Raw genomic sequence first — 237,500 nt, forward strand, 5'->3', positions numbered from 1 at the left:
TCAACACAGAAAACAAGGAAGTCTGTCTAAAAAATGTTGACGTCCACTAAACTTCTGGGGTGAATAAATATGAAACAATTGTGGCGGGATCACAAGCGGGAAAACAGCTGGCAAAATCCCCCCCCCCTTCATTAACCTAATCACTCTAGCTGCCAAATCCACCCCAGTCACACTCACACTTTCCTCTACACACTACAGCATACACGCAGGACAATTGACCTACAGCTACACAAAACATAAAACAAAAAAACTCTCAAAACACATGTACTTACCAACCAATCCAGTTACTCCGGGCTATCCTGTGCTGTCTGCTGGCTAAGGTCACTGGGACACCAACAACAACAACACCACCAACAACAACCAAGAACCACCACAACCACCAACAACCCAACACACAATACCAGGACAAACCAACAACAACTCATCAACACAACAACCAGGACAACAACAATAATCAAGGAACACAACCACAACACAGCAACCAAACAAGGAACATAACCACAACCTAACAACACAACAACCAACCAAGGAACACAACCTCACATACAGCATCAAAAGACCACTGCACAAACAACACAAAAAATCACAACAGCACAGGCACAACAACTCCAAGCAAAAACACTAACTTAACAACACCAAATAAAACACAAAACTCAATTAACTTCCAATGCCTTCAATAGACTCCTCCAACACTACTACCTATCACAGGCTCTCACCAAAGACTGACTGAAAAAACACTAAAAACACAGAACTCAGACAATCAACAGCACCAGCAGACAGCCCAGAACCCACCAACAACCAATTCAGTCATTAACTATCCATACAGCAATTACACCCTCTCTATCTCTCTCTCTCTCTCTCACACACACACAGACGTTGTCAAATGGAACTCCATAACTCCTCCATATTTCCTCCCCTGTTACATTTGACAAAGTCTCCTTTCACTCACAACACCCACACTAAATAGCCTTCCGCAACACCCACGGATGCTCAGATGCAGGCCCCCTGGATCTTGTTTGAGGGCCCTCATACACTCTCTCAGTTACACCGCCATCAACTTCTCCCAGATCACTTCCAGTCAGACTGCCATTACTATCTCCCTCACTACCATCCCCCCAAATCCCATTCACTATCTCATCTACCTCTTCTAACTCTTGTCCGAACATCACTCGTAACTCTGCCACCAAATCACTTACCTCATTTACACTCTGCCAAACTCCCGAAGAGACTCATTCATACTGCCAACTATATCCTTACTACCCGATTCCCTTCGCGGTGAAACTTTACTAAACTCTGTCAATTCAAACCCACACACACTATATGTATCATTCCTTCCATCAAAGTCATCTGTATTACATGCCTTATCCACCATTTTTACCCTAACACTAACCCCTCTATCATGCAGCTCACGTTTCTCCCATTCATTACCTTCTTCCGCTTTCTTCCACACTCAACCAACACTAACTACTTATCTTCCAGACCCATTTGCTCACTGACACTCAGCTCACATCTATTCACCCTCAACCACGCGCTCATCGCATTCTCTTGAACATACTGTTGCATACTAGAGGACCCACCCAACTGAATCCCCTTAACACCTAGTTTTCCGAATTCCCAGCCTGACTCATCCTCTTTCGCCTACACACACTCGCCACGTGACCTTCCATTCCACATTCAACACACTTTGCACGCTGTTCATTACACATCCTAGCATAATAGCCATTCGTCCCACAGTTGCCGCAAACTATGTTCATATGGGTACCCCGACATCCACTAGCGATGTGCCCTGCCTGTCCACACCTATAACATTTAATATCCCTATCTTTCTTACACTCACTTACCAAATGCCCTCTTTGCCCACACCCGCAGCACGCTCCTAACGTCCATCAACATTCATTCTTCCTGTGTCCTGGCTTACCACATCTATAACACTGATGCTGCTCTCGCTCACAACTAACTGACCCTACTCTTCCAACACTCGCACTCCTATCTCTTTTTGGGCTAACTACACTCACATTACTTGCCCTAATGCTCCTATCTACCACTCGCTCTGCCATTCGCCTCGGCCCTTCCAAAACTGCCTCCCTATAGCTTCTACACTCTGGTACAACCTCAGCTACTTCAGTCCTAACACTAACACTTCTACTCTCTTTCATACACCTGTCTAACTGGTAATCCTCTACTATTTCTAAAATGTTGTTCCATGTTAACCTTTCATTCGTCCATCTCATTTTCTCCTTACGTTTCAGATTTATAAACTCATATATACTCTCTGGTAGTCACCAACAACTTTCGCGCTAACTCCTTACACTCATTTATCCCTTCGTCCCCAAACTTTTTCCTGGGTAATTTTTCTAACCTACAGACATACATCGACAACGACTCGCCAACATTCATTCTTGCCTCTTCAAAATCTTGCTTTCTCCTATATCTAACACTACTCTTTATCTCTTTGCCTGTTCTACAATCCTAGCTTTTACACTCTCATATGGCACATTTCCTACTCATCATTACCCCATACATACTCAACAAGAATCCCGTCAAAAGCTACCCAACTCTCTTGCCAGACTCTCTTGTTATCCCCATACTTTACCTCACAATACCTCTCATATTCCTTAAAAAAGTCCCCTATGTCCCCCCTATCATATTCTTCGTATTGTGCACATCGGGATACCTCACTCATATACACAGCCTTTCGTACTTCCCGCTCACTCTCACTTTCGCTACTTCTATTCTGGCCCCTCTTCCCTCTTCCGAATACAGCGAATCCACTTCCATACTCACGTCCATACCCCTGACTACGCTCTTCTTACCTTTCTTCTTTCTACCTACCTGTTTCCACTCACTGCTATCCATATCACTCTCAGCCCTTTCCCCAATGCGTCTTTCCCTTACCTATCACAACCGAATCACCTTCGTCACTTGTACTCTCATCCACTCGCTCTTTCACTTTCTTTACCACTCCTGGCCCGTCACAAGACCCAGTAGGCCTACCTCCTACAGCTACCTCTCCCACGAATCCCTTCATCATTTCCTGCATCATCTCTTTCACTGCATTCATCATTACCCCCAATTTTTCATCCATTTTCTCAACCACTCTCTCTTCCGCTCCTTTCACCTTTTCTTTCATTTCCACTTTCGCACTCCTTAGCATTCCTCTCATTTCCTCTTCTGCTCCTCACACCCTACCCTCAACCTCTCATTCTCCACTTCCAACCTTCCCTTAGCTTCCCTCGCCAACCTCAGCTCCTCCTTCAGCCTCTCTATCTCCTTCAACCCTTCCATCCTCACTTTCTCCACCAATCAAACAACCCACTACCCCAATTGCCCTGCAGCTGCTGCACCAACAGTCCCTGTTCGGGCGCCAAAAAATAATGTGGCGGGATCACAAGCTGAAAAACAAGCTGGCAAAATCCACCCCCCAAACATTACCCTAATCACTCTAGCTGCCAAATCCACCCCAGTCACACTTTCCTCTACACACTACAGCATACACGCAGGACAATTGACCTACAACTACACAAAACATAAAACAAAAAAACTCTCAAAACACATGTACTTACCAATCAATCCAGTTACTCCGGGCTATCCTGTGCTGTCCGCTGGTTAAGGTCACTGGGACACCAACAACAACAACAACAGGAACCACGACACCACAACATCACCAAGGACTACAACTCAACAACCAAGGACAACAACACAACAACAATCAAGGAACACAACCACAACTCAACAACACAGCAACCAAACAAGGAACATAACCACAACCTAACAACACAACCACCAACCAAGGAGCACAATCTAACATACAACAACAAAAGACCACTGCACAAACAACACAAAAAATCACAACAGCACAGGCACAACAACTCTAAGCAAAAACACTAACTTAACAACACCAAATAAAACACAAAACTCAATCAACTTCCAATGCCTTCAATAGACTCCTCCAACACTACTACCTATCACAGGCTCTCACCAAAGACTGACTGAAAAAACACTAAAAACACAGAACTCTAACAATCAACAGCACCAGCAGACAGCCCAGAACCCACCAACAACCAATTCAGTCATTAACTATCCATACAGCAATTACACCCTCTCTCTCTCTCTCTCACAGGTTGTCAAATGGAACTCCATAACTCCTCCATACAATGTATAAGCTTTAAACAAAAAATTGGCTTGGGGGAAGGAGAGCAAAGCGATATAGTACTCTCCAAGGCATTTGCAGAAAGACTGGTGTGTCATGAGGTTCCAAGCCTGGTCAGTGACCAACATCCACCTTGTATCAAAGACAATACACGAAAGATGGGAAGCTCAAGCCACAGCCGCATTGGCCGCATACATTTTAGTACCTGGCATGAAATGAAGATGGCGGTAGCATTGCACCTGCCTACATCGTCTGTTTGTTTACTTTTTCACAAAGCGGGGCATTCAATTTCAATCATGAGTGGGCGTAGCCATCATAACCAGTGTGTGGTTTGCAATAGGACGAAAAATGATTTTCCCCATCTGATTTTTCATGCTTTTCCTCAGAATAAAGAAAGGTAATAAAATCATTACATCTGTTACAAAGTACATGATGACTTTTAGAGAAAATGAAGAAATAAAATAGACCAAAGCAATATTGAATATCGGTGCTGTGTTATTCCGAAATAAATATTGGAAAATATTTACATTACGGTGGACGCCTCTAGGCGGAAAGAAAATATATGTATATGTGATTTTCGACTAGAAAAAAAAAATTTGCCATTTGAAACCCTAACAACCAACCTAACCTTCCTAGCAGTGTACATCAGTAGCCTAATCATGTCAACAGTAAACCTAACCATATCAGCAGTATCGTAACCATGCCAACAGTTACCTAACCATGTCAACAGTAATTTGCAATGGAAATGAAGCTATCTTGCAAAGCATATCAAAATCAACTAGAAAAACTATATTTTCTTGTCATTTACAGGCGTCAATTGTATTTCAAATAAATACCTTAAGTTATATTTGCATATCTTGAAAATCTCTAAATATGAAATAAACATACCAATTCTTATCACTGTCATACAATTCGTGAATATTGGGTCTCCATGCCTTTTCCAGATAGGCTACTCACAGCAACTTTGATATACTGTATATATACTGTACTTATGTTATATTCTCAGCAGCTTACCCTTGGGTTGTAGTTATAAATGTTTCCCTTAATTTTTCATTAATAAGCAACTATTTAGCAAACCAAAGTTGTTTCATCAGGAAGGATGGATCTTGTGGGAGCATTCATATAGGAGAGCATAAGTAGGTTAGTTAAGTTAGTGTGTTTTACTTTAATTTCAAGTTCACTAACCTTTTAATCTATGATTGAATTTTCTATATGTATGGATAAAAGCATTCAAAATAAATAAAAAATTACATGCAAACCAGCATATCTGCTCCCACATTATATGCTCATAATTGTTCAATCTTTAAAATGAAATCTTGTAATTGGTACCAACACCCCACATAGTATTCCAAAGTAAATTTACCATTTGGCAGCAAATGTACGCAGTAATACAGTAGTAATAAATTGGCAAAACAAGTTGTGAAAACCTATGATATTTGCTTGTACTGTACATGATGCAAAAAGAAACATGGTTCAAGTCAATTAGAATAATAGTTTCAAATTTATTTAGGAATGTGCATGCTTCTTGCAGAAATGGCATTTTACTAGAAAATACCAGGCAGAAGTGTTGGTTACATTACCTTCATGAAAGGGTGCCAATTGAATATGCATTTTTGAGAACTCCCACAATTGGGCTATGAGATTTTAATAAATTGTTATAAATAGGTTTGTTTCCTATTTGATTTGCGATTTCAATTTTTATTTGCTTTTTATGAGAATTAAGTTAAACCTAGATTTTTGCTTATACAGTATTCTGTAAAATACAGCACTGCATTTGTTATAAAAGGGTACCTTACTTTTACTACTTTGTTTTTGTACTTTTCTTAGTTTTATTAACAAATATTGCTCAGCATGCAAGCTAAGTCTGCTATTTCATTTTGATTTCATATTATTGGTTTTGATTATCCCATACTTTGTTTGCTATTTAAATTCTGATATATGCATGTTTTGTTTGCATGACTTGTATGACTATTGCATGCAAATGAAGCATGTGCCATTTCTTTTACTTTCTATATGTTCTTTCCAAGAACATTTGTGTACAGTTGCTTAGGTATGTACAGTATACAATCATAAGCACAAGCCCAAAAAAAGGAAAATAATTACTGTATACTATATTGGTGAAATAATAAGATATAATGTATGCTTTTATGAGAATTAATTTGTTTCATTCTACTTAACTGCCCTCTCAATTTTAGATAAAGATACTTAGCAATTAATGTTACATTAACCGAAGGATTTTCTTTAATGATTCAGAAATGCCTAATATATAAGTCATAAGCTATGATAGAGCCCTATAATCATGTTAACAAGCAATATTAATCGATTTAGCATTCAATAATTTATAAAGAGAGGTTTATTGCAGCATAAGAATAAATTTTAACATTTAAAAAAGCCGCGCTACGCCACAGGTGAGTTTTAGTTGAGGGCATGATCAATAGATGGCGCGCATTCTGACGGGTTGGATGATGTTTTTTTTAATGGTATTAATAGTCAGTTTCCCATCTTTCGTGTATTGTCTTTGACCTTGTATACATGAGTTGCCAGATGCCACAGATTCCTTACTTTACAATTTTTTGTTGTTTTTAACCGGTTTCCAGCTGGCACTAGAAGGTTTGTTGTGTATGAACAATGATACATCTGAAGTGGTTACTATTCCAATTAGTGGTAAGTTTATCTGATGTGCAGACTGCACATAGTGTTGCTTTATTACAGCATTTTTTGTGTCCATACCTTGAGCACTGTGTGTGGTGAGGTGGGGTAGTATTGTACATGGGGAAGCAATGTACATGTGCTCCCTGACAAAAAACTATTTGGTGTAACTCCACCATTTGCTTTCACCAATCCCACTGCATTTCTGTTTAAGAAAATCAAATTTTTGCATGTTCATTGTAGTATAGTGTGGCACGACCACGAATATGGCATAATTCATTTGATAGTATATTTAATGGTAAAAATAGCCATATTTATACTTGAGTGAAATAAAACCAGCTTTTAATCATTTTTGCCATGAAGTGGCGTGAAGAAAATCAAGCATGGCGTGGGCAAAAACTGTATGGAGAAAGACCATACAGCCAAATTTTTGAAGTGCCAGTGAAACTTAATTACTTGGAATAACAAGTTGAAAAGTGATTGTACGTAAAATAAGGTAAAGATATGAGCTACACGTGAAACAGTGAATGATAAACAAATAAAAGTGTGTGTTTTGGAATGGTAAAGTTATGGGTTATTGTCATCAGTGTTTTTATGTGCTACCAGTGTTAATATGACATCTAAATGTGCAACAACCAACATAAGACACTTGTATGGTGTGTGAAATTGATAATATGAGATAGCCTAATTTTACATTTTACAAAATGAAAAAAAAAATTAGTGGTTTGGGGAACACCAGACAGATGAGAGGTAACACGTACAGTGTTACCCCATGTTCAATTTCTAATTTTTTCCTAACTTTTCAATTATTTGGTAAAACCTAATGGCATTTCCTCTTTTCCAGAATCCACCAACACTCGTCCATCATGCCAAGGAAATATGTGTGCATTAGTAAGAAACAGCTAGACTGAAGTAATTTAGTGGCAGCCTTTAAACATGCGTTGCCACTGGGTGTAGTTTAAAGGAACCCTGTGATCAATTCCATGTTAAGAAGATGACCCTGTTCATTATGTTTGTAAGATGAACATTAAGGGAAATGGGAGGTGTCCTTCCTTTGCATGAAGTCTTTGTTTCCCAAGGACACTTTCTCGTTCCCTGCAGTTGAAGATGTTGAAAATGTGAAGGATGTGCAGTGTAAGGGTGTCCTGACCACTGTGAAGGGCTATACCCAGAGGCAGGCAATCCTAATAAAAGTCTCCCCTCCACTGAATTCCTTCAATTAGTGGTAGGTTAGGATGCAAATAATCTGTACAAAGGAAGTATATTTTTTATCATCTAATTTTGTACAATAAATGTAAATTTGTATTAGATTTCTTTCATTTCACCCATTAATAAGCTAAACACACCCATTTAAAGTAATTTTAGCCATTTCAAACCCCTTCACACCATTAGCATACCATTACAGGTAGGTCAACAATCTTAGTATGGTATTCCCCTATACCCTGTTGGTTACCCAACCATGGGAAAACTCCGTACGAAGTAAAACTTTTCAAAAATCTAAAAATAGTATTTGCCATTATTTTTAACAATTCAAGTGGACACCATAAATGGCCCATTTCTTGAAGTTTATTTTGGACATTCACTTTACTTAATATGGCTGAAACCTGATTTTTGCCAAATATTTTTCCATTAGTGGTACGTTATCACCCACCTCACCCTACATGGTGGTGGTTTAGGAATAAATGGGCGAACACCTCTATTTTGTCAGAAAATTTTTACTTTAAATGGGAGGTATTGGCCTGTAAACTATTTTGGCAATGCTAATATCTTTATTCTTGTCTTTCCTACTTGGAATTGAGTATATTTCTAGATTGTGAATAGTATTGTTATAGTATCTCAATTTTAAGGAGTCTAGTAGTAGTTTTGAAGGAAGTTCTTCTTGTTCGTTGTTGGGTAGAATGATTGAACCTTGTACATATTTCAGTGTTTTGTGGCTTGCACATAATTGTTATTTTTATATTATTTATATTTGGTATATTTAAAAAGGCAGTGGACTGCATTTTGTTGGTTACTTGGATTAACCATTCTTTATCTTTGGTGTCTACATCCATGTCCTGTGTTTGATACATGTTGAGTAATTTGTTTTCTAGTATACCTGTTGGAATTTTTTCAGTTTTGAAGACTAGAAATCTTGAACAGTTATCTGGTCCAAAGAGGTCATAAAAATGTGGGATTCAGTGGACAGGATAAGATAGGATAGGATAAAAGATTAGTTTAACCAGACCTCTTAGCATAAAAAAGGTTCTTCTCAGGCTAGTTCCCAGGAATTAACCTGAGGAAAAAAAAGAATAGTTTATTCAAAAAACCAACTTTGCTTAGGAACATGATAATCCCTGCCTTCAGTGAGAATTCCTGACATTGTTGGATCTCTAAAATAAATGCGTCTCTGCTGAATCCAATTTGGGCATTCAACAAGTAAGTGCTAGACAGCCATGGGAACTTGGCATCCATTTCATTTCATCGGTAATATTGGTGGGATGATTACTTGTCTCTAATTCAGAACTATTGTCTTTTATGTATGGTTCCATAGTTATGATTATGATACTATTGGAGTTTACCAATTGGCTTTTGTTTTTGTTTGTTTCTTTTTCAATTTGGGGACAGGGTGTTCCTTGTAACATTTTCATTGCTTGAAGCTGTACCAAGGAGATTCAGGAGAGTAATGTGCCAATGATCAACTGTGGCAGAATTTTTCCATCATTGGGCCCAGGGGTACTCAAATCTTCAAACTCACTAATCATAAAAATATTGAAGGAGAAAAAAATAATATCTTGAAAAGATATCATTGGCTTTTCGTGAAGTTAAATCTTTTGCCACTGGCACGAGTGAGAATACCGAGAGTTCTATTTCTAAAACCAGGTCCCCTGGAATCTGTGGTCCAGCTCCACAGAATAGTTCCGCATGAAAAAATAGGTCCAAACATTATTGGGTAGATGATGGATCTACCAGTTCTCACTACTTAGCTTCAGGTTTAACTTCATGTCAAGCCATATGTTTTATCATTTCTTAGATTTGGAAAAATTTTGACAAGTGGAAAAATCCACAAATATTAATCCAAAAATATATAATCCTATATGGGATTCACAGGTTCAAACCTAGCAGAAAAAAAAATTCCACAGGTTATAGAGCTCCCTCATCACATCAAGGTGGTCCAAAATAGTGTCATCCAAAGACCCAGGGTAACAAATGCTGTTGATCAACCTGCTGCAGAGGTTGAAGGATGGAAAGGTGTGAACATCCAGATGAACTCCAACTTGTTGGTCTCTGCAGCGCTGAAAGAGAAGCCTCCTGACAGTTTCTCTTGAGGGGGAGGTCATTAATTATCCAGCAGACTAATGCATCCAGCCACAGAGGAGTAGCCTCTGCATCCTCCAGTGTGGAACCTCAGCGGGCATGAATGCATCAAATGAAGGAGTTTATTCAATCTGCTGGAAGTAACAAACTCCCCAATCCACAGATCAGAGCATTCACTCCCCACCCTAGACAATCCAAGCTAACCGAGACTATGGCAACCTGACCATTAGTTTTGCCTCTAGAGTGATGCCCAAGGCTAGCTCCACAGACAAAATTATGGGCACATGAGAAGACTTGGTTGCCTTAAACTCTGGTGTGGTCAAGGCTGGATGGGGAGTAGTCATGGCCTTAGTGGCCCAACTACAGGCAACACCACCGTCAGTGAAGGATTACCTGTAGCAGTGGCAGACACACAGGTGGTTGGCTCATTAATCTTCCTTCTTGCCAGTGAGTCATAGAAGGCAGCAAGTGACAGACTACCTGGAAGAGTAAGAGTAGGCCAGATCTTACAAAGGTATTCAAAGGAAGATATCTCCCTACTAGATTCCTTGATCTCACATGAGGGAACAGGTTTGTAGGTCAAAGGAGAGCTATCCCTCCTAGGAATGGAAAATCTAGGTGTAGGTGGAAGGGGAATGGCAGCTGGTGGCAAGAAGGAACCAAAAGGGTTTGGTGTTGTTACTGGAGGACTATTCCCCCCAACCAAGGAACCCCCTGCAAAATCTTCCGGACCTTCCTCCTCTTACCATAATTCTCCCACAGAGGTGAGCTCCAAGGAGCATTTTTATCACACACAAGGGGATAAGTACATTCCCTGCCCTTACACCAAGAGCAATTAAATGTTGGTCTACCAATATGGGAGACATGAAACGACTGCAGTGTCAAGCAATCTTTACTGAGAAAAAAATGGAAGACAAGTAAAAAAAAAACCAAGTACACAAAGGAGGTGAAAGAACAATATGTAATAGCATGCTACTGATTCAAATTCAAGAATCTAACAAGCCTACACAGAAGAGGGAGCAGGAGCTCCCTCTCACAATGGTGGCCAAAGAAAGAGTAGTGGCAATAGGGAGGCAAGTGGGGAGTACCTCCTCTCATTTTATCTCCACCAGTAACTACCTTGTTACCAGATGCAACAGCCATTCTAACTTGGATTGAAGGACACTTCATATACGAAAAGCAATGTTGTAACCCTGTAGAAACAAATATTTGCAACAACTGTAGGCACTAACTGCATAAAATAAAATAAAAATTGGGCTCTACACTCAGCCAGTTTTAATCAACATATCTTTAAATACCTTAACTTTCAAACAAATTCCAAACCTTCAAAAGTTATGTAGTATAAAAACTGAGGGCGAAGGCTAATGCATCACAATACTATTCTTTTGCTCATTTTTAAATCTGCTCAACATGGTGGGTGTGTTCCACAAAGGCAGTGGCACAAAATGTATTGGCAGGTCTTCCAAATGTATTGTGGGAAAGTAGAAAAATATAAATAGTTCTGTCATGATTAATAGAGAAGCATGTCATGTACATACAAAAAATTAAATAAATGAGGAAAGACAGAAATCAACAGGTTTTAAGGATTCAAAAAATTTACAGGACACTACATAGTACAATATATACAAATCAATCTGTATCTAAGGCAGTTTGTGTTGTATCCCATTTTGCACACGCTGACAAAATTACCAAAAAGGAAATAGTGTCTTAGGTTACAATTCAAGAAACAGTCTTCAAAAAGGTTATTGGGGGAATACAGATTCAACCTCTGGCTTTTTTACTCTTCAAAATTTTACAAAATGCTGCACCACTGTATGGTACATTGTCGTCAAACAATTACTGGTCTTGGTAGCAAAAGGTGTCTACATAACACTTAACATTTGGACTATTTACATGGTTTAAAAACAGCAGAAAACAAGTTTAAACAAACAGAAAATAACAATTGGTGTAGCCTTAATGTGTGGTAAATATTTATAAATGCCTCACACACAACATAAGTCAGATATTAATTCCACTTGCACATAAGCCCCTAAGAGTTTCGTGTTATGTGTACTATAGGTATATGGTTGTCTAGAATGTGTTGAAAGTAGCAAACATAAGGAAATGACTGTATTTTCTCTTCCTCTATACAGAACACCGGCAGTCATTCCTTTGTCAAGATACTGTTGCCAAAGTTTCACAAACAGCTTATTATAAGTACGATATGATGTAACAGTATCCACAGTGTTTATTGCAATGTTATGAAGACATGCATAAATTGGATTTTTTCTCTCATTTTTCAACAAAGTTCATAATATTATCTGTGAGATCTTAACACAAACAGTACTTTACAACAGTTTCTTACTACTTGTTTTCAAATTTTTAAAAATACATGTTCATAAATTACCACCACTCAACTATGTCAGTACAGTAAAGTACTCCAGTTTTCAAAGGTCACCACCACTCAACTATGTAAGTACAGTAAAGTACTCCAGTTTTCAAAGGTAAGTACAGTCTATGGATAAATGCCTTGAAAAGACAAAGGGCCAATCTGACCTTCAAACTGGACATTACCCACTGTATTTTGATCCAACACAATACAAATTCAAAATAAGCTTGTAGTTCTTATTTCCTAACAGGTCCTGTTACTACACAGCATCCAAAAATAGTTGTATGACAAAACACAGCCAAATTTACGGATATACATAACAACAGTTTCAGTTACTGAGCATCTACATTTTACAAAGATATTTTCTTGCAGATTATTCTTTATTATTATTAGTTGCTGTTGAAACCAAAGTCTAGCAGGCTTGCACAGGTATTGCCTGAAGGTTTTTCTTTTAAATAAGGTCTAAAAATGGAAGGGGGTATAATTACAGACATTGGACAGCTGTGGAAGAGACCAAAGAAAACGAATGAAAAGTAAAAGAAAAAATACAGCTAAGAATGAAGGGATGCTGCAAAGAACCTACAGTGGGCTGCACCAGGTACACTGTAAGTGCTACTTCCCACAGTCTTTTTGTGGAAAGCCGTTTTCCACACTTGGTTACAAATATGCACTCTAACCCCTCACTTTCTATTAAGCCTTAAATCAAAAAGAATCCAAGTAAAAAAACTGTCAATAAGAGTTGTAGAAGCTCTATTTATTTATTCATAATCTGTTTATCTGTTAAAACTTTTATATTATATATATACTATATATATATATATATATATATATATATATATATATATATAAAATATCTATATATATATAATATATATATATATATATATATAGTATATATATATATATACTATATATATATATTATATAAAATATTAAAATATATATGATATATATATATATATATATATGTATATAACTATATATATATACTAGACATATATATATATATATATATATATATATATATATAGTATATATATATCCCTATATGCCCCTATATTCATGAGAGAGATGTTCCTCCATCTACAGCAAATGTCAGAAACATGAATAGTGGCAAACATCTGCAGACCCCAGAAATAATGAGTTTTCTGCACTTTACACAAATTATGCTTAATGAAAAATTATCAACATTAAAATTTACATTAATAATAATAAAGTACAGTGCACATTATATACACCTAAGAGGATAAAGGACTGAAAATTTTGCTCTTTATACACTTGAAGGGATGAAGGACATACATGTGCCCTTTTACTAAATTATAATGAAAAATAGTCCATCAAATATGAAAACCTCTTCACCCATTTAGGTACTCACAAACTTTTCCATCCTTCTTTGTTGCTGCCATGATCCTGGATGATGGTGGCATGATAATGCTGTGCAATCCACATGATCATGAGATGGATTAGATCTTCACTTATAGTCACGATAAGCTGCCAATGAATGTATATGACATATTTTACTGTTGTGTGGGTATGCCTTTAAATGTAGTATGTACCTCATGATAATTATTACCTATGGCATACCAGTTCATTAATTATGTCCAAATGAACTTTTCTTTCAAACTAGGTATAATGTTGCGCTTTGGGCCATTAATAATTTTTCCTTATCCACAAAAACTTTTGATTGTATGAAACATGTCATACTCTCTTTACCACTCTAACATCTGGAACAATGGCTTCATTTTCACGAGTCCACTCGGTTGGTTCGTTTTCAGTTCCTTCTCCTTCCTCACCTTATAATCTAGTTGACTTGAGAAGGTCGTCCAACTCTTCATTTGTCAAAACTGAACAGTTTTTGAACATGATCTACCACTTTCTACCATATCAAAATTTTTTTTTACCTCCGTCATTCTGGGAAGTTTTTGAAATCCCATAGCATGTATCCACAAGTTATGGCTTAATTCATCGTTACTCCTTTATACCACAGCAGTGGTTATTGATTTCCAGTAATCTGTGATTTTATATAAAGTTCAACATCAATCACTATTCAAATTATCTCCAATATGTACCTGTTGAGTGAATGATGCCTTGGCTCATCTAATATACCCCTGTCCAATGGTTAATTAGTGAGGTTGTGTTCTGTGGCAATACCACCACCTACACACTTTCGATGTTGATCAACTGAGGGCTGGCCATGTTCATTACTTATGATTTATAAAACCTTGTAGGGCAACCCTTCCTTCTCCATGTGATTTTACATCAGGTAAGATACCCCTCAGTGAATAACACTGCTGTGACCAATCCTTGTGGTTGTATTGCTTGAAAACAGGCAGGTAATTTTTGTTTTTGACAGTGACAATTCTTTGCTCTGTGAATGTCAAACCTTTTATCATGGTAAACATCAGGCTTTTATCATTTACCTATCTGTATTACTACATATTTGATACCAATATTAATCTGTTCTATACTTTTGGGTCTGACACCTGACTTGCACTTTTATAGATATAGGTTCTGTTGGGATCCTTTTATAGAACAGGCCTGTTTTGTTATAATTAAAATTTTGCTTCAAGAATTTATCCTTATTATCAGTCATTTTCTTTAACTGTTCTCATGCCATGGTTACCCTTCCAATGCTCTTCCCTTAACTCATGTGAGCTAAAAACTTTTTGTTGTAGCACATTGCAGACATCAGCACATACCAGTCATTGGGCATCAGTTTTCTATTCATATCTCCCATTCATGATTTTTACACCTTGTCATGCCCTGCAAAGCAAACATACCACATTCTATAGTTTGTATTTTTCTTCATATATGGAGTACTCACATACTGAGCAAGAGTACTCCATATATGTAGTGTAGGTTTGTATTAGTGTTGGAGCAATTTGCTATTTGAAGTACAATACAGCAGAAAAAGTTGATCTTCATCACTTCACAAAAGTCTGGGAACCTAAGTTGTTGACTGGTCAGCACACAATAGCAAAATTCATGGACAACAGTAGCTACCCAAATGCAACCAGAGAGAATGCTACAGAGCCTGGATGACAGCTTTGCAGGAAATTGCAGGTGTGGGAACAAACAAAGAATCATATACTTTTGGTGCAGCAGTACACATCGGATAATCAGACTCATTGTCAAACATTATACAGACTTCTGAATTCATCTTTAAAGCAAATGCTCAATACTTTCGCTTAGTTCTTGAACACGTTTTTCATCTTTTTGCAAGTTTTGTTTTTTTTATTATTGCTTTCCGAACTGTACCACTTGCAGTGTGCCTTGCATGGCACACTTGAGACAAATATTAAGGTTCTTAACAGCAACCCTTTAAACCCAAATACATTCCTTTCTGCTTGTTACTTTGATCTATTTCTCTCAAGCTGTTCAAGTTATTTATTTTTCTTCTAATCTTAGTTTTTTGTAATGAAAAAACCCTTCAGACAAGCCCTCAAATTGTTACCTGGTTAAAATATTTAATAAAAAAAATACTTGCCAACATTTTTTGGCAGTTTCAATATTATAATGTTGATGGTTACTAGATGGAATGACTTATTTTTATTTCAGAGGCAAATCTGTCAACATATTGGTAGATGATGACACACAAGACTAGCAATTACAAAAGGGCCAGATCTATCGTAAGTGATGACCTTGACACTATGGACATTCTGGCAAAATGTGGACTACACAAAAAACATCTAACCCTGTCAATGGAAAGTCTGGCAATACTTAAAATAATGATGATATCAAGATTTACATCACTACAGATTTATGACAGCTGATAACCCAATCCATTTGTTTCAACCAGTATTGTACTTTAATGTGTTTTTCACAATGGCCTGAACTTGAAATCAAAACAAAAGACTAAAAAATTTCTTTTTAATATCTCAACATCTATGGGTTTTCTGACAAACTGTTCCTCATACCTTCTCATCATAGGTTCAAACCATCTCATATCTATTTTCCAGCCTCTCAATGATGCTTTCCTCTGCTACTTCCCCATTTATAATACAACCTTTCTATCTATTTTGGCCATGAATCAACAATCTTTAACCACTTTTTTTTAATTATCTAGATCATCTTCATCAGTTCCTGGTCCACTGCATTGAGTAGTACAGGCCTTAGATAGGAAACAAGTCACTGATCTCTCTATCTTTTCTATTTCATCAACACATCAGAAACATGTTCTATTACTTCTACGACCTGCCAGACTACCTTAACTTGGTTCTTTGGTTCTATCTCTTCCCCCACCAGCCCTTCTAATACACTCTACATATATTTCATTATCCTGTCTATCTCTTGTGATGCTATCTGTTACATTCAAAACAACAGTGAGTTCACAACCTCACCTTTCCAATAGCAGTCACATGGTCATATTCCTACCTGTACTTTTTCCTTTGCTTCCTTTTCAGTTACCAAAGCTTTTTATTCACAGTCATTACAGCCCTCTTCTCCAATCTTTCACCTATTTGAAAATTTTCACAGCCTCTACCTCAAATTCTGACATGACAAGTGCATATCAGCCCCCGGGACCTTATTTTTGCACTAATACACAGAATACTAAATTCTCAAGTCAAAATTGTATTACTTGACTATGCCTATCACTCACATTAGCTTCCCAGTAACATTTCCATTAATAGCCTACTCAAACATCAAAATATTTCTTGACTTTAATCTTACATTTTAATACTTAAAGGAATGAGACAAAAACTTAAATTTTCATCTCCGTAGGTACATTCTCACATCTTGAATATCTTAAGGTGGAATATTTTAAAATCAAAGTACTATATGAACTATAAAAATTCAAGCTATACTAAATACACATGGAAATTACCTAGCTGAGTGCATCCACACTACACTAAAACATCAAACACATGGCAGCAACTTATCTTACAAATCACAAATAGGTTGAAAGTAAATCAACGACCTTTATTGGATAATGAACCATTGGCCAATGCTGGATAACCTCATATGAAGCAATGTTATTAAACTTATATTTGACCTGTTTTTGATGTCTTTGCCATGTGTTTATAACATCTTTTACTGAAGTAAGGATGCACTCTACTTTAAGTAGTATAAACTTTAAAGAAAATCATTAGGCAGTCCCCGGGTTACATCAGGTTCGGGTTACATCATTCCAGACTTAGAGCACTTGCCTCACGGTGCCGTTAACCCTGATTTTTCAGCACTGTAAGTGGAATTTACTCTGCCATTACCTGGACTTATGGCACTTACAGTGCCACTAATGGCCACTGTAAGTGCTATTTATTCCCATCATAATTATAATGCTTTGGGTTACAGCAATTTTCAGCTGACAGCTTGCCACTGGGGACGGAACCCCATCGTAAACCGGGGACTGCCTACAATGACCTACAAAATTTTTACTATACAAATATTCCTTTAGCCTGTGACATGAGTGCATCCCCCATATATTTCTTAAGTAAAGTATACAAAACAAGGCTAAAAGCTTTAACATGTGGCATCATGAATGGTAGTGCTTTTTAAAGGGATTTTTTCCAAGTTTAAAATGTGCAATAACACACATTATTAAAGATTGATCAAGTTCTCCTGTAACAATTACAGGTGAATCTCCACCCTTCCGGTGCTCTGTAAGGGTGCTAAAAAATTTACCTTTATAGGGCTTACTTAAGCTCGACAAAAATTTGCTTTTCATTATTATCACTACTACACGATTCTCAATAACTGACAATACTTACATTACCTTTAACCCAATCTATTTTATCATCAATGCCAGGAATATAGTTTTAATTAGACTTCTCATATTTACGGAGTTGATAATACCACAAGCTTCAGATCTTTTTTTCTACAACTGTTTAATAATTTCAAGTGCCTATAATAATCTATGTTGTTAGGTACTTTGATAGTTCCTTACATCATTAATTTGTACACCTTTTCTTCTATGCCACTTCTGTCACAAATGAACAGTTACCTAGACACTAGTAGTTAATGTTGCTCTTTATTTACATATGCCATAATTAGTAGTGTCATATACAGTTTAATGTTCTGCCAATCTTATTTGTGGTTACAACCAAATAGTATCCTCATAAAGCTCATGGGGTTGTATGATTTATTATTCAGAAAATCATACAAAAGTCATGATGAAATTAGTAAATGAACAAAGTGCTTTAAACAATTTTCAATTTTTTAACATAGTTTACAGTGAAAAATGGAGTTTTACATGTTATCCCTGATAAAACAAGGCATGTTTTTTTTAAGGTTGTGGATGTGTTGAGAGCAATTTTAATATTAATTGCTTCTCTAACAGAGAAAGGCAAGTTCACAAGGTTGAAGGCTAACTTAACCTGACAGAATCAGCAGAGCAGGGCACCTGTTCTATCTGGCTTGGGTGGCTCTCCCAATCCCTAATTTTATTTCAGGCAAAGGTAGAAGTACCTACTGTTCTTTCTGGTTATAAACAGTCCCATATAATAGTTTCAGTTTTTCTGACAATATCATTGAAAATACATTAAATTTTAATAAGACTAATGCTACAACTCAAGTACCAAGCACTGTTGCCTCAATTATCTGACTTGTATTGCTGTTCATGTACATGTTTGCTCAGTCCATTTTTATTTCATTTTCATATTTTTCACAGATGAGCAGATTATTCTGTAAATTATCCTTTAGGCTTGGACTTTATGAAAAATAATATATAGTATCAAAATTTACTATTGACAAATTATCATAAATACTATTTAAGAGGTGCAGTATCTGGGAGACCAATCACAATTTGAATTAAAACAAATACTGCAACAATGAACAAGTCAAAGTGTGATACAACAACTTATGTGCAATATGTACTGTGTATGCAAACTATCACAAAATACTTGTTAATTTATCTACGGATAACGACCTTCCAAAATAATGGATATGAATTATTATACAACTAACAGTTGAGTAATGATAGACTGAACGTTATGCCAACTGTATGCTCATACACTAATTTCTGTTCCACAAATCTCAAAGCAGCACTGATGAAGATGGAGTACTACTAGGTCTATTGTTTTTCTGATTGGAAACTGTCTTCAATATTTTAATATTCTAAATAGCCAAAAACGTGGTAAAATCATGCTTAATAACTTTATGTAAAAAAGCAGCTCTACAAGTTTGGAATGCTACAAGATGCCTCGGTGTCTGCTAATCATGGACAAGAGATCTGAGAAGGATGCAAGGTGATACCTCTCAACCACCTGAGCACATCCAAGGGAATATTGTATATGCTTGCAAAATGATTTTGGGCCAAAAGCATGCAAATACAAGTATACCTGAGAGATTTTAGTAAAGCAAAAAAATTTTATTCAGGAGAGATAGGGTTAAATGATTTTCACATTACACAAGCCAGTAGAACTTTCTTTTCAAACTTGGGAGTGATGTACGTACTTGGTGCTAATATTCATCATTTCATGAGGTGTTTAGCATTCTGATATTCTTTCCTAGATTGGCAATATGATCCTATCTCAGTGGTACATGGTATAGTTAACAACTGCTATTCAAATAACTAAGAAATCCAACGTGAAAAACTAATGAACAAAAATAGCAGGGCTCTATTATTCACAGACATCTTAATCCTGATCTCATTTAACCAAAATGAAGCATTGATTGAGGCAATAAACATGTTGACATGGACAAGATCAAAATTAAATAAAAGATATTTTCTGAATGTATTATAAAGGAAATACGTTGATTTATTAAAAATAACATGTATACAGTAAGGGCATGAAATAAAGACCCTTTAAACTTCTACTTGAGCCATTTCAGCCACATGGCAGTCTGTGAAGCTGAAGTTGCCTACATAGGCAATAAAAGTAAATACAGTACAAAAGAGAAAATAATTATTTTAAATTATTTAACGCCAAAATACACTCAAAAGGTTGTACTGAGTAAAGACATGTAAGGCTTTTAGACATGTAAGGCTTTGAATATTACTGTACTACTTATTTTCTCACTTTAAACATGACATTTATCAAGAGAGATAAAAAGTGACAAAGAAAAACCACTCATCTCCTCATTTGACCTTTTAAGTGTTTTTATATCCCAAACTTCAAAATTAAAAAATGAAGAAATGTGAGCATGTACCTATGAATATCCCAAGTAATATCTTTCATACTTCTAAATTCCAGATGATAAATCTCTATGTAGGCATAAGTCCTATTACAGTAAAAATTAATAGCATTATTTGTAGCTGGGAAAAATTTACAAAATCAAGCTTAGTTATAGCTTGTTTTTTTCATACAATGGTATGAACAGTCATCCTACCAAAGGTTAATTGCTTTTTTCAGTGTTACCTAAGACACTGAGACTTGACTAAATATCACCACACACCTGCATTTTTAAAATCATCAGTAAGAAACTGTACATGAAGAAAAAGCAAAAAAAATTAAACACACACACACTTGAGGCTCTTCAGAAGTTTATGATGTGCAAGTAAAATTAATCATTAAGTGACTGGCTTTCATTCCACAAGAAACTCTAGTTTGAATATATTATAAACACCACCTTTCTCCTGTATCCTCTTTGGTACTGACTAAAGATAAGAAAAATATTGGCTTATGACTTTAAACAGGGATACATTGAATAGTATTTCATTCAGTAAGCATCTGAGACATACCAGCTTGAACATGTCAAAGAGAATTTGTTCACTAATAGCCTGAAATGACATGACAATGCTTGCATGCCGAGACCATGTAACAAAGTCATTATGGATGGATTCAGTAAAATTAGATTTATCACTGGTGATAAGCGAACTACTGTTATGAATAATCTCAATGAAAATGTGCTTACTGAACTTTTATTCTAAATTAGAAATAATAAACATCAGCCATAGATCATCATCTTTCTGCAATGATCTAAACATCAGTCATAGATCATCATCTTTCTGCAATGACCTAACCTCACTGAAAAAAAATATTCATATACAGTACATTTCATCAATGAACATATTTTCCTTTTCCTAACTTAACATACTGTACAATTAGTTGAAAGGAAAAAGGAACAAGATTTCACCATTATTATATACTCACAGAAATGACACGCAATAAATCTGTTACAGATTCCCTAAATACCCAAGATATTAGTCTAACTCTTCGGAAGTGAGGGGTTGCCGTGATGTCAAACCATCCATGCCAACCTCATCCTCAGAATCATCATCTCCAAGTCCACCTCCAAGCAACCCTTGCAGTAAATTTCCTGTTAAGAAAATGTCATTAAAAGGAAGAAACTGTCCAAAAACTAACTTTTATCAAATGCAGAAATACAATGGTAAGAGGGCAGTTCTGCTTCTCAGATGCTTGGAAAATATACAGTGGAACATTCAATTTAATTCCATAACTTCTTGCCTGATCAAGACTAGACTTTTTACTTTACTCATTCAATTTATTACAAAATTTAACCAAAAGTTATTAATACTAACTCAGTTGTCATAAAATAGCCTTTAACTATGCATAACATATCCAGGTGCATGAAACAAAGTGCTATTTCAAACAAAAAGGTTCCAGCGTCATAAATAAGAAAATAAAAAAGGTAGAACTTGCTAACATGATAGCGGAAGAAAGCTAGGATTTAATACAGTTGGAAGCACACCAGCACTGAAGATGAAGAAGATGATGATGAGGAAAAAATGGAAAAAGTAAAGAGGTTAGTTGGTATGCTCTCAAAAGTGAATAGTACAGCCATATTTGAGCTAGAGGTTTTGGGCTCATGTTAACTAGTTCACAAAAATGAAACCACAAATCACAAACTTGCAAGATGCTATCATGAAATTTATGAAGAAACATGAAATTTTTAAAGTAATTTGCATTTTTCATAGGTGTAAAAACCTCAACCTTTCATACTGGAGTGCGTACCCTGTTGCACATGCACTAGACTGGCTATGTACTGACTAAACAAGGTGGTATTCAGGTAGAGATGGGAAAAAGGGATGCCTATTCTTACCCAACCAATGCTACCCATTGTCCTTCTAACCTGCATTGAAAATTAAAAACCGATGGAAAAAAATGAAGCTGGGGAATGAGGTAGGTTGCCCCCAATATGATCGCTTCTATACATAGAAAAAATTCACTAGTGCCTGCTGGAGTCTGATTAAAAAGAGGTAAAAGATTTTTGGTGGCAATGGGTGTTAGCCAAGATGGCAGAAAGGACGAGGGTGCAGCTTTAACCCTTCCCGGCTACATCGCATCAGTTTTCTTTAGCCCAGGTGACTAAATGAGGGGTGGCTTGAGATGGGCCATATATGTTAAGACTGAAGGTTTGTTAATTATGGAAAATACAAACTGATTTAAAATTTGTTATTTATTCATACACAAAACAAACCTTTGGTCGCAATGTAAGGGAGATTTACTCTTGGAGGGAGGATAGAGAAAACCTCAAAACCAATCAGAGGTTCAGTGCACCAGGGTTCACTTCCTGGCCAACATAGGACATAGGAAGGAGTCACATAACTCTGATCTGTTAAGTAATAGGTTACTCAGTAGCCAGACATCTGGGTCAAAAGACAATGTGAACTCCTGTTACATTGTGTCTTCTAGGAATACTATAAGGAAATTGTAATGGTTGGAGACAACAAAACTTACGTTTGCCACCAACCTTGATTGTTGCCACGGCCTCTATCCCCTTGAAAGAGGGGGGAAGGGACTTGATTCTACATACGTATATAGTTTGTAATGTGCAAGAAAAAGTTAAAAAAACAACAGAATGGAGCACTCTCATCTCTTATCTGACCAGTTCCAGTGCATGATGGATTATGCAATTCTTTCTAATGCCTGCCGGTAGAGGAGAAAAAGAAAGAGGGAGGAATAAGACCAGTCATCCCATTCACTCTCTTTCAAAACCAGCATCTTAGGAAAGATACAAACTGTCCCACTAGGGGCACTGGATACAAACTGTCCCACTAGGGGCACTGGATAAGTTACACAACTTACTGAGAAGCCACCGGCAGAACCAGGGAAAAAGTGTCCATGTGAAAGTGGTTTTGCGAAGCCATGTACCTGCCTTTAAAAGCCTTTCAACCAACAAGTCATCTTTAAAGTGATAGATAGCCCAGAACCCTAACATCACATATTCTTGCATGGGCTGTATTTTCATCTTTATGTGAAGAAATATAGGTTTGCTTGATTACTACACATAGCCAAATAGAGATACATAGTGTTCTTGGACACTTCCTTCTTTTTCCAGCCTGTACTACCAAAGTCTTTGACAACAAGGTCTGAGATGTCAAGGCTTTTTTAGATGGTTATGCAATGCCATGACAGGACATACAAGCAATTTGTCGGGACATTACCAACATCTCCATAGGAAGAGACAGAAAAAGACTAATCTGTCACCGTGAACAGTGTGATTTCAAGTCTTAGCTATGAATTCCAGGACAAATTCAAAGGCTGCAGATGCCCAACCCCTTGCGTGTTTAACATCAAAAGAGTGGTGAAGTTCACTAACTTTCTTTGGTGAGGCCAAGCCTAAAAGGAAAACCATCTTGAGGGTTAAATTTCTATCTGATGAAGCCTATAAATGTTTGTATGGACTACATGTGAGAACGCAAAGCACCAGTCTTAGGTCCCAATTCAGAGGTCTCGGATCTCTCGGGGAACAGGACTGTTCAAACTCATGAGAAGCATAAAGAATTATTTGACTGGGCGTGAGGTTTGCAGAATGTATTAGATTAGCTTTACTTGAGAACTTGCCAAGACTAGCCAGTCATCGAGCACCTACAGATTCGCGGGCCCACTCAACCGCCGACCAAAATCGGCGGAAGAACACCAAAACCAATATGGCGGCAATAACAAAACAACAACAAACAAAGTAGTTCCGAAAGTTTAAGCGAAACGGTAAAGTAGGACCCCTTTGGGAATCCGGGGTTTTTGGGTTGAGGAGTCAGATACGAGTGGCAATGACCACCGAAAACTTTATATAAACAGTAATGGGGGAGCCTGTTGGGAACCAGGGTTTTTGGGTGGGGGGAAGCAGATACGGTGCGCGTGGGAGCAAAATAACACACAATTTAACAGTAGGTTGACCTCTTACTCTGCAATCGCGATGCGGGCAACGCTAGCCTACTACTTACCCAAAGTTAAGACTTATTACCTATTTTAAATATGTTGACCCCTTACTCTACAATCGCGATGCGGGCTATGCTAGCCTACTGCTTACCCAAATTTAGGACTTTTTACCTATTTTACTCTACAAACGGGAAACAGACCAAGGTAGCCTACTGTACCTACATCTGGTACTACTTACATTTAACATGTTAGCCTACAAACGAACGCACCAAACCCAATAAAACCTACCTAACCTGACTTAGGGAGCGCGGCCTTCCCTAACCGGGGGAGAATATGGTAAAGGTTGTGACCTAACCAATAGAACCAACATAACCTGACTTAGGGAGAGTGTCCTTACCAATAGAACCAACCTAACCTGACTTACAGAGAGTGGCCTTGCCTAGCCGGGGCTGGACCCCCCGGTGTGGTAACGAATTTTGTGATCAAACTAATGCGACCAACCTAACCGTGTGGCTGGCCGGTCTAACCACGGACAATCCACCATATGTCCCAGTTGTAACGAAGGTTGTGACCTAACCAAAGAAACCAACCTAACCGCACTTAGGATGTAAACTACCCTAAATACATTATTGCACTTACCTTAGACTTTAAAATCTTCCATGTCAGAGTCGGAAAATTCTGGTACGGCGATTCTGGGCCTTTTGACTGGGGGTGGGATGTCTAGCATAGACATTTCGGTTTGAACACCGTGGTCACAGGTTTGTTGAGGTTGTTGAGTACTGCGGGACAAAGGATGGATTTTCCTTGGCGTTGACTCTACTTTCTTTAATGGGTATGTGCGTTTAATGAGGTCGAGGAATGTTTTGAACGGGCTACCGCTGTTATTAAAGTAACATTTTTTTATGCAATACATAGAAAAATACGAAGGGTACAGAGATTTCACCATACCACTCCATGGAAAAAAGTTTCATTTTAAAACCCGCCATGTAGATTCGATAGTGTTGGTGTGTATTTTTTTGTCGGTTGGATCGACGAAGTGTAAAGAGTGATTGATATTTAAGTGTTCTTTAAAATGCTTACTTAGTGTTGTGTATGATTTCCAACAGTCTGAAATAATGATGGAATCTGGGTAAATGTTTACAATGAGGATTGGAAGCAGAGTTTCGGCCGATCGGTCTTGAACAATTTGGAAAAACGTGTCCTTTGTTTCGCGGTCTATTCCACCTAAAACCCAACAACCATCAACACGCCGACCTTTGTTGAATTTACGTTTGCCAAACTTTGACTCGTCAATTTCAACAATGTGGCCAGGTCCACCGATTTTGCGATTGTCCTCAACCAAAATGTCGATACAGACGTCCCGGCAGAAATTATACCAGTCCACCATGGTGTTAGGTGAACCGATCTGAAGAGTCATTTGCATGAAGGCCTGTGGTAGCTCGTGGATCCAGCCATAAATTAATTGGAGGATTGTGCCGAAATCAAGGTGTGAGCGGGAGAAGAAAGAGCTATTCCGTATCGCGATTCTTTTACGGCACGTGAGTAAGGAGCACAGCCACACGAAACTGTCTTCTTCTTTAACGAGGCTGACTGTTCCCACTCTACACTGCTCACAAGTTCCACTAAAATCGCCCAAAAGTCCCCTCTTGAATAGATATGTACGTAGTACATCAACGTCTTCACATAATTTAAAAAGAACACCAAACGTAACCGGACTTGCAGCCGAAAAAGCAGCGAGGGACGGGTGTGATGTGCCCGGAGACGCCATGTTGACTGCTTTGAAAACACGCGGGGTTAAGGTCGAGCTAGGTGGAAGGGCACCCTGGGTCGAAGGGACTACTTACTGTGGCGGATGGATTTGGGTGTTGTGCGGCCCAGGAAATTGGAAATTGGCCCCCAAAACTGTAGGTAAATAAGAACAGCATACGTCTACATCGTCACGCATGTTAATAAAGTGCGATATCGTAACGGGAATTGCAGAAGCAAAAGCAATGGGGGCTGGGTGAGGTGTTATAGGAGACATGTTGCCTTTTTTTAATGTTCGTGCCATGTTTCGAATGTTCGCTGGGTGTAGGTTGTGATAGGTGAACAGCCACCCGAGGTCGTAGGGACTACTTACCGTGGCAGATGGATTTGGGTGTCGCACGGCCCGGGAATCTGTAAACTACCCGAATGCTAAGTACCAGTCTTAGGTCCCAATTCAGAGGTCTCAGATCTCTAAGGGAACAGGACTGTTCAAACTCATGAGAAGCATAAAGAATTATTTGACTGGGCGTGAGGTTTGCAGAATGTCTTGGATTAGCTTTACTTGAGAACTTGCCAAGACTAGCCAGTCATCAAGGTATCTTAAGACCCGTATTCCCTGAGAATGAGCCCATGTCAAAACTAGGGTGAAAACACTGGTGAAGACTTGTGGGGCAGTTGAAAGACAGAAGCAAAGAACCTGATAGATTGGAAATCTGGAAATATGCAGCCTTGAGACCTATTGGGAGCATGAAGTCATTCTCCATGATGGCTTGAGGAACTGTGCGAGATATTTCCATTTTGAACAGGGTCTTCCTGATGAAAAGATTGAGTCGATAGGTCTATTACCGGTCAACAATCGCCCGCTGCTTTGGAAACCAGTAAGACATGGCTGTAGAATCCTGGAGATGGGTCCTTCACAATCTCCAAGGCTCCTTTTTCCATCATTTTCCTAACTTCCTCTTGGAGAGCTAGATCCTTCACTGAAACTTAAAACCAAGTCTACTGGTAAAGTGACTCTCGGGGAATGGGGGAGGAAACTCAAACGGAAGTAGATATCCTACCTGTGCAACATCTACTACCCAGGTTGCTGACCCAAACTGCTGCCAAGTTGCCCAATGGTTCACCAGGCAGACCCCCACTGATGGCAGCTAGTCTACCTCCCTTAACCCTGCCTCTTCCTCCTCTCCCAGGTCTGGAAGAACAGGGCTGAAAGGACCGTTGCTGAGGAATTTTCTTGGTTGTAGGAAAGGGGTTGATGAACTCTGTGTGGCCCTGTCATGACCTCAGATTTCTTAAGGGAAACAAAAGCTGTTTGAGGTCTGGAGCATCCTCACTATCGTTTACCTCCTCTAGCCCTGCCTCTGCCTCCTCGCCCAGGTCTGGAAGAACGGGGCTGAAAGGGCCATTGCAGAGGAGTTTTTTTTTTGGCTTCGGGAGAGGGTTGATGAACTCTTTGTGGCCCTGTTGTGACTTGAGATTTCTTAGGGGAAATGAAAGATGTTTGAGGTCTGGGTTTAGAAACATTAGCTTAAGGAAAGATGATTTTGAGACAGCTTGATGTACAAGTTGGTCATTATTATCAAGCTCTACATCTGTCAACTGGGGAGTCAAGCTCATCCTTAGGAAAGAGAGAGAAACTTAAAATATCTCCATTCCTCAGAGCTAAGAACGAATCTATACTGACAAATCTTGAGAACTTGGAGAGGGCAGCATCACTTCTTTTAAGCAACCAATTGGCCTACATGTTAGCTGTTAAGTGGGTCAAGTAAGAGACTACAACTACCTAATGAAAGGACATTTTCTTCAGCAACCAATAGCAGTGAAGAGATCTTCGCAACTGCCATTGACCTCAGGTCAAGCCATGAAACAGCCTGGAAAGCTGATAAAGCACTTTGACTCCTCAATAGGAATACACAAGCCCCAACAAAAAGGTTTCGAGGGATATGTGATTGATCTCTCTCAAGAAGAATATGGTGACGGTGGTCTGATGGTGCCAGAATGCCACCCTCCTGTTGGACCAGGAAGGTCGTCTGGAAGACAAGAGAGGGCCTAAGTCTCTCAAGTCCTAAGCTCATGGGTAGATCAGAGGGTCTTTCACACTATGAGGGGTGGGAGGTTTGGAGACACCATCCTGTAACCAAGAGATGTTATTTTTGGATACATACTTCTTGCAAAGTCCTTCACTCAAGAAAAGGCGCCTAAACTCTTGTCTAAGGTTGTTCATCCTTCTCAAGTAACAATCACAGCCAGAATTGGGCACAACATCTGGTCTTGCTCTCCACCAACAAATTCTCAAAAGGAGTGATTTGAGACACTTTAACCTTGGGTTCAGAACCGAGAATTTTGTCTTAGCCATGAATTCTGGAATGAGGGAGAATGAAAAAGATGAAGCCATAGGCAAGGCTTCAAGACTGCTTTCTATAGCACTAACTGGTACTAATGAATGAAAAATACACTCAAAACTCCATGAGTGGATAACTTCAAAAATGAACTGAAAAGTGCAGGCTGGACGTGCACTTTCTCATTCAGATTTCCACCTTAGATTCAAAGGGAAGAACTGAGAACACTAGCACCCAGGCACTAACAGTCGAGTTGAACTAGAATAACATCCTGCTGTGCAGAGAGCATGATGCAGACAACCCAATGGCATCAAACCTTCAACTCAAGCACCTGCACTGTTCAAGGATGTAAAGCACGACACCGCTCTACTTTACTTGAAACAAGTCCTGACAATTATGAACCATTCATCTACCACTGAGATACTCAACTATTGCATAAAATCTGCAAGATTCAATATGCTGTAAACTCAACAAGAATGGTGCAGTGCAGATGAGATGTCCCTGAGATAGGAACTCATCCTAGGTATGTGCACTGTCCCCTTCAGATGCTTCTAAACCTAAAGTGATACTGCAAGCAAACAGTAAAGAAACCCTTACAAAGGTTTCTGTTGCCAAAGAAAATCAAAGGTACCTTAAAAACCTGGTTTAACATGGCAAAGCGGCAAGAAGTCTCAACTGGAATTTCCATACCGTATCAGACAGGAAAATGAAAAAAAAAGGCTTGTGCAAGCAATACAAGATACCTGGCAACAGTAGAGTAGCCTAAGATCACTTGCCAAGGCTGAGAAAGGTATTCTTTCTGGGACAGGAACTGTCGGATCCCTGTTCACTAACATTCCTGTAGATGAAATGATCCAAATTATCTTGGATAGTGCACAGGGACCCCTCTATGCCCGTTCTGAACATCCCCAAACATGCCCTCCGTGCAACGCTGGAGATTTGCACCAAGGTATCTCCCTTCTCCAACTGCCATGGACATATGTTTACCCAGATCGAGGGATTGGAAGACGGACTCCCCACTCGGAGTCCTGTTTGCCATTTTCTACATGGGAACCAACAAGCAGAGTCTTTGAAAGCAACAACCAGCCAAAAAATATACTTGAGTTATATCGACATCTTCATTGTGGCTGATTCCTGGAAAGAAATTGATGAGCTGAGGCATGCCTTCCACCAGCATGGTAGCCTCCATTTCCCGACTGAATATAACAGACCGCAGCCTTTCCCTCCTTGATATTTCGGTTGAAGAAGGGAAGCCCAGTTTACCACTAAAGTCTTCACAAAACATAGGTATGTCTTAATGGAGGAGGTGAGTGCCCCAAGAGGTACAAGAGTTCTACAATCAGCACTGATCCTCCTGGAAAGACTCTCATGACAAACTAGAGCAAGCTGCCAGGGTCCTTATTGATAATGGCCACTCCAATTGTGAAGTATAAGTGTATCCAAAGGAACAATGAAAGCTGGTACCAACAGGAACCACGCCTTGACACCCCTGAACAAGTCTGACTTTTCTACAAAGGGCACTTCCACAGGAAGTAAATAAGGAAGACGAGGAAACCCTTAAGAAGATCATTAAAGAAAACGTCTGCCCTTCCAATCCTGGTAAGACTATTCAACTAATTATTTACTATAAAAGTAGAAAAAGCAGCAGCTTGGTTATGAAGAATAATCCAACGTGGTGTACTAATACTCAAGAATTTCCTGCCATGACCAGGTGGGAGTAATAGTCAATGATACCAGGGCTGCCTTTAGCCTGAGAATCTCCTGATGATTGTGCAAAATTTTGAAGTCATCAATTAAGCCCCTGACCACTGCCACCTGCATCTCCTGCTAGCTGAAAGCCCTGCATATTGGTAAATAACAGCCCTTACTTAATACTATTCAGGAGACCTTCCACTTTGCCACAACTGCCAGGCAACAAGTAGTAAGTCCCCTACAGGAGACGAAGACCAATCAGACTTCAGCAGAGGAGCAGAATCAACATGATTCATCCCAGCTGTACTCTCTGGCTTGCTCCAATGAGCAACCTCTGCAGGCGACATCAACCAGAAGGCTTCTCCTGAGAAGAAATCCCCCCCAGGTAGCCAACCATAAATCAACCCCAGATCAGACCCCGCTAACCCCTACTATAAAACTGACCCATCCACAACGCTCACTCAGAACGTCCCTTGCAACGTCCCAAAGATGGCTATGGAAATGGCCAAAACATGTCAACACTAGAGGAATATCAGACCCCGATAATTACAGGAGTCAAGATATTCTAGCGGAGACCAATGTCTGTGCCCCTGTTATAGTCCCAAGATGAATTTCACATACAATTAAAATATATATTCAAAATATACCAGATTAACGCCATGAATATAGGACAATTACTTAGCAGTCTTGCTGATAATGAAAAATGAATTATCAGAAAGATGGAGAAAATTCTTTATAAGATAAACTCGGTTAATTCTGCCATTCTTTTCAATAATAATATAGGCAGTCCCCCTTTACCAGCGGGGGTTCCGTTACAATGGCTTGATAAGTGAAAATCACCAATACTGAAAATTGTTGTGCTTATTGGCACCTATAACTGGATTTTGGGGCCAATAACGGGTAATGATGCCTCTGCTAGGTATGTATCAGTGATAATAAGCAGAAAACAGCACATATCGGTGCCAAAAACCACCTATTTTTGTCAATTTTTCTGGGGACTGCCTGTAGTAATAATAATAATAATAATAATACAGGCAGTCCCTGGTATGGACGGACTCTGTTATCGGCGATCCAGTTTTACGGTGCTTGTCTAGCATTGAAAATCTGTGATTTTCGGTGCCATAATGCACCAATTTCCGGTTATTGTTGCAAATAATAAAGTTATGGCACCAATAAATACCATACTGAGGGGACATTAACTGGTTTTGCAGCACCACAAGTGGAATAAATCAGCGATTTTTGCTTTCATACAGCAGTCAGAACAGAATGCCTGCCGATAACTGGGGACCGTCTGCAATAATAATACAGGCAGTCCCCGGGTTATGACAGGCTTGGCTTATGACATTCCAAGCTTACGATGGTCTTCAAATATATTCGTAAAAAATTATTTCTTGTTTACAGTGGTCCCCCCGTATTCGTGGGGGATGCGTACCAGATCCCCCCCGTGAATAGTTAGGACCTGCAAATAGTTGGAACCCCTATAAAAATGCAGAAAACAGCCTATTTTGTTGGTTAAAACTCAAGAAAACTGACTAAAAATTTTTATACATACTTGGTTTTTTAATAGTTTTATCACAAAAAGTGCATTTTATGATGAAATTGATTAAAACAGGAATTTGTTGGTATTTCTCATAGAAAAATACAGTGAATATGCAAATTTTCCACGAATAATGCGGTGAAACATTCCAGAGAGAAATCTGCGAATGTGTGAGTCCGTGAATCCACAGAACAAGAATATGGAGGGGGGGGGTTGTCCACTGTACATGTTCCAGGGTTACGACATTGATGACACCAATTAGATGGAAGAAATATGGCTCCAAAACAGCAGAATGGTAAAAATTTGGAGACTTCTGAAGAAAAACTAGATAAAAATGCAGGTTATGTCCCTTTTAAGGCACCAAAAGGATTAAAAGTAAGGTTTTCTTACAATTTTTGACAATTTTTCAGCTTACGATGCACCCAAGCTGCCTAGGAATGGAACCACTGTTGTAAATCAGGGACTGCCTATAATAATACTAAAAATAATCCATATGGCATTCATGAAGCCAAAAAGGTCACACAGCCATTAAACAAGAGTGACAAAGAACACTAAGGAATGTTAAATGCTACATTGGAGAACATGCCATAAGTGATCAGCAAATTGCCATTGCTACACTCAAGATGAAATTAAAGGTGTCCAACAAAAATGGTAGCAGAGTATCTAAGTTTGCTACCATAAAGCTTCTTTTAGATGAACACTGGTTTCTGTACATAATTGGGGAGTGGCAGAAAATGAATGAGGACTGGTTTGACATCAAGTTGTATAATAATCTCCTGGAGGAGAACCGAGATAACGGGTAACAAAGAAGAAACCTAAGGTATCATAAAAGCTAGAGAGAAGCAAATGGTACATGTAGACAAATAGGGATGAGATGAAGACTGCAACACAGAACAAGCTAAATACTTAACCCTTTCACTTACTGATTACATATGAACATCATCCAAATTTAAGTCCTTCGTAATTTCTACTATTTCACTTAATAATGTTTACTTTGGATGAATTTTTTTTATGTCATTGTAAAGAATAAGTAATCAGCAATAAAATGAAATAAAAATGAGTGGTCCACCTTAAAAACAGTCAAAGATATGCATCGTTTGAAAATAACGGGATAAACAGTGGGAATGACTTGTGCGGTAAGCACAAGTCACTCTCACTGCCCACAGAAGTAATTGTCACAAGTCATAAGCAAAAGTGTTAAGTTAAGATAGGAAGTTAAACAGAGCTCAAGAAGAGATGAGAGAGAATACTTGGACAAAAAGATTGATGATTTTGACAAAGCCATGTATTCAAGGAGTGGCACTGTTGTTAGGGAAACCGGGAGAATTATTAATGAAATATCCATGGGTGAAAATATGAGGAAAATACCTCTCAAGAGAGGGGTGGGTTGATAACATCATTAGCAGAAGAAATGCGTCACTGAATGGAACATATCTGTGAGTCAAGAATAAGTGATGTATATAAAGTGAATCATTTAACTGATACATCAGATGCTGAAGAAAGCCTAAATGAACTTATGAAAGAATACACAGTTTTGGATAGAAATGAATAATACATAACACTAGGGCAATTCACAAAGCACCAGGTTATGATGGGATTACATAAGTTAATACCATATTAGCCAGCATATTAGACACACACTTTTTATTGTTAAATGTGTACAAAAACTGCCCTGCATCTAATGTGGCTGCAGGCTTGGCTAGGCCTTTCCTACAGCAAGAATACTGGGTGGGCACAAAAATTGTTGCTAATAATAAAACATTAAAAAACCAGCCTAATTATCCCAGTAAATTATGTTATTAATAATAAAATATTGAAAACATGCCAAATTATCCGTCTATTATCACACTTACGAAAAATTCCTTACGATACTTCGGCAATTAGCCTGTCAGCCATTTGCAATGAGTGGATGTAAACAAAATCATAGTGTCGCCTGTTGTTTATTTATGGTAAATTTCATACAATCCATACTTTATTCGCGTATACTCTCACAATATTGTACTTCATCTACAGAATCATACATTTTTCTCTACAAAACCACTTTAAAATAGCATTCAATAAATGTATGATGAAACACACTAAAAAGATATTTTTATAATAAAATGTTTTACCCATACTTACCAAGCAATTATTCAGCTGTAGGATTCCTACGCATGGCAGACCAAACTTCAAAAATTTCTCGGTGGCGCCACCATCATTAGTGTAGAGAACTAGTTACTAACCAGTTCTGGTAAACAGGTATGATGTCGCCACACCTCTCAATTGGATTTTGGCCGCAAACTCCACCTGTGGGGAGGAGGGAGGGCTCGAATCAAATAATTGCTTAGTAAGTATGAATAAAACATTATTTTATTACAAAATTATCATTTTCATTCAGTGCTTACCAAGCAATTATTCAGTTGATTCCAAATTGAAAGGTAGAGGGTAGTGGAGATAACACCTTCTGAGATAAATAAATTATCAAAAGGGTTACAGTGTGAAAGTATAGACCATGATGCTTGTCATAATTTACCTTGTGAGCGAGCTGCTGCAGGAGAGTACTGCCTCTGGTGCGCTCCACTTACTTAGTAGAGAGAGTGGTAGCTAGACCGTGCGTCTCCTCTACAAAGTGGAAAGTTCCTTGAAGTCGTAGGCTAAACTGCTGACTTAGCAAGGGAACAACAAGATAAGAACGACCTTGCGTTCCTGATACTGATGTGTGTGAGGACCACGCCCCTCCCCCCCAACGAAAGTACCAGAGCAGATGAAACAAACACCGGACGTGAAGCACATTATCAGAATAATACCCGGGGTGACGTCACTCAGGTAGAAGCCAATCAAGAGGCTCCCAGTGAGAAGATCTGCAAGACTTGTAAACGCTCGCCGTATGAGTCACCTTCCCAGGAACCAATGAAAACTTGACCTGCCAGAGAGGTTCTCTACACTGTACTTGAGAGCCCGCAACAGCACGATTTAAGGAGAAGGACTCGCCACTCTAATAAACCAAATGACTCAACCAAATTTTACCATGCCCTTTGGTGTGTTGCTCGCCAGTAAAGCAACAACAAGAAAGCCATCATCAGAAAAATAGAGAAGACTCTCTACAAGATTAATAGTGCTGAAGCAGCAATCATTTTTAACAAAACATGTCTATGAGAGGGTCTCCTTCCGAAATATATTATTATTATTATTATTATTATTATTATTATTATTTGAAAGTATTAATAAACATATAGAACATGTACTATAAAAATTCTTTCATCTCAGTAAAAGAGAGAGAGAGAGAGAGAGAAGATGAAAGAAGAAAAGAAGAGAGAGGAAAGAGGAAGACTGAAGGTGAATGACTGCGTCGGAGGACGGAAGGAGAAGGAGGGCGGAAGAGGTTATTGACAATGATTTATAGGTCTGGAGAGAGAGCATCTCAGAAAGAGAGAGAGAGAGAGAGAGAGAGAGAGAGAGAGAGAGAGAGAGAGAGAGAGAGAGAGAAATTACATGAACACTTAGTGGCAAAAACACAACAGCTCCTCCCTCCCCCCCCTATCATATTACTTGATATATTTGACAGCTTTAGTACCTGAAATTAGAAAGAGAAGACTAGGATTTCCTTCATTCTTACATAATTTTTTAAATTTATAAACTAAAATCTTACTAATTCACTAAGCATTTTCTTTAATGAATTGATATTATTGCTGTTCACATATATAGTGATATTTGAAAGTAGTAAGTCATTTATTTATCATACAAAAACCATACATCTCTGTGAGAGAGAGAGAGAGAGAGAGAGAGAGAGAGAGAGAGAGAGAGAGAGAGAGAGAGAGAGAGAGGTTTTTATTGATAGCATTTAATCTTATTAAACTTACTAATACAGTATTAATCAATATTGATATTTGAAAATTAGTAAATAATTTTTGTATTATAAAAAAGTATTTATGTCATGAAAATAACATCAAAATACACTAATTAGTGATTATTTTTGTTGGAAAACCCCGCAAATAGGTGAATTTCCCACAAATAATGGGTAGATGTGGTCCAGAGAGAAATCTGCGAATCCGTGAGTCCGCAAATCTGGGGAACACAAATACGGGGGGCCAACTGTACATTCATTTTCCCCTGGAGAAAACAAGGAACCAGACATATATGATGATCTTCTGTCCAAAGCAGAAGGTCCTGTGCCTTTGAGAACAAAGTGAACAAGTGAGTCCCCCCTGGCTTTTGAATGTATGACAGGGCTGTGGAGTTGTCTGCATGAATGGCCACCACCCGACCTTCCACTAGATGAGCAAACTCCTGTAGGCCCAGGAACACAGCCAGGAGCTCCTTGACGTTGATGTGCAGGGATTTTTGGGGCTCTGTCCAAATACCCGAAACTTTGCGATCCAGAAGAAGGGCTCCCCAACCTATGTCCTATATGTCTGAATAAAACAGTAGGTAGGGGGTTCACTGAAAGAAAGCTCCTCACTGGACGAGTGGTTTTCGCGCTCAGCTGCCAATCCGGTGGTCCGAAGTTTGAATCTCGGCTCGGCCATGCGGAATCAGAGGAATTTATTTCTGGTGATTGAAATTCATTTCTCGATACAGTGTGGTTCGGATCCCACAATAAGGTGTAGGTCCCGTGTCTAGGTGACCAAATGGTTCCTAGCCACGTGAAAATATCTAATCCTTCGGGCCAGCCCTAGGAGAGCTGTTAATCAGCTCAGTGGTCTGGTAAAACTAAGATATACTTAACTTGACTGGAAGAAGAGACATGCCTTCCTGAAGCCTTTCTCTCGAATTCCACCACAAGAGATTGCTCTTCATTTCCCTCGTGATCGGAAAAACTGTAGAATCTGGTCGAGACTTCCTGCACCTGTTTGCCTTGAGGAAGAACTGTAGAGTCCTCGAGTGCAATCTTCCTAGAGTCATGAACTTTTCTACCGAGGAGAGGGTACCCAGCAGATTCATCCACTGTACTGCTGAGCTCAACGGACTGGTCAGGAACTGTTGAACTGTCTGAAGACACAACTCAACCCTTTTCGGGGACAGAAAACCCCGAAAAGTCTGAGTGCCCAGAGTCATTCCCAAATAGAGAATTCTCTGAGCAGGAACAACTTGGGATTTTGACATATTTATTACTATGCCCAGCTTCTGCATCAGGCAGAGAGTCCTCTCTTAAGTACTTCACAAACTGCTTCTCTGAGGGAGCTTGGAGCAGCCAGTCCTCCAAATACAGAGATACATTTACCCCCATTATATGTAACCACTATCCAAGGGGGCTTAGAATCCTGGTGAACACCTGAGGCGCTGTCGAAAGGCCGAAGCATAGAGCCCGAAACTGAAATACCGTTCTGAAAAATAAAATGGATACTTCCTGGAGGCCTGATGGATTGGAACATGGAAGTAGGCATCCTGCATGTCGAGGGATACCATCCAGTCCCCCTGACAATGCGAGGCAAGAACGGAACTCTGTCTCCAGCGGAGACTACAAAAAGCCTGTTGTAAAATCCCATTGATGTGTTGTTGACCTTTTCAATTGCACTCTTGAGAATCAAGGATTTTACTTCTTCCTCCAGTGCCAAAAACTTCTCCTAGCCAACCGAGAAGGATGTTAATACAATGGGGACTTTGGACAGGGGAGGGCTTTCCTTGAAAGGAATGGCGTAACCCAGACGTAGTATTTCAATGAGCAGGGCATCTGCACCTCTGATCTTCCATTCCTCCCAAAACTGGTACAGCTGGGCGCTTATGGGCGTGCGAAGGACATCAGTTATTCTCAGCCTTAACTGTGGATCTAGATGAGGACTGGAGGGTGGGTGAAGGTTGGAGCGAGGTCTGGCAAAAGGGCACAACTTTCCCCCATGAAAAGGCTGCTTCTGAAGCGACGAAAAAGGCTTGGTTGGAGCCACAACTGCTGCTGAGGGCTTAGGGCACTTGATGGATTGTGCTAGCAAATCTGTAGTGGATTTCTTTTCGCAAGCCAAAAGAATATCCTGAATGTCTTGCGAAAACAGGTGCGACTTGACCAGAGGGGGAAAACAAAAGTGCAGACTTCTGTACCGTTGTTACCCCTTTAGTGGTAAAGGAGCACCACAGCTCAAGCTTCAACATCCCCATGGCAAACAAGGAAGCTACTTCGTCAGCACCATCTCTAATCGCCTTGTTAGAACAAGACAGCACCCCCAGCCAGTCGTCCCGCAGATCCTCAAAAAGCGAAGGGCAATCCACAACTTCCTCACCAGAGCTCTGATCAACCAGTCCACATAAAGTTAAAGATCTCTATATCCTTCAAAATGTTATGAACAAGGTGTTTGATCTCTGAAGAAGAAGAAAAAGTTTTCACAGCCAAAAACGCAGCTCTTCTATTTGCGTCTACAAGGGCCGAGAAGTCCCCCTGGGAGGAGGCAGATACTTCAAAAGAAGGAGCTTCCCTTGTGATGTAAAACCTATAATGCTTGTTGATGAGCAACAAAGGAGGGAAGGCGAAAGATGCTTTGCCATGTTCTCTCTTGGTCGCCAGCCACTTCTCCACAACAAGAGCCTTCCTAGCTACAGAGGAGAGGACTAACTTGGGAAGGAGATCTTCCAGATGCTTCTTTTTCTTCATCATGAAGATCGAAGGCGATGGAGTGGCAGGAGAAAAACGGTCCAGAAAGTATTCTAAAAGGAACCTCATTAAAGAAGCTGTCAGAGGTTGAGTCGAGACCTGTCCTAACTCTTTCTCTTGTTCTTGTAATTGCTCTTGCTCTCGCTCTAGCTTAACTCTTGCCTTTGCTCTAGTCTTATTCTTGTTCCCCTAAAGAAGCAGGAGACATGGATGCTTCTTCCTTCCTCGACTGTGGTGTCTTACCCTTAAAGAAGGGAAACAATTCTTCAAAGTGCTGTCAAAAGGAGCCAAAGCCGGGTCCTCCTGGGATTGATCTGATAGAACAGAAGACAAAGACTTTCGTTTTGACTCGGAAGAAGGTTTCAGACTCGAAGTCAAAGTCTGTCGAGTAGACTGATGCGGTGCTGCTCGTCTCAAAGGCACCCACCGCACCTCAGTTTAATCCGCTGAGTTGCAAGTTGAAGCCGCATGACTACAAGAGAGGCATGGACTAGAAACTGTATCCCTACATTTCTTGGCAGGGAACGGGGAGACATCCGCAGTCGAAGATCTCTCAAGAGGGCGAGAAGCCCAAGAACTACGCCAGCGACACGAACCCGGAGAAGACGAACCACTGGAGTCCAATAAATTAAAACTGAAAGAGATGCCTTTCCAACGGCGCTCAGTCGATGCCTGATTCGACACTTCAGGTTCGACAGAGGGAGTAACTGCCAGTGGGCAAACCCCGCCAGTCTCCCTTGGACCTCCGGTATGTCTTCTCCCTGAGGCGGGGGAGCAGAACAGTGACTTTGTCTGGGAGAACTGGAGGGACGGACAGCCACCCCCTCAGAAAGCACTTCACTTGCACACTTTTCTCCATGAACAATTTCATGGAGACACCTAACTCCATCATCGTATTGGCCAAATACTCAAACTTCCTCTCGAACCTTGATTCGAGGCTGGCAATGTTATCAGAAAATGCAACATGGGAAGCTGGTAAAGGAGTCAGAAGTGAAGGGGTTGGAGGACTGAGAATGGGAGAAAGATTTCCAGGAATAGGAGAAGAAGCAGGAGTAGATATCGCTGCCAACACAGGGGAAGACGGAGGAGCTACACTAGCCTTACTATCCGCCCTAAGGGCTGCTTTTCTCTTCCTATCTTGTAAAACCTTCCTATGATGTGAACTGTGAAGTTTCCATTTTTCATCATCCCAATCCTGACATACAGAACATCTGAGTTCCTTAGAACACTCCTGACCCCTACATTTCGTACACCTAGTGTGTGGATCGTAAATATTCTTAACTAGCCTAGTTTGGCAACCATCTACGCAAAAACCTAACTCCAGATGAGCTTGAATCGGACATATTCAAGCATGAAAGGGCAGCAAAATAAACAGAATGAGCAAAATAAGCTAAGCTAAGCTAATCCAAAAGCACATAAAAAAACTTGTGCGTCACCATATCCAGGAAACTCGAAAACCATCCAAAAGATGACAAAGAAAGTCCGCAGAACTCCGATGTTACTCGGGAGCCAGCAGGAAACAAATTGAGAGGTGTGACGATGTCATACCTGTTAACCAGAAGTGGGCGGTAACTGGTTACCTACACTAACAATGACAGCGCCACTGAGTAATTTGAAGTTTAGTCTGTCATGCATAGGAATCCTACAGCTGAATAATTGCTTGGTAAGACTGAATAAAGTTGTTTTTCCCACAAAATACAATCAACCCTCTGTTTTCCCACGCTTGCATTTTTGTATGCTTCGGTTTTCATAAGACTTTTTTCTATGAATTTCTGTCTCGGTTATCATACATTTCCTCAGTTTTCATATACAGTGGTCCCCCTGTATTCGCAGGGGATGCGTACCAGATCCCCCCATGAATAGTTAGAACCAGCAAATAGTTGGAACCCTTATAAAAATGCTTGAAACCTCTTATTTTGTTAGTTAAAACTCAAAAAAATTTTATACCTGGTTTTTTTAATAGTTTTATCACAAAAAGTGCATTTTATGTTGAAATAGATTTTTAAAAAACCAGGAATTTGTGGATACTTATCATAGAAAAATACAGCGAATAGGCGAATTTTCCGCAAATAATGCAGGGAAAAGTTCCCGAAGAAACCCGCAAATGTTTAAGTCCATGAATCTGGAGAACACGAATATGGGGGTCCACTGTACTCGGAAATGCTCCAACCAGGGTCCAGTGTGTGACTGGGCCCCATATCAAGCACCCAAACAAATCATCCCACCTTCTTTTGTGACCCATTCCACTTTTATGTTCGTTGTTTTTGTGTACAGTAAAAAGGCGAGAAACACTATAGAATTTAAGAAAGAACTCATAGCAAAGTGTAGGAGGAAGTAACATGCCGATCTCAGTGAGAAAATGCCTAGAAGTGCTGATGTTGGTGAATTTAAGGCCAGCAGAGGTTGGGTTGAAAAATTAAAAAAACGATAGGCATACATAATGTGCCTAACTTCAGGGATTATGGACACGTTTGCAAAGTGAAATGATTTAAAAAAATTTGTGGAGGATTATCATCCTAACGTAGAAGTTGTAATCCATGTCTCCAAATGTTCAATGACACTGCCGTGTTTAACTTTAGGTAAATTTTAAATAAACACCAGAAACAAATGTCTCTGTACAGTTTTGTTATGCAACAAGGGTTCAGTAACTCTTAATCTGGTCCTAGTGCCAGTAAAAAACAAAGAGGGGGAAGTAACCACAGATAGTGCCAGTAAAAAACGAAGAGAAGTAATCCCAGATAGGTCCTTTATACCTGAAGTCCTTCTGGAGGGAGATTCCCCTTCCAAACAATAACCTCTCCTCCTCCCTCTCCATCTTCCATACGCTAAAAGGCGTTTTCCATAAAATTAAGAGTGATGTTAAATGTTTACCCATTTCATTAGTAATTTATATTTATTTCCCATTGTTTTCTGTACGTAAAACTGTGTTTATTCCCTATATAATGTATTTAAAAAAATTTTTTACGGGAATCTGGAACACATTAATTGTATTTACATTATTCCTTTTCGGAATTATTGTTTCGGTTTTCATACGTTTTTGATTTTGTGGGAGGTTCTGGAATGGATTGTGCACAAAAACTGAGGTTCCAAGGGTGTGTCTTATGCACTAGCAAATATGGTATGTGTTATATATATCTAGCCAATATCAAATGTCAACCTGAATGATAAAACTCCCCAAAAGAATCCTTGCTTAAATCTAAAAAATTTAAGATATTTACTTACTTAAAAAAAGAAGCCCTTTAGCAAGCACTATAAGTTCACAATATTTTACTTGGTGATCTTATCAACTATCTACTACTATGATGAGCCCAAGATATTACTTTGTGTTTTGAATTTACTTCTACAGTATGCTTAAACTCTTCCCTCCATATTCCTTGTGAACTTTTTAATGATTCATTTTTCACTTTTACTGTAACTACCAGGTTTCATGCCACAATACTCTTCAGATACATACCAAATATACCCCCGGGCCCATGTTGAGGTCGTGGGGCAGGAAGGTTAAAGAAAAGTTGACCAATGCGATCCAAATATTCTCGGTATAACGGATCTCTTTTAAGACTTGGCTGGTACTGTTCACACAACACAGTAAACTGCATCACCTTTCCCCTAAATAAAGAAATATAACATTCTATATAAAATCAAGTTCTGTGTAACCAATCAGTATTGCAAAAATATATTACGTATCCTAATTCTTTATTTTTCAAATTGGACATAAAATCAAAAGTAAGTGAAAACATTAAAGAATCTAATTTCTATGGGAATATGGAGGGCTATGTGTCTAATATCATAAAAAAAAAGTTATCAGTGTCTCAGGGGTGGGCAACATATTATTTTGGCCTCCTTTATCACCACACAATGACCAAAATAGAAGCATTTTTTACATAAAAATGGTAAAACAAAAAACTTGGAAACTGCTAATCATACGAAAGAATAATGGTAAAACAAAAAAACTTGGAAACTGCTAATCATATGAAAATAAGGCATGGAAGAACAAAATTTGGAATCATAAATATATATCCAATGCTTCAGTCACCTTCTCAAAATATCTAACAGTTTGGCTGCTATGTCCATTCAGAATTTTAATGATGTCAGATTTAATAAAAATTCTTTCTCTCTGTATCTGGAAAAGTCAATCATAGGTAAGAACAAAAAAAGGAAAAATTGCATTTTTATAATAAAATAACTTTTTGTATATACATACTACCCAATAATTAAATACCTATAGTTTCTAACTAAATGACAGCTAAGATTTAAAATTCGTGGTAGCGATTCTTTTTTGTTTTGGTGTAGGAATAACCCCGCCCACTATCGGGGAAGAGAGGAACAACTCGGCAAAGACCCGACAATTTGCTTATGCCCTATATCCTGCGAGGGGAGGCAGGTGGGCCTCTAATCTTTAATTACTGAGTAAGTACGTATATACAAAACGTTATTATAAAAAGGTCATAATTGTAAATGTTACTTACCCAGTAATTAAATAGCCGATTCCCACATTGACAGGAGGTGGGATGCAAAAACATATTCTATTCCCAAAATAGTAAGTAAAAATGCTTGTTGTTCCTTACCTGTAAGAGAGCTGCTGCAGGATGATACTGCCTCTGGTTGGTGCTCATCTATTTTGTAGAGGTGTGGCAGTATAGCCAAGGGTCGCCTACTATGAGAGTGGGAGCTTTTAGCAAAGGAAGTACAGTGGTACCTCATGATACGAAATTAATCCGTTCCGAGACGGCCTTCGTATCATGATTTTTTCGTATCTTGGAACACATTTTACATGTAAAATGGCTAATCTGTTCCAAGCCCTCCAAAAACACCCCAGTAAATTACATTTCCAGGCCTAAAACACACGTTCTAGGGTTACGACGGAAGAAATATGACTCCAAAAAGGCAAAATACTGTACATACTTGAGTAATATTCAACTGCATGCAATGTTCAACCCAATTTTTACTGCATATATTAGGACTTTAGCATATGTCCCTTAGCAATAAGCCTAGCCTATGATAGCGGTTGCTACTGTAGCCTAGTTTATGATTCTGACATCTAAACCTAAGAGCTAAAAGCTTAGAATATGCCAATAAAATGTATAAATAATCAGTATGTACTCATTTCAAATAATTATTAATTAATCATTAACTATAATACACAAACAAAAAACAAACCTTCCAATCGATTGTTTACATTCAGCTCTTACCCGTCTTACGAGAATCGAACGAGCGCCAAGCAATCATTTTTCCTAGCACACAGTAAGCCATAAATTGTCATTAGTATCTCTCTTCAACTAATGAAACCACCAAACAGTATAATAACCATTCATTTCTATTCTTTACCTAATAGAGATACCGAGTTACTGACAGCTATAATGAAACATACGTATACGTAATGTAATAATAAAAAAGAAGAAGAATTCTAAAAATTACGTATTTGTTGACAGTCTGATTTATTTTATATTTTATGATATCTAATTCGCAATTTTTTTTATTAAATGTATTGCATGTACTCATTTCAAATAATTATTAAGTAACCATTAACTATAATAAACAAACAAAAAAAAAAGCTTCCAAACGTCTGTTTACATCCAGCACTTACGAGTATCGAACAATCGCCAAGCAATAAATTTTCATTATCTCTCTTAACTACTGAACTACCAAACAGTATAATAACCATTCATTTCTATTCTTTATTCTATCTTTACCTAATGTTTTTTTTTTTTATTAAATGTATTGCATGAATAAGTTTTTCAATTTACAGCAACCTTTTACCAATAGAATACTTAAAGCAGAAGGGGTAGAGGCTGACCAATAGGAGAGCAGGACCTTATGGGGTGACTAGCATCAGGAACCAATGGGAGAGCGGGAGGATGGTGGCGAGTTTACTCAGCAACAACCTTTCGTATCTTGAAAACTTTTCGTATGTAGAGCAGTAAAATTTTTCGCATTGGCTTTCGTATCTCGAGTTTTTCGTAAGTAGAGCCTTTCGTATCTCTAGGTACTACTGTACTCAGGACGTTAATTAAGCATAACATTTTGCCCCTGTCCAGGCCACAGTACCACCATAATATAACAGAAAAGAAAACAATACCTACATGTCATGTAAGTGTTAATAATTTAGTTTGTATTTTCAAATCAGCCTTGTCGAGTGTAATATTTTCTTTATTTTTATTGTTAAGTATTAACATACATGGTTCTTTGTGTATTACGTTAAATGTTATGATAGTGATGCTGTTGCTTCTTCCTCTAGTAGCTAATCATCGAACAATCCTATTACTTTCATTCGAGTGTGAGTGACGGTGCAAGTGTTGCGCTGGAAAAGCACATCACCTTCCCAGGACAGTTCGGGCCGGATCGTCATTCCAGAAAGACTTTGTGCAGCAGCCACCTCGGAATATTTTATTTTTGACAACTGATCACAGCTTTCACCCTTTTGCCTCACAAGGACAAGTGTCACTTGCAACCTGGCCCCCCTTGCTTTTACCCCCTTCGCAGGAGTCCACAGGTAGACGGGGCTGGCGCTGGATCCCAGCTCTGTAGGAGAGGCTTCTGCCATGTCCCAGCGTATTGAGGGTCTTGGTGCTGCTTTGCACGTCTGGGCTGTCAAGGCTCGTGAGGAGTCGCGTAGGGAGGCTAACACCAGGTAAGGTGTCGACCTTTATATTTTCCTTCGGAAGACGACGTCTTCTGTTTATTGGTCTGACCCAGTGTATAGTAACTCCCTTGATGTTGAGGACTGTTGGTCTCCAGCGACTCCATGGACACCTATTTGTATCCTCCAAAGGAATTTTGTAAACATGAGCATTTAGGATCTAGATATATGCATACTGATATATTGTCATAGTTTTTGGTGGTTTACCCTGTTGTTGACATATACAGTGGTACCTTGATATACAAAAGTCCCAACTTACGAAAAATTCAAGTTACGAAAGCAAATACGAAGATTTTTTTGCCTCTGCATACGAAAATAATTCAGGTTACGAAAAGGTGTTACTGTAAAGTCCCGAGATTCACCCGGACCACCAAGAACAATTCTAAAACTTGCGCTCCACCAACTGAGTAGACTTACCTACATCCCCCCGCTCTCCCATTGGTTCCTGATGCTAGTCATCGTCGTAAGATCCTGCTCTCCTATTGGTCAGCATCTACCCCATCATACTCTACGTAAGGGTGTCATTCGGCCACTCTGTAGCAGCATCGTTATCATACGCACGCGGAATTCGTTCGTTCACATATACAATTTAGTTTGTTAACGTAAATTCATGTTAGTGATTTTGCTTTTTACCTTATCGTGTTGTGTGAGAACTTAATTAGTACATAACTTAATTACGTATAGTCATGGGTCCAAAGAAAGTTGCTGAAGTTCACAGAAAGAAGAGGATGCTTTCTATGGAGACAAAGATGGAGATCATTTAAAAGTATGAAGCTAGCATGCAGTTGAGTGTGATCGCTAAGGAATACAGCCAAAATCTGTCGACGATAGGCACCATTCTTAAGCAGAAGGAAGCCATCAAAGCAGCTACACCTTCCAAGGGCGTGACTATTTTGTCCAACAAGAGGAGCCACGTGCATGATGAGATGGAGAGGCTGCTGCTTCTATGGATTGAGGACAAAGAAATTCCTGGCGATACAATAACCAAGACGGCAATCTGCCAGAAGGCCAGCGCTATTTTTGCTGACCTGATTGCCCAGGCCAAAGACGATGGAGGAGAAGGGACATCAACGACAATCCCAGACTTCAAGGCTTCTCGGGGGTGGTTTGATAAATACCGTAAACGGACTGGCATCCATTCGTTGGTGAAGAAATTGAAACTTTTTTGTAAAAAAAAAAATAAATAAATAAATAAAAAAAAAAAAAGTGTTTTTTGTAAAGTAAGTGTTAATGTTTTCTGCCATTTGTTAATGTGTTTCGTAAAGTTTAGAGTTAATGTTTTCTGCCAATTTTAATGTTTCGTAAAGTTAAGTGTTCATGTTATCTGCCATTTGTCCTCCTCCTCTGTCGCCACTTTCGGAGATCGCCTCACTCGAAAGATAAGGTTCCACATTTTACTACATATGTACGTACAGTATTTCTTGTACCCTGTTTACTAATAAACTTTATTTACAGGTAATCACAGTTAGGTTAGGTATTGAATGGTCCAAATTGTTATATTTCATTGTTTATTGGTCAATTTAGTTTTATTATAAAATTTACTGGGGTTATTTTTGTACGGCTTGGAACGAATTCGGCAATTTACATGTAAAATGTGGTTCAAGATACGAAAAAATCAAGTTACAAAGGCTGCTTCGAAACGGATTAATTTCGTATCCTGAGGTACTACTGTATACAGATTTCTACGTTGTTCGTGAATTTAGATTTGATAATTAGGTAGGTAATATTAAGGTTTTCTCTCTTTTATTGAACTCCTTACTTCCTTCTAGCTTTTTAGCTTAAGGCTAGTGCATTGATTTTCCGCCCGCTGTATTAGAGCTATTTACAGTAGTACCTCGAGATACGAAATTATAATCCGTTCCGAGGCGCCCTTCGTATCATGAGGTTTTCGTATCTTGGACCACATTTTACATGTAAAATGGCTAATCCGTTCCAAGCCCTCCAAAAATACCCCAGTAAATTTCATAATAAAGCTAAATTGAACACATAAACAATGAAATACTACAACAATTTGGACCATTCAATACCTAAATTAATAACAAAATGCAAAAAATAACCTGTAAATAAAGTGTATATTAGTGTACATGGTAACAAGAAATATACTGTACGTAAAATGTGGAAGCTTACCTTTCGAGTGAGGCTATCTCCGAAAGTGGCGGCAGAGGAGGAGGACAAACGGCAGATAACGTATGTACGTACGTACACTTAACTTTACGAAAACACATAAAAAATTTAAGGAAAACAAAACTAAAATTTACGAAACACATTAACAAAACTGTAACACTTAACTTTACAAAAACTAAAAATTAAATTTTTTTTTTCTGTTTTTGATTTTTAACTTTTTTTTTTTTTTTTTTTTTTTTTTTTACTTTTATGTAGGCTATTTATTTTTTTTTTATTTTTTTTTTTATTTTTTTTTACAGAATTTCAACTTCATCACCACTTTCAACGTTCTGTTTATCACTTGGTTCTTCCTTTTTGCTTTCTACTTTCTTTTTTTCATCACTTGGTTCTTCCTTTCTGCTTTCAACTTTGTTTTTTATCACTTGGTTCTTCCTTTTTGCTTACTCCTGCTAATGCTGAAGGCCTCTTTAAAAAATAACGATCCAAGGAAGATTGCTTCTGCCTACTTTTCACAATGTTCCTGAAACGACTCAGGCAAACGTCATCGAACTGCGCAAGCATACGACCTGTGAGCCTTTTCGGGGTGTCTTTTTTCGATAAACGATTGCACTATGAAAAGCGGCTAGAAAATCCTTAATTTCTGCCGTTGTCATAGGGTCCTCCTCCTCTTCCTCGCCGCTGCTAGAGAACTCCTCTTGAACGACGTTAAGTAGCATGGCCTCCAACTCCTTCAGGTCATCTGTCGTAAGCTTCTCTTGGTGCTCCTCGAGAAGGTCGTTGATGTCGTCCTCGTTGACGACCAGCCCCATGGACTTGCTGAGTGCAACGATCTCGTCAAGATCTGGTTGGGAAACAGTTTCGGGATCGCCAACTGTTTCGGACTCTGCAGCACCAGCTTCGCCCACGTCGAATCCCTCGAAGTCTCGGGCGGATACGGCATCAGGCCAGAGTTTCCTCCAAGAGGAATTCAAGGTTCGCCTCGAAACCTCCGGCCAAGCTTGGTTGACGAGTCGGATATAAATGACGATGTCGAAATGCTCCTTCCAAAATTGACGCAAGGTGAGGTTTGTGGTATCGGTGATGTCGAAACATCTCTTGAAAAGATGTTTCGTGTACAGCTTCTTAACGTTCGCTATCACTTGCTGGTCCATGGGCTGGAGGAGAGGGGTGGTGTTGGGCGGAAGAAAAAGAATCTTAACGAAGGAATACTCCGCTAGGATATCTTCCTCGAGGCCAGGAGGGTGGGGAGGGGCATTGTCCAACACCAGCAGACATTTCAGGGGGAGGCGCTTCTTTTCCAAAAATTTCTTCACTGTCGGGCCGAAACACAGATTTACCCACTCCGTGAACAAAAGCCTCGTTACCCAGGCTTTTGCATTAGCCCTCCACATCACTGGAAGCTTCTCCTTCAGCACTTTGTGGGCCTTGAAGGCTCGAGGAGTCTCGGAATGATACACCAGTAGGGGCTTCACCTTGCAATCCCCACTGGCGTTGGAACAAAGTGCAAGCGTAAGCCTGTCTTTCATAGGCTTATGCCCGGGTAGCTTCTTCTCTTCCTCCGTGATGTAGACGAGGCATTTTTTTCCAAAAAAGGCCAGTCTCATCACAGTTGAAAACCTGCTGAGAACTGTAGCCTTCCTTGGTCATCATCTCGTCGAATGTTTTCTTAAATGCTTCGGCCGCTTTCGTGTCCGAGCTGGCAGCCTCCCCATGCCGCACCACCGAATGGATGCCAGTCCGTTTACAGAATTTCTCGAACCAGCCATGCGAAGCCTTGAACTCTGGGGTTGGCGTTGAAGTCCCTTCCCTTCCGTCGTCTTCTGCCTGCGCAATCAAATCGCCGAAAATAGCGCTGGCCTTGTGGGCGATTGCTGTCTCCGTTACTGTATTGCCAGCGATTTTTTGTCTTTTATCCAGACGAGGAGCAGCCGTTCCATCTTGTCGTGCACGTGGCTCCTCTTGCTGGACAAAATAGTGATGCCCTTCGACGGTGTAGCTGCTTTGATGGCATACTTCTGTATAAGGATGGTGCCTAATGTCGACGGATTACGGCCGTATCCCTTTGCGATCACACTCAATCGCATCCCAGCTTCGTACTTCTTGATGATCTCCATCTTTGTCTCCAAAGAGAGCATGCGCTTCTTTCCGTGAATTTCAACTTTCTTGGGACCCATGACTACGTTATCTTGTACGTAATTTACGTGTAAGTTACAGAATAAAGTTTTTGCACAACACGATAATACGTACTGCAACGAAATCACTAACGAATCTACATTACTAAACTAAATCGTTGGACCGAACGAATGCCGCGTGCGTACGATAAAGATGCTGGCATGAAGTGGGCGAGGTAGGCACACCACCACGTACGTCTAAGATGCATGATGGGAGGGATGCTGTCCAATAGGAGAGAAGGATCTCATGGCAGTGACTAGCATCAAGAACCAATGGGAGAGCAGGAGGATGGTGGCGAGTCTACTAGTACTAAGATGGCGGCGTGCGGCGCGAGTTTCAAAATTGTTATCCGGGCGAATCTCGGACTTTCAGAAACCTTTCGTATCTTGAAAACTTTCCATATGTAGAGCCGTTAAATTTTTTGCATTGGTTTTCGTATCTCGAGTTTTTCATAAGTTGAGCCTTTCATATCTCGAGGTACCACTGTATTTGCTATATACGTACCGTGTTTTCTATTTCTATTACTGGTCTAGGGTTTAGCTTTTGTTTTGAAGACATGCTAACCTGTCTTCTGAGGATATAATTGCCATATAGCCTTATTTTATTTGTACTTGCACAAGGTTGATTTAGTTTAAAGTTTTTATTTTATAATAAATATTGTTAGTTTTCTTGGTGTTTGTTTACCATATTCCCATTCACTGTGTTGCATTATTACTTCCTACGATCCCTCAATAACCTCTCGAAAAGAAACTGCAGAATGGCCTCCTAGGGATCGAAACACTACACCAAACTGATTTTAAAAAAACACCAATACCGATCCATTAAAAACTATGAGGGGCACCCAGGTACACAGTACCCCCAGACTCCCTTATAACTCAAAACCTCTAATAAGGTGAGGAGAAAAGAAGGAAGATACACTTCCAATGCATCCACCCCCTATACCATGCTTGCAACTGCCAAAGAGCCTAAGGTACTGCAGTCACTGAATGTAGTCTACTTCTTTTAGATAAAACGGCACAAACACTGACTTGCACCTCCAATAGGTGGCTTACACGATGAAGATACAAGAGATTGTGCTTGAAGGCTAAGGGCTTAGCTACAGCTCTATCATGTGCTCTGACTTTAAAAATAAGCGGAAGCTCTTCTTTGATTTGTGAGTGAGCCTATCTTATTACATCTCTTTAGAAAAAATAAAGAGCATTCTTAGTCAAAGGTTGAGACAGGTCTTTCACCTTACACCACAGATTACTGGAGGATCCTGTTTACCACATTCCCATTTACTGTGTTGCATTATTACTTCCTACGATCCCTCAATAACCTCTCGAAAAGAAACTGCAGAATGGCCTCCTAGGGGTCGAAACACTACACCAAATTTATTTTAAAAAAACACCAATACCGATCCATTAAAAACTATGACTGAGGGGCACCCAGGTACACAGTACCCTCAGACTCCCTTATAACTCAAAACCGCTAATAAGGTGAGGAGAAAAGAAGGAAGATACCTGCCAAAGAGCCTAAGGTACTGCAGTCACTGAATGTAGTCTCTACTTCTTTTAGATAAAACGACACAAACACTGATTTGCACCTCCAATAGGTGGCTTACACGATGGAAGATACAAGAGATTGTGCTTGTAGGCTAAGGACTTAGCTACAGCTCTAATATCATGTGCTCTGACTTTAAAAATTGGCAGAAGCTCTTCTTTGATTTGCGAGTGAGCCTCTCTTATTACATCTCTTTAGAAAAAAGAAAGAGCATTCTTAGTTAAAGGTTGAGACAGGTCTTTCACTTTACACCACAGATTACTGGAGGATCCTCAGACTTCTCGGTTCTGTGCAAGTAGAACTTAAGAGCTCTTACTGGACAGAGTGCTCTTTCTTCATTCTCTGACCCTAAGGTATCACTTAGATTTTTAATACTGAGAATAAGGCCAGGGTTTCACTGGTTATTCGTGCTGAGTGTAGGAGGAAACCGCGTCATCTTGCGAGAAGCCTACTCTTCTACCAATTGCTTGAATCTTAAAAGATTCTCTTGGCAGTTGCTAAAGTAATCAAGAGTAATGTCTTCCTAGTCAAGTTTCAGAGAGACGTCGAACTAAGTAGACTTCTTAGATTTGCAAGTGTCAAATGACTTTATGAGATCAGTAATATCTTGATTATTCCTAAGATCCAGGCCTCTATGTCGGAACACTTGAGCTGATCATTGATCTGTAGCTTTTAATTGTAGACATTAATAAACCTTTAGAAGTTCTCAGAAAAAGCAAAAAATCTGCTATTTTTGTTACAGACATCTCGGTAGTTGACACTTTATTGCTTCTGCACCAAGTGCAGAAAATTGACCACTTGTGGTGGTAGATACGTATCTGCAGAAGATTGACAGCATTTTGCCATAGTCTGCAACTGTCCTTGAAAATCCTTTAGCTCTGAGCAACTTCTTGACAGTGTGAAGGTGGTCATAGCTAGATTTGATGATACTGCTTAAGGTGTGTCTGTCTGAGAAGACTGGCTCTTTGAGGGAGCAGCCTCGGAAAGTTACTGAGGAGTTCTAGAAGTTCTGGAAACCACTCTATTAGTGGCCATAAGGGAGCTATCAGTATCATCAATGCATTCTGGTGGGATGTTTGTTTAACCAATCCTGTAGCATGGCATCCGCTGCGCATGCTAAGAGATCTGGAACTGTGGAGCAGAACAGAGGAAGACGGTGATTTTTGGAAGTCGCGAAAAGATCTATTATGGGAGTCCCCCAAAAATTCCAAAGTCCTTGGCATACTGATTCAGCATCCACTCTGTCGGCTTCACTTGGTCTCTTCTGCTCAATTAATCTGCTAGGACGTTCATTCGTCCCTGAACGGACCTTGTTACAATGGAAGTTTGATTCTGCTTTGCCCAAACCAGAAGGTCCCTTGCTGTTGTGCACAGAAAGAAGGAATGAATTACCCCTTGTTTGGCGATGTACGAAAGAGCTGTTGCGTTGTCAGAGTACACTGCAACAGTTTTTCCCACTATGTACTTCTGGGGCAAAAGCCTGAAGCCCTAGATGGACTGCTCTCAGCTCTGATATTTATGTGGTCTCTTAACTGTTCTCCCAACCACCTTCCTGATACTTCCTTGTTCTCCAAAAGAGCTCCCCATCCTATGTCCGACACATCTGAGTAGAAGCTGAAGTCTGGGCTCCACACTAACAATGACTTCCCTTCCAACAACCTGCCTTCTGACTTCCAGCAAAGCAGGTGTTGTTTGATCTCTGGAAAAATAAGCATGATGAAAGAATCTGGATATTTCTTCCTGTCCCACCTAGCCTTGAGGTAGAATTGCAGAACTCTAATGTGAAGTCTTCCAAGCGATACAGACTGCTCTATGGAAGCTAGCATTCCGAGCAAACTCGTCCATTTGTTTGTTGTGCATGAGCGAAGAGACAGAAATTTGTCTATTACCTTGAGGCAGGATTCCACTCTCTTTGGGGATCAAAAAGCCCAAAACACTCAGGAGTTCAGCATCATCCCCAAATATACTATTGTCCGAGATGGGACCAGCTGGGACTTTTACAAGTTTATTAAAAGACCCAATTCCTGGGCTCAATGAAGAGTCTTGTGAAGGTCCTCTGTGCACTGGTCCTTCGTTGTTGATTGAAGAAGCCAATCGTCCAAATATCACAAATTCTTGCTTATTTGTATTTTTCCTAGCTATACTTACCTCAAACTACTTTCATAGGAGAATCCTGGATGTCAATCTGGTACCGACCACAAAATTCCAATTATTCCTCCACACCGAGGCCAGGTATATGCCATGAAGGTCGAAGACCATGCGACCTCTTGACCTGAGCCCCAGTCCTTTCCTCGCATATAAGGTTCCTGCCCTAAGATACACGGGGATGGTAGGGAGGGACTGAAACCTCAGTAGTTTGACCTAAGTATAGCTAGGAAATATACAAATTACGAAGAATTTGTGATTTGTCCAATGCTGTATACTTACCTCAAACTACTTTTGTAGGAAATTTACTCCTTAGGAGGAGGGAGTAGCTTAGGGGAGGTGAGGCCCGGGAGGAGGTCCGGAGGGCGCACCCGTGGGAACCCAGCTCTGCTCGAAGATAGATGTGGGCTGGGCCAGGAGCCCCTACACGACCCTGGCACTATGGGAGGAGAAATAAGCTTCTGGAAGCATCATGTAATGCAATGGCTTGTACTACTAAGTTTATGTGAAACCCTTCGGTTTACCTGAAGATTCGCTGGGTCCTGAGACATGCGCCGAAGGCCCAGGGAGGAGATAGGATGGGGAAGGGGGGGAAAGGTTGATAAAGGACTACATTTACACCACCACTCACCCTAACGATCCTATTCTTGGTGGGGGCTAGATCCTCTGCTGTCCAGCCACCACTGGACCGATCTCGAAGGAATCGAGGGATTTACGGGTACAGTCCTTAACCCTTAAACGCCGAAGCGGTAAATAAAAAAATGACTCCCGTATGCCGGAGGGGTTTGAGAGTGAGCGCGGAAGTGGAAAAAATATTTTTTTCAAAAAATCACAGCGCGCTTAGTTTTCAAGATTAAGAATTCATTTTTGGCTCCTTTTTTTGTCATTGCTTGAAGTTTAGTATGCAACCATCAGAAATGAAAAAAATTATCATTATCATATATAAATAATGCGATATATGATAGCGCAAAAACAAAATTTCATATATAATTGTATTCAAATCGCGCTGTGCGCCAAACGGTTAGAGGTAACAAGTTACTTTTTTTTTCGTTGTAATGTGCACTAAATTGCGATCATTTTGATATATAACACATTGTAAAACGATAAAAGCAACACAGAGAAAATATTATCACAAAATGATGCATGAATTCGTAGCGCGCAGATGTAAAAAAATAATTTTTTTAAAAATTTACCATAAATCGAAATATTGTTATAGAGACTTGCAATTTGTTTCAAAATGTAGGAAAATGATTGAATATTACGATACTGTAAGAGTTTTAGCTTACAAATGCAGTTTTCGACCATTTCGAACGAGTTAAAGTTGACCGAATGTCGAATTTTTGTTTTAAAATTTTTTTTTTTATATGCAAATATAAAAAAAATGAGAAATGCTACAACCTTCCAATATTTTTTTTTATATTGTGCATGTTTTTGCGCACATTTTCATATATAAAACTCTAAAAAAAGAGTAATATGAAAAGGCTCAAATATTAGGAGAATGTGACCTACGCGTTTCAGAGATTTTCGGCCGAGAATCAGCGCGCGGACGGAATAAAAATATTTTGTTCAAATATTCACCATAAATCGAGATATTGTTCTAGAGACTTGCAATATGTTTTAAATTGAAGATAAATGATTGAATATTACTAGAATGTAAGATTTTTATGTTACAAATGCGTTTTTTGACCATTTCGGTTGAGTCAAAGTTGACCGATCGTAGTTTTTTTCGTACTTATTGTACTTTATATGCAAATATTTCAAAAATGATAAATGCTACAACCTTCCAATATTTTTTGTTATATTGTGCACGTTTTTGAGCACATTTCCATATATAAACCTCTAAAAAAAGCGTAATAGGAAAAGGCACAAATGTGAGAATGTGACCTACGCGTTTCAGAGATTTTCGGCCGAGAATCGGCGCGCGGACGGAATAAAAATATTTTTTTCAAATATTCACCATAAATCGAGATATTGTTCTAGAGACTTGCAATATGTTTTAAATTGAAGATAAATGATTGAATATTACTAGACTGTAAGATTTTTATGTTATAAATGCGTTTTTTTACCTTTTCGGTTGAGTCAACAAAGTTGACCGATCGTAGTTTATTCGTACTTATCGTACTTTTTTTTATATGCAAATATTTCAAAAAAAATGAGAAATGCTACAACCTTCCAAGATTTTTTGTTATATGTGCATGTTTTGCGCAATTTGCCAATATAAAACTAAAAACTAAACAAAAAAGCGTAATATGAAAAGGCTTCCAAATATTAGGAGAATGTGACCTACGCGTTTCAGAGATTTTCGGCGAGAAATGGGCCGGGCGGAGGGGAAAAAAATATTTTTTTTCAAAAATTCACCATAAATCGAGATATTGTTCTAGAGACTTGCAATTTGTTTTAAAATGAAGATAAATGATTGAATATTACTAGACTGTAAGATTTTTATGTTATAAATGCGTTTTTTGACCTTTTCGGTTGAGTCAAAGTTGACCGATCGTAGTTTTTTTCGTACTTATCGTACTTTATATGCAAATATTTCAAAAATGATAAATGCTACAACCTTCCAATATTTTTTGTTATATTGTGCATGTTTTTGCGCACATTTCCATATACAAACCTTTAAGAAAAGCGTAATATGAAATGGCTCAAATATTAGGAGAATGTGACCTACACGTTTCTGAGATTTTCGGCCGAGAATCGTCGCGCGGAGGGATAAAAAAATATTTTTTCAAAAATTCACCATAACTCGAGATATTGTTCTAGAGACTTGCAATATGTTTTAAAATGAAGATAAATTATTGAATATTACTAGACTGTAAGAATTTTATGTTATAAATGCGTTTTTTGACCTTTTCGGTCGAGTCAAAGTGACCGATCGTAGTTTTTTTTCGTACTTATCGTACTTTATATGCAAATATTTCAAAAATGAGAAATGCTACAACCTTCCAATATTTTTAGTTATATTGTGCATGTTTTTGCGCACATTTCCATATATAAACCTTTAAAAAAAGCGTAATATGAAAAGGCTCAAATATTAGGAGAATGTGACCTACGCGTTTCAGAGATTTTCGGCCGAGAATTGGTGCGCGGAGGGGAAAAAAATAGTTTTTTCAAAAATTCACCATAAATCGAGATATTGTTCTAGAGACTTGCAATTTGTTTTAAAATGGAGATAAATGATTGAATATTACTAGACTGTAAGATTTTTATATTATAAATGCGTTTTTTGACCTTTTCGGTTGAGTCAAAGTTGACCAATCGTAGTTTTTTTTCGTACTTATCATACTTTATATGCAAATATTTCAAAAATGAGAAATGCTACAACCTTCCAATATTTTTGTTATATTGTGCATGTTTTTGCGCACATTTCCATATATAAAACTATAAAATAAGCGTAATATGAAAAGGCACAAATATTAGGAGAATGTGACCTACGCGTTTCGGAGATTTTCGGCCGAGAATCGGCGCGCGGAGGGAATAAAAATATTTTTTTCAAATATTCACCATAAATCGAGATATTGTTCTAGAGACTTGCAATTTGTTTTAAAGTGAAGGTAAATGATTGAATATTACTAGACTGTAAGTAATTTGCTTACCCCAAATTTTCATATATAATATATATATATATATATATATATATATCTATATATATATATATATATATATATGTATATAGATATATATATATATAGAATTTTTTTTAATTTTTTTTATAAAATATATATATTACATTCTTCGATTCTGGTACCAAAACATAAATAAAAGGAATGGAGGTGACACTTCTCTTTTCGCATACAATGAAATGTCTTATTATTATTTTATCATGCACACATTCAGATATATAAAAAATTGTAATAAATATAAAACTAAATATAAAATAAATGCAGAATACTCACTCGTAATCCTGACTCTTCGTTCTATTCTTGTTTTCTCCCTCCTCCATTGAAGAGTCTTGCATTTTTTTCCACTCGACATGACGAGCTACAGGTGGAGGAGGGAGACGCGCGCCCTTACTGATGATGGACCCGGCGGCCCCGTGCGCCCTCCGCTGTCGGTTTAGGGGGCGTGCTCCAATACATGACCTTAGTGTGGTACTTTCGGTCACACTCCCCTATCCTGCAAAGAGCAACTTTGCAGAGACGACAGAAGAACCGGGTGTCTCTCCTTCTGCCATTCATATGGCACACCCGGCACCGTTTCTGCCTTCGCCCTTCTAAGGCCTCCAGTATGTGTTCCCCTGGCTGCAGCCGACACGCAGGGTCCACTACCCGACGAGAAGCGGTGATGGGCGTGGCTGGCAGCAAGAGGGGCGCTTCCGTCAGCAGGGGCGGTCGTGGCAGCAGGGGCGTTCGTCCCAGCAGGGGCGGTCGGCGCAGGCATGGCGGCGCAGCAGGGGCGGCGGGCGGCGGCAGGTCGAGCGAAGTTGGCCCTCCTATCTGCCCTTTCCTCTAGGGGCAGATCTGCAGCTCGGGGCAGGGGGTCAGTTATGGAAGGCCACTCATCGGGATCGAAGTTGATGAGGGCATTCCCGGCTACCTCTAGGAACTGTATGTGGGTCAACCTCGGAAGATTGTCACCGCGGTACCCACAGTACAGTATGTAGGCATTTTGGAGGGCCAACTGAAGGATGTATTTGAGGAGCTTCTGTGTCCACCTTCTGGTTCTCCTGGCGAAGGGATAGTACTGGATGAGCTGATCAAAGAGATCAACTCCTCCCATGCGCCTGTTGTAGTGCCCAATGACAGTAGGCCGCTCGGTACGAAACTCCTCAAACACAACTCGGCCCTGTCGACGTGTCTTCTTCCGCTGTACGATCTCTTCTTGGATGGGTTCATGACTCGTCGTAATCATGGGGACGAGTCGGACACCCTTCCAACAGATGACGAAGACAGCGCCCTTCCGCCGCCACTCTGTCTCCCTCTTGCCAGTGTTGCGGATGACTAGCGAACCTCTTGAGGACATTCGGGGCCCCACGCACCAACCGAAGGGTACCACTGACGTGAACACCTGCTTCATACAGTTCCTGGGCCAGGGATACCGAGTTATAATAATTATCCATAAACAGGTGATATCCCTGGTTACGGAAACGTCCCACAAGGTTGAATACAGTGTCACGCAGCGTGGAGAAGACCCCGGTATACACTGAAAAGTCCACAACGTATCCAGTGTTGGCCTCGGTAATGAGAAAGAATTTCACACCATATTTCTTTGGCTTCTTGGGGTTATACACTTTTATACTAAGACGTCCTTTGTAAGGCATCATCCCCTCATCCAAAGACAGGTTCTTTCCAGGAATCACGAGATTACTACACCGCTCACGGATATAATCCAACACTGTACGCACTAAAATGAGGCGATCACTGTTATTCCGGGGTATGGCCCTTCGGTTGAAGGCGTTGAAGTACCTGTCCAACGCAAGGAAATTATCACGGGACATAACGCCAGGCACATTCGGCATACATAAAAAATAATTTCTCCTCCAATATTGCCTGACGTCGACAGCAGGTGTCATACCAAAATAAATGTGGAGCCCCAAAAAATGCGCCATGTCAATGAGGTTGCAACCCCGCCAGTAATACGACAAGGTCGTCCTCAGCTCATACCGGCAGTACCGAGCGTAGTCCACCGTCTCGTGTACCAGGTATTCCAGCAATTCCCGCGTCAGGAAAAGCTGGATGAACCCCAAAACAGTCAGGGGTACTGGTACGGTCATCCCAGGGGTTGCCGTGAAGGGGTGCATGTTAGGAGGGGTGGGGTCCTCCGTCCACCCCTCGTCACTCTCCGACGACCGAACTTCACCTTGGCTGGCGCGACGAGCCGACCTTCTACGTGCCCGCGTGCACGATGCACACTACCCCCCCCCGTTGGCCCATCACCCTCACTTAGGCCCTCACTTTCTGTATCGTCCTCTGTGATAAAACTTGAGCCCGTATCCCCACCCTCCCCCTCCTCCTCAGATTCCCCCTCGTAAGCACTGAACCCACTGAATTCGAGCTCACTTTCGGGATGTGAGCCTCGAACGGACATTGGGGGCATATATTCATCCTCACTTTCATCGGGACTGATGTCCTCATCACTCGATGACCATCCGCCATCAAAATGAGGACTTGCGACATGTTCCCGATCAAGCTCAGAAAGATACTCGTCTATGTCCCTTGGTTGGAGGCCTCCCAAATGCCTACGAATGCCCCTAAGGACGCCCACATGCTTCCTAGGGGTAACCAAAGGCATACGATGTGTTCCTGAAACCCTTTCAGCCACACGTGGCCGCACAGAACGGCCTTGAGGCGCGGGGTCATGCTGGGTGCTTGGCCCCTCACCAGCATCCAGGTCCAAAACTCGCCTTACACGATCCCTTCCGATGGGTAAAACGCGCCTTTCACGGTTCACACGTCGTTGAGACATATCTATGAATGTCCTGTAGCAATACAAATGCTCAAAGTCTCGCACAAGTCCAGAAAAACACGCTTTTCACGAAAGATCGCTCTCGGATGGTGCGCTACTGATGCTGGCTGGAGCGAGAAGAAGGGATATCGCGCATGCGCACCTGGGTCACGCTTCAAAACAAAACAAGGCCTTGATCCGTGAACTCCCAGCATCCCCCAAGGCGCATGATTCAAAAGTTTTAGGCTGGTAGGCCTATAAGTATTTTTCCGCGAATTTAAAAAAAACTTTCGTATGTCGACGTAAAATACGTCCAGTCGGCACCCGACAGACAATTTATCTCGACGTAAAATACGTCCAGTCAGCGTTTAAGGGTTAAGGTAGTGGGCTGTAAAGGTGGACTGCCTGTGCCACACCCTGGCCCTTAGGACTTGACTGACTGCAAGGTTCTTAGAGAATGACAGAAAGGCCCCAATACCTCCAATGTTGTGGGGCTTGGCACCCTGTGGGGGAGGAAGTCCTGTCCTTTCAGAGGCCCTCCTGATGGTCTCCCTCAACCAGAAGGAGATGATGATGATGTTCTTAAAGATCGTCTTCTTCTCTCGGCCTAAGGTAACTAACAGGTTCCTAATCCCTGGCCTAAACAGGGCTGTCCTACTGAGGTACTTCCTCACCGCCCGGACCGGGCACAAGAGGTGGTCCCTAGGATCTTCCAACCTCAGTAAGGCTGGGATTGAGAATTCCGAGAACCTATTGTTCAAAACCGAGGGGTTCTGGGTCTTAGCCACAAAGGATAGCACATACTGAAAGGTGAGGTCCTTCCACCCTTTCAAGTGGGAGACTGTACGAAAATCCATGCAGTTCCCCTACCCTCTCTTGGTGGAGGCTAAGGCCAGCTGGAATGCCGTCTTGAGTGTCAGCTCTCTATCTAAGATGTCCTTGAGAGGCTCAAACAGCAACTTCCTAAGAGTGTCTAGTACCCTTGCTACATCCCACTGCGGGGCCCTCACGGAGCTGGGGAGGTATTCTTGCTCGAAACTCCTAATGAGCATCGACAGTGTCTGGAGTTCCCCAGATCTATTCCATTCCCTTCAGGAGGAAGACTTGACCCAGGGGGCCCTGACTCCCTTCACGGCAGCTATGGAGAGGCCTTTGTCAAGCCTCAGGTGTACCAGGAAATCCGCTATGTGGGGAACCTTGGCCTGCAGGGGCTTGACGCCCTGCTCGCTACACCAGGCCACAAAAACTTTCCACTTGGTCTGGTAGAAGGCTGCGAAAGACTTCCTCACATACTCCGACATCTAAGAGGCAACCCTTCGGGAGAAGCCCTCCTTGCTCAACAGTCACTTGATAGTCTCCACCCATAAAGGGACAGGGCTGGCAGGCCTTCGTGGTACCTCTCGAAGTGGGGTTGCCTTAGAAGGTCCAGCCTGAGGGGAAATTCCCAAGGGCCTAGAACGGTTAGGGCCAGGAGGTCCAGGAACCACTCCCTGTCTGGCCACATGGGGGCTACTAAGGTCATGAGCATTTCCTTTGAGCTCTTCAGCCGGATGAGGACCTGCCTGAGCAACCCGAAGGGAGGGCATGCATACAAGTCCAGGCCGTCCCACGGGTGTTGGAACGCGTCCTCCCAGGCTGCTGCTGGGTTGGGGACCAGGGGGCAGAAAACCAGAAGCTTGGCATTCAGGCTTGTTGCAAACAGGTTCAGGGGAGGTGAGCCCCACATCCCAATCAGTTCTGCCACTACTTCGGGCCTCAATTTCAATCTGCCTTGGGGCACCAGTTTCTCCAAAGAGATGAGATGGCCCAGAAGCCTCTGCCATCCCTTACTGGGTGGGGTGAGAGGTCTAGGAAGGGGCGTGCTATGTTCTGAAGATTGGACAGCCTGTCCTCTGACGGGAAGGCTCTGGCCCTCGCCATGTCCAGGTCCATCCCCAGGTACACCATCCTGGTGGTTGGAACCAGATGGGACTTTTCCCAATACAGGACAATGGCCAGGCTAGCGCAGAAGGCTAGGAGCTCATCCCTCGGCTCCTCCAAGACTTCCCTTGAGGAGGAAAGGAGCAACCAATTGAGCAGGAGCAGAGGATCACTACTGGCAGGAGCAGAGGATCACTACTGGCGGGAGCGGAGGATCACTACTGGTGGGAGCCCGCCTGGTCCATGTAGACGCCAAATGGGCCACTGGAACTGGGTCGGGATCCACTGTGACAGCAGAGGGAACAACTTGTGGCCGAGTGAAGCACCCCGCTTGTGGAACCGTCATGGGAGCAACGAACTTGGGTGCAGCCCTCGGGGACCTAGCGTACGGGGAGGAGGAGGAAGAACGCACTCGACTCCTCCCGCAACGGCTGCAACCAGGGCATCCATCAGTAGGACGTCCTGCAGGCTACAACAGGACCAACACTCCTTCAGGATGATGTTGTCCCCATGAGGTACAACCTGTTAAGGGTAAAAAGACGTAAAAAGACTCCTCAGACCACACACTGGGCAGGGGCCCGGCAACGGATTCATCTAGGTCTCCTCGCTGGGAGGGGATGGGAATACTCTGGCAGAGGAGTTGGCGACTTCGGCAGGGGCGCAGGAGAAGGAGTAGGACCACTGGACCCTTGGCTGCCACTCCTGCTACGAGGAACCTCCACAGGGCACTTCTTAGTGGGCGATCTATTCTTCTTTTTCCTCTTGGTGGAAGCTAGATCCCACTGGTGGTCCGTCCAAGATAGGCAATCTTCGCATGTTAAATCCCAGGAACAAGGACGGCCACAGCACTTGTTGCACAACGTGTGAGAGTCAATCTTTACAGGAGAAAGAAAGGCCCCACACGCCCTGCCCTCAGGTCCAGGGTAACGATGTTGCTGTATTTCCAAGTTAGAAACACATTCACACAATGGAGGAAAAAACTAACACACAAAGGACACAAGAAAACAAAGGAAAATGGGCCGATAAATAGATGACAAGCTGGCATGTGAACGAGATGGTGACCAGGAAAGAAATGGGGCTCAGGTCAAGAGGTCACATGGTCTTCGACCCTCGGGGAATATACCTGGCCTAGGTGTAGAGGAATAACCGAAATTTTCTGGTCAGTACTGGATTAACATCCAGGATTCTCCTACGAAAGTAGTTCAAGGTAAGTATACGGCGTTGGAACAAACCGGGTGATTTTGATCCCCAGCAAATGAAGCCAATCTGCTAGGGGAGCGAGAATGTGCGTGAAGACTTGCGGGGCAGTTGATAATCCGAAGCACAAAGCTCGAAACTGGAAGACTCAGTCCTGGAGCACAAACATTAGATATTTCCTTGATGAAGGGTGAATGGGGACATGGAAATATGCATCCTACATAGCTATTGATACCATCCAGTCCTCCTGGTGAATGGATGCCCGAATGGAATGGTTGGTTAACATTCTGAATTTTGAGTTAAAAGATCCTGTGTGGATTTTCTATGCAAGGACAAGCCAATGTTGTTCACAGTGTCTTGTGGGAACAGAGAATCCTTGACTAAAGATAAGTTTACACAGGGCGTTTTTAATCAAGGTGGCCACCACTCGTCTAATGCTGTAATCGTTTACACAAAGCGTTTTTGACCGCAGCAGCCACCGTGCGGTAATGGACGTGGAAGAAATAGCTTGCTTTGACTGTTGAATCGCAGACTGAATCAGTGCAAACAGCGCCAAAGACGGCATTGGGTAGTACCAAGGCCACGATAGTACACCCAGTTTTACATGAAGACAGACCTTTGGTTTATTTGTAACATTGTACCCATCTTTAAGAGAGTATAGAAATTTTTTTTTTTATTTTAGAATGTCTATGTTACACCTAATTAAGGTAGACATACTGAAAATCAACACCTTGATGAGGGATTCCATCTGCCCAGAACAAAAATTTGTCATAACATTAAGGCGAGTCCTTTATCATAATCAGTTTCATTGAAGGAAATGTGTTCTATATATAAATCAAATGACTATTTCCCTGGAAAATAATGCCATGCATTTATTAATTCTATTTATGAATAAATCGGTATCAAAATGATTCGTCTCCATAGTTAACATTTGACACTGACAGTGATGAAATAGCGTGTGTGAATGTGAGTCACACACACTATGGTAAAGCACAATCTCTTTTCTTCCTGGCTGACACACAGCCAATGATGGCGCCTGCTGTCCTCAAAAACCTCTGTTCACCACTGTGTGAATGATGTAATTCACTTGTATGTATCTTGACACGTCTGGCAACGCTGCATTGCCGAGGGGAATCTTGCTACCGCGGCATATTGGAAACCACCGCAGTACACCACTGTTACGTGTGAACGATTCCACAAACTAACATTGAACCATCAACTGCCCATATCCCACTGTGTGGTTAAAAACGCCGTGTGAACGAACTTAAGGGAGAGAACAAAAGAGTGAACTTCTGAGTAGAAGTGACTCCCTTCGCAATGAATTAGATCCATAGTTCTCTATTTTTAAGAATTCCCAAAGTCAAAAGGGAGGTTAACTCATGAGCACTATCTCTGAATCCCTTGAATCAGCAGGAGAGAATGCTAAGCATATCTGCCACTAACTTAGGAGGAAAATGAGGGCAGTCTTGAGTCTTTGTGGCCAAAATGCCTACTCCCCAGTCCATAAAACTGCTCACTTCAAAAACCTTTAACAGGTTACGCAATAACTGGTATATTTCTGCTCACGAAAACACCACTTTAGCCGAGGAAAAGGCCGATCTTCTAGAAGGATTTATGAGAACCAAGAAGTTCCCTTGGGCAGAGGCAGCCACACCCAAAGAGGGAGCTTCTCTAGTGGCATAACAAAAATATCTCCTTTGAGATACTCTTGCTGGCGGAAAGGTAAAGCTGGCCTTCCCTTCCTCTCTCTTTATCGAAAGCCAATCATTTGCTTCTCTGATAGCCTTCTTAAAAGACGTAGAATATATCTGAAGGAGGTACAGTGGTCCCCCTCCCCCCTATTCGCAGGAGATACATACCAGACCCCACCGCAAATAGTTAGAACCCGCGAATAGTTGGAATCTCTATAAAAATGCTTAAAACCTCCCATTTTGTTAGTTAAAACTCAAGAAAAACCCAGTTAAAATTTTAATACCTGGTTTTTTAATAGTTTTATCACAAAAAAATACATTTTATGATGAAATTGATAAACAAAAGAACATGAATTTGTGGATATTTCTCATAGAAAAATACCGCAAATAGATGAATTTTCTGCGAATAATAAGGGGAAATGATCCAAAGAGAAATCGGCGAATGCGCGAGTCCGCGAATCCGGAGAACGCGAATGAAGAAGAAGCAACCCATGTGCTGAGGAAGGAGAGTCCTCTTCTGCTTCTTGAGGAGCTTCTTCCTCTGCTGAAGAAATTGGAGACAAAAGTAAGTTTGAAGTCATGTGAAGTACAGCGACTGAAGTCGTGCAAGGTGGAGTGTCTGAAGTTGGGAGAGGTGAAGCGTTCAAACTCGGGCGAGATGCAGCCGTAGGTTTCTTAAAAAGTTGAAAATGTTGTTCAACTTCTTCTTAATCGGATCCAGGGAAGGATCTATTGTCACTGACACAGCCTGAGGGCACTGATCCGCTCGAGAAGAATCAAGCACAACAGGTAACTCAATCAACTCTAGTGGAGTGGGCCCAATGGGCGCTCAAGACGCTACAGAAAGCCCCTGATACGAGGAATTAATGGGCACTTCTGGGCGCTTCACAGCCGTGGCGTATTCAGGCGCTACTGGGTGCTGAACAGGGATAAAATGTCCATGTGCAACTGGAAGTTCGCAAGGTTTAACAAATGTAGGCGCTTAATGAAAGGAGCTCTCTTAATTTATTTGAAAGGTCTATTCTCCTCATAAACAGAAGAAAAACGTTCTGGAAAATACCAGAAACAGCAAGAAGGTCAATCTTGCACCACAGGAATGCCTTTAAACTTCTTAGAAGGCACCTGATGGGAAGCAGGCGCTTCCAGCAATGGCCTTTTCAGCAGCCTAGACTTTTCCTTAAAAGCACCACTGGTGCCTAATCTCTGGACTGGAAGCTTCAGAGCTTGATGAAAGTTTCGACACTTCTTTAAAGACGCCTTTCCAATGGCTGTCTGTGATGCCCTAGGATGCAAAAGGTGTGTCTGAGGGGCCAACTACCCATGGTCAGACCCCACTGACCTCCCTTGGGCTTCCGGTATGGCTTCTCCCAGGTTCAGGGGAGTGTGCCAGAGACCTTTACCTATGAGAGTCAGCAGGACGGATTGGCAGCTCTTCCACTAACACTTCACTTGTACTATCACCACCTTGAATACTTACCTTCTCCATTAGGGCTCTAAATGAAGAACCTAATTGGGCCATAGACTCTTAATATAATACATACTAAACTTGTTGTAGAATTTCAACTCCAACTTTGACTCTAATTCAGCAATGGCATCGGGGACGTTAAAGAGGGAGTCGGGTAAAGGTTGTGGTGTTAACACTGGGGAAGGAATAGGAGACATCACTGGCAAAGAGATAAGTAGGTCAAAATTGTTATCTTGACTAGTATTTGTCTGTCATGTCCAAGCTTAGCCTTTCTCTTTCTATCCCTTTCTAGTTTATTTAAATAAGACAGAAACTTTCCATTGTTTAATATCTCCATATGTATATGCATTCCTTACACGATAATGATGGTGAACAAATTTGACCCCTGCATGAAGTGCAAATTGTATGTGATTCATACTTTAAAGAAGTCAACACAATTTGTGATTCATGCAATAACGAGTTGACGACATTATCAAAGTCGGAAAATTTCTCAAGTCAAAAAACAAAAACTTTCCAGTCAAAACATGAGGAAAAAGTCTTTAAACAAAATTCTAGGCAAAAGGATACCAACAGGAAACTGTACTTCAAAAATTAGTGAGCCACAGGTATCCGACAGGAATTTCAAACCACCGGCTGCAGATCGACCAAAGCAGAAACAAAATCATTGGATCTTAGCCAAGTTGTTCCTTTCTTCCCCAAAACAAAAAAGACTGCTACTGTGATTTTCAAATCTTAGCTGCCGTTTAGTTAGAAACTATAGCTATTTAATTAATGATAAATTGCATATACAAAAATGTAGCTTTCTTTACGTAACTACAACACGGTCGTTCAAAGGAAAGAATTTCATAGAAAAAAAATGCAAAATATCAAAATACATTATCTGATGTGACCTAACTTCATACCTCAAATTATACAGGATATACATATTGTAATTGAAATTTATTGTATCCCAATTTCATTCAAAAAAAAAAATAAAGAAAAATGTAGCATTCTGTACATAACTACAAACGGTCATTCATACGAAAGAAGTTCATAGAAGAAAAAAAGATGCAGAATATTAAAATACATCATGTGATGTCACTTTAAACCTCAAATTATATATGAACTATTGCAATTAAACTTTTATTCATCTCAAAATAAAAAGAAAACATAGTGTTCTTTATGTAACTACAAAACAGTCATTTTTAGGAAAAAAGTTCACAGAAAAAAAGATGCAGAATATCAAAATGCATGGGTTTTGAATTTCAACTTCATACCTCAAATCATACTAATATTGCAATTAAAATTTTATTCATAAAACAAAAAAAATTTTGTGTTCTTTACGTAACTGCAAAATGGTCATTCTTAAGAAAAAAAGTTCATCGAAGAAAAAGATGCAGAATATCCAAATACATCATGTGATGTGACTTTTAACTTCATATCTCAAATTCTATGACAGAGTTTTCCAGATGAAGAGAAAGAAATATTAAATCTGACATCATTCAAATTCTGAACAGCCTAAGCAGCCAAACTAGTATTAGATATCTTGAGATAGGGACTGAAGCATTGGATGTTTCTATGATTTCAACTTTTGTTCTTTTATGCCTTACTTTCATATCATTAGCAATTTCCAAGTTTTTTCGTTTAACCATTTTTTTGGTAAAAAATGCTTCTACTTTGGCCATTAATGTGTGATGATAAAGGAGGCTGAAAAAATGTTGCCCACCCCTGATACACTAACTTTTATTTGGTGATACTAGACACATATCTCTCCACATTCCTGCAAAAATCAGATTCTTTCGAATTTTTTCACAAATGAAACTTTACTTCAAGTTACTACTATACATACGTTTCTATTGCTGATAATAGAAGCCACAAGAAATTGAGTAGGGGCAGAAGAAATGGTGGTCCACGTTGCTTAGTTATGTTGGGATGCTTTTTCGTATATGTTTCGAATACTTCTGAGGCTTCTACTTTCTTTTGTAGACATAAGTACCTGAAACAGAGAATGACATTTTATGGAACAATGTTACAACTGCCTTGCATTTCCATATAGTTGGAAATGATAAAAGTATAAGTTTTAAAAATGATATTTTTCATAATAAAATAAGGTTTTGTATATATTTACCCAGTAATTATATAGCTGTAGTTTCCAACGTTTGGCAGCCTAATTCAAATTTTGTGGGTAGCGCTTCGACTGTTCTGTGTAGACATACAGTGCCGTCCCCCAACGGCAATACTGGGAACAACTTGGAAAAGCGCTTCAATCTGTTTCATGCATATTGTCCATCAGAGGGGAGGCGGGTGGGCTCTAATCATATAATTACTGGGTAAGTATATACAAAACCTTATTTTATCATAAAAATACCATTTTTGTAAATGAGATTGACCCAGTAATTATATAGCTGACTCCACACTGAAAGGAGGTGGGGTCATGGACATATTCTACTCCAAAGCATTATGTCATGTAATGAATTTGAAAATACAAAGTTGCTAGTATTGAAAAAACAATGCTCGTTGTTCCTATTAGTTAAGAGAGCTAGGCAGATGAACACTGCCTCTGGTTGGCACTCATCTTAACTCGTAGTGGCGTGGCGGTACAGCCAAGGGTCACCTCCTACCTAGGGGAAACTTTGCAGCGAGGGGAATGCTCCTGTGCCTAGCAAAGTATGATTGGTGCCTGCCCTTGCCCTGGGCGTAGCATCAAAGTATGATAGGTGCCCACCCTTGCCCTTGGCGTAGCATCAAAATAAAACAATCAGAAAACACTGACACTTACACTGAAATAAAATCAAGACCCATCCACTGAGAGTGGTGGGTGCTCCAGGTATGCTGTACCCTCTGACTCTCCAAACTCAGCACCTTGCTATAAAGGTGAAGAGATAATAGGAGAATATCCAGAGCTTCCTTCTGCGATGCCATGCCAGTCACTAAAAATGGTCTCAAGGTACTGAAAATTTTCGACAATTTTTTTTTTTTTTTTTTTTTTTAAACCTACATATAAAAATACATTAAGCACAGATTGCTTACGCATCCGGTAGCTCGATGGCAGATAACACCTGAAAACTAAGGAAGTAAAGACTGTTCTTACATCCTTAGCATCACTGCAAAGTAAGCCAAAAAACACTTGACAACACCATCTTAAACAAGAAGTCCATATAAACTAAAGACAAAACGTTTAGACAGAGGAAGAGACAGGTTCAGGGAAGAACTCTTCTCTTCACACTGGCAGCGGAGTTATCAGGCTACGTCTTTCAACCTCACTTCAATTTGGGGTGAAAACTATTAATTGAACACTTTACCAATTAGAAAAAAGAATATGGAAAACACAAAAACGCGGCGTTTGTCCGAAAAATCATTTGCGACGAAGCAAAAGACTTACAGATTTCTGTTGTACGATGGCAAACTGAAAGAAACAATGAGTCTAATAAGACATCTCTGTCCAAGATCCTCGCAATGGCAACTGCGGAGCACAAAATATCAACCATAAGCGAGAATCCAGAGCCAACCAGAGACTTAAGTCTCTGATGGCCAGGCAGAGACCTGAATTAGAAGTTAACCCTTGACAGAGGAGAAACAATACTACAACGAACAAGAACTCAGTGAGAAGGCAGAACTCTGCTCCTCACTTGTCTCTGAGGCTGCGTTGCCTGGTAGCACATTCCGCCTTGAAATGCCTTCATCTTGTAGAGCTATCGAGCGTACAACAGATACCCTCCATCACCTATATGTAAACCGAAACAAGAGTGAAAGAAAAATACCCCTTGTTCGGTGAAAATGCCAACCCTGTGGTGATGTTGCCAAAACAATACCACTAGTCTTATCATAATCTAGTCTAAACAATACCACTAGTCTTATCAGAAAGGCTGTCCTGAGTTTCAGGAAATTAAGAGATGATACTATTTATGTCTCGGTCACACACAAGAAGAATTAACTTACATGTACACGCCTGTACTCGAACGGTACAACTGATAACAGATGTATGTCGTGAGGAGAATATACAAGTGCGTATATCTACAGCTCCTGTTGAGCGTTGGCCTAATTCTTCACTTCGAAGAGAAAAGGAATAAGGACTGGAAGCCGACCTCCTCCATTATATAATGAAGAGAGCAAAGGGGAAGTTATCTTAAAGGAAAGCTTCTACGGCAAAAACAGGGCACTAATGATGACTTGTTCATGCCAAACTGGTTCTCCTCCAAAAATGGGAACACCAGAGAGATCCAAAGATCGAACCAGGAACACAGCCTCTCGTATCCAAACTCTGGGGAGTGTAATCTGTAGATTTCTGTAACCCAGGAAGTAGAAGGAAAAAAGAGAGGATGACTGTTCTTGGCCTCTCTTCTCGGAGCTAGCGGGAGCAGGTGATAATTCACGCCATCAACTTCCGGTGATGATAGCAAACCATAGACTTAGGGAAACGTATTTGCCTAAGCAAAAAAGATGCTTCTTGAAGGGAGAACAGAGGGTTTCACCCACCAAACAAAGCATTCTCTCTACCTACAACTGGTTCGATTGTGGGAATGCTCGAGTCAAGTGGAGTTGACTGCACCAAAAGTTCGTGAGAACTTGCCATTTCTCGCCACGAGTCTGTCTTAGTGATCGAAACTTCCTGTACGAATGGTGACTAACTAAAGATCCTCTAGTGTCGAAGAAGATGAATGAGGAGAGACTGTCTTCGGGCATCCAACAGGCAGCGCCAGACTTCCAACAGCTGGTGCCAGGTCAGGCGCAGAATACGCCGAGCAAGCTGAAGCAAGGGAGTGGACGTCTCATTTGGCACAGAGCGCCTGTACGAGGACTACGCTTAAAAAAAAAAAAAACGCCTGATACGAGAGAGATACGAGAGATTCGAGCGGCTAGGCACTAATACCTGGAGCTCATCGTGAGAATCGGTACTATTCTGATAAGCGTCTATGACAAAAGTATTTGAGAAGGCTCAAATATACAAACGCAGGAGCAGAATTCTAACTCACTTTGCTTTCAGAGGACAAGTCTGTGTCTCCACCTTTAACAGCATTGTGAAGGCAAGCCAGTGGGCACACCTAGCTGCGATCGCCTGGGAGAGGAATGGCTATCAGAAGCAAAAAGTCGCGTATAATGCTTCCAACGTCTAGGCGCTAGCACAGGGCGTTCAATATACTAACTAGGTAAAATAAGTAACCGTCCTTTAATCTGATGCCTGCTGAGCACCACTTGCTAAATGCCTTTCCAGTGGCATTCAGTCGAAACTTAATAAAGAATGACAAGTTTGACCGACGGGGAAAAAAACCCCCATTGGACTCCCTTCAGTTGTATCAGCTGGGTCATGAGTCAAAAATCGACTGAAAGTTGAATCAGCTGAGTTGTGAGTCGAACATCGATTGTGAGTTGCATCAGCTGAGTTGTGAGTCGAAAATTGACAGAGTCGGAACAGCTAAGATGCAAATCAAACATTGATTGTGAATCGCATCAGCCGAGTTGTGAGTTGAAAATCGACTGAGAGTTGGAACAACCAAGATGCGAGTCGAACATTGATTGAGAGTTGCATCAGCCAAGTCGCGAGTCAAAAATCGACTGAAGAGTTGGATCAGCTGAGTCACGAGTCGAACATCGATTGTGAGTATCGAACATTGATTGTGAGTCAACTCAGCTGAGTCTCGAGTCGAACATTGACTGTGAGGAGTCGGACAAACATGCCTGCAAGGATACGAATCTTCATTGACTGAATAATACCTCGTCAGAGGTCTTGAGACCAAAGAATCACACCATCGACGTGATCTGCTAGGTGACGAACCACTGGAATAGGACAACTGTACACTAAGATACGCCTTTTCAACGGCATTCGGTTGAAACCTATATACTCATGACAGGTTCGACCGAGGGGGGGGAAAAACCCTCCTCACTACACATCCAACAAGATGCCTTTTCAATGGCTGTCTGACGATACCTGGGAAAAGCAACAGGTTCGACCGAGGGGGCAACTACTGGGGGGGAACCCCCTCAGACTCCCTTCAACTACCTATATGTCCTCTCCTAGGCAGTTGTTGGCCATGAGAAGGAGCAGGACAGTGACTTCAATCTAAGAGATCCGAGGGGCCTGATAGTCATCTCCTCAAGACACATCCAGAAAGACACCTTTCCAGCATCTGTGTGTTGATACCTGGAACCAAGAAGCAACAGGTTCGACTGAAGGAATGACTACCTGTATGTAACCCCCATACCTCCCTTGGACCTCAGGTATGTCTTCTCCCAGGTGTGGGGGAGTGGGATAGTGACCTTTGTCTAAGCGAATCGAGGGACAAGTAGCCACCTGCTCAACTGCACAACACTTCAGTTACATTGGTAATTCATGATAATCGAAAAGCTGGCAAAAGCAGAGGAAGGAAGCGATGGAGCCAGGTGTGGGAGCAAATGACAAAGATCAGAGAAGTAATAGGAGAGAATTGGCGTTTGGTTTGGGAGGCGAAGGGAGTCGGTAGACAACAGACAGAAGGCGAGATGAGAGACATCGGCACATCTGGTAATCTCGGTTACTGATTACTTTCATGAAAATAATTGATAAATAATCGATTACTAGCTACATACTTTATATACAGTAATAGCCCGAACTTACGCGAGGTTAGGTTCCAGACCCCCTCATGCAAGGGGAAGTTTATTGTAAGTTTGGCACGGTCTCTGAAATTCCTAATAAATGCTTACTTCTAGAGTTTGAACACTAAAGATGGCCCTAATCATGCTCCCTAAGTATTAAGCTAACTTTGAAATGAAATTAAAGTTACTGTAATTTGATTTAAAAGTTAGACTAAAGATGACCCTAATCATGCTCCCTAAGTATTAAGCTAACTTTGAAATGAAATTAAAGTTACTGTAATTTGATTTAAAAGTTAGTTTAATACATTACCCTTAAAAAAGGAATAACTGGTTGGCATAAAAATAGTTACAGTAACTACTAAGTACATACATATCCACTTTTGTATGTATACTAGGTAAAATTCATAAGTTAGTCATAACAAAGTCATACAATCAAATCCAATAAAGAAGACATTATTTACATATGTAATGTTTGCTGAGAGTGAAGGTAAAATTAAATACATTTAAAACCATGAACTAGTGTGAAAGCTAACTATGAAAGAGAGAGAGAGAGAGAGAGAGAGAGAGAGAGAGAGAGAGAGAGAGTAGAGAAGAGAGAGAGAGAGAGAGAGAGAGAGAGAGAGAGAGAGAGAGAGAGAGAGAGGTCATGTAGGTAAAACTATGGAGGGGTATCATCTTTAGAAAGTGCAAATGGGATCACATTCTGAAAGTACATTAATTGTATGTACTGTAATTACGTAATATAGTACATACAGATTGTACCAGCACTTTTCTCCAAGGTTAAGAAAGTATTTTCACAGAACGACAACTCTGCTGTTTTACTAGTTGATCATGGAGTTCTTATAAAGTGGCTGATACTGAATTACCAACTGCCTTTGTATTATTTTCAAAAATATAAATAGCATACACAAAATCTCTGTACTGATTTTACACTTAAAAGCACAAAAACTTATACCAATTGTACTATATTAGTACGTACATACTTCAGAAATTACAGTCTCTGAAGGGATACCATCTTTGAAAAGGGCAGTAACTTTGTGAGTGGGTATCACACCTTATAACAGTACATATATGCACTAACTGCATATTTCTGCATGTACAAAAATTTAAAAAATACATTTTTAATAATTATTTAATAATTATTTTATACAGAAAAGCTTTAAAATGTAAAAATTTGCAGAATAAATTAAAGACTTTTGCAGGGTTTTGCAGTACTTCTGGGGGCTTCACAAAATGATGTTTGCGCTATTGTGAAGAACTCGTGTATGATAATTAGTTAGGTTCTGATGAAAAGTTTGCGCTATTTTGAATTCGTGCAAATCGAATCGCATAAGTTCGGGGTATTACTGTATATCATATAATGGATACTGGCATCAAGGCTTGAAACATTCATAATATATGAATACATCAGCCTTTCATATATTCAGACATGCATATAACCCTTTAACGCCGAAGGGGTATAGTAAAAATCGTCTCCCGTATGCCGGCGAGGTCTGGGAGTGAGCGCCGAAGCGGAATTTTTTTTTTTTAAATCGCACGCTTAGTTTTCAAGATTAAGAGTTCATTTTTGGCTCCTTTTTTGTCATTGCGTGAAGGTTAGTATGCAACCATCAGAAATGAAAAAAAATATAATTATCATATATAAATAATGGGATATATGATAGCGCAAAAAAAAATTTCATATATAATTGTATTCAAATTGTGCTGTGAGCAAAACGGTTAAAGCTAATGAGTTAATTTTTTTCCGTTGTATTGTACACTAAATTGCAATCAGTTTGGTATACAACACATTGTAAAAATGATAAAGGTAACACAGAGAAAATATTATCACAAAATGATGCATGAACTCGTAACGCGCGGACGTAAAAAAAAAAGGTGTTTTCAAAAATTCACCATAAATCGAAATATTGCGCTAGAGACTTCCCGTTTGTTGCAAAATGAAGGTAATTGATTGAATATTACTAGACTGTAAGTGTTGTAGCTTACAATTGCAGTTTTCTACCATTTCGGTCGAGTTAAAGTTGACCAAAGGACAAATTTTTTCTATTTATCGTTATATATATGAAAATATTTCAAAACTGATAAACGCTACAACCATTGGTTGTTTTTAGTTGTATTCTTCATGAAATTGCACTCATTTTCATATATAAAACTTTATGTAACGGCTAATTTAAAATGGTGCAAACATTACGACAATCGGACAAAAAAATTTATGATTTTTTAGGAAGAGTTACCGCGCGGACGTAAGGAAAAAGTTTATTTCATAAATTCACCATAAATCCAAATATTGTGCTAGAGACTTCCAATTTGTTGCAAAATAAAGGTAAATGATTGAATATTACTAGAATGTAATAGTTTTAGCTTACAATTGCGTTTTTCAACCATTTCGGTCGAGTCAAAATTGACCAAAGGTTGAAATTTTGGCACTTATCGTTATTTATATGAAAATATTTCAAAACTGATAAAAGCTACAACCATGGGTTGTTTTTAGATGTATTCTACGTGAAATTGTGCACATTTTCATATATAAAACTTTATGTAATGGCTAATTTAAAATGGTGCAAACATTACGACAATCGGACAAAAAAATTTATGATTTTTTCAGAAGAGTTACCGTGCGGACGTAAGGAAAAAGCTTTTTCATAAATTCACCATAAATCAAAATATTGTGCTAAAGACTTCCAATTTGTTGCAAAATGAAGGTAAATGATTGAATATTACTAGAATATAAGAGTTTTAGCTTACAATTGCGTTTTGCTACCATTTCGGTAGTCAAAGTTGACCGAAGGTTGAAATGTTGGCACTTATCGTTATTTATATGAAAATATTTCAAAAATGATAAAAGCTACAACCATGAGTTGTTTTTTGTTTGTATTCTACATAAAATTGTGCACATTTTCATATATAATACTCCATGTAACGGCTAATATAAAATGGTGCAAAAATTATGTCAAAAGTGACGAAATAATTTCTGAGATGTGTCGCTGATACTTTTTAGTGCGAGAAGAAAGAAATTCGCGCTTGCACGCCTGGGTAACGATTGTAAACAAAACAACGCCTTGATCCGTGAGCTCCCAACATCCCCCAAGGCACGTGATTCAAAAGTTTTCACCTAGTAGGCCTATAACTATTTTTCCGTGAATTTCTAAAAAAAACTTTTTATATCGACGTACCATACGTCCAATCGACACCCAACAGACAATTTATATAGAAGTTTAATACGTCCAATCGGCGTTAAAGGGTTAATAATTTTCAACCTCCACACTTTCAGTCTCTGCAAAGGAAAGTGATGAGTGTCGCAAGCGTGTTAAACAAAATGTATTGGCCCAATGCTACTGTTTAGCCTAGAAGAATGTCTCAACATTCCCAAATTATTTTAAGGTTACTACAGTATAGTTACTGGTGGTTTGTGAGTAATAGTCAATGGCTGGTAAACAAAATCCCAAAAGCAAGGTATAACCTAAGGGAATTATTAACATTCATGAATTAATTTTAAGGTAATTATAAACTGGTGACTTGTATGTAGCCTAATCCCGGTAAGTAAATAATAAATGCAAAGGTTCTAAGATACAAGAAGGGAATAACATTCAAGAATTATTTTAAGGTAATTATTTACCAGAGTCAGGCTAATGACCAATGGCCAATACACAAAATCTAAACACAAAAGCTTGGCCTCAAGGAATGATGTAAAATCATGCTTAATGCAATTATTAACCAATGACTTGCACATAGCATACGCCCAGTAAGTAAAACTTATATGCAAAAGTATTAGGCCTAATTGAATAGAGTTACATTCAAGGACTATTGCTGGAGAATAAAAATATCCGGCTTGATGATAATCTGAATAAAACAAAGGACATGACTCATCTTGCTTGAAGGCTATGAATGCATTCAGTGGTTGAGTAACTATACTGAAATCTGGTGATATAACCGGAAAATAAGAACAAGCTGCTGTAAGCACTTGATGTTTAGTCAAACACAGCAGGAAACAGAATGAAGTGCTTTGCTAAGTTGTTCCTAGTATATTGCCATTGGGGGATCGCACTGTATGTCTACACTGAACAATTGAAGCGCTACCCACGAATTTGAATTGGGCTGCTGAATGTTGGAAACTATAGCTATATAATTACTGGGTAAGTCTCATGTACAAAATTGAGTATTACAGTACAAGTCCCATAGTCCAGGCTCAACAGAACTGACTGGGTAATGGAGCAAAAATGCCAGACTAACAAGTTGCCCTTAAAATTACTGGTTAGCCTATATAAAATCCTGTGTTCACACATCATGGCATAAACATTCCAACTGTCACAGAATTTACTTTGTTACTGTGTGCTTGTAATTTTTTCCCAAAAAAAGAGATTAAGCTGTGAAATAGATTACACTGATATTTTTTAAAAAGTGCATGTAAAAAAGGCATCAAACAACTTCAGTTCTACCTCCAGCTTAGAGCAAGAGAGAGCAGTAGGTGCTCTATAAAGGAACATTAGTTTTTACTTTATCTATTCTAAGCAGATAAAGCTGTCATAGCATATATGTTTTACATATAATACTCCTTGATTATGATTCTATTCAATAACTGTTGCTTTTCTAAGCATCTTTTTACTGTATCAAACTAAATTGTAACCAATAAACAGAAGCACACGTCGATATAAGATATAAATATTTCTGGTATTAAATTTCTATATTGTCTTTGCTCCAAAATCTTATTCTGAAATATTTTTAAGAGTGATAGAGTATAGCTTGTGTGTTGCACAAGTTAGGAAAAGATCTAGGAAAAGATCTATAAACTCACCCTTGTGCAAGCATATATCACATAGCTTTGTCTACTCTTCCTATACAGTGGACCCCAGTATTCGTGGGGGATGCGTACCAGAACCCCCGCCAATAGTTAAAACCCACGAATACTTAGAACCGCCTGTAAAAATGCTTATAAATGCCTATCTTTAAAGTTCAAATACCAAATGTATACCTTAACCCTTACTGGACGAGTAAGTATATCAATATGCAGCTCCTCAGGCCGGGTAAACTTTGAAGTCAGCCAATTTATGAAAAAAACACATCAATGGAAAGAGGAAGATATGCAAATGCACATGGTGAAAGAAAAAAAATTATGAAAAATTTTCCCTACCTTCCATGAGAAGTTGAAAATGACTAACGTATATTTCCGCGTATAAGACGAATTTATCTCATATCTGTATAGGACGACTTATAAATTACAAATTGAAATTTTTTTTGGAGAAAAGTGATTATTTACAAAATTTAAAAAGTACAACTATAATAATAATGATGATGACTTGAATAAAGATTGTTTTGCTTGTTGTATCCAATTAGTACAGTATTACTATAATCATATTGTTACTGTGTTACAGAATATAAACATCGTAATGTACATCATTTGCATTTGAAATTGTTTACATTCTCAAAATCTAGGCTGATTTGAGTATTATTGATATCTTCATTACCATTATTTGTTAGGAAAGATATAATGCGGAGATACCTTTTATCATAACGAAGTTTGGTTGAAAAAATGCACATATTACTTCATTGTATAATCATTTAAGTAGGTGTGATTTCTACAGTTCTGACCATCACTGCCACCTGGCCATTATTAGTTTTATTCACCTGCAGATATAACCTGCAGTTTTAATTTACTAGTATTCAGAATTCTTGAGATCTCCACTGCATGAGAAATGAAAACAAATTTATTTTATTTTTACTTATGGAAGCCACCATTGAGAATGGGCAGGGTTTAGCAATTCTAACAGAGCTCTTAAACGCTCGAAAGTTACAGTAAATGACATCAGCAATCAGATGTTTCTCAATTCGCTTGTTTATACCAATACGTACATAGTTCCTCGTTGGACAAGTGGTTTTCACGCTCAGCTACCAATCCGATGGTCCAAAGTTTGATTTTCGGCTCGGCCAACGCAGAATTAGAGGAATTTATTTCTGGTGATAGACATTCATTTCTCCGTATAACGTGGTTCGGATCCTACAATAAGCTGTAGGTCCTGTTGCTAGGTGACCAATTGGTTCCTAGCCACGTAGAAATATCTGATAATTCGGGCCAGCCCTAGGAGAGCTTCTAATCAGCTCAGTGGTCTGGTAAAAGTAAGATATACTTATGCCAATACATGTTTACAATAATCGCTTCATTCAGAATTCTAAAAACCGGAATTTGTAGTGGAGGATGGAGGAATATCATTAGTATTACAATCGATGAGAGAGAGAGAGAGAGAGAGAGAGAGAGAGAGAGAGAGAGAGAGAGAGGGAGAGCAGAGAGGAGGAGAGATGAGAGAGAGAGAATTGCCTTTGTCAGGTTGTTACACTGATAGATATCCACTTGCAAAAGTCGAATAATAGTTGTATTGAGAATAATGATAATTTAAATAAAACATGTTTTACAGTAATCATATTACATGTATTATTGTATTACATTATAAGACCAAAACAATGATGCACCCATTTGCATTCTAGGTTTGTTTACAGTCTCAGCTGATCGTGTTTTACCGACATCATCACTGTCTTTAGTTGCTGAATGGAACTTAATTCAGAGATACATCCATTCCTTACGTAAATGATCAAAGTTGGGTTTAACAAAGCCAAGTCTATAAGTTTTTCATACATAAGGTCGTGGTAAAGGGTAACCACTGTTTTGTTTACGTTTTGTCGCCATTCTCAAACAACCGCTAATAATACTACAATAATAAACAGTAATAATTGTAAACAATCATCGTTCATATGCCTGAATTGTTCGAAACAGTTACAACTTTAAATTACAAACAGCTTTGAGTGCTGCCTCACTTGATGTTTGCTGCGTTTAACATAAAAGTATGGAGGGAACATGAAAACAGTGTCATAAAATCATTTTAAAAATGCCATGAATGGTACTAATGATGATTTGTATATCGACGACGAAGCCGAAGTCGACTCGCCAGAACCAGACTGAATGAATCCCTAGGATGGTGGTGGTACATGTGATCAATCTTGTGATATGTATGAGAAACCTTTAATGAAAAATGAATACAGGCAGTCCCTGGGTTACGACGGGGGTTCCGTTCTTGAGACACGTCGTAAGCCGAAAATCGTTGTAAGCCGGAACATCGTCAAAAATCCTAAGAAAACCTTACTTTTAATGCTTTTGGGTGCATTGAAAACATTGTAAACTGCATTCTTATGGCATTTTCCATAAAAAAAAAAACCTTCAAATATTGATTATTTTGCATTTTTGGTGTCATATTTCATCTGCCAGATGAGCGTTGCAAGCGTCGTAACCCTGGAACATGCGTCGTAACCCTAGAAATAATGTCTGATGAATATAATTGAAAAGCGTCGTAACCTCGGAACGTCGAAAGCCGAGACCGTCGTAACCTGGGGACTGCCTGTATTATGTTATCATAAATGTTATTACTACTGTAATTACACTACCTTTGAAATTTCTTAAAGGTTACCAAAAGATATAGGTTGTTGTCAGTGCAACCGCAACTCGATGTTAACATTTTCTCAGCTGGGATCGCATAGATAAAAGTTTCTTTCATTGATTTCAAATTATTCTTCAAATAGGCAATTTGTGATGAAGATTTTCTAATAATATAATGGTAAAATGGTTTTATTACCTTTATTATAATTTTATTTCATAAAGTGAATCTTTATGGATGCTGGTGGTTAGGCTACAGCACTGAGGCCGAGGTTAGCCTACAGATACGTATCAAAACAGATAAAAAATAAAATCCGTGACAAATTCTTAGCATATTTGTTGAAAAATATTTTCGTAAATTTACCAAGAACGAAGATTCAGTAACTTTTATATTTTTACATGTTTTTTCTAATATTTTTCTTTGTAAGATTACACATACAACCGACATACTATCATAAAAGACAAGAACAAAAACCAACAGCAACCCCTTGGTATATTTATGAGTAAAAAGACATCACGTGAGACAGATACGCAATACATTCCCACTAGAGGTCAGAAGCAGAACTGAAGTCTTGGCCATCTTGAATTTATGGGCTCTAGAATTATTGGCACCTCTTTCCCAATCGATGGCGCTTAATATTGTTTATCTACAGGATCAATCTGTCCACAACCGCAAACCTGTTATTACTACTAGTACTCCCGAAGAGCAATCCATCCATTAAGGATTTAATAACATCCTACTTCAAATATACCTTAAATTATTATCATATTATTGTATTAATCTTTGAGATTATATCATCAATATAATTTCAAAGTCATCTTAAACATTTTACCATTGAAATTATACATGTATAACCAATAACAGAGAGAGAGAGAGAGAGAGAGAGAGAGAGAGAGAGAGAGAGAGAGAGAGAGAGAGAGAGAGAGAGAGAGAGAGAATAACTCCGTATGACTCCTTCCCCTCCACCAATAGTATATCAAACTGTCATTTACTACCCCGCCCTCCTTTCTCAAAGATTTGGGAATTGCTATTTCTTTTATTAATCTTATTAATATTTGAAAAATAGTTATTAGATAAATCATTTATTTATCATACTACAAAACACATAAACATACATGAGAGAGAGAGAGAGAGAGAGAGAGAGAGAGAGAGAGAGAGAGAGAGAGAGAGAGAGAGAGAGAGAGAGAGAGAGAGAGGTAGTGTAATTCAGTAGTACTAATAACATTTAGGATTACATAATAATTTTTCATTAAAAGTTTCTTATATATATCCCAAGATTGGTCACATGTGCCACCATCACAGGGATTCCAGTCTGGTTATGGAGAGTCAACTTTGGCTTCGTCGTTGATATCATACAAATCCTTTTCTAAAATGATTTTATGACACTTTCTATTTTAATGTTCCCCAATGCTTATATAACAAAACACAGCAAACATCAAGTGAGGCAGCACGTAAAGTAGTTTGTAACTGCTTTGAACAATTCAGTCATAGGAACGATAATTGTGTACAATAATTATCATTCATTGTATTATTATTAGCGGTTGTTTGAGATTGGCGACGAAACATGAACAAAACAATGGTTTCCCTTCACCAAGACCCTCTGTACGTAAAACATATACTTGACTCTGCTTTATTAAACCCAACTTTGATCATTTACGAAAGGAATATATGTACAGTAGTACCTCAAGATACGAAAGGCTCTACTTACGAAAAACTCAAGATACGAAAGCCAATGCGAAAAATTTTACTGCTCTACATACGAAAAGTTTTCAAGATACGAAAGGTTGTTGCTGTAAAGTCCCGAGATTCGCCTGGACCACGAGAACAATTTTAAAACTCCCGCGCCGCCAACTGAGTAAACTCGCCACAATCCTCCCGCTCTCCATTGGTTCCTGATGCTAGTCACCCCATACGGTCCTGCTCTCCTATTGGTCAGCATCTACCCCTTGTGCTTTAAGTATTCTATTGGTAAAAGGTTGCTGTAAATTGAAAAACTTATTCATGCAATACATTTAATAAAAAAAAAAACATTAGGTAAAGATAGAATAAAGAATAGAAATGAATGGTTATCATACTGTTTGGTAGTTTCAGTAGTTGAAGAGAGATAATGAAAATTTATGGCTTACTGTGTAAAAGTGATTGCTTGGCGATCGTTCGATACTAGTAAGTGCTGGATGTAAACAGACGTTTGGAAGCTTTTTATTTTGTTTGTTTATTATAGTTAATGGTTACTTAATAATTATTTGAAATGAGTACATGCAATACATTTAATAAAAAAATTGTGAATTAGATATCAGAAAATATAAAATAAATCAGTCTGCCAACAAATAGGATATTTTTTAGAATTCTTCTCTGTTTATTATTACGTTACGTATTACGTATGTTTCATTACAGCTGTCATAACTCAGTATCTCCATTAGGTAGGTAAAGATAGAATAAAGAATAAGAAAATGAATGGTTAGTATACTGTTTGGTGGTTTCATTAGTTGAAGAGAGATATTAATGACAATTTATGGCTTACTGTGTGCTAGGAAAAATGATTGCTTGGCGCTCGTTCGATACTCGTAAGAATGTAAACAATCGATTGGAAGGTTTGTTTTTTCTTTGTTTGTGTATTATAGTTAATGATTAATTAATAATTATTTGAAATGAGTACATACTGATTATTTATACATTTTATTGGCATATTCTAAGCTTTTAGCTCTTAGGTTTAGATGTCAGAATCATAGACTAGGCTACAGTAGCAACCGCTAACATAGGCTAGGCTTATTGCTAAGGGACATATGCTAAAGTCCTAATATATGCAGTAAAAATGGGGTTGAACATTACATGCAGTTGAATATTACTCAAGTATGTACAGTATTTTGCCTTTTTGGAGACATATTTCTTCCGTCGTAACCCTAGAACATGTGTTTTAGGCCTGGAAATATAATTTACTGGGGTGTTTTTGGAGGGTTTGGAACGGATTAGCCATTTTACATGTAAAATGTGTTCCAAGATACGAAAAACTCATAATACAAAGGCCGTCTTGGAACGGATTAATTTCGTATCTCGAGGTACCACTGTATCTCAGAATTAAGTTCCATTCAACAACATAAGACAGTGATGATATCGGTAAAATGCAATCATCTGAGACTGTAAACAAACCTAGAATGCATATGGTGCATCATCACTTTGTTCTTATAATGTAATACAATGATACATGCAATATGATTACAGTAAAACATGTTTTATTTAAATTATCATTATTCTCAATAGTACAACTATTATTCGACTTTTGCAAGTGGATATCTATCAGTGTAACAACCTGACTGGGGCAATTCTCTCTCTCTCTCTCTCTCTCTCTCTCTCTCTCTCTCTCTCTCTCTCTCTCATATCGATTGTAATACTAATGTTACTCCATCCTACACAAAAAAATTACAAATTTTTAACCAATTTGTATTTTCCATAACTAACAAACCTGAGGTCTTAACATTAGGATAATACTGGCGCCAAGCTGGAAACCGGTAGAATTAAAATTAAACTTGTGAGATCCAGGGACTATTAGCATTTATACCAGGTCACGGGGTATGTAGTACCCAGAATGCCCTCGGTGTCCCGTGACCAGCCAGTTACTCTTCCAACCCAGTTTAGACTGCTAGAGGGGTGGTTAGAGGTGGGCCTTTATCTTTTAAGACCTTGTTAGTTATGAGAAATACAAATTGGTTAAAAATTTGTCATTTGTTCATATATGAAACTAACCTTCGATCTTAACCCTTAAACCGCCGAAGCGGTAAAAAAAAAATGTCTCCCGTGTGCCGGAGACGTTTCAGAGTGAGCGAGGAAGCGGAAAAAATATTTTTGTCAAAAAATCACAGCGCGCTTAGTTTTTAAGATTAAGAGTTCAGTTTTGGCTCCTTTTTTTGTCATTGCCTGAAGTTTAGTATGCAACCATCAGAACTGAAAAAAATTATCATTATCATATATAAATAATGCGATATATGATAGCGCAAAAACGAAATTTCATATATAATTGTATTTAAATCGCGCTGTGCGCAAAACGGTTAAAGGTAACAAGTTAATTTTTTTTTCGTTGTAATGTACACTAAATTGCAATCATTTTGGTATATAACACATTGTAAAACGATAAAAGCAACACAGAGAAAATATTTTCACAAAATAATGCATGAATTCGTAACGCGCAGACGTAAACAAATAATTTTTTCAAAAATTCACCATAAATCTAAATATTGTCCTAGAGACTTCCAATTTCTTTCAAAATGAAGACAAATGATTGAATATTACTATACTGTAAGAATATTAGCTTACAAATGCAGTTTTCGACCATATCTGACGAGTTAAAGTTGACCGAATGTAGAATTTTTTTTATATATATTTTTTTATATGCAATTATTTCGGAAATAAGAAAAGCTACAACTTTCAAATATTTTTAGTTTTATTTTACATGAAATTGCGCACATTTTCATATATAAAACTCTATGAAATGCCTAATATGAAACGGAGCAAATATTCCGAGAATGGGACTTACGCATTTCGGAGATTTGTGGCGGAGAATCCGCGCGCGGAGGGAAGTTTTTTTAAAGTTTTTTTTTTTAAATTCACCATAAATTTAAATATTGTGCTAGAGACTTCGAATTTGTTTCACGATGAAGATAAATGACTGAATATTACTAGACTGTAAGATTTTATCTTACAATTGCGTTTTTCGACCATTTCGGTAGAGTCAAATTTGACCGAACGTGGTTTTTTTTCTATTTATCGTGATTTATATGCAAATATTTCAAAAATGAAAAAAGCTACAACCTTCAACTATTTTTTGTTGTATTATACATAAAATTGCGCATATTTTCATATATAAAACTTTATGTAACGGCTAATTTAAAATGGTGCAAACATTACCACAATCCCATGTATGATTTTTTTCGGAAGAGTTACTGCGAGGACGTAAGGAAAACGTTTTTTCATAAATTCACCATAAATCGAAATATTGTGCTAGAGACTTCCAATTAGTTGCAAAATTAAGGTAAATGATTGAATATTACTAAAATATAAGAGTTTTAGCTTACAATTGTGTTTTTCGACCATTTCGGTAGAGTCAAAGTTGACCGAAGGTTGAAATTTTGGCACTTATCGTTATTTATATGAAAATATCTCAAAACTGATAAAAGCTACAATCATGAGTATTTTTTTTGCTGTATTCTACATAAAAATGCGCACATTTTCATATATAATACTACATATAACGGCTAATTTAAAATGGTAAAAAAATTATGTCAAAGTGACGAAATAGTTTTCGAGATGTGTCACAGATACTTTTTAGTGCGGCAAGAAAGAAATTCGCACTTGCGTGAACTCCCAGCATCCCCCAAGGCGCGTGATTCAAGAGTTTTCGGCTGGTAGGCCTAAAAGTATTTTTCCGCGAATTTTTAAAAAAACTTTTGTATGTCGACGTAAAATACGTCCAGTCGGCACCCGAGAGACAAAAAATGTCGACGTAAAATACGTCCAGTCGGCGTTTAAGGGTTAACATTAGGATGGACTTACTTATTGGTCAGAGGTAAGTCTCTATAACTGACTGGGAGTTTGCCACCTTTATCCATTTCCAAATAGTAGGTGTATTCTAAGACAATGGACTATTAACCCTTGAACCAAAGATATATGAGAATCTATTGGTTTCCCTCACTGGGTGCTCGTACGATGCCATGGTTTATTACATTACGGAAGATGGAGAACTCTCCATGCTCCTAAACCACTCCTGTCCCTTGTATCTGGTTCTATTATCACCCCTCTCTTTCCCTATTACCGAGAGGTGTGTGTTGCTACTGAAAAGTATACTACAGTGGACCCACCCTATTCGCATTCTCCAGATCCGCAGACTCATACATTTGCGGATTTCTCTCGGGAACATTTCCATTTCCCCCATTATTCGCAGAAAATTCACCTATTCGTGGTATTTTTCTATGAGAAATAAGCACAAATTCCAGTTTTTTTTTTTGTCAATTTCATCATAAAATTCACTTTTAGTGATAAAACTATTAAAAAAACCAGGTATGAACAGTTTTAGTGTTTTTTTCCTGAGTTTCAACTAACAAAATAGGAGGTTTTAAGCATTTTTATAGGGGTTCCAACTATTCGCGGATTCTAACTATTCATGGGGGGGTCTGGTACACATCCCCCGTGAATACGGCGCGACCACTGTATACTCTAGATTATCTTTACAGTATGGCTGACCAACTCACCTGCATCTAGTCCGTTCCAACTCATGATGGTACTCTCCTTCATACTGCCCGTAGGTAAAGGAGTAGAAAGAAAGTAGTAAAGAAGAAAGACCAGTCATCTCATTCATTCTACTTTCATACCTTCATCTTAGACTAGACACAAACTGAGCCGCCAGGGGCACCGGATGAGCTATACCACTTGCTGGGCCGCCACCACTGGACCCAAGGAAAAAGTGTCCAAGGATCTATGGGCAACATCTTTTAAATAAAAAGAAGTTAAAGTTGTTTAGCGTTGCCAAATACCAGCTTTCAGAATTCTCTCCACAGACATATTCTTCTTAAATGCCAAAAAAGCGCTCAAGCCCCTGATGTCATGAGCTCTAGCCCTCTCCTGGCTATTTGACCCTCTGTCTTCTGTTATGTATACATTCCTGATAATTTCTCTCAGCCAAAACGAAATTGTATTCCTGGACACTTCCTTTTTGTTCCGTCCTGTGCTTATGAACAGCGTCCGGCACCCCAGCCTGAGATGCCTTGTCCTTCTTGTACTCTCTTAGTACCCTGACGGGACACAAAAGCATTACTACTTTGTCATTGTCTACGAATTCTGCCAGAGAAGGTATGGAAAAGGAGTCAAATCTGCCATCTGCTACTAATGGATTTTGAGTTTTGGCTATGAATTCTGGAACAAACTCGAATACCATTGACTTCCAACTTCTCGAATGCCTTACAACATAGACAGACCATGCAGTTCCCCCACCTTTTTGGTTGAGGCTAGGGCCAATTAGAAGACTGTCTTCAGGGTCAGGCTCCTATCTGTGGACTGCCTTAATGGTTCGTAGGGGGGTTTTGTAAGACTAGTCAGTAACATGGTCAAATCCCAATCTGGGGCTTTTAGTTCCTTCGGTGAACAGGACTGTTCAAAACTCTTCATTAACATAGCCAGCTCCCATGAAGACAAAATGTCTACACCTTCCATGCATAAGATCGAGGCTAGAGCAGCCCTGTACCCCCTTTACAGCAGATACAGACAGATGCCTTTCTGTCCTGAGATATATCAGAAGGTCTGCTAATTGTTGAATAGTGGTTCCGAGTGGAGACAAGTTCCCTCTACGACACCAATCACAGTATGCTGACCATTTTCCTTGGTATACCGCTGCAGATGGCTTTCCGATATTTCTTGCCATCTGTGTTGCTGCTTTCCGAAAAAAATCTCTTGCCCGCAGGAGATACTTGACAGTCTCCATCCGTGAAGTGATAGGGACTTCGACTGGTGGTACCTCTCCACGTGCGGCTGACATAGTAGGTTGTTCCATGGAGGAAACTCTCTCGGCACGTCTATTAGGAATTCCAACAGGTCCGGACACCATTCTGCCTTTGGCCATAAAGGCGCTACCAGAGTCATTTTGAGATTCTGAGACTGCATTACCTTGTTCAGACCTGACGGATTAGACAAAATGGAGGAAATGTGTAAACGTCCAGATTGTCCCATGGGTGTTGTAGCGCATCTTCTGCTACTGCCTCTACATCTGGGACTACTGAACAATACACTTCCAACTTTTTGTTGTACCTGGTTGCGAATAGGTCTATGATTGGCCTTTCCTACAATATGAGCATTCTGTCTACTACCTGTTGATGCAAGGACCACTCCATTCCCAGGATCTGCTCCCTCCGGCTCAACTTGTCGGCCACTGTTTCTTTATCCTGGAATATATCTGGCCCTGATATCTACTAAGTTCTCTACAGCCCACTGATGAAGTTGAACTGTCATCATGTGTAACTACCGAGATACAAGGCCTCCTTGCTTGTTTACGTAAGCTACTACTGTGGTATTGTCTGACATCAATACCACTGACTACCCCTTCACCCTCGCCCGGAATTCCTGAAATGCTAGAAACGCTGCTTTTAACTCCAACACGTTTATATGGAGTTCTCTGTCCTCGCCACTCCATTTTGCTGAAATCATCAGCTCCTCCATATGGGCTCCCCAACCTTTGAGTGACGCATCTGAGAACAGCAAGAGGTCTGGGGAGGGTTGCTGAAGGGGAACCCCCACTGTCAGATTGTTGTCCTGCACCCACCACAGTAAGTCTTTCCTCACTTCTGTCGACAAGGGAAAGTGCTCGTATGGGTGATCTACCGTTGGCGACCAAAACTCCTTCATCCTCCATTGCAGAGATCGAAGGTGTAGCCTCCCTTGTGGTACCAGCTTCTCCAAGGAAGACAGAATTCCCAGTACTACCTGCCACTGTCTTGCTGGCTGTGTTTGTTTTTCCAGAAAGGCATTCACCACTTGTTTGCATTTCTCTACGCTGAGCTAGAGGAAGAAGACGAAGAAGACGAATCATGCCTTTTCTTTTTGTCTTTCTAACTATCTTCTCCTTTAGATCTTGTAATTTCTTCATGACTGTGTGTACCAACAAGTCTGAAAGCGTATTTGGCTCAGGAGGCAACGAAGTAGATAGAGAAGCAGTAGGCTGAGACGTCATCGCGTCTGCCATATCGGTGTGTGAAGCTGATTGTGACTTCACCAAACTTGTAGGGAGAGACTGAGCGGCTGCTGCTGGCAACCCTGCGTGTGCAGCAAAACTACCTCCAACATTCTGCATCGCCAGAAACATTGATGTTGTTGACGTTGCCATGGCATTAGCTCCCATAAAGTGCAGGCCAGGGGGATGGGGTACATTCAGCGCTGTCGGGCCCTGTTGGAATCGCGACACCTTATAATGAGACAGCAACCCCTCCAAAGTTGGTACGCCTGGTAGGTCTAACGCTGCCCACATACCTTCCATTCTCTGCGCATCGGGAGCCAGCACATGGAACAAAGATGGTGATGCTCCCCCCACTCCCTGCCAGGAATAACGGAGCGTAATTATGCATAAAATTACCCAAAACCTCTCCTGGAGTTTCCAATAGCGAATCACTAGAAGAAACTGAAGGAGTATGGGAAAAATCAAAAGCAGACGACAAAACATATCAGTCTGGTGTATTGCTGACACAAAAGAAGTAGACGATGTTTGGTCATTCAAAGATGGAGTCATTTCCTTTCTTGGCCTTTCTCAGAAAACTTCCTCCACTGTTCCACCGACCAACGACAAATTGAACAAGGATTAGTAATAGTATATATGTTTTCTCTGCACATACTACATGTTGGATGAGGATCTGTAGATACTGAAGTTAAAAATCTTGAACAAGGAAACCCACTCACTCCAGGGCATTTCCTTTGTCTCTTCCAAAAACTGGAAGAAATTCCCGTTGGTGAAGCAAAATTCTCCATCTCACAACGTACACACACCTATTAGATCACACGCACACACACCTATTAGATCACACGCACACTGAGAACACCCAGAGAAAGAAAAATTAAAAAAGTGAAAATGAATAAAATCGGGCAAACTAAAACCAACTTTAAAACAGATAGAAAGTAACCATGTCCTATTTTAAAGGCGGTAGGAGATGCCAATAGTCCCCTGGATTTCACAAGTTTAATTTTAATTTTACCGGTTTCCAGCTTGGCGCTAGTATTATCCTAATGTTAAGAGGAAAGGTTTGTTTCGTATATGAACAAATACCGGTTTTAAAAATTCTGAATAAAGCGATTACTGTAAACATGTATTGGCATAAACAACCGAATTGAGAAACAGCTGATCGCTGATGTCATTTACCGTAGCTGTCAAGCATTTATTAAGAGCTCCATTAAAATTGTTACACCCTGCCGATTCTCAATGTTGGCTTCCATAAGTAAAAATAATATGGCGCTATAAATCACTGAGTTTCCGTTAATGGCGGTTTTCGCTTATCGACACACCCCCGGAAACAGAACCCCCTCCCCCCCGATAACCGGGAACTGCCTGTATGAGGATACCCAAGAGTTGGGTGAATTGGAAGCAATGCCCGGTTGTGGAGACGAAAGTGCGTATAGGTACAAACCAGACTTTTATTTTTTAAACCATAAAGAAAACATGTTTTCAAGAATCTTGAACCCAACAGCAGTTCACCTTTCAAGTACGTATATGCAGGGAATTGAAGAAAAGGTTGGCTTGTAAGAGATTGTTCATAAATATATGGACCTCTAAACTCCCTTAGCCTTTAATAGGAATTCTGAGATTTTAGCCATTTTTAATACTACAGTGGACCCCCCATATTCACGTTCTCCAGATTCGTAGACTCAAATACGCTCAGATTTCTCTCTGGAACATTTCCCCACATTATTCACAGAAAATTCGCCTATTCGAGATATTTTTCTATGAAAAATGTCCACAAATTCCTGGGTTTTTATTATCAATTTCATCATAAAATGCATTTTTGTGAAAAAACTATTAAAAAACCAGGTATGAATTTTTTTTTTTTTTTTTTTTTTTTTTTTTTTTAGTTTTCACTAACAAAATAGGAGGTTTTAAACATTTTTATAGGGGTTCCAACTATATGCAGGTTCTAACTATCCACGAAGGGGAGGGGTCAGGTACACATCCCCTGCGAATACAGGGGACCACTGTATACTTAAGGATGCTATGTTATTTTGGAGGTATCACCAAACACAAACTTATTAATTTACTCTGTCATTCAGTTACTTACAGTACTCCACAAATTTAGGTGAGGATGGTATAGATTAAGAACCACTGCTAAATCTCTTACCTAAAACATTATTCAAGCATTATATAACTGATGAGTTTGTCATGATAAAATTTTTAACAATATTACAAATTTTTAGGAAATTTGTATTTTTCCTAACATACAAACCTGAAGTATTTACATAGAGGATTTACTTTCAGCGCAAGCTGGAGTCGGCCATTTAACTAAAAACAAGGTGGATATTAGTATATGGCTACCAATGATAGGGGAGAAATCCCTGCCATCCAGTTGGTACACATTCACTTTACCTTTTGGCCCAGGAAGCAGAATGAGGGGTGGCTAGAGGTGGGCCTTTTAAGTAAAGACCTCAGGTTTGAATGTAAGGAAAAATGTAAATTAGGTACTTAAAAATTTTTCATTTGTTCCTACACGTATGCAAACCTTTGGTCTTTACATAGGGAGACTTACTTCTTGGTGAGAGGATTCTGATCAAATCTTTGAACTAACTGATAGTTTGCCTCACCTGGGGCTCTTTCTTGGTCATTAAGAGCAAGAGAAGGAGGCCCATGCCTCTGATCTGTTGAACACATGTGATGTTCAACTGCCAAATTTCTGGGCTTTTTGAATAAATGGAATAGAATGTCATTGATTCGAAGACATGCAATACTCAGACAGCGAATTAAACTCCATAAGTCTGGTGGGTTTGTATGAAAAACTATTACTTATAGAAACTTCCTTTTACAAACAAAATTTTAAAAACTAAGACTATATGGTTGATATGTTTGTATGAAAAACTATTACCTATAGAAACATCCTTTTTACAAACAAAATTGTAAAAACTAAGATTATATGGTTGATGGGTTTGTATGAAAAATAATTACTTATAGAAGCTTCCTTTTTACAAACAAAACTTAAGCTATGCAAAACACTGTAATGTAATTATATAAATACTAAACTATGCCAAAATCTGGATCTTTTATTTTCAATTTCTCAGATCCTACACTAGTAGTATATGTACTATTAACTATAGTCGATTCACATAAGGTAGATTCTTGTGCTTACGAGACATTTGTTTGGCAGCCTCTGATTGGCTGGTACCGGGAGGTAGGCCGCTCACTCAGTGTCATATTTTTGTTTGTAGCTTAGAAAACTAGCAATATGTTTATATTTCTTCAATTTTCTCACGTTTTGCAATAGATAGGAAAGTTTTGGTCATACCAAAGGATTCGGTATTAAATGTACAACTAAATTATCTTTTCCTGAAATAAATAAGATAAAACACAAAGGAATTACAACGAGTAAAAGCGTAGAGAGAAACATTTAATTCTTTATACCTGTTTTTATTTATCATGGGATTTTGCATAATTTATGCGATCAAGAGAAAATAAAATTTAGTGTTTTTAAACAATAAAATCACCCTGAATACGCTGGTGCTTTCAGATTTTAGATGTATGTAACATGTAAAGAGAAAATGAAGAATATGTCTGAAAATGTTGCATCCATACTTGACTCAGCCTGAAAGGAAGTCAATCTTTCTTAATTCTGTGGTGTTTATTACTTCACTGAGATTATCATTTTATATCACTCAAAAATGTTTCTGATATCTCTTTCGTTTGAAAATATATTCATAAAATAAAATTAGAAACAATATTCAGAAAAAACCTGACTAAAAGCTTAGGCTGAGTTGAAGAGTGCGAACTCTTTCCACAGAGTTCAACTTCTTTGCTGGACCGAATTCCCCGCGGCCCGTCTACATTGATCTGAGCTAACGATACCAGATGCATCCATCTGATCATTATTATTATTTTTTTCGTTATCGGATATGTCCAGACATACTATATAATATTGGATTGAAAATGTTCGGTAATCATAGTGGAATTCTGTATATTTAATTACTGAATGTGTAATGATGTAACATGCAAAATATTGTCAAAACTGCAACCCTATATCGCTAATTGGCAACTCAAATCTCTTGTTGAGATGAACACGCAATGACGCCTTGCAACTCCCATTCTCTCGGCAATACCGTCAAACTCGAATCATTTACGGATGCAACATAATAAGACATATTCTTCATTTTCTCTTCACAAATTACACGCACCTAAAATCTGAAAGCACCAGTATTCAGGGTGTATTTGTCGTATGAAAACACAAGTTTTATTTTATCTTGATGGCGTTAGTGATGCAAAATCCGATGATGAGTAAAAACAGGTACATAAAGAATTAAATGCTTCCCTCTTCACTTTTACTCGTAATTCCTTTATGTTTTATCTTATTGATTTCAGGAACAAATGACTTAGTGCACAATTAATACCGAATCCTATGGTATGGCCTAATCTTTCCTATTTTGAGCAAAGCATGAGATAATTGAAGAAATATAAACATATTGCTAGTTTTCTAAGCCACAGACAAAAATAATGACACACTGAGCGAGGGGCCTACCTCCCGTTACCAGCCAATCAGAGGCCGCCAAACAAACGTCTCGTAGGCACAAGAATCTACCTTAAATGAATCGACTATAGTCACATACTGCACTATTACAAACCATCTGCCAGTGGTAGAAAGCAGTATACCACAATACATGACAATCAAGGAGCAACAATGCCTTATGAACCGCTATTAGGAATAAACGGTTGCCCTTAAGGGTATCGGCAGGGGTGTTAGGGGGGGGGGGGTGACCTAGCTGGCTATGTGTTTTTCAGTATCTCAAAGTCAATGGTATAGTACCAGATGTAAGATCACACCAATCTGAAGCATTCTACTTGGTAAAAAATGCAATTTTGCAAGTGCAGGCAGATACTGAAAATTCTGTGGCTCAAAAACTTATCTTCCTCTTTCCTCTTTATTTCCCAAACATTGTTTTTCTAATATGTTGTATTCCATATGGTTCTGAACTTTTGTCAACAACAAACATGACTGTTACACTAGCTTTTGTAGGGTGTCTCATTATCTCACCTTTTTGTGTTTATTACCTTTGCCAGAGATTTTTTGTGCTTTTATTGGCTTACAAGTGTTATTTTATCATAAATACAACATTTTTATAATAAAATTAGGTTTTATATATACTTACCAAGTATGTAAAGACATTGTTATTAGTTCCTATTTTCTGCAGCAGCTTCAATTTACTTTCGGAGTAGAAAGGTACAATACAGCTAGCAGAACAATTCTTTCATACTCTATGTCCATGAGAGGGGAGGTGGGGGCCTCCGATCATATAATTATTTGGGAAGTACATATACTAAATACAGTCGACCTTGGCTATTTGCGGACTTATGTATTCGCAGCTTTCTCTATGGCCCTTGTCTACTCATTGTTAGCGGAAAATTCGCGTATTTGCGGTATTTTTCTATGAGAAATATCCACAGATTACTGAATTTTTATATCAATTTCATGATTAAATGCACTTTTTGTGATGAAACTATTAAAAAAACCAAGTACAGTCGACCCCAGCTATTCATGGACTCATGATTCGTGGACTCGCCTTTTCGCAGATTTTTCTACGGATTGTATATACAGTAGGGCCTCGATAATCACGGGGGATGGGGCCCAGAACTCCCCGTGATAAGTAAATACCAGTGTTGCCCTGGTACCCCCCTCAAAAATTGCTAAAAACTGCCTACTTTAATAGTTAACTCACCCAAGACCACTATTCCAATGTTTATAACTGCCTACTTTATTTCAAACACCAAATATGTCTTCAACTATCACCTTAATCTAAATTCAAGACAGTTTCAAAGTTATTTTACAACATTAGCCTTAAAAATATATGTAGTATATATATGTACTACAGTACATATGTAGCCTACTAGCCTATGGATTACAGCTAGAAGGCTACATACGTATATGCTATTACGTACTCAGGTGGGCCTCTTTTCTTTTATAAGGAAAGAGAGGGAGAGGTAAAAGAAATATCAAAATTATGTAAATCATATGGGTAATCACCAACGATCTATGTTCATAAAGATGGTGACGATTTTGCAGTGCAATCGGATGAATAATAAAGATAATGCTACCAGCAGCATGCAGCGAAACATCACTTCCCTTCTTCATAACACGTTAATATAAATATATTACACGTAATAACCTTCATCTGACGTTTAGGCTTCTTTCCCATAAGAGTAAAAGAATCGGGGCTTTTGGATGCCACAAAACTCGTTTATATGGGTACAATTTAAAGAACGCGGCAAACACGACTTCAATAACAACATAAAACGTGGGCAGGCCAGTTTTGCCAAATGGGAATGGCAATTTCTTGCAATATTTTTCTCCATAAAGTGCTAAAAAAATTCACATCATACACAACAATGCCACCCAGCCAATTTCAACCAATTGCTCTCTTTTTCGATTCAAACATGTTTCTAACATACACAGTGTACTTGTACATTACGTTACATGATTCCCAATAATTTTGGAACCTAATCTGTTCAATTCCTAAATGGTTTTGCAAGATTTTGTTCTTTTTCTTACATGATATATCAAACATAGTAGAATAAAAGAAATATTCAACTTAACATTACAAAGTTTTGATGTCAAAATACGTATGCTAGATGTATTTGAAAACAAATGCAAGTTTTCCTGCCAGATGCTAGATTGAAAATTTTCTTGCTAATTACCTCTAGAAAATGAAAGCTAGCATTAAAAATGCAAAATTGGTAACACAGGACTCAACAGATCTGTGTTAGTAGTACAAATGATAGTTACTGTATCATTAAAAATATCAAAATAAATGAAGTCGCAAAGCCGATTCTATTCATGTTTTTCCTAAACACGTAGCCTAAATGGAAAACGTTATTTTGTTTGTTTCATCGCTGCCACAAACCCCTGACAATGCAGAGTACATATGATCATTCTAAACTATTATTTACTACCAGAATAACAATGATATTCTGTATTGAAAATGAATGTTATGTATATTCCAAACATTATTACTACTATGACTAGTACTATTACAATTTCTAAAGATAATCTTGCTGTGAACGCTACCATAATTTGATTTTCAAATACATACGTACATTTTGTCAGCTGGCTGGCTTCGCATAGATAAAAGTTGATTTCACTGATATGAAATTATTCCACGAATAGCCTTTTTATTATGAAGATATGACAATAATATATAAGGTAAAAAATGGTTTTACGTATTTCGTTTACGCTTCATAGCCGAGAGAGAGAGAGAGAGAGAGAGAGAGAGAGAGAGAGAGAGAGAGAGAGAGAGAGAGAGAGAGAGAGAGAATTCTTTCTTCAGATCTCCATTACATGAAAAAGGAGTAAAAATGTATTCTATTTTTACCTTTGGAAGCCACCATTGAATATAGGCAGTGACAACTTTAACACAGAGCGACAACTGATGTCGTTTTAACAATATCATCACTGTTTTTAGTTGCTGAATGGAACTTAATTCAGAGATATGCCTATAAAATATAAGGTGGGAATGGTTTTATTACCTTTATTGTCAGTTAATACCATATGTGAATCTGTTCACTTATGTTGGTGGTTATCGCACTAACTAGGTTTAGCCTACCAATGATCGTTATACATATACCTTGAATAGGCTATTTATTATGAAGATATGCCAATAATATATAAGGTGAGAATAGTTTTATTACCTTTATTGTCAGTTAATATCATAAATTGAGTTGTTTCGTGTATGTTGGTGATTATCAGATCGCGGCAGAGGCTTAGCCTACCGATAAACATCTCATACACAACATGTTTGTCCAGCGATGCTGCGATTTATACCAGCGATATAGTACGAGAAGCAGTCCAAGAAAAAACCTGTGAATGACTGATTCCGTGATTGCTGATCCGCGATTAAGCGATGCCCCACTGTACCCATTATTCACAGAAAATTTGCCTATTTGCAGTATTTTTCACTGAGAAATATTCACAAATTGCTGTATTTTTGTGTCAACGCACTTTTTGTGATTAAACTATTAAAAAAACTTGGGTATAAGCATCTTTAGTGTTTTTTTTCTGATTAAACTATCAAAACAGGCAGTTCTAAGTGTTCTCACAGTGGTTTTAAGTATTCGCGGATTTTAGCTATTCGCGGGGGACACCCAATACCATACCAGCCATGGAAAATGGTCCTAAAGCAATGCACTTATCTCATGGGCCTTGACTTTTCAACAAGGGTAATTAATGTCTCACTGTGAATGTCACTATGAGATTCGGAGATTACCTCTCTAATGGAGACGGACAATGTGTTCTTGGACAGTGGATGTGACGGGTTCTTCACAGAACACCAGGAGTTACGAGAGGGGCCTCTGATGTTCTTAGTCCTTTCAAGGTAACACTTTAGAGCTCTAACTGGACAAAAACTCTCTCCTGGTCTGTTGGTCCAAGGATGTCTGTTAAGATTCCTGTGAAGAGAATGAATGGGGCCATGGATTGGAAGGGGTTTCATTCTTTGCTAAGAATCCAGGGGGGGAACATGCAGACTGCATTCCCCTGTGAGAAGTCAACTTATTTGTCTAATGCCTGCAGTGACTACATAGTTTTCTTCATTAAGTCTTTCAGTGATGAGGAGTGGAGAGACTCAACTGAAGGTCCTGAGAGCCAAGCTCATCTCATTTGGAAGTGTCAAAGGATATAAGTCAGAAATATCCTGGCTAGCTACAAGATCAAGGTCTCTATACCCCTTTACTGTACAAGTCACCAGTCCTCGTAAAGACTTCATGTAGAGCAGAAAGTCTGCTATCTGAGCTAAAGTGGTTTTAGAAGGTGAATGTCACATCGTTTGGCACCAGTTGCAAAAAACTGACCACTTAGCCTGGTAGACACTGGAGGAGGAGCGTTGCCTACAGTTGGCAATAGCCTTTGCAGCTATTCTTGAAATTCCTTTCACTCTGAAAAGTTTCCCAACAGTCTGAAGCCTGTCAGAGCAAGAGTGGACAAACCCTGATCAAATCAATGGAAACAGGGTTGCTTGAGAAGACTGACGCTGTGGTAGGAATCTTGGGAAGTCCACCAACAGTGTGAGGAGGTCATGGAACCATTTCCTCTGTGGGCAAAATGGGGCCACGAGTGTCACTCTTGAGTTGCTGTGGGACTGAAACTTGATGACGACTTCCCTCACCATACTGAATGGGGGAAAGATGTCAATGTCCTGGCTGGACCAATCCTGTTACACTGCACCCGTCGCACATGAGAGGGGGTCTGGTGCTGGAGAGCAATACAAGGGAATATGGTGGTTCTTTGATGTCGCAAATAGGTCTATAAAAGGCTTCCCTCCCATCATTCCCACAAGTCAGTGCACACTTGCAGATTCAGAATCCATTCTGTTGGTACAACCTGTTTGCAAAGACTTAACTTGTCCTCAAGGATGTTCAGTTTGCCCTGAATGAAGCAGGTAAGATCTGGGTGTGGCTGTCCTGAGCCCAAATGAGGAGATCCTTGGCTGCCTGACAAAAGAGAAAGTGTGTGCGTCCCTGATTCCTGATGTAGGCAAATGCCGTTATGTTGTTGGAGCAAGCCGTGATCATCTTGCCGTACATCATCAGAGCAATGTGTCTGAGGGCCAAGTGTATTGCTTTCAGTTCTCAAACAATGCTGAGCTCCGACCAAGTCCCAGCAACGCCCAAATTCTGCAGACAAGTTCCCCAACTCAAATCTGAAGCATCTGAGTACAAGGTTAGATCTGGGTTCAGAGGAAGTAATGATTTCCCCACTGCAAACCTTCTTTCTTCAACCCACCAATAAAGGTCCTCTTTGATCTTGAAGTGTCTGCTGTAAATCCTCTGTTCTTGAAGGAGAGCATAGGAGCCAATCTTTGAGATACAGGCAAAGATTCATGCCCATCAGATGAAGCCACTTCGCCAAGGAGGCGAGCCCTGGAGAAGATCTGTCGCTTTGGAGAGGCTGAAGCATATGGCCCGGAATTGAAAGACCCTGTCCTGGAACTCAAACCTTGGGCACTTCCTTGATTCTAGACAAACTGGAATATAAAACTATGCATCCATGTCGATTGTCACCATCCAATCCCCCTACTGGAAGGAGAACAGAACAGACTAGTTTGTTTCCATCCTGAATTTCGTAGTCCCCATGAAGAAATTAAGGGCACTTACACCCAGGACAGGTCTCCAACACCCCAATGACTTGGGAATGACAAAAAGGCAGTTGCAAAACTCCTTCGAGTTTACATCTTCCACTACTCCTGTAGTCCTTTTCTTGAGCAGAGAAGTCACCTCCTGTGACAGGGCCAAAAACTTATGTGAGCCTACTGATGGGCATTGACGTCAAGGGGGGTTCTGAGTTGAATGGGATGGAATAACCATCTTGGAGAACTTTTATAACCTATGGTTCTGCCTTTCTTGCTTCTCATTTCCTCCAGAAATGAAGAAGCCTGGCTACTACTGGAGCACAGAGGACCCGATCCTCACTTGTTAGAGGAGGGTCTGGCGGAGGATTTTTTGATCGGGCGCACTGACATGAGGTTAGTACAAGATTGGGACTGAAATCTGGCTTTGCTGCCTCAAAAGTGCCGTTGCTGTAAGGTAAAGACCACACTACTACTAGTGGAGACCGCAGGAACACGATTTGTCTATCTTGAACTGAGAGGAGGAGTAGGAGACCTTTTGTGGCAAACAAACACCACAGCTCCCTCTTCTTAAGGATACCCAAGATGAAGACAGCAGCCTGTTCCTGTGATCCATCACAAATCGCTCTATCTACACAAACAAGAGAGCACTCTTCACCCGTACTTGGCAAAGTTGTCTTGTCGCGAGGAGCAGTCTTCAATCTTCTTTGGTAATGGCCCCTCCATCCAGTCCAAGAAAATTAAGACTTTGATGACTTTAAACATGTCTTTAACCACATGACCCAACTCTGAAGATGAAAGGCAGATCTTAGCGGATTGAATTTCAATCTTTGTGAAGAATCTATCAAGCCGGAGTATTCTCCTTGGGAGGAGGCAGACACTCCGAAGGAGGGGCCTTCCCTGGTGACATAGTAGATGTCTCCTTTTCACCAGGTGAGGAGGAGTGCAGAACATATCCGTCCCGAGATCCCCCTTGTCAGTCAGCCAAGTCTCAATGCCTGACAGTGCCTTCTTCAAGGAGTAGGAAAGTACGTACCATCTTCAGGAGACCAGAAGTTCCCACAGGTTGTCCCATCATACGTGCAGAGCTGGCAACGAAGGGTCTGAAGGAGAGAAGAATGAAGGGTAACAAAAAAATAATTTCAGTAAGGAGGAGTAGGCTGACATAGGCTGATCTCCTGGTCTAAGGTGTCTTCTGAGGATGAGATCGGAGAGGGAGCCAAGTCCAGTTGCTTCTTAAGAAGGTCCAAAATACTGTCTAGGCATCACTGAATTGGGTCCATAGAAGCATTGTGCACCATTGGAGTTCTCACATATGACACAGCAGGAGGTGAGGAGCATTCATGACAAAGTCATTGGTGATGTCATTGGGCCTGAGGAGCCGTCAGAAAAACTGTCTAACACTTGGTGTTTCTTAGTACATGAACGTTTAACTGTAGCAAGATGATCAGACACTGGATGTTCTAGCGCCAACTGCTGCTCGGAATGTTCACCTTGCGCGATCACTGACTGTTCAAAGCACACTGCAATCTCATCTACCAAGTGTTTGACGTCCACTGGGTGTTTGTACTCACTACACCTTGCACTGTCAACACTCACTGGGTGCTCAGTTGTTACTGAACATTCTCCCACACGGTGTTTGATTGCCACTGAACACTCGGAACTCTTCTTGATGGAGTGTCTTAGGACAAAATACTCGGGAGACATTGGGGAGCTCTTTGGTTCCCAGAAGCTGCGCAATGGTTCTGGGCTACAATCAAGATCTCTGGAACTCTTACATGGAAGCTGAGCAGCCTGCTCATGGACTGCAGGCCATTTCAGTGGCCTAGAAGACTGAAAAACAGCATAGCAGCCACCTTTCTCTCTATTCCTTGAAGTCTCGGGGAATGTGATGTCGTAACCACAGATTTAGCAGCCGCCTTTCTCTCTATTCCTTGCAGTCTCGCTAATGAGAAGTCAGCCTTCCACTTCCACCAATCCCATCCCCTACACTCACCAGATTTTAGGTCAGGAGAATAATTTTGTCCTCTACAAGAACTACAAACTGTAAGTGTGTTATATTTAGCCAATGTCAATCTAGTCCTCCAACCGTTGCTGCAATATCGAATACTATGAGCACTGGAGTCTGACATAGACAAACTTGAATAAGCTAAAGGATTAGCACTACCAAAACAAAACAGGAGTACTTCACCAAAAGCCGGCAAACCAACCAGTGAAATTCAACTAATCAAGAGCTACTCAATGAGTGGCAGAAATGAACTAGTCTATTAAGCAGTGCTGTGCCTTTCTACTCCAAAACTGAGCCAAGTTAATTACCTACACCTAACACAGCGCTTCCACAAATTTTAAATTTTAAGCTGTAGCAGAAAATAGGAACCAATATTCTTATATATGAAAAAACATAAAAATGCCTTAAAGAAGTTTGCTCACTGACAGAAAGCAAGTTCTTGTAATATTTACAAACAATATAATGAAGGCCAAGAAAAGCACCCAAAAAAACACTGGTAAAGGTGATACAGTGGGTCATCGCTTAGTCATGAATCTGCAGTCGCATGATCAGTCAGCCATGGATTTTTCTTTGGACTCCTTTTCAGTCTATACCCCAGGCATAATTAAACCATTTCCACCTTGTATATTATTGGCATATATTCATGATAAATAGCCTATTCAAGGAATAATTCAATATCAATGAAATCGTCTTTTCAATCTGAGCGGTCAATGAACAAAACGGTAACCGAGTTATATGATTGCATTCACAGCAAGCTTTATTGTTCAGTTACCATTCAGAAATTTTGATAGTAGTGTATTCTGGGTAGTAATAACATTTAGGATAACACTAATTTTTAATTTAAAATTCATTATCATTTTGGTAGTAAAAAACTTCTCCAATCAATGCAGTTAGTCATACAACGATAATTGTTGTAGATTATCGTATTATTGTTGTCTGCGTTTGGCGACAAAGCGTAGATGCAAAAGAAAAAAAAAACATTTTTACCTTATATATTATTAGCACATCATAATAAAAAACCTATTCGAGGAATAATTCCTTGGGAGAGCACTTTTCAAAAGACAAAAATACCTTATAGTACACACTGATTACTTTATTTTGCTGTGATTACATTTATATTACAGTATGGTGTTTGTGGTAAAAATAAACCTGTTTCATATTAGTGGTCTCTATAGCTTTTGTTTACTTTTGTGGTTCCTTGCTGACGTGTCTCGTATTACAGCTGTAGACTCTCCAGATTATGGTACAATGCTTGATTCTTTGTATATGTTACTTATGATGCCCCTTTGTATGTTATATGCTTTGTGTATATTCTTGGTTATACTGTCTTTCATAAGGAGTGTGATTTATGTACCTTCTTAGTTAACTCAAGTGTTTATTTATGTTTATGTCTGTGTTCAACAACGTGTTTTTTTATTTGCAGTGTACTACTGTAGTGGAATTGTTTACTGAATAAAACCTTGATTCTGGTTACACCGGGTTTACTTCAATTTATTCAGTAAAACAATTCAATCGCCATGGAACGGCTTCTACGCCCTCCCCGGTTCGAGGTGGACCCTGACTCTGCCCAGGCCGCCAAGGAGTGGACACACTGGCTGAGGACATTTACAAACTTCGTTCAAGCAGTGCAGCTGACTACCCCTATGCTTGACAAACTGGTTCTTCTCACTAACTATGTGGCTCCTAGTGTGTATGACTTTATTTCTGAGTGCGAGACTTATGAGAAGGCTGAAGAGGTTCTGACATCTTTGTACGTGAAACCAAAGAATGAAATATTTGCCAGACATTTACTTGCCAATCGCAGGCAAAACTCAGGTGAGTCCCTGGATCAGTTCCTGCAAGCACTGAAGCTACTTGCTAAAGACTGCCAATTCAAAAGTGTAACTGCGGAGGAAGCGTGTGACAGTTATGTTTGGGATGCCTTCATTAATGGTTTGGTCTCGTGTGCAATACGCCAGCATCTGTTGGAGAATAGGACACTGAACCTAAATACTGCTTATGAACAGGCCCGCACTCTGGAAATGGCCCAGAAGCATTCAGCCTCCTACTCTTCAGCAGAACCTGTCAATGCTGCTGTGTCAGCAGTGAGTCGAGAGGAGGAATCATCTAGTGCTAAAAATAACAGAGAGTCTGTTTCTGCTGCTACTTCTGGTGCTCGATGTTTTTTTTGTGGGAACAACCGGCATCCCCGGACTGAGTGTCCTGCTAAAGACGCAGTGTGTTTGAAATGTAAGAAGCAAGGGCATTATGCTAGGGTGTGCCGCTCTGTGAAACAGGTGAATGGCTCTTCTAGCCCAAAACATTCCACAGCAATGCTAGCTTCAATAGTGGGGGCCTCCCCTAAGTGTCTTGAAAAATCCCTAACACCTCTCAAGCTTAATGGTAGCTCTGTCAGTGCCCTTACTGATACTGGGAGTTCAGACAGCTTTGTTCGTCATGATGTAGTGGACCTAAACAAACTAACTGTCTCCAGAGCATGGAAAAGTCTCTATGGCTGATGAATCCCTGTCCTCAAACATCTTAGGTCTGTGCACTGTGGACTTGGAGTTGCAAGGAGAGACTTATCACGGTGTTGAACTCAAGGTGTTACAAAGCTTATGTAGTGATGTGATACTAGGGCATGACTTCCTGAGGAAACATTCTGGTCTGGAAATGGATTTTGGAGGAGAAAAACCTCCCTTGAAGGTATGTTCACTAGGTGTTGTTAAGGTGACCCCTCCTTTCCTTTTCAAGAACCTGACACCAGATTGTAAACCAGTGGCTCATAAGTCAAGATTATACTCCTTGAGTGACAAGAAGTTCATTGAAGCCGAGACTGAGCGTATGATGTCGGAAGGAATAATAAGGCCTAGTAATTCTCCTTGGAGGGCTCAAGTGCTGGTGACATCAGGGGAGAATCAGAAAAGGAGGATGGTTATAGATTACTCTCGTACCATAAACAGGTTCACTGAGCTTGATGCCTACCCCCTGCCAAATATCGACGAGATGGTGAACAACATTGCACGGTACAAGGTGTTCAGTACCTTAGATCTGAAAAGTGCTTACCATCAGGTTGCAATAAGAGAAGAAGAGAGACCGTACACTGCATTTGAAGCTGGGGGCAAACTTTATGAGTTCAGTCGCATTCCATTTGGAGTGAAAAATGGAGTAGCAACTTTTCAACGTGTGCTTGACGAAATCCTTAAGAAAGAAAAAGTAAGTGGTACTTTTGCTTATGTTGACAATGTTACTGTGTGTGGTGAGACAGAGGAGGAGCATGACCAGAATTTACGGAGGTTTTTGAAGGTGGCTGAGGAGTACAATTTCACTCTAAACCACAACAAGTGTGACTTCAAAGTCAGATCCATTAAATTACTTGGGTATTCAGTAACGGATGGGGAAATTAAACCCGATCCGGAATGCTTGAAACCACTGTGGAATCTTTCACCCCCTAAGATGCAGCTTCTCTTCGCATGACCATGCGATTGCTTTCACATTACTCAAGATGGATACCTAAATTTTCAGAGAAAATCCACCCTCTCACACAAGCCAATGGTTTTCCTTTGTCCACTGAAGCACTACTAGCCCTCGGGAACTTGAAGAAAGACATTGCTAGTGCGGTGGTAACGGCCAATGATCCCTCCTCTCTTTTCACTATGGAAACGGACGCCTCTGATCATGCGATAGCAGCTACTCTGACACAGAATGATCACCCAGTGGCTTTCTTTTCCCGCACTCTCACTCGCAGTGAACAAGGACATTCCTCAGTGGAAAAGGAAGCTTATGCCATAGTGGAGGCATTGAGGAAGTGGAGACACTACTTAATTGGACACCACTTCAAGCTCATCACTGACCAACGTAGTGTAAAGTTTATGTTTGACTCTAAATCAAACAGTAAAATAAAGAATGACAAAATAGCGAGGTGGCGAGTTGAACTCTCATGTTTTCACTATGACATAGTATACCGTCCAGGAACAGAAAACATACCAGCTGATGCTCTCTCCCACATCTGTGGTGCCACTACTTCTGATAAACTCCGAGAACTTCATGAAATCCTATGTCACCCTGGGATATCTCGCATGATGCATTTTTGTCCTGGGGGCGGACGGAATCTACCTTACTCGGTAGAAGAAGTGAGGAAAATTACCACCTCTTGCCAAGTGTGTTTAGAGCTCAAACCTCGATTCATCAAATCCTTGACAACTGATCAAAGCAACCCAGCCTTTCGAGAGGTTGAACTTAGATTTCAAAGGCCCAGTTCCCTCTCAATCTAGAAACAAGTACCTCCTCACTGTTGTGGATGAATTTTCAAGGTTCCCGTTTGTTTTCCCTTGTGCAGATATGACCACTAGAACTGTCATCAGTTGTTTGGTGCAACTTTTTGCTTTGTTTGGCATGCCAGCGTACTTCCACACTGACAGGGGTGCATGTTTTATGTCTGAAGAGCTGAAGGATTTCCTGATGAAGAAAGGTGTTGCTACCAGTCGCACTACACCTTATAACCCTAAAGGGAATGGTCAGGCTGAAAAATATAACAGAATTATATGGAAAACTCTGACATTAGCCCTTAAGACAAGGAACCTTGATGTGTCTCAGTGGGAAACTGTTCTCCCAGATGCTCTCCATTGTATACGCTCCTTGTTGTGCACTTCCACGAACTGTACTCCTCATGAGCGCCTTTTCCTGCATAGTAGAAGGTCCACCACCGGCCAATCGTTGCCTACTTGGCTCATCCAAGGAGGGCCTGCTCTCCTGAGACGCCATGTAAGATACAGCAAGAACGACCCCTTAGTGGATGAGGTTGAAATCGTAGAGGCGAACCCCGAGTATGCTCATGTGAAGCTTCCAGATGGTAGGGTGACTACGGTTTCATTAAGACATCTTGCTCCTATGGCTAGTGACAACCGTGAAAGTACAGATGCTGGGGTTCCTGTATCTCAGTCCGAGGTTCCTGAGGAATTGTCAGTTGCAAATGCTCCTCAGGAGATTGCACGCAGTCTCTCCCATGTGGATATTGCTTCTCAGCATGACACTCTTCAGGAATCCCGTACAGTCCCTCAACAGGTAGCCTCACCTCCTCCACTTCGAAGGTCAGAGAGAGTGAGGCAACCTCCAAAGTACCTTCAGGATTACTCCAAGTGAACTTAACTGAGAAGGGAAGAATGTGGTAAAAATAAACCTGTTTCATATTAGTGGTCTCTATAGCTTTTGTTTACTTTTGTGGTTCCTTGCTGACGTGTCTCGTATTACAGCTGTAGACTCGCCAGATTATGGTACAATGCTTGATTCTTTGTATATGTTACTTATGATGCCCCTTTGTATGTTATATGCTTTGTGTATATTCTTGGTTATACTGTCTTTCATAAGGAGTATGATTTATGTACCGTCTTAGTTAACTCAAGTGTTTATTTATGTTTATGTCTGTGTTCAACGTGTTTTTTATTTGCAGTGTACTACTGTAGTGGAATTGTTTACTGAATAAAACCTTGATTCTGGTTACACCGGGTTTACTTCAGTGTTATAATCAGTACAATAGATAATTTTTTTTATCATAAATGTATATCCATTCACGAAATATAAAAATAAAAATATGTACGAAGATCGCAGTGACGTCACCAAACCTACAGTCTCGGTCAAATATATGTACTATTGTACACAATGTAATAGTAGTTACACCGTTCTACAAACTACCAACACATTTTATATAAGTATGCTCTAAACTCACCAGAAACACTTTACTCCCTGTTTTTTCTGTAGAGCTCATCTCCAAATAGTATATTGTGTAAAATTACCTAATTCACGAATTTTTTCAAAGAGCAACATTCACTAGTAACTTTATTTTAACGACTAAATTTTTTAAGATAAATTATTTACTAATTTGCAAATAATTCTCTCTCTCACAAATTGAAAATAGTTAAGAATTCATAACAGACTTATGGCATTATAGACATAAAACTTAAATACAAACAAAGGAGGAACATGTGTTTGCCTTTGCAACAGTTTTAAATTGTACTACATATATGTGTATCATCTTCAATCAACATATGCTTGGCTAGATCAATGGTGAGTACCCATATGATAGTTTAAGGTATATTTGGTGTTTGAACTAGTATTCAAATAGGCGGATGGCATCTAAGTATTTTCAAAGGTAGGGTGTCTTTGGTGTTTTAACTATTGAAGTACTGATAATACGGATGTTTGCTTAACACAGGTGGTTATGGTCCCTATCCTAAGCAATTACCGAAGACCCACTGTGCACACAAAACGATACGCTACTGACACACCCCTTACAAAAGCTAGAATGTAACTAACTTGTGTTGCTGTTGTTGACAAAAGTTCAGACTCAGCTAGTCTTTATTTTATATCAGAGGGGATACAATCTCTGAAAAAAAAAGAGGGGACCAGGTGACAGCTAGGCTTTTTAAGACGCTTTGAGTGTGGCACCAAGACAAACCTTGACTGCATTTTTCTCAAAACATTAGTTTTGTACATTCAAATCTCCATAACTCAGATATTTATGAAGGAGTTTAAAATGCATTATATTGAGTGATAATTTGGGAATAATTTCGAATGTTCATTTTTGTTTTTTATTTGTACGTACGAATTATTTTTTTTACATATACGTAGTAATATTTAACAATTTTTTTTGTACTATTTACCATTTCATTCTTTCATAGTAAACAAAAGCTAACTTGACATATTTATTCATGTGTTTTTCTTCTTTATGATTAAACTTTTGATTTAGTTTTTTTAATTTTTTAAATTGACTGATAAATGGTGGAGAGGGTTTTCAAAATGTGCAAAAAAAATTATAAAAAAAATTAACAAAAGATACATTTTTGCTTCTATTGAAAAATAAAATGTATGTACACATTCCTTAAAACACTATAAATGATCACTGTAATTTCCATTAAGATGGATCATGAGAACCCAACCCCACTGGCCGACACCCTTAACGAGCTCAATGATATGGTTTCCTGCGAATTAAAATTTGGATGAACATTCTGGTTAAAGTAACTGCAAACACAAACAAGCTTCATGACTGGAAAGAATAAGTTATTATAGTCACCAAAATACCTAATGGTGTCGACTGTATTGTTTGCAACATGAATTACATCACAAAAGCAAAAACCAATTCCAAGTCAATCACCATAAGTAAGAACACATTACTTTTATGATACTTACTGAAGAACAGCCTGTGTAAGGAATAGATCAACCTCTGATGGATAACCACGCAATAAATGTAATTCTACTAGCATATCAGCACATCCTCCACCATCCTCTGATCGCAGATAGTGATATCTTGCTGAGCCATAATTTTTCTCTGTGAACACACATCCATATCAAAAGTAATCAGGAACACACTACAATTTGCAAAATAAAAAAAAGTACTTCCTATAAAAACTACAATAAATTATCTACTAACTTTCCACTCATATTTCAGAACTAAGTAAATCTTCACTGCAGAGTGCCATGTGTGGCTTACTGTAGATGGTACCAGAGGTTTCTTGCAGCATTACTTTGGTCTCCAGCTACAATACTTTTATATCTTTCACTTTAAATTTACATCTAGTCTCTTCTCACCTATATGCAACTGCTTAAACTTAACTGTGCTCATTTTCATCTCTTACTAAAAAGCAAAGCCATCAGGTCAGCACCAAACAAAATCCATAAGAAAAGACACAGTTACCTTGTTAACTATTTTATAAAAATAACTACAGTAACACACTTCCAAAAGATTCCAATGCTTTGTTATAACTCTTCCAAGATGAATCATTTATTACACGCAAACCCGTCTAGAAGAATTTTGTCTGTTAATGACTTCAGCTACTAAAACTGTTTAAAAATAATTCTATAAATATATGATGAACATAACGACATTACATTTATGTAATCTACTTACAATGTAGGACACAATTACCTCAAACATCAGTGGCAGTCAAAATTTTGTATTATGTAATATGTGTCAACTATACATACTGAATATATACATAATAAAAGCTATAAAAAAATTCAAACGTTCCACATAAAAAATATAGGCTCTGCAGAATTAATGAGTAATATGAGAGTTCTGTATTTGAGAAACACAGGCAACACTCTTACCTTTCCATAAAGTTTGTGCTAGTAGTTGGTGTAATCTTGGATGGCCAAGTTTATGAGTTTCTGCACATGACCATTTAACAGCATGAACTAGATATTGATGTCGTTCTGGTGTTCCATTATTCAACAGTTCAAATAAGCTGTGAATAAAATTAGTACATTATTCAAATGTGCTGGAAATAAACACATTTTGTCTGATAGCTCTTTTCCTCAATTTCTTCCTTTTTCTGATACAGTAAATGGAGAAAATCTGCTAGTACGTATATATTTTTATTCATATAAAAGGATCAAACTCTAAAACAACGAGTTCTTAAAACAAAATAATACAAGAAACACCGTCAAGCAAAGTACAGTAAAAATATGAAATTTTTTTTAACACAATTATTTGGATAGTACTTACCTACTGTTAAAGTTAGCTTATATTTTTGTGCCGTTAGGTGAGATTAGCATTCAAAATAAACAAAATAACTCTTGGCTGACCTGCTAGGACTGCCTCCGTAATCAGCCATTTCCCACCTTGTGGCACTGAGATGACCACCCACTAAGATACTATAAGGAGGCTTGGTGGGTTTTCACTGTAACAATAGGCAAGCATCCATATAATTTTATCATAAAAATGTTTACTATTTGGAATCAATCTTACCTACTGCTAGGCCCTGTCCACATGAGGGAGCTTTGCCCGACGAACTTTCCTCGATGTGACGTCAGAAGCGCAGATACAGGGGGAAAACTCTTGACTTCCCCAGCTTCTGACGTCACATTGAACACAGTTCGTCAAGCCGTGTGGACAGGGCTTTACAACTGTTCAGCCAAATGAACTAAAAGCTTTTTAACGAGGGGAAAAGTATAAACATTCCTGCCTGTTGCGTGATCCCTCTGGTAAGTACTACCGCCAGATGTTGGAGCTACAGAAGGGTGTAAGGCCCTTGTAGAAAGACCTATCAGAGGATCCTTACAGGGAAAAAGAACTATCTTGTAGGGTACTAGTGACTCCTGTTTTCAAGTAGAGCACTCAAAACTGACAGTCAAAACTAAAGACAACTACTACCTCCAGATATGAAGGTGCACTCCTATACACCAACGTGCACCTCCATGCTCCCATAATTTTATACTGGGATTTCCTAGCAACTAACAATATGAGAGAAAGCAAGGTTACTCTCATATTTGGTTCAGAAGGCAGTGCCCTCTAGCAATGATAGGGCTATGGGCTTTACACAACTCAAATGAAATTTGAACATTTTGCAAACAATGTGAGACAAAAACAGTTATACTATATCTCCATTGAGCTGTGTTGACAACCTTCTCTAGTGAAAAGTTTTAACGAAATAATACAAAGACAAGCTTAAGTCTTGGACTCCATGAGACTTTACCTTCAAACAAAAGCAGCTTAGGAATCAACTCCATGTGATTTTGCTTAAGCATTCTTTGACACTGTTAGGCCTCCTAACATCAGAGTATAAATTCTTCACTCTTCCTCTTCAAGGTTTAAGTCTGTCCAGGTAAACTCTTAGGGTGTTGTTTATAAGCAGCTTGCTCTTCTCTACAGTACAACTCCCTAATATCAAATGTTTCTCAGAATGGTCCCAAAATCTGCCTGAGACATCTGAGGGCAATGTGGGATGTTAGTTCTTGAGGTCTAGAGGGAAATTGATCAAAATTTTCAAAATATTGTTAGAAAATTGTCTAATCATCACTCTGTTAGAAAAAAAAAACAGAAAAGATAGCCAATCTTCATCCCCATAGTATAAATAATACATTAGATTGGAAAAAACACAGACCTTTCAATGATAAAATGCCCAGCCCTGATACTGGACAAAAAATAATCCTTCAATCTCAAGATCACCTGAAATGAATTGATGAGAACTAACCAGTCGTCCAAATACGTACAGGAGAACTCTGATATCAAGCAGGTGACTCCATCCTGCTATACACACCAACAACCAGGTGAATACTTGTGGCACCATACTCAGACCAAAACAAAAAGCTAAGAATTATGTGACCTTCCCTTACTCAGACAGACAAGTGTTGATATGTACTTGTTCAACCGAGGATGGAACAAGATCTAGAAGTACGTGAGTGGCCTACATTTCGATAAAAATCATCCATTTGCCCTTACACATAGCCATCAGGACTGAAATGAAGGACTCCATTGAAAACAAAATGAACAAACTTGAGACTGAAATGATCAATACTTGTCTCCAGCCCCTTCCCTGAGGCCCTGAGAACAAGAAAAATCAATGGAAAAATCTAGGTGACTAGATTTACATTGGCTCAATAGCCTCATTGTGTAAAAACTGTCTGATGTCCCCATCCAAGACTTAAGATATTCTATGTGTGATGACAGGATACTGGAAATGTCAAAAGGGGTGGAAAACAACAAAGTATCCTTTCCTGAGAATCATCACTAACTAGGGTTCTTCTTAAAGATTTGCCAGACACTTCAGAAACACTCTACACAGCCTTCAGAGGACTCTTATAGCCTACTTGAACTGATCATTCAATACATTAAGTTATGCTTGTATTTGCAATTCTGTCACTTATAATGTGAGCCTTAATGACTACTGAAGCATAACTTGAGGGTGGTTTGAGATATTCCACGCACACCTTTCATACAGAAAAGTTTGTAGGAGCAAGACCCTAGATGGAAGACTTAAAAGATAATGCTAAGAATTTTCTATTCTCCTGATTTGGCAATGGCCTTAAACACTTATGAGTTAAAAGAGATAATGATGGAACGCATCAAAAACACCTACTATTGGTTGAGCTCGACTACTTTATATGATAAATATGCACAAAACTGTTCCTGTTAGAGCTTAAAACTGAATTTTATTCCTTCTATTTAGCATAAATTAATCTCTAGAAACTTTATTTATATGGAAATAGGTTATTTTTTGTTATATGAAGTGTTTTAAGTTGAAATATGACAAATATGTCTTGTTGTAAACCACATTTTTTTTTTTTTTTTCATTAGATAGCGCCGTTTTCTGGCTATCGGTGGGATAGAGCCGTTTTCTGGTTATCGGTGGCTAGGCCTAAACACCGAGAGACCCTCATGAAATACAAACATAACAAATTTGCATATTTTCCTTGGGTCTTTTAAAGTTATGCTCTTTACTTCACTGTATCCAATACTACTATATGTAGTCTCATATTACATACTATAGTACTATAAACAACAAATGAAAAGATCAATGTTTTGGTTTGGAACAATCAGCTGAGAGCGGAGGTAAGGTTATTTCGTTGTATTTAACCCAATTCAGACCAATTTTCTCGCTTCTATTTAGCGTATATTAATCTCTAGAAACTTTATTTCCAGCACTAGGTTAAAGAGAATCGTAGAAAGTGCACATCCCTGCTTTAAACCGTTACCTTCAAAAGGACCTGTTACTTCCCCTCCAACCCGAACTCAGCCTCTCATATTCCTGTAACACATTTTTGTTAGGCGTATAAGCTTCTCTGGTATCCTGAATTCTCTCAGTATCCTCCACAATTCCTCTCACTGTATATTGTCATATGCCTGCTTAAAATCTATAAAGGCATGCCAAGAGTCTTTTATCATATTCCCAATATTTCTCAAAGATCTGCCTTACAATAAATATTTGGTCTATAGTTGATCTAGACGCTCTAAACCCTGCTTGGTAATCCCCTACTATGGTCTCACTGTGTCTCTTCAGTCTATTATACAATAGCTTAGCTACAATCTTATATCCAACAGTTAAGAGACAAATGCCTCTTTAATTTTCACATTCCTTTCTATCACCTTTCTTGTGAATTGGTACAAACAGTCCCTCCTCCCATTCTTCAGGCATTTCTTCTCTTCTCCAGACTCTGATCACAATTTTTCCCATTACTTCTTGTAGTTGTCTTCCTCCATACTTCAGTAGGTCTGCACTAATTTACAATTTCGTCAAGGGCAGCAGACTTATTATTCTTTAGATGATTTATTATTTCTAGAACTTCCTCTGTGGTTGGTTCCTCATCATCCTCTCCCAATATAATTTCTCCATTCTCCCCAGGCTGTTCAGGAGGTGCTGTTCTATTTAACAAGATTCTAAAATGTTCTAACCATTTCTCTTCAATTTCCTCTCTATCTACTAAAAGATCGCCATATCTACTGTGCACCATTCCTAGTCTGGCCTGGTATCCCTTACTGATTTTATTTATACCATGGAACTCATCCCTCACATTTCCCCGCCTGCTGTTGCTCTCAAGCTCTTTCAGCTACCTATCGATTAGCATTCTTTTCTTCCTTCTGTTAGTGCTGCATGCCTCATTTCTTGCCTCTGTATATATCCTTCTCCTCTCTGTATTTCCCTTATTCTCTATCCATTTTAATCTTGTTTCTCTTCATCTTTGGGCTGCCTCTCTGCATTCCTCATCAAACCATCGCCCTCCCCTTCGTTGCCTCACCCTGCCAACAGTTCTCTCTGCTGCTTCCAACACTATTGGTTTTACCTGGTTCCAACTTGCATCATCATCCACCTCTAATGCTGCAAATCTGTTCTCTACTTCAGCCTGACATTGAAATCTTGTTTCCTCTTCCTTCAGTTTTTCAGTATCTATCTTAGCTGTTAGCCCTCCATTCTTTCTCTTTGTTGTTAATTTTATACATATTTTTGCTGCCATCATATAATGATCTGAATCACAATCCGTTCCCCGGTATGCTCTCACATCCATCAGCGCTGATCTAAATTTCCTTTTAACTAAAATGTGATCAATTTGATTGGTTGTATTTCCATCAGGTGAAAGCCAAGTGCCTTAATGTTTTTCTTTGTGGGAACAGAGTGCCTCCTACTACTAAATTGTCTTCTGTGGCTAGTGTTGCCAGTCTAATCCCATTGTCATTACTACTTTCATGTAAGCTATGTGTGCCTATAGTTCCCATAAAAGCTGCTACATTGGAACCTCTACATATGAAAGTCCCTACTTACGAAAAATCCAGGTTATGAAAGATTTTTTTGCTTCTGTGTATGAAAATAATTCAGGTTGCGAAAGGGTTATTGTACTGTAAACCGACATTCGCCTGGGGCGCCAAGAACAATTTTAAAACTCGCGTGCCGCCAACTGAGTAGACTCGCCACCATCCTCCCGCTCTCCCATTGGTTCCTGATGCTAGTCACTGCCGAAATCCTACTCTCCTATTGGTCAGCATCTGTCCCATCATCCCTCTACGTAAAGGCGTCCTTCGACCATTTCGTCACATCAGCGTTATTGCACGCACATGGAATTCATTCGTTCACGTAGATTTCGTTTCTTAACATAAATTCGTGTTAGTGATTTCGCTTTCTTTTTAGTAAGTTACTTATCGTGTTGTGTGTGAACTTAATTAACTTAAGTTATTACCCATGGGTCCCAAGAATGTTGCTGAAGTTCACGATAAGAGGAGGATGCTTTCTATAGAGACGAAGATGGAGATAATTAAAAAGTATGAAGCTGGCATGCGGCTGAGTGTGATCGCTAAGGAATACGGCCGAAATCCGACGATGATAGGCACCATCCTTAAGCAGAAGGAAGCCATCAAAGCAGTTACACCTTCCAAGGGTGTGACTATTTTGTCCAACAAGAGGAGCCATGAGCATGATGAGATGGAGAGGCTGCTTCTTGTATGGATTAAAGACAAATAAATCGCTGGCGATACAATAACCAAGACGACAATCTGCCACAAGGCCAGCGCTATTTTTGGTGATCTGAGTGCTCAGGCCGAAGACGACGCAGGAGAAGGGACATTGAAGGCAACCCCAGACTTCAAGGCTTCTCTGGGTTGGTTTGATAAATTCCGTAAACGGACTGGCATCCATTCGGTGGTGTGGCATGGGGAGGCTGCCAGCTTGGACACAAAAGCTGCGCAAGTCTTTATAAGACGTTCAACGAGATGACAATCAAGGAAGGCTACAGTTCTCAGCAAGTCTTCAACTGTGAGAAGACTGGCCTTTTTTGGAAAAAAAAGCATAATCGGACGCACATCACGGAGGAAGAGAAGAAGCTATCCGGGCATAAGCTTATGAAAGACAGGCTTACTCTTGCACTTTGTTCTAACGCCAGTCGGGATTTTAAGGTGAAGCCCCTAGTACTTGTGTATCATTAGGAGACTCCTCGAGCCTTCAAGGCCCACAAAGTGATAAAGGAGAAGCTTCCAGTGATGTGGAGGAATGATGCAAAAGCCTGGGTAACGAGACTTTTGTTCACGTAGTGGGTAAATCTGTGTTTCAGCCTGACAGTGAAGAAATTCTTGGAAGAGAGGCACCTTGAAGTCTTGGGCGGATACGGCATCAGGCCAGAGTTTCCTCCACGAGGAATTCAAGGTTCGCCTCGAAACCTCCTGCCAAGCTTGGTCGATGAGTCGGATACAAATGACGATGTCGAAATGCTCCTTCCAAAATTGACGCAAGGTGAGGTTTGTGGTATCGGTGATGTCGAAACATCTCTTGAAAAGATGTTTCTTGTACAGCTTCTTAACGTTCGCTATCACTTGCTGGTCCATGGGCTGGAGGAGAGGGGTGGTGTTGGGCGGAAGAAAAAGAATCTTAACGAAGGAATACTCCGCTAGGATATCTTCCTCGAGGCCAGGAGGGTGGGGAGGGGCATTGCCCAACACCAGCAGACATTTCAGGGAGAGGCGCTTCTCTTCCAAAAATTTATTCACTGTCGGGCCGAAACACAGATTTACCCACTCGGTGAACAAAAGCCTCATTACCCAGGCTTTTGCATTAGCCCTCCACATCACTGGAAGCTTCTCCTTCAGCACTTTGTGGGCCTTGAAGGCTCGAGGAGTCTCGGAATGATACATCAGTAGGGGCTTCACCTTGCAATCCCCACTGGCGTTGGAACAAAGTGCGACCGTAAGCCTGTCTTTCATAGGCTTATGCCCGGGTAACTTCTTCTCTTCCTCCGTGATGTACGTCCGACGAGGCATTTTTTTTCCAAAAAAGGCCAGTCTCATCACAGTTGAAAACCTGTTGAGAACTGTAGCCTTCCTTGGTCATCATCTCGTCGAAAGTTTTCTTAAATGCTTCGGCCGCTTTCGTGTCCGAGCTGGCAGCCTCCCCATGACGCACCACCACCGAATGGATGCCAGTCCGTTTACGGAATTTCTAGAACCAGCCATGCGAAGCCTTGAACTCTGGGGTTGGCATTGAAGTCCCTTCCCCTCCATCGTCTTCCGCCTGCGCAATCAAATCGCCGAAAATAGCGCTGGCCTTATGGCCGATTGCGCTCTCCATTACAGTATCGCCAGCGATTTCTTTGTCTTTTATCCAGACGAGGAGCAGCCGTTCCATCTCGTCAAGCACGTGGCTCCTCTTGCTGGACAAAATAGTGATGCCCTTCGACGGTGTAGCTGATTTGATAGCATCCTTCTGTTTAAGGATGGTGCCTATTGTCGACAAATTACGGCCGTATCCCTTTGCGATCACACTCAATCGCATACCAGCTTCGTACTTCTTGATGATCTCCATCTTTGTCTCCAAAGAGAGCATGCATTTCTTTCCGTGAATTTCAACTTTTTTGGGACCCATGACGACGTTATCTTGTACGTAATTTACGTATAAGTTACACAATAAAGTTTTCGCACAACACAATAATAGTACTGCAACGAAATCACTAATGAATTTACGTTACTGAATGAAATCGTTGGACCGAACGAATGCTGCGTGCGTACGATAAAGATGCTGGTACGAAGAGGCCAAGGTAGGCACGCCACCATGTACGTATAAGATGCATGATGGGAGGGATGCTGTCCAATAGGAGAGAAGGATCTCATGGCGGTGACTAGCATCAGGAACCAATGGGAGAGCAGGAGGATGGTGGCGAGTCTACTAGTACTAAGATGGCGGCGCGCGGCTCGAGTTTCAAAATTGTTATCCGGGCAAATCTGGGACTTTCAGAAACCTTTCATATCTTGAAAACTTTTCGTATGTAGAGCCGTTAAATTTTTCGCATTGGCTTTCGTATCTCGAGTTTTTCGTAAGTTGAGCCTTTCGTATCTCGAGGTACCACTGTACCCCCTTAGCTAAAATGCTTATAACTGTCTATCTTTCACTGTGGCCCCCGTATTCGCGTTCTCCAGATTCGCGGACTCACACATTCGCGGATTTCTCTCGGGAACGTTTCCCTGCATTATTCGCGGAAAATTCGCGCATTCGCGGTATTTTTCTATGGTAAATATCCACAAATTCCTAGTTTTTTTATGAATTTCGTCATAAAATGCACTTTTTGTGATAAAACTATTAAAAAAAACCATGTATGAAAATTTTTAGTGGGTTTTTCTTGAGTTTTAACTAACAAAATAGGCTGTTTTTAGCGAATACGGGGGGACCACTGTATACCTTAAATTATCATACTAATACAATTTAATATTTCAAACAAAAATGCACCCAAAACATCCTACGACAACTTAGATTAGTAGCCTTTTACAACTGGTAATCTTAAGAATATATGTCCCCATAAAATGCTTTTAACAATGATTTACTCAATTTAAAATATTAGTATTAATGCTAACAGCATAATATCTATAAAATGTTTAATACAAATTAAATAAATCATTGATACAATCTGTCTTACAGAATAATCACTACTACACTTTTTTTTACAACACTATTCACTAATTACTGAATTTTTTCATATTGTGTACGTGACTAACTTGATTTTCATGATAATATTGATTTACAGCAAACTTATACATAATGTAATTATGTATCTATTAAGCTCACTCCACCTTTGGCCCCGAACTGAGCACAATAGGTGTATGATTCTATCTCTCTCTCTCTCTCTCTCTCTCTCTCTCTCTCTCTCTCTCTCTCTCTCTCTCTGTAAGGGGATAGTAGATATATTTGAAATTATTACTGTAAAGTTTTTCATGCTAAAATGGGTTGTACAATATTTAAAGTATATATTTGCTAATTTTCTTTGCTAATTTTCATTTCATTTACCAGGCTGCTTGTACTGGAAAATAAAGTGAAAATTTGTGAATATTTTAAATAGTGTACAATATGTTTTATCATAAAAAATCTTTACAGCAACGTATCATTTTAAATACATCTTACATTACCCTGAGAGAGAGAGAGAGAGAGAGAGAGAGAGAGAGAGAGAGAGAGAGAGAGAGAGAGAGAGAGAGAGAGAGAGAGAGAGAGAGAGAGAGAGAAACTATTATGTTCAGTATGGGGCCCAACCTGGAATGAGCTTAATACATGCATAACTACATTATTAATGTTGTAAATCATTTTCATCATAAAAATCAGTAGTACTATTTAGTCACATACACAATATGAAAAAAATACCGTAATAGTGAATAAATAGTGTTGCTCTATACAGAAAAAGAAAATTAGTATATAAATTTTTATAATAAAATGTATCATTTGGATACTTACCTACTGTTAAATATAGCTACGTATATCTCCCCGCCGATTAGGCGAGTCGGCATTCAAACGAAAAAATCAAATGGCTGTCCGGATGACTGTCTAGTTTACCTCTTCTCCACCGGGTGTTTTTTGAATGTTTTAGCTCGTCAGAATTCTCCTTGACAGCCCACTAAGTTGTGGGGAGGCTGGGTGGGTCTACTCTAACAGAAGGTAAGTATCCAAATAATAAATTTTATTATGAAAATTTATATTATTTAAGATGAATCTTACCTACAGTTAAATTTAGCTGATTCCCACATTAAGAAGAGGATGGTGGGATGTGCAGCTAGACAAAATTCCACTCAGCCATTCCAGCAAAAGGTTTCTTGTACGAAACCCAAAACATTCTCACTTGATCTGGAATCCTTGGTGGATTTTACTACCACCAGAAGTTCGATTCCATTCAGGGAGCAAGGCTCTCATACGTATGCAGCAAAGAGGAGCCTTGCAGAGAATACCACTTTGATTCAGCCAGCATGAAATGCAAGCGGTATGAGGGACCCCTGTGCCTGGGTCAAAAAGCCCTATAAAACGACAGTCACTTAAAATAAATACCTTTACAATATAAAGGTACGTTACTATACAAAATTTGTACCTTCACGCTCCCCAAAATATTAAAACAAACAAAAGAGCAATTTCTTTTTTTGGTTCAGGAAAAGACTACCCACTACTAGTAGCAGATTAAGGGCTTTACTGTTTTCAAACACAATTCTGTATATTTAAGGTAGTGATCAGGCAAAAACCATATTGCACTTCTGTGACACATCAATCCTATTCTGGAGCGACAAATTGACTTAACACTAAATGGAGTTGCAACTGCTGCTCACATTATGAATTTTTAACTTCAATAAAGGTAGAAGATAAGGAGCTAGTTCTCATGCACTAGCCTATCTAATACGTCACTGAGGACCTTGTGTTCCTGACAAAGTTTCTAAAATTCACAACACAAAAGGTTAACTTTGCCTCTTCCAGGCTTAACCTTCACAAATACGTTCTAGGTTTTCTAAAACCACAAAACAAAACTTAACTTTGCCTTCAAGTTTAACCATTGGCAAAGGCGTTATAAGTTAACTTTGCCTCTTCCAGGCTTAACCTTCACAAATACATTCTAGGTTTTCTAAAACCACAAAACGAAAAGTTAACTTTGCCTTCAAGCTTAACCATCGACAAAAGACTGCTAGGTTTTCTAAAACCACAAAACAAAAGGTTGATTTTTGCCTCTTCCAGGCTAACCTTTGACAAGAACTTTTATTTTTCCTTAAAACCACAAAACCAAAGGTTAACTTTGCCTCTTCCAGCATTTACCTTTGACAAAGATGTTCAAGGTTTCTAAAAGGATGATAAAAATGTTCTAGGTTTAACCTTTAAATTTAAATGCCCCAACAGGATAGAGAAGCTTCCTCTTTTTCCCCACTAAGGGGTTACATTGAAATTCTTACATAGTCTTAACATCACCCTCAGCTCTAAGGCAGAAAGCTAAAATAGTATTCCCTTTATACCAGCTTAAAGAAGGGTGCTAACAATAAATTTACTTATTAACTGCTGCTAAATACAAGGTTTTAAAGTAAATTCAGATAAAGTTTAGACCCGCATCTAAACTCCAGAGAGAGACTGATATAGAGATGAAGGGGCTTAAATCTCATTTAACACCTTACAGTGCTGGTCCTCAGTAAGATCTAAAAGTACTTGATGCAATACCAAGTAAAGTATGTATGGAATGATAACTTTGGAAGTAGACAGTAAAGTCTTATCTCCTCTTAAACAGAAAACATTGACGTCAACAAGGTTTCAGGTGCTGAAACTTCCTCCAGAATGGCACCCTCAGCAACACACAGACTACTGCTTCTGACCCCAGGCCATGGCAGTTTTAAATTGAGGACAGATCCTATGATAACTTGAAAATCTTATTATTGGGAGGGGACATTCTAACATCTCCAAGCAGTTAAGTGTAAAGATATCTAATGTTATGCTGTATATTACTTACATTATGTAGTTTATGAACATTAAAGGGATTTTGACGTAGGAAAAATCTATTTCTGGGCGATTGGTTCGTGTCGCCCAGCGAAATAATCCTTTAGTTCATTATTTCTTAGGTAAATGATCTAACAAATACCAGAGAATAAACAAAATAAAGAAGAGGTCAGTATAACTGACTCGCTCACCCAAATAAAAGAGGGGCGTCGGTATGAACACTAGGGCGAGTGAGACCACTACCACGAACTTCTTGTCATTTAGAAATTTCCCACAACAAAATCCCTCAAGGAGAGAGCCGACCCACAGAACGGGGCAGCAACTACTACTACTACAACCCACGCCAAGGTGACTGCCGCGCCTCTGGTGGCCATCCTGAAGTTAGCAATCAATCTTGAGTGAAGGGTTGGGAAGAGGTGGGATTTCGCTGGGCGACACGAACCAATCGCCCAGAAATAGAATTTTCCTACGTCAAAATCCCTTTTCTGGGCTCAGTTCGTGTCGCTGCGCGAAATACCAGAGAATTAGCACAAGATTGAAAATAAAGAGGGTCTCAATAAAACTAAAATTTAACTACATACTATAATTGTAATAGAATATTCATACAAATTGTTCAGACAACTCTGAATAAAGAACAATAACTAAATGTAACTTAAAACTATAATTATTTACAAAGTATTTACATAAGTTACAGGTATGAATATGAAAATTAACATGTGTGTGAAAAACCTTAACATAAAAAACACACTGAATAAGTTTTATAGATACCAATACAAAAGACAATAAACCATTGATAATGGGAGTGTGGAACCCTAGCATAAAAATAAGGGGACCACACTCTAATGCTAATATATACAACCAATTGTGGGTGACCCTAGCATAAAAATAAGGGACACCCACTAGACAATCATAAGAGCAGCTAAGACTCAAGGGCAAGTGTAGAGTAACATGGTAGGTTAGACGAACTGTTGGCTGAGGTAGGTAGAAAGGAGATCTGGATCTTCAACTATACTACTGGGCAGAGTCAGGGGAAACTATGTTACCCACTGCAACTGCTGAAAATTTCAGAGATTCCAAAGACTTCAAGTAGTGACGTTTAAATACTGTCGGCGATTTCCATCCAGTATATTTTTTCAAATCATCAAAGTTCATATGTTGAAAATAATTGATTGAGGTGGCCACTGCCCTGACATCGTGTGCCTTAGGGAAGGATTCAGGGTTAGCTTGTTTAATAAAGTATAGGATCTGTTGCCTAATACCTTTAATTGATAAGGTACCACCTTTTTCTCTCCTAAAGAGGGGACCCGAAGAGGAGGAGGATGTCCTAGACAGAAAGGCTCGTAAGGTCATCACTGGACAAAGAGAAAGATCTTGGGGAAGGGGTATGACTTTCCATGGTTCCCACCTCAACAAAGGATCCTCATTTTTTGCTAAAAAGCTGCGATCCGGAGAAAGCAGAACTTCTCCTGAAGGGAGAAATTCTGCATGACCCGCATCTCTGGATAGCGCCGACAGTTCTGAAATTCTAGCTCCTGAAGCCAAGCTTAATAAAAATAATGTTTTTCTTAAGAGCATTATAAATGAACATGTCGTATTATCTGTATCTGAAGCCAGTTTTAGAACATCATTCAGAAACCATGACACTGAAGTAGGCCTTACTGAAGGTCTAAGTCTAGCACAAGCCTTGGGAATAGACGAAAAGTAAGAGTCTGTTAAGTCTATATTAAAACCCAACTGAAAGATCTTCTTCAAGGCTGACTTGTTTGTCGTAATAGTACGAGCTGCGAACCCTTTTTCAAATAAGGATCTGAAAAAGGATATAGCCGAATTGATTGTCATGATTTTAATGTCCGATTCCTTCAGGAAGGATGCCAACTTTTTAACTGCAGCGTCATACTGCCTCAAAGTTGAATCCCTTTTATCTGATTCTAAGAAGAGGATATTTTGTGGATCTACATTTGCATCCCTCTTGGCCGCAAACTTCATGAAGTCCATAAAGTTAGGGCTTTGAGAATTCCTGAGGAAGCGAACACAGTCTTCATTTGTACCGACTGGGAGCGACTGGGATTGGGAATTCGAAGGGGACGAAGACCCAATTCCAGCAGCAGGGGGTACCAGTTGCTCTTCGGCCAGTCCGGGGCTACTAGAGCTATCTGACCCTTGAAAGTCCTGAGTTTGTTCAGTACTTTCAGGAGAAGATTCACCGGAGGAAAGACATAAATCTTTTCCCAGTTGTTCCAGTCTATGGACAGAGCGTCTGTGGCATAGGCCAGAGGGTCCAGGTTGGGAGCCACATAACAAGGAAGTTTGTGGTTCGCTTGAGATGCAAACAGATCTACTTGCAGGCCTGGTACCCTCCGGAGTATCCACTGGAACGAACTGTTGTCCAGTGACCATTCCGACTCCAGTGGAACTGAACGGGATAGAACATCTGCTATGACATTTCTCACTCCAGCCAGATGGGTGGAGGAGAGGTGCCAACCGAACTTGTCCGCCAGGGAAAAGATGGCTACCATGACATGATTCAGTTGTCTTGACTTGGAGCCTCCCCTGTTTATGCAGTGAACTACCACTGCGCTGTCCAGAACTAACTTTATATGAGAGTTCATTGGTGGGAGTAACCTCTTCAGAGTCAGGAACACTGCCATTGCTTCCAATACATTTATGTGAAGCTGGCGGAATTGGGGTGACCATGTTCCTTGAACTTTCTTGAACCGAGAATATCCTCCCCAGCCGCTTAATGAAGCGTCTGTGTGGATAGTAATTCCGGAGGGGGAAACTGAAGAGGTACTGACATGGACAGGTTCTTCAACTTTGTCCAAGGGCGCAGACGATTTCGGAGAATCTGTGGTATTGCTGACAACTTGTCCCTGGATCTGACATTTGCTCGTGAGCGCCAGATCCTGGTTAAGTCTTTCAGTTTGGCTTTCATCAAGATGTTTGTTACTGAGGCAAACTGAAGGGAACCTAGGATTCTTTCCTGGTTTCTCCTTGAAGCATATTTGTACCTTAGAAATTGCTTTACTGACTTCACTATTTCTTTCCTCTTGGCTAGTGGAATCGACAGAGTGTGAGAAGATAGATTCCATTGAATCCCCAGCCATTGAAAGCTGGACTCCGGAGTGAGTCTTGACTTTGTCCTGTTTATCTGGAACCCCAGATATTCCAGGAACTGAATGACATTCTTTGTGGCTTTGCGGCATTCCTCGACTGTTGGTGCCCAAATCAACCAGTCGTCGAGGTACGCTACTACCATTATCCCTTGAAACCTTAGTTGTTGAACAACTACTTCCGCCAATTTCGTGAATACTCTGGGTGCTACATTCAGACCTTGAAGGAGAATGCTTGGTCTCCCAGCTTGAAGCCCAGGTAAGGGCGAAAGTGTCTTGCAATAGGGATATGATAGTATGCGTCTGTAAGATCGATAGAGGTGGTGATGGCCCCACGGGGAAGTAAGGTCCGCACCTGCGAGATAGTCAGCATTTTGAACTTGTCGCAGCGAATGGCCAAGTTTAACTGGGACAAGTCTAAGATTACCCTTCTTTTTAATGAGCCTTTCTTTGGCACGCTGAATAAGCGACCTTGAAACTTTAATCGCTTGCCTCTCGCTATTGCTCCTTTCTGAAGGAGCTCCTCTGCATACTCCGTCAATTCCTTCGATGGAAGTTGAAGGAACGGTCTGGGTGGAGGGGGGCCTCCGATCCAACTCCAACCCAGGCCTTTCGACACAATACTTTGTGCCCAATTGCTGAATCCCCACCGATGCTGGAAGAGAAACAGCCTCCCTCCTACCTTGGAGATCTCACTGCTGCTGAGTCGAGTGACCTCCGCGGCCTCCACGGAAGTGCTTTCCCCTATTGAGCGACCTTCCTGATCCTCTCTGACGAAAGGATCCCCTAGCCCTACCTCCCCTGGCGAACTGGTCAAAGTGTTGGAAGGCTTGGCCCTTGAACACCTGGTTAAAGGCCAGGGAGACAGCATAGGAAGTGGAAGGCTGAGCCTGAGTGGCAATCCTGTCCGATAGTTGCGAGAACATCTGCTCCATACTTGTCCTCAGAGAGCCTACCAAATCTCCCATCTGCTGCATCATCCCGACGGAGAAAGCGTTGGGATCGAAGCTAGGAGCAGATCTAGAAGTGGATGGGTAACTCGCTAGAGGTACCGAAGGGGAAGGAGAGACCACTGGCTCCGCCGGAGTATGGGGCCTCTCCTTGGAGGACTTGCTCTTAGAAACTCTAGAGCTGGAAGCAGATGATTTACCCTTCTCTGCTCCGGGGTTAGAAGCCGAAGACTTACGAGATGACGACGCCGAAGAAGTCTTTTTAGACGACGACGTCTTTACCAGGGTTTTCTGCGCCCTGTGACCCTTCACTTTAGGGACCACAGAAGCGCTAGGCATAGTATACGAGAGCTCAGCTCCCGTAAAGCCTTGGAAGGAAGCAGGAGAAGCAGCAGGGGAAGAAGATCCAGTGGCGCCCAAGGGAAGCCCTTGAGCGTCCAACGTACCTACCTCAACCAACAGGTCGTCTACACCTACCATCGGTTCTACATTTAAATCTAGCGTGGCGACTTCCGCTGAGATGTCCTGGCCTGGTTCCTTCATACACGCGGTGACCTGCCGCTGGATCGTCGTCATCGTCGGGGCTGCCTCCGCCGGGTCAAAGTACCCCGTCGACTTGCCGCCGGGGAACAGCAGGACAGCCATCCTCTTCTCCAGGATGTAGGGCTGTCCCTTGGCGGCGTTCTTGCCGAAGCCGCCGACCCAAGCCCTCAAGGTTGCAAGGGCGGTCTCTCTAACCGCAGCAGCCTGGAAGAGAGGGTGTCTGTTAGATTTTAGTTTTAAAGTTGAGGGTCAACCTTAGACTAAAATAGCCTTAAGACTAGACATTACCGGCATATATTTCACAATAATATGGGGAAATTAAGCTTAAAATCAATATTTCAAAACTTAAGCTTAAGATATAATTCAGAATTTATATCGCATGTATATACTGATGGAAATACTTACCCCGTCCAAAAACTGACTCACAAGATCATAGCAGATCGTACACGTTTCGTGGAACCCGACCTGCAGATTCCCGTGAGGAGTCGCACACGGAGCATGAGACCTGCAGACCTCATGCCCACAGGGGTCCTGGATTACGGCGTTGCACCCCGGGTGCTCACAGTTGGTAGTCTGTAAGTGGAAGGATACATGAGTATCGATATAACACTTACAGGGCTACTCTAGTACTCCGTTGCATGCCTGAGAATGAAAAATTTTGGGGCATAACCCCTCCCTTACTGCCTTAATAGGCATAAATGAGAGCTCCGGAGTATGCCAGAGAAGGAAAACAGAGGGCAAGGGAGGGACCCAGCTTAAGATAACTTATAAATAATTTATAAATTACTTAAGCATAAAATAAAAACAAAAATCCGGAGGACGACTCCGTATCGCGGTGCTGTCCGACTCCGCCGGCTACGCCGGAGAGACGGAATGGTGAAAAGCAAAAGTGACCAACTGGAACGCATACACTCCGCCGGAAGGCGGGGATACCATACCTCCCTCCCCCGTAATCGATGGAACTCCAGGAAAGAGAACAGAGATCCGACACCACGGGGAAGAAGGCAAGGAGGGGCGAAACAGTACTCAAGCATACAGTGGAGCGCCGGAGCAACAAAGGCGGGGGGAGGCCAACCCCCCGACTCCGCCACAGCGAAGCACCGTGAAGCAGGGAGACAAGGTCACTCCCAGCCAAGTGTCTGTCCAGACTCCCCTACTCCCTCCACGTAGGGAGGGAGGGAGTCGGGCCCGGATGGAGCGAGCAAGGACAGACCTCCCTCCCCCCTACTCTATGGGAGACCGGGGGGAGGGCAAGGCGACTGGGACGGGTGTCTGGCTGTACCGCGATCACAGGGTGACCACGGTACGATAACACAATATAAACAATGAAATCGATAGCCTAGGCTAATGCAACCAAACTGATCAGAAAGATGCAACAAACGTGATGCAACAAAACTGATAATAAGGAAGCAACAAAACTGATGGGGACCATGGGACCATGAAACCTAGGCTAAGAGAACGGACCAGACGCCCTAGGGTAATCAAAATATAATAAATAAAATAAAAGTAGGGGAAATAAAAAAAAAAAAAAAAAAAAAAAATCCAGGAGTGTACAACTGACCCGAAAGAAAGTCTACCACTCAAAGCTAGCCTGGGCCGATACGAAGAGCGATGGCTAGGGTCTGGATAGAAAAAGATAAAGCCTACGTAAGGTAGAGAGACATGCATGCATGACCTAAAACCAAGGCAGGCTAGATCCCCTAACAATATCATAATAACAAGGGCTAGAGACGCACGGTAAAAATAAGGGAAAAGTTCCAGGTATGGGAGACCGAGAACCAACCCGCCATGAGGCAGAACAATGCCGCCATGCTTCCGACCGGGAACCTGTATTTATACCTAAAAAACGGCAAACACAGGCTTGAGGAAGGAACGAACTAAATAGGAACCTTTCGGAATACTTAACTTAGCCGCTGCGATGGCAGAACGTTCCATGGTGGCGAAAAAATCCGTGAATTAGCACAAAAACACAAGAGCAAGAGAAACGCGTGCGTCTTGTAGCCTGCTAACGAAAAGGATAGCCACCAGAGGCGCGGCAGTCACCTTGGCGTGGGTTGTAGTAGTAGTAGTTGCTGCCCCGTTCTGTGGGTCGGCTCTCTCCTTGAGGGATTTTGTTGTGGGAAATTTCTAAATGACAAGAAGTTTGTGGTAGTGGTCTCACTCGCCCTAGTGTTCATACCGACGCCCTTCTTTTATTTGGGTGAGTGAGTCAGTTATACTGACCTCTTCTTTATTTTGTTTATTCTCTGGTATTTGTTAGATCATTTACCTAAGAAATAATGAACTAAAGGATTATTTCGCGCAGCGCCACAAACTGAGCCCAGAAATGTACATTTGCTTTAGTATTATTTTGTAGAAGAAGGATATTTGTTCCCATTTATAATTTCCCATTGCACGTACTGTAAGACCACTATTTCATTATGCATCGTGGCAACACTGTAATCAGATGTGTCACCACTGGTTTTTTTTCCTGCCATGTGCATAATCAGTCACTGTTCGGTGGTCATTGTAGTGACAAGCATGGACCTGCTTACCGCTGCTGTCACGTTGGTGTTTGTATATCTTCATTATACAAGATTTTAAAGAATCTACGGGTTTAATTTGTCACCCTTCATTCCATTTCTTGTATGGATGTATGTGGCAGTATCACACACATGGCGCAGTGAGTAACCGCACGTTATGGACTCCAAGAAGACGACTGCCATTGCTGTTTACTTCATGTCTCGCACATTGGACCCCTTACAGTGACTCAAGATATTAACGACAGTTTACTACAGTGTCTCCAAGAGTGATAGAGTGTTTGTGCAGTGCAGGGTTAGAGTGAGTGTGTTACAGGTTGTGTTGTATTATATTAAAGTGTCCTTGCCAACCTTTCCTTAGGACATTTAAACTCTAGCGCCTGTTTTCTCAGGAGCCCCACCACACGTCCTCCCTCTTTCATGCATCGATGGTGACTGAGGCCCGAGGCACTCGGCGCTCACCCAGAAGCACGCTCACCCCACCCACCTCCCCTCTGGTTGCAAGCTCGCAACACACACACTCACTCACCCCACCCAACTGCCGCTTATTTCACAAGCTCACTGACAAACATTGTAATTTTCAAATATCCAAAGCGCTTTCTGTCACTTACATACAGTGACTTGGATATTTTTCTGGCATTCTACAGATCTCAAGCTCTCTTACAACACCGAACACGATATGGCTCAGCAAGAGGAAAAGCTAATTGATTTAATGGATCAGACAGAGGATCAGACAGCGGATCAGACAGAGGATCAGACAGCTGATCAGGCAGAGGATCAAAAGGAGGGTCTGATGAGAGACGAGGTACCTGTGCACCTTCCCACTGCTGATGAAGATACCAGCACCACTCTCCCTCCTCCCCTGACTTCCAATAAGTCAGGAGACCAGAATAATGACATACTTCATCTTATACACTTTCTGCAGACTTCCAGCATGCAAGAGCAAGACCGACAACGACAAGAGGAGCAGAACTTCAGACTACAGATGGAGCAATCAAGACAGGAAGAAAACCAGCGGTTCATGTCCCTTTTCTCCTTGCTATCAGGCCAGATTGCGGCATCGCAACCCCACCAACCTAACCCCATGATTGCACCTCCTGTTACACCTGTTCCCCCAACTCCTGGCTTCTCAGACATACACCTACAATTTCTAGCAAGCCTACGGTCCATTCCCCACCTCTCCTGCAACAAGATGCAACGTATCAAGCGTTTCACCAATGGAGACTCCGTTTTGAGGATTATGCAGCATTAGCTGGACTTCGATAGATTACATCAAACTTCCCAGCTGATTCACCTGAGAACTTGCATCTCCCTGGACATCCAGCACCTGCTCACGCATACACTGGGCATCCCTACCAATACATCACTTTCCCTTACAGAGGTGTTGGATACACTGCAAAAGCATTTATGCAGCCTCAGAAATGAAGCCTTACGACGCAGGGAATTGTTGTCCTGCAAACAGGCTGTCAGAGAATCGTTTGCAGACTACTACACACGCCTCAAGGATCTCGCTGATGAAGTGGACTTATGCACTGGCAACCCCACCTCCTGCACTGAACGGCAATTGCAGATGGTAATTTTGATGGGTGTGAGAGATGAAGAGTTAATACAATGCCTTATCCCCCTCCAACCCTCATCTACCCTCGCAGAGTTCGTGACATGCCGCCGCTCCTATGAATCTACACGTGAGACTGCATCAGCCATTACATCTTCCCCTAGCCAGGTCAATGCAGTATCTACATACAAGAAGAACTAGCATCTACAGAAGAGGACTTCTCATTGATCTCCTGACCAACGTTCTCACCAGTCTCCTAACAGTGACCCTTGTCAATATTGCTCTCGCAAGCATGATTCCGGACAATGCCCAGCCACGGGTGCATCGTACAACAACTGCGGACGCATGGGTCATTGGCCCCGCACTTGGAAATGCCCTGCTAAGGAAGCTCAGTGCAAGACCTGCCAGAAACAGGGACATTTTGAGATGTGCATGTCTACCAAGAAAAGAGACTGGGTATACAGCTTCACCTCCTCCTACCAAGTCAAATCCCAGCAGCCGTTTCGTGGGTGATAACTTGGGTAGCGAGTCCCCCCACAAGTCACTGTCTCTCTGTCATTTGGCGATATATCATCACATCTCCAGCTAATCCCCGATACAGGAGCAGACATCACAGTGATTGGCACCATACATTTGGATGCACTCCACATACCTCGGACAAGGCTTGAACCTCCACCCATGATAGACGTCGTGACAGCAGATGGATCCCCCATGACACCGGCTGTAGGATACTTCCAGGCAACACTTCGTCTTGGCAACAAGTCTTGCTCAGCAACCATACATGTTCATGAGGATATCCAGACTCCCTCCTCTCCTGTGAACATTGCCGAGCCCTCGCCATAGTGTCACCGGAATTCCCGAAGCTCATCCTCAAGGTAACACATGTAAACAGATGCGGTCAGTTTCCTGCCTCTGCCATGACATCACCCACAGATATTAAGGACTATTTTCTTTGGTACTTCAGCGACGTCCTCATATCCACGAAGGATCTACAAACCCAGCCACTAAAGAAAACGGCAGGCCCTCCAATGAGGATTCACCTGAAACCTGGTGCTACACCATTCGCTGTACTTACACTCAGGCCCATTCTGTTCGCTCTCAGAGATCAAGTGAAAGAAGAACTTGACTCCTTGGTGCAACAAGGAATCATCAGACCAGCAGGCAACGAACCCTCTGAATGGTGCCATCCCATGGTCTTGGTACCCAAGGACAAAGGTGTGCACATCACTGTGGATCACACCCATCTAAATTCTCAGGTAGCCCTACACACCCTTCACCTACGCCCCATGATACCATCTGCAACATCACTCCTACTGCGAAGTACTTCACCACAGCGGATGCCCTGCATGGCTATTGGCAAATGGAGTTGGCAGAAGAGGACCTCCACCTGACTACATTTATAACTCTGTATGGAAGATTCCAGCACTGTCGCGGCCCAATGGGATTTTCAGCAACAGGTGATGCATACTGCCTCCGTGGAGATATGGCACTACAAGATGTTCCCAACTGTGTTAAGGTTGTAGATGACATCCTCCTTTCCGACGAGGATCTCCCTTCCCACCTACAACATGTGCACCAAATGCTAACCAGATGCCGTCAATATGGCATTACCCTCAACATGGAGAAATTCACTGTAGCCGCCCCTAAAGTTAACTTTTGCGGTTATGTCTTATCATCCAATGGTATTGCAGCAGACCCCGACAAGTTATCAGCTATACGTGACTTCCCTACACCATCCAATGTCACAGATGTCAGGTCGTTTATGGGTCTTGTCAATCAACTTGCCGACTTCACTCCTGACATCGCAGCAGCAGCACAGCCCCTACGCCCACTTATGAGCCCCAAACGCTCATTTGTCTGGACGCCCGACCATGAGCGAGCATTTAAGAAAGTCAAGACAGCTCTGACTTCACCTATACTTGTCTGGACTTCAACATTTCACCATAATGACTGACCATTGTCCCTTGATACCGATTCTCAATCACTATAGTACTTTGGATGCTATTGAGAATCCACGCCTTCAACACCTCAAGATGAAAGTGGCCCCCTACACCTTCACTGCAGTATGGCGCGCAGGGAAACAACTTTGCATACCAGATGCCCTGTCTTGCTCCCCAACCAGTCGCCCCACACCTGAAGATGAAGAGGAGTGCACTACTTCGACTGAACATGTCAGGCGTAGTGTTGCCAGCACCGCCACCTCCACTGACGACCAGGCAACAGGACCCATCATCAAAGAAGATAAGTCTTTACAAGAAATCCGCACGGCCGCATCTCAGGATCAAGATTACAGTCTTCTCGTTCACTACGTCTCCAACAGCTTTCCTACCAACCGCTACGATCTCCACACTTCCGCCCTCCCGTATTGGAAGCTGTGGGATAACCTTTATGCAGATGGAGAGTTAGTATTGTATGGACCCCGGATCGTCATCCCTGCAGCCCTCCGTAGACGCACCTTGGATCGACTCAACGACAGCCACCGAGGGATTGAAGCTACTCTCGTGCAAGGCAGACAGTATTCTGGCCAAGCATCAATGCAGATATCAAGAGTAAAGTAGAAAGCTGTGAGGCCTGCTAACAGCTTCTACCTAGTCAGCAACAAGAACCTTACATGTGTGACGACCATCCATCCCGGCCCTTCGAAAGTGTGTCAGCTGACTACTTCCACGTAGCAGGGAAATCCTTCCCTGTTATTGCTGATAAACTTTCAGGCTGGCCTGTGGTTGTTACCTGTGGATGTGACACAACTGCAGCCAGAGTTACAAGAATGTTCTGTGTTTTCTTCCGTGAGGCTGGTGTTCCATTCCGCTTACGAACTGATGGAGGACCCCCATTTTCCAGCCACGACTTCAAGCAATTTGCCGACCGCTGGGGAGTCCATCACATCATTACTTCTCCACATTACCCTCAGGCTAATGGATATGCAGAAGCTGCAGTGAAAGTTGTTAAACACATATCATCAAGACTGCCCCATCCGGGAACATAGATTGTGAAGCCTTTGATAGAGGACTGCTGGAGCTTCGGAATACACCAAACGCAGCTGGATGCTCCCCTGCGCAGATTCTCTATGGCCATCCTCTCCGCACTTGTGTTCCGGCTCACCCCAGATCATTCACAGAGGAATGGCAAACTAAAACTGAAGATTACGACCGTCGCACTGCTGCCCAAACCGACCAGGCCATGAGCCTTTACAATTCTCATGCCCGCCCTCTACCCAAGCTCACCATCGGCCAACGAGTTAGGATACAAGACACAAAGACGCTTCGATGGGACAAGGTCGGCATCGTGATGGGCCCCGGAATGTCAAATAAGTACGAAGTACGCCTTTCAAGTGGTCGTGTATGGTTTCGAAACCGAAGACATTTACGGCCAGTGGCTAATATGAGTGATGACACCTCTCCCCAAGTCCCTGTGTCCCCTTGCTCTGGCCAGGAAAGAGAGCCATCATCCGAACCCTCCAATGTCCCTTGTCATTCACCTCGACTAGCTCAGAGGAATTAATATTCCGCTTGAGACACACTGCTACGAGCGTAAAGGGGGAGGGGTGTATAGATATCTAATGTTATGCTATATATTATTTACATTATGTACAGTTTAAGAACATTAATGTACATTTGCTTTAGTATTATTTTGTAGAAGAAGGATATGGAATTTTTAGTATAAAATTAATATTAATAATACTTACCTGTATGTATGTATAATTTATCTAGCCCTAAATCCCCACAAACTGCACCAAAATTTACCACATTGGCAACCCTGTTACCTCCTATTCTGTCCGCCAGTTGGCAACACTGCCATTGACAGTTACAAAACCTTCCCTTGAAAATCAGTTGTGATAGGCAGATCGTGGGGTAGGATGGGTGGGACTAGATAAATTATACAGGTAAGTATTATTAATATTAATTTTATAATAAAAATTCAATATTATTAAACTTTACCTTAATACAATTTATCTAGCCCGATTAACCACATTGAAAAGGAGGGAATCTGAATACAATTTCCCTTTCGGGCAGAAAGGACAATCAAAGAAATATATATCATAGGCAGTTAAAAACTCAACCCGAGGTATAAGATACTAAGTCTAAGATACTAAGAACTCAAAGTCTCCTACCATAATGCCACCGAACTGCGGTAGTAAAGGACAAGGAGTAAGTGTATAGTCAGTCTGTCTGTACTAAAGTCAGGTGACCGACTAGGTGACCAGTCAGACAAAATGAAGACAGCAAGGCTGCACCCCGATGACTTTATCAAGCACTACAACGACACCTGGTCTCACGAATATCTGGCGCCAAGAGAGAGGAGAGGGCATTGACAACTCTTTCCCTGAAGGATGAGTGCCTGGACTGCCTGGGCGATTCAAAGCTAAGAAAACATTGGGGGTGTATCAACGCAACCCAAAATCGCCAGCAGCGATATCAGCTCATGAGCAACTCCTGACTCGAGCTTTCTGGTGCCAAGAGAAAGGAGCGCAGAGCAAAAAGGCGACTCAGTCCAGAAGGACGAGTGCCGGCAGTCCAACCTGGTCTCATGTTAAACGATCATCGGAGGGTGTACGCAACCGACGTCGTCAACAAGAAACTCAATGCTACTAAATGTCGCCTGATCTCGCACGAGTGTCTGACTCGAGAAAACAGGTGAGACAAAAAGTAGATGGTGAACGAGTCACCAGATGACAGAAGACAATCCATTGACTAATTCCCTACCAGAAGGACAATGGAAGAAGCGCGAGTCGTCAGGACAAGCGAACCAGTGGCTAGTCCTAGGTCGGCATCGACTTAAGGAGAAGCATAGTCGCCAGTGCCGACAACCCAGTGGCTGGTCCCATGTCACACTGACAATGGAAGCAGTATGAGTTGTTAAGCAGCTAGTCCTTGTCATCAACAACACCTAAATACCAAACTGCCTAATTCCCATTATAATTAAACCAAAAACTGCCATAAGTTATAATGTAAAAAAAAATATATATAAAAAAAAAATAATATACAGGTAGCAACCAAACATAAAACAGGAAGACTACCTAATTCTCCTGTCTGACGACCTGTCCTGCCATTACCAACGGGCCCAAGGAAAGAAGGTCGCCTAGAACTAGAGAAATATCCCTCAAGTAAAAGGAGGCAAAAACAAAATTAGAACGGCAAGTCGCCGCCTCAAGCACCTTGGCGACCGAGACGTTCTTCATAAAAGCTACTGATGTAGCAACTGCTCTAATACTGTGTGCTCTCGGCAAATGGCCTTCACAGGCAGCCGAACCACCAGTTTTAACAATAAGATCTATTAGAAAAAAGGATACACCATTCTTTGATATAGGTCTTTTGACATTTCAGGGTGAAACAAACAGATGACGGGGACGACCCTGAATGTCCTTCGTCCGGCATAAATAGCATGAGAGCGCCCTAACAGGGCAAAGAACTAATTCCTCATTTAAATTACCGACAAAGTCGACCAGCGACTTCAGCACAAAAGACCTGGGAATGGGATTATCAGACGATTCAGTCTTTGCGACAAATTTGGGAAGGTATGACAAAATCATGTCTTGTCCAGATCTGGCAACCAGAAAAGAGAGTGCTAGCAGTTCACCCAACCTCTTGGCTGTAGCCAGCAAGACAAGGAAGTGTGTCTTAGAAGAGAGGTCCCTAAAATCGGCCGTATTCAGAGGCTCAAACGGAGGGAACCTTAAGACTTGAAGGACTTTATTAATATCCCATGTCGGAGAACACTGCAGACTGGGTCGGCCAACTGTCGCGCTACTCTGGAGGAGAACCCTTCGTGCTTGGAGAATCTCTTGACAGTCTCCAGGCATGAAGATGAAGCATTTGGAGCCTCTGATGGAACCGATGAAAATGGGGTTGTTTGAGAAGATCTGGTCTCTCTGTCAGAGCTTCCAGTAGGTTGGGAAACCACACCTTTTGTGGCCAGAAGGGGGCGATCAAGGTGAGATCCAGACGCTTGGTTGCCCTCATTTTGTTGAGGACTGATCTCACCAGAGCGAACAGAGGATATGCATAGGCTTGAAGGCCCTCCTAGTCCTGCAAAAGAGCATCTGTCCCGGCACTCTGAGGAGTCTGGTAAGAGGCAAAGAGATCTGGCACCGAAAATTCAGATCGACTGTGACAGGCCACATCTTCCTGAGGCTGTCGAAGACTTCCTGGCAAAGTGTCCATTCCGACCGTTGAACTTCGTTCGGTCTTGACAAGGCAACTGCTAAGACGTTGTGATGGCCCAGGATAAACTGAGGGACCAACGTAATCCCCGTCTTCTGCCTAACACAGGATTGATCGTGCTTCTTGAGTGAGAAGGTCTGACTGTGTGCCACCTAGGTTTCTTAAGTACGAGACTGCTGTGGTGTTGTCGACAAAGATCATGACAACCGACTCCAACAGTTGATCCTGAAATGAAAGAAGACCTAGGTACACTGCCCTTAGTTCCCTCCAATTTATTGACATGATCCTCTCTTCCTCTGACCAAAGGCCTGAAGCGGTTTCAGAGCCCAGGTGCGCACCCCAACCTTGATCCGAGGCGTCTGACCAAAACATTAGGTCCGGCGGAACTGAAAGAAGAGCTGTCCCTGACTTGAGGCGGTGAACTTGCATCCACCAACGGAGATCCTTCCAGCATTGTGGAGAGGAGGTGACTATCGTGTCCTCGGACACAAAATCCCATGACTGGCGAAGTGTCGACTGAAGGGACCTCATTCTGAGACGACCTCCAGGAACCAGTTGGATGAGGGATGACAAATGGCCCAGGAGAGTCCTCCTAAGAGAAACTGGCTGCATTACGGACAACAAAAATTCTTCGACCAGACTTAGAAGCTTGTCTATCCATTTTGGAGCGGGAGAAGCCCTTAAAATCTAGGAATTCAAAACAATCCCCAGACAAGTCATGATCTGGCAAGGGATTAGACTGGACTTGTCGAAGTTGATATGAATACCCAACTCGACACAAAGAGACAGAACTATCTCCCTCAACCGGAGACATTTCTCTAGAGATTCGGCCTGGACTAACCAATCGTCCAGATACCGAAGCATCCTTACATTTAACTGATGCAGAATAGCTGAAACAGGAGCCATCACCCGAGAAAAGACCTGTGGAGCAGTGGTGAGGCCGAAACAAAGGGTCTTGAACTGGAAAACTCCCGAGTCCGTGAAAAACCAAAGGTAAGGTCTGCTCTCCGGATGGATGGGGATATGCAGATAAGCATCCTGCAGATTGATGGAAATCATCCAGTCCCCCATCCTAATGGATGAAAGAACAGTCTGAACCGTCTCCATCCTGAACTTGGACTTTAGAATGAACTTGTTCAATACCGAAAGATCTATGATTAGGCGCCAGGCACCCGAGGCCTTTAGAACTACAACACCAGTGAGTAAAACCCGGGAGGAGGAGGAGCTCTCTCTATGGCATCCTTCTCCAAGAGAGCCGAAAGCTCCTTCTCCAAGGCTTGACCCCTGATTGAGTGAGGGGAATAACTGCTGAACTCGAGAGGACAATTGGAAAGTGGAGGTCTCGAAACAAAAGGGATCTCGCAACCTACCTTCAGGACCTCCACTGCGGTCTCCGGGCGAGGTAATGACTCCTACTTCCGAAAATTCTTACACAGAGGCAAGGAAGAAGAAGAAGAAGGTCCACCTGGAGGTTGAGCTCTTCCCCTGCCCTTAGAGCCACGCCAAGAACCTGTCCTGCATTTCAAAGAGTGAGCACCAAAGGAGGAAGCTGAGGCGCCAGAAACCTGAGATGTACTCTGGAAAAACGAGCCAGAAGGAGGAGGTTGTTGGGCTGGAGCAGAAGGTACGGATCTGGCAATAAACTTATGTTTACTCCTTGAAGGAACGGGAGGAAGACCAGAGGAAAAAGCCCTTGATAAGGCCCAGTGAGCTTGGGGAGAGGCATCACCTTGATGTTCCTTCAAAACCTCAGAAAGCACAGACATATCAAATCAGGAAACGCCAAAAGGAGAAGAGGACAACAAACGGTTTCTCTGAATCTCCGATACAGAGGAGGGTAACTGCGACAAATACAGGCTACGCCTTAGAGAAACAAGAAAGGCCTGCATTGAAGCGGCAAGCTCGTTCTGATGTACAGAAGCGATTCAAATAGACGAGCAGAATTTCTCAAAAAGAGGAGTATTGGGAGGAACAAACCCGGAGTCCTTGATATACATTAAAAGACCTTCGAGGACCCACACATTGAAGGACTGAGCTTCTTGTAAGGGGCTCATAACAGACTCCATGGCAATGATGTCTTCGATTGAGACCGAGACCGAAGCCTTGGAAAGCAAAGGTTGACCCGAAAGTCGGACAAAATCAGGATTTGGTTTGGGGGGTCGAGAGAATGAAGTATCACCTGATAAACTCCTCTCCGGTGTCGTAGAAGAGAAGAGAGCTTCCTCTTCCCTTCCCCGATCACCTTCAAAAGTTTAGCAGCGATGTCCGCCCTCACTCTCGCGAACCTCTGAGCAAAAGGAAAACGTAAAAATTCCCACGACCGGGAAGGATCGTCAAGAAAAATCCCTTCTGTAATACCGAGGCGGAGGCTGCTTCTGCTCTTTAGGCCTCGCCTGAGGAAGAAAACTCAAAATTAAATAAAAAAGTTTCTTGAACTCGACATCATGACCGCCGTTCAAAGAAACTTCAATATCCCATGAATCCACGTCATCATCATCATCATCATCGTCAGATCCTAACTGAGAAACTTCCCCTAAAGTAAGATCCTGACGACTAGCTATCTTAGGTCTAACACTAATACCCCTCCTCCCTTCTCCTAAATAAGCGCTCTTTGGCACTGTTAAGGGACTAACAGGGGACACATTGGGTTAAGAATCATCAGGCACCTGCCCGGACTGGATCCCCCCTAGGCCTTCGCCACCAGGGGTTCACAAGCCGGGGTATCTGTCGCACCGTTACCTATGGTGCTGTCGACACGTACCTGATGAGGAGCTGAAAATGAATCTAAAAAGAGTGTTAGACATTCTAGTAAAAGCTTCTTCAAAATTCTCTGACAGCTTGTTAAACTTGGCTGAAATGTCTCTATCTAAACTAAGTTGTAATTTTTCAAACTTTTGTTTCCAACTAGTTTCCATCGCCAAAACCTCTGAACCAACATCAGAAACGACTTCACTATTTACCGGTTGTACAGGTGGCAAAGCATCAATTAATTTGGAATCGGAATCACACGATACCGAAATTGAAGAGCCAGAACCATGAGCGCACAAATCAAGGAAATCATTAGATACAGGTCTAGCTACCGATTTCTTTTTCTCCTTAATCAATCTGTTACGCTGCAAGATTCTTTGATGTTTCATATAGGCTAAGTCGTCAAGTCTTCGTCAGACCAAGGCTTACATAAGTCATAACGAGAAGTCAAGTCACAAACCTGTCCACGACCAAAGCTACAAATGTCATGGGGTTCATACTCCCTGCTACTCATCCTTGTCCCACAAGCCGGGCAATTCCTAATGTTGCTGTCAGAAGGAAGCATCGAATTATCTTGGCAATCCATTGGAATGTTGGACAGGCCACGTAATTCCGGGTCACGCAAAAATTCGTAATATAATATAAATACCACAATAGAAATGAAAGTTAATTCACTATTTCGTGGATGTAATACGTGAGTGGTAATTAACATAAAGTCGCATTAACAATTAATGAGAGCTTTAAAGGCACAAAAAGGTTTAGGAAATTTATAAAGAGCGGCCATGATGTAAACAACATGGGCGCTCGTTAACAACTGATTTTCAAGGGAAGGTTTTGTAACTGTCAATGGCAGTGTTGCCAACTGGCTGACAGAATAGGAGGTAACAGGGTTGCCAATGTGGTAAATTTTGGTGCGGTTTTTGGGGATTTAGGGCTAGATAAATAATATTAAGGTAATGTTTATTAATATTTAAGTTCCCATTTATAATTTCCCATTGCACGTACTGTAAGACCACTATTTCATTATGCATCTTGGCAACATTGTATAATCAGATGTGTCAACACTGCTTTTTTTCCTGCTGTGTGCATAATCAGTCACTGTTCAGTGGTCATTGTAGTGACAAGCTTGGACCTGCTTCCCGCTGCTGTCACGTTGGTGTTTGTATATCTTCATTATACAAGATTTTAAAGAATCTACTGATTTAATTTGTCACCCTTCATTCCATTTCTTGCATGGATGTATGTGGCAGTATCACACAGATTAAGGAGATGCCTACATTAATGGAACTGTATGGAATTGTGTAGTAGAGTTGATTTCTTCTCAACGGAAGAATGAGACATCTACCAAGAGCATTGGAAATTCTGAAAATTATTTGCCCTGAGGCTACAAGGGCTCTACAGGAGACTAAGCAATTCTTGAACTTGAAATTGCTCAATAGAATTCAGAGTAGATACAAGAGTTAGGTCTATGAGTCTGAATTAGGCAAAATTTAAGGAAACATCCACTGCTTAAGCCTGAGGGCCAACAAAGTAGTAGTAATCATTCGGATGTCCCTGTTCATCTACATGCTAGGAAGCTCAATGAGTGCTCCTTAAATCTACACCAAGTTCCAAACTTACAGATGTAAAAGCCCTTGTAGGCAGTTGTTCTTCCTGAATCCCCAATTGCTAAAACACTGTCCTTCCACAGAATGAATGATCAAACCGATATGTTTTTTCATTTCACTCAAAGCAGCGAACTTCCCACCAAGACTTTGTTTCTGACCAGGAATAAACCTGCTAAGCATCCTGATGTCTTTCCACTGCCCTGACATCTAAACAGTTTTACCAGGTGTAGTGTTGACCATTCTATGTTGCATGAAAGTGTAATGAGACTAGTTAAACTCTGTGTTGCATGACAGAGGGAAAAGACCAAAACCTGGACTGAGGTTTAAGAACAAAATGGACAATTCCTGGTTACAGTCTTTCCTAAAGCCCTGGAGCCAAAGTTGGTTCTGGATTACTTACAAATTTAATGAATGTTATTTGTAAGTCGTAATGCTTACGCTGAAACTGTACATTAACTGAGCATGATTATCTGAAAATATCCTGTGAGCCCATGTTTCCTAATGAATGGTCATTATACCATATAGGAAGTTTCCTTCAGGTCTAAAATTCTTCAAGTACCACATGCCAATTCATCTTGACCGACAAGCATGCATAATTTAGTATCATCCCCACATCACTAGATAAGAATGGGGATATAAAGAATTAACAATATAATGCATAGAAATTGGGCCAGAAGAAGCAACAGGTATTTGGCCTTTGGAATACTATTGACAGAGTTGGCCAACTTGAATCACTGATTCAGTAAAAGTGTCTTGCTCCTAAAGTCACACCATCGACCAATGGGCTGGGCAACAAGTCCCTGACATAACTTATAGAGGGCTGCACACTAACCCAAACAAAGTGGACAGAACAGCAATAACTTCTAGTAAAAACATCTTGAAGGAACTTGCATGACTGTGGATGTATGGTAAGTAGAATACATTCTGCATGTGTACCACAAGTCTGACCATTCTTTGGAAAGGCACTGAAACCATGCTAGAAAACAAACAAGTATAAGGGCAGACACTTACTGTTATTCAGTCTCCAAACATCCAAGAATATCTCAAATTACTTATGGAACTCATCCTAAAGAATTACCCTTGGACCATCATTCCCTCTATATACAATCTCCTACTCAAAAAGACTTATGAAAAATTTCTGCTAAAGACAAGGGAAGCTTTAAGAGGGAGATTAAACCAGTGGAGGACAACCAAAAGAATCACAACTGCCCTTCACCGTCTCCACCATGTAACTAGTACTGGTCCCAAGTCTCTCCATGCATGTTAGGAGGTTGCAACTGTCCATATACCAGAACCTGAATCTGCACTTATCCCCGAAAGGTATAAAACAAGACTACCAATAGATAATCCCTTTTTGCCTTAAACCGAGCTGCATAATCAGACAGGAAGCGAAAGTGTTCTAACTTTTTTCCAAACCGAGTGAGCATAAGCATGAGGCCATGTCCTGCAGCATCAGAAATGAGTTACTTGTTTTAGTTACTTGTTCCCAAGCTAAAAACTCCTGCTGGGTTGGTGTCTCCACCTCTCTAAGCAGTCGCAGAGACAAGACAACGTACAAGAGAGCTAAAGGATTGCTCTTTCTCTCCAACCCTTGGCAACAAAAGCCACACTTGACGATAAGAGGTGACAGCAGTTGAGTGCTGTATCAAATCCACCACAACTCAATGAGAGGAAGACAGTTTATGCGACTCGGGACTCGGCCAAGTCCGCACGAGTCAACTGCGTTCACACGAGTCAACAATGTCCACAGTCCGCACGAGTCAACTGAGGGAAAGAGAGAATGAGGTGCCAGAAATGGGAGACGGTGGGAGAGGAGTTACAACGATGCTCCTGACTCGTCCAAAAGCAATCGTACATACTTGAAAGCATTCCTATACGAAACTAAGTTAGAAATCTCTGAAGCTAGAATATCTAACTCGGTGAGAACTTTAGATACTACAGACAATGTAGACTTGAAAGAGAAACATTAATTGAGGCAGTAGTAAGAGATTTGCCAATAGCCAAAGAGGAAGCAGGATATGCTAGCAGACAAGAATTTAGAATAACCAAACTATGAGAGAGATAAACAGTCGACTCAGTCAACATATCTAAATGTGTAAAACTTGCTACGGATACATTATCATCTCAATAAAATGTCTACACCTATATCATATATTATTAAGCCTATGCATGCTAACACCTCAAACTAGATGTTGAAGATGACAGAATGCACTTACGGAGCGAGCATTAACGCTTACTGAAATGGTCCTTAATGTGAACGCTTTCACGGTCCTTTGGCGAACGCTTTAAACGAGATTCAGACCATGAAAAGGGCGTAGTAGGTATTGGAGGGCACAAAATCCCATCGTCCCGAGAACCGACCCAGTTCCCTGGCAGTGGTCACTACCAACTGTCGCAGAGCAGTCCTAGGCCTGAGCTACGTACAGACAAGGGCACCAACATCTTACTTCTAACAGGGAACACGAAAATGAGTGCACACTATGGAGGGATTCCGAACTCAGTTCAACTTGTATTAGAACTAAAAATAGGTTAATGTTCTAACTTCTCTTTATGCTTTTCCTGAACCGAATGGGGAGCAGAAAGCGGAGCTACAACGGAAGTCAATACTAGCCTACTAAAATGCCTTGTCTGAGTAGGGATAGCCTGACAGGTTTAAGTCTTGACCTAACTAATTACTTTCACAATCTATTAGTTTCCAGTCTTTCCTATATCTAACATATTCAGGCATAAATTTCTCAGAACAATTCCGTACATTCTTCACATCTAGTAGTTCCAAGATCACAATCTGTACCCTTGCCAATACAAAGAAATGTTGATCAACTTCCAATTTCACCATCCTGGTTACACCAAAAACATTCCTACATAGCCTGATATTATTGGTTTGCTTCCGGTGGAAGATATCCTAGGAAAATGAAACTACAATACCGTAAATAGGTGTAAAAAGCCAAACTTCCCAGAATACCAACATTCGCCTAGCCGCAATGGCGACCAGGAGAATTCTGACAAGAGCTAAAACATTCGAAACACACCTGGTGGAGAACAGGTAAACTAGAAAGTCATCCAGGCAGCCAATCGATTTTTTTGTTTGAATGCCGACTCACCTAATCGGCGGGGAGATACATATAGCTAAATTTAACAGTAGGTAAGATTTATCTCAAACAAATAATTTTAGGGATATGGTCAATAGAAAAAATCCACAAATTAATGAAAGTTCCCCTGGAAAAGTGAATGTGTTCCAAAACAATCCGCGACAAAGTGAACTGCAGAAATGTGAAGTGTAAAACTGGGGGGGGGGGCACTGTATATTATATATAATATACATGCCTACATATATAAAACCAAAGTGGCATAATACCGTCTTGAAAAATAGTAAGGTTTGCTAATCTTGATATGATCCAAAATTTTGTCACTACCTTCTTCATAGGGGGCTGCATGGTATACACTTCAAGCTTGGTCCATACAAGAACTGATATTTCCTCAATGACTGATTCAGAAGGAATGAAACATATTTAACACATCTAAGTTGCCCTTGTTGAAAACCTTTAGCCAACTAACAGATGTGCCAATATTTTTCCATTGTAACTCTGATAGGCACTTTATGATTATCCAAGATTATAAATGTCTGAAAGTTATTTCTTGACTGTCCAACTTGAGTGTGAACATAGGAATCCTACCAAATAATTGTGGCAAGTAATAGTTCATAATCAGTATCTTGACAGGACCTGAATACCCTTTATTTACCATGACTAACACAAGAACTATGGTCCTGGGGATGTGTTCTTGATACCTTATGGAGGAAAGATCTGGTTGTTGTATTCGACAACGTTCTTGAAGGATGCTTGTGAGAGAGTAAGTGAAAGCATAGTTGGGTTGTTTGCAATTGTCAGGAGTGATTTAAAGAGTTTAAATATTTTTGTATGGTTGATAGGTCGTGTTTTGCGTTTGTATTGCTGTTAAGATTGTGTAGTATGTATTTGTGTCTGTGGTTTTCTGAGAGAGAGAGAGAGAGAGAGAGAGAGAGAGAGAGAGAGAGAGAGAGAGAGAGAGAGAGAGAGAGAGAGAGAGAGAGAGAGAGAGAGAGTCAAGTATATCTTAGTTTTACCAGACCACTGAGCTGATTAACAGCTCTCCTAGGGCTGGCCCAAAGGATTAGATATTTTTACGTGGATAGGAACCAATTGGTTACCTAGCAACGGAACCTACAGTTTATTGTGGAATCCGAACCACATTATATCGAGAAATGAATTTCTGAATACCAGAAATAAATTCCTCTGATTCCCCACTGGCTGAGCCGAGAATCGAACTTCAGACCACCGGATTGGTAGTCAAGCGCGAAAACCACTCTTCCAACGGGGGACTGAGAGAGAAAGAGAGAGAGAGCGAGAGCAAAAGTGGTGGATTGATAGTTATCGAGTGGCTTGCTTGTTGGGCAATTGTGCGTGTTGTCTGCTGGCGCAGTTGGCGAGTCAGTCAGTCAGTTTGTGATGAGCAATCGTAGAGGACAGAGATCAGGCAGAGTCTATTGATGGTCTGTAGTGATATGATTGATTTCGATACTGTATAGTTGTTATGCATGTGTCTGTCTGGTTGTTGTTGAGTTAAAGAATGTCTGTTGCAACCCATAGCTTTATCCATGCCAAATATTGCAGCCACTGTTAGAAAATCTAGAAGCCCAGGGGAAGGTACATAACACCTTCCATACTGAACTTTCCTTCAACCTCTTAGGCGAAAGGAAAAAATGAAATTATCAGGAAGAAAAAATTTAAAAAGAAAAAGTTATGTTAAAACAATACCATAAAGAACATAAAGCCACAATGTTGACCAACCAAAACAAACCATCTAGCATGTTGAAGTTGTATTATTATATGATAAAAGTCCACTTCACTACAAAACATCAATCACTTCATAATGGTAAAACTCCATACATACATACATCTGCCGTGAACACAAGTTTCTCTATTTACATACATACATTTGCCATGAACAAGTTTCTCCTTATTTTCTTCTTACATGACAACAACTGAATGAAAAGGTTTTAAATCTCTTAGAGGATTAGGTATCCCTCATTACAAAAGAATATTTCCCAAACAATACTGAAACTACTGCACACATAAAGATTAATCTAATCTGCATGCATTAATACAGTTCATAGTTTCCTTCAAACAGAATGGTCAATACTCACTTCGCTATTCTTGTTATATGATGTTCTGTAGCTTTAGTTTTTGATTTCTCTAATACATCAAGCATTAGTAACGCAAGATCAGCACCACTTGTTTGCTGTAAATAAAACAAAATTTTACTTCCTGCCTTTAAATGTAACATTTTCATGAATTAATTTCTCTTGATCAATGACAAAGGTTAAATTTACTTACATTCATTACCCTTACAACCACCATACTTTTCTAGTTTTGCTTCCAAATCTGGCTGCAAAATAATCATCTGCTAAATTACAACTGAAGAAAATTACAAGCAAAGCATACGAACATAAACAATTTTCCAACAATTTCCCAAAAAATATAAGATAGTAATTAAACATAACTGCAAAGTCAATAACCATGGTTATACAGGTTTTTATCAATGAGGAGATTCCACAACACTGGCTGAAAATTATTATGCAAAATCCATTTTCATTTCCTACACTGATATTATCCCTTTAACCCTTCATCCTTATAAACTTTCAATAAACTAATCTTGTCATGAATCTGCAACTTTTCCACTCTTTAGAAAACCAGTTAACACAACACAAGGGTAGCTTGACTCCACCAACATTACTATTGGAGTTAAGGAAAAATTCACCATTTCTATTTCTAATAAAATGGAACACAATATATGATAAAACATTTCCCAATTTTCATAACCATCCCTTCAATATTACTGACCTTTTCTTGACTTTAAATCCCTTCAACTGATATAAAATCTCTTCCACTTTGAGTCTCTTGATCCTTAAATTTATTCATGTTGCTTCAACCATATATCATCATCAACCTTACTGTCCCCACATACAATGAAACAAATGTGTTCATATATCATCTAACAAAGAATAGCTAATGGCAAACTTTGTTCAATACTCTGCTCCTCATACTATAAGATTCACATTAGCCATGTATCTGATGTCTGGGCCCGTCCCGCACGACACTCCTGATTGGCTGTTGATAAGCCAATCACAGGGCTAGAAACTCAGTCTCACTCGAGAGTTCACATAGGCAGGATGTATGTTCCAACCTCTCTTTCAAAAATTAAAACTTTCATTACACCTCGGTTTTACCTGCAGAGTGTTTCCGAATTTCATCATCTTCAAGCCAATGATTTAAGGATTATAATGGTAAATGAATTATAGACAATAAAAAGGAATAATGAGAGGGATACAGGAGGACTGAATGTAGGGAAGAAAAATCAAAGGAATAAATGAATTTCCTCCATAAGTTATCAATATCTAAGTAAAGATTTTTTTATATACAGATTTCCACTACAGGATATGAAAGGGTGATGGTGATAATGATAATGATAGTGATGATAATGAAGTCTAAACATTCTTTTTCACCCCATAAGACTTCTTCTATTGAGGGGTTGTGATCATGATGAAGAAGTAATCAAGTGATCACATGAGCAACACCTGACTACATTAACCCTTAAACGCCGAGCCGCTATTTTCCAAAGTGTCTGTCGTATGCCGGCGGCATTCGGGAGTATTCGGGAGTTAGCGCCAAAGTAGAAAATTTTTTTTTCAAAAAATCACAGCATGCTTAGTTTTTAAGATTAAGAGTTAATTTTTGGCTCCTTTTTTTGTCATTGCCTGAAGTTTAGTATGCAACCATCAGAAATGAAAAAAAAATCATCATCATACATAAATATTGGTATATATGACTGCAAAAAAAAATTTCATATATAATTGTATACAAATCTTGCTGTGAGCAAAACAGCTGAAGCTAATGAGTTAATTTTTTTTCGTTGTATAGTAACACTAAATTGCGATGATTTTGGTATATAACAAATTGTAAAATGATCAAAGCAACACAGAGAAAATATTATCACAAAATGATGCATGAATTCATAATGCACGGACGAAAAGGTTTTTTTTCAAAAATTCACCATAAATCGAAATATTGTGCTAGAGACTTCCTGTTTGTTGCAAAATGAAGGTAATTGATTGAGTATTACTAGACTGTAAGTGTTTTAGCTTACAATTGCAGTTTTTTACCATTTCCGTTGAGTTAAAGTTGACCGAAGGTCGAATTTTTTCTATTTATCGTGACTTATATGGAAATATTTCAAAACTGATAAAAGCTACAACCATGAGTAGTTTTTTGTTGTATTCTACATGAAACTGCACACATTTTCATATATAAAACTTTATGTAACGGCTAATACAAAATGGTGCAAACATTACGACAAAGTAACAAAAGAATTTCTGAGGTTTTCGGCAGAGTTACCGCGCAGACGTAAGGAAAAAGTTTTTTCAAAAATTCACCATAAATAGAAATATTGTGCTAGACACTTCCAATTTGTTGCAAAATGAAGGTAAATGATTAAATATTACTAGAATGTAAGAGTTTTAGCTTACAATTGCGTTTTTCAACCATTTCGGTCGAGTCAAAGTTGACTGAAGGTTGAAATTATTGCACTTATCGTTACTTATATGAAAATATTTCAAAACTGATAAAAGCTACAACCATGGGTTGCTTTTTGTTGTATTTAACATGAAATTGTGCACATTTTCATATATAAACTTTATGTAACAGCTAATATAAAATGGTGCAAAAATTACGACAGTGACGAAAGAATTTCTGAGATGCGTCGCTGGTGCTTTTTAGTGCAAGAAGAAAGAAATTCGCACATGCACGCCTGGGTAATGCTTGTAAACAAAACAACAGCTTGATCCATGAACTCCCAGCACCCCTCAAGGTGCATGATTTCAAATTCTTCGCAAACTAGGCCTATAACTATTTTTCCGCAAATATTTAAAAAACCTTTTTTAGTCGACGTACCATACGTCCGATTAGCACCCGACAGACAATTTTAGTCGACGTATGATATGTCCAATAGGTGTTTAAGGGTTAAGATAAAAGAGATTAATATTCTTAATCTTTTGCTTGTTATTTTCATATTGATAGGCCCTACCTATAATTTTTTTGGTAGCATTGTCTTCCATTAAATTTAAGCTACGAAACTGCATGAAACACAAGATGATAAATGATGAATGCACTGGGATCTCATGTAAGGAGTGAAAGAATATATTTTATATTAAGAATTTCATGTTTATTTCACTATATTTATTTTGTATGGTGTTTTTATGTTGCATGGAACCAGCAGTTATTCAGCAACGGCGAAGTAACAAGATGCCGTAAAGTACTGTTGCCTAGTTCCTGCAGGTTCTTCTGGTCACAGCATACTTGTCACATTCTTCAGTTTTCTGGGCACCAGCTTGAAGAGGCCCCAATATATTGGGTTAGATTTCAGGATTAAACTGGCCCAAGAGTCCCCTAGACCGTGTAGTAGGTGGACTTCCTTCCACTCTTCTCCTAAATGTTAAAGCTCTAGCATGAGATTCTACTCTTTTCTGTTGAATGGTAGAGCGTGCCTCACTGAGCTCCTGCAAAACAGGAAAAAGACTCAAGCGTCTTCTAGCTATCCGAGATGACCTAGGCTTCGGTTGTTCTGGTTTTAATGTTTGCTTAAGTACTTTTAGCTTCCGGGTCATATCTTCCTTGGGGTTTCAAAACCAGAAAAATCAGCTACAAAGCTATCACAAACTAGAAGGTGTGGTTCTAGGTACTGAGCCAAGTCAGCACAAGGAGTAATAGAACCTTTATGTTCTTCTTGACTAGATAGCAAAACATCAGAAACATCCAAAGTGTCCAATGGTTGATCTAACTCTCCAGCCCTAAATGACGAAGTCAAAACTGGCTGAGGTGACCCTTCTAACAATGGTGAGACCTGGATACTAGGGTCTACTAAGGTTTCAACAGTTGACTAAGACATTAAAGGCATCGAGATCAGATCCTCGACAGCAAGAGCAATACTTCCCTGCTTGACTAAACAAGAGGTTGCTACTGGCTCAGGAGTGAGGATACTAGTCATGTCAAGAGTTGCAGATTCTGCTTCCCACAATTCAAGTACTACTGTAGGAAATACAGTTACATACGAATCAGGTATGTCAGCTGTCGTAGTCGACAAGCTGGTAGGAGATAAAGGAATGGTCAGATCCGGGATTTCAGGAGTATCTTGCCAACTATGTAGAGCTAGTCTCCTTTCAGATGTCCTGGGAGGTATTAAAATAGATTTAGGCATTTTTCTTTGGTATGTCATGGTAGATGCTTTATTTAGCAGACTTGCAAGAACTGCAGCAACCACTTCTGAAGAATCATCCTCTGAACAAGAGCTGGAATCGTCATAATTATTATTAATAGCGCTAGGAACAGAAACTGAAGAGTATCCATCACAGCCTGGGATATGCTGGGACTCTCCAGCAAAACAGAATGATTTTGGGTACCACTGGAAATGCCTCTTTACATAGAATGGTGGCTCCAACCAAGCCTTCAGAAATCGGACTGGCACTCTAGGAATAGACGGGAAAACACGTTCTTCAATAGCCTGGCAGACTGTTCGAGTTTGCTTATTCCAAATGGGGATTGCAGTAACCCACTTGGAGTAATGGTCGACTATCATGAGGCAACCAATGTAACCAGTAGATGAAGTTGGAAGGCTGATGAGGTCCATAGCAACCAACTCGAATGGAGTCGAGGTGGAGATGCGAAGGGTTGGAGGAATAACTACTTCCCTTGACACCTTACACATCTGGCACTCTTTACAAGTGCAGCACAAATCCCTAATGACTTTCGTCAGGGAGTGGTGCCAAACTAACCTCCTTAGCATGGACGTCATTTTGCCTATTCCCAAGTGAGCATTCTGTAAATGCGTCTCGGCTACCAAGTCTATTAGAACCTTAAACGATATAACTGGAACCAAGTGACCATCGCTCAATTTCTTGAACAGGAGATCTTGATATACCCTAAATTCCGACCACTTGCTCTTCAATCTCTTCCAGGAGCGAGGCAGTTGAGAGGCAGGTACTCTGGAGTGCACCATCCTTTTAATGGCCTGGAGTTGACGGTGTTCACTCTGTATTTCTCTCAACTCATCATGGGAAATAAGGGCGTTACCATAAAAGTCAGGATGATGATTACCATCCAGTGTCGAGTTTGTCACCATCATGACAGAACTGGTTGATGTGACAGATTGCATGTGAGATCAGAACACAGTTGTCCATTTAGAGCATCTAATTTCAAGTTAGCTTTGGTCAGCAAATTCTTGCCAAGGATAACACAAAAATCCATATCCCCAGCTGAGACAACAGCAAAGGGGAAAAGTGGTAACCTTTGCTCGCTTGATCCTTCCAAAGCTAGTTGGACTGTTCCCAGAACTCTACTATTCTGTCCAGTGAACCCCTCAACTACATCAATAGTTGAAGTGTCATATGAAATATTAGCCTCAGTAAGCACAGACTCATTCACCAGGTGTACTTGAGCTCCTGTGTCTACAAGAGCACAACAATGAATACTTCCCAGGGTCACAATACCTACTGCAGGATGACAGGTATTATGTTGACAGTAAGACACCAAAGGAACAGTTTCACTGGCATACAGCACTTCAGGGCACTCAGGATACATTTCAACCTCTTCAGCAGTGAAAACTTTGGGTCCATCTTCAGGTTTTGAACTTCTCACCTTACATCCTTCAATTACAGTAGTAGGGCGGTCAAACTTCTTTCGTTCAATGGCTGGTTTAAAATGTATTCCAGATAGACACTGAAGATGAATCCTAAGGGGATCCTTGACCGAGGGATCGCAATATACCACAAGATGACTCGGTCCAAAATGAAGCCAAATTTCCAGGCTGAATATTTTGGAAAATGCTAATAATAATTCTGGCCTTGTTGAGTTTGAAACCTAGACGATCTGCGTCTTCAAGGAATTGTTGCACCAACGCTTCAAGAAGCTTTTCTCCCTTCAGCAAGGAATTATCCGGCAAGCCTTGTTCCTCATACAACAGTTCCAGTGCAATTTCAAGAGATTCGGTCATAGAATGTGGACCACCACTGACTTTGGTGTATACTTTCAGGCAAGCAGGAAGTAGTGTCATATTTGGGCTAGGGTCATGAGAACTTGTGGTACCAGGAAGTCGGGATAAATAGTCAGCTGCAGAGTTCAGGTCACCAGGACAATACTTAACAATGAAATTGAACTCTGACAGTTCATCCAGTGTCCTAGCTAATCGACTATCTACCATCTTCATGTCCTGGAGATAAACAAGTGGACGATGATCTGAATAAATTACAAAGAACTGGCCATATAAAAATGACCTGAATGTCTTGACACCCACCTAAGAGCAGCTAGCTCACGCTCAATAGTGGAGTAACAGGTCTCACAATTAAGGAAGGACATTGAGTCATAGGCGATTGCAACCCATGATCCATTCTGCTCCTGACACAAACAGGCTCCAGCCCCCTCACCAGATGCATCCACGTATAGTTCAAGGGGCTTAGCTTCAGGAGAGTAGTCAGGGTATGACAGGGCAATTTCTTGCTTAATTAGCTCCTTCAGGCAATTAAAGGCACAATCCATCTCAGGTGTCCAAGTCAACTTCCTGGACCCAAGTCTCTTACGGCCTCCAGTAAGGCAAGATAATGGTTTAGCAACCACATAACACATGGGTACATACTTCCTCTGAATGTTCACTAGGCCCAGGAAGCTTCGCAATTGCCGCACCGTAATGGGCTTGGGAAGGATTCCACCTTCTTGAAATAATCAGACAGCTTCTTCATACCAGAACGGCCCACTAGGTGTCCCAGATACTGTACTTCAGACTGAACCCATGAAACACTTCTGAAGGTTAATCTTCAGCCCATGATTCTGTAAGGTTGTCAGGACACAATCAACTAGTTCAAGGTGCTCCTTGAAGGAGGTTCCAAAAATAAGGATATCATCGATATAAACAATTACTTTGGCTTTTGGGAATTCTTGTAGGATACGCTGCATTTCACGCTGGAAAACAGCTGGACCATTTTTTAGTCCAAAGGACAGCCACTTGAACTGCCAGTGACCATAGGCAGTAGAGAATGCAGTGTATACCTTGCTATCCTCTGAAATTGGGAGCTGATAATAGCCTCGTACTAAGTCAATGGTGGTAAAATACTTTACCCCATGAAGGCTAAAAACAGTCTTCCATATTAGGCATTGGGAACTTTTCAGGTACCGTCACTTTATTAACCCTTAAATGCCGAAGTGGTATTTTAAAAATTGTCTACCGTATGCCAGCGGCGTTCGCAAGTGAGCGTTGAAGCGGAAAAAATGTTTTTTTTTAAAAATCACAGCATGCTTCATTTTCAAGATTGGCAAAAACCTCATCCCATGCACCTTGAGGGTAAGCTCAACAGTACCTAACGTCCTTTGTCCTGAGTTACTAGACCTTGAGTACCACTGTGGTAGGTAAGACTTCCAGGTCTAAGTCTGCTACCACAGTTTCAGACACACAAGGTTGACCTCTGCTCCTGAATCCAACAAAGCATAAAAAATCCGGTTGTCAGCGACAGCACCAGGGACCACCATTAGATTGGCAGGATCAAGCTGAGCTAGGTTCACCCTCCGAAGGGTACGGAAAACCACTCCAGGTTCCTGTACTACAGGAAAGTCTGTTTGCTCCGATGTGACTGCTTGGAGCATGTGCGGGGTTGCTTCAGCACTACCGGCTACTGAAGTTATCGGTGGGCTAACACAGTCTTCACCACCTGAGAAATCCTCTAACGTAACCCCAACATCTACATTAGAGATCTGAGGTTTAACCCCTCATTTTCATTATCAGTTCTTGAGGACCTTGAACTGGTGCTATAGACAGTCCGTGTCTCACAGCTTCCCTTCTTGTTCCTCCGGGACTTTCTTCTTCTTGAATGAGCAGCTGGGTTCTGATATTCCTGCTCACTCTCACTGCTGTCAGACCCTGTAGCTGCTGCTATCGAAACCAAGCGTTGTTTCCGGTCTTTTGGTCTCACTGTTTTAGTTGTGTTCTCCCTCTGTTGAGATGTTTTCTGGGATGACGACCGAGCAGGTGATACAAGATGCTGCCTGGCTGTGGGAGCATGAGATATCACACAAGTCTTAGTAGGGGTTTTTACAGACTTTAGATGCTTTCTTACTGGTGTCCTTGTTACAGGAGGCACTTTTGGACAGAGAGCCAACAGATGGCTATCTGACCCACACCTTAGACAAAGATTGAGCCGACAACGACAGTTTTCAAAATGGTGTCAAGGTCGCTTACACCAGGCACACTGCTGACATTGCCGGAATTCTCCAGCAGGTGGGGACCTATATGGGCTCCAAGAAAGTCTAGGTTGTCGTGGTGCACTGGGAGGACGAGGGAATCGTTGGGCTGTTAAAGCAACACGAACAGGGCTAGCACCTTGCCAGGACTGACCCACCTTAGAATGGATGAATTCTTCAGGCCTCGTTCGGCACTCCTTCCTGGTACAGTCCTGAACTTCCAAGAGGTCTAACACATCCTGCCATGTGTTCTTCCGGCCAGAGGTGGTCAGTAGCTGCTCCTTAGCATTTAAAGGTATGGACTTAGGCAGCTGTCTCTTAAGCTCTGCCCCAACTAACGGCTGGTTAGGGTGAGCAACCTGGTACAAATGCTCAAGGCAAGTAGCAAATATTGACAGGGACTTGCCTTCCTTCAGTCGGGCCTCCATGAACTGAGCCTTCCGTCTGGTTCCGATCTGCTCTTTCGCCCTACTGTGCCAGACCTTGAGCTCCTTCTTCATCTCATGGTAGTCTACCTCTGTTCCTCCTACTGCATCGAATACTGAACGAATTTTCCCCTCCAAATACCTGCCAAGCTCAGCTGTCCATAAGTGTGTACTGCCCTGGGAGTACCGGGCTGAACAATTTGTTTCAAAGGAGGTGAGGAAACGGGAGAAAGTGTGTCCAGAATCCCAGTTGTAAACTGCTGGTCTGGGACATCCCTTCCTGTCCAACGCCTGAACAAACTGACCAATCTCCATGGTATTTACTGGTACAGTATTCGATACCTCAGATTCAGATGAAGAGGAGGAGGACTGAGAAGGTTCTGGTGAAGTATCTTGCAGAGGGACGTGTCTTCTACTCTGGACACTAGAAGAAACCTCTACTGGTGTATAGGTAGAGGGAATCCTTGTCGGCTGTGGAACTACCATCCATTCCAGGGGGGTCAGAGAGACAAGCAGGACTATCATGATGGGACCTCAATCCCTCACCTAAGAATCAGGTACTGGAGGTGTCCGTTGCCACCATAAACACAGGTTGACTCCATGTCAAGGTAGTATTTGTCATGCACTGTGCCATATGGGTGACACAGGCAGCACTACTCTTCAGGGAACGCTCCCACTTCAGAGCTTGAAGTTTCTCTTCTAATGGGAGGAGCCTTTCTTGGAGGAGTACAATTGTCTCATCACGTTCTGATAGCTCTGTTAGCAATTCCTCCTGGCTCATATTCGCAACAGGGTCTGTGGACTCTTGGGACTCCATTCTTTCCTGGATTCGTCCCCCTTAGTGCATATGAGATTCGAACACTTAAGGGGTCCCAGGTCTGGGCACCAAATGAAGTAACAAGATGCTGTATAGTACTGTTGCCTAGTTCCTGCAGGTTCTTCTGGTCACAGCATACTTGTCACATTCTTCAGTTTTCTGGGCACCAGCTTGAAGAGCCCCAATATATTGGGTTAGATTTCAGGATTAAACTGGCCCAAGAGTCCCCTAAGATTTTCGGTATGATCCTAAATGGTTGTTTAGGTAAAATAAGGTCTGTTACTTTGCATAAAGCCATGAAAACCAGATTGGAAAAGTAATTTATTTTCTCTCAACAAAAAAATAAATTAAAGGACTTATTTTAAAACAAGGAGTGTGTTATTGTACAAGTGAAATCCTTCTGTAAAAAAGGGATTTTGACGAAGGAAAAATCTATTTCTGGGCAACGACCTGTGTCGCCCTGTGAAATGGTTCCTTGGATACTATTTCTTAGGAATAAATATTGCTATTCATCCTAGAGAAAAAAGAAACAATATAATGCCAAGATAAATGGCTCGCTCACCTCCAATAGAAGTGTCGGTATAGTAAGGAGCGAGTGGAATCACTACCAGAGGTCCCTTGCCATTTAGCTTCTTCCTTCGACAAAACCCCGAACTACGGAGGAGCCGTGCTACAGCTCCCGGTCTACTACTACCGTGAGCGCCTCCGACGCCTGAGACGTCATTCCTGAAGATAGCCTCCAAGCTTGGGGTAAGCTGGGTGAGGACCATCTAACTACAGGGTGGGGTTTCACAGGGCGACACAGGTCGTTGCCCAGAAATAGATTTTTCCTTTGTCAAAATCCCTTTTCTGGGCTTAACCTGTGTCGCCCTGTGAAATAGTACCAGAGAATGCTAAAACACCAAGCTTGAGGGACAGTACAGATAAAATAAGAAGGTAAAGTTAAACACTTGTAAGGTTAATAGTATAATGATCAACTAAAATTACAGTCTTACAAAATGGGAAAGTATAAGCCCTAAAACATGGGTTATAACTTAAAACTAGTTAGCCTAACAACAAGCAATAAATATACAGGTTAGGCAAAGACAGGATATAAGTTGATATATACAAAAGAATGGAACTGAATCCATCTAGAATGATGAACAATAGCAAAACTCAAGGTAACCCAAAACATAGAGGCGACTAAACTAAGTAAGGGTGCAATGGGGCAGGTAGAAGGGAAGGCTACAAGAAGTTATAGGAAAAACTTTTAAAAATCAGGAGAAACTGTGTTTCCAGCTGCCACTGCTGGAAATTTGAGGGCTTCTAAGGGTTTTAGGTAGTGCCGTTTGAAAACTGTCGGAGATTTCCAGCCTGTATATTTCTTAAGATCGTCAAAATTCATGTGTTGGAAATAATTAATAGATGTGACCACCGCCCTAACATCGTGGGCCCGAGGAAAGGACTCTGGGTTGGCCTGTTTAACGAAGTATAAAATTTGTTGCCTGATCCCTTTTAGGGATAATGTACCACCTTCCTTCCTAATGAACAACGGGCCTGAAGATTTCAGAGTTGTTCTACTTAGGTAGGCTCTTAATGAGTTGACAGGACAAAGGGAAATGTCTTGAGGTAGTGGTAGGATTTTCCACGAGGACCATCTGTCCTGTGGATCTTCATTTTTGGCTAGAAAATGGCGATCTGGGGATAAGAGGACTTCCCCTGAGGGGAGGAAATCAATGTGGCCTGGTTCCCTTGATAAGGCTGACAGTTCTGATATTCTAGCTCCAGAGGCTAAACTTAATAAAAATAGGGTTTTCCTCGGGAGGGATATATAATTGCAAGAGTCATTGTTAATGTCCGAGGCCAGTTTGAGGACATCATTTAGGAACCAAGAGACTGTTTTAGGTCTCGTTGATGGTCTTAATCTAGCACAAGCTTTTGGTATGGACGTAAAGTACGAATCCGTAAGGTCTACGCTAAAACCAAATTGGAAGATCTTTTTAAGAGCTGATTTGGTCGTAGCGATAGTGCTTGCTGCTAAACCTTTCTCAAACAATGATCTGAAGAAAGTTATGGCTAGGTTCGTTGTCATGACTTGAGAATTTGACATCCTAAGGAACTCTGCTAGTTTCTTGACAGATGAATCATATTGCCGAGAGTAGATTCTCTTTATATCTGATTCCAAGCAATGAGATATTCTGGGGATCAATTTCTGCATTCCTCATAGCTGCGAATTTCAGAAAATCTATAAAGTTAGGGTTTTCTGAATTCTTGAGGAAGCGGACACAGTCTGAGTTTGCACTAACTGGGTTAGTTTGGGGTTGGGAATCCGTAGTGGTCGGAGTCTCAACTCTAGGAGTAGAGGGAACCAATTGCTCTTGGGCCAGTTGTGAGCTACTAGAGCTACTTGGCCTTTGAATGTCCTGAGTTTGTCTAAAACTTTCATGAGAAGGTTCACCGGAGGGAAGAGGTAAATACTCTTCCATTTGTTCCAATCGAGGATCATTGCATCCGTAGCGTATGCATAGAGGATCGACTGGTTTGGGTGCCGACGTAACAAGGGAGTTTGTGGTTAAGACTCCGTGGCGAAGAGGTCTACTTGGAGTCCGGGGACTTGTAGACTGATCCAATTGAATGAACTCCTGTCCAGTGTCCACTCCGATTCCAACGGAGCGGAGCGAGATAGAGCGGCTGCTACTACGTTCTTGACTCCTGCCAGGTGAGTGGCTGACAGGTGCCATTTGTTTTTGTTTGCCAGAGAGAAGATGGCTATCATGACATGGTTCAAGTGGCTTGACTTGGATCCGCCCCTGTTGATGCAGTGTTTATCTACTACCTGCACTGTCCAGAACTAGTTTGAAATGTGAGTTCTTGGGCGGACGGAGTCGTTTCAGTGTGAGAAATACTGCCATGGCCTCCAGTACATTGATATGTAGCTGGCGGAATGTTAACGACCAAGTTCCTTGAACTTTTTCGTGCTGGGAGTATCCTCCCCACCCTGTTAGTGAGGCGTCTGTGTGGATCACTAATAATGGAGGGGGAAACTGTAGAGGAATTGCTTTTGAAAGACTCTTTGTCTCCGTCCAGGGGCAGAGACGTTTCCGTAAGATCGCTGGAATAGAGGCTAGTTTGTCCCGTGATCTGCAATTCGCTCTTGAGCGCCATACTCTGTTTATATCTTTGAGTTTGGCTCTGAGCAGAACGTCTGTGACTGATGCAAACTGGAGTGAGCCCAGGATCCTCTCCTGGCACCTCCGGGATGTTTGTTGTTGTTTGAGAAATTGTTTTGTAGCTCTTGCAATTTCTTTCCTTTTCAACGACGGAATTGATAGTGTGCGCGATTGCAAGTCCCACTGAAGGCCTAACCACTGGAATCGAGATTCCGGTGTTAGTCTGGACTTGGTTTTGTTTATTTGGAAACCTAAATGTTCCAGGAATTTGATCACTTTGACCGTTGCTTCCTTGCATTCTTTGGGGTTCTTTGCCCAAATAAGCCAATCGTCCAGATAAGCCACTAACATTATTCCTTGTTTCCTTAGCTCTTGCACTACTGCTTCCGCCAATTTGGTGAAGATCCTGGGGGCTATGTTGAGCCCGAATGGCATTACTTTGAAGGAGTAGGATCTGTTGCCTAGTTTGAAGCCTAGGAACGGACGGAAGTGTCTGGCTATGGGAACATGATAGTAGGCATCTGTAAGATCTATAGAGGTTGTGACGGCCCCACGGGGAAGTAAGGTCCGTATCTGTGAAACGGTCAGCATCCTGAACTTGTCGCAATGAATGTATAAGTTCAGATGGGACAAGTCTAAGATGATTCTTCGGTTTTCCGAGTCTTTCTTTGGCACGCTGAACAAGCGCCCTTGAAATTTTAAATTGTTGACTCTTGAGACTACTCCTTTGAGAAGGAGGTCTTGGGTATACTCTACCAATTCCGTTGTTGGTGCTTGATAGAATCTGTTGGTTGGAGGAGGGCCCTCTAGCCAACTCCAACCTAGGCCTTTTGTCACTATACTTTGAGCCCAAGGGCTGAACCCCCACCGCTGGCGGAAGAGGTACAGCCTCCCTCCTACCTTGGGATTCTCACTGCTGGTTTGCCGAGGGGCGGCCGCCTCTTGCTCCTCGGAAACCTCTTCCTCTGTTTGTAGCTCTGCCGGACCCTCTGAATCGAGAGGCACCTCTTGCTCTGCTACCTCTCGCAAACCTATTGAAAGCCTGAAAGTTCTGGCTTTCATAGTTGGAGTTATAGGCTGGCGAGACAGCAAAGGAAGTAGAGGGTTGGGATTGCTGAGACTGAGGGGTCAGGACAAGGTATTGTTGCTGACCCTTCGACGATGGTTGCCCTTGTGATGCTGGGACTGCCTGAACCAACGTCTGCTGAGAAGGCTGGAAGGGAGAGAACTTTCTTGGTTTCTTCTTGATCCTTTGGTTAGGACCAGAAGATTCCTGCCTCCGCTTTGCTACGAGTCCCCATCTGACTCTGAGGCACTGATTGACCTTTGAAGCCTCATGAAGGACTTCTGCTACCACTGGTGCTGGGAAGAGGTCCGTTCCCCAAATTGAGGAAGCAATCAGTTTGTTAGGTTCATGGCGGATAGTAGCTTCCGCCAGAACGTGCTTCCTACAATTCCTCCTGGCTATGAGGAAGTCGTAAAGGTCACACTGCATGGTGTGCAGCAGACCCTTAGCCAAAACTTTAAACAACGGCTCTTGTTGGTATACAAGAGCCTCATGACCTGGAGGTCGGCCAGCAAAGGGGCGGCCGCTATCGGGTCCACCACTGATCCTTTCTTGGCTCCGGGGAATACTAGGTCCGCCATGTCCTGGGTAAGAATGTAGGGGCGGCCCTTCGAATTCCGGCCAAAACCCCCTACCCATGCTTTGAGAGTAGACAAAGCCTTCTTCTTCTCTTCGTCAGAACCCTGTAAGAAAGGTCTAGAGTTAGGGAGAGGATAGGGGAGGAAAGTCGTTTGTGATGAGACTACGGGGGTCCTCGAGTTACGACGTTGATCCGTTCTTACGATGCATCGTAACACGAATTTCAGCGTAGTCGGAACATTGAAAAATACCACATGATTTAATGTAAATACCTATCAATAACACGAGAGAACAATTCCTTACCTTTATTAGTTTGATTGGCTTGCACACTGGAGAGGAAGCTGCGGTGCTGGAGAGACTGGGGGAGGTTAGTGAAGAGAAAAGAACCTCCAGAAGTTGCTGGAGATGCTGAGGCAGATGATTCTTGAGGTGAGGCAAATGATTCTAGAGTTGAGCAGAACATTCTAGTACTGAAGATGCTGAGGCAGGTGATTCTTGAGGTGAGGCAGATGTTGGGGCAGGTGAGTCTTTAGGTGAGGCAGAACCTACAGAAGGTGCTGGAGATACTGGGGCAGGTGAGTCTGGGTTAGCAGAACATTCAGAAGGTGCTGGATTAGCAGAGGCAGCTGAGTAGAGGGTACAGGATCTTCTGCAGGCCTCTCTACCTTCTTAAAATACTGCTCCAGGTTAGTCTGAACAGAGAGCGACCTCTTTTCATCCAAGATCTCCTTGTGAAACAACCCCTGCATCAAATCCATGACGCCTCTGGAAACCCTAGTGAACCTGTCCAAGTTGGGATCCTGAGCCTCAAAAGTTGACAACGCTTGCTGCAACTGTGCAAAACCTCTTATCAAGTCCTGCCTTGTGAAAGCCTTAGGCTCTGGGGTGGGTGCTTCTTCTTCTTCCTCTATTATCGCTTCTCCAGTTTGTATCAGGTCCTCAGCAGATAACTCCTCGCCATGAGACTCCAGCAGCTCTGTAACATCATCAACCTCCATCTCCAAATTGATTTCCTTACTCAGGGCAACAACGTTCTTGACAACTAGCTGAACTGTGTCCTCAAACCCATGGAAATCATTCACAAATTGAGGACAAATTTTCTTCCAGACACCATTCATGTTTGTTTGCTTAACCTCCTCCCAGGAATTAGCAATGTTCTTTACAGCATCAAGGATGTTGTAGGATTTCCAAAAGTCCTTCAGAGTCAAGTCCTTCTTGGTTTCAGTTGCCTGTAAAGCCATAGCAATTGTCCTTCGTAGGTAGTAGGCCTTGAACGAAGCAATCACTCCTTGGTCCATAGGCTGTAAAAGGGCCGTGGTATTAGGTGGAAGGTAAACCACCTTGACATTAGGGTTGAAGTCTCCCAGCTGGGAGGCAGGGTGTCCAGGGGCATTGTCCAGCACTAGCAACACCTTAAAGGGGATACCCTTGGAGGCGCAATACCGCTCCACCACTTGGCACAAAATGGTTTATGAACCAGTCCTCAACACTGCAAGTGTCACCCATGCCTTCTTGTTGGACTTCCAAATTACTGGTAGTGACCCTTCCAAATGCCCTTGAGTGCCCTTGGATTTTCAGCCTGATACACCAACAAGGGCTTCAGTTTGAAGTCGCCAGCAGCATTACCCCCCAAGAAGTAAAGTTAGCCTCTCCTTGCTGGCTTTATGACCGGGTGCTGACTTCTCCTCCTTGGCGATGTAAGTGCGGTTAGGCATACGCTTCCAAAACAAACCTGTCTCGTCTACGTTAAACACTTGCTGAGCAGAATAACCCCCCTCCTTAATTATCTCAGACAACGCTTTAGGAAATTCACTCGCTGCTTTCTCATCCCCACTAGCAGCTTCACTTGCAATTTAAGGTTATGGTAATTGGCCCGAGCCTTAAATCGCAATAAACCAACCCCCTACTAGCCACAAACTCTTCACTTTCACTTCCCTCCCCCTTTTCTTTTTTCAACGCTTCAAACAATCTTTTCGCCTTCTCCTGAATCACCATAAGGCTGACTGGGATACGCCGTTGATTTTGTTCTTCCAACCAAAGCACCAATAACCTTTCCATTTCAATTATTAGACCACTACGCTGCTTAGTTATCACTGTCGCTTTCATAGGAGCAGATCCTTTCACATGTTCAACGATGCGCTCTTTATCTTTGATAATGGTAGCAACGGTCGAACGGCTAAGGCCAAGCGAGCGGCCAATGTTTGTTGGCGTTTCTCCCTTCTCGGATCGCTTTATAATGTCCACTTTAATTTCCATGGTGATGGCCTTTCTTTTCTTCGATGCACTACCATCAGAAGAGTCCGCCTTGCGCTTGGGAGCCATAACAAAGAGCAAAAAGTTACAAAAACGATACAACACGAGGGAGAGAGAGGCAGTGTAAACAACCAAAATGGCGTATGGACGAGGACTGAGCGTAGCGAAGCGACGCCGTCCTCTCCCCCACAAAGCGTATTCTTCCGCCGTGCGCCTGGAACTAGTTCGCGTTTGTTTACGTTGCTTACGACGCTAAACCGCGTAAGACGGAACGACGCAAAACTATTATTTTTTTATATTTTTATGGGGGCGCGTTCGTAACCACGAAACATCGTAAGTCGAGACCAGCGTAACCCGAGGACTTACTGTATATGAATATGTGTCTCGTATGTGAAAGGTATATAATAATAACAAGTATTCCAGGTGATGAATGAATGAAGAAAGTGCTAAGAAAACTTACTACTAGTGAGGCATCGCCTACTAGCAAGTAGCAGGTTTGGCAGGCTTCGTGGTGCCAAACTATAAAATCATCCACTTTCACTGCACATCCTGCATGAGAGCGGCATACTATATGGCCGCACGGGTCCTGGAGGATGGCATTGCACCCAATCTCCTGGCAGTACAACATCTGTAAGTCAAAGGATACATGAGTACCAATGACAACCTCTGGTGGTATAATATGCAAAATATCCGTGGGTGCCGGAGTAGGACCAACGGATAGAGTTCTACGTATAAGTGGCATGCAAAAGAATGCCGGAGTAAGCTCTAAAGCTCGCTCCGTATGCGTAGAAAAGTTACGAGGGGGGAAGGTCTCCGCCTCCGCCTAAGCTCACTTGTTATATGGTTAAAATAAACTCCGTAGGGCTCGGAGTTCTCCGTATGGCCCGGAGTTAATAAAATTGAGTGAGCAATGTCAAACTTCTAACGAAGCAAGGGATAGTGCAAGAGGCGGAAATAAAAAAAACCCCGGAGTAACGCAAAGGTACTAAAAATAAATTAAAAGAAAAAACCCCATAATATCAGTAAGTGCTCGTGTGAACTATCCTAAGTGGATAGGCACCCAGTGGTTCCCTCCCCCCTCTCTATGTTCGGTAGAGGCGGATAGACACCTGCCGGACTGAACTGGGGGGGAAAGGGTAGGGAAGTACGTGGGGTAGGGGAGCCGTCCCCCTGAGCGGCCAGTTAAGGACGGAGAAGTAGGGGGAGGAGGTCCCGAGCCCCCGAGACACATGACGAGTGAGAACACCAGTAGGGGGGAGCTCCCCACCCGCCCCGTGAGTCACCCCCTCTCATGCAGACTCGGACGCTAGCTGTGAGAAACGAGTCATCACCCATCGACGTAGATGGCAATGTATGGAGGGGGAAATGGGGGGACGGGTGGGGGACCCCGTAACCGGGTGGCTCACCGCGATCGACCAGTGGTCTTCCCAGCCAGGTGATAAACACGAGGTGGGGAAGAACCGTCGGAACAACATCAATATCACTGATATATATAGGATTACTTATAATAAATTAAATCAAACAAATAATAAATTAAAGCGATATCTTAAAGCTAGGCTAACACGGGGAACACGAAGCTAAGCAATCAGAAGAAAAGGCTAATCGCCGATCCGAAGAAAGGGGTATGTTAGCCTAATCTAACCTCTAGTTCAAGAAAACGGGGGGCAGGCTAATCACCAATCGACAATTGGAGTATGAAAGCCTAACCTAACGGTAAAAACAGTGATAACTGGATAAGCTAATCACCATACCGAAGCATGGTGTATGTTAGCCCAACCAAATACCTACTATTAAGATTAAATGGTAATCAGGAACTAGAGAAGTTAAGAGGGAACATCAATAATAAGATGATATGACTCTCAAAACCATGACTGATAAAAACTCCTAACAACGTAAGGCATAGCTAGGCTAAGGTCCGAAACATGCGGTCGGAGCATGCCCCGTGGAGGCCTAACTAATAGGCTAACTGCATAAAAGATATATAGAGACTATGTGTAAGTAACCATATCTAAAGTACTGTGAGAAGGGAAATCCCTAACGGTATGGAAGACCGAAAGAGAGAACCCGTACCGACATGCGGTCGAGGGGCATACCGGCCGATAAGGCTCCGAGTATATAAAAAACACGAAGATCATCATAAAATGAGATCAGTAACCCCAAACAGTACTTAACTTAGAAGCAGAAGCTGAAGACATCTTGAAATAAATGATAAATCCAAAAAAGCGAATACACAGCACAGAAAAAATTTAACGTGGTGGTGGTAACGCGTGCTATCGAAGGAATGACGTCTCAGGCGTCGGAGGCGCTCACGGTAGTAGTAGACCGGGAGCTGTAGCACGGCTCCTCCGTAGTTCTGGGTTTTGTCGAAGGAAGAAGCTAAATGGCAAGGGACCTCTGGTAGTGATTCCACTCGCTCCTTACTATACCGACACTTCTATTAGAGGTGAGCGAGCCATTTATCTTGGCATTATATTGTTTCTTTTTTCTCTAGGATGAATAGCAATATTTATTCCTAAGAAATAGTATCCAAGGAACCATTTCACAGGGCGACACAGGTTAAGCCCAGAAAATACTTCTTTATTAAACAATTGAAACAAAACTCAATAAAACTCAATAAGGTTCAATAAGTAACAAAAAAGAACACAAGGGCACAATATTTAAATAACCATTACTTGCTCAAGAACGCTCATCTAGAACATTTAAAATTAAATGACTAAGGTTTATGACATATCATCAAGTTAAATGACTCAGGTTTATGAGATATCAAGTTAGACACAAAATATTCGGTGTCCAAGTTTCAAAGTTCCAGCTCTTGAATAGGAAGCTCACCTGAATGGTAAGCTTCTACACCTGTGGGGAAGAACCAATTGACAGTTAGCAGTGGAATGAAATACTGACGCACCTCACCATGTCGAGAGTGAACTTCTATCACCAGAAATATTTCACTATAAATATTTTAGTACTAAGTTTCTGAAGTACATAATTCTTATATCATTGGCTTGAAGACATTTAGTGATCCAATTTGGAAATACTCCTTTTCTGCAGGTAAAACTGAGGTGTAATAAAAGTTATAATTTTTGAGAGGTCGGAACATACATCCTGCCTATGTGAACTCTCGAGTGAGCTGTGTTTCCAGCCCTGTGACTGGCTTATCAACAGCCAATCAGGAACGTTGTAAGGGACAGGCCTAGACATCAGATGCACGGCTGATGTGAATCTACTATAGTAGTATGTAACCTCAAATATATCCAAGGATTTCGAGAGAGAGGCGTGATGTCACTAGCACTGGCTTACCTCTTATGCATAAGTACGTAATATGTATAGTATTGCTAGCATTACTGCAGCCTCATGCTTGACTTATGACTTATAACATTATAGCAGAGTCCATCTAGCTTTGCAGCAAAGCCCCTCCCACTGCACGCCAATAATTGGCTAGCTCTCGAAGGGGGAATATGTCACACTAGTTAAAAGTCCAAATGATTACCAGTACGGATTTAACTCCATTTGGTAATGTTGAGTTTCGTGCATGAATCATGACATCGCAGATTTGAATTCCCAGAGTTGTGAAGTATGGAATTTGAGATCTCCAATAAAAGATATAATGTTATATATCATTATGATGATCTTGGATCATTTTGTCTGTGCATCTTTTTTATATATATATCATGCACAGCCTAAATACAAAAGCATCTTGCTTTTTTCATTCTTTTAAATTGGTGTTGGTCTACATTAGCGATCCAACATAGACCACATTAATTGAAATGAAGCATAGACTTATGCAGGCAATTTCCGATGTTAGGGTATTAATTTATCATAACCCTGCACGTCAAATGTTAATATCATTGAGAGATTAGGCCTACACATTAATTTATTTTTTTGAGGCAATGACAGGATAGGCATACTCATAAATTTCTTATATTTTGAGGTAATGACAGGGCATAAGCCTACTCGTCAATTTTGTACATTTTGAGGCAATGACAGGGCACATGCCGACACATCAAATTCTTATATTTTGAGGCAATGACAGGGCATAGGGCTACATGTCAAATTCTTATACAGTAATACCTTGAGATACGAGTATAATTCGTTACTGGATTGAGCTCGTATCTCAATTCAATTTTTCCCATATAAAATAACTGACAAATTTAATCTGGTCCAGCCCTCTAAAAACACCCAAATCAATAACAACAACAATGGAAAAAACATTTTTAATTGCTATACTGCATAGACTTATGTACACACACACACACACACACACACAAATTGATATAATAAATGATTACTGTTTTATGAAATAAAATGTGGTTTTATTACGAGTTCTTAACTTTGAGACAGACAATAACAGCTAATGGCAGTGTGTGTGCAGAGGAGGAGGGAGGGAACTTTCACATCTGAGCTCGCAGCTTCCCCATGCCTCACAACCGAGTGGATCCAAGTTTGCTATTTAAAATTATTGAACCATCCACGACTAGCTTTAAATGTCTCCCTAGCTGGCGCTGATGTCTCCCCACCCTCAGCTGCTTCCTTTTGTTTCAAATCTTCATAGACTGCACTGGCCTTCTCACAGATGATTGTCTCAGTAACGCTATCTACTGCCAGCTGCTTCTCCTCAATCCACAGCAACAGAAGCCTCTCCATTTCGTCATTTATATTTGTCCGTAACTTAAGACATGATAGTTGTTATGCCTTTGGAAGCCTTTGCGCTCTTGGTAGCATCCTTCTGTTTGAGGATTGTACATATTGTCCATGTACTCTGCTTGTAATTGCGTGCCAACTCACTCACACGGACACCAAGCTCATGTTTCTTGATAATTTTATGCTTCATTTCCATTGTCATCATGCATTTTTTCTTCTCACTGCCAACCTTACTACTCACTTTCTTAGGATCCATCACTTGTTACAAAAAATGTTCACAAATACATTGAAAATCCCATAAATAATGCAAACACAACACAGGAGATGTGTACAGAAGTTGATAACCACATAACTGAACGAGTGAAGCGAGGAGCGCTTGGCCATCAAGCATTAGCATCTGTAAGCGTGCTCGTATCTCAATACAAAATTTTGCTCGGAGGCTGGCTCGTATTTCAGATTGCTCAGATGTTGGTGCGCTTGTATGTCGAGGTATGACTGTATTTTGAGGTAATGACAGGGCACAGGCCTACGAGTCAAATTTTATATTTTGAGGCAATGACAGGGTATATGTCTACAAGTCAAAGTCTTATGTTTTGAGGCAATAACCGGGCATAGCCCTTCATGTTAAATTCTTATATTTTGAGGCAATGACAGGACATAGGCCTACTCATCAATTTCTTATATCTTGAGGCAATGACAGGGCATAAGCCTATATGTCAAATTCTTATATTTTGAAGCAATGTTAGGGCATAGGCCTACACATCAAATTCTGATATTTTGAGAATGACATAGCATGGGCCTAGACATCAATTTCTAATTGCTAAGTGCCATAAGCAAGAGCTCATACACATACATATGTGGATGGCCAAATATTGGCCATCAATGAGCTATATTGAACATATATTTACTAAAGGGATAACAAATTATATTACTGTGATGAGTAAATATAAGGCTGCTGTGGCATTTCTATGAAGGCTATGGTAGGAGGGCATCATAAGATACTGAACAAATTAGAAAAACATGATAGCTTACAAGGTGTGTGTGTGTGTGTGTGTGTGTGTGTTAGGAGAATATTTTAGCACAGACTACATAAAGATCTCGGTAACTCTTAATTAAAAAAATTACTAGATTTCAGTTAACAAGAATAGGCAGATAATTCTTGATGCCAGTATTTTATGATTAGGTCTGTTTATTCTGCAATGTTAGGATAGCATATGAAAATGTTTTAAGACACTAGAAGCACCATAACAGCAGCAACAAAAACAAGAATAACCATCATAAAATGGCTGAATATAAGATAGGCCTACAATTCAAATGTCGTATGCTGCGTAAACCAACAAAAAGACACAGGACCTTATAGGTCTATGTCATTTTTTATGATCCTGTTATTTTGAAAGGAGATAATGTCCTAATAAAATTCTCAGCAATTTATATCCAATATGACTTCTATTATCATAATGTAGCCTTTTCTTAAAGGTATATTCTGGTGTTGTAGAGTCCAGTCACTGCTTGTCATCCATCTAAATGTGTAAATGATTGCAATAAAATAGATTTTAAGACTATTGAAATGTAGTAAAATTTCCCTTAATTAATATGAAATACCAGTCTGCATGGCTGAGAGTTTTTGTTTAAATTAAAAATGGTGAACACGATTGACAATATCAGATGGTAATTACCATTATCCAGTGATTAAAGTGCACCGATTCGAATCCACACATTCCCAGTGTCACCTCCGTAGTCAGGTGAACCTCATTATGAAACACAAAATTGCAGAAATGTGGAACACTTCTGATTTTATTCATATTTTTCCATTTTTTTACCATTTTTAAGATGTGTATTATGATTTTATTTCAGGGGATAACATAATGTTTCCTTTTGATAATCAGCACAACGTATTTTAGTTCGGTACAACAACCATTGCAAAATAAATGAAAATGAAAAGAAACACAGATTAACCAAATTTTCCAAACTATTTCCAACCAATCAGCTCCAAGTAATAGTCTTGACGTAGTCAGTGGACAGGGCTTAGCTGCAAAGCTAACTGGACTCTGCTATAGTATTGCACAGCTATGCTCAAATCTTACAGGACATGATTCTTTTTGTATCATCCACAAACATTGCCGAGTAGTGTTAAAATTTTTTTTTTTTTTTTTATTTCTAATGTCATACATATTGAATTCACAGCTAGCACTACTTTCTCTGTGGTTACATAAATATGATCCCTTTCATGCATTGGTATAATTTCTAATGTGTGTGACTTGAACTGATTTTTTTTTTTTACATTGCTTAGCTCAAAGCATGGTGTGATAAAGTTAGCAGTGCCATCAATGACAGCTTAACATGCTCCTCGAGCTGGTCAAAAGCATTATAACAGTAGACATAATAAGCTCAACAATCATAATTTTCAAAATGGGATTATGAATTACAACATGTTTTCTTTGAATGTTAAAATTTTAGGCTGTGTTCAAGCTGCCCATATGTTGAAAAATGATTTATAGGCTTACAAAATAATCTAAGCCTTCAGCTATGTAATCTCTGTTACTGAAGAATTTACTTGAAGAGATTACCTGTTCTTTGAAGAACATCTACTAGTATTATTGTCAAAGCCTATGTAAAACTTGTTTTTTAACTGGCTCACAATATTACTTTCTTAAAAGTCCTTCTGCTGGCTTTTGGTGTTCAATTTATTCATTCACAAGGTAACTTGAAGTGCAAGAATATGTACACAACATCATATGCTTTCTGGACAAAAATTGTTAATATAGAGATGTGTGTAATTTTGTTTGTATGGTGTTTGTACATTACATGGAACCAGTGGTTATTCAGCAACAGGACCAATGGCTTTACATGACTTCCAAACCACGTTGAGTAACCTTCTATCACCAGAAATACACATCTTTAACCCCTCAGTGGAATGCCTGAGAATCAAACTCACGGCCACCAAGGTGGCAGGCAAAGACCACACCGATCACGTTACTGAGGTGCTTAGTGTACTGTATTCATAGTATGTAATATGTACAATGTATTTACAGTAAGTAAAGAAATCCAACACACCTAGGCCTAGGAACAAAATATCAATTTTTGAAAGTAAATTGTATTTCTCTAACTATTTAAACCTGAGGTCCTTTACATTACGGAATTACTTTCAGCGTAGGCTGGAATACGACCATTAAATTCGGCCCAGGTTTCAGTATGAGGGGTGGCATGAGGTAGGCATAAATGTAAAGGATCTCAGGTTTGTATAACTAGGAAAAATACAATTTACTTTCAAAAATTGTGATTTGTTCCTACACAATATACAAACTCTTGGTTTACATAAGGAAGATTCACTGATTGGTGGGAGGAATGTAAGTGAGCTCTAGAACTGACTGGGGTTCATCTCACCTGGGGTATATTCCTCCTGGTCGTAAAAGCAAGGAGGAGTGCACTGCCTCTGACAACTTGATCAGAGTATAGGAATTGCATGATCAAGAGTCAGACCTTTGGGCCTTTTCGAAATGAGCGAGGAATCGTAACTCATCTAAAAAAGGGCTGAGAAGAATATTCAGTTGGAAGCACTAGTGCAAAGTTCTGGGAATTGTTTGCATTATTGCCAGTCTCCTTCCTCCCCTTACTAGAGGAAGGAGCAGGATTGCTTCTATGATTCTGATAAGAAAAATGAAAGGAAACTCAAATGTGCAAGCTTACCGCATCAATCACCAGACCAGCAAGTGTAAGTTCGAGTCCTATCCTCAACCTAAAGAAAGAGGAGTAGAAGGATGAGGTGGGGAAGGTAGAGAGGCCAGTTACTCTCCCATCCTTCTTACCTCTAGAACCGCACACCATAGGCAAGAAACAACTTGTCTCTTGAAGGAACTGGGTAAGCAAATACAACTTGTGAGCATTCACCACCGGTCCAAGGAAAAGAGGTTCCAAGGACCTGTAGGCAGACCCAAAGCAAGAAAGATATAAATTGTGTCGTAATAAGACCGCATCTATTCTTCAGAATGATGAAATGTACCCAGCCACTGGCACTGCTCGTCTCTGTGAAAGCGACTGGCGTCACGACATCTAAGTTACTGACACCAAAATAAACTTAAATAGAAAAAATTAAATTTAAAATAAATTTCATATAAAAATATTTAGATATACAGTGGACCACCCGTATTCGCGTTCTCCAGATTCGCGGACTCACACATTCGCGGATTTCTCTGGGGAACGTTTCCCTGCATTATTCGCGGAAAATGCGCGCATTCGCGGTATTTTTCTATGATAAATATCCACAAATTCCTGGTTATTTTGATGAATTTCATCATAAATTGCACTTTTTGTGATAAAACTATTAAAAAAACCATGTAGGAAAATTTTTATTGGGTTTTTCTTGAGTTTTAACTAACAAAATAGGCTGTTTTTAGCATTTTTATAGGGGTTCCAAACATTCGCGGATTCTAACTATTCACGGGGGGGTCTGGTACGCATCCCCCGCGAATACGGGGGGACCACTGTATGTACAGTGGTACCTCGAGATACGAAATTAATCCATTCCGAGGCGGCCTTCGTATCTTGAACCGCATTTTTACGTAATGCCTAATCTGTTCCAAGCCCTACAAAAACACCCCAGTAAATTATATTTCCAGGCCTACAACACATGTTCTAGGGTTACCACGGATCTGCCTAATCTGTTCCAAGCCCTACAAAAACACCCCAGTAAATTATATTTCCAGGCCTACAACACATGTTCTAGGGTTACCACGCCGATCCGACGGAAGAAATATGACTCCAAAAAGGCTAAATACTGTACATACTTGAGTAATATTCAACTGCATGTAATGTTCAATCCCATTTTTACTGCATATATTAAGACTTTAGCATATGTCCCTTAACAATAAACCTAGCCTATGTTAGCGGTTGCTACTGTAGCCTAGTCTATGATTCTGACATCTAAACCTAAGAAGCTAAAAGCTTAGAATATGCCAATAAAATGTATAAATAATCAGTATGTACTCATTTCAAATAATTATTAATTAATCATTAACTATAATACAAAAAAAAAAAAAAAACCTTCCAATCGTTTGTTTACAATTTTACATTCAGCTCTTACGAGTACCAAACGAACGCCAAGCAATCACTTTTCCTAGGACACAGTAAGCCATAAATTTTCATTAGTATCTCTCTTCAACTAATGAAACTACCAAACAGTATAATAACCATTCATTTCTATTCTTTATTCTATCTTTACCTAATGGAGATACCGAGTTACTGACAGCTATAATGAAACATATACGTAACGTAATATTAAAACAGAAGAAGAATTCTAAAAAATACGTATTTGTTGGCTTTGATGATAGCAGTCTGATTTATTTTATATTTTATGATATCTAATTCACAATTTTTTTATTAAATGTATTGCATGTACTCATTTCAAATAATTATTAAGTAACCATTAACTATAATAAAAAAAAAAAAAAAAAAGGCTTCCAAACTTCTGTTTACATCCAGCACTTATGAGTATCGAACGATCGCCAAGTAATCACTTTTCCGAGTACACAGTAAGCCATAAATTTTCATTATCTCTCTTCAACTACTGAAACTACCAAACAGTATAATAACCATTCATTTCTATTCTTTATTTTATCTTTACCTAATGTTTTTTTTTATTAAATATATTGCAGCACAAGGGGTAGATGCTGACCAATAGGAGAGCAGGATCTTATGGGGTGACTAGCATCAGGAACCAATGGGAGAGCGGGAGGATGGTGGCGAGTTTACGCAGTTGGCGGCGCGGGAGTTTTAAAATTGTTCTCGGTGGTCCGGGCGAATCTCGGGACTTTACAGCAACAACCTTTCGTAACTTGAGCAATTTTCGTATGTAGAGCCGTAAAATTTTTCATATTTGCTTTCGTATCTCGAGTTTTTCGTAAGTTGAGCCTTTCGTATGTGGAGGTACCACTGTATATGTATATAAATATATTTGTTCAAATATATAAATTCTTACATAGATATGCTATGTATAATCTAAATTTTGTTGAGGATGCCTGCCTCCCACATAAAGATTTATAACTGCTCTATATTAGACCTTTAGAATAAAATTACCTTCTGTCACATCCCCAAAACAGGAACCTGTCTAAATTCCCAAGTCTGGGACATTTAACCAGCAAATGTCTCACAGTCAAGGGAACAGTACAGTCATCGCAAAATAGAGGATTTCCACGGGACATCCAGAAGTGAGTCTTGTACTATGTCCAATCCTCAATCTACACAACATCGTTTCCTGTCTCCTTGGCATATAGGGATATAACCAAGGAGACACTGATGACGTGATATTGCACATTTTTTGATTAGTTAAAATATCCTCCCACTAGGACTGCCAACATTTTATTCTCTGACCTACTAGAGGATATAAATCCTGATATGGTAGTAGGCCTTTTGTCGGTTCTCGGGAGCTGACTGCCGACTTTGCAATTCGGTCAGCTTTCTCATTCCCAGCCACCCCAACATGGGAGGGCACCCAACAGAACTTTACTTCTTTCCCTCTTCTTTTCAGTAAAAGCAGCCATTCCAATATGCTGTATCTAAAATAAGAGGGTTTAAAGAGCTGAAAGATTCCAGTGACTGAAGAAGACTTCTGAGTCACAATATACAATAAAATTATTTTCATTCTGAATTAAAATTTCTTTTAAAGACTTTGTAAGTGCATATAGTTCTGCAGTAAAAATTGATGCAACAGATGATAACCTCCCGCTTCTCTCTATATCAGGGAAGGCTACACCAAAGCCAACGACAGCATCTGACTTTGAGCCATCCATGAAAACTGCAGTGGAGGTATCATGTTGCAAGGAATGTTCTAAAAATATTGACCACATGGCCTCACTAAACAATTCTTTCTTGGTAAAATTAAAATATCTACAGAATTTTACCTTTGGAAAGTTCCAGGGGGAGACTAACTGAATATTTTGCTGGTAAAATCTCAATCCTTGGCATGTTTAATTCACTGACTAAAATTTACTCTAAAAGTGAATGGATGAGGTTGCTTGGGGTGATTTTCATAAAACTGTCAATGCCTTTCCTTTCTCATACAAATGCTGGTTAAAGACTTAGGTAGCCTCTGGAATCTATACCAGCTCTGAACCAGCAGACCCTTCTAATGTAGATCTAGGAGCATCTCATCAGCATCTATATGCATGCACTCAGTGGGAGAAGATTTAAATGCTCCAGTACACAACTGTATTCCTCCATGATAAATTGAGTTGAGCATTTTAAGGCTATTTGGCTTCGCAGAAGTGTACACTTCACACCCACAACTTAATTTTGAAAAGACTAAGGCTTTATATAATCTCAACATCTGCGTTCGGTCTGCATGCCATGAGGTGTGAGACAGGACTTTCAGTAAATTCATTGCTTTCAAGCATTTTGCCTTAATATATTTCAGATGCGGAATCCAGGTCAGTTTGCTATCAAAAATCAAACCAAGAAACCTTGTTTCACCAACACATGGAATTCTCTGCCTATGAATGAATAGATCTGGATCAGGATGGATTCCCCTTAAACGAAAAAAGTGCATAGTTACTATTTTACTGGCAGAAAATCTAAAACCATTAACCTCAGCCCACTTTACTAATGATCAATACAGAGCTGAAGGTGGCGTTCAGCCACTCCATCTTTGATGCTGCAAAGAAAATCGACAGGTCGTCAACAAAAAGGGTAAATGTTATATCTGGGGGAATTATTTTGGAAACCCCATTGATTACCAAGGTGAACAAGGTTACACTTAAAAACACTTCCTTGTGGTATTCCTCTTCTTGATTGAATACATCTGACACTGTTGCTTCAACCTGAACCTGAAATAACCTATTTTTTAAAAAAGCCTTAATAAAGAGGGGCACATTGCCTCTCAGGTTACACTCATAAAGGACCCTCAAATGCCATATCTCCATGTTGTATCATAATCCTTCTCTACATAAAAAAAAAAAAAGTGATGTGATGCTGCTTGTCGGCAAAAGCTTCACATAATGAAGATTCCATTTGAACCAATACATCAGTTGTGGAGCACACTGTATATGTTCTTTGCAAATGGATCTGCACACCTATCACTTGCAATGCAGACTGGATACTAATAGGCTTCCAATATTTACATTGTAGGTGGAGTGATAGGATGTTTACTCTCTTGGGCTGGGGCACATATTATTACCAATCATGGTCTCCTGCAGAGCTATACAAACAGACACGTCTAATATGAGCAGCCTTAATTCTTCCCATTTAGTTCTTGATCCCAGACAGTTCCACTGGAGAAAATTCACAAATTCTACTTTCCTTTAAAGGCTGTTAAATTAGAGCCTCTTTTAAGAGCTTTCAGCTTACTACCTTGCTCCCTTTTTCTGGAAGGAGACCGATTGTTTAAGGCCGCCTTCCTTTTTAGAGGGTTATCAGTCTCAGGAACACCAGACAAAGCTGGTCCTGCCTGAGGAGGGGTGTGACGATTGTACATTGTTGCAGCCTCAAAAGCATCAGACGCATCATTTACAGCTAGTACAGCCTCCAGAGAGGCAGGAGTGCCACCTTGTTTGAAAATTCAGCAGCCGCGTCCAAGTTTCGCCTTAAGTAATTCCTATTGTAAAGGACAGACAGTTTGTATACTGTGTAAGAACAAGTTACAAACTGCTTGGGGAAAATGGCACGCAGCTGGCTGGGATTGATGGAGAGATGGGATCACCTCGAGGAAACCGAAATGGTCGCAGTGGGCAAAGATTGATAAGAAAATAAATTTTATTAATTTTTTGCAATGATAATAAAAGGAATTGATACGTGTGCATGTGTCCAGTTGCGTGTCTGTATGCTTATATGACAGTAATCAGCATCAAGCAGATGCAAAAACAATCCCTCACGCGTGTATGATTGTCAACGTTTACACTTGGATCTTGAGTGCAAGGAGATTAATTATGCAACAACACATCAACTTATTGTTGGCAAATGGCAGAATCTTAAATTATAATTCAATAAATGTGAGGATTTTGCAAACAAATAAGTACTAAGTAAATAATGCAAGTAAGAAAAGGAAAGCGATCAAATAACTTGTCATAAAAATGGAGTTTTCATATTAAAACTAATATTGTAATATTTACCTGAACACCTGAATTAGCCCTGATCACCTGACCGACCTGGCCGAACAACACCCCACAAAAATTACCAACACTTAGGTAAAATTTTAACTGCTAGCGCTACCAACGCTGCAGGTAAACATTGTTACCGAGTCACCTGTCCGTGCCACCAGCCGACAGTGACTACTCCTGTCAATCGCTAAATCATTAACCAATTGACGAGGGGAGGAGGGTGGGTGTCATTCAGGTGTTCAGGTAGGTATTACAATATTAGTTTTAATATGAAAACTCCATATTGCAATACACCACCTAAACACCTGAATTAGCCAGATTTACAACATTTAAATAGAGGTGGGCTCATTCATTTATGCCGCCCGACCACTTGATGTACATTGGTATAAACTCATTAAACTATTACCTTGGATTAATACCGTTAACTCACCTTCCATCAGTGCTCAGGTGAGAAACGGAAGGAACAAGTACCTCAACGTAGTCTGATCAGTAAGTCTTGTCTTGGTCACGTCTAACCTCCCCTGAAGTATCATAAACTTCTCATGTGTGGAGGGGAACTACACACCTCACATGTGGCTGTACAGCCTTCCATGTATAGAGGATAAGTCCCACGGGCAGATCCTTCCAGAATTCTCCCATGTGGTATCATATACCTCTAATGTATGGAGTGGAACTAAACATCTCCCATGTGGCTGTTAGCCTCCCATGTATGGAGAATAAGTCCCAAGGGCAGATTTTTCCTGACTTCCACTGAAAGCGAGTGATGAATCCAGAAGTCGCGATGAGGGAGCTGAGCCGCTGCAAAAGAACATACTTACCAAAAATAGTACACCAAACCCAGACATAAACCAGAAAAGTAGGCAGACTAATTACGAAAAACGAGAAAAAAATAAAACTACTTCTTCCCCTACCAATTCCGCGCTAATTGCCGACTGACCTAACACTGAATTAGCCAGTACGAATGGCCCTGGCAAGTAACCCCTCTCTGACACGAACTGTAGAGAGAATAAAATACCGACACTGATTTCCAAGATGCCGCTTCCAAAATCCTGCTTACTGAGAAATTCCTCAGGAACGCCGATGATGTTGCTACACTCCTGATATTGTGCACTCTAGGGCGCGGAACATCGTTTCCCGAAACTGTGTCTTTGGGAAGAGATTGGGAGATTACTTCCCTTAAGAAAAAACTTATTGCGTTTTTCGATAGTGGCCTAATTTAGCAGTGCACAGCAGGTAATTTTTAAGCGATCGCACTGGACAAAGACGCATTTCAGCAATGTCACCTCCGACGAAATCCTCGAGATATGAAACCTTAGTCTCTCTCGGAAGAGGTTTAGTTTCTGACTGACTTTGCCACAAATTCCGGAAGATACGAGATACAAATCCTTCCCCGCAAACGAAATTGATCTCCAGACAGCCAGAATTTCTCCCACTCTTTTAGCCATAGCCAGCGATATTAAAAAAAAAGACTTTCTTAGTAAGTTCTCGTAAGGACAAACCCTCCAGAGGTTCAAAGGCTTGCGAGCTTAATAATTTCAGAACATCCACTAAATCCCACGGGGGGGCCCGAAGCGAAACAATCTGTCGTTCGATCTTAAAAAACCTGAGAAAATTATGAAGGACTCTACTATTAGAAATCTCTGGTGAATGAAACCTAAAGGTGCTCGCTAACATGGACCTGTAGCCTAAAATAGTAGAGCAAGAGACTCGGATTTCCTGAGGAAAAGAAGAAAATCCGCCACCTTTGCTATCGTGGGGCAGGAAATACTATGCCCTTGTGCCCCGCACCATGTACGGTACATCGCCCACCTTACCTGGTATAACTTCCTTGTAGACTTCCTCAGGCACATAGAAATTGTCGAGCCACTCCTTCCAAAAGACCGGACTTTCGGGCTGCTCGCTGCAGTCTCCATGCAGCTAGGTTGAGCACAGGAAGGCTCCTGTGGTAATGATGAAAATGAGGCTGTTTGAGAAGCTCCTTCCTTCGTGGCAGGAGGATCGGAGGTTCGGACAGCATTTCCAAGAGATCCGGGAACCACGGTCTCTGAGGCCAAAACGGAGCAATTAGGGTCATCACAGTATTCTTGCACCCTCTGAGCTTTGCCAATACCTGATGAATGAGGCTGAACGGAGGGAGGGCATATACTTGTAGATTGTCCCATGGGTGGAGCATAGCGTCTGTCCCGCAAGACATTGGGTCTGCTACTGGAGAGAAATATACCGGGAGACGATAGTTCAACCTTGTGGCGAACAGATCCACCATGGCTGGCCACCTCTTTAACAGTGATTGGAACCTCTTGTGCTAATGTCCATTCGCTTCCTGACTTCTTTACGAATGGCTCAGCTCATCTGCGAGGACGTTGAGTTTTCCCGCGATGAACTGCAGAAGTAATGAGGTCTTGCGGCTTTCGCACCAACGTAAGATTCTCTGCGCGACGATGTTCAAGGTTGACGACCTTGTACCTCCCTCTCTCTTTAGGTAAGCTAGTTCCGTAGCGTTGTCTGAAAAGAGTGCTATGACTTTCCTCCGGACTTGATCTTTGAAGCTTAACAGAACCTCTTCTATGGCTCTTAATTCTCGGAAATTTACTGCCTCCTCCCAATTTGAAACCCTCCAAAGGCCCTCGGCTTATAGACGTACATCCGGAATCGGGAGGGCAAGACTTACCCCGGTGGTCAGATGAGCCTCTTCTGACCACCACCAAAGATCCTCGAGGCAGGAACTCTTTATTGTGTTGAACTCTTTGTTGTGTTGATACGAATCCCCAATGTCGCGCAGAGTTTTAGAAGGAAATTCCTTGCTCTGAGCGCCTCCTCCCTGGAAGAGGCTTGAATTAGCCAATCGTCCAGGTACCTCCTCATGCAAAGCCCTGACGATGCATGATAGCAGAAACAGGAGCCATCACCCTCGTGAACACCTGAGGTGCTGTGGTCAGTCCGAAACAGAGGAATTTGAACTGGAAGGTTCCCTGTGGACCCGAGAAACGAAGGAATCTCCGAGATTCCGGATGTATTGGAACTTGGAGATATGCATCCTTGAGGTCCACTGACACCATCCAGTCAAGTTTTCGGACTGACCTCGGCACCGACTGAGTCGTTTCCGTACGAAACTTCATGGAAACGATGCAACAGTTTAGGCCCGAAAGATCTATGATGGGCCTCTAAGAACCATCCGCCTTGGAGGTTACGAAGATTCGACTGTAAAAGGCCAAAGTGGGGGGAGCTAGTTCTAACGCTCCCTTGTCCCACAAGGAATAAATCTCCGTCGCTAAAGCTCTTCCCCTGATGGATGATGGGGAATAGCTTGAAAGAACTACCGGGGAATTGTTTGTTTGTTTTGTTTGTATGGTACTTTTATGTTGCATGGAACCAGTGGTTATTCAGCAACGGGACCAACGGCTTTACGTGACTTCCGAACCACGTCGAGAGTGAACTTCTATCACCAGAAATACACATCTCTCACTCCTCAATGGAATGGCCGAGAATCGAACCCGTGAACACCGAGGTGGGACGCTAATACCATACCAACCACGCCACTAAGGCGCTGACGTTGTTCACGTAAACACTGAACTGTGTTCGAAAGTCTTTGTATATTTTACATAGTAATATTCTACTTTATTACATAATTATGGATTTTTATGACATTGTTTTTTGCAAGACTGTAAATTTCTTAGCAAGTGAAAGCAGTGTTTAGTACGTGTGGGGTTTGGTAGCGAACGCAATCTTTATGCTTTGCTAAGCTTCCTGGTAAAATGGTTAGTAATTTGCCACCGTAGAAGATACATCCCTATTTTACAAGGATATTACATAAAAAAATTTTAGTATCATAAAATTTATTGAAGGACTTTTTAAAGTGAATTTGTACATACAGTATGTATACGTACGTAAATATGTACACACGTTTATATCCGCTCATGCCACAAGCTGCTAACGTTACGTAGGCAAATTTTCGTAAGTTATGATGAATATAATTTGGCTTAATTTTAATATCTTATTAATTTAATGTAGTAATAGGCTTATTTTCAGTGTTTTATTATGTCAGCAATAAGTTTTGTGCCTATCCGTTACTCTGCATACTGTGTAGTAGTTGCTAGCCTGTGGTGCCCGGTCAACCATTGGTAATAGGGCTGCACTGGACTTACGCCACTTTTTTTTTTATACAATGTACTAATTTGAAAATAACAAATATATGTCTAATAGGATAGTTATTCAACTCTGAACTTGTTTAATTGTAATTTATGAGTACTGTTTTGTATAATGAGGCAAGATTAAGGTAATGATGGGTGGTCAGAATGGATTAATCCATTTTCAGTTACTTCTTATGAAAATATAGATTCAGATCTCGAAAAAATCAAATTTCAATACCTCTTCTGGAATGGATTATTGTTGAGGTCTGGGGCTCTACTGTACTTTGAGAGAATAATTAGGGTCATATTTTGTGTTTTAAACTAGAAATAAGTATTTATTAGCATTTTTAATGGCCATACCAAACTTGCACGAATCCTCGTCTTTCACGAGGGGCTCTGGAACCTAACCTCGCATGTGTTCGAGTTATTATTGTACAATAGTAATAGAAGAATAAAGTAAAGTAAAGCATAACTTTTTAAGATAGTACTGTACATGGAAAAGATACATACTGTATTCATTATTTTGTATTTTATTATATGTATGATATATTAATATGTGAATAGTACTACATAAACTAATCTTATATCTCATGTAGGATGTAACTCCCTTAAAATTAGCTTCAAAAGTCACATGATACATGAGTATATACAATAAATGAATCAGTAAAACTCTCAAAATTGACACAAATTCTCATCTTCTGTGCTAAAATCTAAAGTACATCTACACTGTTTATGAGTAGATATAAACCTGGGGAAATCAGATAAAAATTCCCAACTTACTTGATCATGCTGCAAAAGAAGAGATGCTCCATCATACAACAAATCGAGGACTTCATCATATTTCTGTTGACTGCAGTATCTGCAAACGGAAAGTATTAATAAAGCTTAATTGTTACTTACATCACAAACATGATATAAAATTTCAGATATAAGAATCTTAATGACAATATAAGTTTTTAAAGTAATTTGTATTTTTCCTAACATACAAATCTGAAGTTCTTTACAATGGATTTAACTTGCGTAAACCAGCTGGAACTGCTATTTTAACTTTCAGAAAATGTTGTAAGCTACCAACAGTAGGGGGAAGCTGTGCCCACTCATCAGTCTGCATTCCATTTTGCCTTTCAGTCCAGGTACCAGAATGAAGGGTGGCTGAGGTATGGCATGAATGTAAAGAACTTCAGATTTGTATGTTAAGAAAAATACAAATTTCTTTAAAAAATTGCATTTGTCCTTACATAAATACAAACCATTGTTCTTTACAAAGGAGACTTACCTATTGGTAGGGGAAGTCTGAGCAAACCCAGCTAGCAAGTCTTGACCATGGTAGGCTGATTGCTGCCTTGGGTTCCTTCAGAGCACCCATAAGGACTCATTGACTGAAGAATGATCTGCAGCATAGGCCACAGTCTCTTCTTCAATCACTGAAACAACGAATCATTTGAATGACTTCAACAAAATGCCTCTGCAGCTCAGGGGTATGCGAGTCCTAGAACACAGGACCCACAAGTCCCTCCAGTTCCCAGTCCTCCTGAATTGCTCCCCCTGCAGGAGAGGGACACTTGCCAGAGCCCGTGGGTGATCTCTTTACCACTTGCAAATATGACCTGTGGGTCCAAGCACCAAACTAGAAATGTAAACTTGTGTGGTGGGACTGGGATGAGATTGGTAACAGTCCAAGTTCTGAACCCCAGGCCTCTCTGGCTCCCTGTCAACCTCAACGAGGTGGGAAGGGAATGTGAGAGATTGTGAGCACCCTCGCCCAGTCTAGCAAAGAATGATATCTTGACAGGTGGTCATCAATCCATGGTGATGATGTTTGCATAGGTCGAGGAGAGCTCCCACTCTTCACTCAAACATAGGCGGGGGCTGTCCTTTACAGATATGCGCCTATTACTCGGACGATGCAACTGATGACTGAAGCATGTCGTGAGGAGAATATACTAGCATATTCATAGGTTCCTGTAAATTGTGCTCCACTCTAATTCTTCTTCATTCCAGAGACAAGAATAATGACTAGAAGCAGACTACCTTCATTCTCTAATGAAGAGAGCAAAGGTGAAGTTGTCCCGAAGGAAGACTCCTATGGTGATGCAGGACACCAAAGAAGACTAGTTCAAGCCGAACTGGTTGTTCTCAAAACAGTAGCACTGGAGAGGCGTTCAAACTTCTCAGTGCTATCCATCCTGAACACACTGATGTATGCTTGGCAAGATCATAAGATTGAACAAAAACATACCGAATATACTCACTCGCATATCATGCGACTTTTGAAGACCTAATTTTGGAGTTAATTTTAAGGGGGTTGCATCATACCCGAGATATAAAATTAGAGTATGTAATAATCACATCGTACGATAAAATACAAACAAAATGAATATGCATCTTTTCCACAGATCTTTTAAAAATGATATTGTTATGATACAATAAAGTTTTGTACATACTTACAAATTCAAATTTCGCGGCACACGCTACAGGTAGGTCAGGAGATCTACCGCCCTGCCGCTGGGTGGCAGGACTAGGAACCATTCCCGTTTTTTAATCAGATTTTCTCTTCCACCTGTCTCCTGAGGGGAGGCTGGATGGGCCATTTAATTGTATATATCTGCCAGGTAAGTATGTACAAAACTTTATTGTATCATAACAATATCATTTTTATACATTCAACTTCCCTGTCAGATATATACTTTAGCTGATTGGCACCCTTGGTGGTGGGCAAGAGACAGCTAATTACTGAAATAGACAGGAAAACAACCTCCGTTGTAGGTAAACATAAAAAATGGCAATTTGTCGAAAATTGCATTTTTCCTAACTATACAAACCTGAGGTCCTTCAACAATAGGAAGGTAACCAGCGGCAGCTGGGACGGTCGTAAGCTTCGAACAAGGGGAGAACGGTAGTTAACTGCTTGTCCGACAGTGCGCGCGCCCGCGCATTTGAGAGGTGAAGAATCACTTTTGCTTTAGGCCCATGCAAAAAGTTGCAGAGTGAGGGGTGGCATGAGGTGGGACTATATGTAAAGGACCTCAGGTTTGTATAGTTAGGAAAAATGATATTGTTATGATACAATAAAGTTTCATACATACTTACCTGGCAGATATATACATAGCTATCGACTCCGTCGTCCCCGACAGAAATTCAAATTTCGCGGCACTCGCTACAGGTAGGTCAGGTGATCTACCGCCCTGCTCTGGGTGGCAGAACTAGGAACCATTCCCGTTTTCTAATCAGATTCTCTCTTCCACCTGTCTCCTGTGGGGAGGCTGGGTGGGTCTTCAATTGTATATATCTGCCAGGTAAGTATGTATGAAACTTTATTGTATCATAACAATATCATTTTCATACATTCAACTTACCTGTCAGATATATACATAGCTGATTGACACCCTTTGGTGGAGGGCAAGAGACAGCTAACTACTGACTAGACAGGTAAACAACATATGTTGTAGGTATTTATAGACCTTAGTTCCTACCTTATCAGGTGGAAGACTTTGTGACTACTGTCCAGGAGTCTGCTTCACCTCAAGAGCCTTAGCGAGATAGTGATCTGTGGCCAAGAGTTCTTGTGGGTCTGTCGATGGGGTATCATCCACTTACTCGACAGAGCCTTACTGGCATTTGTCAATGGGTGCTAATCCGCTTATATGACAACACGCCTTCATTTAAGGAGCACACAACCGATCCCGATCACCCGAACTTAACACCCGTGTTAGTTCTAAGATTGCCAAGAGCTATCCCCAAACTCTTAGCAAACAACCAAAAACTCATAACCACAGGCATACAATAGTAGAAAAAAAAAATTTTGTACCCCTCTAAAAGTCAGCTGTCACTCGATCTCCTAGTGAAGAGAAGTGAAGGTCGCCTGTGCGACCCTGACACTTCATGCACAGGAAACTCAAGAACACATCCAACAAGAGGGGGTTACATACACTATTAAGGATCGGTGCTAGCTCCCTTACCCAGAACCGTCTGTGCTGACACAAACGGACCTAGAGAAAAACATTTCTCATACGTAACTCGCACATCTTTTAAGTAATGAGATGCAAACACAGAGTTGCATCTCCAATAAGTTGCATCCAAAATATTTTTAAGTGACATATTTCTTTGGAACGCAATAGACGTTGCGATTGCCCTTACTTCGTGGGCTCTCACTCTTAAAAGATTAAAAGAATCATCTGGACAATTCTTGAGCCTCTGTAATAACACTTCTAACAAAGAAGGCTAAGGCGTTCTTGGACATTGGTCTCTTGGGGTCTTTTACTGAGCACCATAGACCTTTTTGCGAACCCCCCAACTGCTTCTTTCTGTCCAGATAGAATTTAAGAGCTCTAACTGGGCAAAGGGATCTTTCTGCTTCTCTGCCCACCAAACTAGTAAGTCCTTTTACCTCGAAGCTCCTGGGCCAGGGATTCGAAGGGTTTTCCGTTGCAAGAGACATCAGAAATAAACACTTCCTAGTGATATTACGAAATGAAGCCGTGTGTGGTGGTTCGAATTCTTCGGAGAATAGAAATTTAAGGACCACATCTAAGTTCCAGCTTGGAACCCTAGGTTCCACTGACTTTGATGTTTCAAAGGAACGAATGAGGTCGTGCAAATCTTTATCATTCGTTAAATCTAATCCCTTGTTTTTAAAGACCTGCTGAAAGCATACTCTGTACCCCTTAATAGTCGGTACAGAGAGATGCGACTTTCTCTCGAGAAACAGAAGGAAATCCGCAATTTCGGTCACAGAGGTACTGGAAGAGGACAGCTTCTTCGACCTGCACCAACTTCTGAAAACCTCCCACTTCAATTGGTACAACAATCGCCTAGTAGATGATCTGCGGGCTCTAGCAATTGCGCTTGCCGCCTTGCGAGAAAACCCTCTCGCTCTGACAAGTCTTTCAATAGTCGAAAGGCAGTCAGAGCAAGAGCGGGTAGGTTTTGATGGTACCTCTCGAAGTGGGGTTGTTTGAGCAGATCCATCCTGTTTGGAAGAGACCTGGGGAAGTCCACTCTCCACTCCATTTACCTCTGGCACCAAATCCGAGATGGCCAATACGGAGCAATCAAGAGTCATTTTGGTTCCTTCGGATGCCACGAATTTTCTGACTACTTCCCCCAGTATCTTGAACGGGGGAAAAGCGTAAACATCTAGCCCTGACCAGTCCAGGAGAAAGGCGTCTGTTGCATAAGCCCTGGGATCTTCTACTAGGGCACAAAATGTGTCTATCCTTTTGGAGAGGAATGTGGCGAACAGATCTATTTGAGACTTCCCCCAAAGATACCAAAAGGCTCTGACAGACTTCTGAGTGGAGTGTCCATTCTGTGGGAAGGACCTGGAACCTCCTGCTCAGTCTGTCCGCTCTCACATTCCTCTCCCCTTGGACAAACCTCGTTAGAGAACTACCTTCCTTGGTTCGCCCAAATCAACAGGTCTCTTGCCAGTTCGTATAGAGCGAAAGAGTGAGTCCCTCCTTGTTTCGTCGACATCAAGCCAGAGCGGTAGTATTGTCTGAGTTTATCTGTACGACCTTGCCTCTGACCATGTGTTCGAAGCTCTTTAGGCGCAAGGTGAATTGCTAAAAGCTCTTTGCAATTTATGTGCCATGACCCCTGTTCTGCCGACCAGGTGCCTGACACTTCTTTGGATCCCAAGGTTGCACCCCAACCCGACTCCGACGCGTCTGAGAACAATGTCAGGTTTGGGTTCCGTACTTCCAGGGATACTCCTTTGTTTTCTTTTAAGGGAATCAACCACCACCTTAAATGATTTTTTATTTCCTCCGAGATTGGAAACGTGTCCGAGAGCTGTCCTGTCTTCCAACTCCAACTCCTCCTCAGGAAGAACTGAAGTGGACGAGGATGTAGTCTTCCTAGGGGAAAGAACTGTTCGAGCGAGGAAAGGGTCCCCAGAAGGCTCAACCATTCCCTCGCTGAGTGCGCTCTTTTTCTCTAGAAGCTCGATACTGTGGCATAGCCTTTCCTTATTCTCTCTTGAGAGGGAAAAAAAAAAAAACTCAAAAACCCGAGAATCCATCTGAATCCCCAGATAAACCACGTTCTGGCTGGGGACCATCTGAGACTTCTCGAGGTTCACGATCAATCCCAATGATTTTGTCAATTCCAGCGTTGTTGACAGATCCTCCAAACACTGCTGTTGAGACCTGGCTCTGATGAGCCAGTCGTCCAGGTACAGGGAGACGTTTATCCCTTTCAAATGTAAGTGTCTTGATACATTTTTCATCACGTCCGTAAAGACTTGGGGAGCCGTGGAAAGGCCGAAACACAGGGCCCTGAACTGATAGATCCTTCCCTCGAACATAAATCGAAGGTACTTCCTCGACGAATGGTGAATCGGGATGTGGAAATATGCATCCTGAAGGTCTAGGGACGCCATCCAATCTCCTTGACGCAGTGCTGCAAGGACTGCAGCAGACGTTTCCATGCTGAACTTTTGTTGTTCTACGAATTTGTTCAGCGCACTTACATCCAGTACTGGTCTCCATCCCCCCGAGGCTTTTGCTACAAGAAACAAGCGATTGTAAAACCCTGGGGAGCTGTGATCCAGCACCAGCTCTATTGCTCTTTTGTCCCACATCTGACGAAGAGTATCCATCAGAACAGGGTCCTTGTATCTGGCGGACAGTTCCCTCGGTGATGTTGTCAAGGGAGGACTGTCCTTTAATGGAACGAATAAACCCTTCTTGATGATTGACATCGTCCAAGGATCTGATCCTATGTCTTCCCAGGCTTTCGCAAAGAAATGTAACCTGGCTCCTACAGGTGTTTGGAGGATAGATTTCTCACTTTCCCTTCTTAAAGGGATGGAAGGAAGACCTCCCCCTTTTCTCAGTTGACCTCCTTCTGGCGATAGATCTAGTTGGAAGGCCTCCTCGAAAGAGCTGCTGCTGAGCTGGACGAGCCCCTTTCTTTTCCTCACTGGCCACAGGTCTATTTTTCCTTGAGGATTGTCTAAGGAGATCCTGAGTGGCCTTTTCAGTTAGTGAATGGGCAATGTCCCTCACCAACTGCGAAGGAAAAAGATGTTCTGAGAGAGGCGCAAACAATAAGGCGGACCTCTGCGAAGGAGACGGCCTTCGTGAGGAAAGCACTGTGAACCGCCCTCTTCTTTAAAATTCCCAGCACCAAAGAGGGAGCATACTTCCGCCGATCCATCCTGAACAGCCTTATCAATGCATGTGAGGATGCTATTTAAGGTTTCTGGGTTCAGTTGTTCCTTTTCATGAGACTTCTTGGCAAGAACCCCAAGGGACCAATCCAGGAAGTTAAAAACTTCTAAAGTGTGAAAAAGTCCCTTGAGGAGGTGGTCCATTTCCGAAAGACCCCATGTTGCTTTTGCTGAATTTAAGGCGTGTCTTCTCGATGAGTCTACTAAACTCGAGAAGTCTGACTCAGCTGAAACGGACAGAGACAATCCCATATTCTCTCGTTTCGTACCATATGCCTCTTCTACCCGTAAGTTTAGCAGGAGGCATACAAAAGACTGTCCTTCCTAACTCCTTCTTTTTCTTGAACCAGGAGTCAAGAGATTGTAGTGCCCTCCTCATGGATATAGCAGGCTTCATTTTCAGGAAAGAGGAAGACTTGTGCGCTTTCGTGCTCGAAAAAAGAGAGCGCGGAGGAGGAGGAGTGGCTGGAGTTAAAGAATCTCCATATTCTTCCAAAAGAAGGGACGAAAGAACTTTGTAATTAGAGACATCTTCTGGGTTCATAGGCTCGGAAGGAGAAGGCTCCCTTCTTTCCTCTGTCTCTTCCCTCGATCTCTTCCTTTCCGAAGAAGCACTTCTAATTGGAGAGGGACTAAGAGTTACTCTCTCTTTGCTAAAAGATTGACGCTTGGATGACTCCTGCCGGATGTCAGGCTCTTCATGCAGGGAATGTGACTGGCGCACGGCAGGAGTATCTCGCTCAGAATACTCCTGGCGCCTGGAAGGAGTAACGTGTTTGGAATACTCCTGGTGCTTGGCAGGCGCAACGCGCTTCGAATACTCTGGCGTCTGGTAGGCGCATCTTCTTCCAAATCCACTCTGGCGCCTGGGAGGAGTATTAATTTCAGAATACTCCTGGTGCCTGGGAGGAGTATTAAGTTCAGAATACTCCTGGCGCCTGGGAGGAGTATCGAGGTCAGAAGACTCCTGGCGCCTGGCAGGAGTATGTCGCTCCAAATACTCCTGATCTTTGGAAGGCGCAACTAGCTCTGAATACTCCTGGTGTTTAGTAGGAGTATCGATCATGGTAGGCGCATTTCGTTTAACAAGTACATTGCGCTTAGCAGGCGCTCTACTCCTAACAGGAGCTTCCTCTTCTTCAGTTGAATCTTGGCGCTTGGTTGAAGATCTTGAACGTTGTACAGAATACTCTGGCTCTTTGCGCCTACTCGGCGCCTGGCTCCTGGCTGGCACCAAACGCTTGGCAGGAGTAACTTCCTTTCCTACTTCTCTCCTGTCTAACGCTCCGTTCCCGCCAGAGATGGTCGCCTGTGCGACACCTCCTCTGGAAGGCTCGTTGCGCGTGACAGGAGATCGGTATTTAGATCTTTTAATAGGAAGCCTATCATCCTTCTTACGAGTAGGCTCCTTAGAAAGAACTTCTACCAAAGAGGCTAATTGCTCCTGCATATTCATTAAAAATTTTCCTGGTTGAGGAATCTTTCGAATCAGGAGAGGGAGATCTGGAAGGCGCTCTAGGATCTCCTCCAGACCAGAGGTCGACTGTTTTCTAGCCTTCTTTATTACCGAAGGCGCATCTTCTTCAGAGAAGCGCTCGGGGCTAGAATTGAGCTCATGTTCTTTCATACTCCTCTTCAGCGGACGGGAAAGTTTCGACTCCTTCCATCCTCTTCTCGGAGAGGGCGAACTAGATGACGAAAAGCACTCTCGAAGGACGCTTTTCCTATAGCGGTCCCTGGCAGTTTGTGATGTAATAGATTCTGCCGAAGGGATGCCTGATCGTTGGGGATTCTCCACAACCCCCGTAAGGCTTTCGACTTTCCTTCTCCTCCGGGCCAGGGAGCTTGGAAGAGGTCTAGGCCTGGGAGCGTCGCCGAGACGACCAGACGCCCCTCCACTACACTGGGGACACTAAAATCACTAGCGAAACCACATTCACTATCCTTACCTTCCAATGCTGCCATTTTTGCCTGCATTTTCTGAAGGGAAGCTCTGAGTTCCGCTATTTCCGAAGCAGAACCAGAGGGATTAGCAATTTGTGAACGGGCTGAAACAGAATGGGCATAATTATCAGAGGAAGAAGCTACAGAACTAGACAGTAATTCACGAGATCTAGACATTCTGCGGGTTTTCTAAGCCGCTTTCCTCTCTCTATCTTTCTCTAACTTCTTCAAGTAAGAAGTTAGATTCTTCCATTCTTGCGCACTCAGTTTCTCACACTCGTTACACGTATTCTCAATCGAGCATTCAACCATTCTACAACCACTGCATGTAGTGTGAGGATCTACCGAAGCTTTCGGAATCCTCACCTTACAGCCCTCATTCACACACACTCTGAAACTAACACTAGAGTCAGACATATCCACGAAATTCCAAAACCAAGTCCAAAAAACAGTCCACGATAGCGAATGCCAAACAACGATCCAAGTACGTCACCAAATATCAGTCGAAAGATTATCAAAAGCGTTGTGAAAAAAGAATTCCAGTCAGGAGGTAGTAACAACAATGTTGATACCACCGGCGACAGAGAGAATCTGATTAGAAAACGGGAATGGTTCCTAGTCCTGCCACCCAGAGCAGGGCGGTAGATCACCTGACCTACCTGTAGCAAGTGCCGCGAAATTTGAATTTCTGTCGGGGACGACGGAGTCGATAGCTATGTATATATCTGACAGGTAAGTTGAATGTATGAAAATGCAATTTTCGACAAATTGCCATTTGTTCCGACACGAATACAAACCCTCGGTCCTTTAACAATAGGAAGACTCACTTATTGGTGGGAGGAATCTGAGTCTTTTTGGTGAACAGACTGGTGTTCGTCCAACCCTGGAATGCCTCCCTGGTCATAAGAGCGAGGGAGGGATCCAAGCCTCTGTCCGATTGATCAGGGTGTGCACCGCAGGATCAATGGTCAGACCTCTGGGCCAAGTACTAAGAGAGAGCAGCGTATCTTCGTACCAGCAAGCAAGAACTTGCTCCAGTTTGCAAGAGACAATCATAAAATTATGGGTTTGTCTCAAGTTGGCATCCACTTCCTCCCCCTTGTTGGAGGAAGTGGTGGATATTTACTCCTATCCCTACTGAAAGGGATAGGATGGTGCTCTATTGACTAGCTCACCTGCATCTCGTCCTTACCCAGCAGAGTGACGATCGTATCCCTCTACCCAGAGGTAGAGGGGAGAAAAAGATGGGAAGAGGAGCCAGTCACACACTCTTCACTCATCCATTCTTACAGTCACACCAGGACTCGATGCTGTTCAGCCTGCGAGGGTCTGGGTTAACTACACAACGTGTTGAGCAACCACCACGGGTCCCAAGGAAAAAGATCCAAGGACCTGTGGGCAATATCCCGAAGGTAGAAGGAGGTACATGTGGTCCGGTTGGACCAGGCCCCTGCCTTCACTACCTGCGCCACGGAGAAGTTCTTGCGGAACGCGAGAGAATGACGAAGAGGTGTCCACACTCATCCTGGGGTGTCGAGTTTTTTTCGGACAGCTCCGTTGCGCCTTCACAGGACAAAGCAGCATAGCCTTCGTATCGGAGGCGGTGAAGTCCATTAGGGAGGGTATTGTGAAGGACTCGAACCAATCGTCAGGGACCAAAGGGTTCTGAGTCTTCGCTACGAAGTTCGGTACGAAATCGAGCGTCACAGATCCCCATCCCCTGGAAGCTTGACTTCGCAGGAAAAGTCATGCAGTTCCCTCAGAGGAAAAGAAGGGAATAGTCGCATGACCTATCCCTCTTTTCGACTTCGGTGATGTCCAGTACCCACACTGGTCTGTCCGTCTGCAACGAAGAGTCGCATCCTCCTATCCCCATGCAGCGAAGTTCTTCTTCTCGGTATTGGAAAGGACACCGACACTCCATGGTGGGTGTCGATGGTATGGGTACTGTGACAAGCTATTAAGACGAAGTAATGATTGCTCTGGAACAACCGAACTAAGTCCACAGCGTAGTTCGTAACTGACTCGGGCGCTCTGACAGCTGCCAACTGACTGGTTCGGTATCGGTAGTGAGGCAAGTTGTCCAAGCATCCGGGTAAGTCACGTGACCTTCGCCCTTTAAAGGGTTATGCCGAGAGACCAAACAAATAATTTATTTGTTTGTCACCGATGCCGGACGGCGCGGTGATGATTCTCTTAATGCATATGCTCAAAAGGCGAAAGTCAATTGCCTTTTAGAGACCGAGGTCCCTGAAGGCAAGACACTCTCATAGTAGTTGAATCTCAGCTAAGGAGAAACAACACTATGTGCTGTTGAAGACGAAGGTAGACATTGAATGCAACCTACGTCTTCCAGCTGAATCGAGAGAAGGAATCTCAAGATTCTGAACCTGTGCTTACAAATGACTGAAAACGCTAACTGCTATTTCATTGCTGTCCGGTGAGGAGTCGTAGTTGCAATGAAAGCGGGGCGTTATTCAGTAATGAAAACACAGGGGAGTACTGCCTGAAGAACTGCTTCTCATGGACTGAACGTTTGGAAGTAAAGCTGGCAGGTCTGGGAGTAGGCGATGTCTTCAATACATCTGCTAATCCGGGGTGAACAATGAACAATTGCACACCTCCGAATACGAGATATTTTGAGGACAAACTCAGATTCCGCAAAATCATTCCCATTATCGCAGTGCAATGCAGCAAGAGACTATTACAAAATTCTGTTACCGTGCGGTAAACAGAAAGATGAAAGTCGAAGAGATATCTCTGTTGTAAATTCTCGCAATACCGAAGACGATGAATACGAGTGTCACAGCAGTAGAAGGTCATTCATGTATGCGAGAATCCCCGTTAATCAGAGACCTAAGTCCGTGATTGTTGGGCAGAGATACGGTTGGTAGTCAATCAAAGCAGAGGAGAAAGACATTACCGACCGTTCATCTCGAGGCGGCAGCTGGCACTGAGTTGCCTCGGGCAGTTCAATACACAGTAGCTGTCGCTGACTCGTCATCCTGAGTTGCCAGGTAATCCATTCCACGAAGGAATGCGTTCGGCTAGAACCACTGAGCATAAAAAGATATGCTCGAGCAATTATATTTATGCGAAACTAATTTCGGTAAATACAAAAGCTTAAATGGTGTTGTCGTGACAAAACCATAAGTATATAAAATTGAAACTGGAAACTCATGGGAGGTTGCAGGCAACCCCGAGTTGCAGTTCAATTAGAATACTCCTCGTCTAAGTCGCAATCTGTAGAGTAACAAGGATATGCGCCTACCCCTCGGACAATTCAACTGCTTAGCAGTATCATGTCGCGAGGTTAATATACGTAGTATATTTGTAGGATTCTGAACAACGATCTCCATCCTAAATTCTTTTCCTTCAAGAAAACAAAATAAGGATTGGAGATCGACCGCCTTCGATCTCTAACAAAGAGAGAGAAGGAGAAGTCTTCCCCGAAGGAAAGCTTCAATGGTGAACAGAATAACGAAGACGATAGTTCAAGCCAAACTGGATGTTCCCGTCAGTTCTCTCTAATCCAGGGTTGGCCGCCTACTGCGAGATATCTTCCTTCGGCGACAGTCTTCTTCCAACGCTAAGAATTCCAGGAATTCGAGCATTCGGTGAGATCCCCGATTATCGTGGTAACAATTATCGGGAATACTCGTCTAACTCCCTTGGACAGTGGTCTCGCCATTGTGTGCTACAAATTCTGCAGAATTCTAAGCGCCCAGCGAAACCCATACCGGATTCGTTAAACGAATATCGGTTGGTTGTCCTCTCGATTCCCGTAGAAATCGGAGATGGTGCAGGGTCCCTCTTCCATGACCGGGGTTACGTCAGGTAGGACCCGAAGGTCCCCCCGGTAGTGCAGTCCCCAATCGTGGGATCCTACAGAGAAGTCTCTGTAGGATCCAACCCCTTTCCCTCGTAGCCGTAAGGAGAGAGGGAATGGGGAAGGAAATGGATATTGCTCGCCTTTCCAGCGGAACTAGCATTTGGAGACGAGAGTAGGAGCAGCCATCACCTTGCGGCAATGGCCCCCCCCTCCCCCCCCCCCCCCCTCCCCCCCCCCCCCCCCCCCCCCCACCCGCCGAGGAGGGTTATGAACTCGTACTGTGGAGGTAAAGCAGCTGCCACCACTGTGAACGTCGTCTGGGGTGGGGGGGCTGATCGACACCTGACAGGAGAGCCAAAACCATCCTCTGACTCATTCCAGTCCTTGTCGAGATCGAAACCTCTCAGGAGGAACGAAGGGGGGGGGAAGAAGAGCTGCAATACTTCGTAAAAACGCCGCTGTCGCGGCAGAGGAGGTGGAAGTAGCTTGCCCGACCGGCTAGACCTGAGCGAGCCTTCTCGTCCGGAGACGAGAGGCTCTACCTGGTCCAGAACAGAGTCGAGAAGCTCTTATCGCGGCAAGCCCACCGTCAGTCTGGTTCCCTACTTCGGGATCCAGAATGACTTGAGCCGTGACGTGGCTCTTCTGGTGGGAGCGGCGATGATTTGCCGAGGTCGTTGTGCTGACAAATCAGCACAATACCCTCGGTCAAGTTCCTCTGGATCTCGGAAGTCACAGCATCTTGCGGAGTGAGACCGTCAAGCCCCTCGAACAAGAGCATATTCCGAGAACCTCCCCTTCAGGAGGGGGAACAGCTACAGACCCCTCTCGGTCTCCTCCTGCCATTTGCGCGTACGTCCTGGTCAGTCCGAAGATCGTGCCTGGTACGTACGGCGTCATGACAGGATCGTGCGGGGCACGCCCCTCACGATCCCCCGCTGTGCCTCGCTCTTCCCCTTTCGCTCGCTGGCAGGACCAGCAGGCTTGGGGGGCTGCAGGCGATCGCCAACCTGCAGGCCTAGTCGAGTCATTTCCCTGGGGAAACGGCTGGACGGAGAACAGCGGCTCCGATCTCGTGTGTCAGAGGGGCTGCTGCTGGTCCCCCTATCTGCCCAGTCCCTGTGGGAGCGGCGGTCGGGAGACCTGCAGAGACCACTGTCGCGGTGAGACCGGTGCGTTTCTTGCGGCGCGTCGAACCGCTGGTACTAGCCTAGGCTGGTGCCAACGATCGGGGGGGGGGGGGGTGGGGGGGGGGTAAACCTCTTACCAGCCTCAGCCTGTGGCCGGTCAGGGACCGTCACATCTACCCGGGTTACCAGGTGGTCACTGCGAGAGTCACTGAGCGGCTCTCACCAGCTTTCTGCTCCGTGCCACAGTCCTGGCGCCAAGCGAGCTCTGGCGCCAGAACTTTGGCTGTTTGGCTGCACGGTCTCCCGAGGGAGAGCGTACACTCGGGATCTCTGCGAACGAGAGACTGAGCCGGAACCTGGTGTAGCGGCATCGCCGCTAGCACCAGGCGAGGAAGTACCAGTGCTAACCGGTACTCCTGGTCCCGTCTATCTCTTCCTTGCGGAAGGGAGACACCCGCTCCCAAAGGAGCAGGAGGACCAGCAGAAGGACCCCCGTCCCACCGGGGTGGGACAGGCCCTTAGAAGTTCCCGAAGGAAGACTTCTTAGGGGGGGAGGCAGCCTTCTTCTTCTTCGGCTTATGGGCCTTAGAAGTCGAAGGGGAAGCGGCAGCAGCAGACGATGAAGACGAAGATGACACCTTCCTCTCTTCTTCCTCTTCCTCGTCAGCTCACACAGGACAGTCGTCAGGTCCTCCATCCAAGCCGGAGCCGGGGCTATTGCCGAAGCAACACGGCCCGACTGCACCTGTCCAGAAGGACCTGGACTGGGGAAGAACCCACACACCGTGGGGGCAGGACCAGCATGGACAGGCGCCGGAACCAGGAGCGACAGGTACAGTAACCAGCTCAGGAGCGGCAGGAACAGCGGCAGCGGTAGAAACAGTATGGAGGAGTAATTTTAGTTTATATTTGACAACATCTCCAAAGGTTGTGTGAGAGAGAGAGAGAGAGAGAGAAGAGAGAGAGATTGGTGGAAGAATGAATGGGAGTGGGTTAGATGGCGGTCGGAAGCATGTCTGTTGTGGCACTCTGTAGGTAGTCAATGGGAGTCTGTTACGAGAGTTGTAAACAGTGAGGCGTCTGGACAAGTCAGTGTTGCTTTTGGCAGCAGTTTTCCTTTGGTGTTTCGTTGTTTGGGTGTTATTTGATAGATTTTGGGAGGGGCTTGTGAAAGTTGTTGGGGCTTGGTGTCTGCTTCTGGTTGTGGTGAGGTTAAGAAGGTTGGTGGTGCATTTTCGGTGTCTGTTAGTGGTGGTTGGGGCAGGGTTGGTTTTGGCGTTGTTGTACTGCTGTAAGTCGTGTGGTTGTCATGTTTTTTCAGGCGGTTGGTGTTCATCTGCATTTAGTTGTTGGGTTATTGAGTGTGGGTTGTGGGTCCCGGGTGGTTGAGTTTGTGTTTGGTTGTCGGCGGTGGTTGTGTGTTGGCTAGCCTATAGCCTATATCCAGTGGACGACAGCACAGCCTAGTCCTAGGTATCAGAAGCCAGCGGTGAGTACCTGTTTGTGTTTTTTGTTCTGTATGTAGGTATGGGGCAATTGTCCTGCTGTGTTTTTTAGTGTTAAGTGGAAAGTGTGATGAGGGTGGGTTTGATAGCCAGACAGGTTAAGTTTATGTGGGGAGGTTACTTGTTTTTGTGATCCCGCCACATTATTTTTTGGCGCCCGAACAGGGACTGTTGGTGTGGCAGCTGCAGGACAATTGGTCTAGGCTAGTGTGTATGAGTGGTGAGAAAGTTTGAGATGGAAGGATTGAGTGAGGTGGAGAGGCTGAAGGAGGAGTTGAGGTTGGAGAGGGAAGTAAGAGGCAGTCTACAAGTGTGAGAATACATGGGTTAGGACAAGGAAGTGTTTAGTATGGGAAGAGGTACGGTTAAAGGTTAGGTTGGGAGATCTTGAGGTAATGCATAACTTTATAGTTATAGGAGAAAATGGGATATGCCATCTTGTTTTTTAATAGGGATAGATTTTTTGAGGATCCACGATATAGACGTAGATGTAGGAAATGGAATTCTTAGAAAGGGGGGCAGGCAAGTAGCTAGGATTCAAGATGGTAATGTGTTTGTAGCAAACTTTGTGGGTATGATTGATATTGCTAGGAGTGAGAATGATCTGTTGAGTGAGGATCTGTCGAGTGAGGAAGAGATTGAGGAAATGCACAATAAGTGCCTGGAGATAAGTGTGTTGCGACAATGTGTTTTGGGAGGAGTGCGTGTGGAAGACTGGCCATGTGAGTTGGATGTATATAAGAGGGTTGCTAAAACGTTTGTGGTGTGCAAAAACATAGTGTACTTTTTGCATCAAGAAGGGGTGTATGACAAGGAAGTGTATGTGCCAGTGTTTTCTGTTGAGTCAGCTGTGAGTATGTGTTTGTTGGTGCATGATCGGTTTGGGCATATGGGAAAAAATAAGTTGTGGGAATGCATGAGAGAGAGATTGTATGCTCCTGGGTTGAGTAAGATTTGTGTGGATGTGGCTGTCACGTGTGAAGACTGTCAGAGGGGAAAGTATCAGTGTGTGCATGCAAGTCCACCTGTGTTGCGATTGCAGATGAAAGAGCCGTTTGAAATGCTTGTGATTGATTGTGTTTCTTTGCCCAGGACTGCGAGAGGACACGTGGGGATGATTGTGATGGTGGATCACATGAGTAAATTTGCTTATGTGGTTCCCATCAGAGATAAGAGGAGTGAAACTGTTGCACGAATGGTGGGTCAAGTGATGTTGCCCATGTGTGTGTGTAAGCCGGCAAAAATGTTGAGTGATAATGGACCTGAGTTTGTGGGATGGGAATTTGAAGAAATGTTGAAGGAATGGGGTATTTTGCATGTGTATTCTACTCCGTATATGCCCAGTGCGAATGGGTTGGCTGAAAGGACTGTTAGGACGATGACTGAGATTTTGCGAATGATGAGTAAGAGCGACAAAGGAGTGGGATATGTATTGTAGTGTGCAGTTTGGGTATATAACGCCACACTGCAGAAGAGTATAGGTATGTCTCCTTGTAAATATGTGTTGAATTTTGAAAGGATTGTCAGACCGCGGTTGGGTCTGTCAGAAGGTGATCGGGATTTGTGGAAGAAAGCGAGTGAAAGGTTTGAGAGTTTTTAAGATTGGGGATAAGGTGGTTGGAAAAGAGGGTGGTTGAGATGGGAAGAATGAATGTGAATAAAGTAAGGGAGAAATTTGAAGGGCCTTTGAGATTTTGGAAGTGGGACCGAGTGGATTGAGTTATGTTTTGGGGAAATTGCGAGTAGGTGGGGGACTGGATGAGGTTAGGGCACACCATAACCAGCTCCGTAAGTGGAGGGAAGTACCACACTATGTTCGGGAGAATGCGATGAGTGAGTGGTTGAGGGTGAATAAGTATGAGCCGACTGTTGGTGAACAAATTGGTCTGGGAGATCGACAGTTGGTGTTGGTTGAGTATGGAAGAAAAAACAGAAGAGTGTGGAGAGAGGAAGTGGAAGGGAAAAGCGTGAACGGCATGGTAAAGGGGTTGGTGGTAGGGTGCAAACGGTTGATAAAGCGTGTGCTACGGATGAACTTTGGGGGAATGAATGATACTTGTAGTGTATGTGGGTTTGAGTTGACAGGGACAAGTAAGACTTCAGTGAGAAGGAAACTGAATAGTGAGGAGGTGGTTGATAGGATGGATAAGTCTTTGCAGGAGTTTTGACAGAAGTTATGGATGAAACTGAGTGGTTTGGTGGCCGAAATAGGGGAGATGTTGGAACCAGAGTTGGAAGACATCGGTGAAGTAGTGAATGGAATTGGGAACGGGAGGATGGTAGTGAGGGAGATAATGGGAGTTTGAAAGAAAGTGGTTTGGAAGAAGTGAATGGCGATGTAACTGAAAGAGTGTATGATGGTCCTCAAACAAGATCCAGGGGACCTGCATCTGAGCCTCCTTGGGTGTTGCGAAAGGCAATTTAGTGTGGATGTTGTGAGTGTAAGGAGATGTTGTCAAATGTAATGGGGGAGGTAATAATATGGAGGAGTAATTTTAGTTTATATTTGACAACATCTCCAAAGGTTGTGTGAGAGAGAGAGAGAGAGAGAGAGATTGGTGGAAGAATGAATGGGAGTGGTTAGATGGCGGTCGGAAGCATGTCTGTTGTGCACTCTGTAGGTAGTCAATGGGAGTCTGTTACGAGAGTTGTAACCAGTGAGGCGTCTGGACAAGTCAGTGTTGGTTTTGGCAGCAGTTTTTCCTTTGGTGTTTCGTTGTTTGGGTGTTATTTGATAGATTTTGGGGTTGTGAAGTTGTTGTGCGTGTGTCTGTCCTGGTTGTGGTGAGGTTAAGAAGGTTGGTGGTGCATTTTCGGTGTCTGTTAGTGGTGGTTGGGGCAGGGTTGGTTTTGGCGTTGTACTGCTGTAAGTCGTGTGGTTGTCATGTTTTTTCAGGCGGTTGGTGTTCATCTGCATTTAGTTGTTGGGTTATTGAGTTTTTGTGGGGTTTGTGGGTCCCGGGTGGTTGATTTGTGTTTTGGTTGTCGGCGGTGGTTGTGTGTTGGCTAGCCTATAGCCTATATCCAGTGGACGACAGCACAGCCTAGTCCTAGGTATCAGAAGCCAGCGGTGAGTCCTACCTTTGTGTTTTTTGTTCTGTATGTAGGTATTGGGGCAATTGTCCTGCTGTGTTTCTTAGTGTTAAGTGGAAAGTGTGATTGAGGGTGGGTTTGATAGCCAGACAGGTTAAGTTTATGTGGGGAGGTTACTTGTTTTTGTGATCCCGCCACAACAGAAGGGACAAGCCAAGCCAAGCAGCGGGAACCACATCAGCGGCAGGTACGGCAGGCCCAACCATCGCCTCATAGAATCATCGGCAGCCAGCGGGAACCTGGGTACTGGCGGCCGGTCCAGGGGCAAGCTCCTGGAACAGCGGAAGTCTGGGGCAGGCAACACGAAGAACACAGGCGGCGGCGGCATACCCCCCCTCGGTACGGCGGCAACCGGCCCTAGTAGCGGCAGACGGCGTCACCGACACAGCATGGGGAGTGTAGACCAGGTGGGGGGGGGAGCAGCATAAGCGGTCCGTGGAGCTCGTGGGCTGGGGGTAGTAGAGGAGACCGCTCCATGGGTCACCGCCCCAGACCTCGCTAGACGCTGCAGCAGCCCGTGGATGCTAGGCATACCTGCAGCCCCAGTGGTCCATACCTGTCCAAGGTCGTCTCCCCATGGATGTAACACCTGCGGTAGCACAGACAGATTAGTAAGAGGGGTTCCCTCACGCACGGGGGGGGAGACATGCCCCCCCCCACCCCAAACGCAAGGAAGACCCCAAATACAAAATACAACGAGGAAGCTGAGCGGGGGGCAGGAAAGACGACGAAGAATCAGATACCAAGGGAGTCGCGGGAGAGCTTTCCGACGACTTCCTGGCAGACCTTCGCTTCCCTTACCCCCGCACAGCAGTGAAAAATAATATGAAAATGAAACAGAATACTGCACTTGCGATTTCACTTCATAGAACAATAAAGGGGAAGGATCAAATTCCCGGGTAAGAGCGGAAACTTGATCATAATAATATGATGCTACACAAAAAATAAAATAATATTGAAAATTGAAACCAGAAATACTGGACACTTGCGATTTCACTTTCACAGAAAATAAAATCGTAAGGATCAATTCCCGGGTAAGTGCGGAAATTGATCCAAAATTAAAATTGATGCAATTAAATAAATGAAAATGAAAAAGAATACTGCAATTGCGAATCCACTTTCATTGCATTCTATTCATACAAAATAAGAGGCTCGTGCCAAGCGCATTCACGCTCTCGGCAACAAACGCACAGGGCAAAAATATAATGAAAAGAGTACTTACATTTTTCAATTACACACTTTCGCCCAAAATACATGACTCGGCGCGAGCGCGCCCGCCCTCGGCACCGAGACATAATTCAAGGGTATCAATTTCATGAAAGAGCGGAAAAGACCCATAATTAAGTAATGAAAATGAAAACAGAGTACTTACAGTTTCATTTTCAAGTCAAACAAACCATTAGTAGAAAACACAATATAAACAAAGCATACGACGATGAAGCGGGCAGAGAGCGATAACGAACACGTCATTCACACCCGCGGCCGAAAGCAAAAGTGATTCTTCACCTCTCAGGCGCGCGGCGCGCGCACTGTCGGACAAGCAGTTAACTACCGTTCTCCCCTTGTTCGAAGCTTACGACCGTCCCAGCTGCCGCTAGTTACCTTCCTATTGTTAAAGGACAGAGGGTTTGTATTCGTGTCGGAACAAACCTTGGTTCCTACCTGGTTAGGCAGAAGACTTCATGGCTACTGCCTAGGAGTCTGCTTCGCCTCAAGAGCCTCAGCGAGGTAGTGACCTTATGCCAAGAGTTCTTGTGGATCTGTCAATGGGGTCTCATCCGCTTACTCGACAGAATCCTGAGGATCTTTGTCAATGGGTGCTAATCCACTTATATGACAAAACACCTTGCCTAATGGCATAATCAAGGAGCACAACACCGATCCCGACCACCTGATCCTAACACCCAGGTTAGTAATAAGATTGAAAGAAGTTACCCCGAATGATCTTTCAAACCCTAAAAAAAAAAAAAAAAAAAAAAAACACAAAATTTTTAAAAATTAATTAAGGATCAGCATCAGCTCCCTGTCCCAGCACCGAATCCGCAGATACGTATGGACCCAGCGAGAAGCATTTCTCGTAAGTCACTCTTACATCTTTCAGGTAGTGGGATGCAAAGACAGAGCTGCTTCTCCAGTACGTGGCAGCTAGAATGTCCTTCATAGACAAAATCCTATGAAAAGATAAAGAAGTCGCAATGGCTCGCACCTCATGCACTTTTACTCTAGGCTGCTTGAAGGGAGTCGTCATCGCACGCCCGCCCCATGTGTTTCAGAGATGACACTTCTCACAAAGAAGGCCAGGGCGTTTTAAGACATGAGTCTTCTTGGGTCCCTCACCGCACACCAGAGACTCTCTAGGCTACCCTTAATTTGTTTCTTCCTTTGAAGATAGAATTTAATGGCCCTGACTGGGCAAAGAGACCTCTCAATCTCCATCCCTACCAAGGGGGAGAGTCCCTTAACTCAAAGCTTCTAGGCCAGGGTTTGAGGGGTTTTTGTTCTTTGCCAGGAATCATGGCTCAAAAAGAACATACTGCCGAGTCTCCTTTAAATCCGACACACGAGTGCAAGGCACGAAGTTCACTTGTCCTCTTAGCAGTTGTGAGGGCCAAGAGAAAATACCTTCCCTCGTCAGGTCTCTAAAAGAAGCCTGATGGGGAGGCTCGAACTTGTTGGATGTGAGGAATTTGAGAACCACGTCCAGATTCCAACTAGGTGAAAGTGAGGACTTCTCTTGGAGGTCTCTAAGGACTGGATGAGATCATGAAGATCCCTGCCCTACGCTATCTTTAGACCTCTGTCTCTAAAGACAGCGGAGAGCATGCTTCTATATCCTTTATTGTGGATACCGGTAGGTGATATTCTCTCAGAAAGAGAAGAACATCAGCAATGTCGGTCACAGAGGTATTGGAAGAGGACAGCTTCTTCGACCTGCACCATCGTCGAAAGACTTCCCACTTCGACTGGTACACCTGTAATGTTGAGCCTTTCGCGAAAATCCTATCACTCTGACGAGTCTTTTGAAGTTGAAAAGGCAGTCAGGCAGAGAGCGGGGAGGATTTGAGAAAGCTCTCGAAGTGGGGTAGTCTGAGCCGATCTCTCCTTAGTGGAAGGGATCTGGGGAAGTCCATTATCCATTCCAGAACCTCTGAGAACCATTCTTGAGCGGGCAAAAAAGGAAGCGATAAGGGTTAGAGTCGTAACTGTAGAGGACAGGAACTTTTTCATCAATTCCCCCACCAGTTAGAGTGGGGGAAACACCTACGCCTCGATGCCTGACCAGTCCAGTAGGAGCGCGCGAATGCTATTGCTCTCGGGTAATCAAACGCGGAGCAAAAGTTGTCCAGTCTCCTGTTCTGATAAGTGGCGCACAGGTCTACATGTGGCCTGCCTCACAGGGCCCATAGGCTTAGGCACACATCGAGATTGAGGGTCCACTCCAAAGGAAGGACTTGGTTCCTCTTGCTCAACAGGTCCGCCCTCACATTCCTCTTTCTCCCTGAATAAATCTGGTAAGGAGCGCGATCCCTCTCTCCTCCGTCCAAAGGAAGGGTTCTTGTTACCTCCTAAAGGGAGAAGGAATGTGTCCTTGTTTCTGAAGGATGACAGAGCCGTGGTGGTGTCCGAATTGACTTGGACCACCGTGTCTCTGACTACATACTGAAATCACTTAAGAGCCAGAAAGATTGCATACAGTTGAAACACGCTGAAGTATCAGTTAACCTGGTCCCCCTTCCAGAAACAACACTAGGTCGGGGCTCAGAAGGCTGAGAGACACGGCTTCTGCCAGCTTTACGGGATCGTGCCACCACTTTAGGCGATCCTTGACCGACTGAGAGATGTTCAGAGTCACTTCCAGACTTTTTTTCCAGTTTTCCGCCAGGAAAAACTGGAGCGGTCTGAGGTGCAGTCTCCCCAGGGAACAAACTTCTCCAGTGAGGAAATGGTCCCCAGCAGACTCGTCCATTCCCTCACCGAGCATGTTTCCTTCCCCAAGAAGGCTGACACTTTTTCTAAGCAATTCTACTGACGTTCCAGGGATGGAAAAGCTTGAAAAGCCACTGAATCCATCTGAATCCCCAGATACACGATGGACTGCGTAGGGATCATATGGGACTTTTCGAAATTTACCAGAAGTCCTAGGGCCTTCGTCAATTGCAGCGTCGTATGAAGGTCCTCCAGACACCTCGACTCCAACGATGATCGAATGAGCCAATCGTCCAGGTAAAGCGAGACTCTTATCCTTGAGAGGTGAAGCCATCTTGCCACATTCCTCACGAGAAGCATAAAAACCATCGGTGCTGGGCTTAGCCCGAAGCAGAGAGCTCTGAATTGAAAGACCTGTCCCTTTAAGACAAACCTCAGGTACTTCCTTGACTGAGGATGGATCGCGACGTGAAAGTAGGCGTCTTGGAGGTCTAAAGAAACCATCCAGTCGCCTGGTCTTAAGGCTCCTAGAACAGACCGAGACGTTTCCATCTTGAATTTGTCCTTCTTGACAAAAAGATTCAGCCTGCTGATGTCCAGGACAGGTCTCCATCCCCCAGACTGCTTCGGTACCAGGAACAACCTGTTGTAGAAGCCTGGGGATTCTAGTGCTAGAACCTGTTCCACAGCTCTCTTCTCGAGCATTTGCTCGAGCAAATCGAACAGAATCTGTTGCTTCGCTGGGTGGTAGGAGGGCGACAGATCTATAGGCTTTGTGCTCAACGGTGGAGTTTTGAGGAATGGGATCTTGTATCCTCTTTCGATGATTTCGAGGGACCAGCTGTCCGTCCCTCTTATTTTCCAGGCTTCTGCAAAGGATAAGAGCCTGGCTCCGAGAGGCGTCTGAAGGCCCGACGCATCTCTTCTTACCCCTGGGTTTGGAAGGGGTTCTGCCTCTAGAGAGACCTCTTCCTCGAGGAGACGCTCTCGAGGAAGCTCCGCCACGAAAGGGCTTCTGCTTCTTGGAAGCCTGAGCAAGAGGAGTTGTACAATGGGCTGCAGGACGTCTGGAAGACTTGAGCTAGGAGGTCTTGGGTTGCCTTTTCCTGAAGGCTGACTGCTAGATCCTTTACCATCGACTGCGGGAAGAGATGGCTAGATAGAGGGGCGAACAGCAACTCTGCCCTCTGAGAAGGAGACACCGACTTCGCCGTGAAGTTGCAGTATAAGGCTCTCTTCGAAGCCCCGTAGAAAAGTGGGAGGCCAGCTCATCAGAACCATCCCTGACTGCCTTATCCATACAGACCAAGACGCTGGACAGCTCCTCAAGAGAAAGAGAGTCTGGACTCCGAGACTGCAGGTCCAGGGCTCCCAAACACCAATCTAAGAAGTTAAAGACCTCCATCATCCTAAACAGCCCTTTCAGATGATGGTCTAACTCTGAAAGCGTCCAGGAAACCTTTGCAGAGGACAGGAGAGACCTCCTAGGAGCGTCTACCAGGCTGGCAAAGTCCCCCTGGGAAGAGGAAGGAACTCTCAAACCAGCTTCCTCTCCTGTCTCGTACCAAATGCCCGCCCTTCCGCTCAACCTCGCTGGAGGCAGGGCAAATGAAGTCTTACCTTGGGCCTTTCTGGAGTCCATCCAGTCATGGATTCTTTTGAAAGCTGTCTTTGTAGACAGAGACGTGGCCATCTTGATAAATCCTGGCGCTTTCCTCGTCTTCGACAAAGCCAACTGCGAAGGAGGAGAGCAAGGGGCCGAAGGCTGAAACTTGTCGCCAAACAAATCCCTCAAAAGGCGAGGAGGAAGGAGAGGGGGGGGACTGCCTGGACCTCTTGATAGGCAGCCTCGAATCCTTCCTGCGGCGACGCGGCTCTGCCTCCCTCTTGGCAAAAAAACGATGCCAACTGCTGCTGCACATCAAGGAGAATCTTCTTAGAAGATTCCCGATCAGGAGAAGGGCTGATCCTGTGAGAAGACGAGGGGCGAGGGGACGCCTTCTTCCTTCTCACAGGAACCACCTTAGAGCAACTGGAGTGCTCAAAAGCGTAATCCTCCGATGACGTCCTGGTCCTCTTCTGCAGTGTAAAGGCGTTGAAACATTCAGGCGACGACTGCAACGCAGGTCGAGAAAGAGGACGTGAGGCATCCTCTTCTCTAAAGCTTCTCTTGAGAGGGCGAGAGTCCTTCCGAGAGCTCCAACCCCTACGCGGGGAGGACGACTCGGAGGACGAGAAGCAATCCTTAAGGATTCGTGCCCATGCACGATCCTTGGCAGCCTGGGAAGCGTCATCAGGTTCTGCCGAAGGGACGCCAGATCGGTGGGGAGTCTCCGTAACCCTCCTTCGGCTTTCGACTTGCCCACTCCCTTTGTCCTGGGAGTCCGACAGAGGTCTAGACCTAGAGGCATTATAGGGCCAATCTGACGCCCCCTCCACAACACTAGGGGCACTAACACCATCACCACACTTCACAACACTAGATTGGAGAGCGAGCACTTTAGATTCCAAGTTACGGATGGACTCCATAATAACAGAAAGGGCATTACCTTCCGCAGACACAACCTCAGGGCCCGAAGGCAACACCACAGGGTTAGGTAAAACAAAGTCTACAGAAGGGTTAGCAGGTGACATATCACTACCCTGACTTCTGCATACTGATGCACTCCTGGAGGAAGACCTCCTGATTCTATCACGCTCCAACTTGCGTACATACGAATCATACATCTTCCATTCGGAATCAGGCAAACTCTCACACTCCTTACATCAATCATCCAACAAACAAACATGCTCCCTACACCTCGTGCATACCAAGTGAGGATCTACCGAAGCTTTCGGTGGCCTCACCCTACACCCTTGCACACCACACACTCTGAAACTAGCAGAACTAGATCCAGACATCTTATCCAAAGAACAGTCAAAGCCAAATTCAAATCAATCCACGATAGCATATGCCTAGCTACAAATCCAAGTCAATAAACCAAAAGACAATCAGAATACTTAAGCAGCAATGAAGTTTACAAAATCCTAAGATGGAGGTACTGAAAACAGGTGTTGACCGTACCGGCGACATAGAAAATCTGAATAGAAAACGGGAATGGTTCCTGATACCCGCCTCCCAGCGGCAGGAATGGGTACTAACCACCCGACCTCCCACTGCGTGTGTCGCAAGTTTTGAAATTCTGTCGGACTTCGGAGAATACAGCTATATATATATATCTGACAGGTAAGTTTCATGAACAAACTAAATATGTTAACGAACGAATTCCAGAGGTTTACGATAACGCTGCCACAAAAAATGGTCAAGGAACGCCTTTACATAGAGGCATGATGGAACAGATGCTGACCAATAGGAGAACAGGATCTTACAGCGGTGACTAGCATCAGGAACCAATGGGAGAGCGGGAGGATGGTGGCAAGTCTCCTGAGTTGGCGGCGCGCTAGTTTTAAAATTGTTCTCGGCGGCCTGGGCAAATCTCGGACTTTACCCTTTCGCAACCTGAATTATTTTCGTACACAGAAGCAAAAAAATCTTCAACTTTGCTTTTGAAACCTGAATTTTTCGTACGTAGGGACTTTCGTATGTAGAGATTCTACTGTATACATACTATATTCACTCAAAATAATAATAGAAAGATCCCACTGGGAAAATCGTGATTAACTGCTAGTCAGCAAGAGCTCACAAACACATCTTCACTGAAAGACAACCAAAAGCAATGTGGAGTGTTTACATCCAGGCAGGCGGCCCTACCCGCTTACCAGACAATATTTAATAAATAACCACCTTGTTCAAGAATTTAACAGCCGTATTCCAGCCTACGCTGAAAGTAATTCCTAATGTTAAGGACTGAGGGTTTGTATATAGTGCAGGAACAAACCAGATACAAACCAATCAACTATACTCGCGTTAAATTAAGACAAAAATTAACCACCACCACCACTAACACTAAGAAATGGTGGGCACCCCTAGTACATTGTACCCTACAGGCTCCCCAAAGACTCAACACCCTAGGCAAGACAAAGAGAAAAATTTAGGAAGGAATGCTTCCTACACTTCACCAAACACCTCAACAGCAATGGGCAATGGTCCTAGTGTACTGCATTTTTCATAAACAGCCTCTACATCACATAAATAATGCCTTGTGAACACCGATCTTCATTTCCAGTACATGCACTGTAAAATAGACGCAAGTGAGAGATTACGTTTGCAAGCTACCGATGTAGCAACTGCTAAAATGTCATGTGCTCGGACCCTCAAAACTGAGAAGACATCCTCCCCAATCTCAGAGTGAGCCTCTACTATTAAATCTCTCAAAAAAGAATAAAATCACACTCTTGGATAAAGGTCTTAAAGGGTTTTTTACAGAGCACCATAAATTGCTTGTCGGGCCTTAAATATCTGGGCTGTAGTTATTCCTCTCTTACCCCAAAAGTGGGAGGGGCTATTCACCTACTTAAACAAAAGACTATCGCTATCACTAATTTTCAAAATTTAAGCTGCTGTTGAATGGAAACTCTTAGCTAATAACTGGGTACTTTACTTATTTAAAAAGTCAAAATAGTAATATGGGACTTAAATCAATTAATAATGCTACCAGCAAAATACAAAATTTTTTGTTGTAAACAATTCACTAATGCATCTTCTGCTCGCGAATGTTTTTGGCAGTCAGATGTAGCCTACAATAAGGCTGAAAAATTGTTCCCGCTACATTTTCGCTGTAAACGAACTCTCAATCATTTCAAGTGGAATTTGGCGTGAATTAAGAACAAAATGTATATGTATAATTACAATTAAATAAGCACTGTGGAGTTCAGTTGTGATGTCAAGTAAGGATAAAACCACCAATTACAAGGCAAAAATGCATTTCAGTACAAAACATGGCCCTGGGAATAAGACTTCTCATACTTTCACTAGGCAACAACATGTTTTTATTGTGCTAATTACAAAAACAATCTTGAGTAATATCAATAAACATTACAAATATACATAAATACTGTTCAAATGAGCACCAGAAAGCCATTGAATTAAGATTTTGTACTTATAATCGATATCAACCAGACTACACCATAATAACAGACTGCTAAGTTTAGAATAATTATCAATCCAACTCCACTTTGGTGGCTGATTGGTAAGTAACACATGGCTAACTATGAACGGTAGATATACGGTATATTACTATTCGGCGGCAGCCTAGACTATGGCAGTTGCGGTTTTTATATGCAGTTTTACCTCCTGAACAAGAATTTTAAGTAATATTTATTTGGACAACTGTAATTAACCCCCAGGGGCTCGTACTAAACACGGCGAAATACATTTGACGCCCAAATTCCTAGTGGCTTTCATATTCGCAGAGACGAATGATGTGGAATGCTTATATAGAAATACCTTATGAGCTTTGGGGGAAACACTGCAGTGGAGCCATTGTTATCGCGTGGATCAGCCTTATTCACTCAATATTTACTTGGTGAAACAAGAATACAATTACATCTTTAAGCATAACATTCAAAAGATTGAAGTTTCGTCAACATAATGTGATATATGAAAGCGCCATACAAACTAAAATAAGCATGTGAGCTCTTCGTAAAATATGTTTTCAAGGCACTTTTGAAATCCAATATGGCAGCAACCGCGTGAGGCGTTGTTCATAAGCACAGCGAAGCCGCCATCTTTCCCAGCCTTCCCAGCACTCACTTGAACAATGTTAACATATATATGTAACATTTATTGGTCTTATTCAAGATTGTAGTTGTAATCAGCACAATAAAACAATATTTTGTTGCCTATATTAGTGAAAGTATGAAACTTCTAATTCCCGGGGTCATGGTTTGAACTGAAATTCATTTTTACCTGTAATCGGCCATTTTATCCTTACTACCATCACAACTGAAACTCCACATTGCTTATTTGATTGTAATTATACATGTTTTTGTCTTAATTCACTCCAAATTGCACTTGAACCACGTTGCTGTTCCTGGTTCCTAAGCGCTCACTCTACAAACACACTTACGGGCTCCACACGAGTACATGGTTTATAAGGTGCAAAGCTTATTTCCCTTAATTGTTTACTCATTATTTAATTTAACTTTACTTTGTTACTTCAAAACGTTTTGTTTAATTCATGTCTATTATCCCTTTTTTGCAACCAAATTAACCCCAACAAATTACAGATATTTCTTATGTATACATACGTGCAGACGACGGCAAAATGACCCATCGTTGCCAATCTAGTGGAGCTTCACACATACGCCGATGCATTTACAAACTGTTTCCATGAATTCTAGTTGTCATAGTAATGCAATAATAATAAAATTGCTGTAATATGTATATATACTACAAATAGATACACTAATTTCACTTATTTTCCCAGTTTTGTGTAAGTCTTATACCCAGTTTGGAGGGTAAACACATACCAATTGGCAACACTGATAAACAATTGAAGAGCGCGAAGAACGCTGTAGGTACCATTCACATGCAAAACTGTTGATATTTGAGTCGGGAATCTAGTTACTTTTTCAACAACGAATATTTTCTAATTAATAATCATGAAAATGTAAAAATATTTATGCAATTCATGACCTTATACGGCCGTTTAATTATTTATTTAAATAATTATCTTGTGCACGCTTCTTCTTCTTCCAAAAATTGTAGTTTCCTTAAAAATGTAGTGGTTGGAATTCGTTTTCGATTGTTGTGATGAAAGTGCCCCAGCGTCTATGGGTACAAGTGGTGTGCAGATTTAGCACACGAAATGGGAAGTTTGTTGACACAAGCGAATTTGCAAACATCGAGATGGCGTCAATCTTCGAAATATTGGTAGTTGTAAGTAAAAATTTCGAAAGCGTCATGGAGGGAGTGTGCACTGCGTAGAGCCAGACTTTTCATTACCCTCTGTTTAATCTTAAAACATGGCCTTAATTTCTAACTTTGGAGAAAATACTTACTTCGAAAGGAGAGTAGAGGTCTCGAATTCCTGCTTTCACCACCAACAACTCGTGACTGATGACCATCTCGTGTCAGGACGTGTTAAAGTACTTTTTCGGAGGATGGCTTCAAACGTGGTGGAAAGTGGCTCAGGTAGTCCAGTCGGCTGTTTCCCTTAACCCACACCCAGGCAGCAGTTTGAATCTCACTGGTGACACAGGCTTATCAATTACGTATAGGGTAAACAACCGAGTGGACTGGCCAACTCAACGACTACCACGGTTTTGGCCACCCTCTGAAAAAGTACTTTAACACATCCTGACACTGGAGATGGTCATCAGTCATGAGTTGTTGGTGGTGAGCTCAAGACCTCTACTCTCCTTACAAAGTTAGAAATTAAGGCCATATTTTAAGATTTATACAGAGGGTAATGAAAAGTGTGGCCAATGCAGTGCACACTAACCCCATGACGCTTTCAAAATTTTTACTTACAACTCAGAATATTTAGAAGATTGACGCCATTTCGATGTTTGCGGAGTCGCTTGGGTCAACAAACTTCCCATTTCCTTTGCTAAATCCGCACACCACTTGTACCCATAGAAGCTGGGCACCTTCATCACAACAATCGTAAACCCGACCTCTAACCAGTACTTATTCAAGGGGACTACGGCACTCTTTGCGGTGTTTTGAGCTCTTCAATTGTTTATCAGTGTTGTCAATTGGTATGTGTTTACCCTCCAAACTGTGTATAAGACTTACACAAAACCGGGGAAATAAGTGAAATAATTATCAAGCTAACTGCATGAAAACAATATCAAATGGTTATCGAAATCATAAAAATACTGCTGGAAGACCAAAAGAATATCCAGACCGCCATCCGGTCGGAGGAGTAGTCGGCGCGGGAACGATGACGCTCCCGCTACCTTATCTCCTACAAAATGATATTGTTATGATACAATAAAGTTTGTTCATACTTACCTGGCAGATATATATATAGCTGTATTTTTCTGAGTCCGACAGAATTTCAAAAACTTCCGGCACACGCAGTGGTTGGCCAGGTGGTTAGTACCCATTCCTGCTGCTGGGAGGCGGGTATCAGGAACCATTCCCATTTTCTATTCATATTTTTATTCCCACTGTCCCCTGAGGGGAGGTGGGTGGGTACTTGATTATATATATCTGCCAGGTAAGTATGAACAAACTTTATTGTATCATAACAATATCATTTTGTTCATGAAACTTACCTGTCAGATATAAATATAGCTGAATCCCACCGTTGGAGGTGGGAAGGGACAGAATAGAAGGATTTTGGGAAACAAATGCATGCAGATGATTTACATCTTGGTTCCACCTGTTAGCATAGCTGACTTCGTGATTACTGTCACCCAAGTCTGCTTCTGCTTTACTAGAGATGCCAGCGAGGTAGAGACCTATATAGCTGGTGCACTCCAGATGATCTGTCAACGGGGGCATGACCACAATGTGACTAGACCATATTGACCATACCATGAGGGCTAAGAAGTAAAATAAATATATATGTATATATATATATATATATATATATATATATATATATATATATATATATATATATATATATATATATATATATATATATATATATATATATATATATATATATATATATATATATATATATATATATATATATATATATATATATATATATATATATATATATATATATATATATATATATATATATATATATATATATATATATATATATATATATATATATATATATATATATATATATATATATATATATATATATATATATATATATATATATATATATATATATATATATATATATATATATATATATATAATAAATATATATATATATATATATATATATATATATATATATATATATATATATATATATATATATATATATATATATATATATATATATATATATATCACCACCTGACCAACCTAGCCAAAGTTAAGGTGTTTTAACTAAGGCTTACGAGTTAAGAAGTCGCCATTGGCAGCGACTCAACAACTAAATTAAGAGCTCTTCCTAACCATTTTCTACAGGATAGGATGAGTGGTACTTCTTGCCCCAAAGATTGTGTCTGCAGACACGTATGGCCCTAGCGAGCAGCAGATCTCATATGCCGTCTTCACATCCCGCAGGGAGTGTGAAGCGAACACAGAGTTCCTTCGCTAAATTGTGGTACTCAGGATGTTACTGAGTGCCATGCTCTGTTGAAATGCTTCCGAGGCCGCGCCCTCACCTCGTGAGCATTCAAATCAAAAGATTTCAAATCTTTGTTCAAACACAATGAAAGAGCCTTTTTTGAAAGAACTCCTTAACAAAAAGCCAGGGTGTTCTTTGATATGGGCAAGTCTGGCCTTTTCCGGAACACTGCAGATTGTCCGAAGGACTTCGACTTTCTTTAGATTTATGTAGATAAAACTTGAGGGACCCGACAGGGCACAGGACTCTCTCTGGCTCTTGCCAAATAACTTGTGCCATCCCTTGATTCCAAGCTCCTGGCCCAAGGACTAGACGGGTTTCCATTCTTAGGCCACAACGGAAGGTTTAGAGAACACACCGCATTGTGTTCTCTAAAGCCAAAACGTCTGACGATGGCTTAAAACCTCACTAACCCTCTTTGTCGTATCTAGAGTGGTTAGAAAATAGGCCTTTCTGGTCACGTGCAATAAGTTAACAGAAAGGAGAGGTTCAAAATGCTTTGACATCAAGAATTTCAGACTACGTCTAAGTTCCATTTAAAAGCTTCGATCTGGACATGCACAGTCAGTCCGTCTGTGCTAAAGTCAGGTGACCGACCAGGTGACCAGTCCGACGAATCAAGGGCAGCCAGGCTGTACTCTGAAGACTAACAGGCACTATTCTTCGCTGAAGGATGAGTGTCTGGACTGCCTGGGCGATTCAAGCTAAGCAAACCTTGGGGGTGTATCAACGCAACCCAACGCAGTCAGCGAATCAACTCATGAGCCAACTCCTGACTCGAGCTTCTGGTGCCAGGAGAAAGGAGCGCGGAGCAAAAAGGCGATTCAGTCCCGACGGACGAATGCCTGACAGTCCAACCTGGTCTCATGTTACGCGATCATCGGGGGTGTATCAACGCAACCGACTTCATCAACAAGAAACTCAGGGCTACTAAATGTCGCCTGATCTCTCACGAGTGTCTGACTCCGAGAAAACAGGTGAGACAAAAAGTAGATGGAGAGCGAGTTTCGAGATTCCACAGACCTCAAAGATCGTGAAGAGCTTTGTTATTTGACAGATGAAAAACTCTGAGCCCAAAGGCCGTCAACAACATATTTGCGTATTCTTTAATAGTTGTGACTGCCCGCTTATCCCATTCTTCAGACAGAAAGGGAAGACGGAAATCTTATTCCTGACATCATCTCGATAGTCTGAACGTAGTCAGACTCAGAGCGGAGAGGTTTATAGGTACCTTTCGAAGTGAGGCTGTTAGAGTAGACCGACTTTCTCGGAAAAGGTCCTTGGAAAGTGAACTAGGAAGGACGTGACCTCTGAGAATCCAGGATCTTGAAGGCCGACATGGGGCGATCAGCGTCATTGTCGCTCCCTGTGACATCATAAATCATCTTATTACATTTCCTGAGAGTTTGAAAAAAGCGGAAAAGAGACTAAACATCCATCCCCATTCAATACCATAGGATGGCGTGTAATGCTACCGCTCCCGGATCGAGAATAAGGGAGCAGAATAGATGAAGCCTCTTCATCCTCAACATAGCGAAGAGATGTATGAAAGGACGTCCCTAAAGTCTCCACAACTCTCAACATACCTTTTAATCAAAGATTCCACTCGGAAGTCAGTAGTTGCTGCCGTCGATCGAGAAGATTCGTACGGACTTTTGCAATCCTGTAACGAACCTCTTGAGGATCGTTACGTTCTATGCCTGTTGTCATAATAGGCTCTTTCTTGTAGACTTGAACAGGGACCGAGAGATGATACTTCTTAAGATATGAGAGAGCTGTGGAATTGTCCGAGTTGATCTGGACCACTGGTTCCAAAAACTCGTTCTTCGAGGACTGGAGGGACAACCGAATTGCTTCCAATTCTTTCAGATTATGTGCCAGGACATCTGAAACCCTCTCAGATGCCTGGCACCTTCTCGCTATCACCTCAGGTGATACTTGAAGCACTGAAAGACGTTCAGAATCATTTCTAGAACTTGGATAATATTTCAGTTTTCCGATAGGAAAAAAACTGTAGAGGTCTGAATTGCAGTCTATTCAGGGAAACAAACTTCTTCAGGAAGGAAATGGTCCCCAGCAGGCTCATCCATTCCCTCACCGAGCATGCTTACTTCCCTAATAAAGCTGCGCTTTACCTAAGCAGGAAAGCATATAATAGTGCACTGTCGCGGTAGACTCATAGTCCTATTACAGTGCAGTAACGAGCACCGAAAGAAAGAGATATCTCTGTTGAACATAGTTACGCAAAACGAAGGCAATGTTTATTCATGCATGTTAGAAATCCCCTCAATCTTAGGCTAAAGTCTGTGATTGTAGGGCAGAGATACAGTTAGTCAGTCAATCCCGCAGGAGAGAGAGACGTAACTGCCCGCGCAGAGATACGGTTAGTCAGTCAATCCCGCAGGAGAGAGAGACGTAATCAACCACGCATGACAGCGAACTAGCTGGTACTGGCTCGGTTGGAGTTCAGTGACAGTGAGCAGCTTACGTTTGTCGTCTCTAACTCTTATGCCTGGGTTGCCAGCTACTCTATTCTACAAAGGAATAGGTCTGTTATTTTTGAGCAGAAAGAGACTCTCAAGCTGGTATATTTAAGCGAAACAGAAAACGCTAAATATAGAGCTGCGTTTGTGTCGTCATAACACTACCATAAAAGGGTAAAAGATAAATCGGAAACTCCTGGAAGGCTGCAGGGAGTACCGATTAAATGCCCTCAAAATAATAGACCTCTCGGTTGCCATCCGTAGAGGTAACTACAGCATGCGTATATGACTTGAACCAACCAGTAGTAAAATAACGCAAGGCAAAATATGATATTGTTATGATACAATAAAGTTTGTTCATACCTACCCGGCAGACATATCTATAGCTGAATTCGGAAATATAGCTACATATATATCTGACAGGCAAGTTTCATGAACAAATCGTAGAGAATCGAAGCGGACCGCTCAAGCTTCTTATGTTATTGGACATAAGCGTTCATTGACGTAGTCTACAAGTCTATTTCTTGTACGAGTCTGCGATTGATGAATGAGAGCTCTTCCGAATCTTGTTAATAAGAGCTTATCCGCTTACGCAATATAAAGTTATTGAGATGTTTGTCAATGAGAACTAACCCATTTATGGGACAGAGCTTCGGCAGCGTAGTCCCGAACAAGGAACTAACAAAATCTATCATCTGAAACGCCCTTTCAGAGGGACTAAAAAGCTTGCAAATTATCCTGGGAAGAGGAAGGAACTCTCCAACCAGCTTCCTCTCCCGTATCACAACGAATGCCTGCTAACGCTTAAATTTATTGGCAGTATGGCAAAGGAAGTCCTGTCTTGCGCTTTCCTGAAGAGCATCCTCTTGAGGAGTGCCTTTGCAAGAATCCTACTGAACGTTGTCGAGCGTCATGACGTGCAGGACGTCGAGCTCTTACATACCCCGTAGCTGCCTTACCGCAAAGTCTTGACTGCGGTATAGCAAAAGAGATCTTCCCTTGAGCTTTCCTTAACTCCATCCAATCCTGGACTTTGCGAAAAGCAATATTAATTGACAGAGACCTCTTGAATTCACGAAACCCGTGCCTTGCTGGGTTTCGAAGACGAAGTTGCCTGTTCACTTTAAGCTTCCTCCGAAGCACTGCTTACTTCACATTCTTTGCAGGTGAGGTAGAAGGGATCACCGAAGGTAGAGGTAAAAAATCTTTAGGCCCCAAATCTGCTTTAAGAGTTCAACAGAGACTTTCAGCCAGGCGACACACCTGGCGTGCGCTGGCACGTGGCGTACGCTCGGCGTCCACTGGTGCGCGCTCGGTGTCCACTTGGCGCGCGCTTGGCGTGCACCCGCGAGTGTCTGGCGTCCATCCGAGCGTCCCGTTCAAGCCGAGCGTCAAAAGAAGCGTGCAGAAAAGCATCACGCTCCTGACAGGCGTCAAAACAAGCGAGAGAAACTGCCTTCAGGGAAGAGCGAGAGACATCTCGGAGAGAAATCCGACTGCACGAAGCAGTCTCAGGAGAAGGGTTGATCGTGTGAATACGAGGGGCGAGGGAACGCCTTCTTATTCTCACAGTAACAAAGCTAGGATGTCCGCGCTCAAAAGCGTCCTGCTACTATGACTTCTTTTTCCCTTTTTCTCGGTGGAAAGACGTACACGTGTTCAGGCGACGTTCGCCTTCTTACTTCTCACTGCAACACATGACAAGAGAGAGAGAGAGACGACGTGAAGCGTCCTCTTCTATAAAGCTTCTGTATAGAGGGCGCAAGTCCTTCCGAAAGCTCCAACCCCTGCGCGGGGAGGACGCTTCGGAGGACGAGAAGCAATCCTTCAGGATTTGTGCACGTGCACGCACTTTGGCAGCCTGGGAGTATCTTCAGGTCTGCCGAAGGCACGTCAAATCGGTGGGGGTTCCTCGTAACCCTCCTTCGGCTTTCAACACGCTCTCTCCCTGTGTTCTGGGAGTCCAGCAGAGGTCCCGGCCTAGAGGCGAAATAAGGCCGATCTGACGCACCCTCCACTACACAAGGGGCACTGTCACTGCACTTAGCCACTTCACTTTTGCTCTCTAAAGCAAGCACTTTCGATTCTAAGTTACGAATCGATACAGTATCAGAGAAAGGGCATTACCCTCTACAGACACTGTTTCAGGGCCCGAAGGCAACACTACATGGTTAGGAGTAGCAACTACAGAAGGGGCACTACACTTCACAACAATGATTGGAGAGCGAGCATTTTAGATTCCAAGATACAGATGGAATCTATAACGTAAAGGGCATTACCTCTCGCAGACATAAGCTCATAGCCTGTAGGCCATACTACAGGGTTAGGCAAAATAAAGTCTACAGGAAGGTTAGCAGGTTCACTACCCTGACTTTTGTTTACTGATTAATTGCGTACATACGAATCATACGTCTTCCTTACGGAATTAGACAAAGTCTCACACTCCTTACATGACAAATCTCAACAAAGAAGAAAGACCCGAACCCCTCGTGCATACCAAGTGCGAATCTACTGAAGCTTTCGGTAGCCACACCCTATCTTTGCAGACAACACCATCTGAAACTAGCCTAACTAGATTCAGATCTCTTATGCAAAAATGAATCAAATTCAAATCAATTTATGATAGCGTATGCCTAGCCACAAATCCAAGTAAATAAATCAAAAGACAATTAGGATATTTAGCGGCAATGAAGTTTCAAAATCCTAAGACAGAGGTACTGAAAACAGGTTTACAGTACGGCGACAGAAAAAAATATGAATAGAAAATGGGAATGGTTCCTGATACCCGCCTCCCAGCGGCGGGAATGGGTACTAACCACCTGGCCGACCACTGCGTGTGCCGGAAGTTTTTGAAATTCTGTCGGACTCAGAAAAATACAGCTATATATATATCTGACAGGTAAGTTTCATGAACAAAATATCAATTAAGGGAGATCTACATAAAATGAGACCTAGAAACTTAAAGCAGTACTTAACTTAGAAGCAGAAGCTGAAGCCATCTTGATAAAATTCCAGAAATAAGGCGATCGCACAGCACAAAGAAAGCAAAGCGTGTGGTGTCGACGGCGGCTATCAAAGGAATGACGTCACAGGCGCTCACGGTAGTAGTAGAGGGTAGCGAGGGCTGTAGTTCGGCTCCTCCGTAGTTGGGGTTTTGTTGAAGGAAGAAGCTAAATGGCAAGGGACCTCTGGTAGTGGTTTCCATTCGCTCTTTATCTATACCGACACCTTATTAAAGGTGAGCGAGCCATTTATCTTGGCATTATATTGTTTCTCTTTTTTCTCTGGGATGAATAGCAATATTTATACCTTAGAAATGGTGTCAAAGGAACCTTTCACGGGGCAACAAAGGTCATTGCCCAGAAATAGATTTTTCCTTCATCAAAATCCCTTTAGTACAGCAATTTTATCATTACTGCATTACTATGACAACTAGAATTCGTGGAAACGGTTTGTAATTGCATCGGCATATGTGTGAAGCTCTACTAGATTGGCAACGATGAGTCATTTTTCGTCGCGTTGTCTGCTCGTAAGTATAAATCAGAAATATTTGTAATTTTTCGGGGTTAATTTGGTTGCAAAAAGGGATAATAAGACATGAATTAAATAAACATTTTGAAGTAAAGTTAAACTAAATAATGAGTAAAGTAAAAAATTAAGGGAATAAAGCTTTGCACCTCATAAACAGTGTAGTCGTCTGCAGCTCGTAACTGTGTTTGCGGAGTGAGTAGGAACCAGGAACAGCAACGTGGTTCAAGTGCAATGTGGAGTGAATTAAGACCAAAATGTATATAATTACAATCAAATAAGCACTGTGGAGTTTCAGTTGTAATGGCAGTAAGGATAAAACCACCGATTACAAGGTAAAAATTAATTCAGTTCAAACCATGACCCCGGAAATAAAAAGTTTCATACTTTCACTAATATAGGCAACAAAATTTTGTTTTATTGTGCTGATTACAACTGCAATCTTGAGTAAGATTAATAAACGTTACATATATACACTAACATTGTTCAAGTGAGTGCTGGGAAGGCTGGGAAAGAAGGTGGATTGTCTGTGGTTAGAACGGCCAGCCACACGATTGCCGCCATATTGGATTTCAAAACTTGCCTTGAAAACATATTTAATGAAGAGCTCACATGCTTATTTTATTCGAACTGGATATTGGTACGGCAGCCGTACCCCGAGCGCAGTAGATATTGGTACGGCAGTGAATTGCGCATGCGCGAACCCTTGTTTACCGCCTCACGCATATCCAAAGACTATATACTGAAGTATATAAGCAGTCTTTGGGCATATCGGTGACAGCAAGAAAAATGGTGACGGAACAGCATGAACCGCGGAATAATACATTAGTTTTCGCCGAAAAACAGATGTTTTCAGGCTTTAACGAGCTGAAAAAAGCCATCGACATCTATGAACACTCAAACTTTCAAAAATTGGGTAATTCATGGTATGTACGTAGGTCACGAACGATCGAATCGGCCCTGAAAAGGATTCCGAAGAGGAGATTCAAAGAGGATTATATATAAATATATACACTACCATCGTACCTTTGGTGACTTTCACGGCCCTTTATTCTGCCCGACATCGGCAGTTGCAAGGGCCTTTATACACTTCACAATATTCTTTTAATTCACTTCATTGGGTATTGCAGCTGTCGAAGACGATAGAATTTACCAGGTAGTGAAATGGCAAAATTAAACAAAATTTCAGCACTATGTATTCCATTAAAATCAGGATAGTGTTGTTTTTGTAGTACAAAAATGCGGGACAAAATTCACAAAAGCGAAACAAAACAAAAAAGGGGGAGGGACATTTTGCTAACTAAAAAAGGGGGACAGATGTTCAAAAAGCGTGACTGTCCCGCCTAAAAGCTGAACTCTGGTTTACATAATACAGTATGATTAGCAAACTAGTAAACGGATACAGCTAACTGCCGTATCTACAGCAAGTCAAGAGCGCAATATGGCACCAATGACAGAATCTGCCGTACCCTCACCGCACTATATTATTTGTACGGCAGGAAGTCTGAAATTGACGCATGCGCAATTCACTGCCGTACCAATATCCACCACGATCGGGATACGGCTGCCGTACCTATATCCAGTGCCTATTTTATTTCATATGGGGATTTCATATAGGGTAAACAACCGCGTGGACTGGCCAACTCACCGACTACGGCCACCCTCCAAAAAAGTACTTTTAACACGTCCTGACACCGGAGATGGTCATCAGTCACAAGTTGTTGGTGGTGAGAGAAGGAGCTCAGGACCTCTACTCTCCTTTCGAAGTAAGTATTTTCTCCAAAGTTAGAAATTAAGGCCATATTTTAAGATTTAAACAAAGGGTAATGAAAAGGGTGGCCAACGCAGTGCCCACATCCCCAAAATGCTTTAAAAATTGTTTACTTACGAATAAAAAAGTTTAGAAGATTGACGCCATCTCGATGCTTGCGGAGTCACTTGCGTCAACAAACTTGCCATTTCGTGTGCTAAATCGCACACCACTTGTACCCATAGACACTGGGGCACTTTCATCACAACAATCATAACCCCGACCTCTAACCAGCACTTGTACGCACTTATTCAAGGGGACTACGGCATTCTTTGCGGCATTTTGCGCTCTTCAATTGTTTATCAGTGTTGTCAATTGGTATGTGTTTACCCTCCAAACTGGGTATAAGACTTAAACAAAACCGGGGAAATAAGTGAAATTAGCGTATCTATTTGTAGTATAGTACATACATATTATAGCAATTTTATCATTACTGCATTACTATAACAACTAGAATTCGTGGAAACAGTTTGCAAATGCATCAGCGTATGTGTGAAGCTCCACTACTAGATTGGAAACGATGAGTTTTTGCCGTCGTCTGCTCGTACTAAAGAAATATCTGTAATTTTTCGGGTTTAATTTGGTTACAAAAAAGGGATAATAGACATGAATTAAATGAACATTTTGAAGTAAAGTTAAACTAAATAATGAATAAAGTAAACAATTAAGGGAATAAAGCTTTTCACCTCATAAAGAGTGTCGTCGTCTGCTGCTCATAACTGTGTTTGTGGAGCGAGTGCTTAGAAACCAGGAACAGCAACATGGTTCAAGTGCAAGAGCAATGTGGAGTGAATTAAGACCAAAATGTGTATAATTACAATCGAATAGGCAATGTGGAGTTTCAGTTGTGATGGCAGGAAGGATAAAACCGATTACAATGTAAAAATGAATTCGGTTCAAATCATGACCCCGGGAATAAAAAGTTTCATACTTTCACTAATATAGGCAACAAAATGTTGTTTATTGTGCTGATTTCAACTGCAATCTTGAGTAAGATCAATAAAAGTTACATAGGTATAGTATATGCTAACATTGTTCAAATGAGTGCTGGGAAAGCTGGGAAAAATGGTGGATTGTCTGTGGTTAGACAGGCCAGCCACACGATTGCCGCCAAGTTGGATTTCAAAACTGCCTTGAAAACATATTTTACAAAGAGCTCACATGCTTATTTTAGTTCGTATGGCGCTTCATATATCACATTATGTTGACGAAACTTCAATCTTTTGAATGGTATGCTTAAAGTTGTAATTGTATTCTTGTTTCACCAATTAAATATCGAGTGAACAAGGCCTGGCCAGCGCGATGACGATGGATTGTCTGCGGTTGTTTACTCTACTCCTACTACTACTACTCCTCAATTGCAGTGTACATTTTTCACCAATTCTAAGTTTACCATTTTATTTGGTTTAACAAATACCATGTCTGCACCAATGAATTTTCAACCTCCCTCTCAATTAGGTTACTTGGCTTGGGTAGAATAGAAAAGAGTGGAACAGGGGAAGAACAGGTCCGAGGTCCGTATGTTTTGGGCTACATGTCTGTCAGTTCATCACTTCATCTCACCCTTCAACAGCTGTTTGCTAGTCAACATAGAGGCCTAAATTCCGATAACCTACAAAAGATGAAGCAGTCATGCTGAAGCTTAGCGTTTAACCACAAGCTTGGGGAATTAAGTATAGCCTAAGTGGTGACATTCAATCAATAAACATGTACGTGTGCATTGTTCTGCAAGTCTTCCAGTCTGTTAAGTAATTTTCAAGAAACCGGAAAGTCTTCTTTTCGAGATAACGTTTGCATGTTGCGTATTTCCCACTGACAGCAGCCTAGAAGCACCATGACCCTCCTTTGCTTTTTTATCCAACTCATTAGTGATTACTTTGCACATTTACATTAGTTCTTACCTAAAATACAACGTCCTGTACATTTGATGCGCCTCATAATACCTGCCTTCCTCTACGGAGGACTTTAATTTGCAAAGAACTCTAGCTACACCTCTGCTGCTTCCCTGAGCCATGTTGACAAACCATAGAACTCTTACTAATAAGAGTATAATCTTTTAAAATTATAATTTCACTTTTATTCATGATTTAAAGAGTTGAATGTTTTCAAAACACTGCCTTTTTATTATTATACTGTAATTTTTTTTTAGATAACTGTATTTGAGCATGCGAATTTATTCTTTTTATCTTTCCATAGAAGTCAGGATGGTTCCAATAATGTAAATACTGTAGTGTGCTATTATTACCCAGTCATCGGTAATGAGGCAATATAGTACGTTCAAGAACACCGAAAATATTGACGTTATGCGAAACAAGCTTAACTTCATTTAGCTTCCGTATCAAAATCATTAAAACTCTGTTAATGTTTCAGTATTATACAGATGAAACGCTAAGAAATAAAGTAAACATGAGTCGGTAACTAAGTAATATTAATCTTCAAATGTCACATTCATCAGCTGATTCCTGCCTGGTAGTTTGTAAATTGATGTTATTTTCAATTAAAACAATAATTGTCCCGACATATGCTTTTAATTTAAATAGATTATATTATTAAGGTATTTACGAAAAGAGAGACCAACTTAAGGTTCCTAACAGTTTTTATAAATTATAAATGAGATAATTTCAATTACACACGGTGACGTGTTCGCAATGAACCATACAATAACTATTATAAAATAGTATAATCTGCACAGCTGTTGCTGATATACTATAAGAGGGTACTAGTTTAAAATATGAGAACAGCAGAATAAAAGTTAGAAATATTCCTCAAGGATTCTCAGGCTTATCTGCCATTTCTTGATGAAGTGAATTGTTTGAGAGACCAATTAATTTCATGCAAAAATAAGTGTTTGTTGATACTTCTAGAACAGGGAGGGAAGAGCTAATGTCACCTTGTATTCATATAATAATTTTTTTTCATGAAGTATGATCAACAGGGTAAGGAAGCGATACTGATGTAAGCTGTGTCAAAATATAATATAAAAGCAATAAAAGATGTGTCATTTGCAGAATGAGAGTGAACTCTGGCGAGGTATAAAGCCAGGAAGAAGTGAACGGTCTTTTATGGGCCATCAGCGGAATGGAATAGTGTTCACGAAAGCCATTCTAAAATCCTATTTTCCTTCGACCACACACACGTACTTTATATACTTACTTTGATACCCATGGAGCTGAACTGAAATAGTTGACCTGTCCATCGAGAAAGGACTCCACTCCAGAAGCAAAGGGTAGGTATATTGATTTGGAAAAAATGAGGTTGCTGCTCTCAGGGCCTCCCGTGACCTTTTGTTTTCAGTTCTTAGGGGAGATTTCCTTGCACGAGCAAGACGTGTTGTGCAAGACATTTTCAAGAAAGATTCAAAAGATCACATTCATTATCGTTTACGCTCAGTATTAGCTGCAGCTACCGGTTGCCGTTGAAGTTACCTGTCTCGTAAGAGACAAAATTCAACTAGGTAATGGATTACACCTAGGATGCAGCGAAGAATAGGAAAATGCAAAGGGTACTTGAAGACCATTTCCAGGGAGGATATGAAGAAGGCAAAGTAGAACGTGCTAAGTACTCAATTCCTGATGGTCAAGTTGAACGAAGGACAAGAAGAGATACGAGAGAACAGCAAACGAAATAAGGTGAATAATGTTAACAAAATCGTGAATTCAAGAAGTGTTACAGGTGTTTGGAGCGCCCACAGAATGATCATCCACGAATGAAAAGGAAAAGAGGAAATTACTTAATTACTTGTGAAAATGAGGATTGGGCCAATAATATCACCAAGAAGAAAAAAGACAACGCTGGGTAAATTTTGTGAGGTCAAGAATAGGTTATATGAAGGAGATAATTTGATTGATATCCAAGGAGCTGGGGAAGTCTGAAATAAGCTAATGAATGCAATGGCGTGTTTCGAAGTGAAATTAGTAATAAGGATACTTTGGAGATGGAAAGCAACGGGCTGAGATGTGATCACTGCAGAAATGGATTTAGCTGAAAACGAAAGAACATCTCGAATGCTGACGTCTATTGAGTTTGCAAGGTGTTTCGAAGAACTGGAATGAGGAAACGAAGCCTGGTGATTGAGAAGTGGAAGTCATAGCAAAAATATAAAAGGAACGGTGACCTGACTGCATGCGGTAACTATATTTACTACGCCTATTCTCAATAGGCTGGCCAACAATCAGCTTTACTTGAACGCGGTTTAAGCTCAGTCCTTTTCGACTTTTGACATCACTGCGTCTTCCCGCCCACGTACTCTTTGAACCCTCCCGGAGCGGCGAAGTTACCTTGGTTAATTGGGTCGTGGAGGACCGACACGGTGGATTTGTTTTCTACCGACGTATCGAATGCAACTTCGCTGGCCGAGGTTTTCTGTGCGGTGAATACATAATATGCATTGTTAAATTTCCCTGCAGGAGATGGGGAAGTCACCTGCTTTTTTTTCGTCAGCTAGCAACTTACGGTTACCCATTTTCTTCTTTTTTAAAAAGCTAATGGATTTAGTTGCGTATTTTCTGGCTTATTTCCAACAAGATGTAAGTCTATTTAGTATTAGAATGTTTATAAATGCTACCTACTGTTAGAAAAAACGACTTCATGTTGAAAAATAAACACGCATGAGCGCACAAACACATGGGTTATACTTACATGCATGCACTCAAACACACCCACACACCTACACGCGCATACACACACACACACACACACACACACACACACACACACATATATATATATATATATATATATATATATATATATATATATATATATATATATAATGTGTGTGTGTGTGTGTGTGTGTGTGTGTTTGAGTGGATGCATGTAAGTATAACCTATGTGTTTGTGCGCTCATGCGTGTTTATTTTCTCAACCATGAAGTCGTTTTTTCTAACCAAGGTAACTTCGCCGCTCGGGGAGGGTTCAAGGAGTACGTGTGCGGGAAGACGCAGTGATGTCTAAAGTCGAAAAGGACTGAGCTTAAGCCGCGTTAAAGTAAAGCTGATTGTTGGCCAGCCTATTGAGAATACGCGTAGTAAATATAGCAAAATATAAAATATAAATATATATATAGATATTATATATATTATATATATATACTATATTATATTATATATATATAGATATATATATACGATACCATACATACATAAGAGCCAGTACGAAAACATGAAAAGCAGCAGTAACTAACCTAGAGGTTCCGTGTATTCTTGATATCAAAGGTAAATATAAAAACGAAAAAAGTAAAATATAGAACAACCAAACAACCTAGTCAAGAAGCAAATGGTCCACAGTCCAGAATTACAGTTATAGGGAAAATACTACAAACGGAAATGAATCTACTAAGCAGCAGTCAATGACATGGTTACGAAGTTGTCAACAGTACATTTCGTAAGCCAGTTATCTAGTTTATATTGTCCGTTGCTAATACTAAAAACATTACTTGACATATTTTATTATGCGATTCAATAATGTTTCTTTTAATAATATCTCTACAAAATAAAATTTCCTTTGAATTTTTCAATTAATTGTATGATTAAAATTGTTCACTATGTAGAGAGAGGGCACTCGATGTATTTCCTACACGTACACAATATTTGTTGATTTAATCTTGATGCCAACAGTTTGCCTCTTTAAACAATATATTTTTTATCATAATCTCTACATGGAATTTCGAATATGCAACCTAAAATTATTGTTCTCACAGACTGAGTGTTACTAAAAACATCAACACTAAAAACTTTAAAGATTTTTGACAGAAAGAAACCTGTAAGCAAACACTAAAACAAACAAATTACTTTACTCAAAAGCCTGTACATGTCTCAACTGCATAAAACGTTTTCTAAGACTTTCTTAAAGCAACATCAACTAAAAATGTCGGGTACTTCAGTTTGAAAGCAATATCATAAATCTTGACAATCTCGTCTTCTAAAAATTCTGGACAACCAATTCCTAATGCTCGTTTTGTGGATTTCCTAAAAACTGAAAAGTTAAATCTGTTACCGTGTCTATGCACATTTACATCTAAAAATAGTAAAATGGAATCTTTTTCTTTATCAAGTGTGAATTTTGTAGAGGGGACTAGCGCATTTAATCTAATTAAAAATTGGTTCACATCCTCACACAACGGCCATACCTAAACCAAAGAACATTCGTCGGTAAAATATTTGATAAAAGTTTCTTTTCAAAAAAGCTCCATATAAATGTTGCTTAAAAGGAGCAATGAAGGGTTCCCCATAGCCATACCAAACTTCCGCTCATAGAATTTACCACTGAAAGTAAATTTACATTCCTTAACACACAGTTTTAGTAACTCTAAAAGGGTGTCAGTTGGCAGAGAAACTACACTGTGTCGTGTTGCTGTGTGGACTGCATTGACTACAATAAACAGACTCCACGTTTAGACTGGCCGTCATTCAGCCCAGGGCCAGACTTTCTCACCACTAGTCACCAAGCAAGTATACAAAATGAGTATACCTTGGTCCAATTTTGCAGACGTTACGTATCCTGCTTAAGTCTGGGACTTGTCGTTTCAACCTTTCCTTATGCGACCGTGATTTTCAATTAGTCTGGCTACCTAATGATAACTGAAAGTATGACCATAGAAGTTTAAGTGCAAGTGAGAGTTTTATATACCAGACTGAAATACTTCCGCAAGGAAACGGGCCTCATCATTATTCCCATGGAAATCAGTCAAACATATGGCTTAAGAATATGTCATTCTTTGCCAACTGAAGACTTGATTGAAGTTTTCTTTACTCAGCAATGAAAATCGTCATGGGAATAAACACTAAATCTGGTTTGGCTGTTGCAAGACAAATAGGAGAAATTAATTGATTAATCTGATACATAAAACCGGCGTTGGAACTAGGATCATCGACACCGACAAAAAGGAGACGGAAAACGAAAACCCGGGGACTTTTCTTGTAAACCTCCTACCTAAACGGATCGAGACCATTGGGCATCCTCACCAAGAGAGAGAGAGAGAGAGAGAGAGAGAGAGAGAGAGAGAGAGAGAGAGAGAGAGAGAGAGAGAGAGAGAGTCACGGTTTAAGACACTGCATCAAAAATATCATCTCAGAAAGTGTTTAAGCGAAATATGAAGAACAGCAAAGGCCTCGTTACGTAACTGGGTGTCAGAGTGTATCAGTATTGAAGGTGATTTCGGAAACAAGTGGTATTTTGGAAAGAACATGACCGTATAACACGAGCCTTTCTGAAGTCTTCCCTCTTCCCCCGCCATCTACCCCTCTACCAACACTCTTCCACATTTTATAGTATGATTACTTCAACTGTACATGTTACATAAATATTTAGTTGACACCTCCTACTTAGTAAATATATTTAGTATATTTATATATTTTTCAGCCGTATTTTTCGTTTGTTTACATACGAACCGTCACACCATCACCTCCAACTACCTAGCAAGTGTGAAATGAGGAACGCCTCTGTTGTTCGGAAAGGTAACCACACCGGGCCTCCTAATCCTTTTCTCGCTGTAACGTAAGGGATCTGTAGCCTACTGGCATAAACAAGTCAAATCTAAACACACCAACCGACCAACCGAAAGAAAGTTTTATATATATATATATATATATATATATATATATATATATATATATATATATATATATGACTGGTAAAAATATTCTGTAACAACAGAATTCCATCTAATAAAAGGAGCCCATAAAACACCAAAATGTAGAGAGAAAAGTTACTATATTTCAGAGACTGCTGTCTCTCTCTTCAGGTATATGAATGAGAAAAGTTTTACAGAAAAGGTGGTATTTATACCAAGAGATTCGTCCACAAGTAAGCCAATTTAGGTCACCCCCGCTGATAATCTTCCTTTAATCTTCTTAAGCAGCAACTGCCGGTACAAGAGTCAATGATGGAATCGGCCTTCAAATAAAAGAAGAAGCAGGTAATGAACATCTCAAAAGGAATTGGATATCAGATATCGTCGACGCAGTGTTCATTCAACCAACGCTTAAGAAGATTAAAGGAAGATTATCAGCGGGGGTGACCTAAATTGCTTACTTGTGGACGAATCTCTTGGATATAAATACCACCTTTTCTGTAAACTTTTCTCATTCATTCATACCACCTGAAGAGAGAGACAGCAGTCTCTGAAATATAGTACTTTTCTCTCTACATTTTGGTGTTTTTGTTTTTATGGGCTCCTTTTATTAGATACTATATATATATATATTATATCAATATATATCATATATTAGATTATCTATATAGTATATATATATTCATATAAGCGAATAACACAGGAAAAAATAATAGGCAGAAATTCGTAGCCAAGAGGTTTCATCCTTCAATAAGACATTGTCGAGGCACAAATGAGATACAGTTGAAAAGAAAGTTACAAGGTAAACAAAAAAAAATCAAGAATACCAGATGGTTAATTGTCAAAAGGGTAAAAATCAAAGGCACAATCCAGGATAATCGGAGATCACACTGTCACAAACTAAAACAGACTTAACCATAAGAGAAACGGAAGCTTAGTCATACAAGGTCCGAATAAATTATTTTTATACAAATGAATATATCAATTTTGTCGTTTATATTTACTACAACTTTCTTTGATTATGAAGGCATCGAGTTTATGCAAGCCTAAACTATATATAGTTATATATATAGTTTAGTTATATTTATGATTAGTATGAGAGAGATGAGGAGAGAGAGAGAGAGAGAGAGAGAGAAGGGGGGGGGGGGGTGTCGTATGTTGTAGACTCCAAAACATGGAGATCTGTTTTGCCCTGGAAATCCTTCCATTCAGATCGATTTTTTTATATGACTGGAATGAACAAGACAAAAGTTAATTTTGTCCTGATAATCAAATGGTTCCTAAGTCTTAAATATACTGTATTTACATAAATTGCATAATATACACAATCTTACGTATATTAACACATCACATAATATAGGTAGTATATACAGTGCCTGTAATTCTAAATGGCGCCTTTTTTTTATGAATTCCGTTTCACCCTTGCTCGTAGAACAAATAGCCCATGTGATATGTCTATTCATATTTGCTTTAATTGTTCACGTCACTCTAAAATCTAATTTTTGCTATCATTATCTTAGCCCTAACTTTTCATCATCCTTCACTAATTTTCATCGGTATTTTTTTACTATTTATATTTGCTTTTCATAAGCTTAAATCGCTAAAAATCTCTGACCTCTTGTCAACTGAGTAGCCCTAACTTTTCATAAGCTCTTCGTCATTCCTTTTTAGTTTTCTGTAAAAGAAAACTATTGAGATGGCTATTTGCCTGTCCGTTCGCACTTTTTCTGTCCGCCCTCAGATCTTCACAACTACTAAGGCTAGAGGGCTGCAAGTTTGTATGTGATCATCCACCTTCCAAACACCAAACATACCAAATTGCTGCCCTCTAGCTTCAGTACTTTTTACTTTATTTAGGGTTAAAGTTAGCCATGATCGTGCGTCTGCCGATATAGGCCAGGCCACCACCGGTCGGTGGTTAAAGTTTCATGGGAGCCTCGACTCATACAGCATTATTTTCGGTGGCCTTGATTATACGATACACAGAAAACTCGACTGCGCCGAAAAAACTTCGGTATTTCTTACTTGTTTAATTATGCCCCGACAAGATTTAATGTTTAGATTCTAATCAAAGGCTTATAGACCCAAACACTTTTGATCTATCTGCTCAACAGCTTCTACGCTTTGAGTTTTCTCCATCTTGCATTTTAAGGCCCAGAGGCCGCTTATAAGTCACGGGATGGACGGGGTACCTACCAAAGGAGGTTTCCCTGGTATAAAAAAGAAGAAAAAAAAATGATAATCCCAGCTTGATACTTAACTTCAAGCAGCATAACCTAACCGAAAGGATCAACAGACTTCTTTTATTTACAATGCTTTACATTCATATTTAGAATATTCCTGATCTCTTCTCTCTCTCTCTCTCTCTCTTATATATATATATATATATATATAGATATATATATATATATATATATAATATATATATATGATAAAAAAGTTTATGCATGGAATCATAAATATGGATATATTATGAATACTAAAGCTACAAGGGTGCTCTCAATCAGAGATTTTATGACTGAATAAGCCTCGCTGCACTATAATTCATGTAAGCGCAAAGATGCTAGTAACAACATGCATGGTGGTCCCCGGAAAGTACGGCGTGGCCTCAAGAGGAATGCCTGGCATAAAGCGCCATATCCATTTTTTTTAGTCTCTTTCATATGAGGAAAAAAAGATGGCTGTCATAATACATTAAGAGAGAGAGAGAGAGAGAGAGAGAGAGAAAGTAAGACCACTTGGGGCAGAGTGGTTTGCTTTTTCAAGTCTGGCTAGATCTCCGAACGATCTGGAGATGTTCCTTGAATGCCAAACGACCGATGTTGTACTTGTTTGCCTTAATTTGTGTCATTGCGATTATAGCGATGACATTTTGGTCTCGTGGATGACCAACGACAACGATAAGATAAGAAGATAAGCAAGGCTATGAATAATAGCGCGAGCAAGGTCATTTTCATAAGGTCGCTGTTAGGAATACTACAGAACTTTGCAATTTTATTGGGCTCCAACTAAACAACGCTTTAATTGCATACAGAAAATACACTAGGATTCAAACGAAAAGGTCTTCTGATTTTGACAGGGATTTTTCAAAGCTGAGAATCTGTTGGCAAAAGGCTTTCAAGTGAACGATCTTTTCAAGAAACTACTGTTTGTACTATTGGTAATTATGCAAGTTATATATACATAGATATTTGTATGACTCTGCAATTAACTGAGCAACGAAATGATGGGCGATTGTATGATCTGACAAAAGCCTTACCTATAGCAGAGATCATATACCAAAATTATGGCTGAGGGCCTAATTCAAATTGGGTAGTATTTCGAAAAACATTGAGAGTTAGCTTAATTAACTGTACTAGCTGACCAACCCGGCGTTGCCGAGGGAAAAACTCTGAAGAACTCAAAGCTTCCCTGCACCACCTTGTGCTGACTGTCCCTTTTATCCAGAAATTACTGTACTGACCTGCCTAGGGTAGCTCTGAATGGCAACCAATAAATTCTCTCTCTCTCTCTCTCTCTCTCTCTCTCCAACCTTCTCTGTTTCTTACCCTCTTTTTTCTCCCTAACACCCCCTCTACTTTCCCTCTCACTCCCTCTCTCTGTCACACCCTGCCCAACCCCGACCCCCTTTAGTGCCTTTGATGTCTTACCCCCACAGTACTTGATAGTAAGTCATATTTAGTACATATAATGAAAATCGAAAGTCATATTATTTACTACGTATACCAAAAATTAGGTATGATAAATTCATAACGTTATTAAGTCTACAGGCTGAACCAGCCCCGTTTCGGGGAAGGCGCCCCGCCCCCTCCGACATCTTTGGTGCCTTTTGTTACTTGAAACCCCATTATAAACAATCTTATGGGTCCCCACTATAACCCTGTCAAGTTTCATGCCCATCAGACCAGCCGTTTGGCCGTGATTGAGTGGCAGACGGATGGATAGACATAACTCTCATTATAGCAAGATTTACACTATTAGTCATATCAGAAAAGATTATACTAAGTGAATGAAGGGAACATCAGGACCCATGACAAGATTACAGGTAACAATAAAAAGTTCTTGAAGTAGAGGAATCATTGTCCAAATCTTTAGACACATGGAGTGATGAAATATGGGGCAGTGGCAGACTGGCCAGTTGCCAGCTTGCTGATGGCAAGGGGGCCCCTTACACATGGGGCCCTTACACATAAGACCATGGAAAATTTCATTACTGATTTACATTTATTAGTGAAAAATAAACGTTATAGTAATAAGTCTTCTGTGTTTTTACTTATGTGTTTTCAAGTCTTTTGTGTATTTGTCATGTAAACTCTGTTATGGTATTGAGGCTGAGGGTTGGAGTGGGCCCCTGTTTTGGCACCTGGCATCCACAAGTTTTAGACCCAGTCCGCCACTGATATGGGGGGAAAGGGGTTCCCACCGGAACACACATGAAGTGAGGGTCCAGATTCCACAGCTGCTCTACGGCAATCTGCAACATAAATAATGGGAGTGAACACGAGAAGGGGTGGCCTGTACAGAAGGACTCGCTCTAAAAACGGAAAAAGGAATAAGTTGAAGGTATGAGACATTTGACTGCTACTAGCTTTTAAGTTGCATGGTACCTTTTACGAGATTCTAGGCGCCATTAGGGGAGGGCCACATTAGGGCACGACAAAGTTGACGTGGGCTATCAGCAGCCACTTTCTCAGAGGGGGAGCATAGCTCAGAGGGAGCAAGGAGTGAAGTCAGGATCTCGAAAGGTTCTAAAGACGTCTCCATTGTTTTTGTTTTTGATTAAGCTGGCCTTACGCCAGCACGGGATCTTGCTCATAGAGCAGCATGTAAAGGTCGTTTCCAGTGTGCTGGTCCGTTTCATCACCTTGAAGAAAGTTCCCCAACTTCCTGTTAGATAACGCTGCCTGTCCTTCCTTGGCCTTTCTAACATGTGGTCAGTCCAGAATGTGGTGACCCTGTTGCGGGTCCAATATGGCACCGGCTAATACTTTCCCAGAAGGTTCCCAGACAGACTTTCTCCTCCCAGCAGCGACCTGTGGCCACCTGCAACACAAGGATACCAGCAGTTAGATGCACAGGGGATGTTACTGGATAATTCCTTTGATGAAGTGATGAGAGAGAGGGGGGGACACAAATTGCCTGTATTTTTATTACGAATGGTAAATTTGGTAAATTAGAATATTAATTGGCAGCTGAGATGGCATGAAGGGGGACTCTTCTTTGTCACAAATTCAGAGAAGCACATATATCACTTCACAACATACAACTTTTAAGCCTTGACATAGATTCCCTATTCACTAAAGTACCAGTACAGGACGTTCTTCAGTTTTTGAGGGAAAAATTATCCCCCTATTCAGATCAAAATTCGGGTGTAGTATGGGTAATCCTTTAAGTCCTGTTTCAGCCAATCTGTACATGGAATACTTTGAAACTACAGTAATAAATGCAATAAAACCCAAAAACATGCTATGGATGAGATATGTAGATGATATTCTAACATTTTGGGATGATAGATGGGGCAATTTTAATGAATTCCTTTCAAAATTAAACACATTAGTGCCCAGCATCAAATTTAAAGTTGAATGGGAAACAGACAACAAAATTCCTTTTCTTGATGTTTTAATAATCAGAGACACGACAGAATACAAATTTACCATATACAGAAAACCAGCATTCTCACTTTCATACATTCACTACTTTAGCTATCACGACATTGCTATCAAAATAGGTGTAGACAGCAACCTGTTCTTAAGAGCCTTACGAATTTGTTCCCCAGATTTCCTGGAAAAAGAATTTGAACTAATTCGTAAGCAGCTTTTGTTTTTAAAGTATCCTGACTATATAATTGAGAAAACAATTCACAAAGCAAACATAATTTTCTGCCGACCTCCTCAAGACAAGACTAGAGATATACCCAACAATAAAATAAAAATTCCACACCTGGACAGGATTAAGACGGTGACTCAGACCCTCGGAAAATCTAACCCTTTTGCATTTACTTACCCAAACACCTCAGCCAAATCCCTGATTAACGTCCAATAAAAGACATCCCCCAAGGACACAGGCGTTTACGAAATCCCATGCCAGGACTGTGACCAATCCTACATCGGATTTACAGGAAAATCACTTCCCCAGAGATTAATACAACACAAACGGTCAGTTAGGTATGGACAACAGAACTCAGCTATTTTCAACCATATAAATGAACATAACCATAGAATAAACTGGAATTTGTTACATATAATTTATAGCAGCAACTGCTGGTACAAGAGTCAAATGATGGAATCGACCTTAATTAAAGAGAGGCAGGTAATGAACATCTCAAAAGGAGCATGGGATTCAGATGCGATCGACAAGATTTTCACTCAACCAACGCTTAAGAAGATTAAAGGAAGATTATTAGCGGGAGTGACCTAAATTGGCTTACCTGTGGATAGATCTCTTGGTATAAATACCACCTTTTCTGTAAACTTTTCTCATTCATCTACCAGAAGAGGGAGACAGCAGCCTCTGAAATATAGTATTTTTCTCTCTATATTTTGGTGTTTTTATGGGCTTCTTTTATTATATATATATATATATATATATATATATATATATATATATATATATATATATAATATATAGTTATATGAATTTTTATCACATCACCGTGATTCATATACATATATCAAGCTACAAATGTCCTTTCATATCCAATTCGCTCTACCTATGTCCGCTGGACACTGGTTCAAACCCGCGAGACGATGAAATTATTATCACCTAAAAAAATCCCCTTTGGTTACCATATATTTTAATTACGAGGTAGAGCGAATTGGATAATAAAGGACATTTGTAGCTTGATGTATGTATATGAATCACGGTGATGTGATAAAAATTCATAATAGAGCTACGTGCGGCAAACGTTTGATATCGATTCTAATTATAAATACCTGAGTTCAACAGTTTTGTAAGGCCGGAGTCAGTATCAACTTGACCTTGTTGGTCAAGTCGATAACGGCATTGAAGTCCTGATTTTTCCTCTGTTCTCTGGGCGCTGGTTCGAACCCACGAGAGGACGGAATTATTATCACCTCAAAAATTCCCCTTCGGTTAACATATATGAAAATATATTAATTCCGAGGTAGAGCGAATTGGATATCAAAGGGCAATAAATTTTGTAGCTTGATGCAAATATAAATATATACATACACACACACACACACACACACACACACACACATATATATATATTATCTTCTGACCCCTTTAGTAATTTATATAAGTGGGCACATCTAAGATTACCTTCAATCCTTACTGAGGTTATTCTGGAAGAATTTACTAGGGATTTTACTCTTTTTCACTTACCCGGGGAGTAAGCTTAAAACTACTTCGTTGTTGGGGGGCGGGTAAGAAAAGTCTAGGGAGAGCCTGAAAAGACCTAAAAAGGTGGTTTCGCATTGAGTTAACGATACAGGAATTTTGGGATATGATATTTATGATTCCCTAATTAGAATGAATAAAAAATGAATAATGTGCATGTTACACAGTAAAGACAAATTATTTCTAAAAAAAACTTTTTGTTTTAATTTTTGCTGGCGAACAACGCTCTATTTGACCATAGATTTGAACTTATTTTAATTTATTTGGTGTACTAAATTTAGGCTGTTTCCTCTTATAACTGAGAGTACATGAACATGTTTAATTTGTGTCTTTTTTATTTAACCCTTGTTGTCAGTATAAGTAGTACTAAGTTTGAGCATTAATTACAAAGGCCAATTCACGTTAAGTTAGGACCATAATGTTGACAACTAATGTATGTGGGGAAAATCTCAGACGAATCTCGAGTGAGCTGGAGGTCGCATCACGCCTTGTTTATGTTTACGTGTGGAATGGCCACCCCTAGTCACTTGCCTTATCTAAACTGAAAAGTAGAGCCATTCCTCCAGTTTTCATAATCAAACCATGCCCCTGGCCTCCTGCCTGTAACAATATATGTTTTTGTGAATTTAAGACTCGATGGGCTTGAGTACGAACAAAGAACCCCGATCGAGTTCTTAACCACAAATAGAAAAAAAGGTCGGCCGAGGGCCAGATTGAATTAAAGGGGAATTGTTAAGAAAACTACAAGGGTTAAATTGACAGGGGATGTATGTTTACAAATCGCTAAATACTCAACGTTGCAGGGCGCCAGCAAGGGCGCTAATGACCCTCGAGGCCCGACTTTGTACGGGAAACAGCTGCTTGTAGCACTGGAACATGTGCTCGGGGACATGTGTAGAGATTTGCAGCACGCATCTGATGCTAAGATGCACAGAGCTTCCAAGGCTAGGATAGTCCACCTCTCACAGCAGGAATGAATGTGATGGGGTCATGGGATATCTGAAACACGGTATTGCTCTATAAACACGGTGTACAAGACTCAAGGGGGCTGAACGTGCGGTGAGGCCGCCAACACTTTAGGCTTGCTTAATATAAATCTTACGTTCTCAGAGTTCCTCAGAGGGCAAGGAATAAATTAATTACTACGTAAACGTTACTGTATTGAGGGGCGGGGGGAGGACGTGAACATAACCACAAACTTACGTTATCTCCATTAGCAAATTCTCTTAGCAACTGCTAATACCAGGAGGTCTATCAAGCAGTAAGCATTATTACACCGCATTCAAGGGAACCACAACTCTTAAATCAGAGTATCTTACAGAATAATGGAGCACAGGTGTGTGGGGGGAGGGGGGGGGTGTATTGAAGAGGGTAACAATGAACAATCGCACAAGCACAGACACAGGAACATAACAAGGGCGAAATATAGGATAGGGTACGATGACTGCCACTACATCTGTACTTTACCTTCTTGCTGGGATTTCGTAGAAAGCGCAGACGAAGGAAGAGAATTCACTCGAGGGGGCGTCAGGTGAGGGTCCAAGGCTGGCCATGTGCGACACATAGGCACATGGGCAAGGGACAGCCCCGCAGGTGCGGAGTTCCAAACTAGGTGAGAGCTGAGCACTTCTGAGAGATTTTTTCTCGCCGACCTCTCTTATTAACTCGTCTCTGATCTCAGGCAGTTTCTCTCGCTTAACTCGGGTCTTGGGGTTCGACTCTCGGTGAATCTGCAAAGACGGCGAGCTGCAGACAAACGAAGAGAGAAATGCGCAAGCAACAGAGAAGGAGATTCCCTTGTGCTAGTTCACTTCCCATTTTACTCTATTGAGTTGCAAAATTGGGAAAAATCCATAATACACCTCCCCCATGTAAGTCAATTCAACCCTAGACGGGTTGAATTGGCGAAGCACTAATTTTGCAATGAAATAATTATCTTTCTCTTTCCTCTGAGGAATCTGATTCCATAAGATTTAAGCTAAATATATATATATATATATATATATATATATAATAATAAATATATATACATATATATATATATATATATATATATATGTGTGTGTGTGTGTGTGTGTGTGTGTATGCACGTGTGTGTGCGTGTGTATGTGTTTGTATGTATGGACGTACATATGTGAGTATGAGGTGGATGTGAGAGCTAAAAGCACATCCCTGGATACAGATGTGTACGGCTACCACGAATGAAAAGAGCTTGAAGTGGAACAGTCGAGTTGCGATGCTTCAGAGAAATACAGGAACAGAGAATTGGCCCAAAAGTCGTTGAAATTGTAATTACCATATGAAGGAGCACATCAAAAAAGTCCTCATCTCTCTCTACTTTATCTCCTTAAACATGCAACGTATGAAAGATGTCAATATGATAATACACAGCCTCCAGGGAAATCAGTTAGGCCTGAGTTGGCTTAAGTAACCAATCGATATTGAAGACGCATCTCAGAGTTCACTTGCTCAAGGAACGGGAGATCGAGAGGAGGCATATTCCTGGCGCTAAAACCACACGCAGGGTTACTGAGTGATATATTTACATGGTTAATTAGCCTTACAATCCAACACAGGAAATAATTCGAGACATTAATACTGAATAATACGATAAATTTCAAAATTATGGAAATGATTAATTGTGACCCTTGAGTCAAAGGAAAAACAGTTTTAAAATAGGAATATTGTAATTCAAAATAAAAGCCTTTCTCAAAACTGTTGTGAAAATATTTAATGAACAATTGAAAGGGATAAATTCAGCGCTCACATCAAAGTAAGGGAATCATAAATAACTACCTCTGTTAACAGACAGCTAATGAAAATTTCACCTTTTAGGGCTCGCTAATCAGATTTATAGCAGATAAAACGAGGTACCGTAATGCTTTGCAAAGATCAAATTCTCTCTCTCTCTCTCTCTCTCTCTCTCTCTCTCTCTCTCTCTCTCTCTCTCTCTCTCTGTGTACATCAAATGCTAAATTAAGGCAGCAGAATAGAATATCATCAACTTCCTGTAGTGGTAAGAAGAAAAGTAACAATATCAACATCGACGACAACAGTAGAAGTTGAAAAAAAAAAACTATAATGGTAACAATGAATTCAAGCAGAATACCCTTATTGCTCACTCATAGCAGAAAAAATATTATGTAGTCTCGAGCTCATTGCATGCAACAACAGTTCTGTAATCAATGATCAGCAGTTCATTGAATATTACTGGAATTCTCACAAGTTCTTCGTTGAAGTCAGACCATTGCTCAGGAAGAAAGAGCCCACACATGATAAAATCCAGAAGGAACAAATAAAAAGGGGGATGAATTTACAAGTAAGCGTTAAACTTGCAATTACTGAATGTTGGGCGGTTATAAGGACCTGGAAAAGCAGAAGATTGAAAAGAATTCCGAAGCAAATGAGGGCAATTGTTTGTTACACACACAACACACACAAAATATATATATATATATATATCTATATATATATATATATATATATAGATATAACTATATAATAATATATATATACATATATATATGTGTGTGTGTGTGTGTGTGTGTGTGTGTATGCGCACACACACACACACACACATATATTATATATATATATCCATACACTGGCTACTTTCCAAGAGAACAGTGCTCACTGCCTGATACTGAAACTTCACGTTTTACCTTCATGAAATAATACCCAACATCTTTTTCTATTCAGTGCTAATGTACGCCACGCTACCCGCCTCCATCGCAGTATCATCCTTTTTTTCGCTCTGGGTTATATTATAAGGTGAGTTTTTATCTGAGAGGTAATGCTAGAATGAAGGTGAAATTGATCCAAATCTCAACATTGAGCCGAGTCGGGTTGGATGCGACTGGCGTTTGGGTCGCTATTTAATTTTATTATTATCAATATTACTGAATAATCAAAAAGTCCTGAAATTGCCTTTTGAGTGTTTATTGAACAGAATGTCAATAATGGGAAAGCGGAAATGATATGGTGAAAATGAGAAAAAGTCAAAAGAAATAAATAGCTAAGATGAGGGAGTACTCTGACGGCGAGGAAAGCTGGAGTTTCACCCTGTGCGAGAAAAGGGGAAAGGTGCTACTGCAGTTGACAGTGCCTTGAGGGGAGTGTTGGAGTCAAAGAAAGATGGCGATTTCATTAGCAATGTCGGGGTCTGTATGTGCTTGGTTGGCAGCGTTCGATTACAGGAGCACATTATTGGGGTGAATGATGATGGGGTGGAAGTGGAAGGGTTACAAGGGCATCTAAATGAAGTTCAGGGACTCGATAGCAGAAATGTACAGTTGGAGAGGGACGGGAGCAGCTAGAATCCCTCGCTGAACGCGAAGTTAGTAGCAAGAAAGCAATGTAGAGTGAAGGAAGATGCAGGAATTCATTGTTGACGATAAATATACCAGTAAAAAAATAAATACGATGTTGGAGAAAGGTGGAAGCAGCTACAGAAAGACTTACATAGGGGAAAGGAATGAATCAC

At 41.3% G+C, this 237,500-nt stretch overlaps 1 protein-coding gene across 1 annotated transcript; it reads right to left on the reverse strand.

Moving 5' to 3' along the window:
• Nucleotides 1–15,684: 15,684 nt before the first annotated feature.
• LOC135204024 (Golgi to ER traffic protein 4 homolog) lies at nt 15,685–220,107 on the reverse strand. Its single transcript, XM_064233959.1, has 8 exons — nt 219,987–220,107; nt 179,282–179,360; nt 144,234–144,328; nt 108,496–108,632; nt 107,578–107,716; nt 67,442–67,588; nt 41,791–41,942; nt 15,685–21,659 (listed from the first exon to the last, which is right to left on the reverse strand). Exons 1-8 carry the CDS (start codon nt 220,097–220,099, stop codon nt 21,544–21,546), a joined length of 978 nt encoding a protein of 325 aa, XP_064090029.1. The 5' UTR covers nt 220,100–220,107; the 3' UTR covers nt 15,685–21,543.
• Between the last annotated feature and the right edge of the window lie 17,393 nt (nt 220,108–237,500).

This window comes from Macrobrachium nipponense, chromosome 44 (assembly GCF_015104395.2).
Source record: "Macrobrachium nipponense isolate FS-2020 chromosome 44, ASM1510439v2, whole genome shotgun sequence".
In the NCBI taxonomy this organism is placed as follows: Eukaryota; Metazoa; Arthropoda; class Malacostraca; order Decapoda; family Palaemonidae; genus Macrobrachium; species Macrobrachium nipponense.

Excerpts from the sequence above, each read along its gene's own strand:
- LOC135204024 (XM_064233959.1), bottom strand. The coding sequence starts at position 220,099 with ATGGCTCAGGGAAGCAGCAGAGGTGTAGCTAGAGTTCTTTGCAAATTA. Across the intron at positions 179,361-219,986 it reads TACAGGACGTTGTATTTTAG|ATACTGCAGTCAACAGAAAT; the intron begins GTAAGAACTAAT and ends TTCCGTTTGCAG. Across the intron at positions 144,329-179,281 it reads TTCTTTTGCAGCATGATCAA|CAAACAAGTGGTGCTGATCT; the intron begins GTAAGTTGGGAA and ends TTTTATTTACAG.